At 42.1% G+C, this 232454-nt stretch overlaps 1 protein-coding gene and 1 pseudogene across 5 annotated transcripts; one reads left to right on the top strand and one right to left on the bottom strand.

Annotated features, from left to right (window-relative positions):
* Positions 1–30978: 30978 nt before the first annotated feature.
* On the bottom strand, positions 30979–198004 carry TMEM131 (transmembrane protein 131). Of its 4 annotated transcripts, none has more exons than XM_081265187.1 (41): positions 197287–198004; positions 151743–151804; positions 139805–139845; positions 114573–114641; positions 96743–96866; positions 90495–90611; positions 88705–88827; positions 84724–84804; positions 82744–82894; positions 82586–82642; positions 81637–81698; positions 77520–77628; positions 74312–74420; positions 73351–73504; positions 73087–73257; positions 71354–71464; positions 71132–71266; positions 69928–70032; positions 68006–68092; positions 64236–64388; positions 64061–64136; positions 63774–63891; positions 61179–61317; positions 60765–60874; positions 60228–60294; positions 58182–58333; positions 57758–57900; positions 57140–57326; positions 55787–55972; positions 54878–55036; positions 53903–54498; positions 42740–42918; positions 40048–40175; positions 37022–37146; positions 36749–36898; positions 35665–35830; positions 34787–34908; positions 34588–34684; positions 33910–34007; positions 33177–33334; positions 30979–32013 (listed from the first exon to the last, which is right to left on the bottom strand). In XM_081265187.1, the coding sequence occupies exons 1-41, from the start codon at positions 197462–197464 to the stop codon at positions 31732–31734; spliced, it is 5637 nt and encodes a 1878-aa protein (XP_081121313.1). In that variant the 5' UTR covers positions 197465–198004; the 3' UTR covers positions 30979–31731. The 4 variants fall into 4 exon arrangements, with proteins under 4 accessions (XP_081121313.1, XP_081121315.1, XP_081121312.1 ...); XM_081265189.1 differs by having other exon boundaries at positions 33177–33337; positions 35665–35785; positions 197287–197999; XM_081265186.1 differs by having other exon boundaries at positions 33177–33337; positions 197287–197998.
* LOC308632837 (low molecular weight phosphotyrosine protein phosphatase-like) lies at positions 141173–141656 on the top strand (annotated as a pseudogene). The gene has a single exon. The product of its transcript is annotated as a low molecular weight phosphotyrosine protein phosphatase-like (transcript).
* Positions 198005–232454: the final 34450 nt, after the last annotated feature.

Here is a 232454-nt window from a genome sequence, read left to right on the forward strand (position 1 = left end):
AATTGTTTAAAAACTGATGAATAAATCAAGAAAACTTACATCCGTGGTGTAACCTAGTGGCTTCGTAAATTTTGCAATTTGCAGATTATTTTCATTAAAATTTCATTATTTTTATTAAAATTTACTTGTTACTGAACAATGATGTTGTTACATAAAATATTACAGACAGTAAACACATTTTGATTTTATTTTATGGTTATCATTATTATTTGTTTTATTTCGTGATTATTGCTGAAAACAAAAAAATTTTAATAGGAAGGAGGTGTTATAGAATAATCCACTTGGTGTGAAATACCCAGGGAACGCTGATTGGTTCAATGGTGAATAACCGATGAGAGAGGCGCAGTTCCACTACAGCGCCACCGGGTGGCACTGTTCCACAGCTAAGCCGGCTAGGCTGCTTGCGCGTTGCCCTCACCTTTGCCGCTACCTCCGCACAATTCCCGGAGGCTAGGGCTGCTCTGGGAGGACCCTCCCTGTCGCCACCGGCTCCCAGGGCCCACTTCTTCCCTGTTCCCTTTCCCATCCTGGGCTCTGAGCTGCTCCCCCTCAGGCGGCTTCTCTGGGTGTCACCCCGCCCCCATGCAGTGCTGCTGCTGCCTGCTGTCCCCAGCTCCGGCCTTCTCAACCCTTGGAGGAGAAGGCCCAGGCCCATGCTCCTCCCCAGTGGCCCTGTCACTGTGGGTGATGCAACCATTTGGGGGGACACAGGAGTGTGTGGTGCGGCCTCAGAGACCAGGGCTGGGGCTGGCCACCAGGGAGCCAGCTGTGTCGGGGTGGTGGCCTGTGCAGGACCAGGCGCCCTAGAGCTCCAGGTCGAGATTCTGGAGGCTCAGTGGAAGCCAAGCTCTGGCTGTGACCTGTGCAGGGTGGCCCCTGGGGGCTGTTGCTATGGGTGGTCCCTGGGCTGGGCTGCTAGGGCTCAGGGGTGGATCTTGACTGCTGGGGGTCTGACTTCTGTGGCAACCCTGTTCTGGGTTCTGGGATGCCTGCTGGGCAGTTTCGGTTGCTGAGGGAGCTGGAGGCAGCCTGTGGGGTGGCATCTCCTGCAAGTCTGCGCCTGCACAGGTCTGGGGCTGGTTCACTGGAGTCGGGTTCTGTTTGCGGGCTGCCTTGGGGCAGAGTTAGCCATGATGGTTGCTTCTACCTCAGTTTCTGATTCCACTTTTGCTCATGTGTGTGTATGTGTGTGTGTGTGTGTGTGTGTGTGTGTGCCCCATGGCCCTGGACCTTCTTGGACAGGAAAAGGTGGGACCTCCTGTCCCCCAAGATTGACCTTAGGAATGGAATCATCTTCTGCACAGAAGGGCTGGGTGTTGTGTCTGAGGCCTTCCGTGAACTCAAGGCTGAGCCCAGGGGAGTTGCCCAGGAGCCTTCAGGCACAGGTCCTGGCAGGTGCAAGGACACCCCTTGAGACCAAGAGGGTGGTGGCCATCAAGTCAGGGGCCAGCTTTGCAAGTGCCTGCTGGGAGAGCTCTGGGTGGAGTTGGGAATGGACTCACTGTCTTGGGGGCCAAGCAGGAGGCCAATGTAGCTGTCACCAGGTGGGGGCAGTGGGCAGAGGTGGGGCAGACGTGCAGGTGCTGCAGTCTGGCTGCAGCAAAATAACCGGGGGGTGACGAACAACTTGTGTACATTGATACAGCAGGAGTGGGAGCCGTTTATTGTACAGGAGGGGTATTTATACATAACACACAGCTTATCTTAATTAAAATAGATACAGCAGTCAACCAATAAGGAATCTCCACACTTAACGGCTCGCTGGCATTACTTCACAAACCACTCCCTCTGGCAAAATGCCAGGCGCCATCCAGACTTGTTTACAGACCTTAACATGCAGGGAGGGTGAGATGGAAGGATCAGGCTTTTGCTGGGAGCCCGGTGGGGGCTGCTGGGTGGACCTGCACGGGTTGAGAGCACATACCGGCCAGGACCTGCTTGGGGACTTGCTGTGAGGGCAGCTATCATCAGCCATGTCATGGGCACACTCTGAAGCTTCAGGGGAGCCTTCTTGTGGAGAGAGGGCAGGGTCTGGAGGCCCCACAGAGCTTCCTGAGAGCCTGTGGCCTTCAGAGGAACAGGCTGGCTTTCCCAGTGTGTCCTGGTCAGAGTGGGAATTTGAGTTCATGGGGTGCTGACATCCACCTGGACCTCTGTCTCCTCTTTGGTTCTGAGACCACATGACGCTTTCACCAAGTGTTGTGCTCCCAGGGCTGTGGTGTGCCTATGGGAGAGAGGTGACCTGGAGGTACAGACCTAGAGGAATCAGCATGGGGCATGGTGGTGCCCACCAGGTCCTGGGGGCTGGAGGAGGCTCCTGTAGCTGACGGGAACCCAAATGGGCTTCCTGTTGGAGGTCATTTCTGATCTCAGTGCTGAGGATGCAGGAGCTCTGTCTGGAGAGGAGGCGAGGAAGATGTCCAGGCTGAAGGGACAGAGGTGCGGGTGGACACATCCTTTGGAAACTGGAAGGGTTTCAAGGAGCTGGAAGGGTGTGTTTGAGGCAGGAGCCCCAGGCCAGCAGAGGGCTCATGGGGAGGTTGGTGTAGGGGGGCAGGCTTTGCCAGGGAGCACCGGGCACCCTTGATGCATGTGATGACCCCAGGTGGGAGATGATACCTCACTGTGTGAATTAAGAATAGTTTCTGATTATCTTCTGTATTTTAGTAGCATCTGTGGTGATATTTCCATTTTTATTATGGATTTTTATAATTTGAGTTTTTTCCCTCTCTTTTGGTTAGCTTGGCTAAGGGTTTGTCAATTTTATTTCTTTTGTGAAAAAAACCAACTGAAAAAAATGATGATGATAATGATGATGATGGTGATTAGTAGTAGGGGATTGAACCCAGGGGCACTTGACCACTGAGCTACATCCCCAGTCCTTATGTTAAGGCAGGGTCCTGCTAAGTTACTTAAGGCCTCATTAAATTGCTGAAGCTGGCTTTGAACTCGTGATCCTCCTGCCTCCTAAATTGCTGGGATTGCAGGCGTATGCCACTGCCCCTGGCTTGATAAAAAGAGATTCTTCATGAAAAATTAAGGGATCATTTTCACTGAGATGGTCAAAATAATCAATGAGAATATATGGTCACTGTCTGTACCCAATGTCCTTTCCATTTCTTCGTGAGCCCTGTGCTGAGTGTGAGAGTAAGGGCTGAGTGTGAGAGCCAGGGTTGTTAAGCCTTGCCTCTGTTTGTGTTGCTTTCCAAGTTGCCGGTGGGAGTTCAAAAATTCTTTGCTTCCCTTCTCCCCAGTGTGAGGTAGGATGGGATGGTGGCTCTATCAGCAGGAGTTTGTCTGCACAGACAAGGTGGAGGCACTTCCTAGGTGGCCTCTGCAGAGTCTGGGGGTGGAGCTCTGGCAGGGGCTTAGGTCTAATCAGGACTCAGGGGCTTTGTTGGCTGGTGACTGCTCTGAGAGATTAGGTCACCCCTAGGACCTGGCAATTTCTGATCTCTGCTGGAGTCTGGATCTCACGCGGATTCTACTGGTAGGGATGCCAACCCTTCACCCACTCTGCTGCCCATGAACACAGCCTTCCCAGGCTTCCTAGGGTTATTCCTTGAGTGTATTTACACCCACCTCATCAAATTCCAGGCCCCCTTCAGCTGGTCCTGTGAGCTGCTGGACTCACAGTGGGAAGTGAGCCAGGCTCCCCTTCGCTTTTCTAACTTGAATCCCCCTGGGTAAAATATTCTCTGTGCCTGTTCCAGTCTTATTCTGTTAGGTACCAACTAGGTCATGGGCAGGTGCTTGCCAGGACATGTAGCTGTCTTTGCTCAGATCTCCCAGCTCCTGAAGCAGCTGCTACAGTGTGGCCACCTCTTGATGGCTCCTACCTCAGCTCTCTCTGCAGTCATCTGGGAAAGATGGTGAGGGTGCTTTTCATGCACTAGTGCACAGCGCAGCCTCTGCATCAGCTAAGGTCAGGCTGATTTCTGGTCTCAGGATTTTCTGGACTTAATCTATCTGTGTTTCTTTGTGTCTTCCCTCCCTCTGCACTAAATGAGCACCATGGTTGCTGCTGCCACAATCAGCTTGGTTCCAGTGTAGTGTTTTTTCTTTGTTTAATGGACCTAAATTTCTGAGTCTCTAAGACACCCCGGATGGTCCAATGTTGAGTTTTAGTGAAATCTCTCTTCCTCTCACCTCGCAGAGGAGCAGTATTCCTGCTGCTTGAATCCTCTATCATGGAGCGACAAGGAACACAGACTTCTTCAATCTCCGTTGGTGTTCCTTCTTTAAATGGTAAAATTCACCATCTGGTCTTGGTTTTTCTTTTGGAGAGGTTTCTGGTTGCTAATTAAGCCTCTGTCTATTTTTATTTACTTATTTTAAAAAAATATTTATTCACAATACCTTTATTTCACTCATTTATTTTTTACATGGTGCTGAGGATCGAGCCCAGGGTCCCGCATATGCGAGATGAGTGCTCTACTGCTGAGCCACAACCTCAGCGCCCCCCGACCTCTGTCTATTTAGACTTTCTAGGTCCTCATGATTCAATTATTGGGTTTCTAGGAATTTGTTCATTTCACCTGGCTTATCCAATTTGTTATCTAATTCGTAGTACAATTTTTGATTCATAAGTCTTGCATAAAATTGAATAGTTAGGTAAAATTGGAAGTAATTTTCCCTTTCATTTCTGATTTCATTTCTCTTTTATTAATCTAGCTAAAGATTTGTCATTTTTTTATTATTACAAGGAACCAGCTCTTGGTTTCATTGATTTTTCTCTGTCTTAATCTATATCATGTTCTTCTTTCTGATAGTTTTTAGTTTAGTCTTTTATTTTTCTAGTTCTTTAACTTGTGAAGCTTATTTGTTGATTGAGACCATTCTTCTTTTTCAAGCTAAGCATTTACAACTATAACTTTTCTCAGTACCATTGCTTTTGTTGTACTTAATAAATTTTGAGATATGGAGTTTTTGTTTTCATTTATCTCAAGATATTTTCTAGTTTCCCCTCAGATTTCTTCTTTGCCCCATTGGTTAAGAGTGAATTGCTTGATGTCATCATATTTGTGAAATTTTCTGTTTTCCTTCTTGTATTGGTTCCTATTTCCATTCCATTATAATTAAAAAAGATATTTTATATAATCTAAAGGTTTTTAAATTATTAAGTTCTGCAGACTGGGGTTGTAGTTCATTGGTAGAGCGCTTGCCTAGCATGTGTGAGGCACTAGGTTTGACTCTCAGCACCACATATAAATAAAAAAAATAAAGGTACATTGAGAACTAAAAAAATATTTAATAAAAAAAGAACTTATCATTGTGCTTACTCAAAGATAAATTTTTAAAAATATTAAGTTCATGTTTTGTGTTTTGAATTGCTTATTCTAGAAAACTCTTCATGTGCATTTGAGAACAATGTGTATTCTGTTGTTTTCTGGAATGTTCCATGAATGTCTGTTAGTTCTGAAGTGTCATTCAGAAGTCTCCTATTTCCTTATTAATTTTCTCACTAGTTGATTTACAAATATTGGAAAGTGGGGTATTAAAGTCTTCTACTATTCTAGACCTGTCTATTTTTCACTTCAAATCTGTCAATGTTTGTTTCAGGTATTTAGAAAGTCTGATGCTTGGTGTACATGTTTATAATAGTATATCTTCTTGGAGAATTGACCTCTTAATCACTATATAATGTCTGTCTTTGTCACTTTTAAGTTTTTGACTTAAAGTCTAATTTTTCTGATATTAGTGTAGTTTTTGGTTACTGTTTGCTTAGAACATTTGTTCCTTACTTTTACTTTCAGTCTGTGCATGTCCTTAGATCTTAAGTGAGTTTCTTGTAGACAGCATATTGTTGGGTCCTGGTTTTCTTTTCTTTCTTTTTTCCCCCTCATTTTCTTTAAACAATCACTTATCTATGTCTTTGGATTAAGGAGCTTAATCCATTTATATTTAAAGTAATTACTGATAGAAAAGCGAATTTGCCATATTTGTTTCCTGTATACTTTGTAGACTTACTTCCACCCCAAGGGCCTCACACACGCCAGGCAAGGGCTTTACCACTGAGCTGTACCCCTAACCCCATGTAGTTTTTGTTTGTTTGTTTCTTATTCCTCCATTACTGCTTTTCTTTGTGTCCAATTGATTTTTGTAGTGACATATTTCATTTCTTTCTCATTTACTTTTTTGTATAATCTATATTTACTTTGTGCTTGTCATGGGGATTACATATAATATAAAAGTTACGAAAAATCTGTCGTAAATTGATAACAGCTTAACTTCATTTGAATATAAAAAGTATAATCCTTTCCTCTCCCACTTTGTTATTGATATCATATATTACATCTTTATATATTATATACCCCAAATACATTGTATATGTAATAATTTATGATATTTTGTGTATTTCTTTTGAATATTTCAGAAAATAAATATGGAGCACAATCAAAATTATAATGCTATTTTATATTGTCCATATCTATATGTCTATACTGGAGAACTTTATATTTTTCTGTGGCTTCTATTTACTGTCTAGCATTGTTTTTGTTGTTGGTACTGGGGATTGACCTCAGGGGCACTCGACCACTGAGCCACATCCCCAGCCCTATTTTGTATTTTATTTAGAGACAGGGTCTCACTGAGTTGCTTAGCATCTCACTATTGCTGAGGCTGGCTTTGAACTCACAATCCTCCTGGCTCAGCCTCCTGAGCTGCTGGGATTACAAGCATATGCCACCATGCCCAGCACTGTCTAGTATTCTTTCATTTCAACTTGAAGGACTCTTTCTAGCATTTCCTATAGGTTAGCTTTAGTGGTAACAAATTCTCTTCCCTTTTGTTTTTCTGTGAATGTTCTCTTCCCCATACTTGGGGAAGAGATATAATAAAAACTAAATACTAAGGGATAAATAAAAACTAAATACTTTCCAAATATGAGGAAAGATATAGATATACAAATCCAAAAATCTCAATGAACTCCAAGCATATTAAGCCCAAAGAGATTCACAGTGAGACACATTATACCCACACTGTCAAAAGACAAATAGAGAAATCTGGAATACAAGGGATATAACTCATTCTACCCAAGAGATCCTTGATAAGACTAGTAACAGAGCTTTCAGCAGAAAACTCACAGGCCAGAAGGAAGCAGGATGATATATTTAAAGTTCCGACAGGAAAAAAAAAGACAACTGAGAATTCTACATCTTTTAGTTCTTTGAAAATATTTAGGACAGTTATTTAAGTCTAATATGTGTGTTTAATCGGATGGTTTGTGGAGATCTGTAGTTTCTTTGAATAGGCCACGTTTTCTTGTTTCTTTGTATGTCTTGCACTGAAGTTTGTGCATGTGAAAAAATAGCCACCTCTCCCAGCCTTTTCAGACTGGTGTAGAAGACCTCCACTAATTGTTGGGCCCCTGAGTTTTGTAATCAACCCTTGTTAGGGGATTAAGTCTTCTCAGATATTTTCTGGACATGTGTTCTGTAAGGACTTGTGTCTGTGCTTTTTAAAAAAATTTCCCCACATTCATGGCTGCTGTTGAATGTCTTAATTTCCCCCAGGGTCCCACTCTGGACTTTCTCATGGCCTTGGGTGTCCTTCTTACTCATCCCCCAAAATCTCTTGGCCTCGGCATCCCAGGTCCACAGGTCCCCAAGTTTTTCACACTCCAGGGTGCTCACCACTGCCTTCTGTGGCTTCCAACAGTCTGAGATCCAAACTGCCACCAGTCCTCCTCTGTACGCCGAGGCAGGGGACACAGCACAGTCCCCAGGATAGCTCCCCAGCAGATAAGAACATAGCATACAAATTCTACATTGTCCCTTCTGTCCCAAGGGTGAGAACTAGGAACTGGGCTACTCCTCCTGACATGCCATGTTGGGACAAGGGGGAGTGAAACCACCATTGATCCTGGATGTGGCATTTTCTTGGTTGAGAATTTTCTTTGTTGCTACACATGTTTGATTGGTTTCCAGAGCTCCGATGCAGTCATTTTGGTCACTTGTCACTTTCAGTTTCTATGGAAGAAGAAGGGTCTGGAGCTTCCTAGGTGGCCAACTTGCTGAGGTCTCTCCAGACTGGTTTTTAGGTATGACACCAGAGCATTAGTTGGACTTTCTTAAAATTAAAAACCTCTGCTTTTTTTAATATTTATTTTTTAGTTCTCGGCGGACACAACATCTTTGTTGGTATGTGGTGCTGAGGATCGAACCCGGGCCGCACGCCTGCCAGGCGAGCGCGCTACCACTTGAGCCACATCCCCAGCCCCCAAACCTCTGCTTTAAGAAAGACATTGTTAAGAAAACCAAAAGACAAGCCACAGATTGGAAGAAAATATTTACAAAACATGTATCTGATAAGGGAGTGGTAACCACATGTATCAAGAACTCTGCATACTCAACAAGAAAACAAACAATCCAATTAAAAACAGGCAAAAGATTTCCCTACATATCTCACCAAATAAGATGTTCATGTGGCAAACAAGCACACGAAAGATGATTATCATTGTCTATTACTAAAGAATTGCAAGTCAACACAACTTTGAGATATTACTAACACCTGTTAGAATAGCCCAAATCCATAAAACTCAAAACACTGATAGCTGTCAAGGATACATGATAGCTGAAACGCTTATTGCTGTGTGAATGGAAAATGATACTATCACTTGGGAAGACAGCTTGGCAGTTTGTTACCACAATCCAGCCATTGTGCCTTTAAAGGTATTTATCCAAATAAAATGTATATTCATACAAAACCCCAATATAAATATTTATTGCAGTTTTAATCATAATCACCCAAATCCTATACATTAGGCTTTTGTCAAAGTGTATAGAACTTCACAACATAAAGAATGAATGGGGTGGGGGGACTGGGATATAGCTCAGTTGGTAGGGTGCTTGCCTCACATGGACAAGGACCTGGATTCGATTTCCAGCTCTACAAAAAAAAAAAAAAAAAAAAAAAAAGAATGAATCGAACTGTATGCAATATGTTAAGAAAGTCTCTTAGGATCCCAGGATAGAATACCAAAGGTGGCAAAACAATCTAACTGTATTGCAGGTACATGAAACAGCCTCACTGAAGGAGGAGGAGGAAAATTGCCAACCTTAGGAACTTTGGAAATAAATATAGTCTGTAAGACCAAAGGCAAAAGAAGCATAAGCATGGTATTCCTAGTCCATCAAGTTGTTTCCAATGCGGGTCGGCATTTGCAATTCTGATACTGTATACTAGAATTGAACAGCTGAGTAAATGGTTGGCAGACAGCGGAAGCCAGTTTTCTCAATGCTGGAGAGTCAGAGTTTATGCACAAGCAAGGACAGGAAGCTAGAATGAGCCATATGGCAATGAATTAGAGTTGGAGGCTTCGGTATGAGCTCAAGTTTAGCTTAATATAGGTATAGACGGCTACATGTAGACATATATAGAAATCAATAGATATGTGTATTAACAGGGTTATGTAGAGAAATATAGTAGCAATCATTCACCAGTAGAAATGATCATGCTTAGCATTCAGATCTCAGTCTCCAAAACCATTTTCTTGTCTCTAAAGACTAGAAGTCTTTGAAGAAATCACTGATTCTAGGATTGGGAAGAAAACATAAAGGATAAATCTTTTGGTGCCAGAAAAGAAAATGGAGGAACGTTCAGAACACCCCCTCCACCCAAATTCCACATTGATGGGGGGTGTGATCAAGAGACACAGAACCAACTCCCAGTGTTCCCAGTGGCCAAAGCTAGAATAATTTGAACAGTGAAATAGATGAAGTAATAATGCATTATAACCTACAGCATAAAATAAAAATATATGAGGTCATACTTACATAAGTAAATAACTGAATAAATAAATGGAGGAGAAGACACAAAAATCTAACGCAGGCCTGGCATAGTGGTGCCCACCTGTAATCCCAGCAATTTAGGAGGCTGAGGCAGGAGGATCATGAATTCAAAGTCAGCCTCAGCAACTCAGTGAGGCCCTGTCTATAAATAAAATATTAAAAAAGCTGGGGATGTGGCTCATTGGTTAAAAGCGCCCCTAGGTTCAATTTTTGGGAAGAAGAAGAAGAAGAGGAGGAGGAGGAGGAGGAGGAGGAAGAAGAAGAATGTATTTGGGCTGGGATTGTGGCTCAGTGGTCGAGCACTTGCCTGGCACGTGTGAGGCACTAGGTTCAGTCCTCAGCACTGCATAAAATATAAATAAATAAAAATTTAAAAAGTAAACAGATTAAACTCATCTTTAAAAAAATGAAATCTCATGCAGAGGAAATCCAAATGATTCTGGAGGTCCTCCACCATCAAGAAAGTGGCACATAACTTCTCCTGAAGCATGAGCTGCACATAGTGACTTCATTCCAAATTTTACAGCCTAGAAAGGTTAAGAAAAGATCAGCTTTACCATGGAGAATCCCGACAGACACCGGCTCAGCCAGGTGATGCAGGCCAACACGCACAGTGACGAGTCCTGAAGACAATGGCAACTGTTCACAGGATATAGGAAATGGCACTTGGCCCCTGGGGTCTTCCTCCAAGAACACACAACCCTGGAGTAGTCATGAGAAGCACACCAGACAGAGCCCTCCTGAGGGACATCCTATCAGAAGCCCGACCAGTTTCCTCACAATCATCAGGATCATGAAACTCAAGGAAAGTCTGAGCAACTGTCACAGTCCAGAGAGACCGTCATACGTAATGACTAAACACAACGTTGCACTGAGTGGTATTCTGGAACAGAGAAGGACAGGAGGACCATCTGTGGACTTCAGCTGAGAGTAACCAGGTATCAGTATCAACTCTAACAAGCGCACCATGTAAGAGAAATAACAGGACACTGGGTGTGGGGCCTGTGGGAACCCTATACTATCTTTGCAGTTATTCTGGAAGTCTAAACTGGTTCTAAAAGTATGAATGTACCAACAAATAGAGGCACCATTTACTTACTTGCTATGCATTTGGCCTCGTGCAATTACTTTCTACCAGCCTTCTCTGAGATGGCGGGTCCTCTGTCTCATACTGGGAACTGAGGCGAAGGGATAGTGACTGACAAGAAGGCCCAGCCTGGGAAGTGCAGAGCTGGGGCTGAAGTCCAGGCCAGGCCAGCGCCAGGCTCTCCACATGGTGATACCCTTCAGCGGGACCACTCGGAAGCACCCGCGGCACACAATGGAGCATGTTTCTCGTGGCAGGAGGCAGAATGCACACCATGAGGAAATTTGTCCTGCTCCAGTAACTGTCGGGGAGGAGGGACCTGTTAGAGGATTCCATCTCTGGGTAGGTCGTTTGACTTAGGACTGGACAAGTCTTAGGACTTGATCCTCCCCAGATCGGACGGCGTGAGAATGCTGTCAAAGCAGGAGTGGAGGAGGAGACGTGACCGTGGACCTTGAGGAAACGGAAAAGAATCCCTCTCCTCTGTCTTTGAGGAGCTGGACACCTCCATCTTCCACAACTTTCAGAAATGTCCCGTTCCAAGGCCTGTGCGAGCTGCGGCGAAGACCTTGAGAGGGATTCTTTCGTTGGTCTTTGCAAACACCACATTTGCCGACATGTGTCCGACTTGACATTTTTGGTGCAATCAGCTTCTTCCCATTGGATAAAATGAGTTAGATGAAAATCCAGGCCTTTATTAACAGAATGGAGAAAAGCCTCAATATAGTCAAATACACTACTACATTTCTCCATAATGACCAGCTAGCTATCTGGAGTGGATTAGAACCAGACAACTCGGGAATTTTGTACAAACACCCCACTGCTTACTCTCTGTTTCCCACACATGTGGAACCTGAGTTGGCAGGAGAGAATTCTCCAGTCAGTAGAAATGCCAGGGAATCTTCAACCCCGTTTAAGACTTCTTACTGGACCCTTGAACCTTAATAATCTAGAAGCAAAATGTGGATCCCCCAAATTCTTGTAAATACAGACAAGCTTATGAAGAGCTCTGTTTATAAGGCCCTGTGTGGCTGTGTGCTTTATGATCTGTGTCTCCATAGAGCCAACACTGGATTTTTGTGGAAGACCGGATAGCACTGTTGGGCCCCATCTGATGTTTGTGAGCAGTTTAACATCAATAAAAGAATACCTGGGTCTGGAAAAGGTGCACAGTTTATCTATTTAAACCACGTGAAGTTAGCAGAGAAAATTCACGAGGCAAATGCCTGGAGCATCACTTACATTTCTTCATCCAGATTTGAGGAAGATTCTAGGCAATGCCTAGATTTTACCAGGGCAGAGGAAGACAAAGGAATCATGAAAACTGTGAGGGATTATTGGGTTGCTGGGGAAAAGTCTGATCAGCAGAAGCTATGTGTTATTTTGAATTAAAAAAAAAATGCTAACCTCATTGAGGTCAAGAAAGGCAAGAAACTTTGTACCATGCAGTTCCATAGCAGCTTCTACTTGGAGTGACTGATAATGGCTCGTGGAAAACATCTTTTAAAAAATTCAGCAGGGCTGGGGATGTGGCTCAAGCGGTAGCACGCTCGCCTGGCATGCGTGCGGCCCAGGTTCGATCCTCAGCACCACATACCAACAAAGATGTTGTGTCCGCCGAGAACTAAAAAAGAACTAAAAAAATAAATATTAAAAATTCTCTCTCTCTCTCACTCTCTCTCCTCTCTCACTGTCTCTAAAAAAAAAAAATTCAGCAAACATTTTGTTTAGCATTGAAAGTTCTTGGTCACTTATTGACTGGATTAATGACAATAGTAAAGCAATACTTGCTTTGAGGAACCAAATTTCCACTCAGTCTGATGGTCCCCTGAAATTTTTAGATTTTTTTAAAAACTTTTTTTTAGTTATAGATGGACACAATACCTTTATTTTTATTTATTTTTATGAGATGCTGAGTAACGAACCTAGTGCCTCACATATGCCAGGCGAACACTCTACCACTGAGCCACAATCCCAGCCTGAAGTTTTTAGATTTTTAAATATTTATGTGGAAATTCTTAAAGGGAGCTGGCTATCTCTCTGTCATCCCATTATTCTGACATTACGTGAATATTTTACTGGAAAACAAGGCCAATAAATTGTATTTTAAAAAAGGGAAAAATATATCCAGATTGGAAGGAAAAAGTAAAAGTATCTTTTTTCAAACTTGTAAGATAGAAATCAACTTACAGCCTGGTGCTGTGGTGCACGCTTATAATCCCAGCAGTTTGGAAGGCTGAGGTAGGAGGATTGTGAGTTCAAAGCCAGCCTCAGCAACAGCGAGGCACTGAGCATCTCAGTGAGACCCTGTCTCCAAATAAAATACAAAATAGGGCTGGGGATGTGGCTCAAAGGGTGAGTGCCCCTGATTTCAATCCCCAGTCACCCCCCAAAAAGAAATCAATGTACAAAAGTTGTTGTATCTGTGTACTAAAAACGAATCATTCAAAAAGGAAACTAAGAAAACAATTACATTTACAAATAGCAGCAAAAGAATCACATACCTAGAAATAAATTTAACAAAATTTAAGACAGGTACACTGAAAGCTGCAAAAGACTATTGAAAGAGGCTATAGAAGGCTCAATAAATGGACAGACATCCTGTGTCCATAGATTAGAAGACTTATTATTGTTAAGATGTCAATATTTCCCCAATTAATCTATAGATTGGATACAATCCCTATCAGTATTCTAAATGCCATTTTCCCTTTTGTGGAAACAGACAAACTGATCCTAAAATTCATATGGAATGTCAGGTCCCACAAATAATACTGAAAAGATGATCAAATTTGGAGGACTCACACCTGCTGCATTCAAAACCTATTGCAAAGCCACAGTTATCAAAACTGCCTGGTACTTGTATAATGATAGATATATAAATCAGTGGAATAGAGCTGACAACCTAGAAATAAACCCATACATCTATGGCCAACAGACTTCCAACAAAGGGGCCAAACCACTCATTGGGAATGAATGTTTTTTTCTATAAATGGTGCTAGAACAACAGGAAAGAATGGAGTTGGACCCCTACCTCACACCATATATACAAAGGCAATTCAAAATAGATCAAAGACTAAATATAAGAGCTAGAACTATACTTAGAAGGAAATACACATGTGACTGTTCATGACTGGATTAGCAATATTTTATTAGATATGATGCCAAGAAGCTGTGGTCCAAAAGTCTGTGCCCCCTAAAATTCATATTCCCAAGGTGAGAGTATAAGAGTTGGGGCTTTGGGGAGATTATTAGTTCATGAGGTCAAGGTCCTTGTCAATGGGAGTTGTGCCTTTATAAAAGAGAGTTGAGCCCATATGTCCCTTCCCCCATGTGGAGGCTGGAAAACACCATCTTTGAGGCAGGGAGAGCCCTTACAAGAAACCTGATCTGCAGGAGCCTTGATCTTGGGTGTGCCATCCTCAGAACAATGAGTGATAAATTTCTGTTGATGACAAAACCTAAAGCTATTTCAATATAGCATCCCGAACGACCAAGGCACAAGTGCACAACCAATAAAAGAAAATATGGAGAAGTCATCAGACTTAAAACTGTGCAATAAAAGTGTGTCAAGAAAATGAAAAGAGAACCCACAGAATGTGAACACTTGTTGATCATATATCTGATAAAGGTCTAACACCCCACGAATATGAAGAACTTTTATCAACAATCAAAAGGCAAACAAATGGACAATGGCTATTACACACACACACACAAAGATTCTCACCATCATTAATCATTAGGGAAATGAAACTCAAAACCACAATGAGGTAGCACTTCAGGGAACTACAGAGTCAAGAGCAAGGGTAGGAGAGGTCACGGAGAAACTGAATCACTCATGTCTTGCTGGTGGAAAGGCTGAATGCTGCTTGTTAAAACAGTTTGGCGGTCCTTAGAAAATGTAAACAGATTTCACACACGATCCAGTGATTCTCCTCCCAGGGGATACTCAAGAGATCCAAAAGCATGTTCATACCAAAACCTGTACACAAGGGTGTCATGCACATAGGGTTGTTCCTAATAGTCAAAAAGTGGAAGTGACCCAGCTGATGAATGAATAAATACGTGGTGTATCTATGCAGCAGAACCTTATTCAGCCATGAGAAGGAATGAAGTACTGACACATGCTATATTTACCTTCAACACATTATTCTATGTGCAAGAACCCAGACTCAAAAGGTCACAAATTATTCTATTTATATGAAAGTCAAGGATAGGCAAATCCAGAGACCGGAGGGAGTCAGTGGTTGCTAGGGCTTGAGGGAGGGATAGTAAGTACTGACTGTTAACAGTGTGGAAGTGTTGGTGGGGGTGGTGTTGGTGAAATGTTCTGAAATCAGATAGTGGTGATGGTGGTACAACGTTGTGAATAGACCAAAAAACCCAGAGTTGAACAGTTTAAGAAAGTTTAGCAATGAATTTTATTTTGTGAAAAATTTATTTCGGTCAAAAGACTGCTTTCCATCAGAGTGAACTTATGATTCTCCTGCTTCAGCCTCCTGAGTCACTGGGATTACAGGCCTGCGCCACCACTCCTGACTGCCCTTTGGCAAATTTAAAATGGGTTTTATTTGATCCAGAAGAGGCTCATTTTTCTTTTGTCCTGTCCTTTCTCCAGTCCCTAATTTCTTGTGGGTCTGATTTTCCTGACATGAGGGGGAAAAAAATACCATGGTGGCTCTGAATAGTGGGTTGTATTTTTCCACCTGGCTTGGGGAGGTGGGGCCTAGCTGAAGGGAGGGAGTTCTGGGTGGGGGGGCATTCCCCGAGGGACCATATTTTGTTCCAGATTCCTCCTGTCTCTGCTTTCTGGCTGCTCTGAGGGGAGCCACTTTGCTTCACCATGCTCTTCCACCATGATGTTCCACCTTGCCTCAGCCCCAGGGTAATGGAGCCAGCCAGGGCCTGAAACTGTGAGCCAAATAGACCTTTCCTCCTCTAAACTGTTTTTCTCGGGTATTTTGTTCTAGTGATTTAAAGTTGACTAATACAAAATGCTCCTGGAATAATTGACCACAGTAATGGGTAGGAATAGGAAGAACTACCATTGATTGACTTACTGGGCTTCATGTCTGTCTGGTCCACAGCCCAGTGGTGCTGGCCATGGGGTACATTTCAGACAGGCCAAAGCCAGCAAGGGCAACACGTGGCTTACCAAGGAAAGCTTTCGGGAGATCAGAGCCGCCTCTGAGAAGAGCTACGTGGTGACAGTCAGACACCCGGCACCTCCATCCCTCATGGTGTTTGTCCTGTGGCAGCTGGATGAATGAGTGACATACGTCATTCTCATGGTGCCCTCGTTCCATTCCTGTCCCCCCTCAGGGGTTTTATATGTGAGGCTGCAGAAGCAGTGACATCATCAGCATTAGCTTGCTTATCTGACTGGCATCTCAAAGAGCAACTGTCCTGGTGTAAATGCAAAAAAGTAGCTTTCTACAGATGGCAGTAGCTTGCCCCTGGCTCCCTGCGTGCATGAGAGAAAGCCCGTGTCCCTCAAGGTCATGGGTACCAGGACTTTCCAGGCCAGGCCTGCTCTCATTGCTCCCAAAATGTGGTGAGGTTTTTTTGGAACAAAAAGGAGACATTCAGGGACATGGCGCTTACTGTCCCCTTGTGTTTAGGGAATATACAGTCTCATTTCTCTCATCTTCCTCTTCTGAGATGGGATGTCCCTGACTTGCATATTAGAAGATTGAGGCTCTGAGAGTAACAGTGACTGTTTCTAAGGCCCGAGGTCAGAGCCATGACTGGAATCCAGGTGTACCTGGTCCATGCTCCTCTGTGCAGGTGAGGTCAATGCCCTTTGTCAGAGACCACTGGCCACCCACCTGCAGTTAAACCAGCTCGGCTGCTTCCTCATGGAGGTGAACCATGGCATGTCTCAGTAGGAGGGTGTTAGGAAGTCATAGGATTTGGGCTTCAGTTATGAGGTTGGGGGGGGGGATCTGAGATTTGCTCAAGATTGGGGGCTGGCCCTGAGAATCTACAGAACACAGGCTGGAGCTACACCAGGACTCATCTCTCTTTTTTTTCTTTTCCCTTATGGAGTGAGTTGTTGAAGTACATGATATAGAAATCCTGGGTGACAGCATTTAACTTTCCAGGCAAGATATGTTGGCAGACTGTTTATAGGCAGTTATTAGAATCACAACTGATTGGTTCTTGTAACAAGGCATTCATGACCTTAACTAAAACTACCTAAGAGCTTTGATCCATCATCTCTAGTGTTTGTCCCTTGGTGGGAATTACAGTTTGCAGAGTATATGTGAACAGGAAACTGGTAATCCCTACTGGAAGTTTTTTGGATAACCTATTAGAATTTTATTTTGGATTACTGGATATTCTTTTTTAAGGATGTGTTATTGGAGAGGTGTTATTTTGGGAGCTACCCTGGATGCAGATGCTTTAAGTCCTGATGCACCTGGGTTCTGACCAATCATTGCCAGGTTGCAGTAGCTTGGATGTTACCCCAGGTGTGGCTCTAGGAATAGGTGTTGCCTGCTGGAGTTGAGTTACATTCACCTGTTCCTTTGTAATCCTACCCCTTTGCCCTTTTGGGGATAGAATATTCCATGGAACAGCCTCCCCCAATAAAACCCAGGTTCGAGGCTGCTCTCTCTCTTTCCTGCCTGCCTTGCCTCATGTGGGAGCTGGGTCAGAGGAGCTGTCACAGAGCTCAAAGAAAAAGGCATTTCTCTGTCTCTGTGTGATTATTTGTGCCAGCCCAGTTCACCTGGAATGACCCTGTCTGGTTTAGTTGTGTGATGAAACAAATGGTGCCCGAACAGGGACTTCAGGGTGAATTTTAGAAATTTAATGGGTTTGGAATTTCTCTCCAGAAATTAAGTGTGCTTAAGATTTCAGAGTATTGTGGGTTGAATTGTAGAAAATAAGTGAACTATATAGAAGAAAAATCTGTGACATTAAACTCATAATATCTGGGAATTTTTCATCTTTAGAAAGATAAAAAGTTTTATTTTTGCAATTCTAGAAACCATAAATAAATGTAAAGAATTAGTAAGATGATTAATGGGATACGTTGCTAAGTTCAGTACTCTCTCATGGGAAAAGTGCTTTTGTGAATTTTTTTCTGATTGTTTTTGTAAATTTTTATATTTTGAAATATTAGGTAAAGATTTTTTGGAATTTATGTGCTAGGAATCAATGTTTGGAGAGTGAGAGGAAAATGGAAGGTTTTTCATAGTGAGATTTGGTATGGGGAATTTTCTACTTGTAGAGAGGCAAATTTTGTTTTTCTGCCATTTTTAAAAGGTGCTCAAATAATTTACATTGAGCCTTTTCACTGCCTTCTTGTCCTACTGGGGTCAAAATAGCTATAACTCAGCTGCTGCCGACACAAGACTCTCGCTGCTGTTCCCAATGAGGTCTGTGTCTAGACCCACTGCCTGCAGTGCTTTTGACCCCTAAACCCTGGCCTGGGTGCCAAACCGCGGACCACCTTAAGATCTGATAGCAATGCTGGCATCTGTGTTAAAACTCACTTTTAAAGCGCCCACATGCTGCAAAAGGAAAATACAGAAGACAGAGAATACTTGCTGCGAGGGGAAGATGCAGGGAAACAGTTCATTAACTTGAGAGCGCTAACACCAGCACAGGTCACAGAGACAAGGCAGGCCACCGCCTGCCCGCAGGATCCTGCCCAGTTGAGGGAACCGGAGTGCAACCAACATGGAGTGCAACCAACTGGGGAAGCTCCAGGATCCTTGCCCACAAGGTGAACCAGGCAGCTGGCCCCAGTAGCCACGCCCACTGGCTCCATGCTGTTCCATCACCATGGTAACCGCACAGCCTGGCCAGGCCTAGATGGCTTACTGATCCTGCCTCCTGCATTTTCGTGGGCTTCCCATTGGTCCTTCCACTGTCAGACAGGCTTCTAGTCCTTTCGTCCAGCCCCAACCAGTATGTCCTGCTTCACACAGGTCCACTACCAAACCTACACAGAGCCTGAATTTCTAAGCATGCCCACCTGTAAATACTAACAAAAGATATATTTTTCAGGCAAAACCTAATTTCACAGGCTTCTACATTGCTGTCCTAATCCTAACATGATTTTTATCCTTCAAAAGGTTTCCTTAGAAATTCTTTATAGCTATATTATTAAGAAAAATTGCAGAGGTAATATAACAATTTTAAGAGATATATATGCTTGCTTATGTTTTATTTTTGGAGGTTATGAGGATGTATTTTGCTTTCCACAAGAACAAAAACCAGCATTCTGAGAACTTTTCTCACAATGTTCCTGTGATGACCAAGAAATCCTTATTCTTCTCATTCCTGACTATATAATTATAAAAAATAAGTAAACGTTGCACAAGGATTTTACTTTAACCACATCATGTGATGTCACAAATATAAAAAGTGCACTACTAGTCCAAAGTAAAATAAATGGCTTTAAATACTTTAATGGGGCTTATTTTAAAATTACATGGTTGTATAATAGTATGTTATATCTTTATTATTTTTAAAAAATATATTTATTTTTTAGTTATAGGTGGACACAATGTTTTTATTTTACTTTATGTGGTTCTGAGGATCAAACCCAGTGCCTCAAGCATGCTAGGTGCACATTCTACCTCTGAGCCACAACCCCAGCCCCCCCCCCGACATTTATTCTTAATGCCTATATTTCCTGTTATTTGGATTACCTATAGCCCTTAATTTATAAAATAATTAACTTATATGTCTATTTGTTTAATTAATTGTATCTATTTGTTTCTAATCATTTTCCTTCAATAGAAAACAAATAATTTATATTTCTTATACATGCATTTATCTGATGCTCTGCCTTTTATAGTTACAGATATTTGAGATAAATGTATTTTACTATAAATTTTTTCTTTCAACTATCAAGTAAACTCTAATTCTCAAATTATTGTACAAACTTTTATAAGATGAGAAACAAATATGATTCTGTCTATAGAAATGTCCAAGGGCTTTAACTATATTTTCATTGAGGTATTTCTTCTTATCAAGGTTCAATAATTTGTTTAGGTTCCAAGGTTTACAGAAATTGTTCCAAAGTATAACCAAAATAAAAAAAAAATTCTAAGAGGAGAAGAAGATACTTCCACAGAGAGGAAGCACACACTGGAGGTCCCAAGAAGAAGAAAATAATCATCTTTGGGTAAAATAAGGTCTTTATATTCTAGATTTTAATGATAAAATAATTTTCCTAAATAAGGAAATCTTATATCACTATATAGACAGATGATATAGAAAGTTAAAACAATTAAAAAACAGATTATGTATAACTGGACTGACTATAATAATTTGAATTGATTAATGCTAGGATATTTCAGAATTTTTCCCCTGATTTTATTATACTAATATGAACCAAGATTTTGTCCATATTTTGACATGATAAAGACCTATTAAAATGTTAAGTTCATTTCCATTAAGTAAGGTCTTCATTTGCCTAATGATTCTTAATGTTTAAGACAAGGATTAACTTTAGTGAATAAATTGACATCTTTCATTAAACAATAAATATTTTAAAATGCTCACTTAAATTCCAATGTTCACTCTTCTCCTTGGAGACTAAAATTGATTGATTCAAGACATCGTTGAACCCACTTCAATCTAGTGTATGAAATATGATATGTCAAGAGCTTTGTAATGTTGTGAACAACCAATAAAAAAATAAGAAAAAAAAAAGACATCGTTGAATGTTTATGGGATTTGGGAGATTGGATTATTATTGTTATTAGAATTGATGTTCTCCAAATTAAAGTCGAACATTGGTTTTGAACAATGAAAGTTACAAATTTTGTTAGAAATTCATTGGTATTACATAAGTTCTCTGAATGGACCTATAATCCACGAAACATTGTAAGACTTGTATATTGCTCCATACACTGGGCATATATTCTAAAAGACAATTAAAGACACCTATTTAAAGGATAATATTCTGAGATATAAAGATATTTTGAGACTTTGTCTCAGAAAGAGATTGAGAGTTCTTTTTAAATTGTTAGGATGGACCAGTTAATCTCTATACTGGGAAATTATAATAATCAATAAAAGGTATCTCATTTTCATATCTAGTCTCAACTACTAGCAAGAAGACTTAAAAATACCTACTAGAAAGAAAGATCAAAGGGAACCTCTCAAACAATATAGACCAAAACAAATTCAGGGAGATTTTTGAGAACTCCAAATTCACGTATTATTTCAACATTTATGCCAAACATCTCACCTTATCTAGAGAGATACCTAGCTAAACTTTAAAATAGAGGGCCATCTTAAAAACAATTTTAAAGGAGATTTATCTTAACCGTGTGCCAGTAACACAACATAGGGACAAGCCTGACAGTTTGGAGCACAGACCACTCCCCCAAACAGACATCCAACGTGTAAACAGAATGCCTACAAAATAATTTTAGTAAGCTTTTAGAAAAATCCTACTATTTTCATAGTGAGACTAAAAAAGACAGTACAACACCTTAGATTTATAGGGGGCCACCCATTTTCTAAAGGTGAGTTTATCATCCAGTTAGCCCTAGACATTCCAAGGGATTTCCAAAGGTTAACGTCATCCTAACCAAGTTTGGAGACCAAATGAAGAAAAGGAAAGGCCACAGACAGACAGAACGAGATTAAAATGCTAACCCTACCCCAAGAAAAATAAGCTTCCTGGTTAAAAATTTTACTCCTCTTCCAAGTTATAAACAGATTTTAGAAGCCTCAAAACATTAAAACAGGGCCTTACTTTGAAGCCTTGTCAACAGCTTATCACTGAGAAAAAATGACTCCAAAAATAGTTATCCCTAAAATATTAGATAGACAGCCATAAATCAATCGGCTCAACAGCCAATAACATATTTCAATAAAAAGTTAACATGATAGACCTTTTCTCAACCTTAATATGAGGCAATGCCCTACAAACATTGATATTTTTGAAATTGATAAAACCATAAATTATCCCTGCTTATTAGAGCTAATTTTACTACATTAAATAAAGTTATTAAGGATGTCCATACAACCGATTCTTTATACACAAAGATTATTTTGACAAAAGATCCCTAAAAATGTTATTGCTAGCTCAATGTCACATAAAATTTTAAATCAGATCACTGTCTTAAACAATACTGTTAATTTGTTTTTACCCATTAAGATTTGGGATACTAACTCCCCTACTTAGGTCAACACTAAGTTTGATAACATAATGTCAGGTTTTCATGGATTCATAGATAAAAGACTATTCATTTCTCTATTTCACTATTTTTATTGGTAAAAAGCAAAATACCTTCTCTAGGGTTATTTAGCATATGGACTTCCTATTTTGGATGGATGTGTATATTTTTCTCATGCTTCTAGTAAAGGCCACCATTCTTAAGTTAAAAACTCTGCCTCTCGCTTCATTCCAAATTAAGATTATTATTTAAGTTCATCTAGAGCTAATTTCAAAGCACAAATTTTTATATACAATTTATTGTATTCTTCATTTTGGGTAATTCTGTTAAAGTCAAAATCAATACATTGAGTGAAGGCTAAGTTTCTATTTGCCATAGTCCCTTTAAATAACCTGTATCAAAATTCAAGAAAAAATTCAAGACAGATGTTAAACCTTTTTTTATTATATATATATATACCTGTACTATTGTCTATAACTTAAAACTAATGATAATATGACTTACGCTAGCCTTTCTTTCATTCAATGTTAATATATTAAAGATGGGGGAAAACAGGACCCCATAGGCACACACTAGATCTTACAAATATTTCAAAATTTTTCTTAATTGTAATATTGAGAGTCTTACTGCTGCTGAACATGATTCAGTATATTAAACTGATCATCGTGGAAAGGTTGAAAACCCTGACAGAGGAAGGTAAATCTCCCAGCTGCAGAGTTTATAACCATGCAGCTTCACGAGCTTGTCAGGTAAATAAAAATTATGAACAAACTTCTATGGACCCATGCCTCAGGTGCACCTTTAATGTGTCTTGCAGTGAGGACTGGAAAGTCCACCCATGTAACTAGGTTAATTGTCCTGACCGTAATGGTCAGTTATACCTATATGTTGGTCCTATGGTAAACAGGCTGTCTGGGAGTATCTTTTGAGAAAAATACAGCATATGGGAAACCTAAACCAAACAATTATGCTGGTCCTTAAAAATTAAGACTATATATCTAGACAATTGTCAAAACAGAAAGATTGTTGAAATAGAACTTTCCTATACAGGCCAGTTATTTACATAAAATATCCACCAATGTATTGTTGCCCTAATTATTCTAAGATAGAAATTGACACCTTTTCTAAGTGGATGGATTGTGCATATATCTTGCCAGTACAACATCAGGTGTCTAGAAATAGTGGATCTATTTTAGGCTGGTCTTCTAGAATTACGTGAGGATGCTATAACTTCTAGAAACCTTCATCCTCAGCAAGATGGCACCCAAAAGGGTGTTTTGATGTTTAACTTCTGCCTTCAGAAGTTCTGCATTACTGACAGACCTAAGAGACTCCTTAAATGAAAATTAAGAGGAAGGATGTTAAATATCCTGTAACCTGTAAAAAAATGCAACTTGTCTAATTTTATCACTAGTTATAATAGAGGAAAAGGACACTGAGCCGGCACCAACCTTCCTCTGTCCCATTGCCACCTGGCATGCTGAAGCTAACGCTCAGACCTTGAAACAGGTGCATGCCAATTAACCAGACCTAGGCAAGCTCTTGATCTCCTGATCCTTGAGTGACTACTTAAAATATTATTCATTGTTCCTACAATTACAGACCTTGTGGCTATGTTTTAAAACTTACAACATGTACATTTTCTTAATTATTTGACTTAAATTACTTACAAAATCCTTCATAGTCAGATAAGTGCTGATGGAAGGATTGAAACTAAGTTAAAATGCTCTAGAAGCCACTTTAATGAATAATGCGGATGAGCCCCCTGCTCTATGGTTTGTGGAAAGGCTTCAATGCCATGCCAAATAAAAATGTCTTCGTTACTATGGCCAAACACAATGCTTCCCAATAAAATTGGGACAAAATTAAGAATCTTCTGATGAATGTTTGGCAGAGTAATAATAATAACCTGGATCTTCCAAAGTTAATTACATCACCTTAATCCTAGATATGCTGAAACATACTATATGGTATGCTATTGAAATGATGTTTTTAGGGCTGGGGTTGTGGCTCAGCAGTGGAGCACTCGCCTAGCACATGCAAGGCCCTGGGTTCGATCCTCAGCACCACATAAAAATAAATAAAAACCAACAAAAAACATATAAAAAAAAGAAATGATGTTTTCTACTAATTCCTTTTGTATCTCAATAGTAGATCATGATGACCTGGGACCAAGAATCCAGTGATTGAAAGATATAATTCCCCAATTGCTTTATTATTATTATTAAGAAAGGGGACCCACTTGAATCAATCTGTGAAATATGGTATATTAAGAACTATGTAATGTTTTGAACAACCAACAATAAAATAATTAAAAAAAAAAAAGGGGGGGACTATGTCAGGAGCTGCCCTGGATGCAGATGCCTTTAAGTCCTGATGCACCTGGGTTCCAACCAATGCTTGCCAGGTTGCAGCAGCTTGGGCGTTACCCCAGCTCAGATAATAAGGCGTGGCTCCAGGAGTAGGTGTCACCTGCTGGGGCTTAGTTACACTCACCTGTTCCTTTGTAATCCTACCCCTTTGCCCTTTTGGGGATAGATTATTCCATGGAACAGCTTCCACCAGTAGAACCCAGGTTCAAGGCTGCTCTTCCTCTTTCCTGCCTGCCTTGCCTCATGTGGGAGCTGGGTCAGAGGAGTCATCACAGATCCAAAGAAAAGTGTCTTTCTCTGTGCGTGACTATTTCGTGCCTGCCCAGTTCGCCTGGAGTGACCTGACTGGTTTAGTCGTGTGATGTGAGTGTCAGTTATAAATACCTGGAAATATCTAATGGCTTGGAACATGCAGGGTGGATGTGTGTAGTCAACATGTGTAAGCCTGATAACCAGCAGGGGGCACTGTCTCCGCAGATCTGGGGAAATACAGTATTATTTCCTATAACAGGAATGAGTAAATTGGGTCTTGTGCGCCCTTTGTATAGCAACCACGAATCCCATGGAGGATGTCCTGGATGCAGTTTGTGTGGGTTGAGATGAAGCTGGAAGAAAACTGATCACGTAGAATCGAAGCTCCGGTGTGAGATCTCAGCTTGCACATGTGGCCTGCCAACCATCGTGAGCAGGTGACACGTTGGACCCCAGGCTGGCTGATCTGAAGAGCATTTGTGCTCATGGTAATCTTTTAAAGATGTAAAATTTCCAAGTTTCCTGAAAGGTTTGCTGATGTTACTTCCAGTAATTCTGTTTTTCTAAATGATCATCAAAAAGAAGATGGTCAAAGTTCTGCAGTAAAGGCAAAACTTTAATGTTTCTTAATAATTGTGCTGGAAAACGCAACTGTCGTTAGGGAAGTGGGCTGGGTTTGAGGTTGGACAACAGAGTCAAGCACTTTTTGTTTCTGTTGGACACTCTCTAGTGAGGAAGTTGTCAGTCCATGGGGGAAACCAACAAGCAACATCCAGGCTGGAGTTACAGCCTGTGGTGGAGGCTTCTGTGGCAGGGCCACCGGGGGTGTGGGTGATCAGGTTGTGACCATCCTTGGCAATATCCCTACAGCTGCCTGGGAACTTTGGTTTAGTATTATTGCTGATTTATCTCTGTCATTATAGGAAATAAATATCATGAAGACTCTTTGCTACACTCCACTGTAAATTTTTTTTTTTTTTTTTTTTTTTTTTTGTACCAGGGATTGAACTCAGGGGCACTCGACCGCTGAGCCACATCCCCAGCCCTATTTTGTGTTTTATTTAGAGACAGGGTCTCACTGAGTTGCTTAGCACCTTGCTTTTGCTGAGGCTGGCTTTGAACTCAGAATCCTCCTGCCACAGCCTCCTGAACTGCTGAGATTACAGGCCCGCACCACCGCGCCTGGCTGTAAATGTTTTCTTTTCTTTCTTTCTTTCTTTTTTTTTTTTTTTTTTTTTTTTTTTGTGATATCAGTTGGCCACCCTAAAATGTAATGGGCACCATAAATTTTCCCTATTTTTTTTTCATTCCTTCTTTTCCTTTCAAGTCAGGGCCTTTGGACAGTTACAATGGCCTCTCAATTTCCCCATGACCAGTGCGACTGTAGAATGTTCCTCGAGGTCAGTCTTGCTTCCCCTCATGGTCAGCAGCCCAAACATTACTATCTATGATTTTGCATTGGAAGGACCTTTTATTTATTTTGCATTTTTCTTAGGTAATAGCAAAGCATCCTTAGGCTTTTGTCCAAGTTGGAAGCCTCTTTCTTTCTAAATTATTCAAAACTTGTGGACCTCCCTCGGACACACAGTTTTCTGCTGACAGCTGAACACGGGCTCTTCTATGTTTTTCCAACATGGCCATTTAGGGCAAATGATTTATTCATCTGAGTTGATTTAATTTCTGGGATTAGTTTATATTTTGCTGAATTTAAATCTGAGATATCATTTTGAAATAGGAACAAAGTCAGGGCTACAAATCACTAAGTAAAAATTACTAAGTAGTATGCACTTTTCACATTTAGAGTTAACAATTTTGTGACAAAAAGAAATTTCTTCTTATTTGGCATATTATTTTTTGTGAAAAACCCAAATTATTTTCTGTGAAAAACCCAAATTCTAAGTTTATTCTTTTGGTACATTATTAATGTGATCTCTAAGATCTTTATTTGTATAAAATTTGGTTACATAAACAGAAGTAATGATTTAAAGTTTTGGCTATGGCTTTAGAAGACAATCAACTTTTCAGTGTATTAAAGAAAACTATATGTCATGTTAGATTATCAGGATTAACTGTAACAATTTAAGAGAAAACCACAAAATTGACTATTCTCTACACAGACCTGTACCTATAGAAATAATCTGTAGTTTTTCTCTCCGGATCTGAAGCTGCTGGACAACAGAAATATAAAAGCCAAGTTAACATTTCATGAGCATTTATTTCCTATTTAAAATTCTGAAATGGCAAAACAAACACATCATTTGAAAGTATTTGTATATTTTGTGAATGACTCATTTTAAGAAACCAGAGAAAGTTGCAATGAATTTTTTTTGTATTAGTTTTTGTTCTTTTCAGAAGCTGCACCAGTGTTTAAGTCACTCCCACACCAATTTACATCTCAGTCTTCAGTTAATCTGGATGTTACAATTTTGTTAACATGCCAAGTCTTTATGAATTGCAAGAATTTTATAAAATTAGGCAAATATTTCAAAAGTTTCCATACTGTTTTGTTAAATGATTTGTATACATAACTTTTCCCATTTTTATTACCACATATTAATTGTACCTGTTTTCAAGTTCAGATACCTTCTGCTTGATCTAGTCTGTTGTTGAAGTTGTCAACTGCAATTTTTTTTTTTTTTTTTGTGGTACCAGGGATTGAACCTAGGGGCTCTTAATCACTGAGCCGCATCCTCAGCCCTTTCCAAAAATATTTTATTTAGAGATAGGGTCTTATTAAGTTGTTTAGGGCCTTGCTAAGTTCTGGAGGCTGGCTTTGAACTCACCATCCTCTTGCCTCAGCCTCCTGAACAGCTGGGATTATAGGCGTGCACCACAGCACCCGGCTTCTTTAAATCCTTTATCAGGCATTTCATCCATCTTTATTTCTTTGGAATCTGCTGCAAGAGTTATGATGTCTTTTGGAGATGTCATATTTGGATTTTCGTATTTCTTGTGCTCCTAGGTTGAGATTTCCATGTCTGGTGGACTAGGTAACTCTCCCACTTTTATGGGGTGGCTTTCTTAGTAACAGCTTCCTGGGAAGGTGTGCCTGGTGTGCTGATTTGCTGTGCAGCATTGGATCCCTTTCACCTCTTTTGCCTGGGATTGTTGACTTTGGGCACAGGACGTCCTGTGGCAGTCAGACTCCGCTGCTGTGGGCCTTGCAGCAGTGGGGACACTAGTGTTCGGTCAGGGGCTGTGTAGACAGCAGTGGCTGTGGAGTGCTCCATGGCTCCTCTGTAATGGGACTGACGGCCTCTAACTGGCGGTGGGGACTTTGCTCTGATGTGAACTCTGCTTCTAGCTAGGACCTCGGGCTCTGGCGTCCCCAGCAGTGGTGAGGGCCCTAAAGCACTTGTCCAGCCCAGCAGGGGTGTGGGCCCAGATGCTGTGGGGGGCGGGGGGGGGGGAGAGGCAGTCACAGAGCCCTGGCCTCCCCTGTGGTGCCCGCATGGTCTTGACAGCAGTGTGTCGTCAGACAAGGTGAGGGGACCACCGGCCAGGACCACCGGCCGAGGGAACTGTCTGGGCCGGTGGCAGTGATAACTGGGGTGTTCCTCTGGCTCCTGTGGCAGTGCAGAATGGGGTCTCAGTGGCACCAGGCAATGTTCTGAGCTTCTGATGAGGGTAGGCTCAGGTTTGGGGGACGGCCAGGGCTTTTCTCCCTATTCCTTCAGCCTGAGCTGCCCCTGGAGCGCAACGGTGGCCAAGCTGGACTCAGTTGCTCTCGGCATCCTCTAGCCGTGTGGGCCTGGGGACAGGGCAACAGCCAGAGCCCCGGGTTGCTCCAGGCCCTGTCACCTGTGGGCAGGGGCGTGGCGGGAATCTGGGTTTCCTCCCTGCGCCGTCAGTAGCAGGTGCTTGAGCTCGGTGCGGGGTTTGCAGGAACCACGGGGCCCTTGCCTGCAGTCCCGCCCTGGTACCAGGGCCTGGCTGTGCTGGCTACCTCCTAGTTCTTGAGGGCAGTGCTCTGTGTTCCTGTCAGGTCCCCTGTCCTCTGGAGTATAAGGCACCCTACTGACATAGGCCAGTCACTCATGAGGCAGCTACCCCTGAGCCAGGGCAGTACCTGTGGGGACCCAGAGATGGGAACATGCTGTGTCCCCAAGAGCCATCCAGATTCTGACACAGGCCCTTTTCTCAAGACGGCTCCTGGCTGTAGCCCACTGGGGGGACTGCTAGCAGGTGAGGGGTCTTTCCTCCAAAGCCAGCCCACCATGCAGATTTTAGGCTACTTGTCTAAGTGGGCTGCAGGCCTCTGAGTGGGGTGAAAGCATCCAGTGGCCAGGACTGCCAGCAATTGCATGGTGGAGTTTGCTGGGACCATCTCTGTGACCCTCACCCCTGCAAAGGGGAGACCTCTACCTCGGCTCTGGATCTGGGTGGCACATGCTGGAGCGTTTGGTTTCTTGCTGTGCTGTTGGCCCAGGTTTCTTTCCTGCTCAGTTCTGGTTCTCCAACTGCTCGTCACCGCAAATACAGCTACGTACGTACCTGTTACTTGGGTCCTTTTTTGTGGAGGCGGCAGCAAGTTTTGGGCACCTCTTTTCAGCCATCTTGTCCTTCTTTCTATCTATGTAACTTTAAATTTGACCTTGGCCTGCTACAAAGCAAACTATTGTGCTATCAAATTTTCACCATAAACTGGAGACTCCAAGTTCTGCCAAGCCTTCAGACTTGGCTGTTGAGAGGGTCACCCACCACTGGATTGCTTACCCTGGGTTATCTGTGAGTCCTAGACGACAGCAGTAAGGTTTGTTTGAATTTCTCCCTCTCCAAGGGCACATGTTCCTCAAGCTTGTGGATGAGGCCCATGGGGTGGAATTAGGACTTAAGAGTTTGGCAGACTTAGGTGACTCTTATGACAAAGCAAGTTTAGGCTCCCTACTATACCCTTATTTAAGTGAAGATTGCTGATGAATTTCTTTAATTAATGAGGGTTTATGTGAAGCTCACCTGTTGTAGAGATTTACACTTGATTATCTGCTTGGGTATAGATTCCCAAGGCTTGAATTGGCCCTGGTTTTGCAAGTGACCAGAAGAGACCCTGCTAGGGAGATGGTGAAAGGGCAGCTGTCACACACATGCCCACCATGGGCCCGAGCACCAGACATCTGGTTGCATGGGAACCTGGTATCCCTGGAGTGATCGGTTCCGTGTCTGGTTCTACAGAATTGTAGCATATGGTGGATGAAAGATCACGCCACACCATGGCTCACTACTCCGACCTTTGTGAGGATGGCTCAGTTTCTTCCTGGTGTAATTGACCTCCGACAGTTCTGTTCAACACTCCCACCCCCCTGGCCACGCCTGGTTTGAAAATAGGAAAGGAGGGGCTAAGAAGAGCAAGTGGAGCAGGCAGATTGACCCAAACTGACACCCAGTGGCAGGCTGGCACTCGCCTGGTGTCCCTGCCGACCCCAGGGACCATTTGGAGGAGTTGTAGGAGAACTAAAGTGGCAAAGGATCAACACACTCTGTGAAGGGGATGAATAATACTCCAGGTGTGCACACTTCTGCACCTTCCAGGTGTGGTATATGGCTTCCAGTCTGTTCCAAGGACAGACAGCTTGTGCTAGTGATTCTACTCGCCACTGAGCCTTCTCTGCTGTGGCTCCTTCTGTCAGTGTCACACAGGTGCCTTGGGTCTAGCCCGGCTTGGGGTCCAGCTGCATCAGGTTAGGTTGCTCAGACTTCTCAACACCAGTGGGCTGATGGTGGGTAGATGGCCGCTCTCCTAGTCCCCTCCCCAGCTCGGAACTGAAAGGGGCCACTTGGCACCCTGAGCTGTGAGCTGTGGGCAACTCCTGCCGGCGGGTCAGGTCCCTCCTAGGCCCTGACGAATCCCAGCTGCCCGCCTTTCACACCCTGCTCCTCTCAGATCTTCTTCTCCTCACGTGACTCCTCATACAACAGTTTGACAAAGGTCAGCCCATCCCAGGACCTGCAGTGGTGGACACAGGCCCTGTGCCAAGAATGGCGACTGGCGTGTGGCTCTGCCATCAGCCTGTCTTGGGGCCCCGGTCATCACGAGGCCAGCCACGGTTTCAGCCAGGTGCTGAGATGGAGTTAACCATCGTCATTCATTAATGTTTAGGATGTTGGGAGGAAAAACCACCCTTGGAGGAGTCTGCACAGGCTTCCAGGTTTCTCTCCTAGACCCTCAGTGACCACTGTGGGAACTGCAGTAGACCACTGCCTTGACCCGTCAACTCCAGAGGGTTGGGCAATGGCACTGAAGTTTTGTTTGGTGTGTGGAAGTCCAAATAAATGTGTGTGTGTGTTTTTTTTTTTTTTTTTTAAAAAGCGAAACAAAACAATTCAAGGCTTTTGAAAAAAGCATCATTTATTTCAAAGTACAACACAAAGTTGTATTTTTAAGAAATACACATTCAATCTTGTATTTCAAGACTTGGTTATGTGCATTTCGGTTTATCTTTAAAATAAATTCAGGTATACAAATGTTACATACCTCAAGTACAAACAGCACGGAAAATGCGTAAGGTCTCAACCGAGTGGTCTTACATTCACCCACTGTTCTGAAGTTGTCTTACATCTCTGTAATCTGCTTTAACCAAGACAGCCTTACTTTTAAAAAAATACTCTGTATTTTCAGCACAAAGTCCTCATACATTTTTAAAATTAGATCTTGGCGCATAATATTGAGAAATTATTAAAAACCAAACTTGGAAATTTAGTAAAATTGTCACATGCCAGGACTTCTGAATCAACTCAAATTACTCCCTTAGCTGTAATGTCAAATTTGTGTTCAGACAGGTAAAGAAAGCAGGGAGGAGAAAGGAGGGAGGGGAATGGGGACAGCTGAGGGCTGGGTGGACAGGTCTTAGTGGAGTTTGTGGCTGAGTCCAGACTTTTCTCTAAAAGCACAACAGCAAATCTCATAGTATCATAATTGCAAGAAAGATCTGAGAAGCGAGTGTAGAGCCTGCCCTGCGAGTCTGCGCGGCCGGTGGGTGGTGGGAGTGGGGCGAGGGCAGGGAGCCCGACAGGTCTTGGCGGCGGGTCATGATCGAGATGAGGCACCCCCGCGTGGTTTGTTCTTGTTTCTTTGCCTAATTTCAATTCTCATGAGGGAAGTGCGAGTTAGACCAAGGGTCAGAGCTTCTTCTTCCGATGGTGGGACTCCATATCCGCCAGGGGTTGTAGGTCTGTCCCAAGTCGTCGGCAGGGCTGGAAGCGGAAGGGGCGTGCACCGTGGAGGAGGTCTCGGCGCCCATGAGGCTGACGCTGGACAGCGCGCTTGCTGGGGAGGTGAAGGGGAGGGCGCTGCTGAGGCTGCTGGACCAGATAGAGCTGCTGAAGGGGGTGGTGGACCACAGGCTGGTGCTGCCGAGGATAGACTGCGACAAGACAGAGAACAGCAGGCTGAGCTCCTGGGCGGCATGGGCAGGAGAGGGCAGTGGCTCAGTGGGGGACAAATGAGGCTAGGTCACAGGCTCCTCACTTTACTTCTAACCACAGGAGGCCACACCAGAGTCTGAGGAGACAGTTCTGATGTTCCAAAGAAGGGCTGGTGGGCTCCAGCTAGTGGCCCGAACCCAGCCGGCGTGCCCTGTGCGCTGGTCTCCCTGGAGCACTGCCCTTGTTCTGGCTCCTGCACCAGGAACAGGGGCAGAGGCAGATGGCCTGAGAGGCCTGAACACTGACTACCTGTTTCTCTACTGAGTTTGTGGGATCCTTGGCTTTTTTATGTTTTGCAGATTGAACCCAGAGACGTTTACCATTGAGCTACATCCCCAGCCCTTTCTGAGACACAGTCTAAGTTGCCCAGGCTGGCCTCCAACTTGTGATGCTCCTGCCTCAGCCTCCTGAGTTGCTGGGGTCACAGGTATGTTCCACCATGCCTGTTGCTAGCTCCTGTTTTAAACAATTGTTAAGGCATCAAATCTGAAGCCAGAATGATTACAAGACAAACTGTGGACTCTAGGGAGTAAGAGCTACGAAGTTAAAACACTGCCTGTTGGACTCTGCACATCTGATTTAGTTTTCCTGAGAACAAAAACGTAATCACAGTGGGATCACAGTTTTTGGTAACAATTACAGGAAGCTGAAATCATTTCTCTTGATAAGTGGACTTTTTTTTTTTTTTAGCATAATCTCTGCAGAAAAATTGAGCTGAGAAGCAAACAAATGTGCACTAGAAAAGCTGGAGCTAAGAGGTGCTTCTTAGAAACAAAATGCATGCCAAGTGCCAGCTTGCCTCAGGGGCCGCAGACAGAGGTACATAGACCTGGAAACCTGCTCAGCCCTCACCTGAGCCCTAGGTGGGTCCCAGCCTCACCTGTGGTTGAGGTCATAGGCTGAAAAGGACCCTGAAGTACCAGGAGAGAAGCCAGGACCAATGTTCCTCCCCAAACCTCCTGGTCCCTGAGGCTCTGAGGCGCGGTGCTCGCTCACTGTGGCGGATCGCAGAGACAGGGCAGGGCTGCGCCGCACCAGCCCACCCCTCACTGTCTCTTCAGTGCCCATGACAGCCAGGCTGTGGGCCAGGCCAAGTACTCACGGTGGCCGTGTGGGTGGGGGAGTTGGAGCTGGCCGGCCAGGAGGGGCTCGGATCTGTCACTGGAGAGTCCCAGAGGTAAGAGGGGCCACTGCTGAACTCACTCCAGCTTCTCTGGGAGGGCTGATTGCAGGAGCGAGATAACCCGAGTTTGCTGAAAACTTCTGAAATGAGATAGCCATCAAGTCTGCATTTGATCCGCCACACTGAGAAGATGGGGTTCACACACTTTCCCACTGTAAGCCAGCTCCCCCGACGCATGCGGGGGTGTCTCCCAGGCTCAAGCTTGTTCTGCACTAGAGGCAACAAGGTGCCGACCCTCCCACAGGATGCTGCAGCTGAGGCACACCCAGCAACGCTCTGATCGTACAGGGCAAGAGAAAGGGAGTGGTGCCCTGGCCTCCCAGGAGTCAGGAAGCTCTTAGACACCGGCCATGGGGCGCGGCCACCAGGCCCCTAGCAGAGCCTGGCCCACTGTGCCCTGGGCGGGTGGTGGAGGAGGGAGGCCAGGGAGAGGGCCAGACACTGCTGTGTGGGCCAGGATCCGAGGGCGCCCAGGAGGGCAAGCTCAGAACCGTCCCAGTGGAGTCAGTGTGTACCTCAGGCCGGTCAGCGTCTGATGCAAGTTTAAGGGACCTGCTCCGCACGTACGTCTGCTCAAGAGTGGCTCCGCCAGACAGGAAAGTTCCCCTCATCCCGCCCCTCCCATTTCCACACAGTCTCGCTGAACACTCACCACCGGTCAGGTTAAAGGAATTTCCAAAGGCCGAGAATGAATTGAGGGGGGTGAAGTCAGGGCTGCTTGGGTTGCTGACGGGGCTCCACAAACCCGAGCTGAGTTTTCAGAAGAGAAAGGACACAGAACAGGGGACTTTAGTGCACTGGGCTGGACACGCTGCGCCACCCGTCTGTAGGAGGCGCGGCTGCCCTCCCATGAGGGCAGGTCTCAGGGCCGCAGGAGCGGGTGCCCCCCACAGCCTGGGTCAGAGCAGGCGTCTGCAGAGGGGGGCAGATTTCTTAAAAAGTGGCTTCACACCTAGGACTTCCCACTGGTACAGAGGGCATGGGGCCTCCTGCTGTCACTCCTCTAGGCGGGTCACCAGCACGGGTGGCTAATGCCACCACACTGCTACATGTGTCAAAGGGCCCAGCTGATTCACGAGGGTCCCTGAGAAGCCATCAGAGTGCTCCCTCCAGCCCACTAGGGTACCAAGGAGGAAATGTCTGGACTGGGGTTTGCTGGCCCACAGCCAGGGCCTGCTGCACCCCTTTCATCAGGGACTGTGGCTCCCCCAGCAGACAAGGCTTCTTAGCAGCGCTAGCCACACCTAACAGACAAGGAAATGCCTCTGGGGGAGCAGGTGGCCGCGCGGAGGTGTCCTGCCCTCCCTGCTGATCAGGGGCAACCACATACCTGTCCGAGCCGTCGCTGTCAACGGGAATGTGAGAGATGCCAAGGCTGCTGGAAAAGTCTGTTTTGCTTGAAGACACTTTAGCAAAGCCATTCCCACCTGCGACAGTGAATCTGTGTCAGTGAGGGCAAACCGTGACCAGGGCCACTCGGCCGCCCTGTGCCCAGGTGTGCCGGCCTGGGGGCAAAGGTGGGCACTCACCAGGGCTCTTGTCATAACCCGCCGTGACTGCAGCAAAGGTGGGGTTGCCATTCTTGCCCGGGAGCGAAGCTGCTTTCGTCAACTTGCTTTTGCTTCCGTTTGGCTGCTTTATTTTCGGGTCACTAAGGAAGAAGCAGAGTGAGGACTGAGTCCTGGCCAGCCGTGCCCACGGCGGGGCCAGCGGGGCCTTCTCGGGGCTGCCCTGGACGCGCTGTGGGTCAGACCGCTTTGTTAGGTGGCAGTGAGGGGTCTAGGGACTGCAGAGGCTGCGACTGGGTTCTGGGGAGTGCTGGGAGGGGCCACTCTGCAGAGCCACCACTGCCTGCATGGGAGTAGATCTAAGAGGGAGCTCCTGGCACAGCAGGACGACGAGCCCACCGTGGCAAGGCCTCAGCAGGCTCTCCAGCCATGGCAGTCACCGCCTCTTGCCAACTCTGGGGGAACCTACATGAGCCTGCCAGGATGGGACATACAGATACCCATGATGGTGCTGGCACCTGGTGAGCCCACCCTCCAAAATCAACTCGCTAGCGGTCCCAGGCAGACACAAGGGGCTCTGCCTGAGTGAGTGTGGCTGGTGGGTCCTCTGGCAGGGCCTGTTTGCCATCCTAGCCAGAGCCTGCCCAACATCAGGGTCTTGTCCCCAACCTCACTTAATGCCTGGTGTGCTGAGAGTGCCCTGGCCAGTTCAGGGTGACAGCAGGGAGTGGCTCAGAATAAGAGCAGGATCATGGCTGGCCTCAGGTACAAGGGCCAAGGGCAAGCACCTGAGGTGTGGCAGGACAGTGATCAGGTACAAGGGCCATGGGCAAGCACCCGAGGTATGGCAGGACAGTGATGGTGACCGTCGGATGCACCTGCTGAGAAGAGGCCCCTACCTGCCGGAGCTGCTGTTGACGATGCTGCTGTAGCTGCCCCGGGATGTGAACGGGCAAGGGGCGGCAGGGGGAGACGGAGAGGCGGGGCTCGGTGAGGTCTGGCGTTGTTTTAAGAAAATGTCTGCGTTGAGGGTTTGCAGAGAAAGTTTATAAAGACTGTCAGTTGCTGGAAATTAAACACAAAAGGCCTCATTAATGTGATATTTTGTGCTCTTTATCAGCTACTTCTGACGTTCTCAGCACATGTGGGACTCAAGCTAAGGCGCTGACGTGTTCTGCTTAAAGGTTTTAAAGAGAAACCAGGAGTTCGTCTGTGTGTGCCCTCGGGGGCGTCAGGGGCTGGCATCTGCGCTGTCCCTGCCAGGCTGGCCGGGTGCTCCTGGGTCTTGACATCTTCTGCTTTCTCTTCCTCAGGACAGCAGCTGAAGCCACCACCTGGGCTGAACGTCCCCTGCTCTACAAGAATACCTCGTCTCCCCCTTGGTGTGAGCTGTCCTGGCCCCAAAAATCACAAGGATACGCCCTGAGAATCCACCTGGCCTGATAAGTACCGTCCACAGGCTGGCATAAAGACTCCCGGTAGATGTCTTACAATGTTTATTCTGCAGCGAGATGGCAGTCCAGGACAACTGGACAGGAAACCCACCACCGCCCTGCTCCGAGTGCTGCCCTAGGACGAGGAGCAGGAGGGGGCTCCTGGTCCTCAGCCCTGCCCACTTGATGCGTCCTGCAGAGGCCCTGGCTCCTCTGCAGTGCCCTCTGTCTGTGGCTCTGTGTCCTTGTCTCCAGAGCCACAGCCAGCCCCTTGCTACTCTCCAGTACTGTGATGTGAGGAGCTGGCCGCAGGCAAAAGACCGCTACTGTGGGGTGACAACTCTTGGATGATCAACAACCCGACCAGGTCATTCCACCGTGCACAGAGGCAGTGCTGTGCTGGTATCCAGCTTCCGGGGACAGAGCCCTGCGTGAGCCTTTGCCAACATGGCTGGAGCACGTGCTTCCACGGTGTGGATGGGGTGTGGATGGGGTGTGGGTGGGGTGTGGGTGGGCTGTGGGTGGCCCCGGGCGCTAGGTCGGTACTCACAGCTGCCGGGCCTGTGGATTGGCACCGCGTCCCACTCCGGTGGCGGAGAGTCCTTCTCACCCTCTGAGCTGCTGGTGTTGCCTGGTTCTTGACTACTGGGGAGAAATTTTGCTAGGGCAGGTGGTCTGTTGTCCACTAACTTATTTGTACCTGCACAAAAATCAGACATTTGTTAAGGGAGGGGAATTCCTTAGTTCTGCTCCCTCCCTCCCTCCCATGTGGGCACACGCCCCAGCCTCAGGTGGCTAATCACTCAGATCAAAACGACAATACCTTTTGTTTTCTGGGAATTTCGTGACTTGGATCCACTTGTCAAGGCAGTTGGAAGAGGAATCTTGGTTGGGAGATTTCTACGTGGTTTACTTTCCAACGTGGGAGGGTATGGTAATTCTAGAGAACTGGAAGACAGCCAGGGAGGGAGACGCGTGTCTGTTGCTCTGGGTGAGGGCAGAAGTCACTGATGCTAAGTGGGCTTCCTCCCGGCCCAGCCCAGCCCAGGACCGGCTGTGTGCTCAGCTTCCCAGGGCTGCTCAGGAGACACTCAGCATGTAGACCCTCACCTGGTTCAGGTACAGGTGAGGGCTACTGCATCCACTTCAGAAAAAGGGTACAGAGCCCTGAACTGTCGTGTGGGGCTGCTAAGTGTGGCCGTGGGCCTGGAGCTCCTGGGCCACTGTGGGACTTGTGAACATACAGACGTCAAAGATCTCAGACCCGCCCCACCACAGCTCCTGCTACTCAAAACCCTGGACACTTTCCCATAGAAACTCGGGGGGGGGGGGGGAGCACCTATGCCAAGTTCCTGGCTACTGTGGAAATGCACCAATTCTCTGCAGAGAAGCAGGGCTGCACCTCGTGCCTGTGGTCCAGGGGAGCGGGGCGCCATGAGAGAGCTCAAGATAATACACATGTACAAGCAGAGACAGGCACAGTGGCACATGCCTGTAACCCAGTGACTCGGAAGGCCGAGGAAGGAGGATGCCAAGTTGAGTCTGGCCTTGGCAACAAGAATAAATAGAGGCAGTGAACTAACTGACTTTTCATTCTTTAGTCTCTCTGCATGTCACAAATTTTCTATAATTAATAGGTATTATTTCAGGAATTAATATAAGAGGTAACCAAAAACTCAGAGGGTCTTTTTGCCCAAATAAACAGAATTTTAGTGCGATAACAAACTGATGTTCAAACAATCAAAAACAGACAAAAACCTAGCACTGCTGATGAGTGAGACCATCAGTACACAGAGCCATAATATCTTTTGCCGCTCTTCTACTTCTGACTGTCAGGGTTATTTAAAAACTGTCTTCCAAAAAACCCGGAAGGCTGCCTGAGGCAGACACCAGCCCTGGTGCAGGGTGTGGGCGTGGGCTATTTTTAGGGTAGATAGTCAAGGAGTGGGGGGATGTCTGTACAAAGCTTAATTCTGCTACTATAACATTAATTGGCTTTTTAGGAAAAAGGTCCCAGACTATTTTATTTTTGTTGATTAAGCCAGATGATCTCTAGCAAAATACTTTTTTAAGGCTTCCAAAAAATGGACAAGAACCAACTTTTATTAGGTGTTTTTTTCTAAAAGGGAAGGGAGAAGGTGGCTCCCACAGGCTTTGTCCCTGCTCCCGTCACACATGCTGCATGGATGTCTGGGGGACAGAGGCTGAGTGGGTGGAGACGGGGATGCTACCCATGCTGAAGGGCTGTGGTCTAGTGATGCAGCCCAGGGCCCTGGGCCCTGCCGCCTGTGCAAGTATGCTGCTGGAGAGTGTATGGCTTTTGGTCCACATTCCAGACTTCTCTCTGCTTATCACAGATTTTACATTCCAATGATATTAATGTGTAAAATGCTCATAAACAGAAAATCCAATGAGCTGTCCTAAAGCAGGATGCCCTGGGCCCTTCCTGATTCTGCGGAAGCCCTTTCAGTGCCTGAGGTCTAATCCTATTTCGGGCATCTCTGACCTGTAATGGAATCTTCTGGAGTCCACAGGCCTGCTACCATAGGTGTAAAGCTGGGAAAACAGACCACGTTTCTGCCACCGCAGCCCCTGCTCTCAGTCCCAGGAGCTGACTTCTAAAGTCTGCTCTTGGGGTGTGGCTGTAGGGTGACAGGGAGCCCAGGCCCTTCCCCTGGCCTATGATCATATGCACAGCTGGACAGGATCTCAGGCAACTAAAGCCAGGACTGGCCCTGATGGTGGCCGCCCGTCAACATGCTGCATTCAACACCACCGCTCGCTGGCGGTGATGAACTGGAACTTTCAACCCTTAAATTTGTAGAAACAGAGGACAATCAGTGGGTTTGAAGAGATCAGGAGACTGAGGGTGCATGTGTGGGGTGTGCTGCCTGAATGGCCTTCTGGGACCCATTTCTTTTTCAGCTATCCATCAAGAGAATGGAGAACTGCGGCCGGAGAGGACTAACTGCCTTTTCTGTGCTTTGCTAGAGAATTAACTCACAGACCTCACAAGGGTGCAGGCTCCAGTGAAGCCTTTTCAAATTAGGAGCCTGCTAATGGCCACGCAAACCCCAGAACACCACAGGAGTCAGCAGAAGAGGGCTGAGAAGAGGAGCGCGTCCTGTCTGCCCGGTCTCAGGCACTAAACTCAGGCACCAGGGCTAGGGCTAGCAGACGGCAGATCTGGTGACGTCACCTATGGCACAGCATCTCTAAGACCATTCTTAGGAGCACTGGTTTTACAATTTACAATCACAAAATGTACGGCATAACTATTTTCACAAGATCTCTGCACACCAAAAGCTCGTTAGTAACCTACTAGTTTAACGCCCTCATTTATCCCAGGAACACTCGGTAGCGAGCCTAGCTGTGGGGCCCGAGCTGGAGGTGTTTCCTGTGGGGCCCAAGCTGGAGGTGTTTCCCGAGAGAACCGTCTGGCTGGGGATACCTGCTCTGAACATTCTTTTTGGTAGGAACAAACTTGCAAGTTTTACAGCACAGAACTTGAGGTCCTGACACCAGCTCTGGGCTGGTGCTGCAGCAGCCTTGGGGCACTTTCTGGAGGATGTCACACCTTTACCTGTGCTGGCCATCAAGGTCACCTTGAGCAGAACTGAAAAGCCTCTCTGCCTGGGAATGAGTCACAAACTGAAATTCTCCTCCACACCTGTCCCCTGGCAGCAGATCATCAAGCCGGCGCCCCCCGCCCCGGTCTAACACTTGGAGCCCGTGGCTGTCCAGTCCACGGCAGCGAATGTGACGAAAGCCCCAGAGGAGTGTGGCTTTTGCTGCAAAGGCCCCGGAAGCCCGCCTACCCTCACTCCTCTGCACCCTCTTGCTCCTCACCTGGGTTTCACATCTGTGGGGATTTCTTTCTTAACATTTAAGAGCTTTTTGCTTTTCTGCTTCACTTGAGACGTTTCATTTTCATGTTTTCCGGGCATGGCTTGTTTTCCCTTTTGCTTTTCTGTATCCTGTAAAAAACGCATGCGGAATTGCTGAGAAAGATTAATAAAAATGACAAATGACAAGACACTAAGAGGTATTGGATGTATGTTGTGAAATGAATAAACGTGACACATTCCTTCCCTGAAATCTACTGTAGTTCTGTCAATTTTTCAGCCACATTACGATTGTAACTATAATTATGTTTTGGCGAGTCTGAGTTTTTTTTATAAAGTTCATTTTTATATACTCCTATCTGATAGAAGTGGGTGGTGGCAGTGGAAGAAGCAACTGGTAGCTCCTTATTTTTAAGCATCAGGGAGCAAAACCTTGTCTTTATAAGGAGAGTTGAGCGAAGACTATAAACTTAAACACTCCTAGCAACGTGCCCAATCCAAAGAACAAAACTCAGGGCCAAAAAGCCAGGCAAGCCGCCCTCTATGTGTCCACACCTGGGCCTTCCACTGAACCAGCATGTGGCCGGCTCAGTGGGACCATCAACAGGACAGGGCTGAGGTATTCATTTACCTGCTCGACACACATTTACTAGACACCCACTTGGTGCCAGGTAGTGGGACTGGTGTGCGGGTCTGGCCTCTTCCCTCAAGGACCTTGAGGCCTAGCAGGTGGAGAGAGACAGGACAAACTGGGAGCAATGTGGGCCCGTGGTGTGACAGAGCGCTCTACAGGGCTCTCACCTGGTTGCCAGGTAGAGCCTGGACTGGGGAGGGCCACCCAGGCTGCCTCTGAAAGCCAGGCCAGCGCAGAAGCTGCACATGCATCGTACAGTGACTGACGCTGCTGTGGCGTGCACACATGAGGTCAGTGGACCTGTCCCCTGGACAGGTGTGTCCGCTCAGGTGCTGGGGAACCCACCAGGTGAACTGCTTGTGAGAAGGCTATGCACCAACACCAGCCTGGCTCTTCACCAGTCACTCAAGGAGCACTGGGGGACAGAGGAAGGACACACCCAGCAAAGGGGGCGGCTGTGGATGCAGGGTGGAGCCTGGGGTGGAGTAGCACCTACCCGCCAGTGTCCAGCCCTCCCGTCTTGGTGACGATGACACCCTGACTTAGCAGGCCATGCCAGGCCAGGCGACTGTCCAGGACACCAAGCACAGGCAGGTACATCAGCCCCTGGCTCTTACACCCTGAAGACTACTTTGAGTTACTGGAGAAGCATCTCCTAAACACTTGGTCCACTGGGGGCCACAGACCGAGAGCTCGGGAGGACAAGGCTGCGGCCTCCCTGTCCAGTGGTGCTCAAGCACCTGGCACAGGCCTGGCATTCAGTGAATGGGCAGAAAAGACACGAGGAAAACGACCTCTTGCATGTGACCTCGCTGGGAAGCAAATACACTACCTGCCAATTGGGCCTGGTCACAAAGGAAAGCTCCTGACCTCTGTGGGCACCGCACCAGGACAGAGCCCACCGAGGCAGCCAGACAGGCCCAGGTGCTGCCGCAGCATGTGCACTTGGGGCTACTGCTGGGTGCAAGCAGGGGCAGGAAGAGGACAGTGCCAACAAGGGTGCCAGGATGGTTTAGCGGGTGCAGGAATACTGGCAGGTACCAGCCACTGAGGGTGACCAGGGTGCGGCTGCCACGGGGGAGGATGAGCCGGTGCAGCCAGGGCCCTGGGGCGCGCAGCAGCTCCCTGCTCTCTAGAGGATCAAGTGCAAAACCCCAGTACTGGCTAGAAGTGGACCAAGCAGACAGCATGGGCCAGCTGGGAGGGGTACGCAGAGCAAGGCCGCTGCCCGGATAGCAAGGCACATGTTTCCAAAATTAATTCACCCTCCAGGTACTGCTGGGCACATTTAAGAAGTGATTCCTGGGCTGGGGATGTGGCTCAAGTGGTGGCGCACTCGCCTAGCACGCGTGAGGCACTGGGTTCGATTCTCAGCACCACATAAAAATAAAATAAAGATATTGTGTCCACCTAAAACTAAAAAATAAATATTAAAAAAAAAAAAAAAAAGAAGTGATTCCTTAGGTCACTAGACTGAAGCTGAAAGAGACTCTGCTCCATGATCTCAAACATTCATCTAAAAGGCGTCAGAGCAGAACCATCCCCACCCTGCACACAGCTCTGAGCTCACGTTCCACGTTCCACGGCTGGGACTTTCCCCTCTGCGATGCGAGGGGGGGGGAGGGAGATGCTGCCACATGCTGGGTGTTCTGCAAGGTTATTCCTGAGCAGAAGACTCCGGGGACAAGGTGGAATTCTCATGGCTGCCATGTCCTGGGCTGGGCTGCCAGCTCTGGGTGACCACTAAAGCCTGGGGTCTCGCCCTGGGCCACACCCTCCTGGGATAGTCACTGCCCCACCTGCCCGGGGAGGGAGCTGCTCCCAATGTGACACCATGACCATGAAGGTCCTGACGCTGCCCAGACACAGACAACACCTGCGAGCTAGTAATAGGGGTCACTACTCCTGATACTCCCAGCTCTGAAGCGGTGCTTCCAAACGTCCTTCACCGGGGAGGTGCAGCCGTCCATCCCCAGCTGGCACGGCATGAGGGCTGACCCGTCCCCACGGATCCCCAGCGCTGCACTATGCCAGGCCCGCGGGGCGGGCGTCCGCCGCCTACCTCCTTGAGCGGCTCGGTGTCGGGGTTGGAGGCCTCGGTGGTAGTGGAGGAGCTGTCGTCGTCGGCCAGGGACCCCTTCAGCTCGTCCTCCGGGGGCCTTCCCTTCCCCTTCTCCTCTTTCTCCTCCTGCTTTTTTGGGGCTTTGACCTTGCGTTGAAGGCTTTGGCCTTTGCCTTTCCCTGCGGGTGAAAACCAGGTAAAGCACTGCCTGCTCTAGGCGGTGGGGAGCCCAGCCCTCATGCCTTTTGGAAGAGGCTGGACTCTTTCCAAATCAGAACTGGATTAGATTATTAAAAACAGGTTCACGGGCACAGTTTGTGTGTAACCGAGTGCTGCCCAGAGCGTACAGCTGGTGAGCTTGGACCACTCTGTCCATCTGGCAGACCTGTTGTCAGCCTGAGAGTGCCCTAGAGGGCGATGAGCTCTGTTGTCACACGGTGGAACCAGGTGCCTCTGAGACCTGCTCAGAGATGGAGGCCCAGTGGTGACACATGTGATGAGTGGCCCTGTGACTTTGGGGGTCCTGGCCTTTGTCTGCACCAGAGAGGAAACTGCTCGGAGGCTCCTGTGAACAATCACAGAAGGCCTCAGGACAGCGGCCGGCACAGGACACCAAGTGAGGCCATACTGGCTACTGAGCGCCTGTAATGAAAGATCTGGATGCCACCAAGACTAACGAGGCCCAACCCCATGACATGTTCGCAGGGATGCTGTGTGTGCAGGGAGCACAGCAGTGAGCAGCCACTCCTGCCTCGAGGAGCTGCTCCTGAGTATGGATGGGACACGCAGAGACACCCCCAGGTTCCACACCTCAGAGGCTCCTGCAGAACACCAGGGGGCAGGGCTGCACCCCAGCCACTCCTGTGTGAGTTGTCATTTCTAAATACATCCTTTGAAAACAGTGACTTCATACAACTTAATGTGAACCTCAAGTTTTACGCTTTTTCTCAAAGAATGTCACTGTTAATGGGTTCCAGGGACTCAAACCTTGGCATCAAGATCAGGGGTTGGTGAACTGTGGCCCATGGGTCAAATGTGGCCTGTGGCTATTTTATATGGATTATGAGGGGAGAATGATTTTCATAGTTTTAAGTGGCGTAAAACAAACAAACAAACAACAAAAAATGACTAAATAAGCCCCAGAGAAAGTCTGTGGTCCACAAAGCCTCAGATACCACCTGGCCCTTTACAGAAAGCTTGAGGAGCCTGGTCTGGTAAAAGAAAAAGTAAGGCTCTGGGCTAGGAGTGGTGGTGCCCACCCGTAGTCCCAGCGGCTCAGGAGGCTGAGGCAGGAAGATTTCGAGTTCAAAGCCAGCCTCAGCAACTTAGTGAGGCCCTAAACTACTCAGTGAGACCCTGCCTCTGAATAAAACATAAAAAGGGCTGGGGGTGTGGCTCAGTGATTAAGCACCCCTGGGCTCAATACCTGGTACCCAAAGGGGAGGAAAAAAAAAGGAAAGATAAGGCTCTGGGGTGGTTTCCAGGAATGTCCCTCTGTCACTTCACAATGATCCCAGGAGGTGCTGGATTTGAAACCATAACTGGATATTAAGTCTCAAAATCAGGGCCTTCATCCCAGGAAAAAACTGACCAGTTTGCTTTAGTTACCACAGCACTTGACATCCCTGGAGGGCCAGAGCGCCTCCCCACCCTGGGAGAAGAGAAAGGGTATGTCCTGCTCCAGACGAGCCATGAACTTCTCACCTGAGCTGCACAACTGGCCAGTGCTGCGGCCTGGGCAAGCACAGTGAGGTGTGGGAGGAGCTGGACTTACCTACCCTAGCCCAGACCTCCACGGCAGGAGAGGAGTGGAGTTTTTAAAGAACTGAACTCAAATTTTAAAGCCATGGATAGACAAAGAAGAATAAATACTTACACCAATAATTAAGTTGAAAACTTGGGTTAAAAAGGTTATTTTATGAAGGAGTAGCTTATACTTTTTGCCTCCAAGTCTTTATCTTCTTCTCATTAACTTTTAAACGTGCTGCCCTTGACTTCTGTTCTCGGTGCCTTCATGGATGTGATTTTGGAAAGCGTCAGTGACCTCTCCACCACGGAAGCCAGGGACTCGCCTCCCGTCCACCCCTGGCCCAGAGCACCTGCAGAGTCAAGGCCTCTCCCGGCCTGCTGCCAACACCATCACTGCTGGACTTCTCTTCTGACATTTTTGCTGGTGCTCCTAGCAATCTGTCCTCTTCCCCTCTATTCTCCTTGGGGGCTCACTTTAAGCAGTTCAAATCTAAAATGTCTAAAACTAAGTTAAATACACTAAAATCATCGTTCAGGCTCTCAGTCTATAATAATATTTCTGAAGCAGACACACTTTAGGATAACCCAGGGAGCTTAAACAAATACGTGAGAGATTCTGAATGAACGGCTCTGGAGGGGACAGTGGCATAAGTGGCACACAGTCGCTCTAAAAAAATCTTCCAAACACGATGGCCCAGGCTGAAGTGGCAGCATAGAGACACTCGGTGCGTCTCCAAGGAAGAACAATACCCAGCGTGAACCTGGTGACAGAGGAGGGGTCCTCGCAGGGCAGCATGCTCACCAGGCACTTACCACAGTGACATGAATGTCCCTGAGGCCGCCGCCCTCCTCTTCCTCCTCCTCCTTCAGTGGCCCAGCAGACTCCATCTCAGGGGCTGGCTCACCTCCTGTGGTCACCAAATCCCTGGTGACATTCCCCTTTGGAGGCTCCCAGCTTTGCCCCTTGGGCTCCATTTCTCCCTCAGTCTCAGCACCATGAGGGCAGCGCTCAGGCCTCAGAGATCTGTCGCCCACTACCCTAAGACCAAACTCTTATCCCACTTCAGGGCTTTCTACGTAACTGACCCCGGCCATGAGTAGGTCCAAGTAGACCTGACAGCTCGAATGGGAGGCCTGCAGCCGAGGGCGCTGCTGGTGAGATCACAGTACACTCGCTGGAGACTCTCCAACCCGACTTGAGTTTCTCTACTCACTGGAGCCAGACGATCCCCCAACAGGAAACAGAAACCCCCTTAAAAGCACCCAGAGGCCTAACAATTTTTCGAAGACAGAGTAGATGTACTTTTCCTTATTCTTCCTGTTAATAAGCACATCTAAAATCCCTGGGCAGTATATAAAATAAAAATAAGCGTAATAAAGTTCTGAGAGGAGGAGAGACGTGAGACAGACGGTGGCCCAAGGAAAGGCATGGCGGTGCGCTCCCTGGACTTTCTCCTTGCTACACCTACCTTCCCCGCGAGCATCAATGCACACAGGCAAAGCCCTAACAAAGGCAGGAGGGGCATCCTGGAAGACAAGAGCCTTCTTCCCTGCCAAACACCACGTGCTCTCACCCCAGCACGCCAGCCAAGGCTGAGCAGAAGCCCAGACTTCCTCTTGCAAGGCCATCACCAGGCCCCCAGTATGCCTGCCAGGTTGGTGTCAAAGAGGACCTGGGAGGGCGCAGGGCCTTCCGTCCCAGCCAGGCCCCTGGCTGGGATAACCACCTTCCCCTCCCTACGGGTGGCATGGGCCAGGACATCCTCCACTGCCCGCTGTGTCTCTGCTGACAACTCCAGTGCCCAGAACCCCAACCCCACCCAGCAGCAAGGAGGAGTCTCCCCACCCTCAGGTGTCAACAGGGGACAAGAAGCAAATCAAGACTTGTAACATACCCTGGCACCTTCCCCTGTCAGAGCAATGTCAGAGAAAGGCATCAATAACAGGAAGGCTAAGAAAGAGCCACAGTCTCAGAACATCAAGACTCCAAGGGTCCAGGTTTCAGTCTAGTCATTCTTTATACCAAGAACCAGGAACCTCTCAAATTAAATGAAAACAAACAAAAAACCCAAGTGACTGATGCCAATGCCAAGGAGACAGATATGTTAGAACCATCTGACAAAGACATAACTGTTGTCCTAATGAAGCCAGATTTACAGATAGCTAGCTAGTTAGGTAAATTCGGTCTAGTAAGATAAATAAAATGGAGCCATTACAGAGAATGGAGTCCAGGAGAGCAGAGCAGCACCTGGGGGAATTGAAATGTTAATGTCCCCAAGGCCCGAACCCATCCTAAAGAAATGCTAATGAAGCAGCTCCCAGCAAACAGGGAGGTGCTAATCCAAAAGCTGCCCCAGGCCCTTCTTGCCCAGATTACTCCTTCAGTCCACCTGTCTCCCACATTTTGGGCCTTCCCACCTGCATTTCCATCACTGCAGGACAGAGGGAAACAAAGGACAGGAGTGGGGTAAACTGAAAGAAGACTTTAGCTATAAAAAAGGGAAGACCCGCCCCTTTCATGGATTATGCCTTTTGGGTCCCCTTCTTCCTCTGGGGAGGAGCCTTTTCTGCTGTTCTTTAATAAAGCTTCCACTGTGCACTCTATACTGGCCTTGGCATGTGCTTCTCTGGTGTTGTTATACTTCAGCATTCGGGAAAGCGAGGACTCGTCACTGGTACACAGCGGTGACACTAAGCAATCACAAACACGTCTGAAATAAGCAAAAAACTGAAGGCCTCAGCGAACAAATGTAAAATGCAAGGAAGAACACTTAATGAAAATCATAGAACTGAAAAATAATTGAAATAAAAGGCTCAGTGCGTGGGCTGAAGAGTAGAATGGAGGAGACAGGAAATAATCGTAAGCCTGAAAACAGAAAATAGAAATTATGAGCGAAAACAGAAGAAGTGAAGAGAGGATCTGTGTAATTATAGCAAAAGAGCTAATATTGTGTTATCAAAGTTTCAGAAGGAAAGGAGAAACAGGAGGGGCTGAAAAAGAACTCTAGAAAGAGTGGAAATGAAAATGTCCCCTTTCTGGGACACAAAACTACAAATCAAAAACAAAAGAGAAAGCCTGAAGCAAGATAAATGCAAAGGAATCCACACCAAGACACAGCAAAAGCAAACCTGGGAAAACTGAAAACAAAGGAAAAAAAACCTTGAGGTCAGCCGCCTGCCTCATCTATAGGAAAAACAATCAGGATGACAGCTCTGTTTTCAGAAATCATGGAGGCTAGAAGCACTAAAGAAAACAACTGTTACCCCAGAACCCTCCACCCCGCTGAACACATCCTTCAGGAGCTTCCCGACATGCGCAAATGAAGGAAAACTAAGAGAATTTGAATCCAACTGACCTGCTCTAAAAGAAGAAATAGAAGAAGTACCCAATAGAGAAAGGATAACAAAAAAGGAACATGGGAGCATTAGGGAAAACCAAGAAGGAGTCAGCAAGAGTATGGGTAGATCAGACAGGCTTTCCTCAGGACTTGAGTAGATTCTGAGTTGTGCTGGATGACTGAAGCAAAATTCTAACATTATCTGATATGGCTGGCTCTAAACGTATGTAGTAGAGATATTTAAGACAATTATAACTTGCAAAGGGCAAAGAAACATAAAGAGAGATAAGGTTTCTATACTTCACTTAAACTCATAAGACGACCCCAGAAGACTGTGACAAATTATGGCCATTATAATGTAATACCTAGAGCAATTCCTAAAAAAAAACTATATAGAAAGATATTCTAAAATATGTTACTGCCCTAAAAAAAAAAAAAAAAAAGTAATCCACAGGAAGGTAGGAAAAAGAAAGAGAAAATGGAGATTGAAGAGAAAACAAAATATAAAGTGATGGGTTTAAAGTTCTAAAACATCAATAATTATATTAAAAGTAAATGGTCTGATTATGTAATTAAAAAGACAAGAGACTGGCAGATTGGATTAAAACTACGACCTAATTTTGTGCTACCTATGGAAAACTCATTTCTAATATAATGATATAGGAAAGGTAGAAGTAAAGAGATGGAAAAAAATGTATCATGGAAACATAAAAGCAAGAGAGGCTATATTAATAAACCTCAGACAATTACTAGGGACAAGGGAGAACATTATATAATAATAGATGGTCAAGCTACCAAGAATATACAGCAATCTTAAATGTATATGCATTACTCAGAAGAGCTGCCAGCTATGTAAGAGAATGAGAACTGAGAGAAGAATCCACAGACAGCTGGAGAGGACAACACCTCCTGTCAACAACAGATAGAACAACTAGATAGAAAATCAGAAAGGATCTGGAAAAAACCAACAATATCATCCACTGACAGAAATCTAATGGACATTTATAAATTATTCTTTAAAAAGAAAAAAAAAAAGGGGAGAATGCATATTCTTTTTAAGTGCCCACGGATCGCATGCCAACACAGGCCAAATCCTGGGCCATAGAACAACCTCAACATATACAGAAGAACTGAAATCATTCAAAGTTGTTTTTTCCTAACATAATGGATTCAAACTAGAAGCAGTAACAGAAAATCTCTGAACACCTGGAAACTAACAAAGCACTTATAGGTAAACCATGGGTCACAGAAAGTCTCAAACCAAAAACATACAGAACTGAATGGAAGTTCCACATGTCACAGTGACACACAGATACAGCAGGGTTCACAGGGAAACTGAGAGCACCAGGAGCATATGCTAAAAAATGGCTTCCACCCAACAACTTAAAAAGAGCAGGTACGTAAAGCTAAAGGAGCAGGAGGAAGGGAAGAGTAAGAGTAGGTGCCAAAAGCAAAGCCATTAAAATAGGCAGTGGACAAAGGTCAAGAAACAGAACCCAAGTCTCTGAACCGACACACCTCTAGCAAGAAAAAAAGGAAAAAAAAGACAAATTACTGATATCAGAAATAAAATGGGATATCACTAAAGTTATTTATCCAAAGTAACTACCATAGGGATACATATATTCCCATGTTTATATCAGTACAATTCACAAGAACCAAGTTATGGAACCAGCCTAGGGGTCTGTCAGCAGATGAATGGATAAAGAAAATGTGACGTATGTACACAATGGAGTTTTCCGTAGCCATAAAAAGAACGGAATGACGTCATCTCCTGGATGGACACAACTGAAGAACGTTATGCTGAGTGACATAAGCCAGACTCAGAAATGAAGGGTTGAAAGTCTGGTCTCATGTACAGAAGCTCGGGAGAGAGGGAGAGAGGGAGGGAGGGAGGGAGGAAGGAAGGGAGGAAGGAAGGGAGGAAGGAAGGAGCAAGGAGGGCAGCACAGTATAAGAAGGACCAGGGGCAGGAGGAGTGGGGACAGGGAGGGCAGGGGATGAAATTGACCAAATCATGTTTTGCACAGTGCACACATCACAACGACCCCACTTTCACGTACAATTACGATGTTCCAATGAAAACCACCACAAAACCCCAATCAGAAGGAGCCAATAGAGTAGAGGAGGGGAGCAGGGAAGAGGGGAAGGGCAAGCAGGGGGAATGAAATGGAACGATGACATCACAACAGACCCAGCAGGACGTATAACACACTGACAAAAACATGATAAAAGCAAAAACTCTACCATATAATACATGCATTCTTTGTTAAAAATTAAAGAACATACACAAAGAATTAAAGAACACACACACTCACACACACACAAAGAATTAAAGAACATAGAAAATACAGGTCAAGAGCAAATGCTTGTAATACACACTCTAATCTGAAGTTATTAAAGCCAGTTACCTGATCTAACTGGCTCCTAACACTTCTCAGAAATTGCGCCACGCATGTCCTAACTGCCAGTCTCCATGGGACGCCAGTCTGCCCTGCTCAGGCTGGCCTTGCGGGGCATCTGGCTACCTGTGACTTCACCTGCTCTCCTGCAGGCTGGCTGCCTCCTGGTGCGTCCTCCCCCTCAGCAGACCAGGGACAGCAGCACCATGTCCTGCCTGACAGGCACCTGTGTGGTAGCTACCTCTGTAGCACAGGTGAAGGCTACTCTACATTCTGAGGTGTCAAGTGGCAGCTGAGGGGTGATTTTTTTCTAAAGCCACACAGCTGGAAAGAGGCAGAGCCAGGGTTGAATCTGGGCCTGCCTGATGGTGGGACCTGGCCTCAAGACACGGCACCACCTTGCCTCTCCCTGCCCTTGACAAAGCTACCCACCAAATCACCAAGGCTGGAAAGTAGAATGGCTGCAGATGCCACCATTCTTCAGTCACCACACACCAAGAACCAACCTCGCCAGGTTTTGGGGCTTTCTCCGATTTTAACCTTCAATCCAGAAATGGCCTCTGTCCAGTTTGTGTGTTCCGGGTGGGAGAAACTGAGGAACTACAGAATGTAATGACCATCCCTGCCCAGCCAACCATGAACAGGGGGCATTCCTGAGCACCTTCCTCCAGAAACAGCGGCTAGACGGAGGAGAAGAGAATGCTGGCTGGCCTACAAGCCATCAGCCAGGGAAGGCAAGATCAGGGAGATCAACACATGAACTGAAAGGGAAGGCTGCTGAATGTCCCCAAGGGCTCAACATTATAAGAATTTCTGTTTGAGATCCGGGGTGGGGAGAATGATCTGCTTCTAAAAAGAATACGTGCACATTCCAAGTAAGCACAATGACATGCTCAGGGTGAGTCTGTGAGGAATGACGAAGGTTCTCTCCAGCTGAAAGAATGGTTTCACCACACACTGTTTTGCGACTCCGAGATCCATGTCCACCTTTCAAAGTTGGTAATTTTTTTTTTTTGGGGGGGGGGTAGTTCTGGCAATGGAAGCTGGGCCCTGTGCCTGCTAGGCTAGTTTTCTACTGAGGGTGAGCTACATCCTCAGCCCTAAAGTTCATTTTGGAGACTGGTTTTCTACATTTATACTTCAATAAAAACAGTTATTGAAGGAAAAACAAAATATATTCTGACTCCTTCCTTTTTACCAAACAGCAACAGCGGGAAGGTAATTAAGTAGCAGGCCCCCTGCCTTCCGAGGGTGCAGTCCCCACTCCATCGGCAGATTGCTCTTTGGAGGGTACTCTGGGACCACCCTAAAAGCCAAAGAACAATTTTTTTTTCATCTTAAAAGTTAAGATATATACTTTCTGTTAATAAGAGGTTAATCAAAAAAGGATTTCTGAGGCAGGAGGATTGTTGAGTTCAAAGTCAGCCTCAGCAACTTAGCGAGGCCCTAAGCAACTTACCAAGACCCTGTCTCTAAATAGAATATAAAAATAGGGGTTGTGGCTCAGAGGTAGAGGGCTCGCTGAGCATGTGTGAGGAGGCCCTGTGTTTGATCCTCAGCACCACATAAAAATAAATAAATAGGGCTGGGGATGTGGCTCAAGCAGTAGCGCGCTCGCCTGGCATGCGTGCGGCCCGGGTTCGATCCTCAGCACCACATACCAACAAAGATGTTGTGTCCGCCGAGAACTAAAAAATAAATATTAAAAAAAAATAAATAAAATAAAAGGTACTGAGTCCAATTACAACTAAAAAATAAATATATCAGGCTGGGGTTGTGGCTCAGTGGTAAAGCGCTTGCTTAGTGCAGGCGGGGCACTGGGTTTGATCCTCAGCACCACATAAAAATAAATAAATAAAAATGTAGGCATTGTGTCCACCTACAACTAAAAAAAATAATAAAAAATATGTATATATTAAAAAAGGGGGGGAGGCTGAGGATGTGATTCAGTAGTTAAGCATCCCTGGGTTCAATTCCTTGCACTAATAAAAAATGAAGGAAGGAAGGAAGGAAGGAAGGAAGGAAGGAAGGAAGGAAGGAAGGAAGGAAGGAAGGAAAGAAGGAAGGAAGGAAAGAAGGAAGGAAGGAAGGAAGGAAGGATTGATTTCTGTAGAACTTAATAATGTTCAAGGGAACATTTTACTGTTTAACAAACACAAATGCATGGAATTTCAATATAGCCAGTCTTTACATGACTGGGACTAAGATGTTCTGTAAATGAAAACTCCTAGACACTGAATGTCAGGTTTCTCCCCACCTCTTAGGGCCACGAAGGTTCCTGTTCCTGGGCAAACAAAGGCAAAAACTCCTTGGTGAACCAGTGAGGAGGAACTTAAATATGGTTGGGGTAATATAGTATTAGCACGGCTGCTTAGCACGGCTGCCTCCAAAGAGGAAGGAAGATGCACAGTTCATGCTGTAAAGGGATAAAGTTGAAATACAAGTAGAGGTCACTGATAGGTTTTCTTCATTTTGGTTGTAGAAGTCTGGCTTGGCCCACCCATCTGAGTGGCACAAGAACTTCCAAGATGGCTTCCATCCCACCTCCTAGTACTTCTGCCCTGGTGGAATATGAGTATGGGCTGTCTCTTGGAGAATGGGCTGGACCACATGTCCAATAATCCGAAAAACTACAGAACTGATGGGGTGTCACTCCCAACATCACCAACTTCCAAGCTGCTAACCTTTGTCCTTTCCTGTCCTTTTGATTCTCATTTGGTTGAGCTACCCTTTGGAGGAACCACCTCAGGCTTCTGGCCATAGACAGCAAGGAACCGGGGCCCTTAGTCCTACTGGGAGAAGTGTCTTGTGCCTGGGAATAAGTGAATACTGCCATCAACCCCTTACATGAGCCTGGAAGCAACTTCAGGGGAATCTTAAGGTGATTTTAACCTCGGCCGACACTTTGATTGAAGGCTGAGACAGCCAGAGGACCCAGCTAGCCACAGCCAGAGGACCCAGCTAGCCGCACCCAGACTCCTAACCCAGAGGAACCAAGAGAAGAAAATTCTGGTGGTTTAGGTCACTAGGTTTCAGGGTAATCTGCTCCCTTGAAACAGGCAGCCAAGATAGTATGTGGAACTCTACAGCAGGGCTTGGCAAACTTGCTCTATGCCAGGCTAGATGGTTGGTTTTCAGCAGTGTGGGCCAGACTGTCCCTGCAGCGATTCTGCTGCTGGAGCAAGAAAGCAGCCACAGATAATATGCAAACAATGACTAAGGCTAAATTCCAGTAAAACTTTGTAAAAACATGGTGATTTGACCCATGGGCCGATTTTGCCAACCCTTGCTCTAAAGTAGAGTGAAAATCCTATTTTTTGAGTTATAAGACAGATCATCTTCATTTATCACTGTGTTTAAATGATTTTAACAAAAAATTAATCTATCATAGCAATATAACAATCACAGGTAGCTGAAAAGGAAAGTAGCAGATGTTCAAGAAATTTCTGACTGAGATGGAATCTAAGCTATATAAAGCTATCTTTCTTAACAAATGGACACCTCCATCTGCACTGTGATATGTTATAGCTTATACCGTCCCAGAGAGAAACCTGAGTCAGAGAGCACCTGCAAGGGGAGCTGCTCATGTGGACCCCACCAGGATACCTCCTGACTGCCCTGGCTTCCCCTCACATGCCTTGCTCCTCTGACCGTGGGGACAGATGACTGATTACCTTTGCTTTTTGACAATGGTGATGGCGGCTGCTCTGTAAACACTTCTAGGGGTGGGGAGTCATGGTGCTCGAAGTCTTTGTCCATGGCTTCTATGAGACTGGTGATGTCCGAGTCCTCCGAGCTGTGCCTTGTGCTGCTGGCACGTTCCGGGTGGGTGGGGTGTGCGAGGGGGGCGGGAGACAGCCGCTCAGGCTGCGGCTCCTGGTGCTGAGGCACTGGCGGTGCTGGAGGCTGCGCATGCTGCTCCAGGGGGCTGTGGCTGTGGTGCTGCCCACTGTGCTGGTTCTGCTTTGCCCCTTTGGACCTTCTGCCCGCTGTGTGACCCTGGGGCGCCGCGTGTGCCTCGAAGACAAGGGGGCTTGTCTTGCTTGCCGACTGTGAGGAGGCTGCTTGTGCAGAAGTCCTGCTCGAGGTACTTGAATTGCTTTTGGCTCTGACGTTTTCCACGTCAGCTGAGTTTCTGTTGCTGTGGCTGCCGTGTGGGTGCATTGACCAGCCACACTGCTTGTGATTCCCTGCACCAGGCCGTGATGACGAGCCTCCTGCTCCACAGAACCCCCTACTGTGACTGGGGTCACAGCTGAGTGTATTCAAGCTGCAAAAAGGACCACTGCAGATCAGCAAAGAGTCACCTACAAAATCTAATATTAAAATAACTTATTCCATCACAACAGACACCATAAATAGAAATCAAGGGAAAAAAATATCAAGCGAGGGACAATTCCCACAACTTTCTAGGTTCTACTTTATGTGAAAAGTCAGTGATCAGAGGGTACCTGAACCTTAACCAATGCGATAAAGACATGGCTTCTGGGATGAACGTTTAGTAACCAAAGGCAACCAGGGTGTTAAGTAATTAGAAGTAAGGTTTTGTTCCTCCCAAGCAGAAAGGAAGACATTTGTTTAGTTTTTCTTGTAATCATATCAGCCAAATCCATGCCCACTAGAGAATTGATTGCCAGTGTGTGACATACTTTCCTTCAGATGAAATACCAACGATTCTCCTGAGGTCAAATGGCCTTCCCACATCAAAGGGTGGGTTTGAGGCCTCAAAGGATAGTCGCCGTCGAAATGGCTCCCAAATTCCTTGAGCTTCCAAATAGGCTGTTCCAATTACCAAGAGAAACAGTGCGCTGCAGGGTACAGGAGGTGGATAGGAGGATTGTTTGTTAGTGCAAGAGAAAAAAATTAGCTGTTAAACAGTTTTTGGTATGGTGTAGTATGATATAGAAACAAAGCTGTTGGTAGCAATTCTTAATGGGCAAGGCCCAAACCAAAAGGTCATGGATAAAAATGTGCATGCAAATTTTTATAAATGGCAATTTTATATGGAGTGAAATAATTTTACATGGAGGAAATAATTATTTGTATCAGAATGGATACCGGAAGGATGATTTTTCTTTTATTGAAAAAAAAAAATCTGAGTTACAACTGTCTGGGCCAACTTTTCCCCTTTGTGCAATGTAACTATGTAAACTAGTTTGGGAGAGGATATCTGATCCTCAAAAATATACAAAGAAATATGTTGTTAAAAAATGGGATGCTGGGGACTTAAAAATATTTATAATCAGTTTTATGTTGCTTAGGCATATAATTAAGTATATATGTCCAAATCTAGCAAGTACCTGGCAAATTATGAATTTTTTTAAAGAAATCAACAGGTACTTAATTTGATTCTCCACTTTCAAAGGTAAATGCTTATACATGCCACTGAGGATAGCTGAGCTCTAACTGCTCCTTCTGGTATGGCAGTGTGGCAAGGGCAGAGCTGTGTTTGCTGGCAGCACATCCTAGCTCTCAGAAAAGTGACCAGCACACAGCAGGGACCTGATAAGTTGTGTCCATCGATGAATGAAATCCAACCTCAAAAGAAGACACAGTACCTCATTATTCCTGAGATGATGATGTACAGAGCCAGCTCCCAGTTGGGCCTGGGGAGGGCCTCTGCACAGGTTGCTAACATGTGGTACGGGAGGGACGCATTTAACACAAAAACAAACTCAGAGCCACTGGTTGTCACAAACTTCAGTTCACGAATCACTCTAGAAGCCGTGAAATCAGGAGTAAACCTAAAACAGAGGATGGCAGTGAGGCTGAGTTAAAAAACAACAGAGCACAGCAGTTCAAGCTGACAACAGCCCCATGAACCCTAAAGGTTCAGCACAGAATCTAAGGGTGGTACTTAGGAGGTTAACAACAGGAACAATTGCATTCTGTGGATAATTTTGAGGAATTACGTAAAAAAAGAACAATAACCATCTTCTCAGACATTAATTCAGGAAGTGTGTCTGAGCTTCTTTGCTTTTCCTCTTCTTTATCTAAGCTGCATTCCCAATAAGGCTTTGAACAAAACAAAAACCCACCCTAGAACTGGAGACCGTTCCTCATTGCCTGCAGCTCAGTTTGCTGTCACAATCATCTTATTTTTTGTTACCTGAGCGCACCTTGAGGATAGGTGTTTCATTACCTCATTGTACTTTTCGGTCAAGAATTAAGCCTCACATGTAGTAATTTAGCCACTTATTAAGTAAGCATCACAGAAGGGCTTGAAATTATTATTCAATTAAGGGGTCAGAGTTTATAACAAGTTAGTTATCAATTAATTGTTAAAATATGCTGCAAAGCTGGGCACAGTGGTACATGCCTGTAATCCCAGCAGCTTAACAGGCTGAGGCAAGAGGATCCTGAGTTCAAAGCCAGCCTCAGCAACCCTAAGCAACTTTACAAGACCCTGTTTCAAAATATAACTTAAAAAGAGCTGGGGATGTGGTTAAGCACCTCTGGGTTCAATTCCCGGGACCAAAAACAAAAACAACAACAACAACAAAAAACTACAATTCTTACTGATAAGGCATTAAAATGGTCTTCTAAATTAAGGATTGCCCATTCTTAGTCTGCAAGTTAACACTATACACGTATGGTCCAAGTCTCTGTTCTGCAGCTGGGACACTGAACTCATCCCAGCATCTTATGCTAAATAATTCTGAAGTTGGTTTCTAAGATTATCTGATTCACCTGGGATACAGAGGAAGTTTTACTAGTTTGAAAACAAAGATATAAAGAAATACCTTAGCTGAAGATTAAGTGGAAAAAAAATCAAATGAATAATTGTGGATAAAGACCTTTTATTATCTATAAATACAAAAACTTCTTTCTTTGCAGTATCTGACTCTAGTATAAAAAGACAGTAAGAAGTTAGTGATTCATTATACTGCACCTTATAAGAAAACACTTACAATATGATTATGTCCTTTGAGGCATTGGCACTTAGTGCAAACTCTTGACAATTAACAACTTTAAAGCCATATCCTTCACATGAGTATCCACTGATTTCAATGGTTTCTACGTGGACTTGAAGTTGTCCTGTATTCTCTACTTTAAATGTTCTTTTCAATGTGAAATTTGGTTCTCTTAGTTTTAAACCTAAAGGAAAAAAAATCAGAAGTGAAGATAAATGTTGCTATCACAGGCTCCCAGTGCAAAGGATAAGCACATTCTTTTTCTTCATGAACTACAACTGTATCCCACACGCCAAGGAGACCAGCCAGTGATCAGGTCTCGTTGGGAAGCACTCCACTTTTATATGTTATTTTAGATGGCAAAAGTTTTATTATATTTTACTTTTTACCCTTAAGAGTGAATGATCTAAGGTATGTAATGAGTATTGATACTTTAAAGTCTTTTAAGATCCAAATCAACAAGACTGAATGTAAGACGCAGGCCTTCCTCAATGGCTTGAGCACCTTTCACTATACACAGGTGTGCACTGGAGGGTCTGTCCTTACTCCTGGAATTATTTGCTGTTCAAAGTGTGTGCTGCAATCTGTGCCCTCGGCACTGTCGGGAATACTCACTGTCTGTACAATCTTTTAACAATGCTTCTGTGATTTTGAAGCGTAAGGAGCTTCCTGGGCCTGGAAGCTTGCCTGCCACCCTCAAGTTCTCAGTTGTTCCTTGCCCCTGGACCATCACAGCATCCATCACAGTCAGGTTATTTCTAGACAAGAACAAAAATCACAGATTTTTTTCTCCCACTAAATCTGCACAATCTTTTGATCAACAATTTCTATAGTTATGTTGTAACCCATGACATACAAATTTATACACTGAATTTTAAGGGTGTAAAATTTTAAATACATAGATAAAAGCAAAAGTTTGTTATTCTTAAGAATCACACATGATACTTCAGTAACATACTACTCACATTTCTGAAGGATAAACATAAGGACTTTGATGTAAATACTAAAAATCAATCCATATCCAGACCACAGAACCTACCTCACTATGATTAGTGAAGAAACAGTTCTGTTGTGAATTGGAGTAAATTTTACTTTGACAGATTTCTTTTCTCCAGGTTTTAAAATTAGGTTTAAAATTAAATGTCGAGAGAGGCCCTCGGTAAATCCCGTTGAACTCTGCAGTGGATGAGCCTTGAATCAGTGGGTAAACAAATAGGAGTCATTAAGATATTTTCTGGAAAATGTTTTTCCCTTACCCTGTCTAGAGCCCAGTAGTTCCTCAAACTGATTAAACATGCAAATGGCTGTGCCCTTCACAATTTAGGCACTGGTCAGCTGCACTCAGGGATGAGGAGCCAGTGACGGCCTTCACATTCTGTGTGAACCCCAAAATGGGCTTTGCTCCCAGGCCACCCGAGTCCTCATGTTTGTGTGAGGCATTTATTCTCGCATATAGATATCTTTAATCTCAAATACAACACATCATAGAAAAGGACACAGAACTAAGATGAATAGCTGAATGCGTCAGCACAAAGCAAACAAGCACAATGACGATTGGCACCCCAGACCCTCGCAGTGCTGCCCTGGTCACTGCCGTCACTCCTTCCTTTGATGGGAACCAACTGCAGAGGCTTCAGGTTGCAGCAAATGTTTTATTTGCAACCATATTGCCAATTCGTATCAATCTTTCCTTGAATTTTATTTTGAAAACTAGGCACATAGTTGCTACTTCATAAACACTTGATTTGAAGCTTTTTAAAAGTGTAGCTTAATTTAGTATCTAAAATATTACGCTTTGATGGCCAGTAATAAATAGTTAAGAAACATTTTTAAAAAAAATTAAAGAACCCATACTTCACACATAAAGACACATTTCTGATTTTTAAGATCAAGTTTACAACTTCTAAGAGAAGGGCTGGCAACACTTGGCTATCGCTGAGTCATATCCCCAGCCCTTTTTAAAAAATTTTGACAGGGTCTCATCAAGTTGTGTAGGGCCTTGCTAGGTTGCTGAGGCTGGCCTCGAACTTGTGAGGCTCCTGCCTCAGCCTCACAAACTGCTGGGATTACAGGCATGTGCCACTGCGCCTGGATCAGGTATATTTTTATCATACCCTTCAACAAAACCATGCATCATGACACCGAATGAAGCAGATATGAGAATCTACTTGTTTGTTAAATCAGAAAGCCATTACTGAGATTTGCAAAATGTTAAACAACCCTTTCTTGCAAACTAAATTTTTAAAAATAATGTTAACATCGACAACATTTTCATGTTATCTATGTTAAATGGAATAGGTTTGTTATTTTAAATGAATTAAATCAATCTTCCAAAGATTTCCCAGTTTTAATTTCTAATATGATAAAATATTAAAATATGTAATTCATGAAAAAGAAACCTCTCTAGCCTCTTTAATAATTTTAGGACTATAAGGGAGTTGCAAGACCAAATATTTTGAGAACACAATTCCACAGCAGTGTAAAAAACTGGGATAGAATTTATTCTAAGCTCTTCTCAGGATCTCCCCTAGAATTTCCTTAGAACAAATTTTTGAGGTCTATAGAGTATTCATTTGTTTTTCCAAATACTACTTGTATGCAATTTTTTTAAAAAAAGATGAATATTAGCTCATTTACTTCTTATTGTGTATTTTATCCTTTTAAAAGCAGAGGAAACAAAGTTCTGGTTATTCTTCTTGATAACCTCCAATAATTCAGGGAGCTTGCAATCTTATTAGAAAGTAGCCAGAAGAAAATATAAATGACCAAGCTCAATATTTTGATGCTTAATCAAAATAAATTCTGCTTCATCTGTATATGTAGTCTTAGAACTTCTGGTAGCTACTATGACAAACCTTCAGGGGTTTGTTGTTTAATGTTCATGAAAAGGAACCTTCTGCTCAGTGTAGGCCTTACCTTCATCTAAATCCCACCCACTCTTTCCAGTTTCTCTGCCTTTAACATAATCATCGGGCTGTTCTGACCTCTTCAGTAACTCCCCTTCAGCTACACTGGAAGATGGCCACAGGTTTCTTTCACATTTGCACTGTTGACACTATGCCATAGCAGGCCTCTGGATACTTACAGTGTTTCTGTAGACTTGAAATTCTAGTGTTCTCAAATCTATCTTTGCTGTCTTACTCAAGTTAAACCTGAAATAAAAAAATGTATAGACATTCTCATAAACAGCTTCATAATTAAGGGGATTGTGGAATACTGATCAAGTCTGTGTTCTATTTGCTAATTATCTTTCAGTAGGTTTGGGGATAAAGTTTACACTTGATCCCAAAATGTTAAAGGCCGCATCTTGTAATTAATATCTTCTTCATTTTTTACAATAAAAATGTATCAAAGGTTCTAGCTGCTTTCTCTTCACAAATTTGTCAGGAGGGAAGATTCACACTGCCTGAGACTGAAAGCTTTTCTAGATGCTTAATGCAATATCAACTCCTCTCCCCAGAACCCTCTCTCAACTTTACAGATCCAGAATCTAAGTTAAATCTATTCTAGCAGTACGAGCTACAATACAGTTTTAATTAATCTGAATAAAGACGCAATGAAGTTTTAGTTAATTTCTATATAATACCATGTAGAAACATTTGACATTTAAAGCAATGCTTACCTTGAGACTAATTTATCTACAAAGACTGAAGGGTTGGAATATAAAGCCAGAGGAATAACCTGAACATAGACAGGAACATCTGCAGGATTTTCTAAGGTAATCTCTTCTTCCTTAAACAAAGCAATGAAACATTAGATGAAAGGTTTCTACATCAAGAATAAAATTATATTATTAGTTCTTATAGCAGTGATGAGCTTACTGCCTTCTCATGATGAGTAGATCACTATTGGTGGCAGAGCCCAGGGCCTGGCACTCTCTACCCTGCATCCACAATTTCTCACCACACACTCCTCTGAACTGCTAAACTTTGCAATATCCATTCCAGAAATACACAACTGGGTTTTCAGGTTAAGAGTGACTACTTTACAATGCTAGTGCACATTTATAAAACTCAAAGTCACCTGGAATACTTACTGAAGAGCAGTTTGTATTGGTGAGCGGGAACTTCAAGTGCCGGGGGGAGCTAAGAATGGAAGGCCAGGAGAGCTCGGCAGTGATTTTTGATATTATATTTTTTTGAAGGTCTGTATTTACTTCAAATATAGCACTCAATCTGGAAAAACAATTCATAGGTCACTGTATCACAATGAAATATGTGAGTTTTCTGAACATAAGAAACTCTACAAGACTTGTGTACTTGAGAAAATTTGTTCTGGATGACTCCAAAATATATAGGTTTATCTGCTCTTACATTTTAGCAAGTTTTTTGTTTGTTTGTTTTTGGAGGGGTGGGGGTACTGGGGATTGAACTCAGGCAGGGGCACTCAACTACTGAGCCACATCTTCAGCCCTATTTTGTATTTTATTTAGAGACAGGGTCTCACTGAGTTGCTTAGCACCTTGCTTTTGCTGAGGCTGGCTTTGAACTCATGATCCTCCTGCCTCAAGCCTCCCGAGCTGCTGGGATGCGCTACCAAGCTGGCTTACCAAGTTTTTAATGCCACATAATGATGTCTGCTTTGACATACAGCGATCATCTGTACTTTACACTAAGCATGTAAAGGTTGACAAATCTTAGGAACAGTTCTAATAGTGTTAGTGTAATCTGTGTAAAGCTTGAAAAATCTTTTTTACTTATAAATTCAGTAAAAAGCTGGACAGCATTAGACAACATATAGAGAAGACAAGCACATACAGGTAGTATATGATGTGATGGAACCCTAAAGGATCTATGCCTGGGGGAAAGAGCTGGACACCATAGCCAGGTGCTAGGAATATCTTCAGCAGAACTAATGAGACAACAGTGCATTGCTTGGCATGGGATTCTTTTGGCCCTTGAGATAAACCCAAACAAAATCCTCACGTGTAATGAAAATGTCAGTCGAAGAAGAAAAATGTGAGGGTTCTGAGTAACGTTCAGACCCTCATTTGAATAATTCCCTACTTATGAGTGTTTATAAGCCAACTGTCCAGAACTTAGAACTAATTATAACTGGGGTTACAACCCTGGGACCAAATACTGGAGCTCATTTAAATCCAATGCTATCAAACTGGTATCGTTGGACACTGCTAAGAGTATAGGCTTCATAAGAACCCTAGAAGACATTCTCTAACACACAGTGATGAGGGAACACAAAGGCAGGAGCAGGGAGCACATGGCAGGCAAGGCCAGCATTTGCTGGTGACGTGGAGAGGTCCCTGGGGCTGCTGAGCCCAGGCCAGCACGGTGAGTCATTCATTCATAACTGGTGTTGAGATCTGAAGCCCCGTGCACTTCACAAGCCTGTGGAGAAACAGGCTACAAAGGACAGCTTTGGTGAGCTCCTTGCCAATCTATCAGAAGTCTCCTTTACTCATTTTAACTATTTTAAAGTAAAAAATTTAGCTTTCTTTTTTTAAATATATTTATTTTTTAGTTGTAGTTGGACACATTACCTTTATTTTATTTATTTTTATGTGGTGCTGAGGATCGAACCCAGGCCTTGCACATGCTAGGTGAGCCCTCTACTGCTGAGCCACAACCCCAGCCCTAGCTTTTGACTTAAAAAAGCTTTTTGCAGCAGGTAGTTTAGAAAAACAAACCCTCAGATTCAACTGGTAATGGTTTGAGAACTTTATATTACTCTTAAGTTGAAATATCTATGTTCTGACAAATATATTTCAAATTAGCCAATTAAGAAGAGCATTTTTCATTATTTTATTATTATAGACAAATGCTTTTCTCAAGTATATGAAAAGATCTGATTTCTATAGTACCAAATAATTATATCTTTGCTTTTGAATTCAGATGGTGTACTAATTTGCCATTAGCATATTTAAATTTTTTTTTCTTTTTTGTAGAACTGGGGATTGAATTCAGTGGTGCTCTACTACTGAGCTATATCCCCAGTTCTATTTATTTATTTTTTAAAATTCTGAGACAAGATCTGTTGCCAAGGCTGGTCTGTAACTTTTCATCCTCTCGCCTTAGCCTCCCAAGTCTCTGGGATTATAGACATGTGCCACTGTACCTGGCTGTTATGTGCATATTTTCTACCTGCCAAAGACACAATGGAGAGCTATCTGACTTGGGCCCTCCCCAAAAGGAATAAAATACACACTGGGTCTCCTGCCCTGGGAGTAAAGGTAGGGGTTTTTCTTTGTCTTTCACAGGCCAGTGGCAGGTAAAAACTTTTTCTTCTTATGCAAATGACTGTGTCTAAGGAGAACAAGGTAGTCTCCCTCATAATGACAATTACAGATTTTTTTTTTTTTTTTTAATTTTAAGAAAGCTCCACACTGCACCGCCTGTCCACTTCCCTGGAAAGGCTTCCATGTGCCAAACACAAGGGTGGACTTTGAAAGAGGGAGGCTTTGATTAAAAGAGTCTGTTTGGGGGATAAAGGCAGCAGAGGAGAAAGGAGAAATAAGATAGTGTGTACCTTTCTGAGCAATGGTAATTTAAATGTCTCACTAACAACCTTCTGAAGATCAGGCATATTTTCTTGGCTATAAAGTAAAGTAACCTCATAGAAAAATGCAGTGGCATTTACAGCTGAGATGCTGTACATCTGTGGCAACCCCACTCACCTGTGGCCTGAACTTTCCTTTATTCCCATCCAGGCTTTGAATAGAATCTGGTGGGAATCCCAGTCGGCCTCCCACGCATCCTCCTGCATGGCCACCCCGGGCTGCACCTTGGGTTCAGCTACAAGGGAAACAGGTGATGAGGACTCGCTCCACACTGCACCGTCTGTCCACTTCCCTGGAAAGGCTTCCATATGCCAAACACAGGGGTGGACTTTGAAAGAGGGAGGCTTTGATTAAAAGAGTCTGTTTGGGGGATGAAGGCAGCAGAGGAAGAGCAAGGAACTTACATTTGGATAGAAAAGGCAAGCCAACGTAGCAATGGTCCCCACACTGCAGTCCAGGATCAAAATAAATGTTTGCAATCTACAAATAGGCATATGAGAACCATGAGTCCCCAACCCATGGAGGGGCACAATATCAAAACAGTCACGGGGGTAATTCTCAAATGTAATGTTTCCAAACCTTTGACTTTTTCCCTGGCTCCAAGTCTTCCCTGTTACCCCGTAATCGTTTGTAGTAAAATCGCACATCTTCTGACAAAGATCGTATTTGTTGTATCTTTACCTTCTGTGAGAAGGAATTCATAATATTTAAACTTTGATGAACTATTTTCCCCTGCAGAAAGAAAAAAAAAAGAAAACCCAAACTCAGTTGTGTATGGTGTGCTTTTCCAAGATCACACACTTTAGAGCTGACAAGCATATTCCCAGGACATTCATCAGTTGATATTTTCTAAATTTGTAATTGAGAGGAAAACAAAAACAAACGCCCCATCAAAACCCCCCAAAACTTTGTTGCTGTGTTTACAGCATTTTACCAACACACTTCAGACGAGGAGTCGGTAGAAGGAATTAACATGAAAACATTCAAGACGCAACTGACATACTGAGACAGCCAACCAGGTACAAACGAGGTAGCTTTAAGGGAGAGGCACTCTCAGTTTGTTAAGCAAGGCTTGTTTCTATCAAGGCAGGGCTGCCCCAAAACAACTGAATTCTAAAACATAAAATCAAACAAGACAAAAACACAGTTTTTTCTTAAAAGACTGTCTTAAAAAAATAAAAGCATTACTTGAACTATCAAAGATAAATCAGGTTATCTTATAAAATAGGTTATGATGTATCTTATCAAAGCAGCAAACAGATTAAATTACTAAAAAAAATCAATGACTATGCTTACTAGCTGCAAGTTTCTTGTTATGATTTTGTGCCAAATTTTAAATGAAAAATGATTTAAATAATCCTCAATAAGAATATTACAATCTTACACTTTCTTTTGGTGAACACAGAATTTTATCTTTTGATGCATGTGATTCCTACCCATTTAAGGAAGTCTCTAAAATGACAAATGCACTTTATAAACATTTAGTATTAAAAGGCTACAGAAGTTAAGAATGTGCTGTTGAAGAGTTGGGTGAAGGTGACGCTGGGACCAATACTCCTCATTTCCAGGCTAGTGAGAAAACACACCAGAAGGACCCCAGAGGGCAGGGTCCGTGGGCTGAGGTGGGAAGAACCTTAGTCCCTGGTGATAACTGCCCTCCTCGTCTCTCAGGGGTGCAGTGGGCATCCAAACAGGTAACAGACAAAAATTCCCCTTGGTAATTCTACCCAAACATAAAGTGTTAAACACTAATTTTCTGAAATGTTTTTTTTACTCAGGTATTGTTTCCATCCTTCCTCTGACAAAGAGATTGAAAGAATCTGGTAATATGTTAATTTGTAATTGCAAGCAAATATTTGGTCCTGAGACCATCTAAAGACTTTTGAGAGCTTGAGCTGAACAGCCCTAAACTGATGCCTTATTTTATACAGATACTTCCTCTTTACTCCCCTGCAGGCCTTTTCATGATCTCCCTTAAACTAATTATCCTCTTCTGGGATTTTAATTTTTTTCTTTTTTACTTTTTTTGCGGTGCTAGGGCCTCATGTGTGCCAGGCAAAGTACTCTGCCACTGAACCACCTTAGTCTCCTGGGATTTACACAAAGATTAAGGAGATGACTGACTGAGAAGGTAATTGAAGGAGAGAACAAGGTACTTTTGGATAAATAATAATAAAGTCAAGAATTCAACTTATAGTCAGTACAAAGTGGAATCACAAGAAGGTGAAGTTTTAATTAAGACCCAAACTGAAATGTGTTACTTCAACATTTATATTTTTAAGGAGCTAAATTTTGAATTTAGGTTTCATTGTACATAGAGCTGAGATTCTGCGATATCTTCTGCGTCTCCCATCATAGGAAAGAGCCACTTCTACACTTGCCCTGATGTCCTGAATTGACTGTGCCATCTTCTGTATTTCCTTTTCTCTTCTCCCTGTTCTCCAGGTTCACTCCTCCAGTGGCCCCGCCCGGCCCTGTCTGTGTGACTGCACCAGGACAGCAGGCACAGCTCGGCCATCTGGCCTGAAGCGCCTCCTCTGGCCCCTGTTCCCTCTCCACAACTCTGTTCCTTCATCCATGCAGTATCTACCTTAAGTAGCGCCTGTCTTGGGGGAACACAGACCCCCATTCCTTTCCTAGAGGTGTCAGTCTCACTTTGGAGGACCAACTGGTAATGAAATATTTACTGCACAATATGAGGTCTCCTACGAAAGAGAGAATTCCAAAATATTCTAGGATCACATGTAGAACAACTAACGTTATCTAGAGGGGCCAAACAATCTTCAAGAGCCTTTGGAATCCTGAGCCTATAAACCTGTAAATAAACATAAAACATTATGATCACAATTAACAAAGTAACTAAAAATAATACTGATTCAGTTTAGAAATAGAGGTTTTAATGTGTAGGTCTCTAATGTCCAACTTCATGTGCACAATCACACACATATTCATGCAGGCCAGCTTATGTAGATATACAGTTATGCATTTGTACTTATTTGTGATGAAACTTTCAACTCTGTTGGGCTTTGCAATCAGAAGAAATTCTTCCTGGTGAATAAAAACTAGGTGGGCCATACCTTTGTTTTAGCATTAAGAAAACCAAAAATGTTGTTAGAAATGATTTTTTAAACTGATTACACATTTTAAATTGATTATACCTTTATTTTGTTTATTTATTTTTATGTGCTGCTAAGGATCAAACCCAGTGCCTCGCATGTGCTAGGCAAGTGCTCTACTACTGAGCCAGCCTCAGCCACCCAATTTCTTATTAAGCTAAACTGATTAAGTCTGGCAATTATTTGGATGGTGCCTAGTGACATTCTGACCTCATTTTTTCAGCACCGATCTGTAACTGCCTTCCTGAAAAAAGAGTGTACCTTTAAAAGCAGAACACTGTCCTATGTTCTTATATGAATGCATGACCGGTGTAACTGCACATCACATACAGCCACAGGAATGGGAAGTTACACTCCATGTACGTATGATACATCGAAATATACTCTATTGTCATGTATGACCAAAAAGAATAATTTTTTTTTTTTTAAAAAAGTGCACAAATTAAAGTTGAAAGGTCATGGCTTAAGAAGGAGAAAGCCTCTGGAAAGGAGATGGAGACGACAATGGAACCAATTCATGAAGATATGCAGTTGTTTGAAGGAAGAGGATCGGGAACAGTCCAGGCAGAGGCAGGAAAGGGCATGCCCCCTCTGCCTAGCCCTCATTCACTGCACCCCGTTTCCTGTGGACCCAACCAGGCTCTGGGTTGGCCCGAGGCACTCCACAGTAACTTCCACATGCATCCTGCGTTTCCTTCTGCCTCAGAGACAATCTTTAGAGTTCAGCTTTGACCATGTCTACTCAAAACTCTGGATTCCCCTGCACATAAATGCACCTACTTCTCATGCTGTGGCTCTGACATGTCATTCCATCCTCTCTGTCCATCCTCACTAGGCTGGACAACCCACCACTGCTTGAACCCACACAGAGTGCACTGCCTCTGCATCTCTGCAAGGCTGGCCTGGCCTGTGCACGATCTTCCCACCCCGTCCACTCCAGCCGGATGCTCCACACCAGTCCCACAGCACTTGGGGATCAGACGTGCACTTCTCTCTCAGCCTCTCCTCGCCATCTTTCTCAGGGCAACCTTGGAACGCTGCCGTGCATCCCTGAAGAGAGCCCACTTCCCTTTATAGATTAAACACTTCTTGAAGGAAGGGACCATTTCTTATTCCTTTTCTAAAGAATCTGGTTCATTCTTACCTTATAACAACTGCTGAGTCCTAGAAACACAGAGATAAAGGCTAAGGAAAAAAATTAGCCAGAACAAATCTGTAAATTAAGTGTCTTACTGGGAAGGACGGAGGAAGAACCATCTGCTTCGGGAAGCAGGTCAGGGAGCCCACGGCAATCACGGCCTTCACAGGAATTGTGAGGATCTGTGGAGTGAAGAGGCAGAGCACAGTGAGCACATGCAAGTCAAGGTGAGCTGGACAAGCACGGCATTGCTTTGGGGGAAACAACAACAAAAAACTTCTGGGAACTTATACTGGCAATGATCTGCTCAAAACCAATATTAAAACCCCAGATAATGTTGAATCTCCATAAAATATAATAAATGTCCATGTACTACCCAGTAATTCAATGAAAACATAATTAGCAAGACTACACAATGGGGAAGGAATAAAGACAGATTTTTCAAAATACAAGTATTTTGAAGATTATTAGTTGTAAAAAGGAAGGTCTAATTGTACCCCTAAAGTAACATGTATAAAAATCCAGCATGTCTGAGTTATGTGGCTCTCTACTTTTTGTATATACAAACAGATATCAACTGAATGCAGTGGTGTGTGCCTGCAATCCCAGCTACTCTGGAGGAGGGTGGCAAGTTAGATGCCAGCCTGGGCAACTTAGTGAGGCCCTGCCTCAAAATAAAAATTAAAAGGCAGCTCAGTGGTAGGGCACCCAGGGTTCAATCCTCAGTACAAAAGAGTTGAACATTCTAGGTTTAGAACCCCAACTCATGCTCCATTCAGATCACAAGTGAGTTACTGTGTATTCCCTAGGCTGGTCTCCAACTTGAATCCTCCTGCCTCAGCTACCCATGTGGCTGGAATGTGTTCCCCACAGTGCTGGGCAAAGATATTCACTGTTAATTCTTATTTTCATCCGTATAACAAAAAATTTTCTTAATTCTGAAATGTACTTATTTCTACCATGAATGGCAAGTATGTATTTCTCACTTTCAGAGGTAATTAATTTGAAATATTCCCAGCAAATCACTTATTAAATAGCGGATTCTGTTTATTTTGCAATGAGATTTCTCTCAGGCAGGGGTTGTGTGTGTTAAAAACACATAGAAAGGGCTGGGAATATAGCTCAGTGGTAGAGTGCTTGCCTTGCATGCACAAGGCCCTGGGTTCAGTCCCCAGCATCACAAAAAACAAAAACAAACAAAACACATAGAAGGACCAGGGTAGCAACTGGTTGGATTTAACAGTGTCGGACTTCCTAAAGAACTTCTAAGTGTTACATTAAAACCAAGTGTAGCAGGAATACATTCACTCCAGCCTTCACTGAATGCAACATAAATCCCACAAAGAATCTTACTTAAAAATCCAGTCATCTTTTTGTCTCTTGCCTGAGAAGGACTCCTGTACATATTAATGTGAGGAATCAAATGAAGACATATTTCCTGACTTTACCCTCCGTTTTGGGAAGGTCACACAGGAGGACATTTATGACTGTAGCAGGAAATGGTACTCTCCAGCTCAGGGGTCTGGTGGGCTTGGGGGCAGTGCCTGTGCCACCATAAGCTGGGCTCTATCAGCGACTCTGCGGGTGTCAAGGACACTTTTCTAAAGTTTCTTTTTTGGTTATGAGCGTTGGGTTTCATTAGAAAACTAGGAGCAAATAAATCGATCTTCTATAGATAATTCTGAAAAGCTCCGTTTTTGAGAAGGTTGCTGGAAGCCTGGGTCCCTCTGCTCCAGCCCTCACCAGCTCTGGCCATATAGGAACAGAGGTGCTGAAGGAAGAGCTCTGAGCAAGAGGACCACACCCGCCCTGGGTGGCAGTCGTGTGTATAAAAGCTCAGTTTTATAGACACAAAACTGATAAAACTCTATGAGTAAAATTTAGTTCTCTGTTTCTATAAAAATAAAAAGTCTCATAAATATATTTTTTACATGAGTTAAAAATAAACAAAGAAAATAAAAAGGGACTGGATTATTCAGAGAATCCCCACTGCCACAACCCCCCACAAAACCCTTACCTCATAGTCTGTTGTGATCTGTATGGCTCCATCGTGAATCCCTTCCAGTTTTTTTGCAGTAAGTTTGACTCTGAAGACTGCAAAATAGCCTGAGGCTAATATTACCTGCATGTAGTAAAAATGACATCACTCATTAGCCCTACAAATTCAAGTTTCTATGGAAGTGGACAGGAAGCTGTGGGGAATCAGCTGACCTCTAGTCCTCACACACACCAGTCACACGGCCAGACCTCCCTGTACAACACCCCACAATAACGCCCATCCTTTAACGTCCATCTACCACATTTATTGCATGGGCCACTGAGGACACGGCTGCCACCCAGGGCGGGTGTGGTCCTTTTGCTCAGAGTTCCTCCTTCAGCACCTCTGTTCCTGTATGGCCAGAGGGAGTGAGGGCCGGAGCAGAGGGACCCGGCCTTCCACGAGCCCTTCCATCACATTAGTGAAGGGCAGAGGTGGATTCAGATTCAGGTTCTGAATGCAGCTCTGCAATGTCTTCACAGATGCTGAGACTGGGTCATATCAACACCAAACCCAAGGCATCCCAGGGAAGTGCGTCAACAACTCTGTGCATAAGGACATTAAACTTTCCTTTTGTAAAAGTGCCCCAAGAACTTCTATTCCAGCCTGCACATAAAGTACCTGAGGCTCCTTCTCACAGAAGGTGATTCTACTGATTCTTTTATCAATAGGCACAAACTCCAGGTCCCCTTTTCAGCAGTGGTGAGGGTGAGACTGGTTTTCTTGTTTAGAGCTGCACATGCTTATGATGCAGAAAAAAAGTCAAGGGAAGATTCTCAGAGGGACCAAACAATGTCTGCCTCACAGCTACTCCCTTCTAGTCTGGGCAGAAACACTGCTAATTGAAGATACCTCTTTCAACATTCAGGGCTCTCCCCCAGTAAATCTGACAAAGGGTTAGTTTAGAACCCATGAGGATGTCTTCTGTAATGACACCTGGGTTATAGAAAGATGAATTTTGCTTGCTCTACAAGTTTGTATGACAAGGTAGAGCTCAACCCCTTTGGGATTCAGTTCCCTAATCAGAACAGGGAAGGGCTGAAGCAGATTACCTACCAGGGCCTTTCAATGTCAAATAACCAATGCTAAAATTATTAGTTGAGGTATGTGACATGGCAATGGTCTTTATCTGTGGTTTAGACATCCACTTTAGTTTAAGGAAATAAGAAGAAGGCTTACTTACTGATGACTGGTCTGATAAAGAGGATTTTTCCAACTCTGGAAGGTTTGAAATTATTGTAGTTCTATTGCCTCTTTCTGTAGCTACAAGTTCTATGGACAAACCATCTCCTATGATATGCCAACTTTTTATAGCCAGCTTAAAAAAGAAAATACGAAAGTGATTATTTCAACATAAGCATAAAATCCTTAAATCTGATTTAGAATAAAGACAATTTTTTTTTACCTCAATTGGATTGCTGTTTATAATTGCAAATAAAATATTACTTGCTTCTGTAGCACTCAGAACTCCAAAATCTATGAAGCGTTCTTCTATTTTGGGGGGCAATACAAAGTACTGGAAAGTAATTAAAAAACTGGATTAAACACAAAACCACGATTATGCGACAGAATGTTACCAACAGGAAGGGACTGTATAAGACATACCACAGTGTCTACATATACATACAGAAGCTCAAGGGCCAGGAGAGGTCAAGTGCAGCCCCTGGGGACGAGGCAAAAGTCTGTGGTCTCAGTAGGCACTGTGACTACAAGTAGGTAATCATTCCAACAGTCACTGAAGGAATCATATTCAAACAAAGGGGGAACGTCCAGCAGCCTGTCCTCCCAGAGGCCACTGACTTCTGGGAGGAGAGGCTGCTGGACGATCCCCTTTGTTTGTATCTTTCCTAACAGTATCACCTCTTATCTAGACTTCTTTCTTTCCTTGCTTATGCCCAGACAGCTTTGATTTTTTTTGTTCTGTTTCCTGTGTTGGAAGAGCTCTGTTCTGTCCTTCTGTTTTATTCCACTGCTCTCCTGATGCTATGCCTTCACCATCTTATTTTCTTTACTCTCTTGTTCTTTCCTTTGTCCTGGTATTTCCTGACTTTAGTCATCTTTTCCCTACAAACGTACCTCTTGGCCCTTCTTGTACTATTGTTTCCTACCTAGTATTTTTCTTCCATTTAGTTCCTTTTTAGAATCCCTACCATTACAATGATTTAAAAGCAAAATTGAGAGAAAGCAGCATGCACAAAAGATATAAGTTGACATTATGACTAGAGGAATCAACTATATTATGGGGAGAGAGTAGTCAACTGTAATCCAAAAATATTTCTTAAAAATTCCAGAAAGAAACAATTTCTAAGTTTTCAACTATGTACATTCTAAGTAGTGTGATGAAATCCTGTGCTGGCTTGTCTGGGTGTGAGCGATCCCTCTGTCCAGCGTATCCATGCTGTATATGTGATCTGTCTATTAGTCACTTTGCTGTCCTGGTTATTAAATCAACTGTTTTGGTGTTACACTGACTGTTTTCAAGGACTTTACTGTACTTAGAGACCCAAGTGCAAGGGTGGTGACAACAACAGTGATGGCAGCATTTCAGATACACCAAGAGAAGCTGGTGTATCTGAAATGTCAAAATAATGCTTTTAATCACAGCATATTGTTTTAAAAATTCTATTTTACTATTTGTTATTCTTGTCACTCTCTCTTAACTGTATCTAATCTATAAATTAAATGTAACCACATGCATGTGTGTTTGTGTGTGTGTATATATGTAAGAAAACTCAGCATATACAACTGGCTCTCCCAGTTTATGGGTTTCACACCCAGGGACTTCACGGGTTTTGCACAAGTACTATGCCATTTTACATAAGGGATTTTAGCATCTGTGAATTTTGTTATCTTCAAGGGATTCTGGGACCACTCCCCCATCAGATACTGAAGGATGACAATATGGGATTCAATGCCATCCTTGGCTTCATGCATTCCCCGAGGGTCTTGGAACACATCCTCCATGGATAAAGGCAGAGGAGACTCCTCATACTGTACTGTTCTATACTGACTAGGAAGGAATTATAAAGCACAGATAATAGCAAAACCTAAGAGAATGCAACACAAATGCCTAATGAGATCTGAAAACACAAAAGACAGCTGGAAAGTTTATATTTTAAAGGTCAATAACATACTTACATCTAAAAAGCCTGTATAAACCCGCACAGGTAAATGAAATTTAGAAGCATTGGTAATAAGTAAAATATTGTTATCTATGTGCATGGATGATGTGGATGGCATAAAAACCAGGGTAAAAATGTATCCTGATTCATTAGGAAGAATTAAGACTGGTTTGCTGAAGTTGTGAACCTAGGAAATGAGGGAAGAGGAAAAAAACAGAAGTGTTAGAATCATCTAGTTGGCAGAGCAGCAAGATAAAAGCCTGAAGAGTCATGGACGTACTTTAAACATTGTTTTGGCTTCTTCTGGCAGCAGCACATCATGTATGAGGATCGCAAAACTGAAAGTGTTAGTAAGGTAGACTGGCCTCTCTACAGGGTCAGCAGGACTGTCTCGGATGTGAAATAACGTTGCAGCATGATCAAATCCCAAATAGCTATGTGAAGAAAAGAGAAACAAAATAAATCATTTTCATTTCCATGTGTTAATTTAAAATCTAAGTTCGTTTGTTGTGGGTAGTAATTTACATGTTGTATTAAGGACTACATGTTATTTAATGACTCACCACGATTTAAAACAAATTGGCTTGCAAAATATTGAAATGTAATAAAAAGAACTATTCTTTAATGAATCATATCAATCAAACAGTAAGAATCAAAAATGTACCAAAAGGCTTTAATCTAATTTTGAAAAAAATCATGTTTATCACTGAAATTGCAATCAGCTTTGTTAAAATGAACAACTAACTATAAGTTGTATATTGAACTTGGTTGCAGTTAGTAAGAAAATGAATTACATGTTACTGCCCATTTATAAAAGGTTACAGTTCTAGAAGTACTTATGAGTTTATAAAGGAACATAAATGTTTCAAGTACTGTAATACTTCTGTAATATGTTACAAAAGGAATGACAGAAGACTATGGTTCAAATAATTTAAACACTGAAAAAACCCCACAGATTCATGTTTGCATCACTGAACCTTCCTCTGAACAAAACCACATCATCCCACTTACCTTTTTCTTCTAAGAAAGTAATAAATAAAATATAGAAGGTTCTCCTTTATAGCTGAAGTTGTTCTTTTCAACAAAGAATCTGGGTATGATTTTTGCTAAGGTTACTTAGTAGGAAAACAGAATGTGCTGATTAGCAACAAGTTATAAAGCTTATTTTTAAGAGAAACCCAACCATCTAGAACTTCTGTTTGATACAGTATTTCAAGTTTAGAGAAACTCTAGATACTCACCCATCTAAAACTTCTGCTTGATATGGTATTTCAAGTTTAGAATAACTCTTTTCCTTTGCTTTAACAGTTATTTTCCCAGAAAATTGAGATGGTTTTTTTGCCCTTGAAGCTAAAAGGAAGCATAAGAAATAATCTGTCACCTCTTAACTATCAGAGTATGAGCGATTTTATGTAGACTGACAAACTGGGGAGGAAAAAAGTGAGCTTTCAAATTGCCAAACAGAATCCGTTTAAACAATCACATTTTTTTTTTTTTTTCAAATAAAACAGGGAAAATGTTCTTGCTCTCTTTTTTTCTGGTAATGAGCTAAGGAGATGAGGAATTAGCAAGTGAACATGCTACCGTGGAAAAGCGCGGTCTGTGCCACTTCTCTGCAGCCACAGGCCTGGCCCTCCTCCCAGGGCAGTGCCTCTCAGGCGCCGCACTGGGATCATTCTCGCTCTTTGCTGTGGTACTGCCTGGTGCTCTGAAGGATGTCCATCAGCATGCAGGGCCTCTACCTGCTGGATGTCAGTTGCACCCCTTCAGCAGAGACAACCCAAAATGTCTCTAGGTGTCGCCAAGAGTCACCTACTAAGAACTGCTGGTTTACAGCTAGCTATTCTAAGAGAGAATGGGCAGAACCCGTGTGGCCAGAGTCCTGCTATAAAAACCAACTAAGCAGCAGGGTGCAAGCAAAGGTCAAGAGGAGAGCTCTGACTCCCCGCATCAGCCAGCCCTCGAGGAGCAGAAGTGGAGACAAACCCTCTCCCATGGGTCACATTCTCCTCACTGATGAAGTGATATCTGTAGGTTCTGTGGCAGTTTTGAATAGTTCGACCTGGAATTAGACAGTGGACCCAATGTGGGTACCCAAAGATGTTTCTTTCAAAGCATACAAAGCATCTGATGTTTAACCTTCTGCCCTTTAAAGTCTTCCAGGCACACTTCCACCATGAGAAGAATGTGTCTGTCTATCTATGAGTGTGACAATGTGTCATCAACTTCAGACAAAATAAAGAACAAAGAAGGGGTATTTGATGGATGGTGACTCTAGATTTTTAAAATTTCCATTAAGCCTCTTACTGCTTTCTGTTTGCTAGGTGAGCATTTCGGGATGTTTTAAAATTTTCACTATTTGTTCAGATATAAGGCTGATTACAAGGGCCATTAGGCATTTCAGAGTGTCATGTCATTATAAATGGTCAAAAATCTCAAGAAAATTCAGTTAAAAAATCCTATGAGTGACTTTTTTTGGGGTACTGAGGATGGAACCCAGGAGCACTTGACCACTGAGCCCCATCCCCAGCCCTACTTTGTATTTTATTAGAGGTAGGGTCTCAGTGAGTTGCTCAGCGCCTCACTAAATTGCTAAGGCTGGTTCTGAACTCAGGATCCTCCTGCCTCTGCCTCCTGTGCCACTGGTATTACAGGCGTACACCACCATGCCCGGCCCTAAAAGTGACTTTTGATGAGCAAGATACTTGATAAGTGAACACTGTAGAGGTCACACGTATAATGCTCATTTTGAAAATGTTAAACATTAAATAAAACACATTCCCTGACAGACTTCCACAGCAGTCTGGTTGGGACCTGGTCTTTTCCCATCATATTGAAAACCACTTTTAAGAAAGGCATTTGTTTTTAAAGATCCTTTCCCTTTGTATATTATTTTACATGATTTCTTTAAGAAACTTTAGGGCTGGGATGATGCTTGGTGCAGCATGTGCCTAGCTCACGGGAACCCTGAGCTCCATTCCCAGGACTACAAAAAAATACAGCAAAATCCAAACAGAGAAGAAACACTTTAAATGTGTGATGTCCGAAGAGCCAACACTAAGGACACTGCATTTAATGCAGACATCTGCTGGGGGGTCAAGAAGGCACTGGAGAGGGAACTCTTCGCCCTTGCCAGCCAAACTGAGGGGAACCATGTGGCAGGACTGTGGCCAGCATGCACTCCCCTGTTCCTTGGGCTTATGATAAGAGCAGATCCTCTGTGTTCTCAGGGCTCCAGAATTACTACATGTCATCTGCAGAGCCTATGTCCCTGCAGATGAAGACACCAGTGGTGAGGGATGGGCTCTCTCTGCAGACAGAAGACCACTTACCACAGACTTGCCAGTGAGGCGCCCACACCTCCCATGGCGCTGCCTCCTGACATGTGCTATGGACATTAGGATCCTATTTAATCTGGATCCCTGGGGTTCTCACTGAGCTGAGGGATAAGTTTTGCAGGAGTGTGCAGCCTATGTCCTTGCCCCAGATCCTCCCTGGAACCTTCAGCGGGTGAGGAACAGCCCTGGTGCTCTCACAGACACTGCGCAGAACATGCCAGGCCCTGAGACCCCGCTGACCAACTACTCTCATCCAAAAGGGCCTGAGCAGATGTGGCTTCATCCCAAGGCCAAAGCTAAAGCTGATGGCTCTCACTCACGTGGGTCCCTGGGAGAAAACCCTATCCACAGTTTTTTTTTTTTTTTGGTGTGTGTGTGTGTGTGACCAGGATTGAACCTAGACCTTGTGCATGCTAGGCAAGCACTCTACCAACTGAGCTATGTCCAGAGTTTTAATTCTTAAAAAATACAAATATAGCTCAGCAGCATGAAATCACTATTTAAAATATTCTGTGATAGCAAACTCAATATATGGCTAGTAGAGTGGACAAGACTGAATTTAAAAATGCTATAAAATGTGAAAGTCTAGGTTGAATTAATATTTCAAATGACAAAACATATTCCATGTTTGAAATAATAGCTAATTTGATGATTCTACCATAGAGACTTTGATCCTAGCTTCAGCAGGACTATTTGCTTTGTTTATAAAAGCTAACATATAAAAATGTTACAAAGAACATTTTGCTCTCAAATTTAAACATGTTTCAGAAATTTAAATACTTATCCCTTAATGACAAAAACAAATGGCATCATAATTAAGCCACATTATAATAGATATACCTGATTAGCCTGTTATGAAATATGCCAATCCTAATGTATTTGCTAATGTTTTTCTATTGCTAATACTGACTTAGCTTTATGGAGTTATGGCATTTTCTTTTGTGAATTAATCAGATGAGAGTTCATAACGATTTAAGAAAAAACAACCTAAGCAATCATTTAAAAATCGTATATTAAAACAGCCTAGATTTCTATATTAACATGTCAACACATGTGCTTTCTAGTTTATCAAAGTACCACCATTATTAAAGAGAAAAAAGTGAATGCTTACCATCAAAACTAATGCTCGCAACCTTGGTGTATTTACTTTCAGAAGCTTTTAATGTAATTGGTTTAAAATGTACTGTTACGGCATCATTTTGTGGTGTAGGGCGAACACTCTGTAAGGAAAAAAAAACACAACACATACGGTATTAGTTTGGTCTAATACATTGCTCTATACTGGAACATATGCTAGAAAAGTAAAGCAGAATCGAAATCTGAGGTTTAACCTCTGCAGACCCTTTAAATGGATTAGACCAAACTGGTAACAGTAGCATCTTTATGAAACAATCTGATGACCTGAAGAAAAAAAGCATGACACGTGAGTAAATGGAAGAATCCGAAGACAAACTCAAACACTGGGTCTGAGTATGTAAACTAAAAGTATTTATTTCTCAAATGAAGGCTTAATTTGTATATCAGAGGTGACACAGAAATAACTTTTGATAGGGTCCCTCTTAAGAAAATCCACGGCACAAACGAAACATCCAACTGTCTAAAGAAGAATGAGCGTGAGCGAGTAGCTGGTGCCCCGTGTGCAGAAGGCACACCCAACTGCTCGGGCGTCTTCTCTTCCTCTCCAGGGCCCACCGTGTGACTAAGGCTCTCTGCTGTTGAGGGGCAGGGCTGAGCTACCAGACAACAGGAATATTGAGACTTAGAAAACCAGACCTTTCTTTTCAAAAAACTAAACCTAAAGTAGCAAAACACCAGTAAAAACTTATATTTTAAGAGGATTTTATAGTAGTTATTTTGATCATCCTCATTGACACAAAGTCTTCCAATTGGAAGTGACTTTAAACTTTCCACCCCTTCTCTGTTTTACTGATGAAGAGCACCTTGCCACATGAAGAGACCGTTCCATAGGTGGGCACCATCGGGCAGAACCAAATCAAGTTTCCTCACTGGCCCTGGGCCCCTTGCCTGATGTCCTGTTGCACAAACATATTCATGAACCTGGTGGTCTTGCACACAAGCCTTGATCGAAATACTTCCTTTACAACCTTGCCTAGTGTGCGCAGAGCCCTGGGTTCAATCCCTAGTATGATAAAACAAACATCCCTCCCCATAACACAAAACAAAACAAAACAAAAAAACTTCCTCTTTGGGCTCTAGGTATTTGCTGAATTCTCAGGGGCTTAATGAACTTGATGTCAAAAGCCATCAGGAAGAAAGCTGTTCTTTTTTGTGAAAACTCACAGGTGAACCTGAAAACTGCAGGTGCAGGCAGATCCAGCAGGTCACCAGGTCTTTCCCGTGGCCCCTGCCCACCCTTCTCAGCTCACTTACTAAGGAGAAGTCTGCTTGCCCTGAACATCAAAGGATAGTCCCCTGAAGGCACAATAAGCATCTAAGGAGTGTGGAGAAAGAGACCTGTCCCTTTTGCCACAGTCTGCCGCCACAGGGAATCCAGGTGATTCCACAGTGATTACTGCTCCTATGTCACTTTGTGCAGCAAGGTGTCCTGAGTGGCTCCACCCTTGCCTGTGCAGTAGTTCTCAGCTTCTGGCCAGGACTTGGTATCTTAACTCTCCTCTTCTGCTCTGAGAAGGCTTCTCATTTGCCTTTGAAACTCAGACTAGGGCTGGGAGTTGAACGATTCATTCATAACAATATCTTTATTTATTAATAAGTTTGCTGTTGTTAGCAACCATTTTAAATATAAATCTCCTCATTCCTGGGAGGGTACAGAGCAGTCTGAACTGTAAGATAAACTACAAATGGGAGGAAGCTTCACTCTGCTACTCCACCACACTAACACTTCCAAGAGAAGGGGGCAGACAGGCCCCGTGCCATCCCCTGGTGCCAGAAGCGCCAGCCTGAGGAGACTGCCATGTGCTCAGGCCACTTCCTCCCATGTCCAAACAGCCAAGGGGGCTGGGACAAATATTTTCTACTTATCTACAAAAACTTTGTGATTCAATTAATTTTGCCAATTTGAGGACAAGGTTAGTTAGAGGTGACCTTGGTGAGCAGCTCTGCTATTCCTGGAGGAATCCTGCAGGTCTGGCTCCTCATTCCTTCACCTGGGCTATGGACCACGAAACTGCGGTGGAACCATCATGCTCTAATGGCAATCGGTTCAGTAACATCCACAGCCCTTTTTGAATGTTACAGACTGTGCAAAACCATGCCAGAAATAACTAAGTAATGGTTTTGTTAAAACACAGTCACTGTAAGTAGGAAAAGCTTGGAAGAGTTGATGAAAATGTTTTGCTCACATAAAACACACTATTTTAAGATTTTCCATAACAGAGGTGAATTTTACATGCATTATTATTATCACCTTAAAATAGAGTACACTAATAAGCATTCAAGGGCAACTCATGTTTATACAAATGGCTTCAATTGTTTATTCATTATTATTATCATTAAAAACAAACTATAATCAGTTAAAACCAATTTTCTAAGGAAACAAAACCAAAGCAAAACAAAACATCCAAATTTGTAAGTAGTGGGTTTACTCTGGTGGCTTACTGTGAAAAAAACAATACAAAAGCATTCCCTTGTAATACACAAATTCGTAATAACAACCTGTGTTAGTGTCAGTCACTAACTGCTGCTTACTCAAAGATGATCAAGAAGTGGAGAAAACATGGCAAGATTCCCAGGAGAGGCAGCTTGTACAGGCTCTAAATATAGTCTCTGCCTTTTCTCACGAAATTCAGACCCAATTAAAGCTCAGTAACTCTCAAGTGAGTCTCAAGAGTCCAGGACATTCTGAAATGACTTACAAAAAAAGCACGTGAGCAAACAAGAACAATAACCTTTCAGTATACAACAACTGTGCTTTGAACAATCTATGCACAAACTCACTAAAGCATATACCAAGCTGACACTGGCAAAACTAATAAGTCAATCTGTGACTTCTGTGTACCAATTAGCAAGGAAACCCCATGCAAACATTCCTTCGAAGACATGTCAGGCAAACTTATCCTGTCACTCAGACAGCATCAATGTTTTGGAAATATTGAGGAAACCCACTTTTTCAGAGGTGTTATTACAGATGTTAAAGAGAACTTAAAGTGGGCAGGCATCCTGTCCAGTAACAGGCGAGGAACTTATACTTGGAATCACCTGCATTAATCATCCTATATTTAGAAAGACTACAGTATTTAAACAAGGACAGAATTCCCTTAAGGGGAATTAAATGAGAATAGAAATAAACCTAGCATTTAAGTACTGTCTAGCTGATCCTAAAAATTGTAAATATTTGTGAAATGGAAGAAGGTAGGAGGAACCCTTCTAAAATGCAGTCTCTGAGCAAGGTATATTATATAGAAAAAGTGGAAATGAACAGGAAAATCCTTAAGAAGCTCTGCACTCAGCTTCCACTGTGGCAGCTTACCCTGTGGCTGACGTGGATGGACAAAGTCATTTAAGTATCAAGCCCATGTGACCAATCTTTTAAACAGAGTTTCCTGAATTTAGGTTTTGAGCTTCAGCACAAGTCATAACAACACTGCTCGGCTTTCCTTCTCCACTATTCCCTATGTGTCTTGGGGACCTTCTCAGGGAGAGAGGCCATGAGCTACAGCAAAATTTGATGCCTCTGTTTTCTTCTGGCTAAACCTGTCCCATGGCATGCACCCCAATTCCATTAGAAGGCATAAAAGTCACTTGTTCTGTGCATGTGTGTGGAGGGAAGAGAGGACCCTGGTTTATGGTGTGCAATGGCTGTGAATTGGGAAGGGTGGCTATGACTGACGTGGACAGCACTCTACCATCACCTACATCACCTCTCTGCTTCATTGCTCTTTCCTACTAACCTGAATCTCCCCTGCCCCTAGTTACTCCCCCAGATCTCAAGCCCAACAACCAAAACTAATGGAATGCTTGCAACCTGCCTTCCCTCCACACGAACGCAGATCCAGGATTTCAGTCCACAGGCCTTTTCTATAGTTCTGCCTGAACAGGAGCCTGGGGAGCCTAGCTTGGACAAGATGGCCACCTTCCACCTTCCACCTTCCCGGCCTCCTTCCGGCCTGGGGCATCAGAAGCAGACCAGCTTTCTACCAGTCACCAGCCACCACAAAAGAAGATTCTTTTGAGCAGGGACTTAATTATGCTTAACCCTGTCAGGTGTTTAAAACAAAGAAAACATAAACTAAGAAGTAAAAACTTACAGTTATTGGTACATCTTTTGTTCCTGAATTTAATAAATGAAGATTTAAAACTTTTGGCAGATCTGTTAAAAAGAAAAGAAACAGTGTGCTTCAGAGCAAGTTAAGAATCCTTACCATATAAGACATCAAACTAAAGCTCTTTTAGAGTATGAACTATAATGATAATCGTGTTAATAAAAGAATCATATGGACCTGTGTGTTACAAGAACTGCCCCCTCTTAAACAACCAGACAAAAAAGCAAATCAAAACAAAACAAAACAAAATCTAGAACATAATTTTTATTAGATTCAGATACTAATAATTTTTGGTTTTCCAGCAAAGCATAATGAAGCAAATTAGTAATGTACAATGGGAAATTATCACATTAAAAGCAACTCTAATTTTCAAAAATGTGGTCTTCAATCTTAAATAACTAAATTGTAATTACATATGATTCAAATAAATCCCCAATTACAAGTACTCTTCTTTTTTCCTTAATAAAAAAATTTATTTGGTTGTTTTCAATTTTAAAATTTGAAGTCTTTCTCTGACCATACTGGATAAATTTTTAACATTATGTCATTACAATGAGACTGAATAATTCATATTTAACCAAATATATGGAAGAAAAATCTTTTGGTTTCCTTTATTTTAGTATTAGGAAAAAAAAATCAGCATAACGGCATGGGTGAGGCAGCGGGGTAAGACCCATCTTCCATCCGGAGGTTGCAGCAGGCGATGCCTAGCTCTCCCACTGGTGAGCACTGCTACCCTCAAGAGGAATGAGATGAAACTTGTGAATGCTATGAGTCCCCAAAAGGAGATTTTTTTTTTTCAAACAAGACCACTCAACTCAGTGGTAAATAACTTTCAAAGCTGAATTACAAAGTACAGAACAGCCATTAGGCACTAAATCCCATTCAGGAATTATTATTATTATTATTATTATTATTATTATTATTATTTTACCTTGTGTTCGTAGTGTACCAAAATCTAACATTTCAGTTGAGGAATAAATTCCAGGAGCTTGGAAAAAAAAAAGGTAAACAATTACCTTTCACTTTGCCAGAGTAAGATGTACCCAAAAGAAAACAAATGAACATGCCATTTTTCTGTTTTCCACTAACCTGTTGTAACTTCAACCTCCACGGGAAGAATGATAAACTCTGTGCTGTCAGAGGCATTGGTCTTTATTCTGATGAAGGCTGTGTGATTATCTGCTTCTCTGGATGAAAAACTGGCTCTCATTACTCCTTTGGTTTCATAAGGAGGAATTTCCTGATAAGCAGAGAGCACAGTATTTGAAATGTCACAAACCTACCTTGTTTTACTGATTTAGATCACATTGACTGAAGGATGCATTAATATTTTATGTATCTACTAAGAAAAAAATACACTGACAATTAAATATGCTACAGAGCTGGGCATTCAGCTCAGGGGTACAGCTCTTGCTAGCAGGGGCAAGGTCCTGGGTTCAATCCTCAGCTTTGCAACAAACGTTAAAATAAATAAAGCGAGTTTTACTGCAGTGGTCCCCACTGGTTATCCCAGCTTCTGAGATTGCAGGTTTGAGGCCAGCCTAGGCAATAAAGTGAGATACTGTCTCAAAATAAAAATTTTAAAAGGGTTGGGGATATAAGCCCCTGGGTTCAACGTCTAGTATCACCAAAATAAAACCCTTAAATTTCTCATGAACACGTCGCACTAGTTGTAACATGGGCTTCAACTGTGGAGAATGTTAGAATGTGGAAAAAAAAAAAAAAACAACAACACAAAAATAACACTTAGAACTCACAAAATATGGGATGTAAAGTGAGAAAAGTAAGAGTCAAATGATCTGAAAAGAATTTAAAGTTGCAAAGTCACCACTAAAGGGCAGAGCTGATCTACAAATCATTTACTGGGTCATGTTAGCAGTGGTGAGGTTTCATGCCTAAGTTCTCTAGCCCAACAGAAATGTCACCACCAGAGGGAAAATATTTTTCTAGAAGAACATAGTAATCTCTACAGATAACCAAGAGGGCTTACACTTGCTTTCATTTAAAGCCTAACAGAACAAAATAAAGGTTCCCAAGCAAATGCACAGTCTAGGGATGCTCTACCACTTGGCTACATCCTTAGCTATGCCCCATTTTGAGACAGAATCTTGCTAAGTTGACCAGGCTGATCTTGGACTTTTGATCCTCCTGCCTCAGACTCCAGTGTCCCCTGTTGACAAAACTGTTTCTAAATTTTCAAGTCAACTTTCCAAAACTATCACCTGTATATCTCTTCCCTGATTGACTCTGGTTAGAAGAGAGAATGGAGGAGCCTTTCATGAACGTGCGCGGGGTGGGGAGGCAGGAAGAAACTTTGAGCTTCAGAGCTTATTCACAGTGATAAAGTCAGTGTATCTCTAATCACAAGTGAAGAAAGACTTGACTGACCTTGGTACCAAAACTGCATTTACCACAATGGTCTTTTCCCTCTTGGATTTCAGCATGGTAGACAACATTTACAAAAACTCTCATTTGGCAAAAAACTTTTCAAAGAAGGTAGTTCCTGGATATTCTTTAATGTGGCTAATATTTGTCAAGAGAAAGTGATTCTCTAAACATGGAAATAAACTGGTATTAAATATTCAGTGACACTGAAGGTAGATGGAGATCATCCAAGAATTTAAAATGTCCTTTGTTATCCCAGAGAATGAACTAAAGTTCTCTCTGCAAATGCCATCTCCTCTAGCAACAGTGAGACTGAATGTTAAATTCTCTACCTTCAGAAATACAATGAATCCTTTCCACTGTTTGCTCCCCGCCCAAAGAAAACTTTGTATAAAGCATATCATCAATGACCAGGTTCAGAGGCAAGTTTCCAATGCAGTGCTGAGAAACTGCTTTCGTTCCACACAGCGGGGCTAAGGCTCTGGCCGGCTTTGTTCACTGATTTTTCAAAGAAGTACAATTTATATTTTCCCCTCATTCTTTCATTCAACTTTCAAATATATCAAATATACATTTAATGTTTCAAGACATTAAAGAAAAGTCCTCTATATTTCTTCAGGCAACGAAGAGTTAGGTATTTTCCAACTCTTCATTGTATTTAAGAAACAACTGGCTTTCACTCACCCACAGCTTCCTGGTTCCTCCCTGTTGCCCGGTTGGAAGCTCCAGGTGAAGGTCTCCTCCACTTGAGTACATCTCTACCACCTGGGACAGAGGACCACATGCTGGTTAGTGTCAAAAATCACATTCTCAACCCGAGTGACTTGCTGTTTCAGAAGTTAAGTTTGGTATCACAACTGTTTATCTGAAAAAGTGTGTCCTGATATAAATGTAGGATACCATATCTTATCACTCAATTCAGTGCCTCATATGCATAACCAATGGTGGTACTGTTAATTAAAACAAGGTAATTGAAAATTAAACTTAGAAACAGTGAAGCTGGTTCAGAGACTAGGTTAAAAAGCAACAATTCTTTTTCACATAAAATAATTTGAGGAAATAATTTTCAAGTCTTAGAAATACCTGTTTCATATTTCTTGTAGAAACATATGTTTCTTTAATAATACACAGATATCAAGAGATAGCAGCTTATCCAATAACTACAACCATGACAGAGTGAAGAGATAATTAGCCCGAGATACGAAACCAACCTAGTACAGTATGGAAACACCTGGTTTCTGGGGAAGGGACAGAGGTTAACCAGGACAAGGGCCTGGCTGAACAGGAGGAAGAACTCCTCAAGTTCTGTGGCTCAGTGGAGTACCTATGCTTGACAGTGATGAACTGTCTATTCAGAGTAGCTAGTTAAAAGGATTTCAAAAGTTTCCAACACAAATAAATGATAATTTCTGATGTGAGAGATAAGCCAGTGACCCTGAGCTGGTCATTACACTTTGTATATATGTACTGAAATGTCACAGTGTACATACCTCAAGATACATACAATCACTACAAGTCAAAACAAAACCACAAAACATAAAACACATCTGGCTTCTACTGGTAACAAATTAACAGGTCCTAATAGCTCTGTGACTTGTGCTTACACTTACAATTTTTTAGAAAAGGCCTAAGGTTATCACTGATACACAAAAAATAATCCACATTTAAACATACAACTGAGGAATTCTGACATATGTTTGTAGGCATGAAGCCGTCACTGCAATTAAGATACCAAGTAGATCCACTGCCCCCACCTTATGCCCTCTGCAAACTATACTCCTTTTCTGCCCCTTCCTATTTCCCAGAAATCACGGACCTCTCTGTGTCAGTGTAGATTAGCTTGCATTTTCTGAAATTTATATAAAGGGGATAAACAGTATGCACTCGTCTGGCTTCTTTAATTCAGTGTAATTATCTTGAGATACACCATTTTGTATGTATTAATAGGTTGTTTCGTTTCTATTTTATGGCTATTTTGCAGTTTCTATGCATTCACTGGTTTCTCCAGTGTGCAGCTATGAGGATAAAGCTGCCTTGACACCAAGTACAAAAGCCTTGGTGTGGAGACCTGCTTTCCCTTCTTTGGGGTTAGTGCCACAGAACAGGTCAGACGTCAGGAGACTTTCCTATAAAGGCAGGTAACCCTAGCTCTTTGAAAGAAGGAATACATTTCATCAACTTAACTAAATCTGGGGTGATGTGGAAGGGAAACTTCCACTTGTTTAATCACAAAAAGTCCCCAGAAGTGAATACAAAGGACAAAACCAGGGGAGCTGTAATACTGAGTACAAGCTTGGATATTTTTGTTGTTTTTTTCTTCTTGTGGTGCATATTGCTATAAAAGTATTGCCTTTTGCAAAGACTGAAGGGCTAAGATTTCCTGACTGTAACTCATCTGCTGACCTCCTCCAGTGCTCTCCTAGAGCACAGACTGTGTCAACCATAGCAATACCCTGACTGCTGTGGGGACTGCAGATTTTCTTCTGAAAAGCCAGAAAACATCACACAATAGTTCATTTAATCTTTCAAGGTAACAAGGAAAGAAGCATAATAATGTTTGGAAACAAGATTGCTACTGATGATAGGGAAGATGAGTAGGAAATGGAGACTGAAAAACTCTGAATTACAAAACCAAAGGAAAATCGCATTAAAACCAGGAACTGGTGACAGTCTGTGATTTTCATCTAGTACTATGGGTGGACAAACAACATAGTCAGAATATAATTTATGTAAAAAAGTATATCTGTGTGCCCACATGTGCCTGCAAATGCACAGAAAAAGGTGTGAAAGACATCATGCAGATCCCAGTGGGGTCTCTGAGGAGACATATGACAGATACCAGCCACATGTGCTCATTTACATTTAAAAACTGGAACAAAATGAAATTAAATGTTCAGTTCTTCAGCGACCACAGCCACATGAGGATAGTGGCTATTGTCCTGGACAAAGTAGATGCAGAATTTTTTTGTCATCAAAGTTCTGTTGGAAAGTAGGGCATTCAAGGGGACCTCTGCTTCACTGGTATAACTGCTGCATGCTTTGGTATCAGGCAGATCACATGTGTTTGTGTATAATAAAATAACTGAATGCATTTTCTTGCTGTACAATATTTTCTTAAATCTGAAGGCAAGTCCACCGACACAGCACTACCTATTACAGAACTCTTGGGGTCCTAGAAGGCAACTTTAATTTCTCTTCCTCTCTTGTGTGCTGGTGAAACGGCCACTGTGGTAAATCCTGAAAAGACTAGAGGAAATGAATTCAAAGTAGTAGCTATTCTAGATGACAGGTGGGTAACTCCAAAGGCTGAGGGGAAAAGGTACAGACCCCAGGCTATTTAAACAACTGGAGATGACCAACACCTTCGAGTCCTACGAGCTCCATCCTTCTGTGTGACAATCAGCTTCTGGGTCTGTAGCCTGCCAACCACAGAGGGCACCCTGGGTGCTCTGTTACACTTTTTCCACAGCAGGGTGGGGCGACTCACGCACCAGGGTCTGCGAGACATGGTTTTATTTCATTGAAAAAAATAAAGAAAAGAAAGCAGCCAACTGGGGCTTCTGTATACATCTGTGATAAAAGTTAGCAGAATAGGAAAAATTCACTGTGCCCTAAAGTAGCAAAGTGTCTAAATGACAGATTGATGATGAAGACAGCAACACTTTGATTTGCCAAAGCAGAAAGCAGAGCATTTCCCTCCCTTGTGATGGAGATATCTAAAGAAATTAAAACCGGGGCAATGGACTTTTATCAGTAGCTCTTCTCAGCCAGGTGTTGGGAGGGACTTCCTTTTGGTTGCTTCAGTTTGTAATTCCTAAGTGTCTCACTATTCAGGCTCTGAAAATCTCCCTTTGTCCCTCCACATTTCCCCTTCATTTCTTATGAACATTTATGCCAGGGGACCGAGGAGGATGAGAATCGTAGCCTTGCACTTGCTACATAGTATATGATTTTTCTTCTTCCTACCATTTTCAAGCTACTGTTAAGTCCTGTGATGTGGTCCCGAGAACTCTGGGCCCTGGGTGTATTTATGATGGACGATTCTGGAAAGCATCCACATCTCCTTCTAACACACACAACACAACTCAGAGCTCTAGTGGCTACATGTGTTAGCTAGGTGGAAGTCGCTGGTGTGGGGAGGGGATTTTAGGAAACCTCTGAAGGAGTGACACTTGCCACACTTGCCACTCCCGCTGCAACAGAGACAGGGAGTGGATGAGGGGAGGTTTCTAGACTGGCTAAGATAAGGAGTTCAATTTTATAAATAAGAGTCAGTTTGCTTGATTGATTCTGTATTGCCCTTCGCTGGATTTTAATTTCCAAAATGCCATCACCAAAAATTTATTATCACAAGAAATAAATGTAAACTATTTTTTAAAAAGTTTATACTGAACCAAAAGAGCCCAGTTTTTCTGTACAGTTGAACACTTTTCAAATTAAACACAGAACACCCTGAACTATAAACACCCGAGAAGCTACTAAAAATGGTCCCCAAATTGAAAATCCAAACTGTTGTATTCCAAAATTCAGACTATAGTACAATTGTATTAAAGTTAACACCCCCTTAAATGCACTTATAAAACCTCGAAAGTTTTAACAAACAGATTATATGCTACATAATTCTCACCAAAATGAGGCTTAATTAAAACCACTTCCTAAACTCACCTGTAAAGGCTCACTGTGAGGGTTGTGTATGTTTATTATGGGTGAGAAACTGCTATTCACAGGCACTCTGGCTCCAAGGAACGGCCTCAATCTATATGGATTTGGAACTCCAACACCAAATACCTATTTTGAAGAAGAAAAAAACCCCTCTGAGCTGCTTTTATAACTACCATTTTTATGGTTATAATTCTGCTTGATCTAAGGAGACTGACAAATCTAATGTAGATAAAAGAGTAATAATACCCTTTTTTAAAACTGAATTTGGCTACAAATGTATGTGCATTTGGAATGACGACTATAATATGTTGGAAATGGAAATGGCAGCAGTCCTTCATGGAACACACAAAAACAAGAGAAAAGGGACTCATAAGATTTCAGACAGACCACAGTTAAACTTAGCCCTATGATGACTAAGCAGGGTGAGCCAGTTATTCAAATGACACACACTTATTCAGTGTCTGTGATGTGTGGTGCGCAGGATCACACGTGTGCGTGCATGCACACACACACACACAGCAGTCATCAATTTAGGAGTGAACAAGATAAATAATGCGCCTACTCTCATGAAACTTACAATCTAGTTTTGGGACAGACTAGATGTCAACAAAAAAGGTCTAAAAACATCCCTCTGGCTCAGAGTGGGTCTGAACTGTGGATAGGGATGAGGCTGGGGAGGAGGGGAGGCAGTTAGCCGGCTGCAGTGTAATCCAGAGAATGCTCATGGTGCATGAGGAGGGAAGTGGACAGGCTCAGGAGACACTCAGGAGGAAGACTGGGAGAATGACTAGGTGTGGAGAGGTACAGATGGAAAACAGCTGGCCCCGGACTAACCGCAGCCCTCAGAGAGTCCACACTGGCTGCAAACAGTGGGGATGCCTCTAGGGCCATGACTTCCACTCTTATACTGTCTTCTTGTTTGCCGGTCAAGTGCATGTTAAACGGGGGTTGTCTACACAGCACTCGGAACTTACTGAACAAAGCAGCTGTTACTGCTTACTGAAAGCCTCTGAAACAACCCGTGAAGGCTTATCCAGTGGCAGCAAGCAGAACACAGCACTTCACTAAAATGGAAAAGTTTACTCTGATTCTTATTTTCAAAACAGAAGTGCTCTGGAGACTGGAGAGGAAATGTTTTAAAAAAACAAAAAAAGGCATAGTAAGTAAGAACTGAAACACTTGAGTTCCTAGTAGCAAAGTAGGATAACTGGGGCAATCACTGAACCTTCCTAAATTTCAACTTCCTCATCTAAAAAACCATGAGAATAATAAAATCTAATGCAAGCAGAAGTTCATATAGTGTCGACAAATGAAAAATTCTTCATAATCTTAATATATAAAAATCTTGATTCATACACAGAATGGCTGATTTACAAAACATTTATTATATGATTCCTATAAACATGAATTTTCTTTAATAATCCAAACAAGAAATCTATGTAAAATAAATTGATCAAAATTTGAACAATATACCTCCTAAAGAAAAGCAGGCACATACATTTTAATTTCAAAGTTATTATTAAATATGCTTCATAAGTGTGTTAGTCTTTAAAAATTGAGTCAGTATAAAAATACTTTTTGTTAATCTCATATTAACACTTTAGCTGTAGTTTTAAGATTATTTGTTCACAGACTGATGTCCATAGTGAATATAAAAAGTGCTGTAAGTCTAAACTCTTACATTTCTATTATCTCAAGTTTCTGAAGTGAGTTCTTAAAAGGCTGTCATATGAAGTTGGCGATGATGATTATATTTTATAAAAATAAATAAAAGTTTTAATTCTCGTTCTTACCTGGTAAGTAAATACCCCATGATTAGATGTGTTAATAAATAAAGTATTTTCTACATTTCCTACTACTCTTGCAAGAAAAACTACATCAAACGATGTATTTCCTCCCGGAAGAATTTTCTGAAAAAGAAAAAAAAAAAAAAAAGTTAAACTGGTGACCCTCCCCGCCCCCCCAAATCCGATCATACTGGCCAAAATTAGCTAAAGTTCTCTATGATGAGTATCTTGGAATCATTTACATAAAGTAGCTTTTTTTCTTTAAAATTTAAGCATTAAGTTATACGAACTATTGCACAATGGAAAATAACAAAAAGATGTCTTCATAATGGATGTCTGCAGTCACATGGCTTTGTCCATTACCAGCCCAGAGCCCTGTACAACAGATGGCTGCCTTGGACTCTGTCATTCAGTGTTTGCCAGGCTGGAATGAAGTACCTCATTATAGGCAGTTCCATGGCCAGTCAATCAAGCAGGCGTTGGACTGAAGCTGAGCTTTTCACATAGATGTACTACCCTACTACTAAGCAGCAGTTTGTATTATTATTCTGAAGAATAAGCCCAGGCCCGCACCCCTCCCACCTCTGCCATCCATCCACATAGGCACAAAATGTCCTTGTAACTTAAATTAGGAAAGAAGGCAAGGGACAAAGTACATGTGGGATCTCACTCCTGTTATCTGGGGCAGACTGAAAACGTCACTGCAGTCAAAGAAATAAAAAATCATTACACAAAACAACTGGGACTGCAATTCTGCTTGCAGTGAAGCCTTAAAAGGCATTTAACAAGGGCTGGGATTGCGGCTCAGAGGCAGAGCGCTTGCCTCGCATGTATGAGGCACTGGGTTCGATCCTCAGCACCACATAAAAATAAATAAAATAAATAAAGGTATTGTGTCCGTCTACAACTAAAAAAATATTTTAAAAAAGGGCATTTAACAAGCAAAGCTGATAACCTCTCCCATTCTGAGTACAAGGCTACGACTCTAAAGTACTCCAAATTATAGCTCAAAATACATGGCACTGAGACTCTGCTTTGCTTAAGGATGAAAAACGTTGGAAAGAGCATTTCTCCTGCATTATCAGCAACAAAAAGCAGAAAAACTTATAAAGTCACAATTGTCCTTGAACCTATATCAGAGATTGGTTATCAACCACGCAAAATCTCAGGAAGATAAACACTTCCAAGGAGAGATGGAATGTGACTACTGGCTCACCCAACACTGAGAATGGTACAGTTGAGGCTACCACCAGGAGGTAAAAAAGAATTCAGTGAAAATGTTTATAGAGTTTAAAGGCTGTGTGTGCTCTCCCAGGAGAGCACAGAACCTCTGGAAGCTGTGACCACTAGGTGGAGCCACACCAGAGTCAGAGATCAATGACATTCACATCTGCTGAGTCCCTAGAGAGTCAGACATTGAACAGTGAGTGCACTTTTGAATAATCCACAGCTTGTGTAAGTAGTCATGAAAGAAATTATATTTTCAGGTGATTTGAGAACACAATGTGTACAAATTTGTGGGCAGCAGTTAAGACAATACTTGGAAGGAAATTTTAGCATCAAATGATTATTTTGAACATAAATGTCTCAAATGAATAATCTATGTTTCTGCTTTGAGAAACTAGAAAAAGAGTCAATTAAATCCAAAGTAAGTAAAAGGAAGAATAATAAAGAGAGGAGGAAAAATTAAACAGAGTACAGAAAAAAAATTAATAAAACCAGTGCTGGTGCCAGAAAAAGGCCTATAAAAGTGATAAAAACCTCTATACAAAATAATTGAATGAAAAGCGAGAGGATGAGAACAAAAAAGAAGGAACTAAAATATGAGTATTATTGCTGGGCACAGTGGTGCCTACCTATAAACCCAGTGGCTCGGGAGGCTGAGATAGGAGGATTGTGAGTTCAAAGCCAACCTCAGTAAAAGTGAGGTGCTAAGCAACTCAGTGAGACCCGGTCTCTAAATAAAATACAAAATAGGGCTGGGGATGTGGCTCAGTGGTCGAGTGCCCCTGAGTTCAATCCCCAGTACACCCCCTGCAAATAAGTATTATTATATACTCTTTACACATAAAAAATGGTAAAGGAATATTACGAACAACCCTATGTCTATAAATTAAATAACTAGAGGAAACATATATCCCTTTTAATTTCTATTCAGGTGGCAACAATCTTTTAATTTGTATTTTCATATTGGTGGGGGGTATCGAAGATTGAACTCAGGGACACTTGACCACTGAGCCACATCCCCAGCCCTATTTTGTTATTTTTTAAATTTAGAGACGGTCTCACTGAGATGCTTAGTGCCTCATTTTTTTTTTTAAGAGAGAGTGAGAGAGGAGAGAGAGTGAGAGAGAGAGAGAGAATTTTTAATATTTATTTTTTAGTTCTCGGCGTACACAACATCTTTGTTGGTATGTGGTGCTGAGGATCGAACCCGGGCCGCACGCATGCGAGGCGAGCGCGCTACCGCTTGAGCCACATCCCCAGCCCCTTAGTGCCTCATTTTTGCTGAGGCTGGCTTTGAACTCGCAATCCTCCCGTCTCAGCCTCCTAAGCTGCTAGGATCATAGGCTGCGTCACTGCGCCCCGCATTGTTGTCTTCTTATTTAAGTTGCCAAAGTCATCCTTATTACACTTAGTAATACAGTGCAAAGATCTAAGAAGAAAAAGTTAATATCCTCAAGCCTTGTCCATTCTCACCCCTCAGGTTATCTAGTTAACCTGAATATCTGTAACTTACTCTAGCTCTTATAATCAAAGGTACATAGATTCTTTGCTTTCTATAAAACATGACATTACATCCTGCTCCACCACATGCCTTTCTTACATAAACACATGCATATTATTCACAGCATATCCTAGATTAACAGATACAGATGTATTTCATTCTTTTTGTCATCTGTACAATATCCCATACAAATACTAAATCACGTTCTGTTCAATTCCCAACACCATGCTTGAATATCACAGTTTAACCTAAAACAGAATAAATAATGTCCAGTTTCTACAATGAATTAAAGATAGTCATTAGTATTCATTAATGGCCTTCAACCCATAAAATTATTTTTCATTCTAAAGCACATGCATGTAAGTGGACCAAAACATTTAGACTGAAACAAAGTTTTTCTTAGTTTTCAGTTTGCCTGGAAATTGATTTACTCAAAAAATTTCAGTAATCAAAGACAAAATTATTTTTGTTTCCTTGCTATGTGTGTAAGGCACCCCCTTCCATAGTTCAAACAAGTGAAATATGACTATCCATACAATATTAAAAGACTGTATCCTTTGATGCAAAACATACGTTGTAAATGTAACCTGCAGTCTTAATATTAGGTAACTTTTAAGTATAATTAGAAAAATATATTTAATTACTAATAACTGTAGATAAATTAATAATTGAAGATATATAAAGAGAAATAAGATGTCAGAAAAACACATTTCTACATCTCTTACCCTACCGGTTAATATGAAGGTGGCATCAGTTAATAATCAAAAACTCTGAGTTACAGAAAATTTTTTATTGCTAAAGAAGTTAAGACCTGCCTAGGATGCTGAGGATGATGCAGGGAGGCAGAGTCGCAAGGACACACAGAAAGGTCTGCTCGCCTGGGTGCAGAAACACCAAAGCCCCTGGCTGCAGGCACAAAAGCTGAGGAGGAGGGGAAGGAGGTTATTTCTTCCCTCAGGAGTTCATTCTCTCTCCCTTCCTCCTCCTGAGCTTCTGGAGTCAATGTTACCTCAGGGAAGAAGATGGAAAGATAAGGAGGAGGAACAAAGGTAAAAAAAGCAGATTGCAGCTGTATCCTTTGAAGCAAAATCTGGACCATCTAAATGTTGCTTTTACTGTTTAATTCCACCTCCTGACAGCAGAAAACACAGATCTATTTTTAACTTGTTCTTTGATTATATACACTTTTATTTTTTTGTGGTGCTGGGGATTGAACCCAGGTCCTTGTGAATTCCAGGCGAGCATTCTACCAACTGAACTATATCCCCAGCCTCAGTTTATATTTTTAAGAATTTCCAGGAAAACTATTCTCTTCACATAAGTTCATCTGTAGAAACAGATCTAGTTCAGAAATGGTAAAATGGTGATCTTTAGCTAATGTTGTTTGGTCCACACTGTTTCTAAAACTGAGTTCATTATCAATGTGTAAAAACTGGGAAACATAAAAATTCTTATTCCTGATTTTTCTTGAAGAATCAGAACTGTGCATGGACTGACACTCTCAAAGGCCGCTAAGACTGCAGCCTTGGTGGGCCACATGCTCTCCACAGAACTCCCTGTCCCTCTGGCTTGTGAAGGTAGAGAAAAGAGTGAAAACCCTGGCCTTTACCCCAAGTAAAGCTGGTGTTCAGAAACAACAAACATCACTTGAACTAGCAATGTTAAAAAAGTTATAAATAAAACGTGTAGTGCAGATGTGAACTATTTTTGAACTGTTTCCATGTTTACCTGCCCTCTAACTCAACACACACACAGGCACTGAGGAAAGCTGGCTGGTTCCACATGCATATGAGTGTAGGACACAAGCCAGCCACTGTAGTGCAGTACCACTGGGATCACTGGGAGGCTAAGTGCCCTAGACCTCACCTTAGTTCTTTTTTTTTTTTTTTTAAGAGAGAGAGATAGAGATAGAGATAGAGAGATGGGGGGGGGGGAGTTTTAAATATTTATTTTTTAGTTTTTGGCAGACACAACATCTTTGTTTGTATGTGGTGCTGAGGATGGAACCCAGGCCGCACGCATGCCAGGCGAGCGCGCTACCGCTTGAGCCACATCCCCAGCCCCTTCACCTTAGTTCTTGCAAATAACTGCATGACCTGGGCAAACCTCTCCAGGATAAGGCTTTTCATTATACACACAGGTCTATCAGAACTAGAATTCTACTGAGACCTTTACACATTTATAAGAACTGTGGAGTTATCTTTTAGGTACAACAAACACATTGATAATGAACTTAGGTGAAATTTACTTTCAGAAACATTTAAGAAAAGAGATATTTTCCATTAGTACTATAAAAAATTTATTACCAAAATAACATGATGACTTATCGATACTTCATTTATAAAATGTGTTTAAGTGAAAAAAAGTCAAAATTATTTTTTTTAAATCCTACAAGTTGCTACCTAGTAACATATGATGAAATAGGACTTTAGAAATGAGAAATGTAAAAATCTAAACAACTGATATAAAACTAATAGCTTCTATGTTTAAAAAAGTTCCTTTTTTGTTCTTTATTGCATCTCTTCAGAGGAGTCAGTGGAAAGATGAAATTAGGTTCCATTTATTTACTTCTCTGATACTAGATACTTATACATTAAAGCTTAATGCATTCTCTTAAATTCAAAACTTAAGATCCAATTTTCAATTTTGATAAGAAAAAAGTCCTTTTTTAAAAAATAACATAACAAGTCCACTGACTAACTACAAAACTATAAGTAAAATTTTAGAGCATGCCTGCGGTAGAGCCCTAACATAGTCCCAAGATGCCTGTGACTATGCCAGGGACCTGTCCCTGTGGTTATTTACAAGGCATGGTAAAGGATTTGGCAGTCAGCTGACGCTCAGTTAGTGGAAAGGCAGGCCATGCAGATGGCCCTGAGCCAGTGCCACGAGTCTTCAAAAGCAGAGTTTGCTCCACTGGTGGCAGAAGAGGAAGAGTAAGGGGAAATAACACATTGCTGCTGGCGTGGAGGTGGAGGGGCCCCTGAGAAGGAATGTCGGGCTGAGAGGGATCTGTGGTTAACATCAGCAACCGAATGGGGCTTCAGTTCCACAGGCACAGGAACTCAATTGTGCCGACAACTCGAATGAGTCTGGAGGTGGATTTCCCCTCAGCACCTCCAGAAAAGGGCTCAGCCTGGCAGCCTAATCTCCCCTGTGATAGCTGAGCTAACAACCCACTGGATTTGCAACCTACTGACTGCGTGCTAATGAGTGGGTACGGTCTTAAGCCATCAAATTTATGATAATTTGTTGTGCACCAATAGAAAGATGCCAAGAAATTATTAAGAGAAAATCAACTGACTGTAAGGATATTTAAGATTCCCAGCTGTTTTGTGTTTTGTGTTGAGAAAAACAATGTCTTTTTAAGGGAAGGAGTAATAACTCTCAGGAAACTGAACAAACTCAAATCTAGGAAAGATAAGAAACATTCAAGCCAGATTCTAATTACAGTGAATAAAATTATTCATCAATAAAATATTCAACTAAGCACCCAGGAGAGATAATTTTTAGCAGAGAAACTTACCCTATTTTGAAAAAATGATGCATGAAAATGTGATGTTGTAGCAGATATGGATACTAAAGTAATGGTTTCTTCAGAACTAGGATTATGTAAGTAGACCTTCTCCATTTTTGGCATTCCAACTGGCCTGTAAAAATGAAAAGGCAACTGTTACAAATACTTCAAAGATAATTCTAATTGTAAAGATAAGTACCAGTCATTTAAAACATTAAATATCCAAATTATTAAAAGTTCATATTCAAATACATTAAAACATCAAATTGATTAAAATGTAAAATTACACACAAAATACATTTCACTACTCAGCAAATATTTATTGAGTGTCTGTCACAGGCTACCTGCTATGCCAAGTGCCATGATACAGCAAAGTCAGTCTCAGCCCAGTGAAACCTACAATGTAATGAGGAACAGGCAGGGACCAAGTGGACCAGATTGGTCCTTTTCTCTCAGCAATGCCACCCTGCCCTCCTACAGACTGAGAACCATGTACTTCTCGAACTGCACTGGTAAATAAATGGGATGGATTCAAACTAAAAAGCTTCTTCTTGGCAAAGGAAACAATCAATAATGTGAGCATAGAGCCTACAGATTGGCAGAAAATCTTTACCACATGCACTTCAGATCATGCATTAATCTCTAGGATATATCAAGAATTCAAAAAACTTAACACCAAAATAAAACAAAACAAAAACAAAAAACCAAGTTTGCTTTCAAAGTGAAATCTAATGAAGTCCACTTAGTGCTTCTGTAGCCATTCTTCTCAACTTATACAGCATCAGAGAATTCTGCACGTAAATTATACATTTTTTTTTTCTTAGCGTTCTATGGTCATTTCATTGTCCTGAGCCTTCTCTCTCCAGCAAGATTATCAGCACCCTGAGGGCAAATGATACATCACATACTTTCTGCATGCTGCCCATAATAATATCTAGCACAGTCCCAGGCATGTGATAAGAGCATGCCGTGTGTTTGCTTGCTTTCTCTCTCTCTCTCTACACACACACACACACACACACACACACACACACACACACACCCTCTCTCTCTCCTTATTAAGGCTCTCCTGATCTGATCTTACCCAACACAAACAAGTACGTTGCTAGGTTTTCACAATCCCAACATTCCACCCAGGCTGGGTGCTCATGATTGACCCATGTCTCGGCCAACTGTTCACTGTTTTTCTCCTTAACCTCTACACCAATTCAAACTGTCACGTTCTAAGTCAAATACAACCTTCTTTCATGAGGCCCTTTCTTCACGCAAGCATTTTAGGCCATGCTTTAAAAAATTTTATGTGCTTTTTAATTCAAATGCAAGGTTTGTGTTTAAATCCCCAACCCTAAGAAGCTGAAAATGCAGAGGCAGAACTGTGTTTTCTATCTGGTTCAAGTATCCAGCTTGCTTTTGTCCTGAAAGAAGTTTTGTCTCTACATTTTCTTCCTTTCAGTTGATCGCCTCCAATTTAAGACTTGGGAAATTTGATTAAACAGTGAACCCATGATCATTTTTTGCTAGCTAAAAAAATTACTTGGGTTTTATGTATCTTCAAAGATGGCAAAATTAGTAGTACATATGGGGTCTCCTTGCTACTCCCACCTAATTTGCCAACATTGATGAAAGAACTTGAAAGTTAGAAGGAGATATGGATTCTGAGAAATAACAACAAACCCAGGGAGAAATCCTCGGGGAACTGAAGGCTGCCTTGAACTGGCAGTTGGGAGGAACGAGGGGAATTGCGGGGCAAAGGGCAGTCCAAGCTGACAGAGAGGCCAGGCAGAGGAAGGCTTCCAACACTTACTCTCCACCTCCTTCCCTGTTGTCTTGAGGCCATCAGAGCCGACTCCTGCATCTTGGAACAGGGGAAAGGCTGGCAGCGGCTAGGAGCTGAAGATGGCTGTCTTTGAGCTCTTCTCTGAATGCCCTCTCTGGTCCTCCAAAGTCTTAGGGCTGGGGGGTTACACTTTAGGAAGACACTTCTACCCAACAATGCTTATGCCTAAACACTGTTTCAGAGACAGTAGTGACAAATATGGGCAGTCAACAGTGTGTACAACCAGGGTTCTCCACCTCGGGCATCAGTCCTCTTCTTAAATTCACAAGAAGGGACAAAGGCCCTTTCTTATTATGCCCTTTAAGACGGTGGCTCATAAAGTCATATAGTAAAACAACATGAGTACATCAACTAGGCAATATATACAATGTGGTGACACACAGGAATGCCAGCCCCAATATGATGACTGAACCTGTAAGAGGATTTATGCTTCCCCACTTCATTAACATCAGACAGACTTAGTTCTTTTTGCATGAGATGTAAGACTTGCAAATATTTAACCCATTCTGTGGATTGTCTTATTTTCTTGATAGTCATCATTTGGAACACAAAATTTTTAAAACTTTAAGTAATCTAATTATATCTTTTATCTTTTGTCACTTATGCTTCTGTATTCCAACCCCAAAAAACAGTGCCCAGTCCAGGGTAATTGTGATACATGGTGTTTTCTTCTAACGGCTTACAGTTTTGTTCCACTACATTTACATCTGATATATTTAGCTTTAATGTTACATTTTGAATTAATGTTGGAGTATGGTGTGAGGTAGGGGTCCAAATGATTTTTTTTTTTTTTTGCATGTGGATATTAAAGTGTTCTAGCATCATTTGTTGCAAAGACTGCTCTTTTCTCTGTTAAGTTGTATTGGTACCACAGTCAAAATCAACTGACAACAAATATAACGGTCTATTTGTAGAATCTAAATTCTTTTCCATTTATCTATGCATCTATCCTTATGTTGGTATCAGTGTCTTAACTACTATTGCTCTGTACAAAGTTTCTGAAATTGGGAAGTGTGAGTCCTCCAATTCTGGTTGCCTTTTAAAGACTGCTTTAGCTGTTCTGGTACCTTATTTTTCATGTGAATTTTAAAATCAAGTTGTCAATTTCCACAAGAAAGACAACTGAGGATTTTCAGGGGAATGCATTAAATTCATAGATCAATTTAGGGTACTGTAATCTTAATTTGTGTCTTTTGACTCATGAACATGGAATGTTTTTTTTTTAATTTTTTAATTTCCCTTGGTAATGACTTCTAGTTTTCAGTATACAAGCCTTACACTGATTGTGTCAAATTTACATTTAAGTATTTTATTCTTCTTTGATGTTACTGTAAATAGAATTTTCTTAATTTAAAGATTATTTATTGCCAATGTACAAAAATAGGGTTTTTTGTGTATATTGATCTTGTATCCTGTAACCCTAATAATCCTGCTTATTAGTTCTAATGGTTTTTATTTTCCTAAAATGCATTCCTAAGGAATATCTACATACTAGTGCACAACATATGCAGACAGACGGTTTCATTTCTTCCTTTCCTACAGGGTGTCTTCTGTTTCTTTATCTCGTCCAGTTGCCCTGGTCAGACCTGGGGTTTAATATTGAATAGAAGTGACAAGAACAGGCATCACTGTCTTGGTCTTGACTTTAGTGGGGAACTTTGTACTCTTTGTATGGTAAGAATGAGCCAGCCTTCAGGTTTTCATAGATGCTCTTTATAGGTTAAAGAAATTCCCCTTCTATTCCTAATTTGTTGAGAATTATGAAAAGATGCAGCATTTTTCATGTTTTTTTTTCCCCTGTGCTTGACATGTTTCTTTTCCCTTTCTTATATTAGTATGGTGCATTACATCAACTGATTTTCAAATGTTAAACTAAAGCTTGCATTCTTAAGATTAAAACCACTTGGTCATGGTGTACAATTCTTTTTGTATGTTGCTGGATTCTGTTTGGTATTTTGTGGAGAATTTGTGCACATCTATTCAGAAGGGATAGTTGTCTGTGGCCCCCCCTTCCTTTGACTTGTTTTGGTATAGGGGGGCAATACAGGCCAAAAAGACTAAGTTGGAAAGTGTACACTTCTATTGTTTAGGAGAGTCTGTGAATGACTGAGGCTAATTCTTCTTTGTATGTTTTGTAGCAATCACCAGTAAAGTTATGTGTACCAGGGATTGCTTTCTGGGAGGTTTTTGGTGATTAATTTAAACTCTTTAATTGCTATAAGTCTATTCAGAATTTTAAATTTCTTCTTGATTTTCTATTCCCATTCAGACTTTCTGTTTGTTATTTCTATAAGCAAAATGTAAACAAATGGGTATGAAGCTGTGTTTCAACAGAACTTTGTTTACAAAAACAGAGGACAATGGGGGCTAGGGAGGGATACCAGCAAGAGGAGGGAATGGAAGACCCAGACCTCCTTATCCCACTGAGATGCCAAATTAATACACAGAAAAACTCTTTTCATGAGAAACCCAGAATCTAGTTTAAGAGTCTCACCCCAAGTGAACTTGAAACCTGTTGCATCAAAGCTGGTAGGAAAATCTGGTGCATCAACTCTCTAGAGCCTCCACCCCCGGCACAGCACAACACAACAAGGTGGAAAATCCCAACTTCCAGCTTCTCTTGGGCAGGGAGAGAACAAGCTGGACCACACGCCCAAAGTCTTGATTTTTTAGGGGCCTTCCTTCCTGAGGCATGGATTTCTATCTTGTCTGAATCTAGGGGCCACCGAGAACAAAAGCAATGGTTTGTCCTTACAGATATACAAGGCATACAGCACACCTATGATCACGATTAACAAGCCATACAAGAAGATACTAAATCCTTTGCTTTGTAGGTTTAAAGTATAAATAAATAAATAAATAAATAAAAACTGGGGAAAGTAAGTTCAAAAACAGGTAAAACTAATGTACTATTTAGAAATGTGTGCATACACAATATAACAGTAAATAAAATTTAGAAATGATTAGAAGATCGAGGAAAAGTGGTTAATCCTGTAGAGCAAGGAAACTGTCACCGGGATCACATACAGAACAGGGTCTAGGTGCTGACAAGCGTTCTCTTTCTCCAGCTGTGTGGTAGATGTAAAAACACATTTGTCATGCATTTTTCTCTGTGTAAGTATATCATACAAAACAGAAAAAAAAAGGTAGAGATAAGGTTACAGTGAGGTAACAAAAATACTCTGGAAAGTAAAACAACTCTACAATTATTAAACACCGTATAAAAATGGAATAAAGGGGGCTGGGGTTGTGGCTCAGTGGTACAGCACTGGCCTCACATATGTGAGGCACTGGGTTCAATCCTCCACATCACATAAAAATAAATAAAATAAAGGTATTGTGTCCAACTATAACTAATATTAAAACAAAACAACCAAACAAACCAAAAAACCTAAATAAAGCATTGGTGGCTTTTTTTTCTCCCCCAAACTATAGAGTGACCAGAAGTCAATAAAGATGGCTTTGTTATGTATGCTATTTTCTCAAGGTCAATGAAGTGGAAGGAGTCTGCTGAAGACCTACATTGGAGGCCTGCATTAGAAAAATGCAATTTGGGTTTTACCAGTTGATTCTTATCTAACCATCAATGATAGATGAAGCCTATTTAGTCAGATATGGAGCTCAGTACGCTGGGACATATCCCTCGATAATCCACTGTAAAAAAATGTTAGCAAATGCTATTTAACAATAGAATGTTAGGGAACTCATTAGGTAGCTATTATGATAAATAACTCATAATGCATTTATTTGTCCAAGTTGAAATATTGTCTGTTTACTTATAATCTTGTCTAACTTCCTAATTAGGATTTCACAAACATTCTTGAGTAAAGCCCTCAAAACAAAAGGAGAAAAAAAGAAGTGAAACCCTGGTCAGAATTTCATGTACTCATGTACCTGACTCTCAGCAGTCACACATTTAATCTGCTTTTCATCTGCTGTATCATCTAAATCAAAATCCAAGTGGCCACATGTTCCCATTTCTTCTGTGGCTTCATTGTAAAATCTGGGACTCTACATTTTCTGTCTTTCCTGAAATGGAATGATAACATCTTTTTTCCATATTACCCAAAATACACAACAGGGTCCAAAAAATGCAGAAGTTAAGAACTCTTCACTGTCTTTTGTACACATATCACACTTCTAAAAAAGGTTTTGATAACAGTTCACGCTGCTTTATTTCATACACCATTTGAGGATTTCTTTACAAGCTGATGTGAGTTTTGTGGCTGAGGCTGAGGCTGAGGCTGTCTCTGAGGCCTAAATCAAGCCTGGCTTGTGGAAAGCTGTGGGTGCTGCTGCTCTGCAGAAGTCAGGCAGATGCTCCCCGGCCAAGGACCCTACTGCAGCAGCTCTCCTGGGAAGGCTGTACCCAGACTGCCCTGAAAGCTGGGATTCCACAAACCAGTTTCTCTGCTTTACACAGGAAAGCAGAAACCTGGGCTAACATCACTCCCTGGCTCACAGCCCAGCCATCACGAGGCCCACGGTAGTTCCGTGGCTCAACAGCCTGGCTACGGGTTAAGAGTGGAACCAGGGCTTGGGTTCTGACTGGCGATGTCAGGCTAAGGAAAGCAGGTTTGTGAGGACACTTCTGGCATTATGGAGCAGGAAGCTAAATACTCTCAGACCCTCAAATAAGAAGCAACCAACCTGCTCAAATTTTAGACCCCTTAACCAACTGGCTCATGGATCCTAGATGGGAACTCAGGACTCTGAAACAAGAGAGTAGGTACAAACCCATGTAGGGCCTCACACTATGGCCAGGACGCTGCAGGAAGAAGCTGTCTACAATACTGCATGGAAGAGAAAGTCTTCTTCCTCAAGCTTTGTATAGACATAGAAGAACAATGACAGTACAAAAATAAAAACAGCCTCCTTTCAACCTGAAAGTTCACCATTTCTGTACTGTGTTTTAAAAATATGCTCAGCTTCAATCCAAATAGAATTCAGGCTAAATATCAATCAGTCACTACCCTGTGAATTTTTCTTAATGTTATCCCTTGTGTGACTTTAATCAGTCCCAGTTAAGGAGAAAACAAGGTATAAGATGGACAGGTCTTTGAGGTATCTTTTAAAAAGACAGGGCTGCAGAGGGCCTGCTGTATCAGAGGACGCTGGAGCAAGGACACAGGAGTCCACAGTGCCACTGAGGCTGGTCTTGCCTTCTCTTCAGTGAATGATCAGAAAGGAAAGGCCCTAGGCCACGTCCCATAGAGACAAACTCTTGCTCAGAGGAGACGGGTCACGTACTTAGGTTGTTCAGTGAAGCCTAGAGTAACAAGGACAGAGGGAGGGCATAAGCAGGCCATTCTAGGCATGAGTGTCTGCACAGAGCAGGCTGCCTCTCATTCTGGGCAGTGTACCCAGCAGGAAGTAGAGGAAGGCTCCCTGCTCCACCCTTTTCCCTTGGTGACATGAGCAGATTCAGGACCATGGCACATGCTTACTTATAAATACACAGTGCATTATTTTTCTGTGCTTTGTAAACCAATTGCCACAAACTTAGTGGTTGAAAGCAACACCACTTATTGTAGCATTCTTTAAGAATGGCTGCATTATCTGCTGAGGGTCTCAGGCTTCTGCCTCCTGGTGTGGGCAGGCTGGCTTCTCATTTGAAGCTCGCAGTCCTCTTCTAGACCCATTCAGATTGTCGGCAGAACTCAGGTTGCTCTACCTCTTGCTATTCAGTTCTTCTGCAGCATCACGGCCATCCACCCAACATTCCTCATGGTCCAAAACCAGTGTGAAGTAGCTCCCTTGCATCAAATACCTCTTGTGCTTCAAATCTCCAACATTTCTGTTCCTAATTGCTGCAAACACACTTAAAAGGCTCAAGGATTAGTTCAGGCCCACACAGAGAATCTCTCTCTCTTAAAGGTCAGTTGATCTGGGACCTTCATTATACTTTGTAAATCCTGACAGGGACACTTGGGTTAGTGTTTGAGAAATGGGGAAAAAGTGTGGTCAGTATATTACTAGAGGCCTGAACATTTGCAGACCATCTTAGAATTCTGCTGATCACATGCAGCCTGTGTGACCTGCTTGGCTGGACAGGTAGAATTTAAAAATAAAGATTTCTAGACACGGCCCATGCTGGTCCTGTTTGTTTCCATTATTGGCTGCTCCAAAGACAGAAGGAGGCACAAAGGGGACAGTGTCGAGTATTTATAGATAAACCAGGCTGATGCAAGTGGACAGCTGTTCTCTGCGCTGCAGCAGCAGAACTAGCCACCAACTGTCTGTATTCTAGAAGAGTCAGAGGCTCTAAAGAATTAGGAACAAGCAGTGAGACCAGCCTGGAAAATATGCTGCAATTCTGTGGTCAATGGCAGGTTTCCTATGCCACAGAAATATGACACTAAATGCCAGGAAACAGATGGAGAAATGGACTAGCAAGTGCCCTTAGACAAATCTTCTGAATGGCCGAGACATAACACTCTGTTCTACACAGCTTTTGGCAGGAAGTTGGGCTGAATCAATATGCAGTACTCTGTACCACTCAATTACCACAAAATCCTACCATCAACTCAGAAACACATTGGTGGAAAGGCTCTTACAAAAAGACTGAAGAGCCAGCAACTGAAAGGCCAAGGGGCATCAAACATTCCTTCAGAAAGGAGGCCTCCTGACCTTCCCAAGAATGCCCCAAGTCCATAGAGAGGGGCACCTTCATAAACTGAATTTACTTTGAGAATAAAGACTTCCATTTTTAGTGACAATCATTTAAATGTCTTGACACATTAAGTAGCCATTTCAAACTTTGGATTTGAAAACAAGATTTTCTGCCCTTAATAATTATATAAGCCGAAGAACTCAGGAAACCAAGTTTCCAACCAAGGCATCTTTTACAGTCTGCAATAAATGTTTGAAAATAGAAGTTGTTATAGAAACAGAACATTTAACAGAATTGGTGTAAATTGGTGGGGGAGGGGTGGGAAGAGAAAGGGGCTGGTGCAGTGGGCTGCTGGTGGTGGGGGAGAGAGGCCTGAAGAATCAGTTTAAATGAAAGGATGAAAAATCGAGATGCTAACCTAATGAGTTTTCTGTGAAGTCAGTTCTAGGTTGCAGTAGGGCTGACCAAGGTGGGGAGGAGCCACTTGGAGGGTGGTCTACAGAAGCAAAGGGACTTCTCATTGCCTTCTTACCAAAGGGCCTGAAATCTTTTAGCAGATGCCAGGAATAGTGAGGACGCGACTCCACTGGCTATTAAAATTACGAACACACATTACCTCTCCCTTCATTTCTTATGCTTATTAGTGGTGGTTTCCAAGCCCCACTGATGCCCCTCATCTTGCTACATCCGGGCAAGCCAACAGACAAGCCCACAGTCTTTCCAGGCCCCAGTGAGAAGTACAGACCATGCAAGAATCCCCCACCAGCCTCGGCCCTGAGTCTCAATAAAAGCCAAGCAAATTTCCTTTCTTTGCTCTCTGAAGCCACTTTCGGACCTGCTTGGGAACCTGCCGGGGTTTCTCCAGAAAGTGTCCTTACATAAGTGTAGATGGTCCCCAACTTATGACGGCTCACTTAGGATTTTTCAAGCTTAAGATGGTGCAAAAACAACCTGCATTCAATAGGAATCATCATTTGAATGTGGATCTTTTCTTGGCTCACACTATGTGGCTGCAGCTCCTGGTCAACCACAGATCAAGGGGGAAGCAACTGAGACTGGCACTGGGCTGTGCTGCCAGTGCTTTCTGGCTCCAGGTATTTCACAAATTCCACGAGAATGCGACACTATTGAAGTAAGCTCTGTGCCAGATGACTCTGCCCAACTGTAGGCTAATGTCAGGGTTCTGGGGACATTTAAAGGAGGTTAGGCTTGGGGGGTGCAGCTCAGTATAGAGCGGGTGCTTGGCATGCTTGAGGCCCCACTTCCAAAAACAAAAACAAGAAAAGAAAAAGGAAAAAGGGAGGCCAGGCTGAGCTGTTGTTGGTAGGCAAGGTGTATTACACAGGTTTTGACTTAATAATATTTTGAACTTAAGGTTTATGGAGACATACACCCAGCATAAGCTAAGGAACATCTGCTTAACAAACCACTTCAAACCCGCTTAGTGCATGTGTGACATCATCCTGGTATCCTAGCCAAACTTTAGGTGGGGATCCATCCCACCTCTGTGGGGTCAACGTGAGACCACGGGTGCAGAAGGTTTCCACCTTGGCTGGGCAGATACTGGCCCCTGGGGTTCAACAGGCTGAGGAGTGGCTGCCCCGACAAATACAGGAATGGCACCTGGAGATGTTCACTGCTAGACCTCCTCTGGTCTGCACAGTGGGTGGACACACCGACTGTGATCACTCTGGGCTCTACACTGAGCTTTTTTATGCTAAAGGAGCAGAAGCAAGTGCTTCCCAGTGGAAGAAAGCTCCGGAGTGCAAGTCTGGAAGCAGTCATAGGATTCTTGCCATCACTGAGGGAAAAGGACAATGGCAGTGACAGAGAGTAAGCCAACAGAGAGAGGCACAAATGACGGGCAGAGAGGAGTCCTGGGGGTGCTGATCATGCAGACCCTGTGTCCCAAGGGGCAGCTGTACCTCTGGCCTTTCCACAGATTCCTCACCTCCTCAGGACTCTTTCCAGCATAGTCACACTTACTTCGACAAGTTTTAGTTAACCTCTGTGACAACCAGACGACTATGGTACTGACCAAACAACAGAGGGACCAAATGTAGTCTGGCACGTTAGTTACGCAGAATGCCCTGGTTTATATTATCACCTGCCGGACAATCAGGGAACGAAAGGCCCTGTGTGTCTGCTGTGCTCCAACAGTTCACAAATAACAAAGATACATACAAAGCAGACATGGCAGAAGCATTCCCCATGGCTGAGTCCTTAAGAGCAAATCCACCATTTGTTCTCTCCACTTTTCCAACTGTGTGGAGACTCCCGTTAAATCCTCAGCACCACCACCAAAAAAAAAAAAAAAAATCCTGTTAGAGCCAGGTGTGGTGGCACATGGCTCTAACAGACTCAGGAGGCTGAGGCAGGAGGATCATGAGTTCAAAGCCAGCCTCAGCAACTAAGCAAAGCCCCAAGGAATTTAGCAAGACTCTGTCTCAAAATAAAACATAAAAATTATAAAGGGCTGGGGATGTGGGTCAGTGGTTAAGTGCTCCTGGGTTCAATCCCTGATGCAAAAAAAAAAAAAAAAAAAAAAAAATCCTGCTAGAGGGAGATTCCCAATATGATTCCTGGAACTCAGGAAGACCTTAGTGACTTCAGGAATGGTGTGGTGCTCTCCACATGTGTGGTGGGCACACAGGAAATTTGGCATTTTATCTTTTGACAATAGGAAACGACTAAAGGACTTTTCTTTTTTGAGGGGTGGTATAATCAGATTTTAATATTAAGAGGATTTTTCTGTTGACAGTATGGATCATAAGTTGGAGAATGGCAGATTTGTGGGGGAGGACAATATGAAGTGATGGGGCCTGGACTAGGAGGAGAAGGGGGGGGGCAGTGAGAAGGAAAGGATGAGCAAAGGCCCCTCCAGTCACAGGTGTGGTGGGGGTGATGGGAGTGCTCTGAGGACAAATGCCAGGAAGCCCCCCCCCTCATTCCCACCTGGTGGGGTCACTCAGAGACTGAAGTTGCAGCAAGACACGTTGCGATGACAGTGACGTTGGTGACACTATCACGGTGAGTGACGGTGTGGGATACGGGGACGAGGAAATCACAGGCATATGCCAGACACGTTGGGTGAGGTGGGAGAGCAGAGGCAGGCAGTGGACAGGTAAAGGGACAGAAGCCCTTGAAAGAGAAGGAGGAAGAAGAGGCTTAGACACAGGAGGAAAGCAGAGGGCAGTTCACACGAGTGGGGCCGAGAAAGATCTGAGCGATGAAGAGGTCAGCAGCACTGTGCACTCCACAAGAGATCAAGGAAGATGTGACTAAGAAGTGTCACCTAACAGAGAGACCCAAGGGGGGCAGGCCCAGGGCCTGTGAACTCAGCAGCTGGACAAACCTGCCAAGGACACAGCCCTTCTTGTTCTCCCATTCTGTGAGACAAACTGCTCAGCTCTAACACTGATGGCAGGATGGGGCCACAGTTCCCGGCACCACAGACAGACAAGTCCCTGCGAGGAAGAGGGCACTTTCTTTCCTGTGTCTCCTTTGGGGGAGAGGGGCTTTCCAGAAGTCCCTGGGTACAAATGCCTAAAACTGGGGTGTGTCTATCCCTGAACTGATCATGAGAATGGGCTCATTACTGACTGAGATTTCATGGGACTTACTCCTGGGCCAGGGCCAGGGCCACTTTCCCTAAAGGTAAATGAAAAGGCTGGAATGGTAGCAAAAGAGAAGTGGGGAGAGGCTGACAAGGCAACAGGCGTGAAGTGGGCCTCTCTGTGCTGTGGTATTCTCTGATTGTTTTTCAGTTAATATTCCTCTAAGAAAGAGCAGGAAAGTTTGGAGGCAGAAAGAAATATAGTTAATATGGGAAAAAACTTCAGCCATCTAACAAGCTTTTCGTTTCTGAGAGGGAAAAAAGGCGCAATACTTTAAAGAGGGTGTATCATAAAGTATCTCTGGATCTCCTTCAGCAATCAGCTACTTGCTGATGTCAATGGAAATTGTTTTTGGCAGTGAAAATGTACAGTTTCATGTTCTTTGTCCTAAAACCACTGTAAAGTTTCATAAAAAGAACCTCAGCTCTAAAATTACTAAGCAAATTTTTCAACCCTATCGCCTTCCATGTTTTACAATAAAAGTACTAAATTTAGGAACCTCTGGGTTTATAACCATGTGGTGGCTTTGTGACACCAACCTGCAGTCCCCAGAATTCCTTTCCAGCTTGTTTCTGGTTAATGTGAGTTATACCTGTTCTCTCCCAAGGGCTGCAAGATGGGGGTCAGGCAGCGGTGACTGTCAGTATCCCTTCTCCCAGCTATTCAGTCACATACTAATCCAGGTACTGCTAGGAGGGATTTTGCAAATGTAATTAAAGCACCCAATCAATTCACTTTAAATTAATCTAAGAGGATATTATTCTAGGTGGGCCTGTCAATCAGTTGGAAGCCCTTTCAAAGTCAGCTTAGACTTTGTGTGGGTGGAGAGACTCCAAACAGCAGCTGGACTAGCAGTATCCCTTCCCCAGAGCCTTCCCTGAGGGCCCACCTGCAGACTGTAAGCTTTAGCCCCTACCCTGGGAGGTCCAGCTGACTCCTGATCTTTCCCTCCTGGCTGCCTTCCCCTGCAGAATCTCAACTTACTTGACCAGTTCCTAGACCAAATTAAGCCAACTCCTTATGATAGACCCTCCACATATATATATAAATACATACTCTGACAAACACATTTAGAATCTCTGGCTGTTTCTACTTCTCTAATTGAACCATTATATGCATAAGTTCACATTTGCCAATACCCCTTAGCTCCTACAGATCTGCTTCTACCTTTGTGAGATAAAATACACTTCCCATTTAGCTGTTCTCAGACTGTTCTCCCATTATTTAAAGCCTTTCTGCACCCAAGGTCTTAGTTCTTTCAGCTGCATTAATAAAACACCATACAATGGGTGGCTTATAAACAACAGAAATACATTTCTCACAGTTGGAGAGGAGATCGAGGGCCAGCATATTTGGGGTCTAGCAATGGCCCTCTCTCTTGTCTTCCTGCTATACAAACATGGTGGGAAGAGCAAGGCAGCTCTATGGGCACCTTTCACAAGGACATCAACCCATTCCTCAGAGTCCTGCCCTCTCTCAGGACTTAATCACCTACAGAGCCCCCTTTCCTACCATCGTCACGTAGGAAGTACAGTTACAACACATGGATGGGGGAGAGGGGACGCACAAACATTCAGACCACAGCCAAGAGTTTTCTTTTTGTTTGTTTCCACCATTTTGAAATCACGAATAAGTCTGCTACTTTGGGGAACAGTTACTTCCCTATGCTTCAGATAAATTTCTTCACTATGCTCCCTGACCCTGGTTTGTACTGTACTGGTCTGTCCTTCTTTCCGTGTGTCTTCAGCAAACCTTCCAGAGTTTCTCTAAGCTCGGGAGATTTCTGTTTCTCTATGACCAAGGACCAGTCCCACTAAGGAATCCCATTTATTCCCTTTCCAGTCAGAGACTGGTTCTTTTATTCTGATCAGTTGCTTCTTGTTCATGATAAATTATTCTCTAGTCTAAAGGTAACTAAAAACTTCAATAGGACAGTCTGCTAAGGAAATAGGCATGCTTGCATTTAAACCATTAAATTCAGCACTGATCACAAGAAAGAAACATTTTAAACAATTCTAGTAATGAATTTAACAAATATACCTATATTATTTTTCTTTAAAACTGTAAAAGTGACAGAAAAGTCAATGGAATTTTTAACAGTAAGCATAATATAGGAAGTCAAGAAGCAGGTTATAAAATACTATGTTCAGGAAATATGGTTATATTTTTATAACTTAATAAATGAGTAGTGATGCACAGAAAAGGACTCAAAAAGCAACCTCAGCTGGGCACAGTGGCACACGCCAGCAGCTCAAGAGGCTGCGGCAGGCAGGAAGATTGTTGTGCTCAAACCCAACCTCAGGAAAAGAAAGGTCCTAAGCAACTTGGTGAGACCCTGTCTCTAAATAAAATACAAAATAGAGCTGGGGATGTGGCTCTGTGGTTGAGTGCCTAAATTCAATCCCTGGTACCCACCCCCAAAAAAGCAAGCTCAAATTTAAGGTTTCTATGTGTTTGGATTATCAGTAGCATTTTATTTCCCTCTCCCCACCTCCATAAATAAGTATTTTTTAAAGCTTACTACAGTGAGCATATACTGCTTGCTTAGCAGGCAACTCCTATATGTTCTGTGGTGGTGATTTATCAACCGGGGCCCTGCACGGGAATTCCTAAGTAGCTCCAAAGAACCCACTACTAGTAGATTTGGAGGGGAATGTCTATAAACCCCTTGAACCTGTATGCAAAGTGGTGTGTGTGTGTGTGTGTGTGTGTGTGTGTATTGGGAGACAGGAAGCAAGAGGGTCCACAGCTTTCATCCATCCCAAAGAGATCCATGACACAAAAACGGTCAAGATCATCAATCCAGAATCTTGCTTGATCTTATCCCAACTTCTCCTATTTTGGTAGTGGAGCATTGCTTGATGGATTGAGGGATAATTAATTTGGAACAGGAATTTCTAGTTTTAGTTCAGGTATTTATCTCAAAATAAAATTTACAAAACTTTCTCAAAAAACAAATACTGAAGCAAAAAACAAAAACAAAAACAAAAAAAAACACCAGTTGCATATAATTTTTGAAGAATATTTTGAGAATACTTACCTGTACCAAGTTTTTCAAAGTTGGAATTCTACTTGCAAATGCTCTACCAAGAACTAGGCAAGAGCTACACCCACTACAACCCCCTCACTACTTTAGACTAAAGTCCTGATACTATGCACTGATCTCCTCTCCCACATCTCTTGACAAAGTGCCACAGATACTGCTTAGTGCCATAGTCTTGACATGAGTTCCTCAGTCTCTAATGTGATTCACTCTGGAATAGGAGAACACACTGGAAACAAAACAGTCTTGATTTGAAAAATAATGAACTCTCCTGATATACATCAAATATATTCCTTGTTTCATTAAATATGTTGCATTTGTAAGGAGATTCAGTGACGTATTAAGAACTCTATATTCCTTGCAGTTTTAGCACTGAGTCTATCTTAGTCCATTCGGGGCTGCTCTTGATGAAATACCACATTCTGGGTAATTTATAAAGAACAGAAACCTACCTCCATGCAGTTCCTGAGACTGGGAAGTCCTCCCTGCAGTGTTTTAACATGGCAGAAGGCAGGTATCAAGCAGGGAAAGATGTCCCACTCAGTAGAGATCAGCGAAGGCAGAGCCCGCCTGACCCAATAGCTTCCTAAAGGTCCCGTGTCTCCACGTGAAGGTCGTTTCCAACCACAGGTTCTCATACAGAACCAAATAGTGACTTACTGCCTATCTGAACACACGGTCTTTAAACCCTCACACAAGTTAATTTTATTAACATAATGACTACTTCCAAATACTGATTACATCTAGAAATGCACAATTAAGTATGCAAAATTCTATCTGCACTCCAGCCCCCCAAATCTGTGGGATCTCTGTGGGAATACAATCTCCATTAAAGACCTGCTGTCAAATATCTTTTAATTCTGGTGGCTAACTGCCCTACCATCATTCTGAAAAAGTTTAACTGATATATTTTGATTATTCTAGGTTTTAAATTATAAATTATTTAAACTTAGAAAACAGCTAAGTACAACTTTGATAGCATTAAAGAAAGTTGTAATTTTCATCTGTTGAATCAGGATATCCAAGTATCGAACAATAGATACCTGAGTAAATGGCAGTGAAATAAATAAAACTACCTTTCTAAGTAAGGAAAAGAGCAATTTGACAATGTACATCAACACTTTAACAATAGGGATTTTACTCCTGGAAACCTGGACTAAGGAAATAGTCTAACCTTTACCTACCTACCTACCAATCTCAAAAATTAAAAAACAAACTGAAGCCTTTATGCATAGACATTCACTATAGCAATGGCATGAAGAGAAAAAAGAAACAACCAAATGTCCAAGAATGAGGGAACAGTTAAACTCACAGGACTGCTATTCAGCACATAAATTTTCATTTAGGACAAGCTTGTGGTACACAGGATTACTTATATTAATGAAGGAAAAAGGTCTAAAATTGCCCAAACAGTCTGATCACACCGAGTAAAACACACTGCCAGATGCATACGCACACATGAAGAACCAAAATCCAAGCTTCACTGCGACCCTATCAGGGATTCTAATTAGTGGAGCCATAACATACATGGCTTCTTCCTCTTGTCCCTTTAAAACTTCTGCTAACTTACCAAGTGGCACTGCTGTGACTGGCCCTGCCCAAAAAGAGCTCACCTGGGCTGCCCAGTCTCTCAATTCTCACCCCTTACTACCCCTCTCTTAAGACCTTAGGATGGGGGCACTCGCTGGCTTCCAGAACCCTCTGGGCTTCTCGTTGGGGGCAGGCAGGGGGGCAGTTTCTGGAGACAGAAGAAGAAATTCTACAGCCTGCTCTTTAAAAGCTCATAGGCCAACCTGGAGGATGGGTGGCTTCATGTCCAGAAAACAAAGGAAAGGAACTGATTTGGAGCAGGAGGGGTCAGGGTGAGAGCCTAGAGGCAGAGGCCAGGAAGGAGGTGGAGTTGAGGATGGTATGATTGATGGCGCAGGTGCTCTCCTCATCCACCTGCTTAATCGGGTTGGAGCCCAATAGAGTAAAACCCTGTTTCTCCGTAAGTTTCTGAGTCCCAGAGGTAGAAGGTGAGCGACAAGGACAGTGTAAGGAAGCAGTTTTGTTCTTGGACTGGGTCTGTATGTAGCATCTGCTTTTGCTGGCCTTTCTGGGTTGGTGATACTTTCTCTGTTGGTGAGGTATAAAAGCTGTACTTCGGTGAGCATGTGTAATCCCAGTGACCAGGGAGGCTGAGACAGGAGAATTCCAAGTTTCAGGCTAGCCTCAGCAACTTAGTGAGACACTGTCTCAAAGTAAAAAGTAAGGGCTGGGGCTATAGTTCAGTGGTAAAGCACCCCTGGGTTCAAACCCAGGGCGGTATCTTAAAAAAAAAAAAAAAAAAAAAAAAAAGCATATGCGTCTAGCAAATACTATTTCCTTAGCCTAGACTTCCAGTAGTAAAATCACTATTGTTCTGCCCATAAAAAAACTTTTAAATAATAAGAAAGGAAATAAAGTGCTGATCAGAAAAGTTAACCTATTAAGTTTCATGCTGCTTCTGAAGACAAGATTCTCTGAACCAAAGAGTGCAATGTGGGGGTATTTTTCAAACGTTCTCAGTCGGTATTATTACATTAGACTCCTAATAGTTGTTTCCTAGTATTGAACTAGATTCAACATTTGTTTCCTGGTGACTTGAACATAATTTTCTTACATAGATAACACAGGCCAAAGGCAAGACAAATACATATAAAGTGATAGTTTAACAGGAAAATAGAGTCCAAAAATGTTAAACTTACTGTTCATGGAAATCCAGCATTGGTGGCTCAAATCTGATGGGCCTGCAATTACCCCGGTACAGAGATAAACTGTAATTAAAAAGAAAAAGAGTTTAAGAAGCAGTTCTTCAAAAAACGCATTTCCCTAAACAGTAGTCAAAATGCTTGGCTTCTGTACTGAGAAAAGTGGGGAATCCTTAAGGAAAGTGGGGCCTAGTGTATTGATTTTTTTTTTTAATGAGAGGAAATCAATAGACATTGTATCTTTAAAAAAAATTAAAAAGGGAAATACTTTTTCTATCTAACTGTGAAAACAGGAAATGCTCAGATAGACTGGTGAAATTTATTTGGTTGAAATAATTGGTAACAGTATGCTTTAATATGTTCATTTGGATTTTTGATAGACGTATGATGAATACTTAGTAACTGAAACAATTACATATGCTTGACAGACATCTGGAAACAAAAATTAGGATCCTATTATGACTATAATGGTAAAGGGCTCAACAAAAAAATCAACTAAGAACTAAAACATCTATCCCATGTGGGAGTTTGGAACACACTGATCTGTAATGTTCTCGCTTAAGATGAGTATCTTTCCTAGCCACCCCACCTGGCACTGCACATTCTCAGTAAGCCAGATTTCTGCCTAGCAGCCATAGACACCACCCTGATCCAACCCTGATGGGGCCAGGAGTGCCTGCGTACCTAAAGGCAGCTGCTTCTGTACCCTGAAGTTCGAAATGCAGTCCGTTTGAAAGGCAGGTTTGGCTCTTCTTATCCTAAGGAATGATGCCCGAGCAAAAGCCCTCTGTGAGGCCCACGGGCTTCATTTTCACCACAGCCAGATTTCACAAGAGCGCAAATCTCCAAGATGGCACAGCGATTTCCTTCAGGACGCACAGGAAAGGCAGCAGAAATAGACAAGGACGTCCACAATATGTAGGAAGTTTGGCTTTAATTCAATCTTATATTTAAGATTAAATAGTCCTGATAGTATTGAGCCGGAAGTAACAGCCCAACCGTACTTTCAGCCCTACCAATTTGGAGTTTTCCTCTGTGCTGACTGATCATCTCTTTCTATATATGAACAGAAAAGAAAGAAAACATCAAATATAAGACTACACTTCACTTATGCACAAAACGAAACACACTGGGACAAGAGAGCACAGTTCCTTGCAACCGGGCTGCCATGCGCAGTGGTAGGTACGAAATCTATGCCCTCTTACTTTCTGCCCTTCTTTGTGCACAACAGAACAATTCTTTGATTTCTTCAAAACAAGATGCTGTTCAGCTCATCTGTTTTAATAGTGTTAAACTCAAAATCACACGAAATCTGAATCAAGAAAAAATAAAGTGCTGCATAAAGTAATTGTCTAAGTTATTCATTCACACATATAAACCCGAACTGTGTTAGATGCCAGAGGTACAAACAAGATTAAGAAATGTCTTTTTCTTCTCACAAAACCATGAGTCTATTCTGCAAGTCACAAATGGAAATGTCTGAAGTGGCCAGGCAAGGTAAAAAAGTGAATACCCCATTTATTCAGCACGAAGTGCCATGGGATATAAAGATAAATCAAGCCAGGCACAGTGATGCATGCCTGAAATCACAGCAAGTCAGGAGGCTGAGTCAGGGGGATTGCCTCTGCAACTTTGTGAGACCCTGTCTCAAAAATAAAGGGAGCTGGGGAAGGAGCTCAGTGCTTGCTTTGCATGTGCAAGGCCCTAGATTCAATTCCAGGACTCTAAACAAACAAGCAATTAATTAAAAAATAAAGATAAACACAGTGGGTGCTATGGTTAGAACCGAGAACACCTCTCTCAGAGAGCCAAGAGCCAAGATCTGAATGGTGGAGACTGATGAAGTGGAGATGCATCTGTAAGGTGAAGACCAAGGAGGCTGAAGGGACCGAGCACAAGGAAGGAGAAGGGGAGAGGGGGAAGAGGGACAGGGGATGAGGCCAAGGCACTGACACCAGACCTCCTTGTAGGAGCATGGCTTTAGTCCATGTGTAACTAATGGCCTCTACAGTGTTTTGAGCAAATAAGTGATACGCCCTGATACTTGAAAAGCTTAATTCTGGCTACTGTGTGAAGAACAGATTGTGGGAGCCCAGGAGAGGAAGCAGGGAGCTGCTGTAGGGTTTCAGACAAGAGGTGAGTACGTCTCTGGTCTACAGGTGACCACAAGGGAAGGTAAGTGAGAAGCAACTATTTTCAGAAACTCTTTGGAAGTTAGACACAACATATTATGCCAATGGCTGAACTCTGACTGTGAGAGGAGAAAAAAAGAATCAAGGATGACTTAATAAGATTCTGACTGGCTACAAAGTTGTGACATGGGAGGAGGGGCTGGGAAACAGATGGGTAGATGGGAGGAAGTTCAAAGGTATTAAAATGTTTCAGACATTTAATTTGAGATGGCGTATCTAGACGGTGTTGTCAAGTAGGCAAGTGGATATACACAACTACTGTGTGCACGAAGTTACTGATGTTCATGTACTGACCTTACCATCAGTCACACTGGCCAGTCTGTTTTAACAGTCTGTCTAGATTCCTTTAACATTACTCCACTCTTGCTATATGTACTGCCACAATGAGCACTCTCCTGGATTGTCCCTGGAGACAAATAATCTGTAAGGAAGGACAATTCTACTTCCTTTTAGGTTCTTAGATCTTGCTTTTCTTTTTTTATGCTTTGTGCTAAGTTTTCCCATAAAATACTCCAAAGAAGTGGTGCCCATCAATTTTTACTCTGATATTTTCAGAATGCTCATAGACTGTAAGAAAGAAGATACAATGCATAAAAGATGAACCCCATAAATAAATGCATATTTCAGAACAATAGCAGATCCAAATCTAAAGAACAGTTTAATATTTAAGTGGGTCAACAGAAGCTGACACAGGCATAATCTTGTTTAACAAAACCCAAACTGCAATAACACAGCTGTCACGTATCCACAGCTGATGGAGAAGGAGCTGCTGTGCTTAGATAAGGCATGACACAGCTTAGTGCTTGAGTAGCAGAAAGCAAATGTTTGCAAGTAAGTAACGTTGAAAATAAACCAGGGAAGATGATGGAAAGGACACCCTCCACGCTGTTATGCTTCATTTATTCTGAAATCTCATATTGTTTTAAATTTTTTTTGCTAAAATACTATTTGGGGATAAGGAAATGAATGAAGACTATTTTCTGACTTTGAGCTAGGAAGCAATTGGGGAGATAGATAAAATCCTGTGGGAAATAGTCCACGCTGCTTGGTGAACTGTCAGGTCAAAGTTAAGCAGGCAACTCCCAAGAGGACTTTCTAGGAGCATCGGGTGTTTTTGTAAGCTAGGAAATCCAAAGTGTTTTCCTGGGATCAGTTACTACCTATACAAAAGGCACTCTTCAGCCCAGTATTTCTTAAAGAATGGTTTGTGGTGTACCTGAATCTAAAACACCTAGAATGCTTGTGGAAATGCAGATTAGGGCCCCGCCCACAGAACCTGACTCCTTACATCCAGCATTAAGCTGAAAACCCGCTTGATAAGCAGGAGCTCATATTTGGGAATGACTACCTTGCATCTTGATGTACAAACAAGGATTGTAGCCTCAATCTGTGGTGGTGAGGGGATTGACAAGAATAATTTTCAAAGTCACCAAGAGTTTCAAGTAGTTCCAAACACTGTTTTTATTAGAGTCAGCTAAATAAACAGTGACTTACAAGAGAAATGAACAGGACTTCTCCTATCTAATATACATTATCCTATAAATACACTGTAGCTTTCATTTCCCCCAATGACTAATAATGTTGAATAGCTTTTCATTCATTTAAAAAGATATCTATTGTTCAATTAGACACCTGGGAGTATTTTTTTCTTTCTTTCTTTTCTTTTGCAGTGCTGGGGACTGAAAGTTGTGCTGAGCCTCACAGATGTTAGGCAAGTGACCTTAATACTGAGCTACACCCCAGGCCCAATTAGGTATCTTTTTTAAAAAACAGATATATGTTCAAAGTTTAAAAACTGGGATGTTTGCCTCATTAAGATGTAAGAGTTATGCCTGTCCTAGATATGCATTTTTTTGGACTGATACTGTGCACATTTTCTCCCAGTCCCTGGCTCATATCTTTTTCTATTATTAATGGTCTTGAAGAGTACAAGCTTTTAATTTTGATGAAATCCAATTTATCATTTTTTTCTTGAATGGCATGTGCTTTTGGTGTCTTAAGTTTGCCCAGGTTGTAAATCATTCTACCAAAAGACTCACATTTTATTTTGAAAAAGTTTTATACCTTCAGCTTCTGCATATAGGTGTATTATTGCCCATTTTATTTTAAGTTAATTTGGGGACATGGCGTGAGTTAAGGTTAAAGTTCATTTTCTGTTTTGCTGTTTCTAATAGGGTCTTTTTACAGATCATGCTAGACCTAACTGTACCACTGAAAGACCTGGGCATATTTTGTCAAAAAATTTTCAACTAGGTCTTCAAAATAGGTGGTTTAAGATCCTCAATTTAGGGGCTGGGGTTTTGGCTCATGGTAGAACTCGCCTAGCATGTGCAAGGCCCCTGGATTCGATCTTCAACACCACATAAAAAAAATAAATAAATAAAATAAGGTATTGTGTCCAACTACGACTAAAAAATAAATATTAAAAAAAACTCAAGATCCTCAACTTAGTTATTCTTTTCAATACTTGTTCAGGCTATTCTAGGGTCTTAACATTCCCATACAAATTTTAAAGTCGGCTTGTCAATTTCCACAAAATTATCCATTAGCATTTATTCAGAACTGCATTTCATCTAAAATTCATCTGGGAAGAACAGTCACCTTAACAATTTCTCCAATCCATGAGCATAAAATCTCTCAAAATATCTAGAACTCCCTTAATTACACCAAGTAACATCATGTAGTTCTTAATGTACATATCTCAAAATTGTTTTGCTAATAAGTTTATCCCAGAGTATGTAATGGTTTTTGATGTTACTGTAAATGGCATTTTTCTATAACACTTTTGACTCTCGAACTTGTTATAAATGCAGTACTCAGTTGTCCCCATCAAGTATACGCTAGCTCTCCTTCTCTTACAGATGCTCTTTAACACGATGGGAAAATCTTTTCTATGCTTAGTCTGCAGAGCATTTTAAGTATGAATTAATGTTGAATTTTTTCATAATTTTTCTTCTACATTTATTCAAATAATTATGTAGCATTCCCCCTTTGTTTGGTTATCAGGGGAAAACTGGGCTGATTTGACTTTCAAATGTGAATTGATCTTGTGTTCCCAGGATAAACCTCTTTTGGTCATGATGTATTACCCCTTCTGGGAATTTCTAGATTCAGTTGGCTAGCATTCTGTTCAGGATTTCTGGACATATGCTCATAAGAGATTTGGTCAATATGCTTTTCTTGCAATGGTCACCTGCTAACACGGCTGGGAAGACACCTTCTCCCTCCCTCTTCTGGAGTGGCTTGTGCTGGACTGCACTGTACTGTTTCTCTGCTCAGTGTCTCATAGGACTCACCAGGGGAGCCTCGTGGGCCTGCAGTTTTGTGGAAAGATTTCAAGCTATGAGTGCTAAATCTCTAAAGCACACAGGAAAATTCAAATTTTCTAACTGTCCCTTGGTTAGTTTTGGTAATTTGTATCTTTGAAGCAATGTGTCCACTTTTCTTGTTGCCAAATTTACTAGAATAAAGTGGTTTGTAATTTTTCTGATTATTTGAATGTCTGTTAAGACTGGTGTGATATCCCTTTCATTAATGATTTTCTGTGTTTCCTCTCCATTTTCTTAACCAATCTTGAAGTTTATCCACTGCATCGTTTGCTGAAGACAATCAGTTTTTATTTACACTGTTCTCATTTTTCCATTTTCTATTTAACTGATTTCAAATATGTCTTTTATTTTCTTCTTTTGCTATTCAGTTTGAGGTTAAGTTGATATTCTTTTTCTATATTAGAAATGCTTTTAAATTTTTTTCTGCTTGTCTGAAACAGGCTACAGATTTCCATCTAAGTAACACTGGCTAAATTTGGGAAAACATGATATGCTATTCGGTGGATTGAATTGTGTACCCCTCTTTACATGTTGAAGCCCTGCCTTCAGTGACTGCCTCTGAGAGGGTCTGTAAGGAGGTAATTCAGGGGACATCAGGGCAGAGATTCTGATATGGCAGGATCAGTGTCCTTCCACAAAGGGACATTTGCACGCATGCACAAAAAGGACATATGAGGACACAGCAAAGTGGCCACTGCCTACAAGCCAAGAAGAAGGGCTGTCACTGGAGACAGACAAAGCTGGCATGCTGATCTGCCTTTCAGCTTCAATTTGTGACAAATAACATCTGTGGTTTAAGCCTCAGTCTATGGTACTTGGGTAAGGCCATCCAGCCAGCTGACTAAGATATATCTTATTTTTATTTTCAATGTGTTCCCCAATTTCCCTTTGATTTTTTTAACTGTTTATTTAAAAGTTTCTGGCTTAAGTTCCACTTTTTAAAAATCTGGATTTCCTTTGTTATTGGTTTCTAATTTATTCACTGCTGTGATCGGAGGACACAACCTATAAAATCTGCTGTCTGGGGTATACTATTTAATACCCATTAGGCCAAGTAAGTTCACAGTGCTATTTCAATCGACACCATTACTGATTTTCTATCAGTTACTGACAGATGAGTGTTGAAATCTCCCACTATAACAGGGGATTTGTCTATTTTCCCCTTTAAATCTGTTCATTTTTTTCTTTACATACTTCACATACAAGACCCAAGATTGGGCTTCCCTAGATTCAGCACTGTTATATCTTCCTGTTAGGTTGTCTCTTTTGTAATCATAAAATGTCCCCCTCTTCTGACAATATTCTCTGACCTGCAGTCTACTTGGAAAGTACCCAGTCACCCCAGGATTGGTGCCAACCTGTCCCTCAGTGCTATCTTCTATACTTAACCTACCTGTGTCCTTACACCGAAACTGCATTTCTTCAAAATCAAAGACTACTGACCAACAGATGTTTGCAATACCGACTGAGAGCCCTTAAAAAGTAAGAACAAAAGCCTTACTAAAAACAGGTAGAACAGACAACATCAAAAGATAGGGACGGCTCTAAAGTCAGTGTAGACCCACGATTAGAACAGAAAAACTATGTGGTGACAGAATTTCTCACCTATCAGACGGGAAAAGTTAAAAATGATAACACATTCTGTAGGAAAGGCTGTGGACAAGTGGCACTCTTATTCAGTGACATAGGGTATGCAAATTGGCACATTTTTGAAAGAGAATTTGTCAATACCTAACAAACTACATCGGCACTTACTTTCAACTCACCAATTCTACTTTTAGAAATTTATCCTAAATGTACAGAAACTATTTGACAAAAATCATATATATTTATGGTAAGTAATATATTTTGAAGTATGCGTACACTGTGGAATGACTATACCTAATTAACATATTAATATCTCTCAGGATTATATTATTTAAAGAACAAGAACACATTTAAATCTACTCAGCAATTTTCCAGTATATAACAGCCAGTGTGCTGTTATATCTCTTAAATTTGTTCCTCTCCTCTAACCAAAATCTCGAATCCATTAGCCATCTGCCTGCACCCCACCCTGCCACGGGTAACCACAATTCTGCCCTGTAGCCCACATGTAAGTGAGGCTGTGTGGTGTCTTTTGTGTTTGGCTGCTTATTTCATTTAACATCATAGTCTCCAATGTTCCTCTGTGTTACTGCAAATGACAGGACTTCCTTATTTTTTAAGGCTTAATAGTATTTCACTCTGTATGTACAGCCCATTTTTTTAACCCATTTGTCCACTGATGGTCATTTAGTTTGTGTCCATTTCTCAGCTATTGTGAAAATGCTGCAACAGAAGTGAGGTGACTCTTTGATATACTAATTTCATTTCCTCTGGATGTATATGGAATAGTGGAACTGCTGATGACATAGTAGTTCTATTTTTAATTGTTGGGGGGATGGTGCTGGGGATTGAACCAGATAGGGGTACTTTTCTACTGAGCCACATCCCAGGGCCTTTTTGAGATAGGGTCTCGCTAAGTTGCTGAAGTTGGCCTCAAATCTTATGATCCTCCTACCTTAGCCTCCCCAGTCACTGGGATTATACGCATGCGCCACTATGCCTGGCTATTCTTAATTTTTTGTGGAACTTTCATTGTTTTTCATAATAGTAAGAGCAAACCAATGTTCCTTTCCTCCACATTTTTATCAACAGTTGTGGACAAGTGGCACTTCTGTATCATTGATAAATCATTCCAAGAGTTGTAAAGTGAGGTATGGTTGTATTTTAATCTTCATTTTCCCCTAATGATTAGTGACGTTAAGCATCTTTCTATGTTGCTGGCCACTTCTAAACACACATGTTCAACAATACAATTTATGCCTGTGTTAATATGGGTTGTAGGAAGGTAACCTTAAGTTATTATTTGAAGCACTATAATTACAAAATACTGGAAACAAGCAAACTGTTCACATAAAGAAAAAATGGGGTGTGCTGGGATTGTGGCTCAGAGGTAGAGCACTTGCCTAGCACGCATGGGGCGCTGGGTTCGATCCTCAGCACCACATAAAAATAAAAATAAAGGCATTATGTCCAACTACAACTAAAACAAAATATTTAAAAAAAGATCAATGGGGGAATAAATGTTGGCACAATTTTTTTTAAATGGGGGATAAAACCTTGAGTATACACTACAAATAAATGAACCAAATTTAATTTGAAATGTTCATAACCACAATGAAGTTGTGGGGGGTGGGGTGGAGGAAGGATGGAGAGAAAGGAGATGCCAGGAGAGAAAGGTGAAGAAGGTTATGACCCATGTAAATTTGAAATATAGTATTCTGACAACATACACTCACTAAAAAAAAAAAAATGCTCTAAATGAAGTCTGTATTCTAATTAGTAGGTCTGTTTTTCATGGTGGTACAGGTTAACAATGCTGAAACTTACTATAGGATTGAGCAAAATGGTACATAGACTATAGATAATGGAGCTGGATTTCTCACTGTCAGAGAATGGACAGAACAGAAAAGGGCAGAAGAGAACACTGTGGTTCTGTACTAAAACTGGAGGCATCAGTAAGAACTCATGGTTTTAGACACAAATAGATGCGTCAGTATATATTGTATATATTTATACACCTTCCTGAAAAGTTTTTTTTCTACTGATTTACTGGTACTGGGACTGAATCCAGGGGCACTTTACCACTAACTATATCCTCAGGCCATTTAATTTTGACATAGGGTCTCACTAAATTGCTTAATGCCTCACTAAATAGCTAAGGCTGGGCTTGAACTTGTGATCCTCCTGCCTCAGCCTCTAGAGTCTCTGGGATTAAAGGTGTCTGCCACCGCACCCAGCTTCTTTTTCTTTCTCTAAGAGGGCCTGGGACAATGACACCCCAACAGCAATAAGTACACGTGGCACACAGATCTCAGCTTCTAAATATTATCCTCCCCTAACGAAGCCCATGTCTTAGAAAAAAGGGTTATTTGCCAGGTATAGTGGTGCAAGCCTATAATCCCAGCAACTCGGGAGGCTGAGGGAGGAGGATCACAAGTTCAAAGCCAGCTTCAGCAACTTAGCAAGGCCTTAATAACTCAGTGAGACCCTGTCTCTAAATAAAATATAAAAAAGAGCTGGGGATATGGCTCAGTGGTTGAGCTCCCCTGGGTTCAATCCCTGGTACCAAAAAGAAGGGGAGGGGGAGAAAGAAAGAAAAGGGTTATTCCAGGGTTGGGGCAGGAAAATTCTAAGATAAGCCTGGAATATCTTTAAGTGCCAGAAAGTAAGGATGTGTTCAGTGAATGATAAATGTACAAATGACATGGAACAGACCCAAGCACATATGATTTTTCAGTTACAATGCAGATGACCGTAAAATAACCAGATAAAAAATGAACTTTAGCCTTTACCTCACAACTTACTTGCATTAGAATGTCAACTAATAAACATTGAAGTAATGATGGACTTTGAAAAAAATCACCCCAGTAAGAACTATTTCAGGCAAGAATCCCAATAGACAAACTACTGAGTGTTTCAAGCAAAACAGGATATTTACATGGTCTCAAAGTATTTATCTGCAAGACAGACACTTAGAGAAGTTACAAAAGAAAAATGAACAAGTAGTATGTTCTTTCTGAGATGCCCTGGGGACACAGACTTTAGTAATATTCTTGCTCAAAATGCAGTCTGAGTCGAACAACAGCAACTCAGTGAGACCCTGTCTCTAAATAAAATACAAAATAGGACTGGGGATGTGGTTCAGCGGTCAAGTGCCCCTGGGTTCAATTCCTGATACCCCATGCCACAAAAAGGAATAATTACACATAACCTATGTATATAAAGAAAGGCACAGAAGGGCTGGAGGGGAAGGGGTTGGAAAGGGATGGGTGATAGTGGTAATTGGGAATTCGAGTCAAGAAAATATGGGAATTCTCCACACTATTTTTGCATCTTTCCTCTAAATTTTTCTCAAAACAAAAGGTAAAAAATTAAATAAAAAATTTTAAGAAGCTTATATTCTTGAACATAGCATAAACCTGATCTTGCAGTTTGCACAGTCCACAACGTGTGCTGGAAACAATTGCTTACTGCAATTTTTGATTCACTTGGGTTTCTGTCTACTATGCTGCCATTATTGTTTTCTATTTTTCCCATCTGTTCTTTATTCCTTTTGTCTTCTTCTAAGATTAGTTTATTAGCTCTTTCTTCTTTTTTATAGTCTTAATGTTTCTTCTAGGTTTATTTTGCATTACCACTATCAAAAAATAACATCACAGCACTTCATGTCACATCAGAACCTTCCGGGTCTCCACCCCCTTCTCCAGTCCTTTGCAGTAACTGCATGACTGTCACACACGCATGTTGTCCTGCAGTTTATAGAATGTTTATAGAATGCCAGAATTATTTGTTTTTAAAAGCCTGTTGTTTAAAATTTTTAATCAGGAAGAATTCCTTCTATGTTTATCCATGCGCTGGCCTCGGTGGTGGTCTCCGTGCTTGCTGGATCCGTCTTCTCACCTGCAATGACTTAATTACCTCCAGCCAGTCCTTTAGTTACAAGTTCTCTTAGCTTTCTCTGGAACTGTCTCCACTTTTGAAAGACCCGTCTGCCGGACGCGGTGCTCTAGGCTGGCAATCTCTCTTTGTGGTACGTTAGAGATGCCCTTACTTGTTTCCAGTTCACTGGTTCTTGGTGAAGAGCAGCCAGCATTTGTCTTATCTTTGGTACTACTTCTGTGGCTTTCTTCCCAGGTGCTTTTCTACCACTGCCTTTCAGGAATTGGAATCCTGGTGTGGCTTCTTTTGTGTTACTCTTGCTTTGGATTTACTGGGGCTCTGTGACAGTCCCCTCACCCCTGAGAACTCAGTGTCACACGTTGGATTGTTCACTGCTGCACCGGGGCTTGCTTGTTCTTTTTCTGGTTATCTTCCTCCCCATGTTTCATATGGATTACCTGTTACTCTGTCCCCTAATTCATTGGGCCTTCTTTTGTAATGTCTAAGCTGCTGTTAATTCTACCCAGTGGCATTTTTATTCCAGAAACCATACTTTTCAACTATGGGGATTTCATTTATTTCTTTTTCTATCATCCATTTCCTTTCATTATGTTCATGTTTTCCTTTTAAATCAAAGAACTCAGAGAAAAGGTGAACAGGGATCACCTTGCTGCCACCAGTGATTCAGGATAAGCCCTGCAGCACAGAGGCTGTGGACAATGACCTCTGCCAAACCCACCTGGAGGTTCTTGCACTGTGGAACTGGTGGGGATGGGAACCCCTTCCCAGTTGCCACCCTACTAAAGCAGAGCCAAGGGGAGGCCACAACAGTCCCTAGCTTGAAGGCCGTGGTTTTCCACCATTCATACCAGGTCTAAGCAGCTTTGGTGAATATTTCTGCATTCATTTTAAGTCCTCTGAACAATATCCAGACTGTGTTTTCACCCCTTCTGGCCATTGATAGGTGACCTGATGGAGGGAGGTTCCCACCTCACAACAGGGCTCCCCGGTAGCCTACTGCACAGCCACCCATTAACCCCATCAAGAAGAGGCTGTGGAGTGGCGGAACCTCGGCCGGGGCACGTTACAACGTGGCTGGCAAGCACAGGTCTTGGCCACCTGGAGCGGCAGGCCTGAGGCACAGCGAGAGAGGGGAGCCAGGGATAGGTGCTGACCTGCCACACCCCAGCAGCCAGGCCCCGGCCCAATGTGCACGCCTGTGCCACACACTGCCACAGCCCCTGTCCCCAACCATCCATGATCTGACAGCCTCAACTGCCAGCTTCCCCATGAGCAGAGGCAAAACTGAAGTGGGACAGACCTGAAAGGAGACTGCAGGGCCCTCAAACACTGGTACTTCCCCAAACCTGAGGAGCAAAAATGTGGACTAACAGTGCTGACCCAAGAGCCCTGTAACACCCTAGACTAGCACACGCAGGGAGCATCCCTGTCTAGTCCCCTCGTGCCCTGCAAGAGCTTGGTCTTTTTTTCCAACTTGAACGAACCCTGCTACTGGACACTCACTCTTCCTCATCTGTGGGTTTCATTCTTCAAATTTGCAAGACAAGAACCCAGAAAGAAGAAATTGACGGTGAGCTGCTGGGGTCTGCTGCCACCCTGGAGGGCAGAGCATGCCATGAAGTGTCACAGCACTGCCAATCTCTGGCTCTGCCCGCTGGACCCTTGGAGCCAAGCCTGGCAGGCATCCGCTAACATTAAAATGGGCTTTCCAGGCTGTATGGGCTGCAGGTTATATGCAGGCTCCAACTGCCTACAGAAGCAGGGAAACTCTGGTTTCACTCACACCATGAGTCCAGAACCACCTACTCTGACATGCTCATTTTTAAGGTGAGAGTACTTCGTTGCTTTTGGAAAATAAGTAAGGTCAACTCACCTATTCAAAGGACCTTACCAATAGCATAACAGAATACAAAGCAATCTATTTCTTTCCTTAAATCACTTTTCCTAAGTTGTCATACCTAATATCAACTTACTGTAGTCTTCAAGATTTATGCAAAGTAGTACCCTCTTTCCACATATGCACTAAAAGTTCCAGAGCAAGAAAACAAATCAAAGTATAAATGCAAATGAAATCTTAAACTTGAACTTTTTCACAAAATTTAAAGCACAATAATCACACTGCAACTGTTAGCAGATTTTATCTGCCATTAAGAAAGGTAAGGAAAAAAGACATAAAGATATCAACACAAGATGGCGGCGGGAAGTGAGTAAGCCGCTCTGTGCTCCGCGCCACCTCGTCAGAAAAGATGAAGTAAAGATCATTAAAGGAGATCTGTCGACAAAAACCCAGCACCCTGTCAAGAAAGGGGCCTAGGTGGAGTGAATCCGCCACTAATCCAGCCAAGGTGGAGGGAGTCCATCACGACCTCAGCGCGAGCAGTAAGGCTGCAGCCCCAGCTGCACGGCTCTATCGGCCCCATCTCCTTCTCCTCTCCACCTCTCCGCCTTGCTTCTCCCCAGCTGTCTCTCCTCCCAAGCTCAGTCTCTAAATCTAGATCTCAATTTCTTTCCCCCACCCCGCCCGCTCTCCCGCGTGTCCGGTACCCGGCTGGCGCGGCCCCGAGACGCCGCCTCCCCTCCCCCAACCCACACCCCCTCCCCGGTGGTTCCGAAGGCCGCTGCTGCCGCCGCCGCCTCCCGCGGAGCACCATAGAGCAGACTCTTCACCGCGCGAATGAGCTGCCGAATTAAATGAAACAGCTGATAAGATGAGTGACAATTTAAAATCCAAGTGATCCGAGAACACGCACTGAGCCCTGATCCGCTGAATTCAAACTCCTGGTCACCTGCTTCCCGCAGACAAACAGCCATGACTCGGCATTAATTCATCCGGCTGAAACAACTGGTCAGCCCTTCTCATCATACGAAGGTAAATGCCTACCGAGCCTTCATAAGTAGTGGCCACAGGTTTGAAACGGGGCTTGGGAGAGAAGGACCCACCCGCTGAATTGGTCGCCCGGCAAAGGGAAACGACGTCATCAGACTGCTGCGGAGGAGATAACTTCGTTGAAACCGGCAGCTAAAGGTGTGTGATCCCACAGCCTTCCCTCTCCACACATCGGGAAAACCTTAAGGGCCCCTCCCAGCTCTCCCGTGAGTGCTACAGCCAGCCCGAGGGAATCAGAGGTGGTGTGGACCCGCCTACCGCTCCCACCAGGGCTGACTGCTGAGGTCTCTTGCACCAGCTACGGGGAAGTGGATACCGGAGGGCAAGTAAAATCCGCTGAGGATTCTCAGCCCCAAGCTCTACAAACTTAAGGTCTGAGGGAATGGCAAACTGGAAGAGTGTACCCAGTCGTTCATGAAAACAGGGCTCCCGGGAGCAGCAGACCTGGCGTGTAGCCAGTATTGTGGTGAGAGGGGCCTGGCTAAAGAAAAAGTGGGAAGTGACTAGACACAAGAGGAGGCCCTAGGCACTCAGGATTGGAGACTCGCCCAGTCTGGGAGGAGCTGCTGCACAGTGATTGGTTCCCGCATATTGACAGGAGAAACTTGACCGGTGGGCACAGCGCCATCTACTGGAAGAGAAGTTAATCAAACTCTAAGAAGGCATTTATTAGGTTTTTTTTTCTTTTTTTTTTTTGATTTGGGTTTTTCATTCATTTTCATTTTTTTCTTTCTTGTTGTTTTATTAATTTTTTTTACAAAATATTTTTTTAATTTTTTTCTACTAATTTTAATTTAAATTTTTTTTTAATTATTATTATTTTATTTTTTTTGTTTTTTTTTGGTGTTAATTTTTTTCTTTTTTAGTTCCTATTTTTTTCTTCTTTAGTCTTTTCATTTTTCTTATCCCCCCTTTCCTTGAATTCTACCTGCCTACTCTCATTCTCTTTAGAGACTTCTTCCCTTCCCTTCAAATACCTTTCCTCCCAAACATCAAATTAATTTACAGGAGTAAACAGTAACTCAGCAGTCAAACAGAACAAGAAGTAAGATTAGCAGCTTCAAAAAACAAGGAAGAAAAGAAGTACAAACAATGCAGGACAGCCTAAATACTCAGGAGGACCTAGAGTCATCAGAAAAATGGTCATATAAAGACCTCAAGGAACACCTTAGACAGATGGAATGGAACCTTAAAGAGGATACAAGACAGCAAATCCAAGCAGTGAAAGAACACATTGAGAATGAACTTCATAAACAGATAAAAGAAGAAGTTAAGCATCTTTATCAGGAGATAGAGATGATAAAAAATAATCAAACAATAATTCTAGAAATGAAGGAAACGATAAACCAAATTAAAAACTCAATTGAGAGTATCACTAACAGAGTGGAGCAAGTAGAAACCAGAACGTCAGATAATGAAGACAAAATATACCATCTTGAAAAGAGTCTAGCCAACTCAGAAAGGCTGGTAAAAAATCACGAGAAAAACATCCAAGAGTTATGGGATAACATGAAGAAACCAAACTTACGAGTCATCAGGATAGAAGAAGGTACAGAGATTCAAACCAAGGGAATGAGAAACCTGCTGAATGAAATAATTACAGAAAACTTTCCAGAAATAAAAAAGGAAACAGATATACAAATTGAAGATGCATACAGGACACCGAGCACACAAAATCACAGTAGACCAACGCCAAGACACATTGTTATGAAGATATCCAATATACAGAACAAAGAGAAAATATTAAAAGCTACAAGAGAAAGGAGACAGATTACATTTAGGGGTAAACCAATACGGTTAACAACGGATTTTTCATCACAGACACTGAAAGCAAGAAGGTCATGGAACAATGTATTTCAAACACTGAAAGACAATGGATGCCAACCAAGAATTCTGTATCCAGCAAAATTAAGCTTCAGGTATGACAACGAAATAAAAATCTTTCATGATAAACAAAAGTTAAAAGAATTTGCAGCCAGAAAACCAGCATTGCAAAGCATTTTGAGCAAAACACTACATGAGGAAGAAATGAAAAACAATAACCAAAACCATCAGTGGGAAGTGCCTCAGTAAAGACAGAGGACGAGGGGAAAGACACTCATGGAGAAACAAACTAAAAAATTTTTTTAAAAAAAGGATAAACAATCAAACATGGATGGAAGTTCAAACCACATATCAATAGTAACTCTGAATGTTAATGGCTTAAACTCTCCAATAAAGCGACATAGGCTGGTATCATGGATTAAAAAAACAAATCCAACAATATGCTGCCTCCAGGAGACACATCTGATTGGAAAAGACATACACAGGCTGAAGGTGAAAGGATGGGAAAAAATATACCACGCACACGGTCCTCGCAAGCATGCAGGGGTGGCCAACCTCATATCGAATAAAATCGACTTCAAGACTAAGTTAATCAAAAGGGATAAAGAAGGTCATTATATACTGTTAAAAGGAACCATACACCAACAAGACATAACAATTATCAATATTTACGCACCAAATAATGGTGCTGCGACATTCATAAAACAAATTCTCCTCAAATTCAAGAATCAAATAGACCACAACACAATAATTATGGGAGACTTCAACACACCTCTCTCACCATTGGATAGATCCTCCAAACAAAAGTTGAATAAAGAAACTATAGAACTCAATACCACAATCAATAACCTAGACTTAACTGACTTATATAGAATATATCAACCATCATCAAATGGATATACTTTTTTCTCAGCAGCACATGGATCCTTCTCAAAAACAGACCATATATTATGCCATAGCGCAACCCTCAGTAAATATAAAGGGGTGGAGATAATACCATGCATTTTATCTGATCATAATGGAATGAAACTGGAAATCAATGATAAAAGAAGGAAGGAAAAATCCTACATCACATGGAAAATGAACAATATATTACTGAATGATCAATGGGTTACAGAAGACATAAAGGAGGAAATCAAAAAATTCTTAGAGATAAACGAAAATACAGACACAACATATCGGAATCTATGGGACACAATGAAAGCAGTTTTAAGAGGAAAATTCATCGCCTGGTGGTCATTCCTCAAAAAAAGAAGAAACCAACAAATAAATGAGCTCACACTCCAACTCAAAGCACTAGAAAAGGAAGAGCAAAACAACAGCAAATGTAGCAGAAGGCAAGAAATAATTAAAATCAGAGCGGAAATCAATGAAATTGAAACAAAAGAAACTATTGAAAAAATTAACAAAACTAAAAGTTGGTTCTTCGAAAAAATAAATAAGATCGACAGACCTTTAGCCATGCTAACAAAGAGAAGAAGAGAGAGAACTCAAATTACTAACATACGGGATGAAAAAGGCAATATCACAACAGATGCTACAGAAATACAGAAGACAATTAGAAATTATCTTGAAAACCTATATTCCAATAAAATAGAGGATAGTGAAGACATCGATAAATTTCTTAAGTCATATGATTTGCCCAGACTGAGTCAGGAGGATACACACAATTTGAACAGACCAATATCAATGGACGAAATTGAAGAAGCCATCAAAAGACTACCAACCAAGAAAAGCCCTGGACCGGATGGGTATACAGCGGAGTTTTACAAAACCTTTAAAGAAGAATTAATACCAATACTTTTCAAGTTATTTCAGGAAATAGAAAAAGAGGGAGCCCTTCCAAATTCATTCTATGAGGCCAACATCACCCTGATCCCGAAACCAGACAAAGACACCTCAAAGAAAGAAAACTACAGACCAATATCTCTAATGAACCTAGATGCAAAAATCCTCAATAAAATTCTGGCGAATCGAATACAAAAACACATCAAAAAAATTGTGCACCATGATCAAGTAGGATTCATCCCTGGGATGCAAGGATGGTTCAACATACGGAAATCAATAAATGTTATTCACCACATCAATAGACTTAAAGATAAGAACCATATGATCATCTCGATAGACGCAGAGAAAGCATTCGACAAAGTACAGCATGCCTTATGTTCAAAACATTAGAAAAACTAGGGATAACAGGAACTTACCTTGACATTGTAAAAGCTATCTATGCTAAGCCTCAGGCTAGCATCATTCTGAATGGACAAAAGTTGAAGGCATTCCCTCTAAAATCCGGAACAAGACAGGGATGCCCTCTATCACCACTTCTATTCAATATAGTTCTCGAAACACTGGCCAGAGCAATTAGACAGACGAAAGAAATTAAAGGCATAAAAATTGGAAAAGAAGAACTTAAATTATCACTATTTGCAGATGACATGATTCTATACCTAGAAGACCCAAAAGGGTCTACAAAGAAACTACTAGAACTAATAAATGAATTCAGCAAAGTGGCAGGATATAAAATCAACACGCATAAATCAAAGGCATTTCTGTATATCAGCGACAAAACTTCTGAAATGGAAATGAGGAAAAACACTCCATTCACAATATCCTCAAAAAAAAAATAAAATATTTGGGAATCAACCTAACAAAAGAAGTGAAAGATTTATACAATGAAAACTACAGAACCCTAAAGAGAGAAGTAGAAGAAGATCTTAGAAGATGGAAAAATATACCCTGTTCATGGATAGGCAGAACTAACATCATCAAAATGGCGATATTACCAAAAGTTCTCTATAGATTTAATGCAATGCCAATCAAAATCCCAACGGCATTTCTTGTAGAAATAGATAAAGCAATCATGAAATTCATATGGAAAAATAAAAGACCCAGAATAGCAAAAGCAATTCTAAGCAGAAAGTGTGAATCAGGCGGTATAGCGATACCAGATTTCAAACTATATTACAGAGCAATAGTGACAAAAACAGCATGGTACTGGTACCAAAACAGGCGGGTGGACCAATGGTATAAAATAGAGGACACAGAGACTAATCCACAAAGTTACAACTATCTTATATTTGATAAGGGGGCTATAAGCATGCAATGGAGGAAGGATAGCATCTTCAACAAATGGTGTTGGGAAAACTGGAAATCCATATGCAACAAAATGAAACTGAATCCCTTTCTCTCGCCATGCACAAAAGTTAACTCAAAATGGATCAAGGAGCTTGATATCAAATCAGAAACTCTGCGTCTGATAGAAGAAAAAGTTGGCTCCGATCTACAGATTGTGGGGTCGGGCTCCAAATTCCTTAATAGGACACCCATAGCACAAGAGTTAACAACTAGAATCAACAAATGGGACTTAATTAAACTTAAAAGTTTTTTCTCAGCAAAAGAAACAATAAGAGAGGTAAATAGGGAGCCTACATCCTGGGAACAAATTTTTACGCCTCACACTTCAGATAGAGCCCTAATATCCAGAGTATACAAAGAACTCAAAAAATTAGACAATAAGATAACAAATAACCCAATCGACAAATGGGCCAAGGACCTGAACAGACACTTCTCAGAGGAGGATATACAATCAATCAACAAGTACATGAAAAAATGCTCTCCATCTCTAGCAGTCAGAGAAATGCAAATCAAAACCACCCTAAGATACCATCTCACTCCAGTAAGATTGGCAGCCACTATGAAGTCAAACAACAACAAGTGCTGGCGAGGATGTGGAGAAAAGGGTACTCTTGTACATTGCTGGTGGGACTGCAAATTGGTGCGGCCAATTTGGAAAGCAGTTTGGAGATTCCTGGGAAAGCTGGGAATGGAACCACCATTTGACCCTGCTATTGCCCTTCTTGGACTATTCCCTGAAGACCTTAAAAGAGCATGCTACAGGGATACTGCCACATCGATGTTCATAGCAGCACAATTCACAATAGCTAGACTGTGGAACCAACCCAGATGCCCTTCAATAGATGAATGGATAAAAAAATGTGGCATCTATACACAATGGAGTACTATGCAGCAATAAAAAATGACAAAATCATAGAATTTGCAGGGAAATGGATGGCACTAGAGCAGATTATGCTTAGTGAAGCAAGCCAATCCCTAAAAAACAAATACCAAATGTCTTCTTTGATATAATGAGAGCAACTATGAACAGAGCAGGGAGGAAGAGTAGGAAGAAAAGATTAACATTAAACAGAGACATGAGATAGGAGGGAAAGGGAGAGAAAAGGGAAATTGCATGGAAATGAAGGGAGACCCTCATTGCTAAACAAAATTACATATAAGAGGTTGTGAGGGGAATGGGAAAATAAACAAAGAGAGAAATGAATTACAGTAGATGGGGTAGAGAGAGAAGTTGGGAGGGGAGGGGAGGGGGGATAGTAGGGGTTAGGAAAGGTAGCAGAATAGAACAATTACTAATAGCGCATTATGTAAAATTGTGGATGTGTAACCGACGTGATTCTGCAATCTGCATTTGGGGTAAAATTGGGGGTTCATAACCCACTTCAATCTAATGTATGAAATATGATATGTCAAGAGCTTTGTAATGTTGTGAACAACCAATAAAAAAATTTAAAAAAAAAAAAAGAAAGGTAAGGCCAAATTTTGGATCCAAGTGCAATCTTCTAGATGCTTGATTGTAGACAATAGAAAGGGTTGCATTCAATAATAAGCAAATTATCAAGTTAAGTTAAAGGAAACCTTAGCCACTATAACTTGAAAAGTATTCTCCAACCCATGATTTCTGGCTTATTTTCCAGGTTATGAGAGAAACTACAAAATGTAAAGATTAGAAAAACGTGGTTCTTGAGAGTACTGACTAGTTGCGTATACATGTACACACACACACATACATATGCATGCTTTTTCTCAAGGCCACAGAGCTGACGAACAGAAAACTTGGGTGTTGTGATTCCTAATCTCCCACCAAGGGTTCCACAAGCTTTAAAAAAGACCATCCATAGCTGGGCATGGTGGCACAAGCCTGTAATCCCAGCAACTTGGGAGGCTGAGGCAGGAGGATTTCAAATTCAAGGCCAACCATAGCAATTTAGCAAGACCCTGTCTCAATTTTTTTTTTTCTTTTTAAAGGCTGGGGGTGTAAAGTGTCCCTGGATTCAAACCTTGTTGCCTCTCCTACCCCTAAAAGAGAGGCTGTCCTTAAAGGGTGACCTCATGTGACAAAAAATTACGTTGGTACTAGTACCTATTATAGTATTTTGGCATTTAACTCAAAAACAGATGGAGTGTTATATACACATCCTCCACCATTATATCATGCAGCCAGCCAGCACCTTTTAAAACAAAATTTTCATGAAGTTGATAAACCTATTCCTTTTTTTTTTTTTTTTATTAGAAAGGGTGATTCAAAAGAGAGAAGCACAAAAAAAAAAAAAAGAAAAGAAAAAAAAAAACACCCTGGAATATTCTGTTATTCATGGTATTTACTACTGTGTCCTGAGCTTGCAAAAGCAGCAAGTCTTTCCTTTGCAGAATGTCCTGGAGGCTCTTGAAGCCAGGCTCACCTGCAAAGCTGACGGCGAGGTTAACAAAGGGTAGGGAGCCTGGCATCGCTGCCATCCATACAATCTACTACTACCTAGGGGTCATCTGTCAGCCACGCTTTTCATGATACAGATCCCGGGGGGCAGGTTAAGAATGAGAGCTGTGACTCATATGAGACAGGATGGGGCTGAACCTGCACCAGGGGTGCAGCGCATGGACTAGACAACTGGGGACACGGGAAGTGGGAGTCGGCGCAGAAACAACAGAGGTCAAAAAGCCAAAGCGTCCACCTCAGCACCTCTGCCACGCTGGTGTGCTCTGGAAAAAGACGAGCAGAGGAGTCTGGTCCAGAAGCGAAGAGGCCAGCCTTGCCCTTTGCCGTGACTGGACGACAACACTGAGCACGTGCACTGTAGGTGCAGCGCCCACCTCCCCAGCTAACCCTCCAGGCTTACAGCATCAGACCAGGGAAATGGAGTCTTCAAATGAGTCGTGTCCCTTCTTTCACTAAGTGGGCTGCACTTTGTCACTTTCTCATTGCATGCTCTATGACCACGTCGGAAGTGCCACCTCCACTATCCTCTAAGCCCCCTGAAGAGGGGGACATCTGTAACTCCAGCGCGTGAGCGACCCTTCCTGCACTGGAAAGCAGGCTGTGTACACCTCACCTCTCCCATGCTGCCCTATTGCTGTTCTCAACCATGACGACTCCTTCCACGCCTCAAGGGCCTTTTTCCGTCTCCTTCAGAGCCTTCCCCCCCCAATTCCTACTGCTGCTATGTCCCTCTTTCCAAACACTGGCTAGGAGAGGAAACACAGTGAGCACTGGAAGGTTCCACATCAACAAGAAACTAAACAGAGGACTGTCAAGCAGAAGGCATCATTCTCATGACAACCTGGCCTCTCTAACTTGGGCGTATCTCTTGCTTCTCAGAGTCTCGGCTCCTGATTGAACAAGACGATCTGTTAGGGTCTCCATAATTGGAATCATCCCTGACTGTATGTAGACTTCATCTTAGTCAAATGTTCAAACTCAAGTCCAAACTCTGACACTTCCAAAGAATACCTTATTTTTGAACTAAAAAATAAAAAATAAATAAAGCTTACAATGCCTGTTGTTACGCAATTAGACATATTTCATGTTGATATTTTAATTTCATGTTCTATTTTACGTATACATTTTCACTAAATCATTATTTAGATGAGAGCTCTGGCAGGGTTTAGACTGTACAGCACTGTGCCACATGGAAAAGAAGCTGGCTAATCTCGTCCAGTGTAAAAGCTACATTCTGATTATCCTGCGCCCGGCGAATGTGGATACTATCCCAGGTGTTTTAAAATGACCTACTAAGAGTAATCCTAAACATAATGCTTTGGTGTTTAGTTGGTTGATAGAGACAAACAAACAAAAAAAAATCTGAATTTGGACTCACATGCTACTGTGGAAAGAACTGTATCCCTCCAAAAGTCATATGTTGAACGCCTTTTGTTACCTTAGCACCCCACAGTGATGGTATTTGGAGACAGGGCCTTTGAGAGGTGATTAGATTCAGATGAGGTCATGAGGGTGAGGTCTTTTTGATGGGGAGTGCCCTTATAAGAAGAGACCTCAGAGAGCTATGTGTGTGTCTGTATGTCCCTCTGTAGCCTCTCTCCTATGAAGGCCTGACTTTAACCCTTGCAAGCTGACATTATTGGCCAACCAATGGCATATGACAGAAGTAACATTATGCGGCTTCTGAGATTATGCCACAAAAGGCAATAGCTTCCATTGGTTCTCTCTGGAACATTCACTCTTAGAATCCAGCTACCATGCTGACAGGAAGCCCAAACTAATCTACATGAATAGACCACACAGAGGTACTTCAGGTGACAGCCGTCTGAGTCCCAGATAATAATCCAGCAGCAACATGTGAGTGACCAGGCCTCCAGCCCCATTACTGAGTCATTCCCAGGTACGGAGCTTGCCCAGCCAAGGCCCCAGATCTTCATGATGCAGAGATAAACTGTCTTAGCCAAACCCACTTGAGTCCCCGACTTTATACCACTTAGCTTAGGGGCAGTTTGGTAGACAGCTGGAGACAGCAGATAAGTGAAACTTGAGGCAAACTCCTTATTATACTGGGAAAATACCTGAAGCCCCGACTTTGACCATGGGTGAATAACATCATCTTCATTAATGTAAATCATCTTGATTCTATAGCTAATTTCCTATTAGAATAAAGGATCAAGGAAGAAGCATAAAACAAGAGGTACGCTTTTCTCTCTAGACGTTGGCTCGAGATGTGTTGAGCTCTTGAGTTGTTAGATGGTCCAAAAAAAAAAAGAGTCATCAGACTAGACACACAATGATTTGGTGACAATACACCCTAGTGCCAAAAATATCTGGGCAAGGTTCACAGGCGGGCAGGCCCCACCAGGGCACCTGCATGAGAGAGAAGGGCAGACAGAGCAAGAGGAAAGGGGCCATGTTGTTGCAGAGATGGGTGAAAACAACTGAAACAGTGACTACTGAAGGGTTTTCATTATTTCTGAATGCTGACTGTCCTACTTGCAATCTGAATATTTGACACTCTCTCCAAACAGCATTCTTCGTTGATGCACCCTGCACTCTGCTGCTTGAAGGACACTCACATAGGCTGGTGAAGCACCAAGGCCTGTGAAGGGAAATTCTTCGCTGCTCTTGCTGAATGGAAAATGCAACTACAGTGGACAGCAAGGGCAGGGACATCCTATGTGCCTCAACCACTTTGACAGTTAAGTGCCCGATTTCATCAGATAATTTATTGATAATTCTTAAATTTCTTTGTTCTCATCTCAAGAATAAATATGCTGACAGAGTAAAACCTCCTAAAAACACATGCTGTAAAATAATAATAATTAAACCTGAAATTGGCTCCATATCTGAGAAGCCACTGATAGCGCTGTCAGCATTCCAACTGTTACTCAAGGGCACTCACTATGACAGGTACTGGGGACTTGGCCAGTTGTTCCTGGCCAACAGGAACTGCAACTATGCCATTATGCTGAGTCTTCTAAGTCAAACTCCTTTAAATCTGTGGCTCCCTGGGGAAATGATCAGTAACAGCTGGAGTGCCCATAAAAGGGCTGCTGGAGGGACCGGTTATCTAACTCAAAGAAAGCTCCCTGTCCCCTTGGCACCAGCAGCAGGCTGTCACTGCATATGGAAGGGGAATCAGGTCAGCATCTTCCTTTTATCCTTTTTCAAAGGGATGTAAAAAGGTTCCAAAAAATTTTGGGGTAGGGAGGTAGGAAAGCTATCTTCAAATTCACATGCATGAGTGTCTTTTCCTAATACCTGAGGTAAGACAGACCCTGCTATCACAGGGGCCATGTTTAAAAGGGGCTTCTTTGAGTCACAGGATTGAGTCCCTAGCTCCGAGCTTCTCCTCCAGGGGTCTGAAAGCAGCCCCTGCTACGTGAAAGTAGCAACAGTTAGTCCATAAAGGGTAGGGATAGTTCGGAATGTCCCCAAAAGTCCTATGTGTCCCCAGGGAGGCACCACTGGCAGGTGGTGAAACCCCTAAGAGGTGGGACCTGACAGATGGTCTTCAGGTCACTGGGGACGTTTGTGGGGCCTCAGCCCCCTCCCTGTCTCTTTGCTCCCATGCACTCCTGCCATGGTGCACGCCTTGCCACAGGCCCAAGGCACAGGGCCAACCAATCATGGACTTAAACACCCACAACTAGGAGTCCAGCAGACCTTTTCTCTCTACAAGCTGATTGCCTCAGATACTGGCTAAAGTAACAGAAGTTATCACAGGAGGTATGCCACACAATTGTATCACATGTAAATTCAGATTTAAACTTGTTTTTTCGATATACAATACTTAGAAATCATAATATAATGTGATTTTTAATTTGCTATTCCCTGTACACCAAAAGTAGGAGGAAAAAATGAAGGGGAGAACTGGAGGAATCCCCCAGAAAGAACGAAAAGTGTTAATATCTTACTAAATACACAAGTCTTACCTTTTCTGTTGATATGAACTGAGTCCAAGTGTTGTCTCAGTCTGTAAAAAGAAGAAAATAATGATGAAAATACTAAAACCACATTGTTCCATTATAGACACATGGAACATCCAAAATATTTTATTGTACCTTCAACTTTAATGTTACCCATTTGAATTTTCAGGTTAAGCCTGATCCCAAGGTCATATGAAATGACTGATCACACTATGTAATTCAAATGAGAATAATTTAGATAAATTTAAACACATGCAAATAAAATACTGTGACTGACAAATAATACAAATCCTATAAAAATAGTCCCCTTTACAATCAGCCTGAATGAGGCCTTGTGTCTTTCCCTGTTCACCTGCCACCACCCATGTGCTAGGTACTGGTGTCTGATGGTCTCTGCCATTGCAGAGCTCAAGGCAGAGCAGGATTGGGAGGGAGACAGTCACTTACACACTAAATATGTATTTACACATTGAAGAAGGTTCATGAAAATATCAAGACAGGCTGCTGTGAAAGGGAGAAAACGGGCAGTGTACTTAAATATGTTATGGAAAGCTCATCTAAATAACTAAGATGTACACTAAAATCTATCTGAACATGGAAATAGCACAGGTTGGGGTAGAAGAAAGCAGGTGCAAAGGCCCTGTGAAAGAAAAGAGCTCTGTATGTTCAAGAAACAGCAGGTGTACCTGCCTCTCTTTGAGAGAAGGGAAAGAATTAAAGAAAATAAGGTTGGAGGGCTAAGCAGGAGCCAGGTCATGTTGTATGTTGTTAAGAAGCCATAGTGTTAAGAAGTTCAGGTTATGCTATACTCTAAATGCAATACAAGGAGGAGGACCAGACAGACCAACAGTCATGGACTATGTTCTAAAGACATGACTCTGGCTGTAGCGTGGAGCCAGATTAGAGGAGACACGAAGGAGCTGGGAAGCTGAAGGCAGCTGCTACAGTTCAGGTAACAAAGGGCATGAAGATCTCCACGGCGCAGGAGAAAATGCCCACACTCGGGCCCCCAGCAGTAAGTGCACTTGTCCCAGGAGTTTAGCTGCTTTGTTCTAACTAGGAAAAGCACCAGAAGTATAGCACCATTTCCCCCACTGACATGTACATTATTTTGAAATGGTATGCTGGCGAATGAATATGGGGAAGGTATGGCAAATATGGGGAGATGTCCCTTTTGAAAGCATATGCTAGGTAAAGTGTAAGATGTCTGCGATTTTCTTTAAAATGTTGCAAAAATAAAAATCTGTGTGCATGCATGTGTGTATAGCTAAAGCAATTATGGTAAAATGTTAATTTTAGAGTTTGTCTGGTAGGTGAAGGTGTATTCAGTGGATTCTTCTATTTTTTTGTACTTAAAGAAAAATTTCTGAGTGTCTGCGTTTGAAGATGGTGAAGAATGGTCCTAAGTCTGTGCTGTTCGTGTGTCTGGGTAACATTTGTCAGTTACCCATTGCAGAAGCAATTTCAGAAAACTTGTAACTGATCAAAACAATTTAGACAACTGGAGGACAGACAGTGCAGCCACGTCCACCTATGAAGTGGGGAACCCCTGACTACCATGGCAGAGCTGCATGAGGAAGCACGGCATCCCCATAAACGACATTGCCCGGCAGGTGACCAAAGAAGATTTGGTCACATTCATCTAGATACTGTGTATGGATGAAAGCAACCTGAGAGATTTGAATAGAAAAAATAATCAAGTTAAAAACTGCAAAGCTAAAATTGAACTGCTGGGAAGCTATGATCCACAGAAACAACTCATTCTGAAGATCTCTATTACGGGAACGACGCTGACTCTGAGGTGGTATACCAGCAGTGTCTTAGGTGCTGCAAAGCCTTCTTGGAGAAGGCCCACTAGGATCACGGTGGGTGCAGTGAGAGTTCTTTAAACTAATGGAGCCTCCACTTTGCCCTGATTACAGGCTAGTGGAGTGAGCACAGAGAGAGAAATAGCACCATACCACCAAGCACACACACCCGAAGGCCCAGGTTAGCCTCAGGGCCCAGTGAGGATGGAGGGCCTGGTCTCCCTGCAGTGATTGTTTGTGGCTGGCCAATGCCCACAGGGCACCCGTGCTCATCTGCGTATCCAGAGCCATAGTGACCCTGTCCCCAGCAGCTCTCCATGGCTGCAGCAAGTGTTTTAGCTCACACACGCACAGTGCACATGATAGGAGACAGACCGGAGGGATTGATCTTTAGCACCTTTAGTATTTGTTGTTTTTGTCTGATTTATTTCACAAGGTCAACTTATTTGCTCTCATTTGAGCCACTTTGTGCCCAAAACTTTATTAGGACACTTTTATGCATGTATCCTATGGTTGGTTGAGGGGTGTGTTTGCACAGGTAACCAAATGTAAATTAGCTTAGGTGTGAAAAAATAATTTAAGCAATCAGTTATATTGGTGTTCTTAAATATTGATATGTTAATAAATATTTCATGAGTATTTAATAAAGCTATAGGTAAATATAGGTAATTTCACTATAATCTCAAATTCACATGGATATATGCCAGAAAGATTGTTTTCAAAATAAACTTGGGAGTTATAAAAATGCAACAGATTAAAAAAAAAGAAGAAAAATTTCTTTATCTTTTATATGAAAATCATACCCATTCCCCAAGGCATGGAAAAAAATCTGCAAATCACCTATGTGATAATATGTAGAATATATAAAGAATATCTACAATCTGACAAGGGGAAAAAAAACTTGATTAAAAAATGGGCAAAGAACTCATTAGACATTTTTCCAAAGGAGATTTTCAAGTGGCTTGGAGGCCCATGGAAAAATTATCAACATCACTAATCATCAGGGAAATACAAGTCAAAGTCATGATCAATACCACCACACAGCTATCAGAATGGCTATTATTTAAATAAAAATTTTAAAAAATAAGTGTTGGCAAGGATGCAGAAAACTCAGAATCCTGCAAGTGGTGATATAAAATAGTATAGTCACCATGGCAATCCCACTTGTGGGTAGACAGCCTCCAAGAAACTGAAAACAGGGGCTCCCAGAGAGGCTGGACGGACCATGTTCACAGCGGCACCATTCACAGCAGTGAAAGGGTACAGGGCAGAACAACCAAAGGGCCCCGCAACAGATGAATGGGGCAACAAAATGTAGCTTTTATATGCAGTGAAGTTACTCAGGCTTCAAAAAGATCGATGCTACGACAGTGAATGAACCTTGATTATTAACTCTATGCTACGCTAGGGAAATAAGCCACTCACAAAAAGGCAAATCCTGAACAATTCCACTTACATGATGAGGTACTCAAAGGTGGTCAAATTCACAGATAGAAAGCAAAGTCAAGGTTCCCGGGGACGAGAGAAGATCTATGGTTTGATAGGTAAAGAGTTTCGGTCTGAAGCTGAATGGTAGTGGTGGATGCTCAACAATGAGGATGTACTTAAAGCTGCTGAACTGTACATTTTAAAATGGTAAAAATGCACTTTTTTTCTTTGTTTGCCAGGCATGGTGGTACATGTTTGTAACTCCAGCTGAGGCAGGATGATCAAAAGTTCAAGGCCAGCCCAGGCAACAAAGCAAGCCCATGTTACTCCACACCACATCCTCAAATGAATTTCAGAGAAATCAGTTCCAAGTGTAAAAATTAAAATTATGCAGCTTCACCAGGAAAACAAAGAAGATTGCCTATTCAACTTTGAAACAGTCAAAAATTTAATGAACAAAAAAAAAAACCAGCCATAAAAAGGGACTAGATTTCATCAAAATTAAAAATATACACTCACCAAAAGATGCTAATAAAAATGAAAAGAGAAACTGCACAATGAGATAAAATAATTGCAAATCACACATCTGAAGAAACTTGTATCCTGAACAGACGAAAGCCTCAAGAGGCTGAGGCAGGAGACACCAAGTCTGAAGCCAGGCTTCTGGCCTCAAAATAAAATAAAAGAACTGGAGATGGAGCTCAGTGGTAGAGCACTTGCCGAGCACATGTGAGGCACTGGGTTCAATCCTCAGCACCACATAAAAATAAATAAATAAAATAAAGATATTGTCTCAATCTATAACTTAAAAACAAAACAAAAAACCACCAAACCAAAATAGAAACAAGCAACAACAAAACCTGAATAATAACAATCCAATATTTTACAATGGACAATTACACAAATGTTAACAAAGCACATGAAAAAATGTTCTTATCAATTAGTAAGGAAAAGCGAAATTAAAATTGTATGAGAGACTACACTTCTGTTACAACAATGATGCCCAGGACTGGCAAGATAAAGAACAACTGGAACTCTCATTCCCTGCTGAAGATGCCAAATAGAACCACCAGCTTAGAAAAAGCCTGGCAATTTCTTACAAAGTGAAGCATATGCCTACCCTATGATCCAGCCATTCCCCTCCCAAATACACGCCCAGGAGAAATAGAAGCATTCGTTCATACAAATACGTGTATGTGAGTGTTTGCAGTGGCTTTACCTGTGGTAGCTCAATACTGGAACAAGCCAAATATCCATCAACACGAGGCATGGCACAGCCACACCATGGAATACACCTACCTCAAGCACTAAAAAGAATGACTTGCCGACACACACAAGATGGCTGAACCTCAAAATAACTATGGTGAATGAAAGAACACAGATCCTCACAAAGGTACATCCTTGTATGATCCCCTTTTAAAATGTAATTGAGGGTGATGCAACAGGCCAGTGTCAGATGGAGAGTGGGGGTGGGAGTATCTTCCGTGCACAAGGAGGCTTTGGTGGCAGTGGTTTTGTCCACTATCTTGACTGCCACGATAGATTCTCGGATGTAAAAGTGGATCAGATTTTTCACACTGTACAATTTAAATGTGCATTTACTGTAGGTCATCACATATCAGTAGAGGGATGGAAGAATTCTAGATCATCAGGAGCTGTGCTTCCCAGTCGCACGTGACAGAAGAGCAACTTGGGAGGTCCACCACCCAGGTGCATTTTCGAGGGGGGGGGGGACCAGCATGAACACAACCTGGCCCAGGAAACCTCGTGATGAAGAACCACAGCTGAAGAAGCTGTCTTCTGAAAAAGAGGCAGACATCAAGACAAAGGAACTGGCTACAGCGTGAGAAAGCGGGAAAGTAAATGCTGTTTGAAGAATAAGCCACAGAAAAATCATCTTTTTGCTATAACAAAAAAGAATAGAAATCTTAGGACCAGCAGCAGGCCCTCAATGCTGAGAGAAAGGAGAAGATCACTTTTTGTTTCTGAAGGAATTTGAAAAGTAAGCCCTCTACATATCTTACAAGTCCATCTTAGAGTTGGGCCCCTAGAGTAAGACAGGAGGAAAAAAACGTAAAGCCAACAACAACAAAAAAACAAAGAAAGTGTCGAAATTCAATGGGTAAGATTAAACACATCTTTAATAAGATGAAATGAAAACTAAAGTACATATTTTAAAAAGACAAAAGGATCAAGGCAAAAAATTAAAACCCCGCTAAAAACATTTAATTCAAAAGTCAAACAATGAGCAAACAGAGAAAATGTCATTTAAAAGGATAAAGGCAAACAAAAAAGGGTTACAACCTTAATAACTTTTCAATGAAAAGATCTGAAATGTAAAAATCTTATAAATCAACTGTGAAAAGACAAAAATGAGAAAAAGTGTTATGACTGAAATGTGAGCAAAGAGCAAGAACAGGTAATTCACTGAAGAAAAAAAAAAATGATCAATAACCACACAGAAAAGACAACTACCTCATTAAACTTCAAAGAAATCCCTACAATACAATGAAATTCCACATGGCAGGGACCTCTGAACTTTGTGAATTCACACCCAGAGACAAGGGCAGACCAGGAGTGCTCTGTGCCCTTGAAAATGCCTGTGCCTGGTATTCTGGACCTCCTATGAACCATGACACACAGTGGTTCATGAGATGCTTCACCAAATCAAAGAAACCTGGAGTCAGCAACCTCGACTGCCGCAAAGGATCTTTTCACTGTGTCTAATCCAGAATATATGATCAGAAACTTGTGAAACCACAATTCAGACTCCACACACTTACGGAATCCAGCCTTCCCTCCTTCATCACAAGGCTGCAGATTCCAGACCAATCTGAGCACAGCCTCTCTCAGAAAGGGATGCAAACAGGGTTAGCTGCAGGAAAATGGACTATGCTTCCACTCAAACAGACCAGCCTCTGCAGAAGCTGTGTGTGAAATGCCCTTAAATACCACTAACAAATGTTGCATTCCTGTAACTCAGTGGTTCTCATCTGAAGGCAGCTTTGTCTGTCAGGAGGCATTTGGTAATTTCTTGGGGCATTTCTGATTGTCAAAAATCAGGGGGGCTACTAGCATCGAATGGACAGGGTTCAGGGATGCTGATAAACACCCTACAATGTACAGGACAGTTTCCCCTCCATCCCCCAATCAACAATTTACCTGGGCCAACATGTATAGTACTGCCAAGACTAAAAAACACTATAATCTGAATTTTATAGAGATGCCAATAATTTTTATTTTTATTAGTAATAATATCTCCTTGCATTATAAATTCAAGGCCCATGATTATCACTCCAATTGTGTCTCTATTCTCTAGAGATTTGTTCAGTATTCTATTTTACAGGTAAGAAATTAAGCCTCTGAAGATTTCATATCACCAATCCAGGATTCAAACAATCAAAGTCAGAATTCAAATTCTATCACCTGGTCTATTACTGCATTCATATGATGCATACATATGCATAAATGTTATTGCATACAGACGTTGATAAGACTGTATATACCAATACTGACTTCTTTTAGCTCACACTAAGAAGTTGGCCACATTCTTGCTGTTAAATTATAATGCAACCAACTCCTATACTGCATTATTGTTAAACAGACAATTTAATTCTGTAAGAAAAAAAATTCAACTAAATACAGTTTATTAGAGAATTAGGTACGTATCAGTTGTGTATCAGGCCCTGGATGCTTACAGATAAGACAAGGCCTGTCTTGAGTTTCTTGATGGCAGGGCATTGACCCACTCCGGGGGCACCAGGAGGCCATGCTGGGCACCATGTGAGTATCCCACACTGCACAGCTTTCCCTTGGAATATGCTGGAGGGGAGGAGCCATATTTCCCTGCAGGTGATCAGAGTATGCTTCTTTTTCACTGTCACATATAAAGTTACATACTTCCTTCCTTCCCCATTCCGTTCCCCACTGGGACAGGGTAGAACATAAGATCCTCTTTTGAGGACCTCAAAATGTGCCCTTGGTTCTGATCAACCCAACTTTCCCATAAGACTCTCTGTAAATAATCTCATTTTATTGAAAATGGATAAAATATCTGTGAGATAGTTTCAAGAATTTTTAACTCACAGAGCGGGGGTGGGGGGGTGTCTTTCCTTTTTTCATTGCTCTGCTTCCCGTGCTTGCCCATGTGCATGTATTTGTAATGTAAACTGAGATGACTGTAGATTCACACATAGTTGTAAGAAAGAATGGGGGAAAGCACATTTAACTCAACCCCCGCCACCACCACCACCACCACCCCACCCCCCCGCCAACATAACATTCTGCAAAATTCCAACATAGTGTCAGATCCAGGGCACTCATCTGGATCAGACTCCCCTATCTTGTCCATCTCCCTAGTTTTGCTTATACTCATTTGTGCTTGAACTGGTACTTAGTTCTACAGAATTTTCAGAGCTGGGTAGACACCCCACAGTCAAGATCCAGAAGAACTGCAGCACACAGTGGCTGCATATACTGCTGTTTTACAGACACACCCAACTCCCTCCTTCCCCTCCCTCAAGTCCCAGGGCCACTACTCTGCTATTCATGTGGCAAGTTTTGCCAAGTCCAAACCACCATATAAATGTAATCATTAGTGTACAACTTTTTGGGATTGTCTCTTTTCCCCTGGCCTAATTCTCTAGAGATTTGTTCAGGTTCTTGTGCTTATCAATAGTTCCTTTCTATTGCTAAGAAATATTCCATTAGTGTGGCTTTACAGTTTGTTTAACCACTCGCCTACTGAAACACATCCAGGTTGTTTCCAATTTCTGGCCATTATAAATAGAGCTCTGGTAAACATTTACATACAAGTCTCAGTGCAAACAAATTTTCATTTCCCTGGGAGAATGGCCAAGAGTGCAACTGCTGGCTTGTGTGTAACTGCATGTTGAGTTCTGTAGGAACCCGTCAAACTTTCCAGAATGGCAGCACCACCTAACGTGCCCACGAACAATGTCTGAGAGACCCAGCCTTCCCAGGACTCAGTGCTGTCACTCTTTTGTGTATGTGGGGTTGAATTTGCATTTTTCTGTTGCCTAATGATGTTGAACAGCTTTACATTTTTTTAACCATCTGTTAAAAAAAAAGAAACCCTTTTGGTGAAAAATGTGTCATGTACTCTAGAAACAAGGTCCTCTGTCATGTATGTGGCTTTCAATTATTTTCTCCTGGTCTATTTTGTCCTTACATCTTCTTCAAATGGTCCTTTGCAAAGCAAATTTTTAATTCATCAATCTTTCCTTTCTGGATTGCACTTGTGTTCTCAAGTCTTTGGTGTCAACAACACCTGCCTAGCCCTGTGTCCTGAAGTTATTCTCCTGTGCAATTGTTCTGGCACAGGAGAATAATGTATTTGCCAAGACACTATTATTATTGTTCTACACAGTACATATTCAGTTAGCCACATAAAATTTTTAATCCTTTCCAAACTTATCTTCATATTCGGTGTAATCCTAATAAAAATTTCAGTAGAATCCACATGTGTAAAGTTCATTTTATAAATAGCCATGGAGGCAGAGGGCTGAGAATCCACAAGGCATTTCTGAAGAACAGAAACCAAACGAGAAGGTGTGCTCTAGTGATACTAAAACAACACTATAGTAACAGTTTGCACTGTGATCAGGAGATGAGTAAACCCAGAAAATACAAAACAGAACCCAGAACAGATTCCCATGTATAAGACAGCTGATTTGTGAATAAAAATCATGAAGGATCAATGGGGAAAGGAAATATGGCAGGCGCAGGGGTGGGGAGTCCAACAAAGGATGCTGGGGCAACTTAATATATGCAAGAAATAAAACCTGAAAAACACATAACATGGAGTCACCAAAAGCCAGCACTATTTGGGCTGGGGCTATAGCTCCACATGCCCAAGACCCTGGGATCAATCACCAGCACCACTTAGAAAAAAATTAAAAAGACAGCACTATTCATAAGGGCAGAAAGCTAGGAAAAAACCCAAAATGTCCACAAGCAGCTGCAATAACACATAAATAGAGAATAGCCATACTGCAGGACCATTCTGCAGTGTTAAAACCAGTAGGTTAACAGAAAAGAGACTCTTAGAAGCATAATACTGAAAAAATAAACCAAACCAAAAACCCCAATACAAATAATATGAACTTCTAAACAAAGGTGAAGCTAGACACATGCTCAGACAGTGTAATCATAGGGAAAGGAAATCACCAGGAAATCAAGATCACGACTAACTCTGGCGAAAGTAACTAGGGGAGAGTGAGGGACATTTCTGAGGGTGTGAGCCTGTCCTAATGCCTTCACATTTTATGCACCTGTATTCACAGTAAACCTCTCTGAACCTTGTTTTCCTTATCTTTAAAATGTAAGGAAAATAAGCCTAACCTTTCTAGACCATTTTTCATGAGTTTGGCAATTTTTACTGGCATCTCATCCAAAGATTTGAGGATTAAAAAGATTACTATGAGCCAAGCCACACAAAGTTAACATGTAGTCCAGGATCTGGGAAGAAGCAGCCTTGGAAAAATGCATATTTTAAATAATCTAAGACAGGGTTCTTGCTTTGACCTGCTTTAGCTTAAATTTAATTTGAGAAGCCTGATACACACTCTGCCATAGAAATGCTAGGTGTACATTCTTGTTTAACCACACCATAAGAAACCAGGAGTTATTTTAGAAATAGTCAAACCTACTGGCAAACTGTTATCAGAACAAATAATATGTCAAAAATCAAAGCTGTTGATTCTGGGAAACACTCTTCAAAACCGAAATGAACAATTTATATACATCACTCAAAAGAGTTCTCTATTTAGCTATTTGGAGATACTTAATATACTTTTAAAACATCTCAACATTAGACATTCTGCAGGAGTCTTAAGTTTTACTGTAGCTCAGGTAACCAGCTGATACGACTTACACTCAACATCTGTCCTAACTAAAATTATCCATGCCACAGAATTCTGATGTCTCAACCAAGTGCTTGTCCAAGCACTTGACCAGATCCAGAGAGAATGAGCAAATCTCATCTCAGCCCAAAGGCTCTTCCATTTAGATCTGGACAGATTCTCTCTCGGCAAAAATACAAATCATGCTCCAAAATTTTCAAAATGGATTACCAACTTGTTATCTAGATATCTAGATCCCAATGGATGTAGGTAGATGCTTTCTCAATCAATAAAAAACAATTACACTTATGGAATTTTCCAGAAATTGTCCTAATTTGCCTGCACTCCAAATATTGCAAACAACTACCTAAAAGGAGCTGGTTAAATATTCATTCCATAGGTTATCCAAGTTTTCACCCTGACACAGATTGAAGAACTAGAAAAAGAGACTGAGGTCATTTTCCAGTAGAAAGACTTTACAAAAGTCAGAACTCTCTCAGTGCAAACAAATTTTCATTTCCCTGGGAGAATGGCCAAGAGTGCAACTGCTGGCTTGTGTGTTTTATTTGGTTTTAAAATTTAAAAAGCTATGAGAAAACTTTCTGCAAGTACCATGCAACCATAACCAGCTATGTTTTGCAACATCTCTTATGTAAAGGCATGAATGATGAATTTATTTAAAAATTTAGAAGAAAAGTTTCTCTTCCAAAAAACTTACTAGCTCCATTATCAGAGAAAAAGATCTATCACTTCTTTTCCCCTTACTCTCTGGCATAGTATGCAATATTTAAATCTAAATTTATTCTATAACACAAATCTCATTCTAACCACACAGAATTATTTCTCTTCTGTCTTAATTCCATTTTAATTTTTACTTTGTTGCCTTTATTATAAACCACAGAAAATGTCCTTTCAGACTATTTAAATCATTTATTTAATTTTAAATACATCATAGGCAGTAACATGAGAAGGTCACACCATGAAGTCAGGACACTGGACACTTTCTAAATCTGAACCTTGACTTCCCCTGAGGATAAAATGATTAAACTTTATCAGTCATGCCACCAGACAACATGGTTCTTGAAAAACCAATGTTACCACAACAATGGCACTAAGCAATGACAAGCATAATATGTGGTAACAGTCCGCAAGAAAGGAGAAAAAACTTAGCCATAAGAATCAGAGGGTTAGTGAAGACACTTCTACTAGCATTTGCAGCTCTGAAATACTAGATCTGATATGTAGCGGAGAAGACTGAAATAGGTTTCATGGTGGTGTAGGAACCAGGTGTGGCAGGAACAACAGTGCCATTACCAGATCACACTTCCTATCTTATGTGTAATATATTTAAACATGGCTAGGATGTCAAGTGGAAGGATAATACAGATTAAATCTATAATACTTACACTCCTAAAGAAGCTCTCTTCCCAATAAACATTGATGCAACATCTGGATTTAGCGTTTCACTCACTGGCCATACTCAGCAACTTGTAATCTGATTTGACCTCCACCCCGTCAGACCCACAGACTCACACATTTGCCACAGACTGGCAATGTGCTTATTTACAAGACTCTGATACTGCAATGAGTTTGCTTGATAGATAAATATGAATTTCTAAAATGATAATTCACATAGCTGAGGAGTTTTATAATCATTGGACTATTGACCTACCTACAAATAAGCTCATAACATACATTTCAGTTACATTTTTAAATATTGGTGTATTTTTAACTAGAATTTAATTAGGATATTTTAAAGAAAAATTTAATTAGGATATTTTAAAAAATAATAAAAATATTATTCAAGATTTAACACTGAAATCATTCAACTTAAAAAGCCTTTACCTGCAGCAGCCCGCCATCATCAAAGCGCAACACTTCTATTATGTTCTCCGTAGGTATGAACGCTGTGAAAGAAGCAAAGTAGACATCACTGACAGGAAAACTCAATTTTAGTAGAATCTTTTACCTTAAAATCAACTTTTACGATTTTACATTTTAAAATACACTTCTTGCCCTAGGGTATAGCTCAGAGATACAGCACATGTTTACCATGTACGAGGCTCTGCGCAATCCCTAGCACTGAAAACAACAAAACAAAACAACACCATAGCTTGCTGGTTAAAGAGGATAATACTTCATAATTTAAGCAAATTTGAAATGCTTTAGAATAAAATATGATAATAAAGGAGTTTCAATAACCTACTGGCTGTTTAAGTGCCCTTCATCTATTCCTGTTATACTGTGAGAAAGCCCAAAATGGTCAAATCCAAATAGATGTAGCAAGTTATTTTCTTTGACAGATTACCTGAAATGATCATAAGTACATGGAAAACATCACTAGAGTATTATATCACACCCCCCCCCATCAGCTGAAATTCTGTACCCTCTCTTCTTCTGTAGTGATGACATGACCTGGGACTAATAGTCAAAAGGAACTTGATAGGGAGGTGGGTGAGGAAAATGGCAAAAGCAAATTATTCCATTCCAAGAAACAGAATAATGGAAAGACAAGACACATAAAAGACAACACAGTTGTGCCACACAACCTGGCAACCACGCTCCTGCTGTCTACAGAACTGACTCAAAACCTTAAGTCCATAAATAATTTCATCTGCATGAATTCCTCACAGCAGCCTTGTGCATAATCACCAAAATGTACACACTACCAAGATGCTCTTCAATAGCCATGCAATGCGCAATGCATTAGTAAAAGAAAAGGCTGCACACTGCAGGATTCCAGGTAGATAACATTCTGGAAAAGACAAAATTGTGAAGCTGCTCCAAAGATCAGTGGCTGCGGGGCGTTCAGAGCAGCAGGAAAAAGTTGAGTAAACGAACCAGAGGAAGTAATTAAGGCTGGGGGGGGGGGGGTGCGGGATACACAACCCTGCACATTTGTCAAAATAGAACTCTATGGCACAAAGAATCAATCTAAATTATGCAAATTTTAAATAATCATTTATGAGATGGGGGATCCCAGGATGGAATGCAAAGTGTGAGGAAATGATTTAACCTATTACAAATATATGAATCAACTTCACTGAGGCAGGAAGGGGAGAATGGAAATGAGAAGAATCTTAAGACTACAGACAGAAGAAACTGTACATATACACTGTACTTTAGCTGATAAGACTATTTCCCAAGGAGGTTACAGTAACAATTCTAATGTCCCTGAAACTGAACAACTAGTTAGACAGATGGTAAACAGTGGGAGCCAGGTTTCCGGTGGTTGGAATGAGAGTTTACAGAGAAGCAAGGGGAGGAAGCTAGAATGATTCATGTGGTAATGGATTAGATTTGGTGACATCAGCATGAACTCATGCTTAGGCAGATACAGACTGTCAAATATAAGAATATTTCTAGATGTGTATATACATGACTTGGTGCGTGTGTGTGCACACATGTATGCGCGAGCGCGCGCGCGCGTGCACACACACACACACACACTTCCTTGCTCTGTTGGCTAAGAAGGCCTAGAAGCAATAACACTGAGGAGCAATGAGCATCCCTACCATCCAGATCTTGGATTCCAAGACAATTCTCCAATCAAAGGCACCAGCTGCTCACAAGGTAAGAGACAAGGCAAGCGAGCCAGAAGCTTCCCACCTGGTGACCAGAGGACACCAATAAGAACTAGAAGAGTTCCTGTTATTAGAGATTCAATCCAGTGACCACCAGAGGAGTTACTACCATCCAACTAGACCAAACCTTGATCTGACTGAGAACTTCACTCAATTAAGATAAGATAAAGAACACTGAAAATAATATCGTTATGTTTAATTGGGAGCTTTTCAAAAGAATTGTATCAGCTGAAGAAAATGAATAGCACAGCTATTATGAAGTTCTAAAAGGAAGAGTGTTACACTTTATCCACTTTCCTTAAGAGGCAGAATAGGATTCAACTCTAGCATGAAATAAATTAGGATATTTTGCTTTAAATGATCAATTATTATAACTTTAAATTATATACCTAGAAAGACAGAGGTGTCATTATATATGCACTTAATCATTTCATGTGCTGACAGTTATTTTTAAAATTTTTAATTTATTTTTGGCACTAGGAATTGAACCCAGGGGCATTCAACTACGGACCCACATTCCCAGCCTTTTTTATATTTTACTTAGAGACAGGGTCTAACTAAATTGCTTAAGGCCTTGCTAATTTGCCTAAGCGGTCTCTGAATTCATGATCCTCCTGCCTCAGGCTCCTGAGCTGCTAGGATTACAAGTGTGTGCAGTGGCCTGGCTGTGTTGAGAGTTACTAACTTGCAAGATATACAAAGTAACCAAAGCAAGTCCCCACTTCTCTAGATTCAAATTCACAAATGACAGCTGTTTCTTCTCCCCAAAATATTTCCATAATTTTATATGCTTAATGAATCTCAAACTTTCCCAATGTTTTGTGGTTCAAGCAGCAACCAGATGTAATAAAGAAAAAAAACTAATAACTATTGATCACTATTTCACTAAACTTCAAACTAGCCCTATGATATCTGCTTTACAGATACCACAGTAAGGTTTTTAGAAAAGAAGAATGAAATTATATTCAGCAAGAAAGTCGCTGCAGATGGACTATGAATTTCAGCAATGAGATCCCAGAATCCACACTTCTAAGTCCATTACTACTTTCAAAGTAAACTTTACATTAATCCTCATGACTAATAACACCTTTGAGAAAACTAATTTTAAAATAAAGCATATATTTCTGATAAGTAAGGAAAGAAGGACTTAGGAATAAGTGACACTTATTGTTCTGCCTTTTATGATTCCAGTGCTATTTATTCTCATGCAGTTCGGGTCACAAGCTCTACTTTAAGCTTCTTGTGCTCCCACACATCACTCGAGTCTGAGTGTAAGATTCTCAATGTGTCAGTTGTGTAACGACACATTTCAAAAAGAGAAGTTATGTCTGTTTACTTCCCTATTTCATTTATTAAAAAATGATGCTATAGGCCTGGAGTTGTGGCTCAGCGGTAGAGTGCTCGCCTAGTACATGCGAGGCCCTGAGTTTGATCCTCAGCACCACATAAAAATAAATAAATACAGGTATTGTGTCCAACTACAACTAAAAAATCTGCCTCTTAATAAATTGCTAAAAATGATTCATGAAAACAATAAATGTTGTAAACAGCGAAAACAGAAATCACATGGGGGGCAGGCATTAGTAACCCAGGCTGCCACGGTCTTTACTCTGACTTCCATGGTCTTTCCCTCTAAAGGGAAGAGTCTAGATCAGTTAAATCCTCTACAAAAAACAAGAGGAGGAAGGGCCCCCAAACCCTGAGGTCAAAGACCCACCTTGCTCCTCTCAGGGCCAGAGGCAGCTGAGCCACCCCCACCCCAACTGTTCCCAGCAGTGTGTTAGCATCTATTACGGGCCCTGCTTTAACCCTCATCACAATCTGTAATAATTTTATTAATCATTTGTGTTTAGCCCATGGTTTGAAAAACGAAAGATAACATTGGTTAAAACAATAACATCATGTCAGAATTTACCATTGTTACTGATATTAATGTCTCTTTTACATTTATACTTGCTCAAAGCAAAGTATACCCACAGAAGCATAAGGAAAGAATAATACAGGTTGAGGTAGAAGTAAATTAAACAGAGAACAGAAAACAAGAGAAAATGAAAATGAAACTTAAAAAAAATGATCTTTTTTTTTAAGATCAACAAAATTGGCAAGACTAACCCCACAAACCAAGAAGAAAATGATGAATGAAATGGGATGTTACTACTAGCCTTAGAGAAAGAAGCCTAACAACCACACAGAAGAGATTAAGAACACTATGCACAACTATATACCAACAAATTAGATAGCCTATGTGAAATAGACACATAACTAAAAAGACACAAACTACTGAAATTAACTCAAGAGTAGGAAATCTTAGACCTATAATGAGACTGAATTGGTAATCAAAGTTTTCCCCCAAATAGTCCAGATATAAATGGCTCCATCAATGAGCCCTATCAGACACTTAAAGGAGACCAGCAATCCTTCACAAATTCATCCAAAGAATAAAACACTTTCCAATTTATTCTATAAAGGCATTAATACCCTGATACCAAAATCAAACAAAGTCATCAAAAGGAAACGGAGCTGGGTACTGTAGTGCACACCTATAATCCCAGCAGCTTGAGAGGCTGAGACCGGAGAGTTCAAAGTCAGCCTCAGCAAAAGCAAGGTGCTAATAAGCAACTCAGCAAGGCCCTGTCTCTAAGTAAAATATAAAAGGGCTGGGGATGGGGCTCAGTGGTTGAGTACTGCTGAGTTCAATCCCTGGTACCCAAAAGAAAGAAAAACGAAAAGGAAACTACCAATCAACACTCCTTATGAATATGGATATAAAAGTCCTTGACAAAATATAAGTGAACAACACCTAAAAACACATACGAGGACTGCAAAAACAAATACAAGACAAAAGAAATACACATTAAACTATAATGCGTTACTGAAAAGAATTAAAGCTACGAAGCACTTGAGATGGCAACACTCCCCAGGCTGATCCCCAAAAGCAATCTGTCAAAATCCCACCTTGCCTTTCTGCAAATCAACAAGCCAATTCTAAATTCCTAAGAAAATTCAAGAGCAGCCAAAAGAATCTTGAAAAAGGACACAGTGGAGGACCAGTCACTGTGATTTCAAAGCTTAATGGCAAAGCTGTACTGAGCAAGGCAGTGAGGTACTGGTACTGAAGGGGAGACAGACTTGTCGGTCAAACAGGAAAAAAAAAAAAAAAAGAAAATAACTCTTGGAGAAATGTAAATCAAAACCCAAACAAAATCCGACTGCACACTAGAATGGCTACCAAAAAAAAAAAAGAAGAAGAAGAAGAAAAAGAAGAAGAATAGTGATGGGCTGGGGATGTGGCTCAAGCGGTAGCGCGCTCGCCTGGCATGCGTGCGGCCCAGGTTCGATCCTCAGCACCACATACAAACAAAGATGTTGTGTCTGCTGAAAACTAAAAAAATAAATACTAAAAAAAAAGAGAGAGAGAGAGAGAGAGAGAGAGAGAGAGAGAGAGAGAGAGAGAGAAATGCACTTTAAAAAAAAAGAAGAATAGTGTTATCAAGGGTGTGGAAATACTGGAGACTCATAAATTGCTGGTGGGAATGTAAAATGGAGTAGTCACTTTGGAAAAGTTTGGCAGTTATTCAAAAAAATATATACAGGCCTGCTCACCTAGCATGTGCAAGGCCCTGGGTTCGATTCTCAGCACCACATAAAAATATGTAACAAAATAAAGGTATTGTGTCCAACCAAAAAATAAATATTTTTTAAAGTATATACAGAATAACCATATTATATATGGATTCTACTCCTATTCATGCAAGAAAACTAAAAACATGCATACAAATCTGCACATCTATGTTCATAACTCATAATAGCCAAAAGGTAGGGAAAACCAAACAAAATATGGTGAATAATTTTTTTCCAGGAATAAAACTACAGGAATGATGAAACATACCACAACATGAACCTTGAGAACTAACGCTAAGTGAAAGAAGCCAGATACACAAGACCATATATTTTAGTATTCCATGTATAGCAGATATCCAAAATAGGCAAATCTATAGAATCAAATGTAGATTAGCAGTTGCCAAGGGCTGGGAGGGAACAGAGTGTCCCTTCTAAAATACATGAGGTTTCTTTATGGGGTGATGGAAATATTTTGGAACTAGATGGTGGTAATGCTTACACGATTCTGAACATAGTAAAAGAAAACCATATAGCTTAAAAGAGGAAATCTATGATGTTGGAATTATGTTTCAAAGTTTAATTCATTTTGAGGTGTACTGCACCCAGCTTCTCGATATTTTAGGCCAACAAACAATAAGAAGAGGAGTACACTGGGCGTGGTGGTGCACACCTGTGATTGCAGGTACATGGGAGGGTGAGGCAGAAGGATAGCAAGTTCAAGGACAGTCTGGATGACTTAGCAAGACTCTGTCTCAGAATAATTAAAAGAATTGGGGAAATAAAAGGGGTGGGGGGGGGGAATACTGCATGGTTTTGTGTTCCTATTCCATAAATCTTTTCTAATGACTTTACCTGAAGTCCTCTTTAAACACTATGTAACCACAAGGTAAAATGTGATCTTTGCTCCAGAAAAACCTTTATATTTCCTAGTTCTGTCAAGTTTAACATTTCATTTATTAGCATGTGCTGCATATGTATGTGTGGGAGAGGGACAGAATCAACAGCAAATGAAGCAAACAATCAATGACAGGTGGTGAGTCTAGGTAAAGGGTGTGTGTTTTTTACTCCATTTTCATTCTTACAGATTTTCCTAGTTTGAAAATATTCCAAATAAAATGTTTACAAGAGAAAATCACTAAGACTTATAAAAATTTGAATGTTTAAACACACTTATTCTTTTAAAAAGCCAGATATAATGGTATGCCAAATACTGGTTACAGAGGCGGCTGGTATACTTACTGCTGCCCCAGATTAACCGTGACAAGAACAATGAGCTGCTGACGTGTCTGTGACTACAGTGTATTATGGCCATCTTAAAAATGTCAGTTAAAATCATTCGCTTACGCCAACTCAGCTATTATACAGGGATTTTATCTTGTGTAATTTCCAATAATAAATATTACAAGAAACTTGGTTTATACATAACATGTACATTGTGGATGCGTAACAAATACATTAGGTTTCATTCTAAATATTATCCGTATCTTACATGCTTTTTCCCACATGTTCAAAAACTAAGAAACTAGAAAATAAAGAGATTAAACCCAAAGAAGAGGAAATAAAGAATATAAATTAAAATAGGCATTTGGCCAGTAGTAGACCATCTGCGCAGCTTGCATAAAGCCCTGGGTTCAAAATTCCTAGCACCTCAAATAAATAAATAAATAAACAAACAAACAGCAGAAAACAGAAAAATCAAAGGTACCTTTTTGTTTAGGAAGATTAATGAAATTCATTGGGCTGGGGCTGTACTTCAGTGGAAGAGCACTTGCCCAGTAAGCACAAGGTTCTGGGTTTGATCTCCAGCACTACTAAATAAACAAGTAATTAAGTAAAATGGGTAATCCTCCACCTAGACTAGTCAGTTACAAACCAAAAGGGAGAAGCCATGCATTATGAGCACACGATCTCCCTGGATACCACTACATTTTCTAGAAATGCTAGAAGGCTGTTAGGGAATATCATTAACAGTTCTGTTTACAGTAATTCAGATCAGGTTATGGTGGACAAATGCCTTTCCAAGACTCAACATGCCAAAGGTCACAAGGGAAAAACTGCTTAATTTGAATATTCCTGTATGTACCAAAAAAATTTATTTTGTATTTTAAAACTTCACAAATAAAATTCCAGGCCAAGATATACTCAATGATGATATCTCCCAAATATTTAAGAAAAAAATATTCAATATAAACTCTCCCAGAAAAGAGGAGCAAAAAACTTTCCAACTCATTTTATCAACCCAGCATCACTCAGATCCCTGAAGAGCCAAAGACATTAAAAGAAAAACTGCAGAAAAATATCAGATCTTTGTTATTATAGATGTGAGACCTTTTGTCAAAATTTCAGGAAATATAATCCATCAATGAACCAAGAAAAAAAAAAAAACAACAAATATCATGACCAAATGGAGTTTATCCCAGGAATGCAATATTGGATTAACATTTTTTAAAAAAGAAAAAGTCAACCTAAAAAAAGACTTCAAGAAAACAATCATCTCCAAAAATGAAGAAAAAGCATTTGACAAAATTCATCGTACTTTCATGATAAAAGATCTTGGCAAATCATGAATAAAAAGACTGATAAAAGGCGTGCACAAAAGAAGCACAGTCAAGATCATAATCAACAGTAAAGGACAAAATAGATCAATCTAAGACCAGAATAAGGAGAGGATTCCATCTTGTAGCACTCCTGCTCCGGTCATACTGAAAGAAGGCAGGAAAAGGAAAGAAATTACAGAGTTTGGAACAGAAAATAAAACCATTTTTTTGCATACAAACAATACAATTTGAAATGTAGAAAATCCTAAGAATCCTACAAAATTTTACAGAATAAGCAGGTGAGCCAAGTGGCAGAAAAAAGAGCCACATTGCATCTCTTAATACCAGCAAGAAATGACTCTAAAATGAAAAATCAAAACCACTCACATTCCTAAATATATGGAACACTAAAGAATGCATTCAGCAAAACATGGGTTGGAACAACTCAGAGAACAGCTAAGTGAATTGAGGGACCAACCATGTACTTGAACCAAGAGACTCAACACTGTGAAGACACCTAGCCCCCCAAATTGATCTAGACATTCGATGCAATTCTAGTCAAAATCTTAGCAGACTGCTTTGTAGGAATTCACCAGATGATTCTAAAATGTATACGAAAAAGCAAAGAACTTAAAAATGGTGAAAACAATTTTGAAAAAGAAAAAAGACTGGAAGATTTCACACTGCTTGACCTCACAGCGCAAAGCCACAATAATCATGACAGTGTGACACTGACAAAGACAGCAGACTCCTAGAGCAGAAGAGAGGCTCAGAAACAGACCTTAACAAACAAAGGTGCCAAGGCAATTCATTAGGAAAAATAACTGTCTCACAAAACCAAGCTGACACAAATGGAAAGCCACATTGGAAAGAAAGGAACCCGGATTACTCAACTCTTGGGAAAAAAGTCAAACTGAAATGAATGACAGAAATTCGTGAGCTAAAATTCTAAAACTTGTTTAAAGGTGGGGGGGGTGTTAAAAAATTTAGTATCCTTAAGTTTGACAAAAATTTTTTAAGATACAACCCTTCCAAAACCCAAAACACTCCATGAATTACAAAAAAATGAGTTTTCAGGCCAGGCATAGTGGCGCACGCCTGTAATTTTAGCGGTAGGGAAGCTAAGACAAGAGGATAGCGAGTTCAAGTCATCCTCGTGGATGGAGAGGCGCTGAACAACTCAGTGAGACCCTGTATCTAAGTAAAATACAAAATAGGGCTGGGGAGGTGGCTCAGTGGTTGAGGGCCTATGAGTCCAATCCCTGGAACCCACCCACCCCCTGAAAAAAAAAAACAAAAACAAGATTTCATTAAAACATTTTTTTAAATTTCTACTTTTCAAGAGGCTAAAGTAAAACTATAAGTCAGACTAGAAACAATATTTGCAAAATATTTATCTGACCAAGAGCTTGTATTAGAGGATATGTAAATAACTCTTACAACCAATAAAGAAAATTCAATTATAAAATGCAGAAAAAATATTTGAACAAGCATTTAAGAGAGGACAATATAAACAGCACATGAAATAAGGCATGTGAAAATAAGAACATGAAAAGATGCTCACAATCCTCAGTCATTAGGGAAATAAAAACACAATGAAATCCTACTGCCTATCAGGAGAATGACTGAAATTAAAAATCGCTACTGTGTCAAGTGTAAGCGAAGAATGTGGAGGACCTGGAACTCTAATATACAGCTGACTAGAATCGGAAAAGGTGCAACTACTTTGGAAAGCATTATTAAAACATATATATCCACCAACCAGGCATTTCATTCCTAGGTATCTGCCCAAGAGAAAATAAAATACATGTGCATGAGAAACTGGTACATGAATATTTAGAGAAAACAACTCTCATTTGAATCTATGGGTGAACGGATAAACAAACTGAGCCATACCCATTCACACTATGGAATACTGTGCAGCAATAAAAAAGAATACTCAAAACACACAACATTAGAGGAATCTCTCAATAAAATAATTATGCTGAAGGAAGGAAGGAAAAAAAAGTACTATACATTTCTATTGATATAGAATTTTAGAATATGCAAACTAATCTGTAGTGCCATAAAGCAGACAAGCTGTTGTCTGGGGTTGGATAAAGGGCAGAAGAGAGGGTAATGTGTTTATTATCTTCATTGTAATGGAGAGTATTGGTTTCACAGGCCAAAGGCCAAGCACTGGCCAAAGGTCAAAGCTGCATACCTTAAATATGTGTAGTTTATTGTACATTAATCATACTGTGATAAACCTGGTTTTTTGTTGTTAATGGGTGGGTTTTTTGTTTTGTTTGTTTCTGGTACCACAGATTGAACCAGAGGCACTTACACATCCTCAGATCTTTTTATTTTTGAAGCAGGGTCTTTGCTAAGTTGCTGAGGCTGACCTGGAGCCCCTGGGACACAGATTGTAACACCGTGCCCCACTGAAAAACCCATTTTTAAAAAGTCAAGATTTCTCCTTTCTTTTACATGGGACTTCTTTGATTTGAAGGATTCTAAATCACAGTCTTAAATCAACTACTTGAAGATTTTTCTCCAAAAATGCAACTATTCTCCTTGCCTTATACCTTTATATCCAACTGGTCTAATATACTGAAATGTTCCCTTTCAGAAACACATGTCTTGTGTGATGATGACAGCTAATGAACATCAATTATTACACTAAACAATGTTGTTCTTGTGAAATATTCAAAATTTCAGCACGTGGACAAAAAAAAAAAAAAAACCCCCACAGAACAAAACACATATCCAAACCTATCAAGCCATTACCTGACCGCTGGTTAAAGCAGCAATGGGGAAAATGCTGGCAAAGCTAAATAGTGTACATTTTTATTTGGATGACAGTCAAGTAAATATTTACATAAATAAAATTGAAAAAGGGACATACTAAGCTGAGTATGTGGTATGCTTCAGTTAGAGAACGAGCCAGGGTGAAGTGCGGCAGTACATTTTATGGACCTGCCTACTTCCCCACCCTTCCTCTCCCTGGCTTCTCCCAGAATGCCTGCGGCTTCTGCAGCTCCAGTCCTCTCCAGTACCTGGGTCCTCCTGTCTCTCAACTTCCTCCTGCTCCTGATACCTGCTGCACACTCCAGGCCTGAGCACTGGGGTTAGGTCTCTCTTCAGGATATTCTTCTTCAGGCTGAGAGAGCAGGTAACCCAGCAGTTTATGAGAAAGACTTTTGATTTTTTGCAAGGTTCAAGGGCACCTCAGAAGTCCTCTAGAAGCCCAATGCGTTTGGAGTGAGAAAGCGGGGGTGGGAGTGGGGAGGGGTGTCTGCTGGGCTGCAAGGTCAGGTTTACTACATCTGCATTCTGTTTTATCCACTGGAGATCCCAGTCCAGTTTCTTATCACCATGGAATTAACCCTGCTCAGTAATCTGAGAGAGAGGCTGGGCTTCATCCTGATTCACAAGTGTCCTAACAGCCTTGGCTTACAGAGGGGAGTGGAATTAAACTGCACAGAGCCACCCAGGCCCAGTGGGACATTTAAAGTTCAGATGACAGACCAAGAAGAGCAGAAGCAGACAGCAGGAGAATCCAACAATTCAACTGATGGTAGACACTCATATTAAGCACAACCAGACAGATTTAAAAAGTCAAACACCGCTTTAAAAGAAATTAAGGATCTAAAGTGGTTAAAAAAGCATGGCCTCATTTTGGGTTAGCATGCAGGTTTAATGTTAAATTGAGTATGTGTTATAATTAGAGGGAAAGATTTTAAGAATGTTTATCTTTGTTAAGTAGTGTAAGCTATTTTTACTAGTAACTGTGCCTTTTGTAAATATGTAATCCAATATGTTACTGTCAGTCTTTAATAGCTTATTCCTCATGTGACATACAAGTTTAAAGTACTGTCCAATGAGATTTTAAAATGAAATCAGATATTCATCTAAATGTGAGTTTTTTATAAAAAGAAGGAAAAAAAAGTAAAAGATGCCAAGTTTGGCAGGTTCCAAAATCAGTGACGTTTTCATCAAAAACCAAAACACCCAAATTCTGTTGTACCCACATACTCACTGTTTTACTTACATATAAATTGTATATTTACTATATTATAAACTTATTAGTTTATATAAACTATAACCAATAATTACTACAAATTTATTAGTCTTGTTTTACTTTTTGATTACATTAATGTCTGATCATCGTTGTACTCTTTCCCCTCACTAACCAGGCACAGATCCTAAGTTACCTCTAGCTGCCCTGGTTTGCTTCAAAGCTCCAGGGATACCATTTTTGGTGCTGACCACTGGCTAAAAACAGAAGGCACCAGTTAACTCAAATGATAGGGAGGGGCCAGGTTATTTTATGTTCTCACTGTAGGGTGAGTCATTTACAAACCTCAATTTCACAGTTCTGGAATCCAGGGAGCACTGAGCAGGTTTAAAGAGGTTGGAGAAATGAGACAGAAGCTAAGCCCCAGCCCGTGCTAAGCCCTGGAAGTTAGGTGCTACTTCCCCCCACTTTCTAGTAACTTGCCCAGGGTCACACAACTTGGAACTGGCAGAGTTACAAGAGTCAAGAGGACAGCTCAGGTCAGTCTCATATTCAAGCTCAGGTTGCCTCTCAGCAGCCTCCCATCCATGCAAGGAGTCTCCAAATAAGCTCAGCTTCTTGACGTAGAGAAAGCTCATGGCAAGCTAGTACAACATCACGTTGGTCCCCAGTATGTGCCGAAACACCCTCTGCAGGAGCGAGGCCCCATGGGATCCTGCATGTTGCAGCGATCCATGGGCTAGTGATTTAAATACCTGTTACAGAGAAGGCAGGTGGATGACCAGATCATGACGACAGACAGAATCTGAGATGACGATGCAACCAACATGTGAGTGACAATGCTGGCGCAGGCACGGAGAGGTGAAAACTGAAGCTTTCAAAAGTCACCAAGGAAGAAATGGTGGAGATCTGAAGTCTACAGTTTAAAACAGGCAGCACCACTGTCAGGCAGCAGTGGTCTGTGAGGGGGAAGAGAAAAGACAGCACACAGGTCCTTTGGAAGCCAAGAGAAGGGGTCCAACAGAGTCAAGGTTGCAGAGAATGGGGAAGACAAGGGGACTTTCAAATAAGCCCCCATATTTGGCCAACTGAGAGCCACTGGAAAGTCTTTAGAAAGGTTTCTGAGTGGCAGAGAGAAGGGAGACTACAAATGGGTTTCCTGGAAGATCACGAGAACAGGGAAGGGTGAGCCTTGGGAAGAAGAAAGGCTCTTTCAGAAGGATAAGTACAGAAACACGCAGGTGCAACACAAAGTGAGGCTGACAAGAGGGGTGAGAGAAGTCCGAGCCAAGACTCGGGGTCACCTGTGCCTGGGCAGAGTGCACGGGGAGGGGAGAGGCAGGGGATGGAGGCAGATGGGCAGAACCAACTGCTGCAACCACCTAGCCCAAACAGTGGCCCTGACTCTCCAACGGGGAGTTTCTGCCAGACCTTTTCCATAGTGAACTTTAACATGCAGAAAAATTTAAAGAATAATTTTTTGCCAGATTTGTTTCAGCACATCCCATATCTATTTACATATATTTTTTCCATTTTTCTTCTTTGTCCAAACCATCTGAAAGGAAACTACAATTCCTTGTAAACACTTCCTGTGTGGATCCCTAAGAACAAAGACTTTCTACTACATAATCATAATTCTATTATCAAGCTCCAGTGTTTCAATATTGATACTTAATATTAAAGATATGAAGATATATAGCCTATGTTTAAGTTTTCTCAATTGTCTACTCAAAACTGTCCTTTATGGGGCTGAAGACATAACTCAGTTGGTAGAGTGTTTGCCTTGCATGCACAAGAGTTCAATCCCTAGCACCCCCCCCCCAAAAAAAAAACCAAAAAACAAAAAATGGTTCTTTATCACCAGTTATTTATTTATTTTGGCAGTCAGAATCCAATTATGGATCATGCATTATATTTGGTTTTAACAGCTCTTTATTTTCCTTTAAATCAAAACAGTACCTTCAAATATATTTTCTTTCATGAAACATTTTTTTAAAGAATCAAGTCTTAGTGTTATAAAGACTGTCCCACAATATTGATTTGATATAGTGTTTCATGACCAAATTCATATTAAAACATTTTTGGCAAGAACAATATATGAAAGATACACACACACCAAGAGGCAGATATCAGTCTGACAATGCAGATGAGCTAAAGTGGCTTGTGATTTCTGCAGTAACCACGAGACCTTTCTATAATAAAGATGACTTTTTCCCTTTGTATTTAATAAATAATCCATAGAAGAACTTTGAGCTCCACCTTTCGCCAATGACTTCAGCATCCACTGCCTGAATCAACGATTACAGTGCTGGCTGTGAAACGGTGGCTTTCTAATTCAACCTCATACCTTTACTGCATGACATTCTGTGGCCATCTTTGCCTCCCTCTGCCCTTGTCAATTTTGAACATCACTATGTACTTATGGATTCTTCTCCCATTATAACTGACTATTGTCATCATTCTTTTCTGATATTCAAATGCCCCAAACTTGGCTAATGGGAATCCCTTGAAGCCAGCTACTATGTCCTCCTAACAAGTGCCCATTAGTCCTTAAGCACCTTCTTTAAGGCATAATAAAATGTTCCAGGATCACCTTACAGTTTTTCTGAGTTCTAGATAATTTTACTAGTAAAATCTACAACACATAATGCTGAAACTGCTTAAAAATAAATGACTAATACTATACAAATAATTCCTCATCATAGGAAAAATGATCTCCCAGGTGATTTTAAAAAACCAACATCAGAAACAGGCAAGAAATATTATATGAAACCTAAAACTAACATCCCTTAATAATACAAACACCAAAATTCTTAACTTTTTAACCAATCTGAATCCAGCATTATTTAAAAAGGAAAAATAGATAATAACCAGAGGTAATAAATAGGAATGTAAGGTCAGTTTAAATTGTTTTTGAATCAATGCATTTTAACATATTAACATTCTAAGAAAAGTTAAAACCATCTCAATATATAGAAAAGGAATTTGACAAAAATCCAACAATTCGTGACAAAAACTATCAGTGAACTAAGAATAGAAAGAACTTCCTCAGCCTGATTATGAGCCTCTATGAAAAATCTGCAAATAACATCATACTTAAAATGGTGAATGACTGGGGGCAAGGGACTGTGGCAGGAGGATCCCAAGTTCAAGGCCAGCTTCAGCAACTCAACAAGACCCTGTCTCAAAATTAAAAATAAAAAGGCTAAGGATGTAGCTCAGTGGTAGAGGCCCCCTGAGTTCAATCCCTAGTCCCCCAAAAAAAAGAAAGAGAAAAAAAGAGCTACAATAATCAAGACAGTGTGGTACTGATAAAATGACTGACATGTAAGTCAGCAGAACAGAACTGAGAATCCAAAAACAGACATATGTGTGTGTATATATATATGGCTTACTGAATTTTCAAAAAAGGTGACAAAGCAATTCAATGGCAAATAAATCTTTTCATTAATTGTGCCATAATAGCTAACATCTAAATGCAAATAATTAATATTGATTCCTACCTCGTACCATGCATAGAAAGATCTCAGAATAGATTGGAGAAATAAACAGAATAGTTTAAACTATAATATTCTAGAGAAACACATAGGAGGAGTAAATCTTTGTGACAAGGACACAAAAAGCACAAACCATAAATGAAAAAGTTGAAAAACTGGACTTCATTCAAATGTAAAACATTTCCTCTAAAAAAATTGTTTAAAAAAAATGAAAAGGCTGAACATACACTGGGAAAAATTATTAGAGCTATATACATACACATAAAAATATTGCACATGTATGTATATAAAATATGCATCTATAATTAAAAGATTCTTACCCATGATATATAAAGGGTCTTCAAAAGTTACTAAGATAAACAATTCAATAAAAATTGGGAAAAGAATTTTTTTATTAGCTACACATGACATTACAATGATCTTGGCAATTCATACATTTGAATCAATTGGGGTATAATTTCTCATTTTGGGGAAAATTTTTTTGACTAAAAAATAAAAGATCTTGTAAGAGTAGCCCCAAAAGCACATGTAAAGATGTCCAATATCATTAGCCATTATGTAAACACAAACCAAAACCATAATGAAACACCTCTACACACCTACCAAAATGAATGACAGGTATGGACAAAGACATCCTGCAAGAACAACTGGATGCCAGGCATAGTGGTGCACGCCTGTAACTCCAGCTATGCGGGAGGCTGAGGCAGGATCACAAGGCGCAGGCCAACCCAGGCAACTCACCAAGACCTGTCTGAAAATAAAATAAAAAGGGCTGCATAGCTCAGTGGTGGTGCACTTGCCTAGCACGTACAAAGGAGGCCCTGGGTTCAAGCCCCAGTACTGCCAAACAAAGAAAAAATGAAGAGGAAAAAAGTTTTTCTTCTCTATATAGTGGTAAGTCCGTTCAAGTTCAAAATATTTGGACGTGGGGTGATTAATATTTGAGAGAATAACTTATTTCTCAAATAGGACTGTTTTCCTGAAGACAGTTCTCACCCACAGGCTCACACACAAACATGGTACATACACAATCCACTTCCAAGAAACCTGGCAAACCCAGTGTTCACATTCCTGGACGTTGTGCCACTACGCGGGCAGCAACAACCCACACCCATCACACCACACAGCTGCAGTTGGAGGTCTCCTCTTCCTCACTCAGGAGCGCTCCTACATCCCCAGACCAAAAAAAAAAAGACACTAAAGGAGACCACCATCTCCGAGTTCAAGAACACTGCTGTTCAATTTAGGAAGCTGGGAAATTGTCATGGCATTCCACCTTACTCTAGATTACTCAAGGCTGATCTCTGGCCTCCACTTCCCTGCAGTGTTGCGCAAATCACTTCCTATTACTAAAGTGGTATGCTAGTCGCACAGCTCTCCTGTACAGTAAACGCATCCTACTGCAAACCAATCACAGGGAAATACAGCTAGGACCGAAGTCAATATTTTCCATAATTTCCTTAAAACAGTCAAATGAGGATTATTCAAGAAAACAAAAATCAAGTGCAACCGAGAACGTGAATAATAATCTACTTTTATTGTATTAACCTTGTTAAACACACACTTTTTTGTTATTTTTAATTATACTTGACAGGAGAGTGTATTTTGACATATCATACATGCATTGGATGTAACTTCCCATTCTGTGGTTGTATATACATGATGCTTAGTTATACTGATCCTGTATTCATATATGAACACAGGAAAGTGATGTCCTATTCATTCTATTCCCCCTAACAAATGCTTTAAATATAAAGTCCTAGACTAAACCACTCCTGTTGCTGTTTTTCCTTAAGCTACAACTTCACTTCAAGGAAGAAAGGCATTAAAAATAACCTGAGTAAAATGTCTAACCTCATCTATCGTGTGCCTCCTGCACAATGAACACTGTGCTAGACAATGCGCCTCTACTGTTTTCATTTAACCCCAACAAATCCTGGGAGGGAGAATCAAGTTTCTGCAACAGGGTCACAGATTGACTATTCCTTATCTGAAAGGCTTGGGACCAGAAGTGTTTTGGATTTCTGACTCTTTCAGATTTTGAAATATGTTGGGATCAGACCCAAGTCTAAAAACAGAAATCATATTTCATGTATATCTATGCAGACAGCAGGAATGGCATCTTACACATTTTTAGTAGGCCTGAATTTGGTGTGGGGGGGGGGGAGCAGTGCTGGGGATTGAACCTGGGGCCTCAGGCCCGCCACCCATGTTCTACTACTGAGACTCAGCCCCATCCCAGTGCCTGGGGTCTGATGTGTGGAGTTTTTCACTTTGCCATCGTTTCAGTGCCTAAAAGGCTTTGGACTCTGGAACATTCTGAATTTCAGATTTTTGGATTAGGGATGCTTAACCTTTAGTAATACTATTTAAAATATACTATTAACTCATATTAGGAAAGCATGGGAAAATACCAACTCTTGGGTCATAAACCCTAGTTACCTCACCCAAACTATGAACTATGGAAATATTTCTTGTTGAAATAGACACTACTGCTGAAACTGGGGCACATAACCACCACTTTCCCCACACTTATTGTCAGGGCCATTTATGGAGCCCCTCTGCTAAACACTTCTGGACAGCAGAATGACGAACCTGGACAGCTGTGAGAAGCCCTGTGACTGGGCACAGCTCATCCGATCTCACAAATAACACGGATTGTTTAAAAATTTCTTAGCGTAATGAAAGCTGCTTCTAAACATCTGAACAAATTCTCTTGTGAATATAGATTGTATAAAACTGGCCTAGCCCTATACAGATTAACTACAAAAGCTATTCTCTACCTTTCTCTTGCCTTCGCATGGAGAAATGATCTAAACATAATTCTGAATTCACCTCGAGATAGAAAATGGATGGTATTAGCTAAGTATCCTAGTGTAGCTCTTCAATTAGATCTAAAAATCTTAACGAGTAGAGAAATAATAAAACAAGAATAAACTGGTTAAGGAGTTGTTAGGTAGCAGTGAAATGCAGGCAAGGTCACAGGTGTTCTTTAAACTACTTTAGAATCTTCTTTAAAGTACTTCCAAAGTAAACAAGAAGGCAAAGAGTGATAGTTAAATTGTAAAAATGAAAAAGAAGCAAAAGGAGCTAATCGGGAAATATGTCAAGAGAAAAGGATTAAAGGACTAACTCTTGCCAGGGTCCACTGATGCTGACATGATTATGGCTAAAAGTATGTCCGTTTATCTGGGGAGGAAGATTCCTTCAGCAGCACAGGCACACTGAGGTAACTTCTGACCAGAGACTGACCCCAATGCCCACATTAACAAGGGACTGACTTGTAGATGAAGCCCCCCTAAATAGGATGGCCACCATGACAGTTCCAGAGAGGACCAACTAAGGCCCAAAACTCCACTGCCCAACGTGAAGGAGGAGTTGAACATCTGACTGATGAACGTTGCTGAAGGAGGATCCCAATTTTCAAATTAACCATAAAACAATAATAAAATAGAGGCCAGCATTGTCTCCTTCTTTGTCCTCTGCTTGGAGGTGGCCCACCCTCTCCCTTGAGAGTGCTTTTTGCTTTCCTTTATTTTCACCTCACTTTCACTTCTAATAAAGTTCTCTTGCATGACTTTTGGTATCTAACTTTAAATCTTTTGTCAGAACACAAGAACTGAGGTTTGGACTTTCAGGCCCCCTGCTTTCCTGTGACAGAGTGAACAAAACCTAAAAGACCTAATCAAAAGGAAATTCTGAAACTGAGTATGTGATTAACAAATTTAATTTCTTTGCCATCATTAATTTGATACAGTTCAATATTTTTCCCTCTATCATAAAGCAAATTTCTATCACCAATGTCTCATGTTAGACTGACTAACTTGGGATGGCAGACCGGACCCAGGGACCATGTGACCCTCGTGGTAAAGTGCTGGTCTCTGCTCATATCCAGCTCAGGCCAAACCTTTCTGGGGTGGTTAACACTGTCTGCAAGAGGCAAGTTCCCTTAAACTACCTCCTGAATTACTTTAAGAGAAAAAAAACCAAAAAACTTTTTTCTAACTTTTGAAAGTTTTACTTTTCAAATCTAATCTTTGAGTGTCCTGGTTTTTAAAATCCTTTGGGAAACCAAAGAAAACAAAACAAATAACATTTATCAACTCCTAGAGGTGAGGGATCATCTCCTCACCCCTGAGGCTTCAAAACCAAGTTAGTGTCCAACACTGGCCCTCCATACGTTTGTCAAGCTGAACACACGGCATACCTTCAGGCCAAGGAGCTGGTCTGGCCCGGCTGAAAATAACCTGGCCTGGCCTGGTGTTACATAATAGTCCAGATGGAAATGTAAGATGTATCTGTAAGAGCTGGGGCCTGCCTGATCCAGCACTCAAGAGTGCCACGCCTGCAGGCGACTGCAAGTGTCCTCACTGAATCAAAGAGGCACTCATACTAACCCCATTAAGACAGATCAGGAAGCTGAGGCGTGAGGTCTAGATAACCTGCTCAAGGTCACAGCCCAGCCCAGATTCCAAGGCAGCTGTATGTTAGTCTCTACAGAGAGATAGGCACCAGGATCCTGGTGTACAATGACAAGACTAATCTTTCACCAGAAAGACACACTCTGACCAAAAGGCCTCCACGAGTATTCACAGGTCTGAATTCAGCCACATCTGCCCATCACTTAAAACAAAGTTGCTGTCATTTTTGTGGTGCTAGGGATTCAACACAGGACCTCGCAGATGCTAGGCAAGCACTCTACCACTGAGCTACATCCCCAGCCCTAAAAACTACTTTCTAAAAAGGCACATTTCTACAGGTAGCAAGGATGGTAAGTCAGAACTGAAGGGGCAGTGTTTTGACTTGTAGTAAAACTGATGTACATGGACTGGGTCCTATGACCCTAACAAGTATCGCACTATTAGATAAGGTGATCAATACACAGGTTTGTGCATACAGTCAATTCAACTCCCTCCTGTGATACACACCTTGGTATGTATCTCTAACCTTACATTGTAATTATTTGTTTATAGCCGTCACCGAATGAGAAATTCTTGGGAGCTAATAGGTATGTCTTACTCATAAACATATTCCTGGAGCCCAGCAGTGCATTCTAAAAACCCTGGCTGCATGGAAGATGTACACTGATGGAGAATGGGAAGCACATTGTTCAGATGTGACCACAAAATGAAACGTTTTGAGATGGTCCCATTTATTTAAATTCTATACCAACTGGCCAAAAAAGAGAATTAAAAAATTAAAGTATAAAGATCACATGGAAATAAGGAAGTTTAATCAACTATTTATTTTTAAAATGTGTACTAATCAGCCAGGTGTGGTGGTGCATGCCTGTAATCCTGAGGCTCAGGAGGCTGAGGCAGGAGGATCACAAGTTCAGAGTCAGCCTCAGCAAAAAAGCAAGGTGCTAAGCAACTCAATGAGACCCAATTGCTAAATAAATTACAGAAAAGGGATGGGGATGAGGCTCAGTGGTCCAGTGCCCCCGAGTTCAATCCCTGGTACAAAAACAAACAAACAAACAAACAAACAAACAAAAAACCATGTACTGATCAAAACGGGCAATGGGAAATTTTTCAAGAGGGTTAAGAGTGCGGGGGAGGGGTTGGGGAGGGGAGCGGGCATGGGTAGACCAAGCAGAAGTTTAATCTCCTAACACTTCATGAAAATAAAATAAAACTCCACACTGCTGGCATACAGCTTTAAGTGTACTACCTTTGATTATACGTCCATTTTTTGTTAAACTTGAATTTTCTGAAGCCTTTTATAAGCAAAATTTTAATCTTCAAAATAACCAGATTCACATCTTCATTATATTTCTAATTGTTGTAAAACACACTTGCTAAAGTAACTTCAGTCCTCAAATGTAGGTTGGAAACCACTGCCAGATAGGATGTCCCCCATATCTAATTAAGCACTTAAACTTTGACTTTATTGCCTTGTCTTGAAATTTGAAGTTATTTTCTTACTGTATTTATCATACTTGTTTTAATCATCTGTTTTCTTTAAATGCAATCAATTCCAAATGGATTACCTATTCTTTACCAGTGACTTTGGAATTATTCATTTGTTTGTCTTATTAAAAGTTATGGATTTAAAAACAAAAAACCACACATACTTTCATTACCATTTAGTCTAAGAGAAAAGCAATTTGTCCAAGATCACAAGCTGTAAGTATCAGAGCAGGGAGCAGGGAGCATGGTGCTTTTCACTTCAGTCCCCCCATGCTGTCTTGTCTCCCACAGAAAACATCCTATTGTGATGTCTTGTTACCACTTTTCAAGTTTTTTTTTTTTTTTCCTTAAGGTGGAGACAGGGAGAAGAAAACAAAATCCAACTCTCCCTTTGAGACACAGACACATTATAACAAAATGACAGTGTCTTACTGCCTAAGACCCCAAACAGGTTATTTATTCTATGCAAAGTCATTTCAAAAAGTGTTTGCTCAGCTTATGGACTCCAAAAGTTTCATTCAAACTAGACATTTTGCTCATAAGGAAGAAACAGTCCTGCCAACAGGCACGTAAACCCCACATGTTAGCTGGAAGTCCCTTTAGGGCATTCTGCCATTCCCAGTGTCCCCAGCAGCTGGCCTGTCCTGGCAGGTCTGCCTGCAGGCGTGCTCACCACCCCTGAAAGCTCTTGCAGGGGTACCAGCCCAGAGTGGGCAACCACCAAATACAAGTTAATGAATTAACCTGCCAGCATGCAGTCTAGCCTGGAGACAGGTAAAAACTGAGGTGTGACTACCAGAGAAGGGCTCAGAGGGTCCTGTTTAGGGGCAATTTTTTTTTTTTTTTGAGAGAGAGAGAGAATTTTTAATATTTTTTTTTTTTTAGTTTTCAGTGGACACAACATCTTTATTTTATTTTTATGTGGTATTGAGGATTGAACCCAGCGCCCCTCACATGCCAGGCAAGCACGCTACGCTTGAGCCACATCCCCAGCCCAAGGGGCAATATTTTTAAATCAGATTTGTTTAATTGATTCAGTCTTTAATGTATCAAGTATTGACATTTTAAGACAAAACGAACTTCTGAGGTAAACACAGGGCTGGTCACACATCTGTGGGTTGGGTGTAATTCACTTTCAACTGAGCTGGGATTTACTGAGCACGTGCTGTGTACCTTGTTCCATGCAGATAACAGTAGGCCCTTCTATCTCCCTGTAAGGAGGCCTCCTTGGAGAAGGAGTTCCACCCTGGTAGGGGAGCTGTTCAGACAAAACCCCAAGTCTTCAGAAAGAATGCCAAGCGCTGCCATGTGCTGGTGGAGAGTCCATGAGATACCAGCAGTGCTCGCCGGCCTCCTGTGGTGACAGGCTGACTGCAGTGAGCTTCAGGCCACCAATACCTCGGGATCACACTCAGTCCCCAACTCAGCACACACACAAGCCAGTTTATTGAGGCACGTCGGCCCCCCTCAGAACAAGGAGGATATGACGGTTAATCAGCTGACAGACCCACTGAAGAACCATCTGCTGCCTGCTATCACAGCCGGGCACGTACACGTTAGCTGTTATCTGCCGTCCCACAAGAAGCCACCCAGCAGGCCCTATCTCAAAGCTAGCCCCTGAAGAGGGTCAGCGGGGTATGTGTGCTGATAGACAATCGCACCATCACCAGCTTCTTCCAGCTGCAGGCCCTGCTCCTGTTTGGGCCCTGCCCACCCACACTCCCCAGCTCCTTCCTCACAGCCTCCCCTCTGACCGTCTGTCCCTCCTCGGTCTCCAGAGGCCCTAAAAGCCTAGCTTGCGTTTTCAAAAGCATATTCTTTTCCAGATCCTCATGAAGGGTGCTTCCTGGCTCCTCTGCTCTCTTGGAATGTGGCTGTGTGCTGGCATGCCTCCTCCCAGGCTGCCCGCCCCAGGTCCTGGAGCACTCACTCTGAACGTCAGAAACGCATCCACACAGGCGCACCTGGTGAGATGACTCCACAGGGCACTGTGTGCAAAACTCCTGAACAAGACAAGACGCAGCCACGAGAACCCACAGGGACACAACTATGAAACTGAAAGCCGAGCCCACATTCTCTTCCAAGCACCTGGCATCTGACGTGTATTCTCCCTTCCTTTTTTCCTTTTGCAGTACTAGGGCTTAAGCCCAGGCCCTTGCACATGCTAGGCAAGGCCTCAGCCACTAAGCCACACCCCTGCCCTCCATGGATTGCTTTCTTTTTTCCTCCTTGTCACCCTCCACCCAGGGTCTAAGCTGCCCAGGTTGGCCTTGAACTTGTAATCATCCTGCCTTACCTTCTGAGTAGCTGGGATCACAGGTGTTCATCACTGCACCCAGTTGTAGATTCTCCCTTTGAAGAAGTCTTTCACAAAACCCTGGACTACCTGGGGTTACAAGTAATGAAAAACCATTCACGTCTCTGAATTTTACTGAGCTCATTGCAGGACAACCTGTGTGAGGCAGAGCTGTGCAGGGAGCCGAGGGTGTACCACCAGGTCAGTCTACCTCTACCAATCAAGACGCTGCCACGTTCCATTCCCTGCTCCTTCATGACTGAGCATTACTGTAACAGAACTGCTGCAGTCAGTAATGTTTCCAGGAATCTGCTATAGTGAGCTAGAGGCTCACTCATCCCCAGGGGCACGCACTTGGGAAAATTTGATTTTCTGTTGGAACTCACAGGGACATATACTGGAATGGAAAGAATTTTAAAACTATTAAAAACACAAAGCTTAAAGAAATGGCTACCTCATTGGGGTATGTCCTCAGGTCCCCATGAGGATGTTGACGGCTGATCAAGAGACAAAAAGCTTCAGGCAGTTTCTTTTATGAGGTAAGAAGGGTAGGACAATGTAAAGGGACACAGACTGGAAGGAAACAGAGAACAAAGGCAGGAGGTCTTCTCTGTAAAGACACCAGAAAACTAACTTCATTCAACCTACACAAAGTGCCCACGATTCCAGCAGATGGGTGTCCATTTTAGAGGTGAATGTAGGCCACAATCAAATAATTTCCTCCAAGGACACGTACCGCCAGTAAACAATAAGCTAATGCATAAGGAGAAGCCATCCATCTGCAACACTTTGACCTTGATTGTTCACTGGGCACTGGACCCCAGGTAGCAGCCAGCAAGGTGGAAGAAGAGGTGCTGCACTGATGGGACTCCAGGTCCCAGGACTGTGGCCAGAGGAGGAAGATAACTCAAGCCCACCCTGCGGCAAGAGCACAGTGCCGTGTTCTGGCCCCCTTCTGACGGTCTGCCCTGCTGGGCACATCCGAAGCATTTTCCCCCGGGGATGTGCCGGTACCAGCAAAGCAAAGACTGCAGCAGCAACAGCCACCACACACCTTCTGGCCTGACTCTGCTCTGGAACTGGCCCCACTGACCTACTGACACTCAATCCTTCTCGGACAAATAAAAGCCGGTTTATCTGGTTTATAAAGTAGCTTGTGAGAGGGATAAGCACAAAGAATGATTAAAATTATTATACGTCTTGCACATGACTTCTGACTTAAACTACTTTAGAATTTTACCCGAAGAGGACAGGACTCAAATACTACACAAAGACAGCTATGGGCGCAAAAATGACAGCCTTATTGCTCAGAGCATTACTGTTCCATATGAAATACATTCACGCCCCACAAAGGATCCCGGAGAAAGGTCAGGGAGGAAGCCCTGGGCCTACGACAATGATATTGGTCAGAAAGGGCTGAGACTGCTGGCACGTGGAGGATGACACTGCTGAAGGCTGACAGGAAGACAAACACAGGAAGTGAGCAGCTGCTGGGGTGACATACAGCAACAAGGAACACAGGAGGCCATTATGTGCTTCTACAGGGGAAAAAAACCCAAAATATAGGGCACGGTAGTTGGTACTTGCTAAAGCTAACTTAGTGGCTCAGTCACTTTACAAGCTTCACAGATGGCCAGATGAGACAGGCTAAGAAATTCTCAAAATGTTGTGAGTGCTCCACAAAAATTAATTTGAGCCATATCTAAAATTATTTGAAAATAATCTACCTCTTAATGCTATGAGAGCCAATATAGACACAGCATTTTTTTTAAGAACGGATTTACTGTCTCATGGTTTCTAATAATATGTTTTCATGCATGTAGGTTAAGAAAATGCTAATAAGACCATTCTTCTTCACTGTAAAAAGATAAATGTCTGAGGCAGAGAACAGTGATGCTACACGCCACTTATCTGTGGTGCACAGAACAATGACCACTCTAAGATGTCCGCATCATCATCTCAGGATCCCGAGAATATGTCAGATCACACAGCAAAAAGGAATTCAGGTGGCAGATGGAATTAAGGCTGTGAGTGACTGATTTTTAAGAAAGGGAGGTTACTCTGTATTATCTGGGTGGGCCTGATGTCCTTAAAAGTGGAAGAGAGAAAAAAAAGAGAGAGTCAGAGACAGCAGTACAAGGAGCTGATCCCACACTGTTGGCTCTGAAGATAGAGACAGGGGCCCCAAACCAAGGAAGCTTTAGAAGCTCCAGGAAAGAGCTTAAGAGATTCTTCCCTAGGGCATCCAGAAAGAAACACAGCCCTACCAACGTTTCAACTTTAGCCCAGTGATACTCATTTCAGACTTCAGATCTCTAAACCTATAAAATAATGCATCTGTGTTGTTGAAAGCCAGTAAGTTTGTAGCTCGTTGTTACAGCAGCAGCAACAGGAAACTAATACACTATCTCATCCTACATAAATTAACAGAAGTTTTTCTGTAGCAAAAGGTTCAGGAGTAATACCAGAAAATAACAATCCTGTTCATACTGAAGAGGAGAAACTGATCTAGACAGCCCGACCTGTTTCTGGGAATGATGGCGCAACAGGGGCCAGGGTACCCCCAGCCTGAAAAAACCCAACACTCAATACTGAATACATTAAATGAGAGTTTTCAGAACCTGAACACCAGCTGACAAAGGACCTCAACCCTGAGAGGCGGCAAACAAAGAAGATGAGACCTACCATTCCCTCAGCTTACTGCCTTGAGTTACTAGGTGTTATGATCAGAATGAGAAGTGCTCCCCGCCCAAACTCAAGAGACTATATAGCAATGTTCAGAAGTAAAATGATTAGATTATGAGAGCTGTAATCTACCTGGTGGATTAATCCATTCAATGGAGTAATAATTTGAAAGGACAACTGCATGGGGTGGTAACTAGAGGCAGGTGGGTGTGGCTGGAGGAAGTAGGTCGCTGGGGGCACACCTCTGGGGTTTACACTTTGGTCCTGGCTCTTCCAGCTCTCCTTATTGGCTGCGATGAGTTGAGCAGCTTCCCTCTACCATGCCCTTCCACCATGTCCCACCTCACTAGGGCCCAGAGCAATAGGGTCAGCCATCCATGGACTGAGATCTCTAAAACCATGAGCCTCAAATAAGCTTTTCTCCTCTATGTTGTTCTTGTTAGATATTTTGGTCACAGCAACAAAAGCTCACTGACATACTAAGCTACAGCACGGGGAGGGTCGCCCAGTGGACTCCACAAGTTGAAGAGACACATACTGAGACTCCAAGGAAACCAAAGCAGCGAGAGAGTTCACAGGACAGAGTGCTGGGAAGGAGAGAAATGCACAGGGAAACTAAGGAGTGACAGTTCCCATCAAGTATGTGGCAAAGTACTGATCACATGTGGTTAACTAACCAACTCTGGGAAAGGAACCACACAGAGGGATCAGAGGTACTGAACCTGGCATTCACACAGGGTCAGGAATAGTGCCTGTTCCCACCAGTGACATTGGAAAAAAACACAGTTAATGGAATACTGGTTATAGTGCTCTCAAGGGTCTTGCCTTAGCCATGGAGAATAGTCCAAAACTGAGCACTGCTCCAGACCCACCTAAAGCAAGACTTCAGGGGCTGTGGATGTAGCTCTAGGGATAGAGCACTTGCCTAGCATGAAGCATGAGGTGTCAAGTTCAACTACTAGCATTATGCAAACACAAAACAAAACTCTTATTTAGTTGACAGATATGACAATAAAACAAGTATTACAAATGTACTCCTATGGTCCAAAAAGAAAGAAATGGAAGATATAAAAAAGAACGAAACTATACTTCTACAAAAGCACCATGTGTGAGGTGAAAAACTGCACTGGGTGAGATGAATGGCCAATTGTGCAACAGAAAAGAAAGAACCCTGAAGGCAGAGAAGACCACCTATGCCACACGGAGCAGTGGGTTCACTTAGCACCCTAGTATACAGATGACTGCAATCTATACTGGGATTGGGAAAAGATAGAAAAAATATCCTAAGCTTAACAAAAACTAGAAACCCACAGATCCAAGAAGATCCTTGGTAAACACTTGGAGGCTTCAAATCAAAAGAGTTCAGCTTCTTCCTAAAGAAACTACAAGAATGAAGATGAATGAAGAGCAAGTTATACCATCAGTAAGTAAAAGAAAACAATAAATACCCTGGTGAAATCGATGAGATAGAATGAGAGAGATAAAGCTGCTTTTTGGGGGAGAAGATTATGAAAATTGATAAAACTCTAATCAGACTGATCAACAGTAAAGGAGACAAATTATAACTATCAGGAATCACCTGCAGATACTACAGATATTCAAGAGATAGGAAGGAAACACTGTAGACAAGTTTGTCACATGACAACTTAAATGAATGGTCAAATTCTCTAAAAGACATTAATTACCAAAGCTCACTTGAGAAGAAATAGGTTAACTCTGACTAGCCCTATACCTTAAAAACTGATGGTGTGGCTAAAAACCTCCCCCAAAGAAAAGCCCAGGCCCAGATGACTTCAATGGTAATTCCTACCACATAGTTATGGAAGAAATGAAGCCAATTCTAAATAGGCACTCCCAAAAAATTAAAAAAGGAAAAGATCTAATGCCAAAAGCAAAGACATTGCAAGAAAACAGAACAGTATCCCTCATTTCCAAAGATGCAAATCTCCTAAACAAACTTTTTGTCAAAAAAATTCAAAAATACATCGAAAGGATATTATGACCAATTAGGAAATGCATTATTATCCTTAAAAAAAAAAACTAACAAGACACTTAAAAAGTTTTTTGATAAACTCAACCCTCATCAAACCAAACACAGGAGAACGTCCTCAATCCAAGAACAGGAAAATATGAAAAGCTCCCAGCTAACATGGTGCTGAGGGGTGAAGCAGAACACTCTCAAGACACACATGCCCACTCCTGGCACTTCCACTCCACCCTGTGCCGAAGGCCTCAGGCAGTCCAATCTGGCATGAAAAATAACAGGTATCCAGACCAGAAAAGAGGAGGTAAAACTGTCTTTATCTGCAGACACAATCATCTATGTAGAAAACTCAGTGAAACCTCCAGCAAAGTTAATAGAGCTGAAGTCAGCTTAAGCAAGACTGGAGAATACAAAATCCACATGGGAAAAATCAACTTATCTCTATATTCCAGTAATAAACTATCAGAACTGAGATTTAGAAAAAAAAAAAAACAGTATCATTTGTAAAATATGAGGGCTGGAGATGTGGCTCAGTGGTCACGTGCCTCTAAGTTCCATCCCTGGTACCCGCCCCTCCCATTGGAGAAATCTGACAAAAGATGTAAAACTTTTTCACTGAAAACTACAAAGTATTGCTTAAAGAAGATCTAAATTATTGGAGAAAATATCCTTGTTCGTGCACCAGAAGAATAAATATTGTCAAGCTATCAGTTCTTCTTCAGTTCCCCATAGATTCAGCAAAATCCCAACCAACCCAAGCAAGCTTGACAAGTTGATTCTAAAATTCATAATGAAATGTGAAGGAGATAGAATAGGCAAAACAACGCTGAAAAAGAACAAAGCTGGAGGAGTTAACACTCTCTGTTTTAATTAATTATTACAGTGCAGCGCAGTGCAGCAAGCCTGCAGTCCAGGCTACAGGGAGGCTGAGGTGGGAGGATCACTTGAGCCTAGAAGATTAAGGCCAGTCTGGGTGATGTAGTGAGACCTGTCTCACCAAAGAAGCCATTATAAAGCTACAATGGTAAGAACAGTGTGGTACTGGGATCAAGATGCACAAATAGATTTATTTGAATAAAGGAGAGAGACACACACCAGAAATAACCCATATCGCTATAAGCAACTGGTTTTCAGCATGGGCAAAGAATATAGTGGGGAAAGGCACATCCTCTTCAACGAAGTATTACTAGAACAATTGGGCATTTATATTAAAAAAAATTCTTGGTTCCATACCTCATGTCATATATAAAAATTAAAACGAATCATAGCTATAAAGAAAAGACCTATGACTATAGAAATTCTAGAAGAAAACATGAGAAAATCTTTGTGATCTTGATATAGGCAAAGTTTTCTTAGATACAACACCAAAGACATGATCTATAAAGGAGCATACTGGCAAACTAAAACTTAATGAATTACTGAAAACTGCAATGAAATACCACTATACATACCTGTTAACTGGGTTAAAAAACAAACAGACAGACAAAAAACCCTGGATGCCTAGTGTTGACAGATGTGGAAGAACTGGATTTTGTTTTTTAAGGTGCTGGGGATGGGCTTTATGTGTGCTAGGAACATGTTCTACCATTAAGCTATAGCCCAGTCCAAGAATTAGAACTCTTACACAGTGCTGGTGGGAATATAAAATGGTACAACCACTGCGGAAATCAGGTTAGCAGTTTTTCAAGTTACATGTATAATTACCGTATAATTCCAAAATCCCACTCCCAGGTATTTACCACCCCGCCAAAAAAAAAAAAAAAAAAGAAATACATGCACATACAAAAACTTAACATATAAATGTTCACAGAAGCTTTGTAATGGCCCAAAACTGGACACCTGAATTTTCAGCAACAGATGGATAAAAACAATGATATATTCATACAATGGAATACTACTCCACACCACAAAGAAACAAACTAATGATACACATGAGTTGGACAAATCTCAAAGGCACTGTGCCAAGTAAAAGAAACCAATCTCAAAATCACACATACCACATGATGGCATTTATAAGACATTGTCGTGACAGAAAACTATGGCAATGGAGAGCAAACAGATCCGTGGCTGCCAAGGATCAGAAGTAGACAGGGCTGAGTGCACTGGGACAGGATGAGGGAGTTGTGAGGGCCGAGGAAACTCTTCTGTATACTGACTATGGTAGACAAGTGCTAAAAGTCACAGAACGCCCCACCACCACCACCACCACACACACACACACACACACACACAAATTCGTAAAAATATTTGTTAAGATAGTGTAACCGAAAGCTCTGCCCTTCTCCCCAATGTCAATTAATGCCAACTTAATAACAAGGACACGGTTTTGAGGAAAAAGGGAAAATAAGTTTTATTGCTTTGCTAGCAAAGGAGAAACACAGGGGACTCCTGTGCCTGAGGCTGTGATTCTGCCCATCAGGGAAAGCAAAGGGCTTTTAAAGGAGCTGCTCAAAGGCTCCATTCCAGGTGTGCTCTGGTCGGGTGTCCCAGGGCACCAGGATGGTGTGTTAGGGTTCACTTCCTAGATCCTGGGGCAGACTCTCCTTCCTGAGAAGCATGGATAAATCAAGGTCAACTTGTTATTCACCCCCAGGTTAGGGACAGGGAGAGGGAGAAGAGGAAAAGAACATGTCTTTTAAAAATAAGCCTAAGAGGGCCATGGTTGTGGCTCAGTGGTAGAGGACTTGCCTAGCAGGTGTGAGGCATTGGGTTTGATACTCAGCACCACATATAAATAAATGAAAAAAAAAATAAAGGTCCATCGACAACTAAATATATACATATACATATACATGTACACGTGTGTGTGTGTGTGTGTGTGTGTATACACACATACATTTATAAATTTAAAAATAAATATAAGCCTCAGGGCATATATTCAGAGCTTATATTCAAAGGGTGGCGTGGACCACTGTTCCAGGAACGCACACCCCGCACCTCCTGTGGCCCAGCTACTTCTGCTTGTCAGTACACTGAGGAAAGCACAGTCCAGCAGATACTAGCGATCACCCTCATTCCTTTTTACAGGTGCATAATATTAATCCATTATAGGGATGTAACAATGTATTCAACTATACTATGGGCATTTACAGTTTCTTATATTTTTTATTTACAAATAATCACACTATGAATAACCTGTGGGTATGCATATGTTGTAAGTGTATCCCAGGTAGTGTATCTTTCCTAGAAATGGGATGGCTGAGTCAAAAATGTAAGCCTGTATGTAGCTTTGTTAGATTGTGCCAATTTTTTTTCCATGAAGATTATACCTCCTGTGCATTCCTACCAGTAAAGTATGAGAGCATGTGCTTTCCCACTGCCTCACCAAACGTGCTGTAAAGCTTTGAAACTTATGCCATTTGAATAAGTGAGAACTTCATTTATGTTTATTTTCCTTTAGACAAAAAGAATATCAACATTTTAACAAAACTTTGGTAACAGTTTTACTGAGATATAATTTGCCTATTTAAAGCACACAATGCATATGTTCAGTATATTCACAGTTATGCAAACATCAGTACATAATTCCAAAACATTTCCACCAACCCTAAAAAAACTCTGAACCCATTAACAGTCATGCCCATACCTCCCTCCTACAGTCCCAGGATTAGCCAGTTCTTGACAATGTGCATAAAGGAATCTGGGTCCCTGGTGGTCGGACCGGCTCTGTGTTGTTGCCACCTCTGCTGCAGCAGCACCAGGATTCACTCCTTTTTCATGGATGGCCAACATTCCATTTTACTTATCCATTCATCAGTCAATAAACCTTTGCTTCTACTTTTTGACTGCTACGAATAATACTGTTCCTGTATGTTTTTATCAGCAAGTGTGTGTTATCAGCTGGTGTGGGTTATACCTAGGAGCAGAACTGCTGGGTTATAAGGTACCTCCATATTTCTTCTTTTGAGGAACTACCACCTTGTTTTCCAAAGCAGCTGCACCATCTTATGTTCCAAAGAGCAGCATGTGGCCTACCAAAATCTCCACACCTTTCCCATCATTTATTACCTTTTTGATTGCAGCCATGCTAGCGGGTATGGTAGGATCTCACTGTGGTTTTCATTTGTGGTTCTCCAATACTAATCATGCTCACTACGAGCTCTACGACAGGCCGAAAGATGGCTCCGAGATGTCCAAGTCCTAATCTAGGGAGTTAATCCAGGGAGTTCCCTATATTGCAAAAGGGACTTGGCAGACATGATTCAAGTAAAGTAGAGGGGTTATCCTATATCTGGGTGGACCAAATATAACCACACTGAGGAGAGTACCGGGCAGTGGGGGGATGGGAGCAGGAGGTGGAATGAAGCAAGAAGATGTCGAGACGTGAAGAGGGGGCCAGGAACCAAGGAGTGCAGGAAGCCTCTCGAAGCCAGAAAACTCAAGGAAACAGACTTCCCCCAGATACTTCTAGAAGCAGCACAGCCTGGACAACACCTGTTTGAGACTTCTGCCCCCCAGAGCCATAGAAATAAACTTAGGCTGTTTTAAGCCACTGAAGTTGTGATTTACCACAGCCTCCGCAGGAAACTAAACATAGGGCCAGGGTTTTATCTGAAGTTGGTCACAGAGACACCCTCTGCCCAGCACAAACCAAAATCCCAGAATCCAAGGAAAGCAGGGTTTTTGTTGTTGTTGTTTTAAGCATAAGCCACAAATACTTATGGATATTAGTGGAAATTTATATTCATCTGTATCTATTTATACACTACTAACTTATTCCTGTTACATATAGGTTAAAGTATATTGCTCCCACATTAGGGATTCAACCTAGGGGCATTCTACCACTGAAATGCATCCCCAATCTACCTTTTTTCTTTTCAAGACAGGGTCTTGTTGAATTGCCCAAGCTGGCTTGAACGTGTGATCCTTCTGCCTCAGCCTATCAAGTAGCAGAGATTATAGGTGTGCACCATTGTGCTCAGCAAGAGTATTTTTTTTTCTTTTTTGAGGGGGAGGGGTCCCTGGGATTGAACTCAGGGTCACTTATCACTGAGCCATATCCCCTTTTTTTGTATTTATTTACAGACAGGGTCTCATTAAGTTAATTGCTTAGCGCCTCATTGAGGCTGGCTTTTTTTTTAAAAAAGAAAAGAGAGAATTTTTTTAATATTTATTTTTTAGTTTTCGGGGGACACAACATCTCTTTTTTTTTTAAATGTGGTGCTGAGGATCGAACCCAGCGCCCTGAGCATGCCAGGCGAGGCACATCCCAGCCTCCTGAGGCTGGCTTTGAACTTGTGATTCTCCTGCCTCAGCCTCCTGAGCCGCTGGGATTACAGGCATGCGCCATCACATCCAGTAAGAGTATGTTTTAATAACTGCTGTGCCAGCCGTCCTGTGCAACTTCTTTCTCAACATTTTTTCAGCATTCCTACTTGTTTATTTTTCCATACAAACTTCATCATCAACTTTCCTAACTCCATAAAAAGGTTTGTTGGTATTTTTAAAAATATCAAGTTCAACGAGAAAAAACTGAAATTCTATCTGAAGCACAATGAGCATCTTCGGTTCATATCTACTTCTCAGTTCTTTTTTCTTTTTTCCCAGATTCTGCACATTTTTTATTATTAAAATCATGTTGTTGCTACTATGGGTAGATTTTGCTAATGTCTGAAATATTTCAAAACTCTTTTAAAAGTTTTGGTTTGGAGGAAAAAAAAAAAAGCCCACAACATAAAAACACCACGCCAGCTAGAGGGCACAAACAGATGTGGCCTGGCAGCTGCACGTGGCCCCATCCAGCCAGCATGGGCCACAAATTTTCATGCCAGAGCTCAGTGAGCTCAGAGAACTGCTGCTACAGCTGCTCCAGCCAAAATCAACAGTTCCAAGTCAAAACATGTAACATAATTTCACCAGATAAAATTAAACCTCTACCCCTGACAACTCTTAGGCCTAAAACTCTTTAAAAATATGAGAATCTTCCTATTATCAAGAACATCTAACCTCAACCACCTGCCATGACGACTATACTTGACAAAGAAACACAAGGTATTTCTCCAAAGACCACAGAAGATCAGGGCGCTTTGCCATCATCACTCATGTTTAACGCTGTTCTGCAGGTCTGGCCAGTGCAGAAATTGAAACATGTACATTGTTATTTAATCTATCTGGACCTACAAAAATGCCAATTTCATGTGGTTGAACTTAACATATATGTACATACATGGAAAAATGAAAAAGAACATTATAAGATGTCAACCAGTTCCAAATTTAGCTAACATTTTAATGCAATTTAGTTAAAAAAACTTTTAAGTTTGGACTGAGATGTGGCTTAAGCGGTAGTGCGCTCGCCTGGCAAGTGTGAGGCCTGGGTTCGATCCTCAGCACCACATACAAAGATGTCCGCCGAAAACTAAAAAATAAATATTAAAAAAATTCTCTCTCTCTCTCTCATTTTAAGTTTGTTTCCACCAAATAATTTAGGGTTCATGGGGAATAAAATAAAGATACACAAGAAAATGCTTATGGAAAAAAATAATAACTTAGGGAAACGAGATGACATGCCAAGCCAGCTAATGAAATTCACAAAAAATCTATATTACTTAAAATCACTTTAAACAGAAACAAATATGTATGTGAGGGTAAAAACAGAAAATCAAGAAACAGATCCAAGTATATAACAATTTGAACAAAAAGGAAATTCTGTATATAATTCAACAAGTGGCAGTATAAGGAAACTGACTAACCATTCAAGACCAGACTCCCACCTGACAGCAATGCACTCTGAAGGTAGGTATTTGCACACAGAAAGAGAAGCACAGAGATAAAATATTGGTGAATATACAATCTTCAAGCACAGGGTTTTTAAGGCAGTACAACAAAGGCAGAAACCACAAGAAAGAGTTATAAGTTTGGCAGATACATTTAAAAAGAGAAATACACAAAAAATTCAAATAAAAATAGAAACTTGGAAAACACTGTCCTTAATTCAGCATTCTTTTAAGTCAAAAAGAAAACCTCAAAACACCAAAGGGAAAAATGATGAAAGACTTGATCAAGCAACACAACAGAAATACAAAAATCCAACATATGTATAAGTGCTTCTTCATCTTACTAGTAATTGTTTTAAAATCAATTAAAACAATCTGCTTTATGGGCAGATTGGTTAAGAACTTGAGAGAATGGTGGCAACCAAGGCGGGAGCTGAGCACCCCCGCAGCCTTCCTGGGCTGATAGAGCTCTCCTGAGAGGCAACCTGGCAACACCTGTTTTTCAAAATAGGAACAAGGGAGGTAAAGCAGGGAAGAATGGCACAAAAGGACAGAGACCAAAATGTGGATGTCTAAAGTTGGTTGATTAATTATGATTTTTCATTTACTAAACTATATTTTATAACTTGTATTATAATCAACATGAATTTTGTGCAATTAAAAAAATTTCCCTCCGCAACTTAGCAAGATCTTGTCTCAAAAAAATAAAAAAATTTTAAGAAAAGAGAAAAAGAAAAAGGAATGTGGCTCAGTGGTTAAGTGCCCCTGGGTTCCATCCCCAGTACCTACACACCCAAAACTTGCAAAATAAAAGCAAAAAAAAAAAAAAAAAAACCCCAAAACAAAAAACTTCCAAAATCCACCTCTGAGTTGTCTGTACACAAAGAATTATTATGTATTGGACTGCCTCATTGTATTGGAGGTTCAAATTGTAGTTAAACTATCATAAACAAGTACCTCCAGCAGTACAGCAGGACTGACCACCAAAACAGTTTTTGGTGGTGTAGAGAGAGCTGTCACCCATGTGGGACTCACGAGAGAATGAAAAGGAAGGCATCTGAAGGGGTTCAGGGTGTTAAGCTCTGAATTGGTAGGTGTTGTCGGCTTTCTATTTCTGTAACAAATATCTAAGATAATCAGCTTATAGAGAAACATGGTTTATTTTGGCTCAGTTTTGGAGGTTTCAGCCTGTGCGTGGTTGGCTTTGTATCAAGCATGGCGCCAGTTAAGGTGCACCCTGCTTGATACAAAGAAAACGGCTGATCAGTGATGGATGGTTATTTTTTTTTTTAATATTTATTTTTTAGTTCTCAGCGGACACAACATCCTTGTTGGTATGTGGTGCTGAGGATCGAACCCGGGCTGCACGCATGCCAGGCGAGCGCGCTACCGCTTGAGCCACATCTCCAGCCCAATGGATGGTTATTAAAATGCACCCTCAGGCAATTATAGGCAAATAGTGCTGCTGTGTATCCCTGAAATGGTTAAAATCAAATTTGTATCAATATCACCATTTCAGAAATACTTTTTCTTAATTCTGTTTCACCTTTAACTGATGGGTAAGGGGTTCGCCATTTGCACACCTGTAGTCTTGATCAGCAAGCTGCTCCCAGCTGCTCCCAAGGCCCAAGGTGAGGAAGGCTGTTCACCAGCTAGGGGCTGTTTGGAAGGGTCCATGCCTTTATAGGCGGGTCATTGTTTTAGGCCATTTGGAATGTGCCCTAGAAGCAGACTGTGGGACCCAAGTCTTTCCCTCTCTTTCACATCCTCAGCAATGAAGAGAGCAGCTCTGCTCCCCACAGTCTCTCCATCAAACAGCAACAGCACCAACCAAGCATGGACCAAAACCTCCACAACTGTGAGCCAAAGCAAACCACTACTCTTTATAAACTGATTATCTTAGGTATTTGTTACAGGAATAGAAAGCTTACAATACCTACCAGTACAGAACTCAACACTTCGAACCCCTTTAAACATTAAGTCCAAGGATAACAGGGTGCAGGCCTGAACCTCCAAAGGCTCATGATACTACACAAGTATAAATCAACTCAGATGCAGTTAGGAAGGAATGGACAGTATTCAGAAATTCTTCTCTATTTATAAGAATCTAGGATTCCAATAAAACTGGATCTAATCCCAGCCTCCTCTTATGTCTCTTTAATATAGTCCTCATTGTATTGGAGGTTCAAATTGTAGTTAAACTATCAAGTGGGTTGATTAGTTATGTTTAACTTGATTAGTTGTGATTTTTAACCTATTTTCATGTTTAGCATTAACCCAAGAGAAGTCCCCCATACAGTGAGGTGGACTCTAAACATGTAAGAACTCCATTGTATCTGCACCAACACCACTGCAGCGCCAGCCCCCAGAGAGAAGTCACATCGTGGTAGTGCAGACCACTATTTCATTCTCCACTTGCTAACCAAAAAGCAAAACTTGCCCTGAGCCCACATCACCAATTCATAGAAGCATTTTTTTAAGAGGTCCAATTTTACCTAAGTGTTGTTAAAAGCATACTGCTCTACCAAATCACTTTTGGAATGACAAACTGTATCTCAAGGCTCTTTACAAATACAGTTAAGATATAAAGAGCACCTCTGTACCATAAATAATTCCCTTTTAAAAAATCTGCTTCCAATTTAATCATTCCCCAAAAAGAAATCCAAGTAGGGCCTTTTGCCATCCTGTACATACAAACTGCTAATTAACTTGAATCAGTAAAGCTGGCTTACACTAGCTCTCAAACTTTACTGCTGAGACAGTTTTTAATATAACTATATAGGAAATATTAGCTTTTAGAAACCAAACTGTCATATCATTCTGCAATCATTATAACTGATTTTTAAAATAGTCAAAACTGTTAGAATCAAAGATGATTTAAAATACAGTTCATTTTACGGACAAGTAATCTAAGGAAATATCTTAAGCATCTAGTTCTTTTTCTTGTTTCAAATACATAATATTTCTCTATTAAAAACAAAACCCACATATTCACATCTATTAGTCATACACTAAAAATGCATCTTTGATTTACAATAAAACACCTAAGGAATAAATCTACGGAGGTGAAAGATCTGTACACTGAAAATTTGTATAAAATACCGCTGAAAGAAATTAACGGCATGAATAAATGGTAAGCTAGTCTGGGTTCATAGACTGGTGGACTTAGGATGTCAATACTACCCAAAGTGATTGATAGGGTCAATGCAATCCCTATTCAAATCCCAATGGCATTCTGTTGTTGTTGTTGCAGAAATAGAAAAAATAAAATCCAAAAATCCCATAGAATCTCAAGGGACCTAAAATAGGCAAACTAATCTTAAAAAGGAAGAACAAAGTTAAGAGGTCTCACACTTCCTATTTCAAGACATATCATAAAGCTGCAGAGATCAAAATACAGTGCAGCACCAGCATGAAGATACAGAGAGACAGCAATTATATAAAAAGCCCAGAAATAAACGCTCACATTGACACCAAAAGCTCTTCGTGGAAGGACGCAAAGACCACTCAATGGGGAAAGATAGTTTTTCTGACAAACAGTGCTGGGAAAATCATACTGTCACAGGAGAATGAAGTGGGACTCTATCCTTACAACATACACAAAAATTAATTAATTAAAAATGCATGAAAGATCTAAATGTAAGATCCCAAACTATAAAGCTCCTAGAAGAAAAACTAAGGGATAAAGATTCATGACACTGAATTTGGCAATAATATCTCAGATATGACACCAAAAGGCAACATAAGCAAAAACAGACTATAGGGACTACATCAGAAACCTGATAAACCATGAAAAGGTAACCTGTGGAATGAGAGGACACACTTGCAAATAAGAGGTTACTATCCACAGTATTTAGAGAGCTCCTACAATAAGCATAAAACCTGATTAAAATCTTGAACAGACACTTCTCTAAATATATAAAAATGGCCAACAAGAAAAGATGCTCGGCATCACTAATCATTAGAGAAATGCAAATCAAAACCACAATGAGGTCCCCTCAGCCATTAAAATAGTCTACTATCCACCCTCCACCCCCCCAAAAAGAAACCAAACAAATAACCGGTGTTAGCAAGTATATAGAGAAGCTGGAAACTTCACACACTGTTGGGATTGCAAATGGCGCAGACACAATGCAAAACAGCGTGGCAACGGCTGCAGAAATTAAATAGAAACCAGCATATGATCCAGGAATCTCACTTCTGGATAAATATCCAAAATGACTGAAAGTGAGGTCTTGAAGAGAGATCTTGGCATCATTCATAATAGTCACGGGGGGGAAGCAACCCAAGTGTTCACAGATTAACAAAATGTGGCAAATACATATAATGGAATATTATCCTGCCTTTAAAAAGAAGGAAATTCTGACACATGCTACAGATGAATCAACTTTATAGACATTATATTAAACAAAATAAGCAGGTCAAAAATTACAAATCTTATGATTTGCTTCTATGAGTTATCTATAGATAAATTTGAAGAAACAGAAAGAAAAATAGTGTTTACCAGGCTGTGTGGGTGAGGGGAGGAAAATAGGGAGTTGTTTAATGAGTATAGAAGTTCCAGTTTTGTAAGATGAAAAAGTTCTGGAGATCTGTTACACAACAATGTGAGCATAATTAGCACTACTGAACTGCTGGCTTAAAAATGATTAAGATGGCAAATTTTACGTGTTTTTACCACAATTAAAAATTTTTAATAAGTAAAACCAAATAGTAAGTTTCCTAACTCTGTCATGACCTTATACATTTTTCAGACCTCTGCCCTATGTGTTGTATGCTATAAAATGAATGCAGCAACCAGCAAAGGCCAATTCTTGAACAACTTTGTAGAGAAGGAACAAAAAACTAGAAATGAACTTCTTCTGAAAGCTTTGGATACTAACTCTGAAAGAAATTTCCCTTCAAACAAATGCCAGTTCCACTACAGCCCTTGGATTGTCTCAGTGCCTTTCGACCCAGGAACAACTTCTAAGAACATCCCATATCTTTAGACTAATGTCACAGCAATCTAGAACTAAGGTGTATTCATAGAATGCAATATTGCTTAACCTTAACCTAAGCGACAGAACCAGGCACCAGAATCATCAAAAACAGGAGCTCCCAACACCAAATGCTCATTTTCTTGGATTATCCACTCATCTATTTCCTTCTAAAGTCCTTCATGATCCAGAATGGGCTGTGAGCATTTTATTTCATTTTATTTTAATATTCTTTTTGGTTGTAGATGAACACAATACCTTTACTTATTTTTATGAGGTGCTGAGGATTGAACCCAGTGTCTCACACGTGCAAGGTGCACACTCTACCACTGAGCCACAACCCCAGTCCCTGTGAGCATTTTAATGGGTAACAAGTTGACAGAATATGGCTGCCTAAAAACAAAAACCCATGTTGGGATGAACCCAACTACTATGTATAACTACAGAGCTCTAAGAAAACAAAACAAAATACAACAATGACAAAAATCCAAGAAAGGACCCTTCACTTTAATACTTAATATACTGGTTTTACACAAACTGGCATGTCTGTTCTTTTGCCGGGTGGTACATAATATAATAAAATGTACATCCTTAAGTATTCATTCAGGATTTGGCTCTAAGGACAGATGGGCTGGGATGGAATCCTGGCCCTATCATTTATCAGCTCCATTGCCAAAGGGCGGCGGAGACAGCACTGGGGATTGAACCCAAGTGCTGTGTGTCCTAGACTAGCACTCTATCACTGAGCCACATCCCAGTCTTTTTGAGTTTTGAGGCAGGGCCTCACTAAGTTGACTAGGCTGGCCTTTAACTTGTGCTCTTCCTGCCTGAGCCTCTAAGGTAGCTGGGATTCAGGTGAGCACCACCATGCCCACCTAATGTTGGGTATATTAACCTCTCGAAGCCTCAGGTTCATGCATAATCTACACACTGGGGTTTTAAGAGAATCTGAAAATCTTAAAATCCAAAAGCCACATGGGTGATGGTCTCGCAAGTATCCACAGTTCATTTTAATTACAAGCAGAAGCAACATGTGGGGGAAGACAAAGGTGGCATCGCTCCATGTCCTACTACAGCAGACTTCCTAATGACATCTGCACCTAAGTTGAGGTTTTCAACTGTAGGTTACTTGTTTACTTATTTATTTTGTACTGGGGACTGAACCCAGGAGTGCTTTACCATTCAGCTACAACCCTCATCATTTTTTACATTTTTAAATTTTGAGACAGGGTCTTGCTAAATTGCAAGAGGCCTTGAACTTGAAATCCTCCCCACACCTTCCTGAGTCATGGGAATTATGTCACTGCACCCTCCTGCCTTTACCTGTACTCTTGACTCTAAACCTAAGTAACAGGTATAAAAAATGGAGGATGAGGTCATTTTAGGCAAATCTTCATTCAAAACTATGTACTCACTGCAGATGCTGACAGAGGTTCTGACCTATAGAAATTCCAGTCTGGGTGAAATTGTTTCAGTATCTAAATGGGCAGTTCATGACTGTCAAGATGAGTGAGTAGCCAAGACATCTGGAGTTCAGAGGAGCACCAGGACTGAACAGAAATGGGAAGAGTAGCAAGTAAGAGCCTCCTGCAGTGCCCCAGCTGGAGACCAAAGGGCAAGGGAGAGCTGAGGGACACAGGGCATCACAGGCACTGATACTACTGGGTAAAGGGTCAAAAATGAGTTTGCTGTGGCAGAAGAATAATGGTGGCATTAATAAAAATTGGGTAACTAAGGTGGTGCCAGATAACCCTGGCCTGGACACAAATGGACAAGGACATATGATGGGCAACTGGACAGCTGGGGCACAAAGATGTCCAAAATCCAGAATAAAAACCGGGCCCAGTGCTGCTGAGGTCAGACAGTAAGGGGACCTCTTAGTATGGCAAAGCTCTCAGAAAGCTCAGGTTACATGAGGTGAGTTTAAAGTATCAAAGACCAGCAAAGACTTCATTTTTTCCCCAAATGTAGTGATCACTTCCCTGGATGGCAAATTGGACAATTTTACGTCTGCTCCCAAAGCTGAGCTTTTGGGCAGGTGCCTATGGGGCTCCATTGTAAGAATGACAATGCAGAGGAAAACAGTTACCAGCCAGAGGAGGGAGGCCAATGCTTCCCTCTATGATCTCCAGTCCTCCTCACAGGGTGCAGCAGCATTTAGGAAACACTGAAATTCATTAGTAAAGTGCTTAGTAATTTCTCTTTTCGTAGGCCCTAAAAGGTAGTCTCTCTATCTCCACACAAAGGGAGTATCTCACTCTTCAGAAAGACTCCTTAAAATATATCTTGACATTATAAAGTAATAATTTGGCTAAGAAAAAAAATATCTCTCCCCAATCAATTCTACTACCCTAAGGCAAATCACTATTCCATTTGTATCTCTATTCTTCTGGCCTTAGTCCTAAGCACTTGTCCTTATGCTCTGTAGAAAATCCTTTCTACCATTCTTCAGCACTTATGCCACAAATATAGCTTAAAACAAATATGTGTACACCAAACTACAGTGCACCAGCAAAAAAATTTTAAGTACTAATAAAGACTGTCAAACTTTACCCTGACATCAATCACCAATTAATGATAACACATGTGAAATTCAGATTTAAATTTCAGGAACTGAAACAACCATGGAAAATGTCCAAGTTTACATTTAATAGATATCTACATTATAGCTCCTTTATCATAAATTAAAAGGCACCGTGCCTTCCAAAAACCCATTTCACCATCAAACTATGTTATACATAAGAGGCTTTTTTGAATTAACTCTTATTTGCTTGTCCTAATGGGCTGATTTATACCTGAAAAGAAACTAAAAAGTATCCAAATATATACACAGAAATATTTTCACTCTACATATTTTTAATATATTTTCACTCTCCTCGACACACATACACTCACTATTCTTAGTATCTAGATCCTAGCCTCAAGAAAGATCTTGACACCAACTCAGAGTAAGTGAGTTATCTGTAGTAATTATAGTAAGTTCCACCTCTGGCAATTATTTCAAAGTCCTTACAAACTTTTAAACACAGCCCAAACAGTGTCAAAGATCCCTTTCCTCTGGACTAGCGATAACACACCCCAAGATCAGTTAAGATGGATGTTAAGATACAGGAATGTTAAAAGACACAGGATGTTAGGACAAGAAATGGCTCATGCTCCAACTCAAAAAAGAAAACACTTAGTTCAAACACAAAAAACTGCATTAGACAATTTAGCTATGTCTGCAGCTTTTCTTTGGGACACAAAGTGTCCAAAGTGTTAAGTATAAAAAGGGACACAAAGAAAAGTGTCCCTTTTCTTTGAGTTTTCTTTTGAAAATTTCCTAGTGAAATTCAACTGCAATGCAGAAAAAATACACAAACATACAAAATACCCAGAAAATTAGTTTAGCTATAAAGAATCCTCAGGGGATAAACAGACAAACTCAACTGAGCTATCTTCAGAAATCTGCCCAGACTTGCTGAAAAGCCCCAACAACACTCTTTTAGGGCAAATGTTATGTTTGCACCACATCAGATGCCAAATTCACAGTGTCACAATCATGTAAGAAAAATCAATGGCATTTCCCCTACTTATTCAAAAACACTGGCATTTGATCAGCAAGAAAGTTTACAGCCCAGGCCATTTGTAGGGATATCTTAGGGAATATTTGATTAGAACCAGACCCGTTAATGATGGGCAGAGGCCTATGTTCTACATTACTTTGCTCACACACATTGTTGACTCAGATACTGCAGGGGCCACAAAGGCGTGATTTAACCAGGACCATTGGCTGAACCACTTCTTTTTCCACTTAACACTTTAGAAGCTATTCTCCTGGATGAGCCTTACATACATTTAAGGATATTAGAGAGGTGTGCTAAAACTTGGAAGCTACACAAATGAGAACTTAGCAAATATATTTTAGGCTGACAGTTGTCAAACAAGAGGTTTGTTTACTTAACTGAACAAGGAGATTTAGCATATAAAATGGCTGTTGGGAAGATATGCAGAAGGATAATACAAATCTAATACTTTACTACACTCCATCATGACTCTGGTTCCCTGGGCTAACAGCTCATGAAGACATTCATTCACTCAAAAGCTAAGTGCCTTCTATGTGCCTGGTACTGTGGAAGGTAAGCAAAGGAACAGGAAGACAAGAACACAACACCCCTACCCCCACCAGGTCTGTGTGAAGTCAAGGAGACATGCCCATTAAATTATTGCACCACTGTGGGTTTACAGAATACCCTGACATGCCCCAACGTCTAGGACGGGCAACAGTAAGAATACTCAATAACTGCACATCTGTAAACAATGATGATTAGGCCTGACTAATCCTAAAGCAGCAATATTCTACTCTGGAAATAATCTTGCCTCTGTCAATTAACCCTTGGTATAGATGGAGACTGTCTGAAAAATTTCCACTTATGTTAACCCAAGCTAAGGCTGCTTAGAAAGTGAGGGAATGTAACCTATGTTTTCAACAAAAATAAATGGTAAACTGAAGCACATTTACACTTGATCTCTAATTTGGTTGGCATTTGCTGTGGCCTTCAATAACATTAAAAAGCAAGTAGAACATCAACTCTAAAGTCACCATGGCAAGAAATTATTTTGTTGTGGAGTTAATGTCAAATAGAAGCTAAACTGAAGCTAAACTGCCAAGTTTTCTTAAAAAAAAAAAAAAACACAACTTTTAGTGACTTCTTCATTACAGCTCTGTGACCACTTATATTCCCCTAGGCTCAAAAACAGGTAGTAGAGACAAATTTACACAAATTGGGTGGTCAGGATTTTAAAATAACTTCTGGCCCCATCAAAGTGCCAGTTTTACAGTCAGACAACACTAATGAGTTTTAAAAATAGGGGCCAGCCCTTAACTGTAAATTATAGTTAAAAGGTTTGCAAGCTGAAAACTTACTCGATTTTAAACTCTTACACATCAAAGAGAGAGGCACCGAATTATATGTGACTTTAAAATAAGTAAGAAACAAACTGGCTTTCAATAGCTACTAGAGAGTTAAATGGAATTGTACTCAGACCTACTAACAAGCTAAAGGATCACCACTACCGCAAAGCGATAGTGAAGAAGGAAGCCAAAGAAACAAGACTACCCTCAAAGAGACCTCTGAACAGATTCAAATTTTGGAAGCCGTGTTTTGAAGACTTTTCACCAATCTTGCTATTTTTACCATGGCATTTTAAAGTGAACTCCGTCTGCACGCCGTTATTAAAAATGCAACACCCCCCCCAAAAAAAAAGTGTCCTAAGATTTACCTATTAGCAACAATTGAGCTTAAAAACTATGCCCCTCCTACACAGCATAGCGGGCCGAGCGGCAAGAACATTCGAGCTCGGGAAGTTTGGAAATGGCAGTGACAGGGGACAAGGGGAAGAGACCACGGAGTCCAGGAGCAACTCCGCGCGGCTGACGCGGCGAGCTGGCCTCCGAGCTGCAAGTTCGCGGCCCGAGACGGGACTCGACCCACCAACTTCGCGCCGGGTCCGACGCGGCCTCCCCGGTCGCAGCCCCGCGGCGGCCTCCGCGAGAGCGGTGACAGCGCAGCGGCAGTAGGTGCCGGCGGCGGACACTCACCTTCTTTCTCGGCCCGCGCCGCGGCCACCACGAGGGTCATCACCAGGTGCAACGCTCCCAGGAAGCCGGCGGCTGCGCTCCGCGGGCCCCCGCCGCGGCCGGCAGCGGGCTCCAGCACGGTCCCGGCGGACGCGGAGGCGGCGGCGGCTCCTGCTCCTCCTCCCGCCCGCTTCCCCATCGCTGCCGGCCGGGGGCCGCCGCGCTCGAACTCCGGCGCGGCCCTTCTCGGCGACGCGGCGGCGCGGGAGCCGTGGTCCGGGATCCGGCCGCGGTGCCGGGAGCGAGAGCGGTTCCGGGCCCAGGGCTCGGGCTCAGGCGTGGGTCTGGGTCCGTGCGTGCGTGTAAGCGAGAGTGTCAGTCACGGCCTCGGCCTCAGCATCGCCTACGAGGAGCCGGAACGGAGAGGCCGCGGGTCAAGCACAGCGGGCGGCCATACTGGGAACGGGCAAGGACCCCGGGCCCTGGGCGCTGGCCTGCGAGGGGCGGGGCTCGGCTCTGGGCACCGCCCCCGCTGTGCCGACACCTGGGCCTGTCTTTCCGCCCCAGAGTCCGTGGATCCCAATTACTTGTACCGCTCTCGGAGACTCACAGCTTTACCGGCCAGACAGGTCTGGGACCACACAACCCGACTCCATCATCGTTTCCCGGCCAGAGAGAAGGGAGGCAGGCCCAGGCCCGGCCGCCAGGACTTATGATGGCCGCTTACGCTTCGTGGAGGCGTGGCGGCGATCACGTGGAGACGGGCAGCCCTGCCGCGCAGCCGCCGTGGTCGTGGGCGTGGCTGGGGCGGGGGCTGGGGCGGGGCGGCGGGGCTCCAGGGAGCTTCAGCCGCGCCTCAGATGCCGGGGCGCTCTAGTCTGTGCTGCAATGCGAGAACTTTCCAGGTGCCTGAGTGCCGGTCTAGACCCCAGGCCAAGCGCGAAAAATCCATTTCAGTGATTCCTTCTGATGGCGCCTCTGCCTTTAGGTCGCTTTGACGTCGAGAATACCCCTGGTCTGATTCAGTTCCTGGTGGTGCTTCAGTACTGGCACTCCTCATCTTCGTGGTTCCCCATTACTCAGGAGGTGCTTCTTGGCATCCTCTGGCCTGTGCCCTTCTTGCCCCAAGACCCTGGAGGGAGAGTGTTCTTTAGGAGAAACAAACAAACAAACAAACAAAAAAAAAAAACACCCAGGGGCCATACTGGCTTTCTCTGTCTAGGAATGCTTCTTCAGACGCGACTTCTCCTACATCTTAAAAGGCCCAAATCAAACGCTGTCTCCTTCACAAGCCACATCATGTCTCTTAGATGCCTTTTCCATCTCAGGTTGAGGTTCTTGGTGTTCCTGGGGATGTGGAGGAGTCACTCTTTACTCATATTTGAGTCTTGCCCCCCCAACTCCTAGTCCAGCACCCTTTTACTTCGCTCAGCTGGTGGCCCAGCGTGTCACTATATTCACAAAGCCAGGTTTGCCCGTTATACGTCTTAGAACAAACCAGATAAGAAAAGATTTCAGAGACTTAACTAAAGGAACAGGCGCCATAGGCATGCTTATAATCCTAGCAATTTAGGATTGCAAGTTCAAGGCCAGTCTGGGCTGTCTCAATTAAAAAGAAAAAAAAAATTAAAGGCTGAGGATGAATTTTTTAAAAAGGAAGGATTTCTAAAAGGCTTTGAACTCATGGAAAAAAAAAATCAAGTTCAAGGATAAGTGCCTCAACTGGGTCCTACTTGAGGCAGTGTGGAGGCAGTAGCCCTTCCCCCATTGCCAGGTTCAAGGCAAACAAGCCTCTCCAACCATGAAATGCTCAAGTTCGCTTAGGCAGGAATCAACCACTTCCTATATTAGCCTGAAGCACAGGAGTCTCATGGGAAATAACTTGCATATGTCTATAATTGGAGCTTAGACATATACAGACAAGTTTGATCAGAACTCAATCCCATGAAGCTAATGAGGCTTAGGCTGCAGTACCCTTCTTGCACAAGTTTCTCCCAAGGCCCAGCAACTAGTTTATTTTTAAGTTTATATTCTTGTTCTTAAAGGCACCCTTCCACTAGTTGGGTAAGCTTTAAAGAACTATCGTAACTGAACTCTCTCCTTCACAAGAGGTGGAAGTTTCTTGCCAGGAAAGGCTGATGAGACCACTGGTAGTATAATATAGTAGTAAAAGAAGTTACTATTTAGACAACTTGCTAACCTGTATGTTGGCAAGCTCCTGGAGTTGAGCCACTGTTGCCCCACCATCTGCTCCCTGCCAGGACACTCAAGTGTCTCCAGATCCTCCAGACCCTCCTGCAGCTGAGTTGTGAACTTCCCTTCTCCTCTTTTGGGCTTTCAAGAGACCTGGGCTTGTGGAAGGTAGAGGCTATTTAGCTGGCAGGGAAAACCTGCTACGGGCTAAACCAGTATTTCTCAAAGTGTTATCCCTAGCAGCAGCACTTGGGATCTCAGTGGAAATGCAAATTAGCAAGCCACAATCCAGATCTGTGGAGTCAGAGACTCTAGGTTTAGATAGTTAATAGCATTTTAGGTTACCTTTGCTAAAAGCAGTGACTCTTCAGGTCTGCATATGCCCAATAGTAACTAAAAGTAGGATAAAGCCTGGCCTCTCTGCCTTCATCTTGTATCTGACTCCTTTGCTATCTTAAACTTTGGGTCTGGTTCTTGTTCAGCTCTGCAGTTAGACATGTTAATCATTTAAGAAGCATTCATCTAAAAACTGGTAATAACTTAGTAATTTAGCTAACCTCAATTGTCCCCCTTGAAGATTTGCAGCATCCAACTTCAGACCCCTATAAGTGGTGCCTGGAAGTCCCCAGTCATTGCCCCCTTTCAGAATCACAGGTCTGATCAATGTGCATCCTGAGCAACCAGTGGAAATTGCCCTCCACCCTCCAGTGACACAGAACTTCTCCAGAGCCACCTCATCGCCTCACAGAAAGAGAACAGAGATTGATCAACCAGACCACAGTTTGACCAAGACTGCTTGATTATACTAACCTCTTGCCTCACCCTCCCCAAATTCTTACTTCCTGTATTTTTTTAATTTGTGAAATGCTTCATGAATTTGCATGTCCTTGCACAGGGGACATGCTGATCTTCTCTGTATTGTACCAATTTTAGTATGTGTGCTGCCAAAGTGTGCGCTCTTCCCCTGTTAAAACCTAAGGCCCTGTTAGCACAGCACCCTGGAGACAGGGCTGAGCTGCTGAATCTTAATTTTTGTCTTCCCAGTATGGCCATATCAATTAAAGTTTTCTGTGTGGTTTTAGGAGTGAGTGGCCAGACCTGGTTTGTTGCCCCTCCCCCACTAGCCAGGCCTCTGTAACAAACTTCAATTGTTGTTTTGACAAATGGGGGATTTGGGAACGGGCTCCAGGCTGAAGACCATCGCACTAACTTGACTCATGCCAAGAGTTGCAATCTGTGGGGACACCTCAGTTTCTGTTCATTTTGCTCTCTACCCACATTAGTAAATTACCACTGGAGGTGGAGTTATAAGAGACTCAAATACATTTTGGCTTCAATTCCAGCCAAATGGAATGGATGCTGGGCAAAGTACTTGATTTTTTTTCTGGCCTCCATCTCGTTATCTGTAAAATGGGTTTAGTAACTACCTAAGAAATTTGCAGATATTAAGCAAGATGTGTTTATAAAGCATATAGAATAGTGTCTTTCTCATAGAAGATTGTCAAAAGTGATTATTATTATGCCTTTTTCAAAACACTAGGCACAGTGAGACTTTCAAACATCGTTGATCAATTTCTTTATTATTATTTATTTTGGGGGTACTGGGGATTGAACCCAGGGTTGTTTTGCCACTGAGCTACATACCCAGCCCTTTAAAAAAAAATTTTTTTTTGAGGCAGGGTCTCATTAAGTTGCTAAGACTGACCTTGAATTCGTCATCCTCCTGTCTCAGCCTCTGCCTCTGGAGTTGCTGGCATTACAGTATGCGTCACTCTGCCCAACTCGTTGATCAACTTATACCCCTCCATCATTCCAAAAGTATTTTAGAAGGCTTACAAGAACACTTTCATTATTCTACTATACACATATATCCATTATACACATACATGTGATAATATATCTATGTATATCAAATATGTATATATATAAATATATGTATTAAATTTGGAACCAGGAAGAAAGAATACTGTTGGACTCTTTGGAGTTCTGTTTCGTTGGCTCCCAAGGTGAATGTATCCAGTCTCCTGCCATTCAATACCATCTGGATCCTTTCAAGTTTCAACTTCATGTCACCAGCCAGACTTTACTGTCTTTTTGCTGTTGCCCTCATGGGTTTAATAGACATCTTAAACCCACACAAATGCGAAATCTTTCCCCTAAACCTGCTCCACCCACAGCCCTTCTTATCTCCAAGACGACTCTAACATTTGTCCACAGAGGTCAACACCCACCCTGGGAGTCATTCTTTATGTATCTCCAGATACATCCAGAATCTCACCACCTCCACGGCGGCATGAGCTGCCTGGCTTTCTACTAGAGATTCCTAATAGGTCCTCCTGTTTCCACCTGTAAAAGGGAAAATTTCCACTTACAGCACTTGCCTATTAGATGTCAAAATGGAATGCTATGTTATACCATACCTGGTGCTAACCAACTGAAGCTGACAAAGGTCTGTGGACTTTGACCCCATTGCCAGGCCCTTCTAAGACCTACCTGAACTCTGTTTCTGCCCAGTGAACAAAGAGACATGCTTTATCAATGCTGTTCCACCCCATAGTGTTGATTTTCAACCTTTGATTAACAATCACCATGAAACACTCCCCCCACCTCACCCTCCGCTTCCCTCTTTCTAGCACTTAAAAAGCCAGGACTTTTCCTGATTCTTGAGATTTTCCCCTGATGAGTTTCCAGGCCTTGAACCTTTCCCCTGATTAGATTCCATGCCTGGCAAGTATATAAACTCAGCAACTTGGTGGTCTTTGCTTTATATTTGACATAAATTTATACCTTTATTGTTAACCAAAGATGCAGAATGATTCATTTAAAACATGAAATGTTTCTTTTCCCTCCTGCAGTGGCTCCCATCTCAGGATCAAAGTCAAAGCTCTTGGGAGGCCCCGGCTCCAGGACCTGGCTAGCCTGGTCTTTGATGTTCATTCCTGCTGCAGTTCTCTGGGCTTCATTTACATCAACTGGACTGCCACCATTTTGTTCCTGAAACATCCCCAGTATGCTTTTGGGCCCTACCTGAAGCTCTTTCTCACTAACACCTCGACTGATTTTTAATCTGTCCTCAGCCGTGTCCTTCATCTAGTCCAGAGTACGACCAAAGCCCTCGACAAGTGAATGAGACGAAATATAGCGTATTGTCTGTGATCTTCAGTACACAAAGGAACCTGCTCAGACTTAAGTCCTGGACTTTGTGAACCTCTTTTTATTTTTATTTTTAAGAATAACACTAATGGAACCCCACTGAAGAATAAGGCACAAAAATAAGCAGACTTAGTCCCTGATAGGTTTCTGCTGGTGTTATTCTAAAAAGAAAACAAATAAACAACCTGTTGTAGTGGTGCGCATCTGTAATCCCAGTTATGTGGGAGGCTGAAGCAGGAGGATCATGAGTTTGAGGTCAGCCTCAGCAACTTAGCAAGACTCTGTCTCAAAAAATTAAAAGGGCTGAAGATGTAGCTCAGTAGTAAAGCTACTGTGTTCAATCCCTAGTATGGGGGTGGTGTGGAATTAACACACAAAGCCTAGGGCTTAAGCCTGTTAAATTTACTAGGTTAGTTACCTAGGCAAGTAGCCTAGGGTAGGGCAAATAACTTCAGGCAAGCACTTCAAGCTGAAGGGAGAGAGAGCAACTTCTGAGGTGGTGGGCTGATCCACAGGGCTGTCACTGTGGATCCCTCCTATTTGAAGGTTTTTTTCATTCATTTCTTAAGAAAACTAGATTCCTTTGCAGTTTCCAAATCCACATGACCCAAGGTAGCATCAGTGACCCCAAGCACTACCACTCACACACACCTTAACTTAGATGCAGAATTAAGTGTGATTTTGTTCAATATCTTCCTTCCAAGCCAACTGGCACATTTTACAGGTCTGTGTTAATCTTTCTACAATTCCTAAGACTTTTTTTTTTTAATAGCAAACATCCTAGTTTGAAAATGAGTCAAAAACTCAGCCTGCCCTTTTAAATTCTCAACCATCTCCAAAACCCCTCTTTCTCTCTCCTACACTTATTATCCATCATGTGACTTGATGGTATTTCCATGAAAAGGAGGGAGATGATTTCTTGAAGTCAGGGAGTACCCCTGTATTTTTCTTGTTCCTTCCACCTTCCCCTCACTCTCCTCTCTAGTACTCAATTAGTAATTTGACATTGATTTTCGGGCTTCCCTGAGTTCAGGAACATTTATAAACACCATTATTAAAGAAATCCGTCTCACCCATCATTCAATTGTATTTAAAATTGCAAGGTTTGGTGATAATTAGCAGCCTTAGAAAGCCATTCAGGGAAAAAAAGACATCAAGCAATGTGTGGAGGGACTTTGTGTTACAACCTCTATTATTTAACTATATTTGAAAAAGTTCCAGGAACAAGGGCTGGGAATGCGGCTTAAGTAGCAAAGAGCTTGCCCCACAAGTACTGGATACCCAGAACCCAGAAAGAAAAAAAAATGATCCAGAACTATTCAGTAAGGTCAAGACCAACAAATTCACAATGCAGATGGAGACCAGAAACAATGAACAGCAAAATTTGATCTTTGTTTGTTTTGGCAGGGCTGAGGATTGAACCCAGGGTCATGTGCCTGCTAGATAAGTGCTCTACCACTGAGCTACATCCCCAGCCCCAAAGCGCTAATTTGTTTTATATAAGAGTAAAATTATAAAAATTTCTGAGATAAATATGAAACAAAAGTGACACAATCCTCTCTCCTAAGTCTCACCAAAGCCCTGGAAATACTTTAAAGAATTTTGGCACTTGTCAGGACATTTGAAACCAACTTCAGCCCAAGATGGCGACTGATAATGGCCATGCTTGCAGATATGGTTCAACATGTAAGGCTCGAGTCCCACCCTGTGCTAACTCCTCTTCTCTAGTTACTCTGTGACCCTGGAAGGACACCCAGGTTCCTTTGGTCATTAACACGATGCACAGAGACTTGTATGTCTCTGAGGTATGCACAGGTGTGTGGGGCCTGAGCCTGGGCCAAAGAGAGACCTGGGATGTGACACAGTGACTACACATGCTCCTCCCTGCCTCCTGAGGACCCAGGTTGCCAACACAGATCCTCTCTAGCCACAGCCACCCTGTTCCTGATGGAGATGCTTGTTGGAGCCTCACCAGGTGTGTCTGGCACAGCACCTGTCCTCCCTCTGTGAGCATGCTCCCCTGTCCAGAGGCACACAGATTTATTCTTTGTGATCTAGCCTTCTCTGCCACAGTGGACATGAACTTCCACCCCAGGCTGGCCTCATCCATTTGAAATTCTCAGTAAGAGATTAGATTCTGAAGAAAAGTCTGAGTTATATAAGTGGCAGAGTTTATACAGGACTGTCCACTATCCCCTCTGCTGAGATCCCCAGAGCTGCTCTGAGCTCTGCCCTCTCGGGACGGGTTGCTCAGTGTCACAGTTGTTTTCTGTTGCTGTAACAGAATACCTGAGATGGGATATAAATCGTCCATTATAAATTATTCATTATAAATGAATGAACAGGAATTTATTGAGCTCGTGGTTCTGGAGGCTGGGAAGTCCAATGGCACAGTGCCAGCGCCTGGTGAGGGCTTTCTGGCTGCATGATAACAAGGCAGAGGGCATCACGTGGTGAGAGAGTGGGAATGTGCAGACCCAGGTGTCTCTTCCTCTTCTCGTAAAGCCTCTAATCCCATCATGGGGCGCCACCCTCAGGACCTCATTGAATCCTAATTACCTCCCCAAAGCCCCTCCTCCAGATACCTCAACATATGAATTTGGAGATTAGGTGTCTGCAGGAACTTTTGGGGGGGATGTTCAAACTCAGCATTTCCACAAATGCTATGAAAAAAATTCACATGCACAATGGGGGTGATAGAAGAGGTTTTCTTCTCTGCTGAGTGCTGTGTGGCAGGAAGACTCTTAAGATGGCCCCCAAATATCTATACACACTTTCTATAAACAAATTCATCCCCTCTTGAGGATGAACCGCATAACACTTCAATGGAGAAGAACATGGCCAAAGCGTTGTGATCTTACTTCAAGAATAGATTTTAAAATCTCTGTGTATGTCTGTTCTCTGTCTCTGTCTCTCTCTTCTCCCTCTGGAAAAAGAAAGCTATGGTGACAGGAGGATTCCTAGGACAGGCCCTCTCATCCAGACGTACCTCTGGCCCTCAGGCAAGGCCCTGCGGCCTGCCTGCCAGCAGCCACCTGTGAGCTTAAAAGCTAAATGGGAGTCCTGCACTGAGCACAGGCCTGGCCCACACTCTGTTTAGACTTGCACAGGCTGCACCGATTGTTAAAGGAAAATAAATATGAAAAAAATATGAAACAGAATCCTCCAGAGCCCATGATGTAAAATTTCAGATAAGTCAAAACAACTGAATGCGAGCAAAAGGGAAGTTACTTTCCCCATGGATTTTGGAACAAAGCTCTGTGAACTTGAGACCTCTCTTCCTTCCTTCCCACAGCCCACCCTGAGTCCTAGGGGGCGAGGATTGAACCCAGGGTCGCATACATGCTAGATAAGTGCTGTTTCAGTCGCTGGACCCTGAGGATCATCTTAACCCCCCCCCATTTGTTTCTGATTTCTTTTCTAACTATAAAAATTTGTAGGATAATGGGGACTGATGAGAGCAATACAGATTTTTTCAAAGACATTTCCCCCTTTACTATGAACTGGGACACTTCGCGTGGATTACATTATGAACAAGTAAGCATTAAAATAAGATGATAATTCTAAAATGATTTTAAATTCAATTTATTCTTGCTCACTAAGGAGGTAAGCCAAATGTTGTAGAATAATAGAACATTTAAAATATTATGTTGTTTAATTAAAGAATCCCTTCACATATTCAAGTGTCCTAGCCACTAGCCCTATATGGTAGTTGAAGCTTGGGTTCCCGGCTCTACCTTAGTGTTGTGGGTTCTTTGTCTTTGTTGTTTTGTTTGTTTGTTTTGCAGTAACGGGAGATGGAAGTCAATGCTTTCCTTTTTTTTCTTCTTATTATTTTGAGACAGGGTCTTACTTAACTGCAGAGGCTGGCCTCTAACTTGTGATCCTCCTGCTTCAGTCTCCTGGGTTGCTGGGATTACAAGCATAAGCCACTGTGCTTAGCTTCTTTTTTTTGTTTGCTTTTGTATTTTGAGACAGGATCTCACTAATTTACCTCTGGCCTCAAACTCAAGATTCTCCTACCTTAGCCTCCCAAGTAGCTGGGAATACAGGTGTGTGCCTACCTGATTTTATTGTTGTTTTTTAACTATTGTATTTTGAAATAATTACACATTTAAGTGCAGGTGTAGGAAACTAAAACAGAAATCCTGCATCCCCTTCTCTCAGTCCCTCCAATGGTCACAACTGGTGCGTTTCTAATATACTATAAAAACCAGAAAATCAACCTGAGGCGGATGCACAGAACTTTTTCAGATTTCACCAGTTCTAATGCATTCATGTGTCAGTGTGTGTGTGTGTAGTTCTGTGCAGTCTCATCCCATGGAGACTCTGCGGCCACTACCACAGCCAGTGCCCCAGACCAGCTCCACCACCACCAGACCCTCCCTGGCCACCTTCCTGCAGTCTGCAACCTGGATTCCTCTCATCACTGTGATTCTGTCCTCCCTCCTTCCCTGTCTGCCTTCTTCCTTCCTTTTCTTCTTTTTGGCACCGGGGATTGAACTCAGGGGCACTCGACCACTGAGCCACATCCCCAGCCCTATTCTGTATTTTATTTAGAGACAGGGTCTCACTGAGTTGCTTAGCACCTCACTATTCCCCAGGCTGGCTCTGAACTCATGATCCTCCTGCCTCAGCCTCCAGAGCCGCTGGGATTACAGATTTGCCCCACCACGCCCAGCTTGATTCTGTTATTTTGAGAATGTTACGTAAATGGAATCTGACAGTATGTGGCTTTTTCAGCTCTGCCTCCTCCCGCCCCTTTCTGTGGGCATAACTTGCTGAGTGCTGCCCGCACGGTCATCCAGGCTTCCTGCCTTCCTGGCCGTGTGATCTGAGGAAGTCACTGAACTTCTCCAGCTCCGTCTCCATTTACACCGAGGCCTGCCTGGTTCTTTGTCCATGGGCTCCTCTGTGTCTCAAGTGCACTTGGTAGGACGCCTTCCAGAGGCCGTGTCATCTGTCTTAAAATGGAACCTCAGAATGTGGCTGGGACCACAAACTTCTGAATCCACTATTCAAATCAATACAGTATAAATAAACATTTCCAAATCAATAGCGAGTAAGGAGAAACACTAGAGTCCACTGGGCATTGGTTCTAGAACCATACCCCTGCAGATACCAAATCCAAGGACGCTCCAATTCCTTACATAACATGGCCCGGTGTTTGCACAGAACCTATGCACTTCCTCCCGTGTACTTGAATTGCTTAATGAATTAATTTTCTGGGACTGGGGATTGAACCCAGGGTGCTCTACCACTGAGCTATATCCGCAGCCATTTTTTAATTCTTAAGTTTGAGACAAGGTCTCACTAAGTTGCCCAGGCTGGCATCAATATTCTGATCCTCCTAAGTTTGCCCCTGTGTACTTTAAATTATCTCTAGACTACTTATAGTACATCTTACAATGTAAACGTTACTTCACTAGTAGTTATACTGTGTTTTTTTTTTTTTTTTGAATAATGACTAGGAAAACAGTCTGAACATGTTCAATACAGGTGCAATTTTTTTTTCTGAATATTTTCAATCCATGGTTGATTGAATCCTAGGATATGGATTGTATGAAAACAGGGGCCAACTGTTTTGGGAAACACCAATTGGACAGTATGGATATTTAGATTTAGTCTATTCTTGTACTAAGTAATTTTATATATGTTTACAGAACCATTGTTTTCCTTTTTTTTTTTTTTAATTTTGAGACAGGTTCTCACTAACTTGCTCATGGTCTTGCTAAGTTGCCGAGGCTGGCTTTGAACTCTCGATCCTCCTGCCTCAGCCTCCCAAGCCACTAGGATTACAGGTGTGTGCCTGTAGAAACATAGTTTTCAAGAGAAGCCCATTTAAACTGGTACCAGTTGTATTTTGCCTCAGTTTATCTTCTATCAGTGGCCATGGGTACCTTTAGTGGCATTTACCTGCTGTTTGGAGGTTGTCGGATTCCATCTTACATAGGGTGAGCTAACAGGGTAACTAACAGTCCCCCACCGTGCCATCATCCGAGGTAATCATGAGCACAGAGTGGTTTTGTAAGTTCCCAGAGCTCTCTGCCCAGTGGTCAGCTGGATACAGAGGCCTTTCTGGCCACCTCTGAAATGCACCTGTCTCCTGCCTCTCTTCCGTCCTTTACTGGACTATATTTAACTTCGGAACACTTGTCATTTCTTGACACATTGTCTATTTATTGGTTTACTGTCTCCCACCTTCCAAATGCAGTCTCCAGGAGGAAAGAAACTTGACTTTCCCTGTATGTTTCCATTGCCCAAGGTGGTCTCTGATGCTTAGTGTTCAGGGAAGGAATGAGTCCAACACAGAGTGAGGGACTGACTTCTCCCGCTACCTTGGAGGTAAGCGGGAAGTCTCTTGGAAAGGAGAAAGGAGATGTGAACTCCATCCAGCAGGAAGGACTTGGGATCTGTCGAAGATCTCCACTGGAGCCAGAGAGCAGAGGTGAGATGGCTTCCATCGATAAAAATAAGAAGGTCATGATGAATAGCAAGTCTGGAGAGGGGAGTGTCCCAGACCAGAGAATTGGATACGCAAAGGCGGGAAACGCTGCATTTTTTCTGCAGCTCGGTTCAATTCCTATTTCAAGGCTTAATTTTAAAAGGACGATGCACTTGATAGCTTTGGAGTTGTGGTCCTGCCTCACCTTTGCCCAGAGGTGACGGGTGAGAGCTTGTGTGCATATTCCCTTTCGATGATTTAATTCATCCACAGACGCTGAGCCCCTTCTCCCACCTCCGTACAGATGAGGAGACTGGGACTCAGCACTCTGAGCCGACTCATCTCGGTGGCTCTGTGGTTGGCTTTTCCTGACTCACTCATTGGGTTCTGTAGGGAAGGTGAGTACCCACAGCAATGTTCTGCTTTTTAGCTGCAATTTCTGTTCTCAATATTATGATAAGCTTCAGTTCTTTTGTGTGTGTGTGTGTGTGTGGGTGGGTGGGGTACCCTGGATTGAACTCAGGGGCACTTGACACTGAGCCACATCCCCAGCCCTAGTTTGTATTTTATTTAGAGACAGAGTCTCACTGAGTTGCTTAGGGCCTCGCTCCTGAGGCTGGCTTTGAACTTGTGATCCTCCTGCCTCAGCCTCCCAAGCCACTGGGATTACAGGCGGGTGCCGCCATGCCCAGCGTAAGTTTCAGTTCTTTATTCTCATCCTTGATGTAAGATCTTTCCTCTGGTAATGAAATGAGGTGGCCTTGCTTGGTGACTCCTACACTGCACTTTCTCATCACAAATGCTAAGAGATCTTGTCAGACTCAGTAGCTTCTTCCTAAACCAAGTACTGAGCTTTGCTTAAGCAATGAGTATATGTTAGAGCCATTATAGATTAATAATGTCTTAGCACTCAGATTTCTTTGACTATAAATCAATTATTCATCTGAAGTTTCTTTTGAAAAGTCCCAATTTTTAAGTTAATAAATTAATTATTTTGGCACTGGGGATTGAACCCAGGGGCCTTTACCCCTGAACTATATCTCCAGCCTTTTTTATGTTCTTTTTAAAATCTTTGCTTTTATTTATTTTACTTATTTTTATGTGGTGCTGTGGATGGAACCCAGTGTGGGGCAAGTGCTCTACTGCTGAGCTATAACCTCAGCCCCCTTTTTTATGTTTTATTTTGAGACAGGATCTTGTTAAATTACTGAGGCTGGCCTTCAACTTCTCATCCTCCTGCCTCAGCTTCCCACATTGCTGGGATTACAGGCTTGTGCCAATGTGCTTAGTGAAAAATCCTAATTTAGATGCAACAACAGTTTTTCTGACCTTGAGTGTCTTCATCAACAAAACAAATGAGGTGGCCACAGTGGATTTCTGGTGGTAGTTAATGATATATGCATGTTCAGACCTCAAAGGGGACTCTCCAAATCTGTACTAGGGAAATTTTTGCACTATTATTAGACATAAGTTTATGGGTATTAATATAAAATATTAGAAATTAAAAGAATATTAGCTAGTAACCAGCAGTGTATGTCAATACAGCCCGGAGAACCTTATTAAAATTCACAGGCCTTGCTGGATGCAGTGGTACACTCCTGTAATCCCAGCAACTCCAGAGGCTGAGGCAGGAGGATCATAAGTTGAGGCCAGCCTCAGCAATTTAGCAAGATCCCGCCTCAAATAACAAACGAAAAGGTGTAGGTGTAGCTCAGTGGAAAAGCCCCATAAATTTAATCCCCAGTACTCCAAAACAAACAAACAAACAAAAAAAAAAAAACCTTAAGCCTAGGTCTTGCCCCCAAAGACCCAGATTTGAAGAGTCCCCTGTGAGGTTTGAACACGCATATACCTGTAACCACAATCAAAAGTTCAGTATGGCTCCTTTATTGATTTTATTGATGAAGAAACTGAAGCGCAGAAAAACAAAGAGATTTATTCAATTTCACACACAGAAAAGAAGTGGTTTCCACAAGTATATTTCCAGAGACTGTGACTCCAACGTTTTTCTGGAGGAAGATGCTTAAACAACTGCCGTCATCTCCTTGTAATTCTGTAAGTGAAAATGGTGAAGTCATTCTTAGTTCCTTTTGGAACAAAGCCTTGGGTGTCCAGGTCAGGCGGTTCTCAAAGGTCATGTTTACATCTTACCAGAATGAATCCTCTAAAGAGAAGGCGTCTTTCCACTGAGCATGGTGAGGCTTCAGTTTACAGAAAGATGGGGGTGTTCACCAGAAACACCTCTGGGGAAAAGAGGGTTGAGGGGGTGGGGAGCCAGCAACCCTGTCACAGGGCCGGAGGCTCAGGAAGCCACCTGACATGAGCCTGAGAGTATCCTGGCTGAGTTTCTTCAGGACACGGACGGAGAAGAAGACCTCCAGACACAGAACACGTCTACATCACTGATGTCACTCTCCAGATACTTTAAACAAAAGAGCCCCCTTTAGCCAGGCATGGTGGCACATGCCTGCATCCCAGCTACTTGGAAGTCAGAGGCAGGAGGATTGCAAGTTTGAGGACAGCCTGGGCAATTTCATGGGACACCCACTTCAAACAAAAACTTCTTTTGACCTTATTGCCCATCAGTTACCTTCTGATGTTCCCTTGACCATCAATTTTCTCAAAAGACCCATCTTAATGTCAGCCTCTGTTAGTTGTCCCCCCTCCCACCACTACGGTTTCTGGAACCGTTCATTTATTTGTGAGTTCGTGCCAGGCACTATCCTAGACTCGAGGTGAGCGCAAAAGACGTAGTCCCTTTTTCTGGTGAGGGCACAGACAATCATGAAGCTGGTGGCACAATCCAGGAAAAGGAGAGGGTGCTGGGAAAGCATAACCAGAGCTGGGTTTAGATTGGGGTGGGAGGTGTTGATCTAGAAAGCTATCTCTTGAGCAAGTGGAAGCTAGTCTGATATTTCCAGGAGTAGCAGGAATTAGCCTGCAAAAATCGAGGATAGAGTGCTCTGGGTAGAAGGGAACACAAAGAGTGAAGGACTCAAGGCTGGGACAGCTTGGGCAGCAATCATGGATCTAAGAGAAGGTGGACCCCTGGCTAGGGCTGATGAGCTTGCGAGTCAGTAGTGCCATGCAGGTCTGGGGACACAGGAAGGACATGCCTCCTAGGCCTGCCTGAGATCTCTGGTTCTGATTCCAAATACACAGGGAAGTCATTGGAGGAATTTAAATAGGGAAGAGACAAGATCCGATTTATATTTTAAATTGGCTGGACTGGAGACTGGATTAGAATGGAAACAGGAGGGCCTCTCGGGGCCCTTTCCAGGAGTGAGAAGTGACTCTGATTCAGGATAGAATGGAGGCCTTGAGAGTGGGAGAAGCAGGCACACTCAAGTCCAGTTTGCAAACGGGCAGAATCTGATCCATTGGATGTCTGCGAGGTACTCAGGGGGTCTCTAGGTTTCTGGCTTAAGCAATAAGATGGATTGGTTGTGCTGTTTGCTGAGATGGGGAGAGAGATAGAGAGAGAGAGAGAGAGAGAGAGAGAGAGAGAGAGAAAGGTTGGGGGGAAAGGACCCGAATTTCTTGTCTTGGGGTCTATGGACATCAATGAGGAAAGGTAAGAGGCAGATAGATCTGTGGATGTCAAGCTCAGAAGTCTGAGCTGAACATCAATTTGAGAGTCACTGGCATGTGGTTGGTACTGAAAACCCCAGGAATGTGGAAGTCCAAGTCCAGAGAGAAAGCAGGAGACTTTAATGATATAAAAATCAGGTGAAGGAAGATGGAGAAAGGAAGACCAAATTGCCCAAACAGAGTAGAGGAAACTACGGGGTGTGATGTCGTGGAAGCTAAGGAAAGAGACTATTTCTTGAGGATGTGGCCAACTCTGTCCAGGGCCACAGAGAGCTTGGGAAAGCTGAGGACCATCAAGGGATTACCAGACCAGGAGGGTCATTGGTAAACTTCACCAAGAGCCACTTGGAGGAACTCCTGAGGCAGAAGTCACCCTGGAGTGGCTTGAAGAGTCATGGAAGGTTCTGTAAGAGGTAATGAGAACGAAGAGAAATAGGAAAGGATGGGAAACCCCAGAACATCAGGGTACATCACTTCTACCTAGAATAAGAAATACTTTCTGGAACTTTTGTTGTAGGTGTACAAGGGTCTAGCTGTGGGCCAGAGATCAAAGTAAACTGACAAACACTGGACAACTGCTTTGCAGACGTATTTTATTGTCACACCTGTGTAGAGGGGAGTGTCTATTGACGTCCGTTGGGTAGAGGACACGGGAGCTGTCAGACACAGGACAGCCCCCACACCAAAGAATTCGCTGTCCCAAAATGTCAATAGTGCTGAACTTAAGGATCTTGGTCCTATGGCAGTGGGTTTCAACTCCAGCCACAGGTGAGAGTCGCATGCATGTGCTGGCCTCTGGGGCCCGGGGATATTTACAACACTCCTTGGGTTTTCTGTGCAGTCAGGCGTGGGATATTTTCACCACCCTTATATGCACAAATACAAAAAGGGAAATGGACTGCAGATGATTTGAGACGCCTGACACCATCCCCTCCTGCACACATGCAAATCAATCCACATTGTCAACAGATGTGACCATGAATCCTGGCAAAGTGGTGTGAAGGAGACCACCAATTTCTTTTTGGGTCAAATGTCTCTCTGAACTCCCACCTTTGCTTGGACAGTGACTGGCTTCTTCTCTGTTCTTGTTCCCGCCTCTGGCTACAAGGTATAGGGCCCCAGATAAGAGAGGCTGGTGCAGCTTCTCAGTGACCCACTTTTTTAGTTCCCTTTTTCAAAAGAACTTAATATGCTGGCCTTTGTCCTCTGCACACCTCAGTTGCACTATGTCGTGACCCTGAGTGATTTTATTTTTACCCATCTTGCTCTTTCCATCTGAACACTCATCCTTCAATTCTGGTAAATTCTCTGCCATTTTTCTTCTCGATCTTTGCCTCCTCCCCATTCTCTTTCTCAAACGCCTACTGGATCTGTATTGGATTTTGTGATTCTATTTATCACATTACATTGATTTCCTTTTTCAAAGATTCTGTTCTCTCTCTGCTTTGGTGTGATTTTCCCAGATCCACCTTTCAAACCACAGGTTTTACATCTTTTTTTTTTTTTTTTTTTAAACAGGGGTGGGGTGGGGTGGGGTGGGGGGGAGGGAGAGAGAGAGAGAGAGAGAGAGAGAGAGAGAGAGAGAGAGAATTTTAATATTTATTTATTTATTTATTTTAAAATTTTTGGCAGACACAACATCTTTGTTGGTATGTGGTGCTGAGGATCGAACCCGGGCCGCACGCATGCCTGGCGAGCACGCTACCGCTTGAGCCACATCCCCAGCCAGGTTTTACATCTTGACATCGCCTCTATATTGTCTACTGAGCTTTTTAAATTTTAATGCCTATATATTTCATTTACAATTTTTTATTTGCCAATTTATCTTTCCCAATGTCTCTCCCTGCCCTAATTCTATTCATTCCTTTATTTCTCTGAAATTTTTCTTCTTTTTTCTTTTTCTTTTTTTCCCCCCTCTCTCTTTCTTTCTTTCTTTCTTAGGGATGGAACTCAGAAGTACTACATCCTCACTGAGCTACATCCTCAACCCTTAAATATTTATTCATCTTTTTAATTTTTGAGACAGGATCTTGCTAAGTTGCTGAGGCTGGCCCCAAATTTTTGATTCTCTGCCTGAGCCTCCTGAGTCACTGTGCACCACCTCACCTGGCTATGAACATGTTTAACTATCTCAGATCATTTCTTTATCATTAATTCTTCGAGCATATATCCCACCATTTGCTGTGTCTGCTGGGACCCTCTTCCTCACAACCCCATGTGGACGGACATCTGTTGTAAGCTTATACTTTTACAGTAACATGACCCAAATATTGTGATATAATATTCACAGCCTTCCTATGTAGAAAGCACAGTTTACAGAACATTGTTCCCTCCAATATCCAGGCCTCCCATTTTACATGAAGTAATTCATATTGTTTTAAATCTCTGATTTGAAGAGAATACTAAAAATGTGTTGTTGTTGTTGTTGTTGTTGTTTATAGTTAAGGTTGGGATGAAGGAAAGCCAGGAGAAAGCAGGTGTCCAAACCACCTGACCAACAATGTTTAACAGAAGGTAGTTGGATAAAAAGTCTTTGATAAGATGTTCAGGTTAAGTTTCAAGGCTTGGAAAAACCCTAATGATCAATATCAAAGGCTATTATATTGAGATGTGTGTTTTCTCAATCAAATATCTTCCAGTCTTCCAGCATCCATTCTCTGGTGCTGTTTCTAAGCTACTAAACGCATTTCTTTTTTCTTTTATACGTTCCTGGGGTTACCACTACCACCCATCAGTAAGGAAGGAAGGAACTTAATCTGTCACATCAGCTGAGAGGACATGGAATTCTTGCCCTTGTCCTGGACCCTTAGCAGCCCAGGACCATCAGACCTTTTTAGCTAACAAAACACTACTGAGTTAATGTTCAGTCACCTTAAACCTTGAACTTCTCCCACACATTGGACTACAGAGGATGTGACTCCTACAGTACAATCACTGTGATTCTAAAAGACATCCATAGTGGCAGTCTGATGGTAAGTATCCTGGAATGGCCAGTTTCTTGGTCTTGAGTCTGGGAGGTGGTCACAGAAGGCAATGGAAGGAACTGAGGTCCTTGCCAAGCAGGCTGTAGTCTATCTGGGGATTGGGCCCTTGCATATAGAAAACACTGAGTGCACACACCAAACCACGTGGGCCAGACAAATATTGCCATAGGGAAGGGGGAGATTTAGGAGCTGAGGTTTGTGGGCAGACTCATATCTAATCTGGCCTTGAGGGATAAGCTTGGCTTGTGCACAGCTCATTTGATAAGCAGATATACGTGTGGGCGAGTGCCTGCTGGGACTCGCGGTGGTGAATGCTTCCTTCTGGGGATGAATTGGTAGACAGGATTGGTAAAGGCGTGGTCGTCAGAGGCAGAGAGTCAGCTGGGGAAGGAAGGTAAAGGGAGGAAAATTGATAACTGATTTATGCCTAGGAGGGGAGTTGGTCACAGGCAGATGACCCGCGGGAAGAGGTAATGTCATAAATGGCCACTGCCCACCAAGTACTTTGACAAGTGGGGTTGTGTAACCTATGTTGCATGAATTACCCCATTTGATCCACCTGTGAGGCAGAGAGTGCTGGTGTCCTCCTTTGTTAGAGGAGGAGTCTGAGGCTAAGTTTGCTTAAATAAGTGGCCCCAGGGAGTACAGACAGCAAGTGATAAAGTATCGATATGAGCTCTGGCAGCGGTCCCAGGGTTTATGTTCTTAATTACCATAAAACCCGATGCCTCAGAGGACTGCATGACTCACCTTCACGCTCCTGAGAATTACAGCATGTGTCATCTTGGTCATGGCTTTCCATTGGCTGCCATCTTCTGAGGTCAAACATTGTTCACTCTACAAACACTCATGATATGGCCAGTCCCTGGCCTTGGATTGTAGGCTGATGAATCAGGTGGACCTCTGCCCTTCAGCAGATGACAGTGCCCACGAGGAAGTCACAGGAAAAAGAGCTGTGTCAACATATAATTAAAATGCAGCAAAGGGTGATTCATTGGATGTTTCTGTAGGGTGCTAGGGAATCTCAGAAGATGGAGTGGCCGATTTCAGGAGAGGGAGCTGGCGGGGAGGCTTAAGGAAGAAGCCTGGATGGAGGAGTAGTTAATCAGATAGATATGGAGGTGTGAAGGTGATGCAAATCAGAGGAATAGTGCTCAAGCACTTTGGAGGTGAAGGGTGTGTGGCAGATCAGGGGGCCGGAAGAGGGACGAGTAGCAAAGTCCAAAGGCAAGCCTCAAATGTGTTCAGAAGGCTCAGTTCCTGGGTGAGTCCAGCTCTGTAGTTAAATATATGTGGACTTCATGGCACCTTATAATCCTCTTGCCAACTTATAATGCCTGCAAGCATATCAAAGGCTTTAAGAAATATTACAGTAGCCATGAGCAGTGGTGCACGCCTGTAATTCCAGCAGCTCAGGAGGCTGAGGCAAGAGGATTTCGAGTTCAAAGCCAGCCTCAGCATGGGTGAGGTGCTAAACAACTCAGTAAGACCCTGTCTCTAAATAAAACACAGAAAATGACTGGGGATGTGGCTCAGTGGTCGAGTGCCCCTGATTTCAATCATCAGTACTCCCCCCAAAATTATAGTAAACTAGCCTGTGTACATCTTTTAAAACGAGACTCTCATTTTAATGGTCCACAGAATCCTTTGAAATAACTTTTACTTTTCATTTCAAGAATTTACACTTTTCCTAGTTTTTATTTCTTGGCTGAGTTCCTTATCTGTTTACTCACTAAGATGATATTTTTCTCTAACCCTTTGAACGTAAGTGTGACAGCTGCTTTAAAGACTTTTTTTTCCCCTAATTCCAAAATCTGGTCCATCTTAGATTTGGTTTCAAATGACTGCTTTTTATAATTAAGTTCAGCGGATCACATTATCCTGTGTCTTTGTATGTCTAGCACTTTCTGATTGTTCATTGGACATTGTGCTAGTACATTTTAGAGAATGCTGGTTTCTATTATCTTTCCCTGAAGACTGTTGATTTCTTGTTTGGCCAGGATGATTGATTAATGGGTGATCGCCGTGAATTGATGGAGGCTTAGTTTTATGTTCATTAGTGCCAACCCGTGGAAAGCTCAACACGTTTTCCAGCCCCTTTGAACTTGGCAGGACTGATTCTCAAAACTCTTTACCACACACCAGCCTTGGGGGCTTTTCCAGGGAGAGGCTTCTAGCCTCTGCTGGAGGATGGGAATGTTAATTAGTTGAAAACAGATCTCTACTCCTTGACAGGGCTCTTTCTTCATGTCCTCAAGTCTCATTTGGGTTCTAGCGTCTGACCCACTCTTACATTATTGCAAATCCTGTCTAGTAAGCTCCAAAAGGTCTTGCCCTGTGCACTCACAGACCCTTCCTTGTCGACAGATTCATGAGGATTCGCCACGTGGACCTCTGGAGCTCCCTGACTGCAGAGCTCCTTCCTCTGATGCTAACTACTGAGCTGCTCCAAGCAACTATTTCTGCCTCCTCAGCTCAGCCCTGGACCACAGTGTTTCTGCTTGGATTCTAGTTCTTGGTTGTGATCAGCTGGAAAACTTTCCCCACACAGGGATCTGCAAGTTTTCCTTCTTTCAGGAAAAACAGTCTTGTGCCACATGTTCTTCAGGGACCAAGAACTATTCTTCCATATTTTTGTCCATTTTATAGTTGTCTATGGAAGGAGGGTTATTGTGATACCAGTCACTCCATTATGGTCAGAAGTCGAAGTTCAATGTAAAACTATTAAACAGCACATGAAACTAGCAACATGCAAAGTACACTTTGAGAAATACCGAGTGTTGTAGTCAGCTTTTTCTCTGCTGGGACTAAAAGACCTGACTAGAACAATTGTGTGGGAGGAATAATTGACTTGGGGACTCACGGTTTCAGAGGTTTCAATCCATAGACAGGAGGCTCCATTCCTTGGGCTTGACAGAACATCATGGGGAAAGAGTGTGGAGGGAAGGGGCTCAATGATGATTAGGAAGCAGAGAGACACTCCACTCGCCAGGTACAATAGATACCCCAAAGGCACGCCCCCAATGACCCTGTCCTCCAGCCACACCCCACCTGCCTTCAGTTACCACTCAGTTAAGCCATCAGGGGATTAATTCACGGATTGGGTTAAGACCCTCATAACCCAATCATTTCACCTCTGAACCTTCTTTCATTGTCTCACACATGAGCTTTGGGAGGACACCTCCTATCTAAACCATAAATCTGAGATAAGTTTATGTTCAATTTAAGCCACACCTTTCATATAATTCAATGCCTTGCTTCAAATGTTCTTCTGGATCCCTACCAGGTCTCTTAAATTTATGTGCTATGGTTTAAATACCAGGTGTCCCCCCAAAGCTCATGTGTGAGACAAGGCAAGAATTTTCAGAGGTGAAATGATTGGGTTATGAGAACCTCAACCCAATCAGTGGATTAATCCCCTGATATGGATTAATTGGGCAATGACTATGGGCAGGAGGGTGTAGCTGGAGGAGGTGGACCCCAGGGGTGTGCCTTTGGGGTTTATATTTTGTCCCTGGTGAGAGGAGCTCTCTCTGCTTCCCGATTGCCATGTCCTGAGTCACTTCCCTCTGCCACACTCTGCTGCCATGACGTTCAGCCTTACCTTGGGCCCTGAAGAATGGAGCCGGCTCTGTATGGACTGAGACTTCTGAAACCCTGAGCTGGGATGGAACCCAGAACCTCTCACATTCTAGGTGATTCTCTACCACTGAGCCACACCCCTGGCTGAGAACAAGGACTTTTGTCTGTTTTGGTCACTGCTGAATCCCAGGCACATAAGACACTGCCTGGCTCTCCATAAATTAAGTTGAGCAAATAATATAAATCACAGTAAATGCATTTAAAATTAATTTTTATGAGGCCATTTAGAATAAGACAGACTGAAAATGGGTATCCCCAATTGCAAACATATTGGAAAAAATTTGAAAATTGTGTTGGCTCTTTTATGAAGAAAGACCATCGATGCAAAAGCCCTCGTGTATTGCATTCCAAACAGTGGGACCATTATCCTGTGGGCCTAGGTGAAGTTACCCAAGCTCAATCACCTTCTCTCCACAGGCCAATTTCAATAAAAATCCTAACAGAAGACTGTATAAAAATGAGAAAAGAAAATGCAGCATCCATAGACAATGCTATTCTACAGTCTGCATGTGCTAGAAAAATCTATTCTCTCTCTCTCTCTCTCTCTCTCTCTCTCTCTCTCTCTCTTAATACAGACACTATGGCATGCAGGGGCAAAAGCAGCACAAAAGTTTTGTGAGGCACAGTCTTGTGAGGTTTGCTCTGGAGGATGAAAGATGTGTGAGGACAGGAAAGCCTCTTGTGTTGTCCACAGGAGATGACCCAAACCCTAGACCCTTACAGGAGACGTTACCTGAGGAGAGTCTGCCAAGACCAAGATTCCTCCATTCTGCGTTCTGGAGCTCTTGGTAAGCCAAAGGGTACCCCTTGAGGAAGATATGGGGCCGAAGAAGCAAGTGCAGTTCCGTTATACCTTCTTTAGTGTAACTGACCCTGCCCTCCAGGACTATTCCATTCTCTCTGTGTTCTAGGAGCCCCTACTGTGGACATATTCTTCTAAGCTGCTGGGATCAGCATCCCAGGGGACATGGGTTCCCATTCCCACCACTTCCTAAAGATCAATAAAGGCTGTCAGGCACCTCCAGTTTTGGGGGGTTCTTGATATATTAAAAAAGGGTGAAATTCCAAAACTGGGTTATAAAAATTGTGGTATTTCTAAGTGGTTTCACTGAATGCATGAATGCTTTTGAAACAAGAAAACATAATATGGTATCGTGATGCTATTTAGGGTACCTCTGTGCCTGTGTAAAGAACCTTATTTGGAGATAATATTGAAAATCCAAACTTGGGCTTCTTCAGGAATGTTGCTCTCCCTATAATGATACCTCTCCTCCCTGGACTTGGCTAAAGTCTTTTGCTGGTCAGTCAATGACCCCAGTCTCTGTGACCCTCACTCACTTAAAGGCCACTTGGTGCATAAATAGATGCCTCAATGTAGTAAGAGCTGCCTTGCTGGGGAGGAAAAAGAATGATTTGATCAGATTAATCAGTTCCAGAGACATGACTAAAGTCTTCCAACCAAATTATTAAAAAATCTATTCCTAAAATCTCATTACCTGCTATCTATTACAAAAGTGGACAAAAGATTAAAAGCAAGACTCATAAAAATGACATACCAAAGGGTGTTCAGGATTTACGAATTAGACCGCAGGGAGACCACAGCTGTGTACACACCAGGGCTTCTGGGAAATGCTGAGGCTTGGGGTGAGAAAGGGATCAGACTGGGGAGTCAGGCAGAGCACCTGTGGTGGAGAATCTTGGTTAACTAACTCACCTGTCTATTCAACACGTGCTCACTCCTCCTATCCACCCATGTATCCACTGGTCCATCCAATTGGATATATATAGAATGCCTGTACCAGGTCAGACACTAGGCCAAGTTTGGGGGTTTCTGAGAATGGGACAGGAGCTCAGGGAACTTATTCTGCTTGGGGTTAGAAATATAACCTACCATGGCAGCCCAGGACCCGGATAGGGGTGAGCACAGAATAGGCAGGTAATTTAGAATGGGCAGAAGAACAAAAGCCAGGACCCAAGCCCTAGTTTTCTTTCACTCTGTCTTCAAAAATAATGCCCTTGGAACTAGAAATAATAGAATATTGGTTAGAAGAAACTGAGGGTTAATCTGTCAGAAGAAATCTGGGAGAAGCTGATTTACTCTAAATGAACTTAGATTTCTTTGAACGTTTTATGAGGTCTCAGTGGGAAAGAGGTTTTATTTATACTGTGTATTTCTAGAGGGAAAAACTAGGACCAAGAGGAAAAAATAAGAGGAAAGGAGATCATAGCTTAGTATATGAAGGCTTTTGGGTAAACATATCCTTGTATTGTAAGTTATCATTTTTACCTTGCAAAAAAAATAGAATATGCAAGAAAGATATTAACATGAAAATAATTAAAATTACACTGACTCTCACAACTCAGTCATAAACATTATTGAAGTGTTGTATATTTACTTGCTGTTCTGAAACGCACCACACGTTCAAGATTATGTAAAATAGCAAATTTTATCTTGCTATTTTACTTAATGGTATGCATTTTCCACAAAAAGTAATTTCCGAGTTCTTAGTCCTAGCCAAGATGGAATAGCTGCATTACACCAAAGTCTCCCTCACAACCAAAGCACAGCTAACAAGCACAGGTGACTCTGCACCATAGAAAGAAGGCAGATTGATGGAGGACTTTCAGACTTGAGAAACAACATGGCAGCCAGTTCAATGGGTCTCCTTTTTGCCTCCTGTATCTGCTGAGTGAAGGGCTTAAAAAGCCTGCAAATTGGAACCACCAGCAAGCAAAGCAAAGGGAATAGCAAAGAGTTAAGAAAACCCAATTCCCCCTGCACAAAGGCCCAGGCAAAGAGAGGAAGAGACAACAGAATGTCTGTTCTTCTCCAGCAAAACACCACTGGAGGAAATGTTTTCACCTAAGGTTCCCATCAGACCCAATGTGGAACACCTCTCTTTCTCTTGCCAGCTCCAAGAAAGGAGGAGTGATTTACTGATTTACCCACCCCGTGGTGTTGACAGGGCCAACCAGGGGACCCATCTTCCACCTACTGCCCAGCAGAAGCACAGCAGTACTCCAGTAATCCTGCTCAGTGGGGAAAGCCAACAAGAAAACACCTGCCCCACCAGCCATCCAGGAAGGTGAAGGAGACAGTGTGTGGCAGGGACAGTCGGCCATCCATGTCCTTCCACCCTGGGTCAGCCAGGCCTAGCAGGAAACTGAAGACATTGAAGTAGTGTGTCACTCCTGCACGCACAGGCACGTGAATCACTGCTTAGCCTTTGTCAGGATGGTGTCCTCAGGGCTCAGGAGGGAGGGGGACACCCACCCCCAGACTGGCCTGTTTTTGCACTTAAAATGAATAGCTATCTGCTAAAAGAAAAAAAAAATAAATAGAGATGAAGTAGGATTCAGTCTTATAACATAATAACCCAAATTGTCCAGGATACAACTGAAACTCATTCATCATACCAGCAATCAAGAAAAATTATAAATTGAGTAAGAGAGATAATCCACAAATGCCAACCCTGACTCAGCTCGGATGTTGAAATGATCCAACAAGGACTTTGGAGCAGCCATCACAAAAACCCTGAAACAAGTAATTACACACACGCTTGACGTGAAAAAGTTGACAGTCTCAGGAAAACAGATGATATTTAAAAAAGAACCAATGGAAGATTAAATTATAGAACGGAAAGTACAACAAGTCCCCCAAATCTGAATGTCATTTAAATGAGTCATTAAATGGACTCTTGTCTGAAAAAAAAACCAAAATATATAACTGAGGAATGAATCAACAAGATTGAAGATAGAACGACAGAAATTACCCAATCTGAACAACACAGAGGAAATAAACTGAAAAGAAAATATTAGAGATTCAGGGACTAGAATGAAAAAAAAAATTCTAACATTCTTATTATTGGAATTCTAGAAGGAGGGAGCAAGAATGGAGATGCAAAAATACAGATAATGAAATAATCAGTATCAGCAAAAATACTGATAATGCTGATAAGTGATAATGACAGAAATTCCCCCAATTTTGACAAATAAAACAACAACAATGGGAAACATAAACATTCAAGAAACTTAGAGAATCCCAAACAGAAAAAACCCAAGGAAATCCACACCAACATACACACAGTTGAACTTCTGAAGACTAAAGAGAAAAATCTGAAAACATCTAGAATGAAACAACACTTCTTTACTTTTATGAGAAAAACAATGTGATTGACAGGAGAATTTCCATGAAGAATCAAGAAGGTCAAAAGAAAGGAGAATGATAGAAGCTCTGAAGAAAGAACCATGAATTCTACACTCTGCAAAATTATCCTTCAAAAACGAAGGGGTAATAAAGGCACTCGCCCAGAAAAATAAAGATCTAGCCCTGAAGAAATGCGCAAGGGCTGGGCACGGTGGTGCACACCTGTCATCCCAGGGGCAGCTCGGGAGGCTGAGGCAGGAGGATTGCAATTTCAAAGCCAGCCTCAGCAAAAGTGAGTCCCTGAGCAACTCAGTGAGACCCTGTTTCTAAATAAAACACAAAATAGGGCTGGGATGTGGCTCAGTGGCCCTGAGTTCAATTCCCAGTACCCAAAAAAAGAATGGCCAAAGGACATTTTTTTTCAAGGAAAAGAAAGAAAAAGGCTTGGAACTGCAGGAAGGAAGGAAAAAAAGATGAAATGGGTAAAAACCAAAAAACCAAAACAAACAAACAAAAAACCAAATGCTGTTGTGAGATAATTTAATTATAATAGACTATTTCATTCTTCTTTTTTTTTTTTCCTATTCTGGGGATGGAATCTGGGGCCTTGAACATGCTAGGTAAATGCTCTACCACTGAGCTACATCCCCAGCCCCTTTTCTATTTATTATTTTGAGACAGGGTCACACTAAGTTGCCAGTGGCTGTTCTTGAACTTGCCATTCTCCCATCTTAGCCTCCCAAGTAGCTGAGATTATAGATGTACCCCACCATGCCTGGTTTGTGAGTTTCTTAAATAATATTTAGTCAATGGAGCAAAAATAATAATGTATACACAGGGAATATAAAATAATTATATTTTTAAGTGGGTAGGTGGAAATAAGTGTCCTACACTTTAAAGGGATAAAACACTATTAATAGATTGCGATAAGTTAGATATATGTGGATATGTGTATGTGTATGTAGACAAATATTTTAGGTCCACAAATATCTGGATCCCATCCCCAGATCTATAAATACTGAAGATGTCAATGTTCCATTCTCAGCGACTGATAGAACTACTTGACAGAAAATCAGCAAAGAACATCTGAACAGCCTCACCATCCAGCAAGATCCAACTTGCATCTAAAGCACACTAGACTCGACAGCAGCAAATCCCATATGCTTTTCAAATGTCTACGAAGCATTCACAGAGACAGACCATTCATATCCTGAGACAGAACATAAATCTCCAGACATGGAGATACAAAGTCGGTTCCTGGAAGATAATAGAACCAGGATGGGAATCAGTAATAGAAAGCCAACAAGAAAACTCTTTCAGGCTTGAATATAAAACAACAGAATTCTAAATTATCTGTGGGTTGAAGAGGAAGTCTCAAAATGCATGTCACTGAATGAAAACAAAATCCAGCAGATCGGTTTCCTTGTAGTGCAGCTGGAGCAGTGCCAAGACAAGAAAGGGCCAGACCGGAAATCATCGAAGCAAAGTCAGAGGAGATGGCAGAGTGGGGATCTGCAAAAACGCTTCTCCTCCATAAAAGCCACGAGAAAGGGGCAGACGTGTCAGAATCACCATCTTTCAGAATTCTGGACATTAACCAAAGGCTTTTGGTGATTCAGGAGCATTTACTCAATAAAAAGGGCTAAATTATTAATTTTTTTTCTGGCTTTTTTTTGGGGGGGTATAGGAGATTGAACTCAGGGGCACTTAACCACTGAGCCACATTCCCAGCCCCCCCTTTTTTTTTTTGTATCAGAGACAGGGTCTCACTGAATTGCTTAGGACCTCACTAAGTTTCTGAGGCTGGCTTTGAACTTTCGATCCTCCTGCCTCAGCCTCCAGAACCTCCAGGATTCCAGGCATGCGCCACTGAGCCTGGCTTTTTCTGTTATTTTTGACTTCCTTGTTTTCATCTCGTCCACCTCAACACTGTGGTAGTCTTGGAAACTAACTGCCCATAATCAATGTGAAAACCACCACCCTGGCAGCCGCTGGAGGGTTCACCAGAGGGAAGAAGGACACAGCTCCTTCCAAGCCTCATTCCCAGAAATTGAACCTGTGGTCTGGAGGGTGGCTGCCGGCAGGGCTGTCTTCAGAACACCTGGCTTGTTGCCGGTCCTGAGGTGAGGCGACCTGTCATGGTGGCAATGTGTGAGGAAGAAAACCGCTCACCTCTTGGCCAGGACAAGACAGAGGGAGGGCAAAATCCCACGGTCCCCTTTGAGGGCCCACCCTCCACTGACAGGAGAGGCCCTTGGGAGGACACTCCGGATTCGTGTGAACTAGAGCCACCTACGATGGGATATGATTCAGCCAGCAGAGGTCATCGAGGATGGATTCAAGCTACAGTATTGGACTGTGTTTCCATAATGAAAATATCATCCTAAGAGAAATAAATTCAGCATGTAGCATGCAATTCTATTTACATGCAATGTCCAGAGTAGGCAGGTCCACAGAGTCAAAGGTAGGTTAGTTGTTGCGGGGGGCTGGAGGAAGAGTGGGTGGAGAGGCATTACGAACGGGAGGATTCTTTCCTTTTTTCCTGAGGAATAATGTTCTGGAATTAGATGGTGGTGGCATGTGCTCACTGTGTAAATATACTCAAAACCAATGAACTGGGCACTTCACAAGCCTGCATCAAACGTAGGGTGTGTGAATTACATAAGAACAGCAGCCAGGAAATCGATGAAATCAGTGAAACAAAAAGTTGATTAAAAAAAATCAATCATATTGATCATTCCCCAGCAAAGGATGGACAGAGATAGAGACACAGATCATGATTATCAGAGAGGACATAGGGGATGCCACTCTGCATTCTGAAGTGATTGAAAGCATAGTGAGGGAATGCTAGGAGTAACTTAGTGCTACCAAACTCAACAACTTGGAAGGAATGAGCTATTTCCTTGAAAAATTTGATGATCAAGATGTAATACATAACCTGCACAGTCCAACGACCATTGAAGAACTTGAATTCATGGTTTTCTTATTTATTTATTTATTTTAGTGTAGGTGGACACAATATCTTTATTTTATTTATGTGGTGCTGAGGATCGAACCCAGGGCCTCACACATTCGAGGAAAGTGCTCTATTGCTGAGCCCCAGCCCCAGCCCCTTGAATTCATGATTTTAAATGCCTTCCAAAAAAACTCTGAATGCAGGTAGTTTCACAGGAGAATTCTATCAAACATTTAAAAGTATTAGAATCTATTTTAAGTAATGTCTTCCATTCAATAAAAGAGGAGATAACATTTTTCTTTTGGGGGTGGGTGGTTTCTGGGGGTTGAACCCAGGGGCACCTGACCACTGAAACACATCTCCATCCCCGTTTATTTTTTTTATTTTGAGTCAGAGTTTTGCTAAGTTGCTGGGGCTAGCCTTGAGTTTGTGATACTCCTGTCCCAGCCTCCCAGCTTGCGGGATTAAAGGGGTACGCCACTGCACTCAGCTGAGGAGGGAACATTTTAAACTTATTTTACAAAATCAGTTTTACCTTAATATCAAAGACAAAGATATCACAGAAAGAAAGCTACAAACAGCATCTTTAGAAGAATCCTTCATAAAATGTTAGCAAATCAAGTCCAGCAATAAATAAAAAGAGCTATACAATGTGACCAAATGGTGTTTATTCCAGATATGCAAGTCTCATTCAGACTTCCAAAGTCAATAAATGCAATGCACCATGTAACAGGTTCAGATAGAAAAATTGTATGGTAAGGTCCATTAATGGAGAAAGGGCATTAGACAAAATCCAATACCCATTCTTGCTAAAAGCAGCAATCCAGGAGTAAAAGAGAAATTCCTAACATTGATAAAGAACATCTAAATGAAACCTACCACCAACATCATACTTTATTAAGAAAGCCCAAATTCTTTTATGTAGAATATATAAATAACTCTCAATAGGGAGGGTGCATGGTGGGCAGGAAAGATGGTGGAATGAGTTGGACGTCATTACCCTAGGTACAGGTATGACTACACATATGGTATGACACTACATTGTATACAACCAGAGAAATGTCAAGTTGTGCTGCAGTTGTGTACAATGAATCAAAATGCATTCTGCTGTCATATATAATTAAATTAATTAATTAATTTTTAAAAAATAACTCTCAAAGCTCACCTGTGAAAACAAACAATCCAACAATTAGAATGTGGACAAAATTTCAATAAATAGACAAATGTCAGCCACAGAAAGAGGAAAACTATGTGAAGAGATGATCAGTATTGCTAGCCATTGTGAAATTGAAAATCAAACTGTGGTGAGAGATCTCCACCCACCTGTCAGAAAGGCTAAAATGAAAATGATGACATCATCAAGTGCTAGTGAACGCTTAACAGAATACAAATCCATCATAATTGCTGGTGGCATGAGGAATAGCATGGCCTCCCTGGAAAACAGTTTGGCAGTTTCCTCGAGAACTAAACATACAATTTCCATGCAACCCAGCAATTGCACTCCTGGGCATTTATTCTATAGAAATAAAAGCTATGTTTACACAGAAACTTGTGCATAGAAACTTTTTTCACAATAGCTTAAAACTGGAATCAACCTAGATGTCTTTTAACAAAGTAACTAGTTAAACAAATTGTGGTATAATAATTCCCCCTTTCCCTCAGAGGATACTTGAGATTCCCAGGGGATGCCTGAAAGCATAATGGTACCAAACCCTATATATCTGACAGCAGAGACAGCTACTAAGTAATCAGTGGGTGGATAGTGCATACAGAGTGGATCCACTGGACAAAGGGATGTTTCATGTCTCAGGCAGGACAGATTACACAGAGGGTGTGAGATTTCATCATGCTATTCAGAATGGCAGGCAATTTAAAACTTATGAATAGTTTGTTTCTGGAATTTTCCATTTAATATTCTGGACCATGGTTGACCATAGGTAACGCGGAAACTGTGGAAAGTGAAGCCAGGGATGTATATCCCTATCTTGGAATACTATGCATCAATAAAAAGGAATGAACTATTGATATACACCAACTTGAATGGACCTCAAAGGCACTACATAGAGTGAAAAAAAAAAACAATCTGGACAAGTTACATACTATACAATTCTGTTTATACAGCTTTCCTGGAGTGACTAAATTATAGCTGTGAAGAACAGATTGGTGGTTGCCAGGGTGGAAAAGGAAGTGAGGAAATGGAGGAGAGATCTTCATGGAGATGTCTTGATTGTGGTGATAGTTACACGAATGCCCACCAACGCTAACATCTTGCATAACTAGCACACTAGCAAAACTAGAAAATCGACACTGGCACAATCCACAGAGATTATTCAGATTGCACCAGATTTGCATTCATTTATGTGTATAAGTCTGTTGTCTGTGTGCATGTGGTTCTACTGGGTGAAGTTGAAAAATAATTTGGAAAAACAAGTGATTTTTTTTTTATATACGAGGAATTTAACCTAGGGGAAATTTATCACTGAGTTATAGCCCCAACTTTTTTTTTTTTTTTAAATTTTGAGACAGGGTCTCACAGTTGGTTATGGTCTTGTTAAGTTGCTAACACTGGGCTTGAACTTGTGATCCTCCTGCCTCATCCTCCTGAGTTGCTGGAATTACAGGTGTGCACCACCATGTCTAGGAAAAAATGTAATTTCGATAGCTGTATTTACCAAATTTTATATCTGGTGCATTAAAATGGCTAGAGTCATCACTAGCAATAAATAATTTCACATGTACACATCTTTGTGTACAAACCTTGCCCATGTTTTGACTTCTATCTTAATTTTGAATTCCTAGTAGTGGAATTTCATGGTCCTAGGAAAAGTGTCTTAACAGTTAAGCTCCTTGAACTGGGACAGGCTGCCAGAGAACAGCAGATCATTGTCACTGGTGAAGCTCAGGTTCTGGTAGCGTGATGCAGTCAGGCTTTTAGAGGAGGTGCCCGAGCTGGTTGAACCAGGTGGCTCTGAGGGCCACATCCATCTTTGAGCTCCGACATGGACTTTTCTACAGGCTTCTCTGCTCTATGGGATAAAACCAAATCCATCTTCCTCTCCTCAAACCTGCTCCTCCTCTTTTGGATGACATCGATACCTCATTGCTCACTGAGAGTCACTTCCTGTTCATTTGTCCAGTTCTGAGTGCCAGTTGTCACCAAGTCCTTGGAGTTCTAGCCCCCGGGCCTCCCACTCTCTTGCTCTTCTCCCTTCTGCTGCCCCCCGCCCCTCCCTCTGGCCCCTGGCCTTTTAGCCACGTGCATCTCTGCTAGATTACCAGTCAAGCTGTAACCAACCAACTCGTCTCTCTCAGTTCTGTTTTTCATCAATGCCGCCTGATCTCCCGGTTGGGGGAGTTCTCAGAACCTGTCCTAGCGGATTCAAGAATTCTTTTACTTCACTTGGTTCTTTTTTTGTATAATTGCTGAATTAAAGTATGCGATTTTGTTGGTCTAAGGAATTTTCCATTTAACACTGGTCTCCTAGGGCTGCTGTAACCAAGTACTGCAAACAAGGTGGCTTAGAACAACTGAACTCTTTTGTCCTACAGTAACGAAGGCTGAAAGTCACAAATCAAAGTCTGGCCTAGGCCATGCTGTCTCTGGAACCCAGGGGAAGGACTGTCCCTTGTTTGTCCTAGGTTCTTATGGTTTATTGGCAGACTGGAGTGTTCCTTTACAATTCTCCATCTTTATGTCCCTCTTCCTTCTGTGTGTGTCTAACTCTGTGTCCAAATCGTCTTCTTCTTCTTCTTATTATTATTGTTATTATTATTATTAATTTTGTGGTGCTGGGGGTGGAATCCAGGGCCTCGTGCATGCTGGGCAAATGTGGTACCACTGAGCTACATTGCAGTCCTCCCCCTTTTAAAAGAACACAGGTCCCATAAGGTTAGGGACCACCTTAATGAGCTCATTTTAACTTGATCACATCTGCCAAGACCCTGTTTCCAAGGAAGATCACAGTCTGACGATAGGATTTCAACACATTTTTTGGGGGGTGGTGGTGGCAGGGAGCAGAGTCAAAATTCAGCCTGGGATGCGCTCCAGGTCACAGGGCTTGGTGCTCTGTCTCCTGTGGGAGGGCTCCAGGGTGCTGTCTTCTTCACGTGGTCTCTATTTTTAGACAATTGTTGAGCAGGCAGTATCCAGGAAAGACCTGCCCAGGAACCTGTTGTGGTGATTTCAAGTGCCCTGGGTCCCCAATGTTACAGGAGACAGGGACTCCTTCATCCTCTATCTGCATAAATGCCTCTGTGGGCTCAATAGGGGGGCACCCCACCCGGGAGCCCCCCCAGGCTCATCGCACTATTGTGTTCATTCTGACACTCCTCCTCAACTCCTCTTAGGATGAAATAAGGTATAAAAATAAATTAATTGGATGGCAATTCCCAGCCATGGTTTTGTGGCTTAATGAAGTAGCAGCACAGGGGCAGGCTGTGAGTTCCAGGGACTCAGCGTTACCATGGCAACGGCAGGGCACCACCTCCTCCACGTGGCCCTTCCCCAGCCTCCATTACCAATGCCAACTCAGCCTGATGCCTCTGTCCTCCGGAGAAGCCATCTCTGAGCCACAGGCAGGGCCGTGGCCCTCTGAGGTGCTGACACAATCCTAGCGCCCTGGGTCACTGAGCTCGCCTGTGGTGGCATTCCAGGTGTCTGTTTAGTCCCATCTCTCTAGGATGTGAGCTCACAACTCCCACCACCTCTAATTCAGGACTCCGCCCATAGTGATTGTTCAGCAGAAAGGAAGAACCTTCGGGAGCCCAGAGAGTGGAGGACCCGCAGTTATGAGTTCCAAGGAGCATCTCCAGAGCTGCCATCACGTGTGGCCACGCGTGCCCACTTACATTTAAAAGTTCAAGTTCAAATTAAGAATTGAATTAAAATTAAATTTTAATTAATTAAAAAATTTAAATTGAATTAAAATTTAAAATGCACTTTCTCAATTTCACTAGCCACACTGCAAGCGCTAGATAGGCATGTATGGCCAGCGACCATTATATTGAACAATGTGGATTTAGAACATCCCACCATCTCAGAAAGTTCTAGTGGAGAATTCTGCTCTAAGAGGACCCCATAACCAGCAGCCCCTGGATGCTCTTCAGTTAACTTCAGTCCTATGTCAGTGAAGCTATGCAAACTAGATTGATTCCTGGAGGGAAAAAGTAAAATGTGAATAGTCTCTGACTATCAGGATTGTGAATTAATAGCCACTTACCAGAGAAAAGAAGTTGTGGCCTAAGACATTCCTCACCAATTCATGGCCAAGTCCAGACTTTTCTTTTCTTTTTTAAAAATATCTTTCTTAGTTGTAGGTAGACACAATACCTTTATTTTATTTATTTATTGAACCCAGGGCCTTGTGCACAGGAGGCAAGTACTCTACCAGCTGAGCTCTATCCCCAGCCCCAAGCCCTGACTTTTCTAATTCTTCTCCTCTGCATGTGGAGTTCCTCTGTCTGGAATGTTGTGCTGTGAGAACACACATCATTTACCTAGTTTTTTAGGGTAAGGCCATGTGCCTTCACATGGAGGAATTCATTCTCCCCTCTCCCTCCCCTCAGCGTGTGTATGTGTGTGCATGCACACACATGCACATGGGTGTAGAGAATAGGTCTTCTCATGCTTACTGCAGCCTAATTCTTATTAGACAGTGACATCAGAATTGGTAAGTGGAAAATGTTTTGTGATTAGCACGGAAGGCAGTAATCAAGTAGAATCAAAACTGCTCTGGAAACCTCTTAGATCTGGCTCGAAGCATGCATACCTTGTCTCATTAATGTAAACTCACACAGAAATTCTTAGGGACATCTATGTGTAACTACTCTGGGTTAGAAGAGTGATTCTAGGAGGATGCTCTTTAGCAGGCATGCAGGTCTTGAAACCACTTGTCCTGTGTGATAACCACGATCCCTGACATGGAAGGGACATTCTAGATTGTTCTTGATGGCCAGTAACTGTTTCACTTGTTGTTCTCAAACTGTAGGTCCCTGGGGGCCAGCAGTGTCAGCTTTGCTGGGGAGCTTGTTAAAGACGCATATTCCCGGGCCCCACCCAGACTTAGAAACTGGCCATTC

This window comes from Spermophilus citellus (genome assembly GCF_964194105.1).
Source record: "Spermophilus citellus genome assembly, chromosome: 13".
Classification (NCBI taxonomy): domain Eukaryota; kingdom Metazoa; phylum Chordata; class Mammalia; order Rodentia; family Sciuridae; genus Spermophilus; species Spermophilus citellus.

What these genes read in the sequence shown, in the direction of transcription:
- TMEM131 (XM_081265186.1), bottom strand. Translation starts at nt 197,464, where the DNA reads ATGGGGAAGCGGGCGGGAGGAGGAGCAGGAGCCGCCGCCGCCTCCGCG. An exon ending in TGCGAGCATTAGTTTTGATG is followed by an intron (nt 74,421 to 77,519) that starts GTAAGCATTCAC and finishes GCTTCCTTTTAG; the next exon opens with CTTCAAGGGCAAAAAAACCA. An exon ending in AAATTCCCAGAAAACAAAAG is followed by an intron (nt 36,899 to 37,021) that starts GTATTGTCGTTT and finishes ATTTTTGTGCAG; the next exon opens with GTACAAATAAGTTAGTGGAC.